Source organism: Phaenicophaeus curvirostris, chromosome Z (assembly GCF_032191515.1).
Source record: "Phaenicophaeus curvirostris isolate KB17595 chromosome Z, BPBGC_Pcur_1.0, whole genome shotgun sequence".
Classification (NCBI taxonomy): domain Eukaryota; kingdom Metazoa; phylum Chordata; class Aves; order Cuculiformes; family Cuculidae; genus Phaenicophaeus; species Phaenicophaeus curvirostris.
Window position 1 is genome coordinate 74,257,681 of NC_091431.1, and position 243,248 is coordinate 74,500,928.

General features: G+C 42.8%; 1 protein-coding gene across 2 annotated transcripts; it reads right to left on the bottom strand.

Annotated features, from left to right (window-relative positions):
- Positions 1-2,380: 2,380 nt before the first annotated feature.
- DYM (dymeclin) lies at positions 2,381-237,744 on the bottom strand. 2 transcript variants are annotated; one of them, XM_069880979.1, is made up of 17 exons: positions 237,565-237,744; positions 228,020-228,072; positions 227,271-227,364; positions 225,146-225,279; positions 214,536-214,608; positions 199,507-199,632; positions 197,138-197,280; positions 148,995-149,177; positions 145,011-145,189; positions 134,901-135,026; positions 129,197-129,310; positions 127,779-127,873; positions 99,584-99,748; positions 71,853-71,955; positions 46,016-46,198; positions 35,475-35,588; positions 2,381-3,973 (listed from the first exon to the last, which is right to left on the bottom strand). In XM_069880979.1, the coding sequence occupies exons 1-17, from the start codon at positions 237,702-237,704 to the stop codon at positions 3,824-3,826; spliced, it is 2,175 nt and encodes a 724-aa protein (XP_069737080.1). In that variant the 5' UTR covers positions 237,705-237,744; the 3' UTR covers positions 2,381-3,823. The 2 variants fall into 2 exon arrangements, with proteins under 2 accessions (XP_069737080.1, XP_069737081.1); XM_069880980.1 differs by lacking the exon at positions 99,584-99,748.
- Positions 237,745-243,248: the final 5,504 nt, after the last annotated feature.

Consider the following 243,248-nt stretch of genomic DNA (forward strand, 5'->3'; position numbering starts at 1 on the left):
TCCCGTAATAATCTAACAGATACATAGAAAACTTCCTTTCTGGTAACTTGCCAGATTCTCTTCAGTTTTAGGCCGGTAGGGTCGAGAAAGGCTACAAAATCTGGAGGGTTTTTGGACTTTTTTAGCCAAAGTCAGTGATGACTGACACTCTTGTAGGGCTACACGGAAAAGGAATTTCTTCTGCTTCCAAACTACCGACTCGTTCCCACAGGGAGATCAGAGTTTTTCTCAATTAACTGAGGAAGGACAATTTTTCCCTCATCAGGGACACAAGCATCAGGATTCACACGCACTATCTCCACTTCACTAACAACTTACTCAGCAGTTTTGTTTCATAGAATCACAGCATGGTTTGGGTTGGGAGGGATCTTAAAGCCCATCCAGTTCCACCTCCTACCAATGGCAGGGACACCTCCCACTGGATCAGGTTTCTCCAACCCCCATCCAACCGGGCCTTGAAGACCTCTAGGGATGGAGCAGCTTCTCCAGGCATTCTGTGCCAGGGCCTCCTCATGCTCACAGGACAACATTTCTTCCGAAGATCTCATCTCAATCTCCCCTCTTTCAGCCTAAAACCTTTCCCCCTTATTCTGTCCTTGTCCTCCCTGACCAAGAACCCGTCCCCAGCTTTCCTGGAGCCCCTTTCAGTCCTGGAAGCTGCTCTAAGATCTCCCTGGAGCCTTCACTTCTCCAGACTGAACAATTCCAACTCTCTGTCTGTAGTCCTGAAAGCCTGGTGTTCTGGAGGCGACGGTCTTCTGAGTGAGGGTGCAGCAGACCTCCCTTCTCCTCCCCAACCCAGAAGAAATGGATTTCCCTCTCTAACGCTATTTGAGGAGCCTGAGCAGATGGTGTCACTACTGAACAGCACTCAGAGCAAGAATATGGGCACGTAAAGGCCAAGATCCCCAAGCAACACCCAACCCACTTCCCAAAATCAGGGAGACAACCATCTACCTACATGCTGTGTCCAAAACAGGGAAGAACAACTAAAGGTGCAGCAACACACGACATCTGGTCTGGGCTGAAGACCTCTTGACCCTCCTCAGCTTCCTGTCACAACTGCATGTTCCCAGTTCCTCTTCCAGGCTGTACAAGAGCGCTCCGTTAGGTGGGATTCAGCAAGATATTTCAGTACACATCCCTTCTTTCACCGAGCACGGATTTAAACAACCACATACTTAAGAAAATAAATAAAATGTTCTTCTTGTTTCATGTCAGAGGGAGCATTATAAAACCTCATGCATGTTAAGTCTGGTGACCGTGTCTAGAACTGCTGGCCAAATGTCACCATGCAGCAGCTATCGTATGAACCAAATACAACTTCAGCCTGTATTTACTGCTTTAAATTTCTTTTTTTATTACGTGTAATAAATCTTTCACACAAAGTAATGAAAAGGATCCCTAAGGTGATACTTTGCAGATCTGAAGGAAAAAAGAGAACAGAGTATTTGTGACCGTGCCAGACTGCAGACTTCAGGACACTGTCAGACCCACGCAATGCTCAAAGTCTTGGAAGAACCAATGGGGCTAGCATGGATTTCAGCATAAATCTTGATCTGTCTCTGCTCTTTCGGCTTTCGATTGTGACTCCAGCTGTTCCAAACCAGCAGGGCCCTGGGAGCGTTGCATATTTATTCAATGCACAAGGAAATTATACGATCAGAACAAACCTGTTTGTTCTGTACTTCAATTCAATGTCATCGCAACAAGAGGACAGTGAGAAATAATTTACTGTGTGACTCCTGTATAGATTCAGCAGCTGGTTTGACCTATTCTGTCACATCAGTGCTTTACGTACCCTTCTCTTCATAAAAAAGACCTTTTAAAACAAAATCAGCTTCTCTTCAGTTTGAAACCCAGCTGACAAGCATCTGCTCTGGATGTGAAGTGCTCCACTTCTGCTGAAGGCAGCAAGGTGGAGGGTGCTCACCATGGGTAGGTTCAAGGGCTCGCAGGCAGTCCAAAACAGATGCAAACTCAGCCATCCCCATAACTTCCACAGATTAAAAGTGCATTTTCAGACTGACCTTTCCAAAGGCTGGGCCGCTCTGCTGACTCACAAACACTCTTAGTCTTTTAATAAAGAAAATATCACAAATCACTACAATAACCAAAAAGAGTCATTCCCCTTTGACGTTTGCTAAAAGACAAAAAAAACCAACCCAAACAAATCCAAAGCACAGCATAAACTTATGTGCAGCTCAGTAATGGTTCATTAATTCATCACATTCTCGTAAGAAAAATTGTATCCCCAGTTGTAGTATTGCCTTTTCTCAAAAGCTGCTGCCATTTTAACACCCTAAATGCTCCTGGGCTGTTTATGTCGCTTTGTAGCTATATTTAAATAAATTTGAAAGCTTTTGGTTTCTTTTCTATCTTAAAGCCAGCATTTCCATTTGCACAGGACTCAAATGGACTGCCACCTCTAAATAAGCAGATAAAAGGAAGTACAATCCCAGCGCATCCTTCAGGGAAAAAGAAAAGGGTGCAAGAAATTCTATTTAAAGCCACTGAAAGCAAATGCACCCAGTTCTTCACGTCAATAAACAGAACATGCTGAAGCAGGCAGTGAATACAGGGGGTTGCTATGTATATTTAGGAGGTAATTCTTTGATATTTATGTTTTGGCATGCAATGCACTGGTGACAATCCTCCACACAGCAGCATGTGGGATTAGAGTGTTTGCATGCGTGTGCAACGGGCACCCTCAGGAGCCTCCCCAGAGAAGAAATTATCCCCATTTTGAAAAGTTAGATGTTCTCTCAAAACCAGGCCAAGCCACTTCTTTTGTTCTTCCAACTGCGGAAACAGGTATATCAGGAAAGGACACTTTAAACCAACAAAAAAAGAAAAGTATCCTACATTCAGGTAAATTTATACTTCTGCCATAAAATCATTAATAGCAAAGAGGGGATTTTCAACAGAATTCTTCAAGGATCCCCAGTGCCACCACTGCACACATTTTTACACAACAATGGGCTGCCTTACAGCCTTGTGGCTATTTTCTTCGGAGACTCCCCCCACTTCCCATTAAATTTCCAGGAACAACAACTGCAAAGAAGCAGTGTAAAGCGAGTCTACAAGGGACCTAACTCTGAAAGCTGGTGTTCCTAGCCCTTTACAAAACATTTGTCGGTCAAACAAACAAACAAGAAGACTTGCTATTGAAAATCCTCCCACAAACTTTCTGTCATCTAGATCAAGTGTTTTCAATCTGCCTGGGAACTAATCTGATTAATATGCCACTTGCTAGTTCACTTGGACGACAGCGCAGACATCAATTTAATGACTGCAGCCTTAACAGTGCCACCGAACTAAAGGGCTATGAGTGAAAGCCTGGGATTAGGGAACAACCAGCCCAGGGCAGAATGCAACAGACCATAGAAAGCTTGACCCAACAAAGCTGTCTCGCTTGAAAGAAATGAAAATACAAATGCTGCTTCCAAATCAGTGTCTGCAATCTCTTTCCTCATTTACCCTGTTAAGTTAAAAGAACAATCAGGTTTGCGGTTGGTAGTAACATCATTCCCCATGTGTAAGGCCTCATTTTCATCAAACAAGCTCTAGGTTATAGGACTATAAATACAAGGTAGCCTACAAAGCCATCAGTTTCTCACACCACAGTCTGTTGCCAGTGTGTCAGCGGCAATCTGCTTCCAAAACATTGATACTGGACTGTACACAAGCAACAAGCTTCATTCTCCATAAGCTTTGGGGTCAGAGGGTGCACGCTGGAAGGGGGTCACGTATTAACACGCGGTGTGGAGTTTTGTTTTTTGTAAGAAGACTGAGTTGAGTTGGCTTGGCTGGGGCATCTCCTTCAGCCGGAGTCCATAGTGAAGAGCTGGATGTCGTGCGGGTTCCAGTACAGGGCCACAGCGGAGTTGTAGACCAAGGACCAGACGTAGGGGATGAAGAACTCTTCAGGCTGTTCCTCCTCCACGTACTTGAACTTCAGCTCAGGGAACTTCTGCAACAAGAAACCAAAGTCTGCTGAGGGAAGGTCTACATGTCAGTTTGCAAACACACAGCCCACGTAAACACCGAAGAGAAGTCCGGTGAAAAAAAATAATGGAAGGAACTGAACTGTTAAACCCGATGGAAAATATTTACTGGATAAAGAGATCACTTAAGATTTCTTCTTTGAACTGAATGCTACATGGGCATATTGTATTCAACCCTTTTACTGTTGGTCACGCTTAATTTACTTGTTAACAAAGAGGAAACATGTGAATCCAACACGAAATGCCAAGGTCTTAAGGAAAGCTGTCATTTTTAGCAGCCCCACAAAAACTTTCTTGCTTGCATGCACACAGACTTGTTTATTGCAGTTTTCCCTAAAAAGCATTCTGCTATTAATTGTACTCAGCTCCTCAGCAGGACAATCCTTTGGAAAGGCTGTAAGAATAAACACAGTCTGTGTTACGTTTGCAGGAATCCCGTGTCACAGCAAATTGACCTTTATCATCTAATTCCCAAAGACTTTATGGATGCAGAAGTTTCCAGGAGAGAAACGCTCTTCCGCCAGGAAGCATGGTGGGGAGCATGTCTAGGGTCTGCCACTTCCAGTTTTGTTATGTGTTCTTCTATACTTTTGAGCAGGTCTTTAGAATCATAGAATCCCTAGGCTGGTAAAGACCATTGAAATCATCAAGCCCAACCGTACCCGTCCACTACTTAAATCAGATCCCTGAGCACTTCATTGGCCACCTTTTAAACCCCTCCAGGGATGGGGACTCCACCACCTCCCTGGGCAGCCTCTGCCAGTGCTTGAGAACCCTTTCAGTAACGAAGTTTTTCCTGATGTCCAATCTGAAGTTGCTCTGGGGCAGCTTGAGGCCATTTCCTCTCATCCCTGGCCTCGGTGCCAAGGCTGAGGAGCCCGTTAATAGCATTCCTGGGGCAATTAGAGTGCAAAGCCCTGCAAGCTTCTCCACTGCAACACATCACGCATCTATCCCACTTCAGCCTTTAAAGCTGTAACCACAAGACCTGTGCACATCAACCTTGTTGACCAACTATGCAGATACCTCCCCCTCCTGGAACCTGAAGGATAAATACATTTCCACAAAAGCCCCGTTTTGCTGTACTTTAAGCTCTAAGCAAAGTGATTCCAGAATTAAAACACACCACATGTGCTAGCCCAGACCATCCTAACCGGACAGACATGGTGTATTCTTCAGTATTCCCACTTTCTCCTATTCCTTCCCTCCCAAGCAGCACGTACGCTACAAACCCAATGCATTCACTCTCAGAAAGGATGTGTTTCGGGGACAAGTTGAGCCTACTTTCATACTGTGCTCCTCAATCTTTTTATCTGCCTCTAAATGCTGCCTGTGTGAAGAGCTTGGCTGAGTCTCAGATAAAAGCCACATTACAATGATCACTGGGGTAAGATAAAACATGATCCATTTTATTATTTATGAGGCTGTGGCTAAGACTGAGAATAAACTCCATGGTGTGACATGATCAGAACAAGCACAGCCACGGCTAAGAAGCCTTTTTGCCCATCAATAATGAAGGGATAACTTATCATCTTTCTTGAGCTCACAGTGTCCTTTTTCCTTGTGTTAGGGCAAAAGACCCTTCTGGCTGGAACAGACTCTTTTGAAGCGGCACTTCTTGGCCACTTGACTTTCAGGGCTATTTATTTAGGTTTCACATGCCCATTTTTGTTGTATTCTTAGAGTCAGAACACATGGAAACCATTCGACTCCCTCCTTGTGATGCTGCTGTTATGAGAGCAGCTTGAAACAAATACTGAGCATACAATTACACCAGGACATAAGGTGCCACCTGCACCGTGCTTTGCAAAGAACGTGTCTCCATGCACAGCCTCATTCAGCCACGTGTTATCTCCTGTGCTGGATTCAGAGCAACGTGATCAAGCTGAAGATGTCCCTGCTCACTGCAGGGAGGCCAGACTGGATGGGAGCCTTTAAATGTCCCTTCCAACACAAACTGTTCTATGATTGATGAGGACATTGGTGTCACCTTCCAGTACGCTGTGGTTTGGCTTATGCTGGGGTCATGTCCTTCACCACAGCTCTGCTTAGCTGGATGCCAATATTTAGCCTGGGAGGAACCCTTCTGGCCATCAGCGTGGCCATTGTTATCATACTTGATGACTCTGGAACACGTGGGGACCTCATCCTTCTAACAATCAGGGAGGGACGGAGGACAGCATTGTTTCAAGCACTATTACCCTTGTTTAAGCAACTAAGGCAGCTGAGAGATCAGGTTGTTAAAGGCACTTTTGCATTTGGCTCCTGCTGAGTTCAGAGCCCAGAACCCCACAGGTACATCAGCAAGTTTCATTTCTTGTGTCAGACATGAAGTCTGTGGTAGAGAAGCTCTCCCGTAGACCTTTTATGCCCCTAAACCATTTTCTACCATCTCTCTACAAACTCTCTCCCCACGTCTGTTTTGACCAACCTGTTTAATATTTCATACCACTTTCTTTCCTTATTTTTAGGTGTCTTGCACCTATATTCACTCCCATCTCTAATTCCCTGTTTTGTATCCTATTCCTATTCCCAGCTCCCTTCCACTATATCTTCACAGTCTCTCTTTAGCCTATATTTCTACTTTATATTTGCCCAAGTTTTCTTTTTTCTCATCAGCCTTGTGAGATTGTCCTTTTCATTAATATCCTCTATCCCTTTCCACCTTGGCTCCAAGTCCTTACGCTGTGCCTGCCTTCCTGCTCTGCCATCACATCCCTCCTTTCAGGATGGAACGATTCTGTGCAGCAAGGCAAGCCTCACTACAATCAAGCCCTCATGTAGATTTTAATTTTTTTTTTTTTTTCAAACTGTTATTCTGCTCTGCTTATCCTCAATGTAATCTTCCCCACTTCCCTCCTAAATGCTTCCTGACTTGTGGTCAGCGTAGACAGGAACACATTCAGTTTTCAGCATTGCATCAGCAGAATGAATGGTTAAACCTCATGATTAAACCACTGCAACATTTCCTAGCAGAGAAAAGCCCTTACACAGCTGTCATTCTTCACCCCCAAGGTGGCTGTATGCCAGTACTGCAGCGTGTAGTAGTCCTTCTGGGAGGGAAGCGGAAAAAAAAAGTGATTAAAGATGCCAGTTGGAGTTGAATTAAACATAGATAACTTTTTTCACCTTCAGGGTCACAGACCATAGCTACTGTTTTTGCAGGCACTCTGTGAGTCCAGAATGATTCCACTGGTGTGGAACTACTTTGGACTCTGATGCAGCTTAACAAACATTGTAAGCTTAAAAAAAGTAGGTAAAATTGCACTGGAAATTCCAATAGCGACATATGAGATGCACAGCTTTTACTAGCCCATCCTCTCTCAGCTAGAGGGATAGCATGGAATAAATCAGATAGAGTTCATATTCTCATGCAATAACAGTCAGGCATAGATTTTATTATTAAGCCTTTCTTCAGACTGATCAATGTTGGCATCTGTTGTGATTGTGCTGTAGCAATTTAATAATCAATTTGAAATTAAACACAATAACTCACTGCAATCAGCCTGGATACTGTCACATTCAACATCTGCCTTGAACAGCCTGCAGGTTTATCTCGGGAATGTAGACAAGGATAATCAAATTTTTAAGGAGAGATTTAATACACATTGCCATTACATACACACAAGTTGAAATATATCTTTACAAAAAGAAGGCAAGTGACAGAAATGATCTTTTCCTCATGGTCCCCGTGAATAGAAGACACAGGATAGGTCAGTGCATTTTTATCAAGACATGGAGAATTTGACTTCCAGGTCAGTAATTCAAACCTAGCTCCTTTGGATGATTACAAGGATCCATGGCTGTGTGGTGGTCATGTTTTCTCATTTATTAAGAGTGAGAAATCCTAGAGGCCTGGTATGGAGAGAGCTTCCACACCAGACTCTGTCGTGCAAGTTTTACCACTGTTAAGATAAAAAAACACCCATACTGTTTCACTGCCAGAGTATTCACTGAAAATAAAATTTGTCAGCATTCAAAATCATCAAATTTAAGTCACCTCAAAATGCTTCTTACTTATCAGGCTGACTTTAAAACAATTTATAACAGAAGGATTAAGCACCACATAAAAAGCTTGACCAGTGGCACAAAGGTTTAAGGTTTCTGACAGGGGCTAGTTCAAGAAATGTTTAAAATAAGATCTGTGCCATTTATCTCCTGCATGCTCCACTTCCAAGTGAGTGATCAGGAGCCTTCACTATGCACCACAGACATACAGGAAATGACACCAAATGAATGTTTCAGGAGAGCTGTAAAACAACCAGGTCAGAGGAGTCTCAGGGCACTCCCAGAAAGCCCCCTCAGCCAACTCGTGAGGGTTTTATCACATTTAATAAAATTCCCAAAGTGGCACCACAAAGCAGCAATGCAGAAAAACAGTTTCTTCTGCTTTACTGCTGTTGCGTCCAACTTAATCCTGGGCAAGGCATTTGTTCCCCAGCTGGTGACACCCAAATGAACCTGGTCTGTAGCATTTTCTGAAAAGAAGGACCACTGGAAGGTATCTTAAATCTCAGTCCTAAAAACAGAGGAAAAGTCTTGGCATGGGATAAATCGTCTCTTTTTTATTTCCTTCACAGACCTATTCATTCAGCTGGATCGTGCTGAAAGACGTATAAGTTCTTCGTTATCCAATCACTATTTATGTTTTTGAACTCATTGCCCTGACATAAATGGGTCCAGTAGAGCCATTTATTTGCATTTCCCTCCAGTCATTACCAGAGCAGAGACAACCCTGGTGAGTTTAAAACGAACCAACCTGAGACAGTACTTGAAAAACTCGACAACCGGAGGTAATGCCACGGTTTGAACTGCACAACTTAAATACAGACATCACTTATCAGCCCTGGTGAATCAACCTACCACAGCACCCTATCTTGTTTTCTTCTGCCAGACAAAGCAGAAGTCAGATTTAGTGGTTGGGATGAGGGTATAAGCTAGACAGACCAAGAACTTTGCAGACTGTCTGCTCTGTCAATCATATGATTCGATGAAAAACCACAGGAAGTCCGATGAACAGATGCAGAACTGAACTGTAATAACTCCTCTACCACAAAAGTTCAACAACATCTCGGGCTTTTTTTGTTGGTTTTTTTTGTTGTTGTTTTTTGAGGTTTTTTGGCAGTTAACGATTAAGAAGATAGCATCAGTGCCAGCCAGCAGCACCTGGCGTGGCTCCAGGCAACCCCGTGGCATTTCAGCTAGAAGACTTGAGCCATGCATGAAATAAAAAAAATCCCCTTCCCTTCATAAATGAACCGTCAAAGCTGCTGTTAGGCTGCAGTGTCATGTCAGTGGATGATCTCCACTCAGATAACATTAGCAAGGGCAGGCAAGGCTGCTTTAAAAGTGGTGGAGCATGGTGGAGCAAAGCTATCTCTTTGCTTCTTCACTGATCTAGATGCTTTAGTGGATGAAAAGCAGCCCTCGTCAAAGAAATAGGCTGTGCAAAAGAAAGAAATAAAAGAATTGGATTAACATAAAACTGGAGAATCCTCTTTTTGAGTCCTTGGTTAGAAACACTGGTTTCTGAAATAGCAATCCAATGTGAGTCGGTATTTTCAAAAGCATGCGACTACTTTAGGAGAAAAGTACCATTTCCAGAGGAGTCTGAGCACATTTGAGAGTCAAAGTCACATTAAATTTCCATCAATCCAAAGCTTCAAAGTCTTTCTGAAAATGGGATCTGTGTGCATTTGAAAAGCTTACCATGAGCCTTGTTAGGCAACCTAATGACATACTGGCAAACTGCGTTTCATATTGCTTCAGCTAAATATAGTATGATTGCCTGGGGAGCATCTGCAGGATTGGACCCTGTTAGCAATACATATAAACTGGTAAATAAATAAGAAAACAGCTCAGACTCAGTGCTGCGCCAAGTCTTCACTACAAGTGCCACAACAAATATTTACGCCAGCAAGGTTTAGTCCCACGACACATGCACTAAATATATCAAACTGTAGGGAGTACAAGTTGAGAAAGAACATGGCACTGAAAAAGGTTGCAGCACTGGAAGAGGTTGCCCAGGGAAGTCAAGCACATCATGCTTGGCCTCAAGCTCCACCAGGGGAGGTTTAGAATGGCCTCAAGCTCCGCCAGGGGAGGTTTAGGCTGGACATTAGGAAAAAATTTTTCACAGAAAGGGTCATTGGGCACTGGAACAGGCTGCCCAGGGAGGTGGTTGAGTCACCTTCCCTAGAGGTGTTTAAGGCACGGGTGGATGAGGTGCTAAGGGGCATGGGTTAGTGATTGATAGGAATGGTTGGACTCGATCCGGTGGGTCTCTTCCAACCTGGTGATTCTATGATTCTATGATCATCCAGAGCGACATGGACAAGCTGGAGAAGTGGTCCTGCGTGAACTTCATGAGGTTCGGCAAGGCCAAACGCAAGGTCTTACACCTGGGTCAGGTTTCAATCCAGGACTGGGGAAAACGTGTCTGAGAGCAGCCCTTGGGGAGGCCCTGGCCCAGGTTGCCCAGAGCAGGGGTGGCTGCCCCATCCCTGGAGGTGTCCAAAGCCAGGTTGGATGGGGCTTGGAGCCCCTGATGCAGTGGCAGGTGACCCTGCCCATGGCAGGGGGTGGGATTGGATTGGCTTTAAGGTCCCTTCTAACCGAAACTATCCCATGATCCTATCTTGTATATTGGTCTGCAAACTCCATGTCATCACTTTAAAATCTGGTCCCCAAAATCTTAATCCAAGTCAAATTAATTGCTAATGATGTTAAAAGTCACTCAACAGTGATGCCTGGTGTCCTGTTCACGGTACAGTTATACAGGTACATATGTAAACATTGATGCATTTAGTTTTTATATAAATATAAGCACTTAAGTACTTGGACAGAGCATAGCTCATGGAAGAAAATGTCTCTATGCTTCTTCTAAGACACTGATAGATTGGGGTGTTTTGCAATTATTTAATTCTTCTTGGGACATAATGCTGTTTCATCTTTTTCCAGTTCTCTATGCATTTACAGTGCTTCTCTTTCACTTAAGACAGAAAGTCTGTGTGGCTTTGGTGAAATATCTGTATGGACTACACCACACCTACCCGATATCATCTCTTGTCTCCTTCTCAGGCTTGAAGCACAGACAGCCCAGCAAAAGGTGATGGTGGGGAGCAAACAGTGAAGGAAGCAAACAGGAAATCTGCTAGACTAAGCACGAACGGCACATCTTGTACAAAGCATTGTGTAAGGAACGGGTGCAAATTTGAAGACAGAGCAGAAAACAGTGGCTTGGAAAGTGTCAGAAGGTTTTCAAAAAGAAGCAGAAAACTCAAGATGGTAAGAAGAGGTTCAAAACAATCAATATACAGGCTAAAAAACCCCAGTTTAAGCAATCACATGAGTTGTAGTAGAAAAAAACATTTTTCCCAGGGAGTAAAATTCAGTAAGCAACTCATCCTTGCCTAGTGAGATAAAATCGTCCTGGTCCAGAAGGGCGGAGAAGTTTATCGATAGAGACACAACAGTTTTAGCAAATCAAGATTATTGATACGTGATTTCTGTTTTCAAATCTGTTTTTGATCTGGATCTTATAGTAGGTGCACCTCCCATACAAGGCCAGGCTGAGAGAGTTGGGGTTCTTCAGCCGGGAGAAGAGAAGGCTGCAGGGAGACCTTAGAGCAGCTTCCAGTGCTGAAAGGGGCTCCAGGAAAGTTGGGGAGGGGCTCTTGATCAGGGAGCGCAGGGATAGGATGAGGGGAAATGGTTTGAAGCTGCAAGAAGGGAGATTGAGATGAGATCTCTGGAAGATCCTGTGAGGGTGGTGAGGCATTGACACAGGTTGACCAGAAAAGTTGTGGAAGCTCCATCCCTGGAGGTGCTTTATGATCCCCTACAAATACCAAAAGGACTGTACAAAATTACAACTACGAGCTTTGGATGAGGCCAGGTGCCTTCTTCAAGCTGCTCTGGGTTCACCTCAAAAATATGTGACTCTGAGCTACTTGCAGACAGGACAGTAAATAAATTGAACCACTGGTGAGCAGCTTCTTCAGCAAACCTGACTGAACACGTACCACCTGCATAGGTGATCCAGTGAAAATCTCTTAAGTGATTAGTTTGAGAAGACAAGGGGATTTCTGCTCGTAGCTTTGTGAATATGTGTCTATCTGGAAAAATTTAAGAACAGGGAAAAGGGATGAAGAAGATGAAAGACCCAAGCAGAACTCACAGATTTTGCCACCAAGCAGCTGTAGAGATTGTGTTAGAGCTGTGTTTTAAAAAATTCACATGAACATGGATTTCTTGAGGATATGGTTTTTTTTATAATTGTCATGATGATAAACTGAACTGACAATCAGGCAGTTTTTTTTGTGAGTTTCTATGGAGCAACAGAGTGGTCAGTTAACAAATACCGATCAAAAGAACTTACTTGCTACCAATCATGGTCTGACACCAAGATACAAAATGATGTGTACTGCATTAAGAAGTTTAAAGGGGTTACATTTATGCTCCCAAAACAGGGGAAACTAGCAGCATCATTAACCTCAACATAACGTTGTGTGAATTACACATATATAGTCACAATTCAAGGATTTACAGTTATAACTACAACTTTCTTGCCATGTCAGGATTATTCTGTATATCAGGTTGTCTAGAGGGATACATATATTTTTGAAACATGTCTCAGATGAGAACTCAACAGCCAGGAGTCAGACCGAGCTGTGGCTTCCTGCCAGACCAGAGAGAGACAGGGAACTGCAACAGGAACAAGGACACTTGCAACACTGCAGAGAACACAATATATGCTGGCCTTGCCAAATAATTAGAAAAAAAGGGCTAGAGACTGATATATGTAATCATACTTTCAGCTTAGTATTAAGCTATGATGCATGGATGAGGTAGCATCAAAAAAATTAGAACTGTCACCCACTGCAAACCTGAAACAACAATAATTCTCTGACAAATCTTAGAATCATAGAACTGCTTGGTTGGAAAAGACCTTTGAGATAATTGAGTCCAACTGTACCTGTCCATTACTAAACCAGATCCCTGAGCACCTCGTCCACCAGTATTTTAAACATCTCCAGGGATAGCAAAAAACTAAACTACAGAGGCCTTCTAGAAGAAATAGCACAGGCAGGGTATCAGAGCAAAAATCTGAGCAAAAATCTGAACAATCTGAGCAAAAAATGAACAACCTTAAATCGAAAACAAGTAGAAAAGAAGAATATTTTAAAAACTGAAATAAAACTAACCAAGAAAAGATTTAAACACTTGGAATGAAGAAAGCTACTGGTCCAACTCACAAAAACGGTCCTCATGCTTGACCTTGCTTGAGCATTCACAATCCTGTTATGTACACACACTGACGACTCAGATAAAGAAGGAAAATCCTTTGTGTGCTTTTGAATTTAGGGAATTAAAATCTGAAAACCAGAATAATCTCTGGAACCACTTCTCAGTAGCATTAAAGGGCATCACTGCACAAAATAGGATGAGCCTATCAACTCAGAAAACTTTTATTGAGATGAAGTGGATGTGTAAGTCTTCCTACCACGGGATTTGCAGAAAATGCACACTGCTTAACAGCAGACCCTATTTTTACCACTGTCAAGGAAGATGTAAATGAGTTTAAACTCCAGCTTCCTGTGCTTCAGCTCACAGCCCATCCTTCTCTAGAATACGGTGTAAAGCATTACACAGCAGTGAAAATGAGTATGTCTGGAGCAAATATTTTTGTTAGAACTGGAATGCATTTAGAAATCATTCGTTTGCTGACAACTTTATGCAGAAGATTTGTACAGTTGCTAAGGAAAGATTACAAGATTAGAAGTAGATTTTGGACACTTTACATTGCTAAAACCACAACTAAATCAATGATGCATTTCATAAGTCTCAGAATTAAACCCTGCAACCTTGTGAAGACATCCCAAACCCCAGAAACTCATTCTCCCCCCAAAACAAAGCAGACCCAAGGTTGAATTTTATCTTCCCAGAATGTTATAAATGATACAGTTCATAATATGCCACTTTTCAAATATGCTAAATAGAAAATTTAAATGAAGAAATTGCCTTTAATAACTCAGTCAGGAAACTCTCAGGCAGTGCAGGGACAGGATAAGGGGGATGGCTTTAAGTTAAAAGGGGGAGATTGAGACAAGATCTTAGGGAGAATAGTTCTACTGTGAGGGTGAGGAGGCCCTGGCCCAGGTTGCCCAGAGCAGGGGTGGCTGCCCCATCCCTGGAGGGTTCAAGGCCAGGTTGGATGGGGCTCGGAGTCCCTGATCCCGTGGGATGTTTCCCTGCCTGTGGCAGGGGGTGGAACTGGGTGGGCTTTTAAGTCCCTTCCAACCCAAACTATCCGATGATTCTATGAATCAAATGAAGGCAGGGGAAGATCAGTTATGCAGTCAACCAGCAGATCTGTGAGAAGCTGAGATGCTTGGTCCCTCCAGAGAAAGGTCAAGGTGACTTCAGAGCCCCAGTCTCTTGGTCAGTGGAGAAATCCTTATATGAAGCCAAAAGGGCTTCTAAAAGTTCAGGACTTGTGAAAGATCAAAAGAATTCCTCCCGTAAAAGGAATATAAGGGGTGAAAAATGCAGAGTCTCCTCTTGGAGATATTATACAGGAGAAATGTGCTAGGTGAAGACAGTAGAGAAGAATTAACTCATGTGTCTGGGCTAAAAAGTCTGCTCCAACTTCTGGATAAAAATTATGAATGTGTGTTCCTTTCATGAACCTTTTTATAAAGCAGAAACAATACTATATAAGGCAATCAACAGTACAGTTTTCATATTAGAGACAACTACCTGTGAAATTTTCTCTGAAAAGTGACTTGTGTGCTTTCAGTCTAATTGATATAATTTATTAAACTTTAACAATAAGGAAAAACTCACCTGAAAGGTCTTTAAAGGGTCTACAGAGCATATGAACAACAAAGACTCTGGAGGAGATAATCCTGCTCAATAATCAATACATACTAGTATGTGCAGTTATAAACCTAAAGACATGGTGAATCATACAAAATAAGTGGGTTGCAGCTGGATGACCTGTAAGGTCCCTTCCAACCCAAACTATTCTACGATTCTTTAAAATCTTAGCGCCAACAACTAATTTTAAATTTCTAGCAGCAAGATCTACTGTTTAAGTCACAGCAGCTGTTTTGACTTTGATAGCAGACTAGTCTAAAATACAAGGAATGTTGTTTATTGTGGAAATGGTTTGCGTTCCAGATAACATCACTGACGATTGCTCCACCTAGGCTAATGAACCATACTGTCCGACATCTTAAACCCAGATAAACCTCTTGCTGCTGCCCAAACTCCTCTACTCCCACCAAAAACCCAGCAGCTGTGCAAATACAACTCTTGCCACAGTGTGTGCCATGCAATCAGCAATGCACAATGAGCCTGGGGCGTTTGCTACAAGGGTGGCAATGAAGGAAATCATTAAACTTCAAGAATATGACCCATATTTTTGTGTTTCACTAAGGTGCTGAAGCAAGCATCTTGCTGCAAGAGAGACTCACCTTGGGAGCCTCATCTGGATCATGTACTAAGTCTGACCCAGCTCCCTGATATGTTAATACTACCATTTTCTCACTTTTCACAGAATCACAGAATCACAGAATAACCAGGTTGGAAGAGACCCACCGGATCACCGAGTCCAACCATTCCTATCAAACACTAACCCATGTCCCTCAGCACCTCGTCCACCCGTGCCTTAAACACCTCCAGGGAAGGTGACTCAACCACCTCCCTGGGCAGCCTGTTCCAGTGCCATTTCCACAGGAATTGTCATTTTTATTTTCCTGACCCGGAAAAGGAGCTGGAGACTTCACCAACATCTTTACAGACTCAGTCCCACCTTGGACTTGCTGGTGGAGAGTTGGTGACCATCTACGAAACCTCCACCACCGGTTTTCGTTTCCGTGCTCTTCAGGGTGGGAAGGAAGCGACATAACAACACTGACAGCATAAACCACTAATTTAATACTTAGAGGATTTTTCCCTTTGGAAACTACCTCTAAGAGCCCTCTCTGCTCTAATACAGTCTTGGGTTTATCCAGCTGAAGCACAGAGGCAGAGTCCCTCCCACCCAGCATGGCAGCGGGGCGGCACACCAAGCCCAAACATCCTTCCCCCTGTCCCTGAGCACCCATGGAGGATTTTCTGCTTTTTAATCTGAGAGAGCCAGGCCTGTAAATACTACAAAAAATGATAACAATGACTCAGGAACAGAGACAGACTTGCTGTCACCAACTGTTAACTCTCAGATCAGGGCAGCCTAGGAAGTGGACCCTTATCTGCTTGAGATTCAGGACATGCTGACTAACACCCCTATTGACTCTGCAGACCTTTGGCTCCCTAATCTCCCCGAACTGGAAAATGTACACCCCGAAGGACATACTCCCTTCTTAAGTATTTCAAGCCTCAGCAAAAGACAAACCGTGCCGTGAGATGAGCAGCGCTGCCCGTTACATGCAGGAAATCCAATTTATTTGTTTTGAGGAGCGAAACGTAAAATGACAGTAAAACCTCTCCAGCCATAGCACATAGTGCCAGAACACAGCCTTATCTCTGCTGGGACTGTGAGCTGAGGAATCAGTGCCAAATGTGGACATTTATGCTCTTTATTTTGCGCACGTGGACTTCACGACTTGCTTTTTTTAATTTGCTCTAATGCTGAAAGTCCTGTGAAGACAGACCCAAGGCAGGGGTGGTTTAACCTGAACTCAACATACAACCACAGGGTCTTTTCTGAAATGGACTTTTAGGTTATTCATTCTATTCTGTTCCATATTCTATGCCATATTCTGTTCTCTTAGTAAAGGCCATGATGGTTGTGATAGCACGTTCAAACTAGCTACTGGAAACAAACTGGAAATCAATGACAAGGACAGGTAGAGTGTAGGAAGGAGAAAGGGATGACTACTCATTAGTAGGACAAGGATTCCTTCAAGGTGGAGGAGTCTTGAAGCTGGGCAACTGCACCTCCATGAAAGGCTAAGCATGCAGAGTCAGGAGCTGACTGCATCCAAAAAGCAATCTTCATGCTTGGTGTCCTCCTGAAGCCTGAAGTTTAAAAAGCAGCACTCTCCTGTAGTGAAACTGCTTTTTTTTTTCTAACACAGTCACCTCGATCTGAGAAAGGGCCTCAAGTGAGCTGCTCTTTCAACAATAAATGAAAATTACTTGTGTTTTCTGTTTTACTCTGCTTTAGATGTGGTATTTCCAGATGTGTTTGCCTTCACTGACCTTAACTGTATTGAGACTTGCTACGCTGCTAAGAGTTGTCTTTAAGATGTGAATAAAGCAGTTGTATATAACTGCCTACCTCAGGCTGGGGACTTTTAAAAGTAATTTTTTTCATACATGTTATTATGTCCCTTTGTTATTGAACATACCTGCCCCTTTTCTCCCTGCATTCAGGTCAAAACTGTTTACCCTGGTGACAAGAATCAGTGTTTGCTGGTCTTAGCACAGGAGGATGGAGCTTGGCAAAACCTGATGGGACTGATAAGCACAAAGAATTCAAATAAAGTTTTGCTGCCTGACTCTGAGCTCAGAGCTACGGGCACTACTTGAATCTCACAGCTCTCACATTAAGGACAACACATAAATTTAAGGCCCGTGCTCTTCTCCCCACTCTATTCCACAGATACAGATTTACCTGCTCTATTTTGCAGCTGCCGGTTGCTCACGCTGTCTAGCAGACCTTCCTTCAGTGAGCTAACTGATGTAACCCTCTAGTTTCCTATCCATGAAAAACAACCCCTGTTGAAAGGAAGGAAAATCTTCCTTCTGGAGCTTCTGGATGCTGCTGCTGCAGCATTGTCAAGCTGGGAAATTCTCACCCCCACTGTTATACTATCTGTCCTCAAGCTGAACCCAGCTTGCACGCCACAAGTTGATTGTTTTGCCCATAGTTTAAACACCTTTTGTGCCAAAGGACTAGTATAAATTACCTAGCTGGCATGTAAGGACTAAATGCAATTTATGCCCTGCAGGACTCCCTGTTTTCCCACATCTCCCATGCTCTAAGAGCCCACGGTGGCTGAAAACAGTTGGCACCGACCGGTAGTACTAGTGTGGTCATTACATGCAAGGAGAAAAGCTGGGTGGGAGAGAGTACAGTGATGTTTCTTAGGGTAAGCAGTCAACATAAGCTCATAGTCAAAAAATCACTCCTTCTCTGCACGCTCAACAGATTGTGGGTTGAGTGTTACAAGCTTAGAACCCATAAACCCAGCTTAAATCCACATGGATTCAAGATTCAATGCAATCATCTGATACTACATAAAAAATACAGCTACAGGAAAGGCAGGGTGACCTAAACCAGCTGCCCTCTAAATCCTAACAGCAGAGTCCTGAGCAGTGATGCTGATATACGTGAGAAATCCCCTGCTTGGCCAGGAAAAAGCCATCTACATCACTAATCATCCCAAGCAGGAACAAACAGCCTGTAAATCAAATGGAGAGAAGCAGTGCAACTTGTACCAGAGGTTGTGACAAAATTAAACCCAGTATAAGAATGCAGTTGAGGCAGCCATCAGCTGACAAAGTACATTTCTTCCTCATTCTCACTTCTTGGTGTAGCTGCTGTAAACACTCAAGACATTTCTCTAATTTATGCATTTAATTAAACGATATCTATAATATTCATGCTGTTTACATTTAACCCAATACTGCAATAAAAGCTGTAATTTTGCCTGGGATTTATATTCTGCACTCAAATTTATTTTGATTCCTTCATTGAAACATAGACACAGAAGTGAAAATGTGACAAATCATGAAAATGAAAAAGACTATACTCCATTATCCAGTTCATCTGTCAACCAGGGCAGAAGTGTTCTGAGGACTGTTTTTCTCAATCTGCCACATGTTAAGGAAACTCAATTTAAAAGACTAATTCAGAAAAGACAGCTATGCCTTAAAAGTGGAAGAGCAATTGGACCAGTAAAATTGGAAGTTAGTTCCATGGTTTTTTCTTCCTCTCTATCTTGTATTTAGTTGTTTATCCCTTGCCAAACCTTGCATCTTCTGGGATAAAACTGCTGGCCTATGCCACATTATATTTTTGTAAAAAATTGTTAATCCTTTTCTTTTTTTTTTGGAAATGGAATGAGAAAAAATGTGGGTGTTTTATAACCAAATGAAGTAATAAAATCATTTTAAACACAACTTTTTTAACTTTCCAGCTACTCTACCTATACTTCACATTCACAGTATAAAACGAACACATGGTTGAAAATTGCTCTTGACTGAGGAGGAAAAAAAGAGTCTCAGATCATTTCAGCGTAATTTTACTTTGCTTCAACCAACGTTGCAAGATATTTGGAAACAACACGTCATGCACATGCAGTGCATTTGGCACTGGACTTTTCATCAGACTCATAACATATGCAACTAAGTAAGGGAAGGCTGCACAACACATGCGAAGCAGATTTAGTCACAGCAAAAAACGTAATAAAAGTTTAGGGTGGTTTTCTAGGGTATATAGAAGGAAAACTTGGGAAGCGTTATTTAGCTTAGGCAATCGCATAGCTCCTAAGTTAATCAGGGATGGGCTATGGCTCAGAGCCCTCCCGTAAGATGTACTGGATGGAGAGTGAGCTCTGAGCTCCTGCCAAGCTGCTGCGAAGCCAGTAAAGCTCTGCAGCTCTGGGCAGGGAAGCTCCTCTCTCGCTCCCTTTCAAAAACCGGGATCATCCTTGAAGGTTAACAGAGTTCAAATGATGTGGCAGGCAAGCAGTTAGCAGAATGGAAGTGGCTCTAAGAAACATACACAGGCAAAAGGTTGTTTACCAGTGTCAAGAGATCTGTTACTATGGGGAGCGACTTGGAAAGTCTCACCCGGCTTTCTCATCCTCTCAGTTTCTCCACTGCTTTCTTTCAGCCTCATATTTTATGTCTTTCTTGTAGAAGCTTCCTTAAACCAATAAAATTAACCAAGTCAATGTAGCTAGTGAAAAACAACCAGATACACAAAGACAGACTATTTCATGTTAGAATCCGTGTAAAGTTGAAATCCCTCTACTCGAAGTCCCTACATGTGCCACTCCTTGGGGGTGGAAGTGGATGATCTTTAAGGTCCCTTCCAACCCAAATCATTCTATGATTCCTTCCTATAAATGAAAAGAATGACCCTATTCTCTATGTGCCACTAAAAAAAAAAAATTTAGGGAATATTTCTTAATTTTAAATAGCACAGCATCAAAGTAGATGCACGGACAGGCAATGCAGCATCTCGAGAGTTCACATGGAAAAATCAGATTCAGTTGTTACATTCACATCCAGTCTCGCTGGGTATTTCTCAGTGCAATGAAAGGCCAAGACCGACTTCAGCTGTGCAGAAAGAAATACTCAACTGATCTCTTTTTGGCAATTCACTCTCCTTTTAGTGACTGGAGTTTGTAAGTCACGTCCTGATACTTCCCCTCCACAAAGTCTGCAGAGCACCTAACATCAGGGTCTGCATTTATCACCACTGTGAATGCCTTGCATAAGGATGCTCCGGCATCTGGAGAGCGGCACCAAGAAGGAAAACATCCCTCATGCTGGGTGACAGGAGGAAAATGCCACCAGTTATCACTTTTTTCTCCTCCAAACCAGTGTTTTTAACAGTGCTGCTCATCACTGCAAAGCAGTCTCCTTCTAGGTAAAGGACTGGGTGAGGCACCTTTCACAGGACGTGAAATTAATATGCTGATGGGCCCCTCTTATGCTGACTATGCCACCAGGAGAGCAAAACGAGACACTTCTGACCCACGGAAAGAAAAGAATCTTGCAATGGACTTAAAAGGAGCCTACAGGAAAGCTGGGGAGGGGCTCTTGATCAGGGATTTCAGGGATAGGATGAAGGGGAATGGTTTTCAGCTGAAAGAAGGAAGACTGAGATGAGATCCTAGGCAGAAGTGTTTCCCTGTGAGGGTGGAGAGGCAGTGGCACAGATTTCCCAGAGCAGGGATGGCTGCCCCATCCCTGGAGGGGTTCAAGGCCGGGTTGGATGGGGCTTGGAGCCCCTGACCCAGTGGGAGGTGTCCCTGCCCATGGCAGGGGTGGAACTCAATGGGCTTTGGGGTTCCTTCCAACCCAAACTGTTCCATGGTTCTGTGATTCTATGACTTCCCCTGCATCCATTACAGAAATAGCTTTCTGCTCCCTACAGGATGCACCAAGAATTACATATTTATTTCTCAAGATTCATATTTAGATACCTGAGTGTTTTTCTACAGCAGCATTTTTGTGTCTGTTGCACAGTTTCAGGAGAAAAGGCAAACATTAATCATTAGCTAAGAGGTAACCAGCCTCTACGACAATAACACAGCTGCTTCTTCCTTATCATTTGTTATGCTTTCCTTCATACTCCCTCCCTAGTTTTTATCAGTGGAGGTGAAAGGATGCTAACTAAACCCTGAGGAAACGCTGAACAGCCAATTCTATGCTCCTATCAGTGCTGCTCTTCCCTAGGCTACTTGTCAAGCAGCTCCTTCACCCCATTTTTTGTAACGAACTTTAATCACAAAAGCGAATGAACAACTTTATTATTACCTGGCCACACAATGCATTTGAAAATCCTGATAATCAACCCTCCACCTTTCCCTGTTTTGCCCAGAACCCAGCTCTATTCCTGTTTAGGTTCAAAGGAATTCTTTACAACATCGATAGGTTTCCCAATGGCTTAATCCTGGGTCAGAAAGAAAAAACCCAACTCTTTAATAACTGTTGTTACAGGACACTGTTCCATCTTCTAAAGCCTCTGCATGTAACTGCATGAATTCTCATCTGTTGCCTTAATAGAAAGCAGTTAATTACAATGCACAAGCTGCCACATGCAAGGCTGAGACATTAATCAGCTCGGCTGAGTACGGGGCTTCAACTGCAGTTACAGCAGTTGAAGTTCTGTGTAGCAATGACAGGACTAAACCCAGGTGACAGCAGACTTCAGAAAACTGCAGGATAAACACACTGGGGAGCACCAAAACTCTCGCATTGATGGTGACTCTGCTCCTAGAAGAGTTTATTTTCCTTTTTACATTTTTTTTGGTGTGTGTGAATCACTAACAATATGTATTATTATAATATCATTTTTTGCATTTATACAATAAAATTGTTAATGTGACCCAAGGACATTTCTCATGGCTGGGTAGAGAGGACTTTGTCATCTGGGCATTTCAGTTCATTCTCAAAACTAGTTTTGGATTACCAAAACGCTGCCCAGACTTCTGTGGAAGGCTGACCTGCATTACGATATTACTGAATATCTGTTCTGAAGGAGCCACGGTGACTCCAGAATAAGGTGATTTCTTTCCAGGACAATCGTTCAGCTTTGTGAATTACTGTGGAATGAAATGACTGAATCCAGAATGCAGCTTCCAGAAGGTAACTGGAAGAGTTTTCGGGGGTGGAGGGGACAGACGTTAAGCCTCCATGTAAATATTAGTCTCCATGTAGACAACGGCTTGGGAATAGGAGTGTCCTGCACTAGCCCACCCTTCATCTTCATCTTGGCCAATGCACCTCATTCCTGAACTGCACAATCACTGTTACTCAAGTCACTCACTCAGGGCACCACCCTCCCAAGCTACCTTGTCTTGTTGTGCAATATTCAGCTCTTGCTGCGTTCCTTCATCTCAGGATGAAATTTGTTTCTGTGGATTCCACTAAGACAAACACAGACCTATGTAGCAACAGGATCTTTCCTAGAGAACTGTGATCAAATTAATAGTAGGATGTAAAGAAGATAATAAAAATACATAAAACACTGGATTTAAAAGCCACAACTGCCACCATAATCCCAAAGACAATGACAGTGCTTCTGAAAATCCTATATGTGAGGTTTCCCTATATTATAGTTGCATTTATACATTTCAATTATTATTACCCATTACTTCAAATTAGTCTATTTTCAATCAGTCATTTATCTTGTAACTATCAAAGAAAATCAAGTTCTTATCTAAGGGCTGAAGAACAAAACTCGATTAAACCATTTGGAGCTTCCCTTGATGGTAGCAATCATCTTTTTGGTACCATGACACATTCACTTGTGTTTCAACATATAGAGTATGCGTGCATTTCAACACTGATGCCACTTTGGCTTTGACCATCACAGACATGAGGGATCTCCAGGCGTGCAGAGCCCTTAGCCATCTTCTGGCTTCCCTGGTTCAGTAGAGAAACAATGTTCTGAGATTCTCAGTATCATGTATGATACTCTATTTTAAAATATCTGTTTTTTCTTGGACAAAGGCATATTTATTTTCATAGAGTCACAGAATCATTAAGGTTGGAAAAGACCTCGAAGATTATCCAATCTAACTGTCAGTCCAACACCAACCACCGTGCCTACTGAACCATATCCTCAAGTGCCGTGGCCACATAATTTTTGAACCCCTCCAGGGATAGACTCCACCACTGCCCTGGGCAGCCTCTTCCAATGCTTCACCACTCTTTCAGTAAGGAAATGTTTTCTAATAACCAATCTAAACCTTCCCTGGAGCAATTTAAGGCCATTTCTCCTTGTTCTATCACTTGTTACTTTAGCAAGGAATGCTGAATTTGTATTATTTTAAGGTAACTTCAAGCTGCAGGCACAGCTCTGAAAGAATTTGATTTTATGAGCCTCAGTTGTGTCAGCAATGAGACCAAGTTATCTACTTTTCTTCTTCTGCAAGGGCTTACTTAGCCTTGCAGGACGCAGGCTGCGAACAGGGTCCCTCACTGGCATCAGCCAGCGCTGATCCTGTGGTACCAGCTGAGTCTCGGTGATGATGAGACTTATAAACTGCTTTCATAGGTTGCTGTTTTAGCAACTTCTTGTTTACAGATGAAGGATCCAAAATCATAAGAAAGCTAAATGAGCTAAGGGAGCTCTAAATATTTTCAGAGTGACCCATTCTTAATAAAAAGGAGGAAGAGCTCTGATATAACAGAGGGCAAAAACTCTGTTTACAAGAGCTTCGTATAAGATGCAATGAAATTAAGTAAGGCTGTATGACTTGCTACTGCTATCAACTAATGCAGCAACCACTTCCAGACATAATAATTACCATGTGTGCACTGCGCTTTACCTCCGGGGTTTTTAATTTCATACACAGGAGGTTACAACTATTGATTGCATTAAAACATACTGATATGTTACAATAGAAATGCTCCCACTGCAACGCATCGTTGCTCCAACTGAGATGATTCAAGGGATACAGAAGCAGCCAACTGCACCCATCAGTGGGCAACTAGCTGGAGGTCGTTTCTCCATCGCCTCTTAAACACACAAACACAGTATTGCAACAGGAGAAAGACAGAAGTTAGGGACAAAAAGGGCAAGGAATTAAGAGACAGATGTTGACCACTGGATAAATGTAAAATCACCAGGAGTACATATCAATATGAGTAAATTAATACAAATAAAATGGCTTTTATTTCTCACTGCAGTCTGCCCCATGGAGAATTTGGTCGTGTAGAACTGCTTGCTACCCTGTGAACTTCAGAGCACCCCAACATTTGGCAAACCTCAGAAAAATGTGCATTGGAACCGTATTGCTAATTTTTGGAATTTTTAAAAGTGCACTTTATTTTTGATACATAACAACAATGATATCCAAATAACATCTAAAAAAGTGGTGGCTGTGTTGCCATGTGACAACTGGGTTTCTAACTACGTGCAAACACAGCAAGGCATTCAGAAATAAGGGCACCCTGTTTTTATTTCGGTTTTTTTTTGTTGTCATTTCATATGCATAACTAAACATGTATTTCTATACAACTCTGGTGAACGTTCTATAAACTATATAACCTGCTTTAAAACCTTCCCATAAACAACACAACATTGTTTATGTGTTTAATAAACCTTAATTTTCCCTCTTCTATGATAAATTTCAAGCAAGAATGCACTGAATTCAGTAGGTAAATCTCATATTAAAATAATTCAGCTGTCCAAAAATAATATTTATAAAGACAGTGGCAACTGTGATGCAAAGGAACAAATGTAATGGACAAAATTATCAAGTTCACTGCATTGGTAGTAGCCTCATATAAGGTGAAAGTGTGTCAGCAACTTCCAGAAACCTTTAAAAGTTAGAAGGAACCTGGCTTTTTTTCAGCAACAGCAATAAAAACAAGTACCAAGCACAAACAGTTAACGCATTCTTCCTCCTTCTGAAAGCAGGAACGAACTCGATTTCGTCAGTGAGGTTTGGCAACGTGCGAAATCCTGTAACCAATTTCATTTCCTGATAAATGAACGGTCCACAGGGGAAAGTCAGCCAGAGGCTTTGGGAACTGCCGAGAGCTCAGACATGACCGAGAGGCTCCTGGAAGGAGCCAGACTGTCTCTCTGCTTATCGCCGCCCAGCCAAACGGCACCATTCGAACGCCAGCGCTGCCAGACTCCGTTTCGAGCTGGAGCTGCAGCGCAACGTGATAGCGCTTCATCAATGCGCGGGATCCCCTGAACAAATAAACCACCTCCAGCACATGGCTTATATTCTACTTTAAGCATCCAGGCTGAAAACACATGGCTGCACTAAAGCAGGCGTTGGGATGTAACTTGTAACAGTCTGCATTGTTGATGCGTTTTAAAGCCAAGTGCTAGGAGTGACTATGTATTCTGGAGTTCAGTATCCCTTTCTCCTGCCCTTCCAACAGGAAAAAGCCAAATACAGAAGGATAAATCATGCATTATTGGATAGATTTTGGCATTAGTGAGACTGCAAAGCATGCGCTGTTAACAGGAACTGTAGGCTGGATCGCGTGGAAAGCTGAACATCACTCTCAGTCTTAAACTATTCTCCGTTTTAAACTACAAATTGATTTTTTTAAAAGTTGTGCTCATAAACATGATGGATAGTTTTATTGAATTTTAGCAGTAAATATCAAACGAAACTGTGAAATGACAAATGTGTCTCAATAGAAGCTCAGCTGTGAGTTTCTCATCTATTCAAATGCCACCCTTTCATACAGAGTTAACCTGAATGCATGTTCGCTTTTGTATTATTACAAATTGATTCACCGCTCCAACATTTTTACAGGAAATTCAAGTAGCTTGACAGACAGAGATTTGAACTTTTAAAAGTCTAAAATTTGAGCTTGTAAAAAAAATACAGCCAGACTGATGACCCCTGAAGCGAAGATAAAGGGGAAAAAAATTGCTCAAATAATAACTTCAGGCGCTTCATTACCAAAATCCTGGGTAACTTTTCAAGTGGCTTGCAGGCTTATAATAGCAATGACATCTGCAATTGATTAGCTACCCCAGCACAACCAGATGTCACAGTGACAGGGAGAAAGTACTGCTGGTTCTAGAGCTTACTGGGAAGCAGAAAATAATTTCACTGAAAAGCAAAATATCTAAAAAGGAAGGAGGGAAGCTAAAGAAATATTCCACTTGTTCTCAATCAAAGTTTTTGAATTCAGTTTTACTGCATCTTCTAATTCTCTGGAATGTCTAGGACATTCATTCTTGCTCCCAAGGAAAATGCTGCTCATTTGACTCATTCTGCCCTTTATCACAACCACTCATGGCTTTGCCAGGATCCTTGATGCATCCTGCTCAAGACAAACAGAAGTTAGTTGTATAAGAAAAGACAGTTCTCTTTATGTTAACTGGTTTATAAACAACATACGTGGCCCTGGAGGAACACGAGACCATGACTCAAGACACCCTAAGGTCTACACTTGAAGCAAACAAACTCTAGGAGCTGGCTCCCTGTTGCTCCTACCATGACTTTGTGTTATTTAATGCACACTTTAGATCCAAAATGAAAGAAGCAATAAGAATACCTGAAAGGGACATGAAAAGGATCAGTTCTGCTTCCAGAGCATTTTCATATTAACAATGCTGCTGCCTTTGAAAGTGTCCTTGATAATTTTGGGGCTACTCCTATGCTTTTAAATAAGTTTGCAGATGACACCAAGTTGGGCAGGAGTGTTGATCTCCTTGAAGGCAGGGAGGTTCTGGAGAGGGATCTGGACAGGCTGGATGAATGAACTGAAGCCAATGGGATGAGATTCAAGGCTAAGTGCTTGGTCCTGCTCTTGGGTCACAACAACCCCATGAAACACCCCAAGCTTGTGGAAGAGTAGCTGGAAAGCTGCCTGGCAGAGAAGGACCTGAGAAGGTGCTGGTTGACAGGGCGTGAATAGACAAATCCAGGACATCAAATCTGAGCTCAATGTGAATCCTGCAAGATGTCAGGGAAATGAGGGAAGAAGGGAACAGAGAAAAAGTGAAACATGGTCCTTCTTCCCTCCTAATTAAACCCAGTCGGGACAAACCACACACTCCCCACCACAGGATACACAAAATCCTAGGCACCTGCCCAGCGTCCTGCTCACATTGTGCCTGGGAGCATCTTGAAAATCTTAAGACTGCTTAAGTCAACAGCAAAACAGTCCGATGAGAGCAGGATCTTTCCCATGGATCTCCAAAGTATTATGATACAGCAATGAATGTTTCAGTGATTAGGAAGAAAACAAGGTCGAAGTTCCCTGTTTATTCTTGATTTGTGAATAAAAGCTTTATACAGTGCTCTCCCCAAGCTAAAAGCATGATTGTTATTTTCTGTGCAAAGAGATTCTGGCTCCTTTACAGTGTGAAACTGATATTACATGAGAAACAGTTTAAAGACCAAAGATTCAAGAGTTTGCTAATGCATGCTTTCCTAAGTTGATGCCGCAATGATGTTTATGTTACTCTTCAGCTGGGAGGTGTCAGCAAAGCATTAATATGTTTTTAACTGCTGCCAGGCAGACAAGCAAAATAAAACAGCCAGGTTTTCTTATTTTCTTGTTCTAGTCAACAATGCCAAAAATTACTGTTTATTTTTCTCCACCCCCATGAAAGAATTTATAACCACTGAAGTAAACTGAAGTTAAAAAGCTGGTTTTAATTCCAAAATTGACTGACAGCTGCTATGTAAGAGCAAACTTAGCCTGTTTGGGTTTTCAGGAGCATTTACATTCGAATAACTAAGTTTCCTGGAGCCAAGTGAGGGGTGTGGTTTTTTCTTGTCCCTTCACCTTCCCCATAATGCTAAAAAAATAGCTATAAAAATGTGATACTTAAAATTTTCACATTCAGAAGACATGAGAGCCGGGGTGGAGAGCACATCCCCTTTTCAAATACCCTTAAGTGTAACATATAAATACGGTATAGGTTACAGCGTTAGCTTAGTCTCTCTGGGAGCACCAAACAGAGGCTGTGAGTGCCACAGCACACACTGCTGCTGTTAGACCTGGCCATATTCAAACAGATAATATACTCAGCTGTAACTAAGACCTTATGTGTAAAAGGACTCGTTTTACACCACACTGAAGAAATACAAATCTTGACATAGATGACATTCAAAATGCATGCAAACACTGCCTGAAATGGCAACTGTATGAAGAGTTCTGGCTTGTTTTTTACTTGAAAATATGAGAGTAAACTTTAAAACATGAATAAATATGCTTTGTAAGTGACTCACTGACACTTCCAGACTACGCCAGCATTTCAAACACTGTGAGCCCAACAATATGAAGCTCCATGGCTTTCCATGGATTGCAAGCTTCAAGTCAAACTACATTTCAAAGGAATGCAGTACAATTTATTTCACTTTCCCTGCAGCTTCTGTAGAAAAACACCCTGTAGGTATTTAAAAGATGAGTAGACGAGGTGCTCAGGGACATGGTTTAGTGGCAGATAGGAATGGTTGGACTTGATGATCCTGGAGGTCTTTTCCAACCTGATGATTCTGTGATTCTACGATCCTAAGTTAACAGACTTCTATTTCACCTGAAGGATGCTTCTGAAAATGAAGCGCTGTTACTATTCAGTCCAACTCATCACCTGTACTTGCATTATACGTAGCTACAGACAAATCTCCCTAAAGACTGCTGAAATCCACTTTAACTCATAGAACAAAAGCAATCACCAAGTTTCAAATACTTTGAATCCACAGATGTTAAAGTTAATTTACTTTGGCCCTTGGCTTCTTCAGCATTAAAAAAAAAAAAGCCACATAAAAGAAAAATGTTTAAACAAGCATAAAGGTTGCAATTTTGTTTAAAAATATACATGATGATCCGGTGGGTCTCTTCCAACCTGGTTATTCTATGATTCTATGATGTTCACTGTAAAATTTGTTACTGTGCTGTATGTTCTAACCAGCTACTCTAGATTCTCTGTGTCACGGTTTAGCCCCAGCCTGGCCAATTTCAGCAGCTAAAAGCAAGCAGTTGGACTCCCAATTCTCCATCTCCAGGGGGAAAATGAGAGGAAAAGAATTGTAGAACTAAAATTACAGCTTAATAATAACAATAATAATACACTAATACGTGGAATCACGCCCCCTGCCCCTCCATTACTGTTTGTCACCACAGATGCTGCAGGGCAGACACAGGGGAAAGGGTCTGAGGTGAGGAGAAAGCTGGGCTCAGAACTGGATCCAGGAACACACAGATCTGGGATCAGGGACAGACATTCCCTTCTGGGATTTTGCAACCAGAAGCCTGAATTCTGACTTTCTTTCTGTAAGTTTTTGCAGGGCACAGTCATATGATGCAGTGTGTCAGCAAGTATGTAACTTTAAGTACTCTAATAATCACAGTTTTTCCATAACAATTTTCAAACACTTTAGATCTTGCCTACACACAAGTTTGCACCATTTAATTAAATAGATTTAAGCAACACTCCTGCTTGGACATACTTATTACAAAGTGGTGTCATTCAGTTTAGTTTCTACTCATTCTCCAGAATTTAAGTAGCTGGGTTTATGTGAACAGAAAAGCAACAGCTAAGGGTTTGTCCTGGTTCAGACAGACAGACAGGTTTATAATCCCACTTCAAGATTAGCCAGAGTCAGCTGAGTGTGGACACGTCTTTGCCTGCTCACAGCTCCACTATGTTATTTTCTGACCGTGAGGCCCATCAAAACATCTCTAGATCAATTTTTCCTGGAACTTTGATTACCCCAAATCATATTTCTCAAGGGACAGGAAGTATATTCTTCTCTACCCAAGCATCTGACCTCTAAAATGAATGCCTTCAAAAGAAACGTGAATTATTGTTCATCACTTACAGGTCAGCTCACAGAAGCAGGGGAATCTGACATCTTAATTGAGGGTATAAATAGTCAGAAATAAATAGACAATCCATAAATATTATTATTCTTAGCATATGTTTCGTGTTTTGGAAAGGCCCCAAAAGCATTTTGTTTAAAAGTTCCTTATACTTCTCTTACTAATCCTATCATCTTCAGGTTAAGGGTTAACAGCAGTTGAGGGTCAGCAAAGGGAAGTCTGCTTCGCAGATGCCTGCCTAGTGTCAGACCTAAGGATGTATTAGACACAATCGGCTTCCACTATAATAAGATCTTTGACCGTTCTGCCAGAAAAACATAAATACCGGGAACATTTTGATGAATTCATTTTTTCAAGGAAGCTTTGTGTGTCTCTTGCTTAGTGGCATGCCCTAGAGGTCTGTAAAGGAGTTGCTGGTCTCTGTAAATTCTCTGCCCCTACCTCTTTAGAGTGTCACACAGAGGTTATTTGTGCAGACTTCTATCTAAAACCCACGGGAGGGAGGTTCTGTTACAGCAGGAAAAAACACAAGAATGCTATACAGAGCTTAAGAATTACATATCTGACCTAAGGTTTAGTTTAGATCATTGAAGACTACTGGTTTGGATTCTGAAGCCAGCATCTTGCCACGGCCATCTAAGAACCACTGAGGACTAAGTACATCAGGACTCTGGAAAAAACAGTTCTCAGGAGCAATTGTGATGGAAGAGAGAGCAATGGATGGCCTGTTGGGATCAGCATACATGTAACACACCACCAATTTCCTTCACAATCTGAGGCACTGTGTGAGTGATGTTGAACGGATGATGTCTCCTCCGTAGAAGCAGCATCTGCATAAGTGGGGCAGCCTTTCCAGGGAGAGCTCAGTACCCATATCAAGAGGCTGCATAACATCCTCCAGTTTTGGGGACTACAGGCACTTTATTTTATGGCTACACCTCTCCAGAGTCAGAAGCACCTACATGGGATGTCCCCAATGAATCTGCTTCCACCTCAATTAGAACTATTTTATTTTAATGACATTCTGCTAACTAAACTTACAGTTCCCCAGGAGCGGGATGATGCGCCAGCAACACAAAGTAGTTCTAGTCCAGCTGCCAGGCAGTACCTACCATCTCTCCAATGACAATTTACTCTCTTCCCCTGGACTCTGGTGCCTTGAAGATTAGGGGCTTTCTCCAATGAAACAAGTGGAAGTCAAAGGAGTTAGAAGTACATCATTAATAGAAGGGGAAACTTAAAAGAATTGCTTTTAACACCTAAAGCAAAACTTGTTCTGTCAAGAGACTGCAGGCTTTTACCTCTGCTCCTTTTACATATTCTGTGAAATTTTAATGTCTGTTTAACTAGAATGCACTTCAATATTAAGTTTTGAACCATACCAAAAGGGTGTAAGTTAATGGCATAACGGCATGTTTGCATGGCACATGAATAACATACGACAGAATGCACACTGATGGCAAAATACTCACTGACAGAGGGAGAAAAGGAAGAGGAAAAAAAAATAAAAGCATCTCAGAATATGTTCATAGATGATCTCTGCCTGGAGGGGCTTAGCAAATGGGAGCTTTCTTTTATAAAGCATTAAATGTGGCCTCCCAAGTGTGATCATTCCATGAACCCAAATATCAGCTTCCAGTCACTGGCTGCATTCGAAACAAGTTTTTGCACTTATTGTAAAAGAGAGGTTATCTGCTGGCTAACTCCCCCTGAAATCCTGAGATAACCTGCAGACTCCAGACGCAGTCCCACTTCTCTCATGCTTCTAATCCTGAAAGTACAGATAGTTCACCAAAGGGAAGAAAAGCAGCCTGAGAACTTTAAAAAAATAAAAATAAAGAAAGAATGAGGCCAATTTTCAACTATCACTATGATCTCTAAATTGCCTTTAATAAGCTTCTGCAATAAAATAGGGAGCCTGGATTGTGGGCTGCTCGTCTGCAAAGGAGACAGCTCTATCTCCGTGCCATGGCTTCTGCCTCCATCCCAGGCATATTAACTTCATTTATCTCCTCCCACAGACTGAAGGAGAAATATCCAGCTCTTGATTTCAGCACCTGCCTTTATCTCTCTGTTTATGCAGAAGTCTTCTAAAAGGCTAATTACTCAGCTTGGACTTTCCCTGCCTTCTACAGCACATGGCTATAAGCATACGATTAAAAATAATGTTAATTACGTTGTTTGTCTCCAGTCGGGTTGCTCCAGGACTGGAAGGAAAACATGAGTTAGATTTACCATTTCCCAACAATTATCTGCTAGGAAAATGCAGGATATCTTTCCTCACACATATACAGACGTATCTATCTATCTTTTTCTCTCTCTCTCTCTAACTTACTGCTAACATATGTGTTCACTTTGCATCCCATGTTACTTCTCATGGTGAAAAGCAGCAAGAATACCAGGGTATGATACAAAACTGATAAGCACCACTATGAAGATCAGGATCATGGCTGCAAGTGCTGTTATTTTTAGCTGACATTTATTCATGCTTGAACTATGGTCTAAGCTACAGACTCTAGACCTGAACACATGTAACACCTCTTGAATGCTCACTTCCTTGACAAAGGCCAAGATAAGCAACTTGAAAACATTCACTGTATTTATCTGTGCATACGTTACATACTTATACATTAGAAAACCCCCAGCATTGTCTGAGCTGCAGAGTAGCAAGCGAGTAAAAGTGCTGCTTCAGTCCTCATTTTTGCAGACCATAACCTCTTTTGTGTTCCAACCGTCTCCCTCGGAGAGCTTCAGCTGAAAATGGTGATTTCTAGGAGGTAGAAGTAATATCTTTGCAGGGTCTCTTGTACTTCAGAGCACTTCAGTATATTATGGTAAAAGGCAAGGATGGCTTGAAAATTAATTAGCAATTAACCACAAAACCAATCTGTACATTCTCAGGATTAAACTCCAGAGCTTTGATGTTGTCATTATGTGTAGGTCATGTCAACTCTAACTCCTCAATACATTGTCCAAGCTGGCCAGGAACAAGACAAGTCCTACCCAGAAGCCACTTCTCTGAACTGGCTATGCCTAAGCCAGCATGTGTTAGAAAAATATCCTTTCAACAAGTAAAATTAGTTGGTCTACACAGCTAGAGAGCTTCCAGCTTGCAGATGTGAGCTGAGAGATGCAAACAGCCACAGAGCCTACTATGCAGTCAAACTGGGTGGGTAGGGCTGCTCCCAGCCAGACATGCCCAGAGAGTGTCATTAAAGACAGGTGGATTAAAGCTTTCTCCTTTATTTAGCTGCTGAAATTCCTCAGAGTTGCCAGAGTTACTGTTTAACTGTATCTTTAGTCTGATCTCAATATGATTTTGTCGAGCTTTAGAATAGCTTCCCTCGAAAACCTCAGAGACTGAAGGGAGAAGACCTTAGCTGCACCAGGGGAGAGTTAGATTGGATATTAGGAAAAAATCTTTGCTGGACGAGTGGTGAAGCAGTAGCAGAGGCTGCCCAGGGCAGTGGTTCAGAATGTGTGTAGACATGACATGTTGGGACATGGGTTTGTAGACATTGTGGGACTGGGCTGATGCTTGGACTGGATGAGCTTAGAGGTCTTTTCCAATCTAAATGACTCTATGATTCTATGACTTAAGTGACTACGAGATTCCTAGGTGAGAGGTACAAAGCCAGAGGACATGAAGACATGTAAAGTCATTTCTAGAGAAGGGAATCATGTGTTGTTCATCATTACTGATTTATAATGATGTTATGCTTATTAATAAATTAATTCATGACACTACAGATACCAACATCCATGTCATCAACTTTTCTGCACACACGAGTAACCTGCTCTGGCCAAATTGCTGCTCACCAGAAGGATTTTGAAAAAACAATCCAATAAAATCCGTTAGGTGAAAGTGGGGAGTGTAGAAGAATTATGCTCCAGATTGACTGTGGTCACTTGGCAACCCTAACCTCAAACTCAAGTCCTTCAGAGGAAAGGTGAGTGCTCCAAGATATACTATAAGCATCCCTAAAACTGGAAGCACCAGACTGCTTGGTGAGGCTTAGTACTTGTCAAAAAGTTTCAATCTGTTGATTTAAGTGGCAATATTAACACGTAGTTTTGAACGCTCTTCATCATAAACTCACAAAACGTAATTTAGATTCACATCAGAATTAACATTTCTTTAAATTGTGGCCCAGCTTGCAGGTCATCTGGCACACTAAGTAACTGAACACTAAGTCATTCTGTTTTTTGTGTAAGAAGCAGATTTATTTAGTGATGGCTCTATGTCAATAAAGAACCACTGTATTCTTTTAACATGAGAACTTGTATTTATCTGCATTTAAGCATAAGGTGTGACAGAAAAAAGAAAAAAGTCCAATGTTTCTCTGTATTCACAGCATCACAGTGTAGCAAGGACACAACCTGAAAGGCTGGATTTAGATCCAACAGCTCCTCTGGTGTTACTCAGGCTATTCCTGTACTGCAGTTCGGGACTCGGACTCTGGACCAATCTCTCCCAAAGTAATTCAGTCTGAGTGACTAAATACGTGCCATCTCAGAGACACAGAGAACAGTAGGAAAGACATTAGTATATGCAGCCAGCTAGACAATTCCCACAGGGTGTTTTAAAATTACCAGAGTATAAATAAATTACCAGCTGTCGCCAATGGCCACGTGTACTCAGTGTCTTACAAAGTTATCATGAGAGAAATGGGTTTTGAGAAGATGCTCCTGATCTCTTACCATGGATTAGGAAAGAAAATGGTTCTTCAGAAAGCAGACAGTGTTTAGAATACACTTGGCATAATGAAGAAGAAAATTCATTGTTTTTAAAAAACACACATAACTCCCATTTACTTACTTACCTACTTACACAGATTAAATCACCGCAGTATTTAAACATCTCACAGCCATTAATGGATTTCAGCCTCACAAAACCTATCAAGTTGGCAAATGCCTCCTGAGATCTGAGAGATTCTCAGGCAAGAATGGAGGGATCTACTCAGGATTATACAGAAAGTTCATGATCACGTTGACCAGAATTACAGGTCTCAAACTGATTTCCAGTAGATTCTTAACTAAATCACCAGAAATTCATCTTTGTAGCATTTTATATAGACCCAGATGGAGGTGTAAAACATTACAGAAAGAAGAATAAGTTAACAACAACAAAATAAGAATGATCAAAGTTTTGTTACAGATTAACTACACAATGGACAGAGAAGTGTGACTGTATGTTCAAAATATAACAAAAAACCATTCTCCTCAGCAAATACCAATTCCTCCACACACTTTATTTTAATATCTAATCAAAAACACTCTCCCAAACATTTAGCACAAATTAGGAATTTAAATTAAAACATACACATATGGCAATCCACAATGTAATTCCTGCCACTACTGATAGGAGAAATGATGTTTTGACATTATGAATATAAAAGGTATGTATGTAATTGATTGGAACGGTACATTTTAATTGATGAGGTCTTGAGTACTTACTCTTAGCCTGTCTTTGGGCAAAGCAACAGCTCCTTGCTTGATGATTTCCAGAACTCGCTCCACTGACAGCTCAGCTCCAGCTTGCTCTAATCGGGAGCTGAAAAAACTGATCACCTGGAATGAAAAATCAGAGTATATAAATAAATAGAAAAGAAGAGATCTTTGCATTGATTTACACTCGACACTGTCATCTTCTTTCCCCGGATCAATGTATCTGTACTTCTTAAAGAACAATCATGTTATTGCTTGTGTCGCAGCCAGGGAGACTTTGTTAATATCAAATTAGCACAATTGCCACTATGCTCAGTCATTTTTAATGGATAGATGATTAAAATTTAACACACAGAGGTGAATTAATAAATGTATGTTTTCAAGTACTGTGCCCTGACATTTGCTTATGTTTCTCTGTCAGAACTTTTCACGGCCTTCCAGTCTACTTTTTATAGTTTGAGCTAGAAATTTATTTCTATTTTTAAGCATTAAAGTAAAATTTTTATAGATTCAATGACTCCTGGAAAGAAAGCTTTAAGACAACTATTAAATGTCTCAATACAAGTGTCCACATGACTTGCCTGGGGGTTTTGTAGCATCCAAAGCCACAGCAACTGGAAGAAAGCCCACAAAACTCCTCTGGTCCCCAAATCAACCACCCAAAGTTCCTGTGTATGTGTGCACCCTAATTTGTGTACTCAAGGACCTGTACCTTCCCTTTCAATGCTCCCATTCTCCACACATCTCCCTGGTGAGGCCGAGCTGCTTTTTCCTCCCCACCTCCTTTCTACGAACCAGCTTGTTCTTTTCAGCTAGAACACAGTTAGGTCAGGCTTTAATTTTCATCTCGCTCCAAGCTCAGTAGGTCACACCAGAAGCAGATATCCTGCCGGCAGTTCTCCATGTGGGACATCAGAAAACCTCCATTTCCAAACCTCTTTTCATCCAAAGAGAGCACACTTGACAGACACCATCCCTTATCCCAGGGGAACTCATCAGTCACACAGGGGATCCTGAACTCAACACAGTGCAGAAAGGGCACAGGAGAGAATTCCAACACCTACTTAGAGTCCTTTGAAAATACTATAAATTGGTCAGAGCCACTTGGTAGAGTCCATGCACAAGTAAGGATCCATCTACTCCTTGGCTGGAGCCACCCACAACTTCCACTCAGGGCACACGCTGGTAGGTCCCCCAACATCTCCTAAGACTTCAGAAGCACTTTCCTCTGAAAAGTACTAATGTCCATTTGTGTCTGAATCAAAGTCTCCAGCACATGGAGTAATCTTTGTTAGTTCTCTCAAATGGAAGGGGGGAAAAGTATATTACACTACAAAACATCTGACGAGCTGTCTTTGTTCTCTAGCGAGACACAGCTGAAGCCAGAAACTATTACCCTAATTATGCCTCCCAGCTCAGCTGCTGCTAATAAAACAAAGACCACTGATGGCTTGATTACTCTGAGATTCATATTTGTCATTCCTCTCTTGTGATCGGCTGGTTATTTTGGGGAGAAGAGGAGCTTTGGGGGCTTTTTTTTTTCCTCCCCCAAACTCTAGTCATTGTTTTCAGCAGGTAGATTTGTTGGATCACAGAGCAGTTTTCTGTAGAAACAGAAACACCAAGAGAGTGAGACAGAGAGAGATGACAGTTTCTGGAAGCTGCTATTTTGGGGCTGTTGTGGGTTTTTAATGTTTTTTTTTTTGCTGTTGTTCTGTTTTGCTTTAAACAACAGAAATGTGCAAATCAGTCAAGAAAAAAATTCAGGTTTAACTTTCTGTGCAGTCCTTATGATTATCTCCATACTGGAATAGAGGGGAGACTTTCACTGCCTCTGGCACGTGTTGCAGGTAGGTTTTACAGATAAGAACTCACTGTAGCTCTGTGATCTCTGATCCTTGAAAAAACAAAACAGGAGTAGGAAGATATGCTGAGTTCATAAGCAAAGGAGCTGGAAATTACAGAGGATAATGGACAGAAACGGCTTGCGCAAAGAGCGTGAGGACCTTGGAGTGAGGCTGACATGGTTTTGGCACAGAGTTTGGGACAAATTGCTGGTAGAGGATACGCAGCTCATGGAGGAACAAGAGAGTTGCCCACAAACTTTGAAGGAAAAAAAACATCCTCCTGCATCTCAACTCTCCTCTGCTTTCAGTAATCACTGGTGAAACCTATCCTTGCCCAGGGCATGCTCACACGGAGCATCCAGCTCACAGTGCTGCCCTGTTAGCTCAAGTTCCGCTGAACCACAAGAACAGCAAAATTTAATATTTGGCTTTTAATCAAAAGCATAAAATATTATCATAATGCATACACATAAAGTACTGAATGAAGCTCACAGATATTACCTGAATTCTGGTATTTCCTACTTTGGAGAGTCACAGCCTCCAATCTCAACATGTTTTTAAGTCTTTTGAGGAGTGGCTGAGGGAGCTGGGGCTGTTTAGTCTGAAGAAGAGGAGGCTGAGGGGAGACCTCATTGCTCTGCTCTCTACAGCTCCTGAAAGGAGGTGGGTGCTGGTCTCTTCTCCCAAGTAACAAGGGATAGGACAAGAGGAAATGGCCTCAAGTTGTGCCAGGGAGGTTCAGACTGGATATCAGGAAAAATGTCTTCACTGAAAGAGTGGTGGAGCACTGGCAGAGGCTGCCCAGGACAGTGGTGGAATCCCCATCTCTGAAGGTGCTAAAAAAACCTGTGGCTCTGGCGCTTCAGGATATGGTTTAGTAGGCAAGGTGGTGTTGGGCTTATGATTGGACTGTGTGATCTTAGATGTTTTCTCAAACCTTAATGATTCTATATTTTTAGAAGACATTCATGTTTTTGTGGTGAATGTACTGAACTTGGTTGATTTGTATTTCACAAAGAACACAGGCTTCCGGTATTTTCAAGCTATGCCACCATTTCACAGAACTCTGAGTGGCTATTTCTGGCATGCAGTTGAAGACTGAAATAAAAAATATCTACTTGAACAATTATACTTATTCTCTAAGCGTTTTTAGACAACACAGAACTGCAGTAACTCTTGATAGTAGCCCTGATAATACAGTACCCCAATGAGATACTCAGGTATCCAATGAAATAGGAAAGAAAAAAAACGAAGAAGAGATGAGTTAAGAGATTGCAGTGAGGTGGGTGTTCATCTCTTCTCCCAAGTCACAAATGATGGGATGAGAGGAAATGGCCTCAAGTTGCAGCAGGGGAGGTTCAGATTGGATATTAGGAAAAATTTCTTTCCTGAAAGAGTGGTAAAGCATTGGAAGAGGCTGCCCAGGGCAGTGGTGGAAGAGTCACCATCAAAAAATGTGTGGATGTGGCACTTTGGGACATGGTGGCACGGTGGTGTTGGGCTGACAGTTGGACTGGATGATACTACAGGTCTTTTCCAACCTTAACAATTCTCTGATTCTATGATATAGAGGAAATCTAAGGAAAGGCATTTGTTTATTGCATGAGATCAGTAATTAAACCAAAAGGCATGCAGCGTTACATCCCTACTGCCCATGCTCCCATCTCCACTGTAGCAGAAGGTCTAGCACTTTTCCTAGTTATCTGCCTAAACATAAAACCATGACACAACAGTAAGGAAGAGCAGCCTTTTCCTTTGAAAAAAGGTTTAATTATCTTCCACACAGAAGTAACAGAGCTGCATTTAAAATAATGAGGAAGATTGATGGATTTCAACTCCTTGTCCAGTTAAAACTAAAATGAACCAAAAAAAGCAAACTAGATGGATAATATTGAATAAGTTTCAGGTTTTACCACATGCTTTAAACCCCAGAGTTGAGCCTATTACTATAATATATAGCAAAAAGCAGATCTTGGGGCAAATGAAGTAGGCTAAGAGATGCTGTCCATTTTTTGATATTCTGAAAACTATTTTTTTCCTGAATTATTTGGGCAGCTTGTCTAGGAAAACTAAAAATAATGGCAAAGACTCCTTAAAAAAAAAAGAATAACAAGAAACTCAACGAATTGCTGTGAATTACTTGTATCCAAGTCATTCTCTGTGCTGAAAGGCCCTCTCCATGCAAGGAACATAACCCATTTTGAAAAGCTCTCTCTCCAATCTGGCTTCCATTTTAACAAAGATTAAAAGGCATGTCTAATTCTGGATCAGATGACTCTCATCAGGAATATCTTATCAGCGCCCAGATAAAATGATGTATCTGCAGTGCCTTTCCCTGTACAAAAAGTCTAATTTGGATTGTGCTAGATCTACAACCATGTGGTGTGATGGGCATCCAGCGATGTGCCCTGGTCTCCACCAGCCCAGGGATTTCCAGGCTTTCTGTTAACACACCATTAATATACTCAACGTCTCAAAAAAATCTCCCATTTTCTATAGTGATCTCCAAAATTGGTTTTCATAAAGCTTTTCCACTTAAAACTTTCTTGGACTAATCTTTCACACTTTTGTTTTCTAAACCATAAGTTTAGAAAATATTTCCAGAGATTAAAAGAACTACTAGAAAGCAATAATGATTTAAGAGAGACATTTTAGGTTTTGAAGATTTTTTTTTAAGATCATGAGTGAATAACCACGATGTCTGTTATTTTACCCATCTATTGTTTTTGATAGGGCTGAAAGGCTGAAGTAAAGAAGTATTTCCATTTACCGTAGCATGCACCAAGCAGCAGAGCTATAAAGGACAGCTGTTTTCTCCACATGGATTCTTTCAGAGAAGGCTGAAGTGCTGTGATGCTGCAGCCCATTCCCTAGGAGTGCCACTGCCCAGCTAACACTACAGCTCCTCGCTTTCTCCTCCAGATAAAAATAACAGTGTAATTCACCACGGCCTCCTCTGCCTGCAACTGTCAAGGTTAACTCTGCAAAAAGAAGAAAAAGAGCTCGGCTCTGAATGAAAAAGTTCTGATTTCTTTTTTGTCACTTTTTTTTAATTGCTTCAGAAAGTGATGAAAATAAAAAGAAGCACATATTGACATTGACTATTTCACATTTCCAGCTGTGTTCACCACTGGTCGAGTGAGATGCTGTATTGACAGCACATTGAAAGGAGAAGAAAAGGAGAAAACAAGCCTCTTGTCATGAAGTAGTGCAGAATTAGCACTTCAGCTAAGTGCCTTCCTTAGGAAAACACAAATCTGTGTTTGGGAGCTGACAGTCATACCCTCTGTCCTGGAGCAAAACTGAGGCAAAGCCAACCCTTGGTGATGTAAGAAAGGACAAAACAGCTTCGGGTGATTCAACAGCAGAAGAAACACAAAAGGTTAATCAGCAAATTCGGAGAACTGAGACTTATCAGATTCACCTTGAAACTAAAAGCATGTTCAAAGACACACAGACTTTTCAAGGTACTCTGCTTTTCCGATCTCCCCACTTCTAGTAAATATTGTGGGTAGGACTTGGGAGGAAGAAAAGTAAAGAAAATCACTTAAACTATTTAGCCAGGCTGAGCAGGATCAAAGTTGCTCTATGGGCATTTTAAGAAAAAGCATGAAATATCATCTCTCATGTTCACTGCAAGTCCTGCAGGTCTTGGAACTGAAGTTGCTATGCTGGAGTCAAGACAACTCAACCAATTTTAAAATCTAGCAGGGAAATTTCTTAGGAGAACTAAATTCCTAGTAAGAAATTGCATCAATCGGATCCTTTGCATCACTAAACCACGGCTCCTGACCTCTTGACTTCTATCAGACTACTTTGCAAACAAAATTCTAGCAGCTCCTAGTTAAGCCTGTTCAACCACACGGTATCTATCAGTAGCTCACAGGAAATAAGAAAGTAATGAAAATCAGAGAATTCTCATGATGGCCATGAACCAAACTCATCTTTAGGAATTACTAATGAGGAGTCTCCACCAAATTTCTGACACGTCTGAGGCTCCTGACCAAATTATAGACCACCAACGAAATAGAAGCATATAGATAGTTCACAGCTGAAATGTTTCTGCAGGAGGCCAGAACAGGAACCATAGCATTCCTCTTTGTTCACCATCCAGAGGAATAATATCCCATTTAGCTAAAGAAGATGCATAATATCACATTAGGATGACTTTCTAAACTGAGAAGTAAATTAATAAGAAGCAGAAGGTATTTTACTTCTGTTATTTCTGCACAGCATTAACTGTTCCCACATGTTCCCAATCAGTTGGCAATGGTGATTTTTTAGATTATTTATGAAAACCCAAGGGCAGATAAATAGTTTTCAGTAAAAGAAATATATGTAAACAGATAGGTGTTTAGCATTGACCCATTTTTTTGCCTCAATGATGAAGCACACAGAGGTTATGTGTTATCACCAGAGTAACCTGAATGGTTCAAATTCTGAGACAAAGTCCTTAGTTACTGCAATGAAGCCTGTCCTACAGTTAACCTGGGCAACTGCCACTCTGATCTGAGCAGCTGGTGGAGCCACAGAGCCATACCCAGGTGTGCCTGCAGACATATCTGCTCTCTCCCCTGCTCCAGTGCCATCCTACCAAATGCCTGCTATCTACAGGTCTCCAATGCTGAAGTCCCTGGAAGCCAACCACAGTGCTTCGTTGTAACATTAGAAAGACGTTCATTATGACCTGAGAATCCACACATATGAAAAGAAGTAATAAAACCCTTCACAGCAGTGTATTATCTGAAAAATATCACAACTCCTTCAGCCTTTCTTCAGCTAACCAGCAGCCTTTCTATTTTTCCTTAGAGGTCCTAAAGGTCTTGTTTATCCCTAGAATTTCTTCCATGGTGCTGGCTGACCATGAGCCAGCCTTGGCCCAGGTGGCCAAGAAGGCCAACAGCATCCTGGCTTGGATCAGCCATGGGGTGGCCAGCAGGAACAGGTCAGGGATCATCACCCTGTACTCAGTGCTGGTGAGGCTGCACCTTGAATTCTGGGTCCAGTTTTGGGCCCCTCACTCTGAGGAAGACGTTGAGAGGCTGGAGCACGTTCAGAGAAGGGAATGGAGCTGGGGAAGGGGCTGAAGCACAGGGGTTATGAGGAGCAGCTGAGAGAACAGGGGTTGTTTAGCCTGGAGAAGAGGAGGCTGAGGGGAGACCTCATCACTCTTTGCAGCTCCCTGAAAAGAGGTTGTGGTGAGGTGACTGTTGGTCTCTTTACTCAAGTAACAAGAGACAGGATGAGAGGAAATGGACTCAAGTTGTGCCAGGGGAGGTTTAGACTGGATATCAGGAAACAACTCTTAGTGGAAAGGGTTCTCAGGCACTGGAAGAGGCTGCCCAGGGAGGGGATTGAGACCCCATCCCTTTAGGGGTAGGCGTGGTGCTTAGGAACAAGGTTTAGTGGTGGACTTGGCAGTGTTAGGTTTATTGTTGGACTTGATGAGTCCTTTAAAACCTCGAACAGTTCTATGATTCTAAACCCAGAGTAATCCAGCCAAGATAGTGCTAGTGTGAACAGGCTCAGAGGACACGTCTGGGCTACTCTTCCTTTCAATACTCAGGACTGCAGCAGGTGCTTCTTTCTATTTGCACCATCAACAACTCACTACTACCTTCTCAGAACATGTTCCAGCTATTTGCATCCAATGTTTAGTATTTTCTCCTCTTCCATGCTTCCTATCTAGTGTATGAAAGCATTATGTGCAACAGTGTAAAACCAGTAAGTATTAAAGCCCAGATATGTCATATCCCTTTTGTGTATTATTGACAAGACAACTTGGCAACTGTTCTGGTGTCCAAAACTCATTAATCTTGGCATATATTTTATGTATTCAACCAGATTTCTTCAATATAGAATATTACCGTGCTGTCTGTTAGCTTTCCAGTACTCAAAGGGGTCTACAGGAAAGTTGGGGAGGGGCTCTTGATCAGGGAATGCAAGGATAGGACAAGGATAATGGATTTAAGCTGAAAGAAGGGACATTGAGATGAGATCTTAGGAAATGTTTTCCTGGAATATTAAATTCTTAAATAAGTATATAAGAGCAGGGCAAGAACAGAGAGTTCCTCCCCATGAATATATACTCTCAGCTTCCAGCAATGTACTGTTTATGGATTTATTGAGTTACATCTTTGAATATTTTTTTTCCTTGTGATTTTCTGACACTTTTTTGAGCACATCTAGATTTCTGACATTCACAATGTCCCATGCGGCCTTGAGGATGGAGCTCCCACCTCCATTTCTGCAGAGAAAAGCATGAGCAAAGTTTGGGAGCCAGGAACTTGTTTTGGTTCTTCTCAGATACTGCGCACATAGTTCCAAACAAGCCCCTCTGATGTGTATCATAACGCTAACTTGATTTGCCACTTCTTCAAGGGATAGGAAGTCCAGTTAAAACATTTTGGCTGTAGCACCCAAGGCAAAGACTGGCTCAGTATGGGATGGCAGTGGTGCCGATACCGTGTATGAACTGGAGGATGTGACAGGGTAGAAGAGGAGTCAGCTGAATCTAATCTTTTATTCAGATCTGCAAGCCTGACAGCTCTCACCACTTGCCAGCTAGTGACAGGTACATTTTAAAAAAAAAACACCTTTTTTTTTGACATCCTTGCTTCCCTTACAAAGGAGCTATTTAAAAATTCAACATGCTGCCTTGGGAAGCTTTAAATAGTTTCTGAATGTAACTGGCATTATGCTGCAAACTAGTATTAAATAGTTTTGGGGAGGAATTGTTTAAATTGCTGAGGAAAACCTACATTCAAGTTTTACAAAGGAAAGGACATGCTGCTATCTGTGGGAGGCATGGGGCTGTCATGCAGAAGGATGTGGCCATCACTGCTTTTCTTGGATCTGGACAAGTAATCAGAGATTTCTATCTCAGTCAGGAATGAAGGTTATTGTTATCCTAACTGCACCATATTCTCTCTTTACACAACTTGAAGAAATCTTGTCCTAAATGTCCAGGCAGTACAACGCTGGCTGTAGTTTGCAGCTGCCAGAAGTTTGGTGAGTTTTGAGCTTTTAATCCTCTACTCTCCAAGCTCTTGCATGACCAGAAACTATGAAGTGGGACCAAAAGCACGGCGTACAGGTAAAGACCAGGATTTCCTTTATATATCACCTGAAATCTGTCAATCCTCTGTAATACTTTAATATAAAAGCAGATCGAAACAGAACCTCAGTAATTTTTTGTTCACACTAACTAAATCTGTTAGTCACTGTAGCAAGAAATTTAGTTCAGCTTCCCTTCCCAGTATCTCACATCCAGTGGTCATGGTGTGACTTGAAGCATTGCTCAGCTCTGCAGATACTGACTAGCAGACAGAGAAATCTTTCTTGCACTTAAAATCTTTTCCAACAGGAATCATTAGTCGGGTTCTTAATATGAACATTAAAGCCACTGTCAGGTGCAGTACTAGTTAACTAACAACTAAGCCCCTTTTATCTGTGGAGAAGGACTTGGAGGTGCTGAATGATGAGAAGCTTGACATGAGCTGGGAGTGGGTGCTCACAGCCCAGAAACCAACCGTGTCCTGGGCTGCATCCAAAGCAGCGTGACCAGCAGGGAGAGGGAGGGGATTCTGCCCCTCTGCTTCGCTCTGCTGAGACCCCAGCTGCAGTCCCATGTAGAGCTCTGGAATCCCCAACAGAAGAAGGAGAAGGAACTATTGGAACAGGTACAGAGGCAGACACGAAGATGATCCAAGGGCTGGAGCACCTCTGCTGTGAGGACAGGCTGAGAGTTGGGGTTGTTCAGCCTGGAGAGGATAAGGCTCCGGGAGATGTTAGAGCAGCTTCCAGTGCTGAAAGGGGCTCCAGGAAAGCTGGGGAGGGACTTCATCCAAGGCTATGGAGTGACAGGATGAAGGGGAATAGCTTTAAATTGGAAGGGGGAAGATCTAGATTAGACATTAGGAAGAAATTCTTCACAATGAGGGCAGAGAGGCCTTGGTCCAGGTTGCCCAGAGCAGTGGTGGCTGCCCCATCCCTGGAGGTGTTCAGGGCCAGGTTGGATGGGGCTTGGAGCCCCTGATCCAGTGGGAGGTGTCCCTGCCCATGGCAGGGGTGGAACTGGATGGGCTTTAAGGTCCCTTCCAACCCAAACCATTCTGTGATTCTATGATTCTCACTGTTTTCCAAAGTCAATGGAGAGCAACCCCAGTAGAAGCTTCTGATCCACTGCTGTTTTCTTTTTTTCCCCCTAAAACATCTACTTACACAAAGGGATTGCTGTGGAGAGACATTTTGCAGGTGGAAGCAACACACATACAGCCCAGGGAACAATGCAGCCAATGTCTGCTCCTAGCTGTTTTTATAAAATACCCCATCTTTATTAACAGGCTAGTGATGGGAGGAGAAAATAAAAAGATACTTTGAAGATGAAAATCTGCTTTTTCTCCTTCAGAAGACAGGTTTCTAACAAGGGGCAATTAAGAGAAGCTGATGCTGTCCACTATCAGGGGAGTGAAAGCTTAGGAATTCTTTACTAGATGCATCTGATATCCGCTGGGTCTGCTGAGTTAAAGATGTTGCCCAGAAGTTGTCACATTGGAGGGCCAGAAAACAGAGGAGAAGAACTCAACATTTTAAAACTTTCTAAAATGAACTGATAGAGATGATGAATATTTCCCACCTCTCAAAAGGATAAAGAGATCAAATAACTAAGTGTAAGCATCCTTTAAATAATGTATCACTCACCAGATCTATATTTTGCATTATGTCCTGGAAGGAAGGGTGAGTTCGAAACTGCTCAAACAGATCCCGCTTGTAAAGCAGCGCATACACCAAGTTTGGGTTGTGATGAAGAGAATTTGTCAGGCAGGAGTTGATGATCTCCAACATCATTCGGATCACTTCCTCAATCACGTTCAGGTCTTGAGCCTTTAAGAAAGGAATAAAAGGTTAGTGTGCCCTTTTCCATTGTAAAATACATCAGGTAATAAAGGCAGAACACAGGTAATTATTACTAATGGAGCTATTAGCTGGTTAACGTCTCAATGGTCAGCAAATCTGGCATGCCTGTATCTGGAAAGAGATCTGTAAAACCCAGAGTTTTAACCGAGATGCACTGCAGTCCAGCATTCAGCTTCATAGCTTGATTCTCTCAACAGGAGCCATCTTCTCATGCCAAAAAGCACCAACATACTGCAATCAGCCAAATTCATTATGGGTTAAGTGAACTTTGCCTTTTCAACCCTTGCTAGGCTAAGTAAAACACAACATTTAATTAAATATTTTCTGTTGAGCCTCTGCTTTGGGAGGAGGGAGAGGGAGAAGAAGAGAGAAGAAAAATAAGAAAAATTAAAAAAGGGAAGGCAGAAGAATGAAAACTGACTGGGTTAAACCCACTGCACCTTGAATACCTGCCACCACTCTCCAGACTTTGTCCTTGGCCTTCTTTCTTGTATTCTTTGGGGTTTTTTTTGGTACTGAAGAATACTTGTAATAAATGAAAAGAGAAATCTCCTTTTGTAGTGCACTAAGCCTTAATGCTCAAGATAAACTTGCAGAGCTTTTCATCTTGTCAATGCCTTTGACAAACCATTCCTGATGACTTTGAAACTTTCTAAGCTGAACATGCTGGCATGTGAACTCCTTGTGAGCCTTCTGGATTTCTCTCCTTGGGCTGCACATAAGGATATGCCCAATATGGTTGTGCAGGCTGGAGAGCTGTCCATCCTCCCTAGGGACAGGAAAAAAAAATCTACTTTGTTCACACTATTAGGTCTCTCTACGACATCAAACGTCAAACTGCGAGACTGGCAAGCATGTGAATCATACCAAAGCAGCTTGAGTTTTTCAGCTTAGTGCAAACACTGAAACCACTGGCATTTACTTTTGCCGCCTGCCTACAAAGCAGTCACTTTCTGTGTTATCATATGGCACTTAAATATCTATAACAAGGCTATACCTGCAGTATATACTGCAGAGTAGTTTGGGTTGGAAGGGACCTCAAAGCCCATCCAGTCCCATCGCCTGCCACGGGCAGGGACACCTCCCACTGGATCAGGGGCTCCAAGCCCCATCCAACCTGGCCTTAAACACCTCCAGAGATGGGGCACCATGACTTTTCTGGGCAACCTGGGCCAGGGCCTCACCCCTCCTCAGAGCAAAACATACTATTGTCTAATCTAAATCTCCCCTCTTACAGCTTACTTTGTTGGACTGTCAGTCAATCTGTACACAGTTGAGTGATTTTCTTCCATACGGTGGTGTTGTAGGAATTGTCACTTCTCAGACATACGCTCTTACCAAGGCAGAAGAAAATATGTGAACCTGTCATCACCCTGGTTAGATTCATCTAGACCTACTCTTCCATCTCTTCTATGGTGGTGAGGACCATGGAGAAGGGAGTGCCCACCCTCATACTGCTGCCGAAATGCACTAGCACTGTAACTTGGTTAACCACACCACTTGTCTTCTGTGTGTACGAAGGAGATTTAAGTGACGAAAGCCTTCAGAAATTCTTATTTGGAGAACAATATTAGGTGCACGCACTCCAGTTAGATTTTCTTCTTTAGCAAGACTGACTGACTGACTGTGGAGGTTACAGATTTTTCTTGCCTTGGCCACCTGAATTGCCACTGTAGTGTAGCTCATGTTGGCAGAAACCCTTACAAAGCTGATCACCGCAGCTACTTAGTCCGTGAATACGATCGCATTCTTCTATGAGAAAAACGATCAGAGGATCACAGAATACCAGGTTAGGAGGGACCTCAAGGATTATCTAGTCCAACCTTTTAAGTGATCTATGGATTAAATGCGATGCCCCAGCATCCTGTCAAGCTGAGCCCTGAAAGTGCCCAGTGCAGAGGAATCCACCACTTCCCTGGGGAGATGATTCCAATGTCTCACTGTTCTCATGGGGAAACATTTTCTTTTAGAATCCAATCGTAACCTCCCCAGGAGCAACTTCTACCCATTCCCCTTGCTTTTTCCATGTGACTCCTTGTAGAAAGGGTGTCTCCATTCTCTTGGCAGACACATTATGTTCATGGCAATAAAGTCTTCCCTAACCCTTCTCCTCTCAATGCTGAACAAACACAGCTTTCTCAGCTTTACTTCGTATGGTAGGTTTCCCAGTCCTCTCATCATCTCAGTGACCCTTCTCTGGACCCTCTTCACCCTGTCTGCATCTTCTTTGAATTAGGTGGTTACTCTGTCTGTAGTTTCCCAGTCTCTGTGCTACGAAACAGCATCCCAGTTAGCTGCTGTGAAATATGTATAGACAAAACCTAAAGTAATTATTTAAGCTGGAATCTGAAGCAAAATCCAGACCTGGCTAACTTATCTGTGGAGGGGTACATGCCTGTCAGCTTGGATTTAATTCAGGATATGGTATATTATGGTAGCTTTTAAAAAACTCTGAGTGTTGTCATAATTCTCTCCTCAGTGCAGCAGGATGATCTTGTGTCTGAGACACTACCCTAAAACACGGAATGTATTACCCCACAGAAACGTTATGATTCAAGATCAAGTGAGATCTCTCCAGTTACCAGAAATGTAACAAGCCACACAATTGCTTTTCAAATACTAAATGCTTTTTAATAAAACATGCTCACCTTAAAACTTGGCCATAAACAGGAAGCATTTTTCACAGACTCCAAATGTGTTATTTCAAGAAAAGACATACTCTGGTATTGGTCAGTTTCAAACAATTAAAAGTTACCAGAGGTTACTGGGCAGTAATGATATTTAAAGTTTTCAGAAGCTGATGGACAGAACCAGCCATCTGTTTTTGAGCTATAGTGTTCCAGCTGAAGAATCTGGGATACAAATACAGAAATCCAGGAGCTAAGTGAAGATTTTTACCAATAACTGACTATACAAAAAAAAAAAAAATCATTTGCAAGAAGAACGAGCCCCATAAAGGACAGAGAAGTGGGACTGAAACCCAGTGTGGCATATATGTTATCTGGAGAGCTGTACACTCCTATAATTAGCGATTAAGGCATTTGTAAAGGCTTAAAAGTCTTCAAAACAGGAAAAAAACAAACAGAAAGCCAAGGACAGCTTTTGGATGAGACAATGGAGAAATGCTGTAAGAGCTGATAAAATGCTCTGTGCTTTTGTTGCTCTGTATCACCAGTATCAAGCTACGGCCTCCTCCGCATCTAGACACGGCGTCACAACAGATATAAATAAGGTTAAAAAAACACTTTGCAGTTGAAGAGAAGTTTATCACCTTGCGTATTAACTTTCACATCAGCTGAAACCAGCTGAAATGCACAACGTGCATGGCCAAGATGAGGACTACCATGTCGTCTACAGCAACCTTGTAAAATTGGGTTTTTTGATTGTATTGGCTGCTACATAAGAAGAAAAGCCAGAAGGATAGGAAGTCGAGTTTAAATCTATTAAACAGTACATTTAAATGAGTACTTCACAGCAATGGCATTTTCCTATTGCTTATAACTGACAAATTCAAGGATTTAAAATTATTATAGTATTCCTTTACAAACCAGGGCTTAGATGATGTCTCTGTCGACACTGATGAGTACCAGTCCTCCTCCTCGTTTTTTTGTTTATGCCTATAGAAATAATTATACCCATCATTAAAAGAAACTTGGCAGCTAAAGCTTGGTATCAACTTTTTGAGACTGAAATCATGCCTACAAAAATGACAGGAATGCAGGCACGACACTAACATCCTGTGTAGGAACCATATGTGGTCGTTTTTTGCAAAGACTGTCATTTTTAAGGAAAAAAGCCAGATGCTTGGTCACGTTCTGGGTGTACAAGGAACAAATCAGGCAGCATCAGCTACAAGAGACCCAGGTAAATTTCTGGGTAGCCTGGGTCTCTTTTGTTAAAAAGGAACAAAAGAAATTAAAATGCCAGAGGAAAAAAGAATGGTAAGAAGCTGGGAGGATGCAGAGGAAAAGAGGATGAGCACAGGAACAAGGACATTATCTGCAGAAAAAGATTGAATAAACACAAACAAGAAGCACACAGATGTGCAAAGCCAAGGGAAACTATGGGCAGAGCTGGATGTTCTCACCTCGGACCATCCTGGAATAATGTGGCTTTAGTTACTGCAATAGAATTCCTGGGCAGAGACTTTGAGAGAATTCAATACTTACATATTGCTGGAAAGACTATGATGTCTAAAAGCAGCTGAAAAGTTTATGCTTATCAAGGAATTCAAGCAGTCTGAAGACCAGACTCTGGACATGAGCTCACAGCTGGATTCCTTGCAGGTGTATTTACCCACCATAAGATACAGCAGATGAACCACTGCCAGTGGAGGATGCAAGAACTCAGTGTCTCCAAAAAACTGCTTAATTTATGCCACCCATCTCCCGGTTCCCCCAGTGGAAATTTCTGAGTGTTCTATCATTCTAACTTTTCCTTTGTGGCAAGATCCACATGAATGGTGCTGTATGCATGTATACAACATTACATGCACACATCCAAGGCACTACTGCCTCCTAAAAAAACCCCACTTCTCACCGAGCCTTCAAGTCACAGCAGTTTTCCAGCCACCTGATACTTTCAGCTGAATGAGTTCTAGAGGTTTCTGCCTGTTGAAATGGCATGACAACAAATGCCATCAAGAAGGCAGTTATACAGTTAGCACAATCTGAGCAGGAAGAAGCTTATCTGCCTATAAAAACAAAACCCAAGCAGGGATGGGTAATGCAATACACTACAACCGCACAATGTAAATAGGGTAAAAAAAAAAAACTAAACAGGAAAGGCACGCTGTAGTGAAGTCTTAATCCAAAGAAACCTCATGAAATGAAGTGGAAGTATCACCTATAAAAGCAAAAGAATCAGATAACAGAGAAACAGGTTGATACAAAGCCACGTCCAAGCACAGCTCTGAACTTACTTCTTATGACAATGAATAGCTTTTAGTGAGAGGTATCTTGCTGCTGGCAATGGGATGCCTTGACACTTTAATTTTCCAGAGTGCTTATTTCTTTGTGTTGAAGCTCACTGGCTTTAGTTCACAATTACTGACACTACAAGCCTCTCTCCAGCCGAGCAAGCAGTGCCTATGGTATGCAAAAGCGATAAAGAAGCTACTTAAAGGAACTTTAGCTTGAGATGCTTTAATAGTTTCCTTCCTAGCGACTCCACAAATCAAAGAAGCAAAATCATCTCTGACTTTCCACATTCCCAGCTGGCTCTGACTGCCCCCTCAAGGATATTTGCTCCCTTTGACTCTCTGCAAATCCAGTCCTTCTCTCCTAGCCAGGGAGGAAGATTCAGAAGAAGGCACAGCAAGCAGCAACCTGCATACCAGGCAGGGCTGCCTCACGTTTGTGTTGCTGCATCCCTGTAGTGGGGACCACCCATCCCTCAAATCTGAGGCAGATGAGGGCATAGACAGAGGAAAAGTGAGGGTGAAGATTGCACAAGCCACGTTAATTATAGCTTTTCTTCTTTCTAAGCCTTTATCCATGATGCCTTGCTAGAATTCTTCATGTGTAGTATTTTCAGTGAGATTCCCCCCTCAAAATAATTTGCAAACGTAAACCATAAAAACTTGTAATCATAAACAACTGCTTCCTTCATGACACATAAATGGCTTTAAAGGCAATTCTGTTAGCAACAGAAAACAAAAGGACACACGTACATACATACGACTAAAAATGCCAAATTAACCCCAAACAGACATCTCCTGCCATTTCACTTTTTACCATGGAGAAACAAGGAGGGAAAATAAGGTAAACTGTTCCTGATCCACCAGCTGCATCCACAAAAAGTCTAGATGAAGGGACAGCTTCAGTTCATTTTCCATTACGTTTTTTTTCAGCTAGCTTTATAAATGCTAAGGAATACTTCAAACCATTACAGCTTTGGACGTTCAGTAGTTAAGCTCTTCCACGCCTGCCTGTAATGCAACTATTATAAACTGCTGGGTGATGTTGTCTTTTCTATGGAATAGACAAGTTGACACTCCAGGGAGTTTCACCTTGATAACATAATTTAACAGCATCCACGATTACAACGATGTAAACTTCCTCTTCCTCTTTACAAGGGAATTTCTACAGTTTAATAGTCCCAAATAATTTACTTTATTTTTAGTTACTTTAAGAGAAGCATATGTATCTTGTTTGTATTAGCTTTGGGGAGCTTCCAAGAGAGCTGTCTGAATTTCCTGCATTTTCAGCAGAAAATAAAACCTTCAACAAAATAAACTTGCTCTGCCAAAGGACTGGAAGAGCGGAGGGGAAAGAAGGAAGCGAAAAGAAAGCTGCTCTTACAATTAATGTACAAATGAACTTCAAAGCCAAGCCTTTGGTGACAGAAGTCTTATCTTTGTCTATTTTACTGGCATACACTCTCTGGCTGGTTTATGTCAAACTCAGATAATTTTTGGCCATCATGTTCAATTAAGTGAAAAACTGCAGGGCTTATGGTGAATACAACCCCCAAAACTAACTCTGGCATCTCTGATCACTGCATAGAAATGCAAGCAGGGCTCTCACACTGGGAGCAAAGTTTGTGGCCTGACACTTCACTAAACAAAACCACTATCCTGACACTCCCCATCGTTGCCCTCCCGAATAACTGGGTAAGCTAATAGAGAGGATTTTCAGCACCCTTTTGCTATCTTGCCAAGACAGACCATGTGGTAATGCAACATTTCCCAAGAGAAATACAACATTTTCAGCCTGTACCACAACACAAACCTCCAGGATAGACAGCGACAAGGGTACACTAGAGGAAATACTCTGGTGGTGTGCCCTGTCCCAGGGAAAACAGCCTGGGAGCAGCCTGCTCCAAGGAAAAACCAGCCAAATGACACCTCCCAAGGTGTCCAACTGCTTTGATCCTCTGAAGACTCACTAGCCACAGGGTTTGACGTCAGTAGCCATTGACCTAGAAAAGATAAAGCTGTTTCCAAAGACATGGATTTACTGGAGTGAAGGTGCAGTTCTTATATTGATACTTCTCATACAACTTCACCATACTATGTTTATTGTTCAGCCAACCTACTCCTAATTCTCCCACCCTACTCTGGTCTCATGAGACCTAACCTGGAGCCCTGTGTCCAGTCTTGAAGTCCTCAGAATAGAAAGGACATGGATATGTTAGAGCAAATCCAGAGGAGGCCATGAAGATGATCTGAGAGCTGGAGCACCTGCCATGCAAGGACAGGCTGAGAGAGTTGGCGTTGTTCAGCCTGGAGAGGAGAAGGCTCCAGGGAGACTTTGGAGAGGCCTCCAGTGCTGAAAGAGGCTTCAAGAAAGCTGGGGAGGGACTCTTGATCAGAGACTGAAGGGACAAGATGAGAGGGAATGGTTCAAAGCTGAATGAAGGGAGATTGAGATGAGATCTTAGGAAGAAATGGTTTCCCGTGAGGGTAGGGAGGTGCTGGCTCAGGTTGCCCAGAGCAGTGGTGGCTGCCCCAACCCTGGAGGTGTTCCAGACCAGGTTGGATGGGGCTTGGAGCAATCTGATCCAGTGGGAGGTGTCCCTGCCCATGGCAGGAGGGGTTGCAAATCAAATGATTTTCACCCCAACTAGCTTAGAAAAAGTATATTACTACGGAAGGCATCTAAGTCAAGGTCAAGCTTCAAAGGCTGGTCTAAGCTAATCAAGGGGCTCCAGCATAAGGGGAAACACCACAGTAGCTGAAATACCTCATGGTCTCCAGACAGAGAATCCACCACTGACAACACAAGAACTCGAGATTCCCAACATTATTCAAGCAAGAACATAGTATTTTCATACAACGTACAATCATGACAATGAAATGCAAATAGTATTTAGTAGAACTAAACCCAATCATTTTCTAAGGTCCCACAAAACCTGGGAAGCTATTGCTGCTGGGAAAATGACAATGTTCATACTCAGAAAATTAAAGTTAAAACTGTGAATTTGTATTTTTGTCAAATCATGCCTGAAATAATAATAAGGATTTATTGCTGTTGAAAGGAAGTGGAGAATCCTCCATTTCTCCTTTAAACTAAGCAGTATTCCCTTGAGGTATGGGAAGAATTTGTTTAGTTTGACTGGTAGAACAGGAAAGGACAAGTTCCATATGCAACCCCAGCTCCACCATACAAAGGTAAATAGATCATCATGATACAGGCTTTAATTAACAGAACCTGCCTACCTTGCGTAGAGTTCAAGGACTTTAAAGAGTGAAACTTTCTAACTCCTGCACTACACGCGCAGCTCAGCTCTAAAATGTCACCAGCAAAACTGTTTGGAGCTCTTACGGAGTAATTACTGCTACGTGAACTGAACGACACTTCCTAATTCCCCCTTTTTTTTTTAGTTGCATGGCAGGTATTACATAACACTCATAAAGTTTCACATTTTCGCATTAAATATGTAAATGCTACTTAATGAAATCCCTAGACCTAGAAGTTTATTCCTTAAAGACATCAGCTCTTTGAAGAAAGTGGTCCTCAATAAAGGCACAAGCTTAACCATTTTGCAGGAGGGGATGGCTGCTAACATAGACGCTCCTGTTTTTGTTTTAGTATGTACTTAAGTTCAGATTTAAGAACCCTGATGATATCTTTACTGCTTGTTTGGAATGAGTTCTTATCCTTTTTATCCTATGTGATGTTTAACTGGAGTATACAAGCCCTGATTTCTATCATGGAGAATAAGATGGAAAAAACATTAAATCTTGCAAAAAGACAGGAAAAAGACCAATTAGTGATTTAAACCAAACAGTTTTCTTCACATTTTCCCTTCACACCTCCCAGACTTTTCTCCACAGTTCTAGGAATGTAATGTATCCACCACTTTCTTAACAGCCCCAGCATCATCTCTGACTATATTATCAACTATTTTCTTCAGCCTTGGTATTATATTTGGCAGTAATAACTATGACATTCATTGCAAAATATATATACATATTTAAGAGCATGTTTCCAATGAATGAACTGCTGTCATTCAAGAAAATCACTCAGCACCACAGATTTTGCAGACCTGTCTTCAGTGCCTAAGGAATTTTAATCAAGAAAGTATCAAAACTAACTGAATAAATACATATCCCTCATTAAAGCTGTTGACTGCACAGAGGCTGAATTTATAAGTTGTCCACTGGTTCCTCACTGATTAAATCTCATTGTTCAGCATCTTTGCTATGACACTTAAAAACCAATATTGCCTTGGAACTATGATGGCTATACCACTCTGAATAATTTCGACCCAACTTAAGAGAAGAAACATCACAACTGAGACTGTGGAAACCAAATCCTCAATAATCAAGACAGGCTGCATCTAGTTTCCATAATTTCCATACTATGCAAGCAGATCTCCTGCTCCTACTCATATCATAGAATCATGGAACGGTTTGGGCTGGAAGATACCTTAAAGCCCATCCAGTTCCAGCACCCTGTCATGGGAAAGGACACCTTCCACTAGATCAGGGGCTCCAAGCCCCATCCAACCTGGCCTGGAACACCTACAGGGATGGGGCATCCCTCGGCCAGGGCCTCCCCACCCTCACAGGAAACCATTTATTCCTAAGATCTCATCTCAATCTCCCCTCTTTCAGCTTAAAACCATTCCTACGCCTGCACTCCTGCTTAAGGGCTTCTCCCCAGCTTTCAGGATGTCATTGGGAAAAGTCAGTGCTACTCTTCACACAACCAGCAGCCAGAAAGTTCTTGCCCCGAGGGTGAAAATTGCTATGGAAGTTTCTGTGGGAGGCATAAGAAAGCAAGGAGGAGTTAGCAGAGCAGACATTTTGCATCAGTACCAGTTGGGGAATGTAAAGGAGACAAGGGACCCAGAATTCCTCCCGTGGCTCAGCAGTGTAGACACCTGCCCTGCTCAAACAAGAAAAAACACGGAAAAGGTAAACTGAGTTGAGCAAGACATTAATAGAAAAATACCATAAAACAGAAAAAAAGCTGTAGACTTGACTTCTGTCAATATCAGCCATGTTCAAAAATAAAAATAATAAAATAAGTTGATTTAACCCATTGCCGTTCATACAGAATCTGACAGGGTGTACTGAGAAAACTTGTGATGGTGGCGCAGTATTCTTTGCATATTGTAGTTCCTTTAAATACTAGCAGTGCATGATTGAAAATCATCAGGTCCCAGACTACAGACACTCGATAAGGGACTATAATGCGGGATTCTCAAACTGTTGTGAGCAAGAATATCATAGAATCATAGAATCACCAGGTTGGAAGAGACCCACCGGATCATCGAGTCCAACCATTCCCATCAAACACTAAACCATGTCCCTCAGCACCTCGTCCACCCGTCCCTTAAACACCTCCAGGGAAGGTGAATCAACCCCCTCCCTGGGCAGCCTCTGCCAGGGACCAATGACCCTTTCTGTAAAGAATTTTTTCCTAATGTCCAGCCTAAACCTCCCCTGGCAGAGCTTGAGGCCATTCCCTCTGGTCCTGTCCCCTGTCCCTTGGGAGAAGAGCCCAGCTCCCTCCTCTCCACAACCTCCTTTCAGGTAGTTGTAGAGAGCAATGAGGTCTCCCCTCAGCCTCCTCTTCTCCAGGCTAAACACCCCCAGCTCTCTCAGCCGTTCCTCATAAGGCCTGTTCTCCAGCCCTTACACCAGCTTTGTTGCTCTTCTCTGGACTCGCTCCAGCCCCTCAACATCCTTCTTGAGGTGAGGGGCCCAGAACTGACCCCAGGATTCGAGGAGCGGTCTCACCAGTGCCAAGTCCAGAGGGATATACTACTTTACAGCCATCATTTTAACCTAGAGCTGAAGATAAATCATGGAGACTGCTTTTATTTCTTATGATATATTAAGATATAGCAGCATGGCTAGAAAAGTAATTCAGAAACACAATTCTTGATGAGCTGGCATTCATACTATACTAATTCTTGCAGTATTTTTAAATATTTTGAAAATTAACGGGGATAGATCAACAAAGATGTCACAAAACCTATCATATTAAAAGGAAAAGCTGCATTATTGAACTTTGAAGTGGCTTGCAGTCTAGAGGATCTAGAGGTAAGCCCTTTTAAAATATAACAAAGTACAAGAATAAGAATGTCTTTTTCATAGAATCATAGAGTCCCTAGGTTGGAAAAGAAATTTGAGATCATAAAGTCCAACCATACCTGTCCACTACTAAATCATATCACTAAGTGCTTTATCAACCTGTCTTTTAAATCCCTCCAGGGATGGGGACTCCACCACCAGTGTCTGCCAGTGCTTAAGAACCCTTTTAGTGAAGTTTTTCCTAATGTCTAATTTGAAGCTGCCCTGGTGTGGCTTGCAGCCATTCCCTCTCATCCTATCACCCATCGCTTGGGAGAAGAGACCAACACCCATCTCCCCAAAACCTCCTTTCAGGGAACTGGACACAGTGATGAGGGGACACACCCTCAGCCTCCTAACCTCAAGGCTAAACAGCCTCAGGTCCCTCAGCTGCTCCTCACAACCCTTGTTCTCCAGCCCCTTCAACAGCTCTGTTCCCTTCTCTGTATGCGCTCTGGCACCTCAATGTCCTTCTTGGAGTGAAGGGCCCAAAACTGAACCCAGGATTTAAGGTGCAGCCTCACCAGTGCTGAGTCCAGGGGTACAACTACTTCCCTGGACCTGCTGGCCTCGCTGTTTCTGATCCAAGCCAAGACGCCATTGCCCTTCTTGGCCCCCTGGGCCACTGCTGGCTCATGTTCAGTCGCTGTCAACCAACACCCCCAGGTCCCTCTCCTCCAGGCAGTTTCCAGCCACTCTTCCCCAAGCCTGGAGCTGCTCAGGGTTGTTGTGTCCCAAGTGCAGGACCTGGCACTTGGCCTTGTTGAACCTCACCCCGTTGGTCTCAGCTCATCAGTCCACCCTGTTCAGGTCCCTCTGCAGAGCCTCCCTACCCTCCAGCAGATCAAGACTCGTGCCCAGCTTAGTGTCATCCGCAAACTTACTAAGAGTACCTTCAATCCCCTCATCCAGATCATCGATAAAGATATTGAACAGAACTAGACCCAGCAGTGAGCCCTAGGTTTCCTCTTACCTTACCATCTCTTCTAAACTGTTCACTGCCAGTAACAGTATCGTTTACCATATTAAGATGGTCCTAAAAATCCTCCGTAGCCAAATTTCAAGAATTGTTCACAAATTTTGAATACAGTGCAAATAGTGCAGGAAATGGGAAGCAGCCTTTTGAGAGCAGACAGCAGGCAAGCCAAATAAATGGAGTGACTTTTAGATTAAATGTTGTTTTTACTACATTCCATCTTATTTTTCAAGTGCATTCCCCTGGACACAGCATCAACTCTGATAAACACAGAAGCTGATGACCACTGCTTTGTTTCCTGCCAAATGGTCTGGGAGTACAAGCAGCGGTAGCCTGAAAATTCTGAAAAATGAACCTTTAGCTGAGATTTGGAAAACTCCAAACTCACAGAAAATAATTCTGTAAGTCTATGTACACAGGTAGCTGTTCCAAAACGAAGTGTAAGCAACAGATGACATCTTCTCAAATGCTGAAGCAAAACATTATTAATAGGAATATGCAAAAACTGAATTGTTCGACTAAATAAGGTTTCCTGAAATATTTATGAAGTCTCATCTATTTTGGGACAAAACTTAATTTTGTGTAGCCCGGCTTACACAGTGCAGCAGATGCAGACACAGACTAGATGAGAGATTGCTGTTTTTGAAAGACAGAGAAGCACTTGTGTCAGTTGTACATCCATTCTGGAGACAGTCAACTTTTCCTCGCCGAAGTCCGGTAAGCAATGTGATTGTTTGTCTATAAGTTAAGCTAAGCTTTCTAATGAATTCTACTTAACAGAGTCTTCCACAAGGTAAGATGGGTAATGTACTGTCGAAAAGTAATTCTACAGTTTAGAAAATTCTTTCTGCAGGAATGTGACCTGACTCTTCCTATCGTCTCAATTTATCAAAATCTAAAAACTTAGTACGGAAATGGAAAAACTTGTTATTATTTGCTTATTTTTTTTTCTCTGTGTTGTTGCTGGTGAGTGGCTAAAAGGCCTCCCTTTAAGAACTGCAACATCCATTCCATTTTCAGTTTAGCTGAAGGAAAGAGACACACTTCATATTTTAATTCCTATTGCGACGAAAAACTTATAGCTAACCTGCAATGCTACAATTCACCTTCTTTTCTCTAGAATAGGATGGTTTTTTTCTGTTTGTAGTAAAAAGTTTCTATAAGGTTAAGTGTTTGGCTTAGCGTACACACAAAAGCTGGAATGGAATGGCCTCTGTACGGTCTGTACCAGCTTGATATCAAGAAAAATGCAGCAGAACACAGCGTCTTTGAAAAAGATGTCATATATTTCAGTAGCAGGTCACAGCTCACTCAGCTTGGGCTCAAGTCTAAATATGTACAAGAGCAGCTCTGGAAAGCCTCCACCACATTCCAGTAACGTATCTGAAGGGCAATAAAAAAAAATATCTTGCTCGTCTCAACTTTGTTTCAGAGCAGTGCAGGCGATCACAGACATCTCCCAACAGTGCTGGGGATGGAAATACAGCAGGACTAAGTAACAGCAATATATCAAGAGTCTTTTCTCTTTATGAATGTTTTAAAAGACACTTCCCTGAAAAGGCTTTAGTTGAGTAGTTCACTGATTGGAAAACAGACATGGAGTATAACTATCAGCTTTTTGCATTTTGCTTTTTTTCTTTTATTTCTTTCCCTTCTGAAATATATCACAAAACCTAGTGTTTGCATAAATAAAGGAAAAGAAGTCCTTATTTACGTGTTATTCCAAAAGCCCCCAGCTGCTGCTTTAAAATTAAAGCTGCACGGTTAAACCCTCAAAAGCTGGACGTCAGACTGAAAACACAGGCTTCCCTTTACCCCAATGTGCATGTGTTAAAACACAATTTAATTAGAAGTTCACATTACTATCATTACACACATTCTTTAACCACCCTGCTTGTACCTAACTTAAAGCAAGTTAAGAACTAACAATTTTTGTCCAAGTTCTGGGTTATCATTCCTGTAATTAACCGGTTTTGTAGAAGAAACTGATTTACTGTGTGAAACGTGCAATGTAGTCCTCTACCTCAAGTAGTTCTTAAACTACAAAGAAGTGAATAACTTAAGAGAAATTGCTGGTTAGATGAAAGAAAAATAGCAGTTTATCTTTCCGGTTATGCCTGTGAAAACATTAGTGTGACTTTATAGAATTCAATAAACATGAAAAAAAGAGCGTCTTCCCAATTTTCGTTTTTTCTAAGTACACTGCGTTTTGACAGGTTTCCCACAAAGTTATTTCACAGAGAACAAGATTCCACCACTATCAATAGGGATAAACAAAATTAATAGTTTCTTTTCTACACTTCTTTAACTTCTTACTACTTTTCAGGCCAGGGGATGAGGAAATCAGTTTTCATAAGTGGCTTATTTTACATGTGATACTTCTTATGAGCAGCAGGAGAGGAACCAGCCCTGGCAGGGTAGTTTTGATTTTGAATTTCTGCCTCTATCAATTCTTTTTTTTCTCCAAAGCTTTTTTTATTTCACATCAAGACTGTCTTTCAATCTTTTTTGAGTCATTCGCTCTAAAATATTCTCCTTTCCTGCATCCCATCATTCAGTCCCTTGGCCACCCACGCTGTCAATTAAGAGCAGTGGCATGACATTATAGGTAATATTTAACAACAGCCATTAGCACAAGAATTGCCCTCAGCGAGACTGTGCGATGTGTTCTTCAGGGGGATGATACCTCCCCAAGAAGACAAATTATATGTTGATGAGACTGTCCTTCTGTAACTTGGACACAACTGGAACAAAACTGACTCTGTACAGGTAAAAACTGGTCCTATTTTAACTACTTCATGTTTTAGTTCAGAAAGATTTGAGCAGAAATTTGACAGGTGAACAACTTCATGCACTATTTCATCCACAGTCTGAGGCACACACTATGTTCCTCTTATAATAGTTTCCAAAATCACAAAGCCTTGATTTACACTCATTTCTCTCATTTTCTCTGGCTGTCTTTGTAATTCCAAATCTTAGACAACTCATATGAAAGAATCTGAAGATCTCTGTTATGCTATTTTTTAATAACTATTTACTACCTTTTGATATAAATGGACTGACTTGCTTTAAACGACTAAGAGAGTTCCAAAACCTCACTCATTAGTCTGTAAATCCCTGTAAAATACGGAGATAAGAAGTTGGAAATAGAACATGCAACCTCAAAAAGTTCTCCTGCTTCAGCAATATCTCATGTAGAAGAAGCAGCATAAAAAAATTCCAATTCCAATTAAGTATTTAGTACCAAACAGGCTAAAACGGGTCTGAACAGACTTCCTTCTGCATCCATTTCCTTTACTTTATATGGCTGCATGTTTAAAAATGGAATTACTGAGATGTTTATAACATATGGTAAAATACTTCTGTTTTTTAAGCACTACATTTTTCAACCAAAACCTTGCTCTAGGAACACTAAAAGTTTGTTTTTACTACATTGTTGAAATACATGGCAGTTACAAAAATAAATCCTGCTCTTTGGAGAGCTTCTGCACTGTGTTTTTGTGTTTGTCTATGGAGGTTTGACAAAACCCAACCAACCAGAGCAATCAACTTATCCTGAAAAGCTCTGAACAGCCCACTCATATGAAGGAGGCAATAGGAAAAGCATCCAAAGACCAAATCAGGCAAGGAAGATGCTTTGGAAGATCAGTTACTGTTACTTTTTTCATCCAAGCACTTCAAATCTTGTCATTAGTCTGAGTTGAGATGATGCTGGCTTAGAAGGCAGTAATAAACAGTATTTACAGAGAGGCTTGTGAAGTCTTACTCTTAATGTATCATATATTCTATCTGCTGCTTATGCTGTATCACAACTCAAGCCCTTCTAAAATCATTGCAGCAGGCTGCTAGCTCTCTCCAAGGCAACACAAGTAGATGCACAGTAGAAAAATCAGTGCATAAATTCTGTGGTTCATTTGGGGAGGTGTGAAGGGACCCCAAGAGAGTGCTCATCCATTTATAAAACAAGCTTTAACAATTTCTTTAGCTTCATCATCTTCTCTTGTTTAATTGGGCTTATCCAAAACATGTCTTTCGAGTACAAAACCACAAACAAATGCCATCATTGTTACACTTTGCTGCAAAATAATGTCAAAGCCCTAAGCTTATGTAGCTATTAAACGAGGAAAATAAGTACAAATAGACGATGCTCATGTTTGGCTTTCTTCAAATGTGTGTAACAATCAAAATAATCAGCTTTTTAAAAGACTTTGGTAGGTGTTTGTATTGCTCATGTCAGAAGTTCTTCCCACTCCTTCACATTTTTTTCTCATGTCTCACAGATCTGAAGAACAAAAGGTTTTCAATCAGATGATCATAAGATGCTGCTGCAACATTAAATATTCCTTTTTTTTTTAAAAAAAAAGACAGCCATTTTTGTCCTTATTCTCCCAAATAGTGAGAATTTCTAAGTCAAATAAGGCTTAATGAAATCTATGTAAAACAATTACCAGAGATCAATGAGACTTTTGTGGAACTCCTGAATGATGGAAGAACATCTTTTGAAGGAACATAGAATCATGGAATGGTTTGGGTTGGAAGGGCCCTCAAAGCCCATCCAGTCCCACCCCTGCCATGGGCAGGGACACCTCCCACTGGATCAGGGGCTCCAAGCCCCATCCAACGTGGCCTCGAACACCTCTAGGGATGGGGCAATCTGGGCCAGGGCTTCCCTACCCTCACAGGAAAACATTTCTTCCTAAGATCTCATCTCAATCTCCCTTCTTTCAGCTTTGAACCACTCCCCCTTGTCCTGTCCCTGCTCTCCCTGAGCCAGAGCCCCTCCCCAGCTTTCCTGGAGCCCCTTTCAGCACTAGAAGCTGCTCTAAGGTCTTCCCGGAGCCTTCTCTTCTCCAGGCTGAAGAACCCCAAGTCTCTCAGCCTGTCCTTGTATGGGAGGAGCTCCAGCCCTCGGATCATCTTCGTGGCCTCCTCTGGACTCTAACTCACTCTCCTTCATGTTCTTCAATATTTTTGCCCAAAACCCCTTAAACCCCAAGCCTGTTATCAAAGACCAACTGCAAATACCTATTATTTCTTCAGGATAATATATGGAAGCTTATCTAGACTGGACTTTATCAACATCTCTATAATAGAATTTTAGGACAGCTCTTTCTGCTTAAGCATAATTTATGCAGCATTTTCTCAGGAAAGTTTCCAATTCATTTCAAGAAAAGAACTGATCAAGAATTCAGACAGAACTGCAAAATTTTGCTATCACTCAATATAAAAGCTCGCTGTACATTTGGGTTAGGTTGGTTATTTCAGTCTATTCTAAACCTGCTATTTTTTTATGATATAAAAATAGGGGGATTAGGTAGGAGTAATATTCCTTGAACTAAAATATAATTAATCTGAAGGAGGGCATGACTAATATTTAGAAAAGGTATTTATAGGCCTCTGGCTCAACACTGGAGTGGAGACAGGCATACCCAAGAATAACCTGATATTGAAAACGTCACTTCTCCTCAGGAGCCATCAACTCAGAGTAATCGAAAAAGGCTACTTAGTGCAAACCAAGATGATGTTCCTATTAAATGCAATTTAAATTGCTGCAATCTACATACCACACAAACCCTTTAAAATATGGTACTCGTTTACCATATACTATCTTCAGCAAACAACATGCTAATATATAATTGTATTTTAAGTTTGTTACAGTAGACAATAAAAGGACTTAAAATTCACAGCAAAAATGAAGTTTTTTAGACTATCATCAATGCAATAAAAAATCTTACCAAGTTGCTTAGTGACACATGAAAATGGAAGACAATATAGACAAAAAGAGGACTGAGCAGACCTAAACAGCGCTTTTGGTAGAAAGCAGGTGATTTATAAGTTTCGTACCCAACATTATGATAAAATAAACTACCCTAGCTTTTTTCAGCCCCCTAATATTTGTCAAATACAGACATATCTCAGTTAGGAGTCTTAATTTAATTGGCTAGATTTCCCATTCTGCCAATGGTGCATTCAAATCTACAGCTAAACAAGTAATACACATTTTGTACATTCGCAGCAGTTACCACTAAGCGTTATTTTTACACACTACCAGCTGAACAATGTTAATTGCATCATACTAACCCTAATACGGCTGCCCAGCTTATTTGGAAGTGGGTTTAATTTCATTTCTGCATCATTACTAGGGTCATCAGATGATCGTAGCTAAGACTTTGTATTTCTCCACAACAGCACACATTTATAGGAAAACACTTTTGTCTGGTGGCAGAGTTCTGCATTAAACCTATATTTAGATAACAAACCCCTTTATTTAGATAATAAAACAAAAACCAGATAGAGCTGCAGCATATTTAATGTAATATGAGATACGTAAGCATAGGACGTATTGCAGGACCCCAAAACATCACAACATTTATCTACAGTTCAAATATTTTTCACATTGATAAGAAAATGAAATAGCTGTTTGATAAATTCTGGATAGTCTAAAACAATTAACTTGTTTTGCACAGCATCCTTCATAGAAAAGTGTCTGTATCACAAGGTCCCACAACTTTAAGTGAAAGACCAAACTATTACATGAAAGAGCTCTGGTAGCGCCACAACAGGGACAGAATAGAGTTTATATGACAATATAGTAGTAGCCAAAAGTGACAGACAAAAGATTTTAGTCTACAGCTGCTAATATTAAGGATTTCTAGAACATTAACTTTGCTCTAGTTCTTTAGCAGAGCCATGACTAAACTGCATATGCTGAAAATAAAGCTGACTTCAGACTTTTGGACTATAGCACTATCGTCTTTCATCCACTGTAATGTAACTGAATCCAGAAAATTTACAGATTTTAGATTTGTTTCATTATATTTAAAGGTTCATAGACCTTATTTTACCTACTCTTTAGCAATCCCAGATTTCTAAGATAAACAAGGAGTCCTTAGTTACAAAAGACAATTTCTTCCTAGGGAGTAAACGGAATAGGGGAACCTTTTAACATCTATTTACGTACAGGAGGGAGATTAGGTTGGTTCTCTATTGCAGAAACTATAATGAAGGTCTATTTGCGAAGTACTCACAGCTTTGACCGTTATCAACTGTAATAACACGATACAAGTTCCAAAAAAAAAAAAAAATCCTTCTGTTGAAACCACTTTTGCAATAGTGCTTTTCAATAACCCTCGTAATGGCCGAATTAGAAGGACCCCAACTGAAGTCATTGATCCCACATAAAACAAACATTGCTTTTTCTTCTTAGGTTTGCTTTACAAGCTACATTATTTCCAGATGACGCTTGAGGGGCCTAGGAGTTTCAAGAATTAGATGCTTAAAGAGACAGCTGCTTTCTATTTATCGTATAAATCAAGGACAAATCAAAGAAGAACTTAAATATTCGGCTTCATTTAGCCCATTATGGAGCACAAACTGAGAATGAGAAGGAAAAAGAAGCAAAGTTTAATTCTTGTTATTCAGACGAAAGAAAAACTCACTGGCGTTCACAGAATTCAAAGCCTCCATGTAACATCAGCTCCGCACAGCAGGTAGATTTAACTGGACTGGTAAGGAGCCAGGAGGAAAATCATCTCTGATCGGGATCTCTCCCAGTACCACCAGGCTTCGCTACAGCAAACTATATCTATATCTACATCTACATCTACATCTACATCTACATCTACATCTATATCTATATCTATATCTATATCTATATCTATACCTATATCTATATCTAGGAGGATTTAGATCAGACATAAGGAAGAAATTCTTCATGATGAGGGTGGGGAGGCCCTGGCCCAGGTTGCCCAGAGCAGTGGTGGCTGCCCCATCCCTGGAGGGGTTCAAGGCCAGGTTGGATGGGGCTTGGAGCCCCTGATCCAGTGGGAGGTGTCCCTGCCCATGGCAGGGGGGTGGAACTGGATGGGCTTTAAGGTCCCTTCCAACCCAAACCATCCCATGATTCTATGATCTATATTTATATCTGTATCGTAGAAATCTATATCTCCCACCGCATTTATATTCTTCATATTTTTCCCTTTGGATTGACAACACCTTTATTTTGGACTTAACGATCCGATGGGTCTTTTCCAACCTGGTAATTTTATGATTTCTACACTATCTATTACATTAGACTATCACAGAAACAACAGATTTTGGGGAGGGGGTTGAGGGATGGCTCTTCATATTTTCACTAGAGCACATTTGTAAACATGAAAAGTCTAACATTGCACTACACTGTTTCTGTCACTGACAAAATTCCTCCATCACTGATGCTCTGGTTATGTGACAATCCTACATCTGAAATAACTGAATATATCAGCACTAAGTGGAACTATTTTTAGACATTTTCCTAACACATTTAAGCTTCATCTGGATTGAACAATGCAGGCTTTTAGAGCCAGAATTTGGAAGGCAAAAAAAAAATCCAAAAAATGTTAAATTGAAGTGAATTTTAGTATTTTTTCTATGTGTCTAGTAACAATTTTACCTATGCTATTTTCTCTGAATATGATTCCATCAAAGCAACTGGAGTACTCAGAACTGTGACCCCTACGCTGGGTGTTGAGTGGTTCTCAAAATGTGTTCCAAGAAGTTTTGATTTAATGACTCAGCCTTCATGCCCACCACCAGTAAACAAGAGTTTGGGCTCCCACTGACAAAAAATCCCTCGTCACCATGTTGCATTAGATGTTGTTGAAACAAATTTAGAAACCAAATAAAAGGCTACGCATCCAAACAGAGATTCAAGTAACGATTTATGCCAAAATCTTTGAATCTAAAACTATTTAAATCTAAAACTACTCCTACATTTGATTTTTATTGTCCTCAATTTTTGCATTAAGCAATTTTTTTTTCTTACATCAGCAACAGAATTCTGAACTTCTGACATAAGCTTGCCAAAATTCAACATTCATTCTCTTCTTCCCACTCCGCTGCCTATAAATAGAGGAGGAGAATCTCTCATCACCAGATGTAGTATAACAGGCATTGAAGTGTTCAAAAATCATACACAATACTATGAAATCCCAGAAAAGCAATGTTCAACAACAGGTCTTATGTACTACTTTCCAAGTTAGCATGCCTCCAAATATGCTGATAAGTATCTATGATTTAACAAATTGTATTAGGCTGTAATAGAATTATGAAGAAAATAATTGATATGTTTGCCTAAGTAATTCTGTTTGCTTTGACCCCAAAGAAGCAAAATTCTAGATTATCTTATTACCATTTTTCTTGTTTGTTAAAAGTTTTTGAAAATGTGGTTTTGTTGAATGCAAGAAAGCAATGAAAAACATGTAGCTGGATGTTTACCTTTTCTTTAAATCTGGAGATATTTGCAGACAAGACAACTAGACCAAAGTGTGGTATTCCAAAACAGGTAATTGCTGCTATGAAAATAATACTTAATCCTAGAATCATTAAGGTTAGAAAAAACGTTTCAGCTCATCCAGTCCAGTCATCAGCCCAACACCTCCGTGCCTGCTAAACCATGTGACAAAGTGCTACATACCCTTTCTGAACCCTTTCAGGGATGGAGATTCCACCACTGCCCTGGGCAGCCTCTGCCAGTGCTTCACTGCTCTTTTGGTGAAGAATTTTTTTCCTAATACCCAGTCTAAACCTCCCCTGGTGCAACTTGAGGCCATTTCCTCTTGCTCTGTCCTTTGTTACTTGGGAGAAGAGAGCAGCACCCACCTTGCCACAACCTCCTTTCAGATTATTAAACAACTAGTAAACATTGAAGTATGAGGATGGGTCCAACCAGGGATCCTGTCTCTGAGGTGATGGTTTGATGGCAAGAGGTGGTTCTCTATTCCTTGCTGGTTTCTCCATCCTGCTCCTGCATACCATCACATTGACAATTTATTTCAAAAGGACCAGGAAACTGGTTTAACCATAATACACCAAATAACTTGCCCTTTTTTAAAGCTCAGAAAACCTCAACAAGAACAATACAGAACCCAACTTGTTCCTCCTAACAGCAAGTTACCTGCCGCTTTACTGGTACACCTGACATCAGCCTGCAGCAGATCCTCATGAAAAACCCAGAAATGTAGTAAAGGACAATCCCAGTGTATTCTCAACACCACCAATAATCAGCAGCTGACTGCATATTAGATAAAAAAATCGGTTTTCTACAATAATGAAAAGAAAGTGCAGTACAAACACTACTACAGCTGGAGCACACGGAAATGAGCAGACGCTCATCTCATCTTATCTCTGCTAGCTCTCTTTGTGTGTTTGGGTACAGGCACACTGTGCCCTGGCACCTCTTCATCACAGGGTGTTCACAATGGGCAGGGCTCAGTCCAAGAACAGTGATGCTGCCTGTTTCTTTCTGTATTCCTCCTGGCCCTAAGAAGGAACACAGAGTATTTACTGTAATTTGTTTTCAAAGCCCAGTACTCACAAATGAGCAGAAAAGCTTGAGAAATAAGACAAGACCATAAGGAACACTTAGAATAATGTCATGTATAATTTAACCCTTGTGACACAGGCACCATGAAAACTCACATTTGGAATACATAACACTTAGAGAAAAATATAAAATTAATTAAATAAATTTAAAAAATAATTTAAACAATGAGAAATTGATTTCATAAACGTGTTTTACTGATCTGAATGAAACCTACGAAGAGAAAAGCCTACTAAGGAATCCTGTTCTCTAGAAATACACCTGGGCAGAGCAGGAAGTCTCGGTCTTATCCCTTTCTCTAGCTCCATGCTGGGATACAGCGGCAGAAGGGGTATCAGGACACGAGATACTCAATTTATCTCAGTTCCTAAATACTTCTCTGTTCTTAAAGACAAGACAAATAGGGGCTTTCAGAAGCAGAATATGCTGAAGTAAATGAAATACGGCCTCAGCTTTTCAGTAGTAAACTGCCTGTGCCTCAAATTGAGCTGGAATATGAGCAATCTTAGGGGAAAAAACAGCCATGGATAAAAGTATACATTCTTATTTCAAAATACAGGCAATGAACTTCAGCGATTTTACTCTCCTCTACAGCAAGGGAAGAAACACAGTGAAGTATAGAACCATAGAATAACCAGGTTGGAAGAGACCCACCGGATCATCGAGTCCAACCATTCCTATCAAAGCCTGAGCCTCTGGGCTGCACTCCAGTCTGATCCTCCAGCATCGCTCCATAAACTGTGTTTCTCAGCTGCCTCCATCCATAAGGTGATAACTATGCACAATGAGCACCTTGGACCTTTCCTTAACTGCAGCATAGTTCACATCCAGTAAGTAAAAAAAGAAGTCCTAGACCTGTAAAATATTTTTTCAAGCACCAAATTCTTATACCTCCCCCTGCCCCAAATATTATATACATATATATCTTCACAGTTACACAAATATAGCATAGAATCATAGAATGGTTTGGGTTGGAAAGGATCTTAAAGGTCATTCAGTTTAAACCCCCTGCCATGGGCAGGGACACCTCCCACTGGATCAGATTGATAGAATCACAGAAAGGTTTGGGTTGGAAGGGATCTTAACATCAATGTATGTATTTATTAAATATGATCTTTTACAAGCAAATGTGCACATCATGCTGATTTTTCTCCCTCTGAATCACAGGGATGGTAGTTGTTCCTCTAGGTAAGAAAATGTAAGGATCTCTTTTCATAAAACAGAGTGTTGAGGTCCTGGCCCAGAGAAACTGTGGCTGCCCCATCCCTGGAGGGGTTCAAGGCCAGGTTGGATGGGGCTTGGAGCCCCCGATCCAGTGGGAGGTGTCCCTGCCCATGGCAGGAGGTTGGAACTAGATGGGCTTTAGGGTCCTTTCCTACCCAAACCATTCTGTGATCAATATTCTCCTTCTGACAATATACCACATACAACTGCAGTCCCCCTATTAGGGATGGGGCTTTGAGTAACATGGTCAAGTTGAAAGTGTCCCTGCTCCTGCAGGGCGATTGGACTGGATGACCTGTAAAGGTCCCTTCCAACCCAAAGCATTCTATGATATACAATATGATGTGATATGATATATCTCAGATATAAAAAGCCATCACCTCCACCAAAGCAGCCTCCTTTTGTGCTGGAAGTCAACTGAAAGCGCTACAGTTCCCCAGGATAGCTCAATAAATAGCTACGAGATCAGAGGAGGAATTAAAACGTGTAGCAGTGTAATCACTTAAGCTGGAACCTGGAACTTCACTGGGGTTAATCACCTCTGAGAAATGTGGCCCAAAGAGCATTATCAATCACAACACTCAAAACCAGGAAGAGATAACTAACTTTCTGCAGCCAACTCTCTACAGGGACAATTCTCCATGGGGACCCATTGGACTTAGGGTTAAGAGTTGTCCCTATGGAGGGTTGTCAGCACAGAGAGCTGTCCTAGACCCCTCAAAAATGCTCAATGCATCCAAGATACTGCTGTCCTCACAACTGTGGAAGCCCTTGCACCATTAGCCCCCGTTGCTCAAGAAGCAAACCCATCAGAAGGGGCCATCAATTCCTCGCCAAGGGTGTCTGAAGTCTCAAGGTCTTTCAGTTGTTCATGCTCAAGCAGAAGAAAGAGCTTTATCCAGCTAGTGCATCCCCTTACCAGGCAAAGAGAAGTGGGATCTCCTTCTCCTTAACCACAAACTAACTGGAGGTGGTTTTTGCTGACATGTTTCGAGTTCCAAAAATTAAAGGTCAGAGAGCAACTTCTGTGAGAGGAATCAGAAGCCCTAAAACCACAGGCGTCGTAAGGAGCATCACATGAATTAGGGCATGGTCAGGTAGCAAGAATACACAGGAAAAACCTGCAAGTGATTCATGTGCTGTATAAACTCGCGTGTCTCCGAATAAAAAAATGCTTCTACTTTGTACGTTGCGTGTCAGCAATAATAACTAAAAGATGCAGGTTAAGAAACCTGATTAAGTAAATTAAATTAAAGTCATTAAACTATTATATCAAATTATCTTTTTAGGTATTTTCATACTCAATGCTACAGTAATATGATACCTGGAGTCTCAGGCAGGCACGTCATGGTGTGTTAGCACTGAAAATAAAATAGCTTTTACATTTTCATCCTCAAAATTCCAGAACAACCAATAAATCAAACTTTTTTTTACACAGTATGGCAGTGAGAGTTCAAATGAGTACAAGGCAAAGACACTCCAGTAGTACAAAGATATTATTCAAGTCCTTGGAAGAAGTCTCCTTCTTCTACTGAAGGCAGAGATTTTCCAACCAGTCGCGCAATGAAATTGCAAAATTGTTGCTTATTTGCGGGTACTGGCTCAGCAACCGAAGAGGACTGCGTGCATCCACGCGTTCAAAACATAACAATTTGCCCCACGATTGCAGAACTCCCCTAAAGGGTCACTGGGAAATGTTTTCCCTCATTTTTTGGGCATTTTAACATACTGGGTATGCCAAAGCCCTGTTCTTAAAAATGATGTTTTAATCTGTATCATTTAAATAACCTGAATTACAAATGGCTTGAGAATTTCAAGCTGCCAGGGTGCAGTAAGTTTCAGTTGCGGTTTTGCTTCGCCATTTCTAAGTGTAGTTTCTTTTCAAACAGACATTTCAGACATGACATCATTCATCCAGGTTCCTGTATTTTGGTGTCGGTGGCTGCTTTGCTGTCACACATTCTTTGCAGATTTAGGGATGTACCGCTTCTAATTTGAAGCACGTACTAGAACACTGAGGTTTGATACTCACATAATCGGGAAGCGGAGACTCATTTGAACCAAGGGAACCTCTTAATGTCTGCGTGGCTTGCTCCAGCACTTTATTGTGTTTTTTAGACAACAAAGAAAACAAACTGCAGGAGACAAAAAAAGAAAAATAAATTAAAATAAATTTACAATGTTCTGAAATATTTATAGGCTATAAAGCTAGAAGAGATGTTTTATTACGTACACAGACTTGAATAAGGAAGTTTTTAAATGCGATGCACAACGGTTACAGAATCTATTTCCTTATTTAACATCTGGACTAAGCAACAGCAGAATTTGAATTAGAAATATTCTATACAATAAATTGTGTGAAGAACATCATATGTTCATGGTTAAATTCTTAAAAGTCAAACTGTAACAGAAGGAATGGAATACATGCAATTTTAGTTCATAACCACTATGTGTTTGCTAAAATAGAATTTTTAAGTGCTGTACCTCATGCGATATATTGCAATATATCCCTAATCACCCTGTGTATTATTCATTCCAATAGCCGAATTGCTTAGGGCAGGACGAATCTAAAGATATGACAGTGCTTTGGGTAGTACAAGGCTGAGTTTTTGCGTTTTACTACTATTGATTCTCTTCAAATTTATTTTAGCTTAAGCCAAGGAATAAAGCATTACCTTAGCTTTACATATAAACTGTGAAACCAGAGGTTCATACACATACAGAGAAATAAACATCTTTTTCATGCACTTCAAATAAAAGCATAGTAATGACATTCAGAGGCTGGTATAATCTGAGATGTAACGACAACGTAACTTGAGTGCAGTGGTGGAAGGTGAGATGAAAAGTAAGCAGGAGCAGTGGACAAAGGCCACCAGCTTGCGTTCAACAGCTTCAAGGAGCCACATACTTCTGCAAAACCACTGGGGACCTCATGCATCGCTTTCTTCACAGACAATTCGCCTTCCCTCCCCCCTGTATTGGCATAGGTCCATATATTTTATGGATTACTATGTTTTAAAACATTCTTCTGGTTTCTTTTTGGAGCCACACAGGCCTCCCATCAGGCTGTCTTAGGATTGTTGGTCCTCACAGGGTAAAAAGGCTGCCTTGACAAATAAGCACCAACAAAACTCACTATTGCCTGAGCACACTGCTCTTGGAGTCGGGTACACTCGTTGATGGGACAAGGCAGAGTTCTTGGTCACCAGGTATTTAGAAAATATTAAAGCCAGTTTAGCATTTAAAAAGAAATAAGTAGCAAAATACTATGTCAGTGTTAGATTCTAGATAGTTTCTATTTCTTGGAACTGGAGGACAGCTTCAGTGCTCAGAGGCACATGCTTGGAAAGCTTTTCTTCCTCATGAAATTATGTTCAGCATTTGAAGAAGTCTTCTTAATTTTTTACTTAAAACACATAATTGATATTGTAACCCGCATGGGTGGTAGGAGTGCATTCCTTAGAGTGTAAGCACTTGCTCCTCGCTGTTAGTCAAGAGCCTCAGGAAAAGGCTTTTCCAACACTTCTCATGGCCACAAGGAATTAGCTACGGTTCTCAAATCTAAATCTTACGTCTCAAAAACCAACACAACAACCCCCAACACCTCTTTAGTCAGCTATTTCTTGGAAAAGTTTAACAGCTGCCTTCTAAAGACAACCTTTGCGGCACCGATGGCATCCAATTAACCCACGTTGGAGCCCTTGGCTAGGTTGTACCGCCCTCAGGGTTCAGCCAGAGTCTGCCAGCACGAGGAATGAGTTCGAGATGGAGCGACCGAAACCAGGGTCAGTAGTACCACGGCCGCCTGACGGCCGGCGCCACAAGGACATGAGTGCTAGCATGGTGGTAATTGCAACCCGACTGATGAAAGAACATGGGATAAGATTAAAAAACCTCCGTGGTGGCTAGCGACGCGGAGAACATTTGGTGGTTTCAGGCTAACACAATATACTTGACATCATGAAAACTGGTATCTTGTATTTATCTCTGTACTATCCAATAGATCCCTGATGAGATGTGTCATTCCTGGGACCACATGCCAATCTCCCGCTGATTCACAGCTAGTCAAAACCACTAGAACGTACCCTGTTAAAAAGAAGTAACACAAAAGTAAGATAAGAGTGCAGCCCTGAAGAGAAGGACTTGGAGGTGTTGGTAGATGAGAAGCCGCACACGAGCTGGCAAAGTTCGCCTGTCGCTCCGAGAGCTAAACGTACCCTCTCTGTGATATATTAGTATGGTTTCCACCTTTTTTTCCCCCTCCATAATCAGTCTGTATTCACAGATTGAAATTTTTGTTTTAACAAACATCTGGATTTTCAAACTGCTCTTTGGCATGAAATAGCAGCGCTACTTATTGAATCCTTGGCATTTCTAAAGGCCCACGTTTCAGAGATACTGTCATCAGCACCATCTAGTGCTGTGGAGACAGAATGATCGGTTAAAACCGTCCTGGTGGTGCTTACAGGGGGGTGTGCAGCAAGGACAGGTTAAATGTGGTGTCTGTCTGCTTCAGATAATGTCACAAAGAGGAAGAATTTGAAAGAAAAGAGATTGCCAAGAAGTAGATCCCTCTCAAAAATACATAAAGCATTTTGGCTACAAAGGAAATTTACACATAAATATAAAAAATATAAACATAAATATTAACATAAACAAAGATGTGGGATCAGGATTTTGTAAAGTGTATTTATTCTATGCTTACAAAGAGGAAAATGCATATACATTGGTATTCTGCATGGAACTGGAATAGCAAAGAGCAATTTTGTCTGCCAGAAACTGAGAGAACTAGGAAAAAGAAGGAGAAAAGCACAGAAGACTATTTCTTTATAACCTATTTTTGCTTCCTTAAATATTATCCTTTTTTTTTCTTAAATTAAGTGTAATGTGACTAACTAGACTGCTTGTTTATGGCATAAGGAAGCCCTTGGTGGCAGATTTCTATTTCCAAAGCAGCAGCAAGGGGGGAATGCTCTATTATACGTTGTCCTTGGCACCAGGGCTTCCCCTTTCAAAGATTTGCTTTCCTGCCACAGCTCATCGCCTTTGCCCGTATGCTGGGACACCTCTTTGTGGGACCACTGCCCAGAACACCAGCATTCAGGTTTAAAAAAGCTCAACAATTGTTTTCTTCATAAATCGTTTATCCTTCTCAAAGAACCATCTCTTAGGGGAGCACAAGGGCAGGGACACACAGGTGGGGATTTTTCACCAAAAAGCAAACTCAAAGAGCTTCACAGAATCACTACAACAAAACAGAAAAAAAAAAATAAGGCCAAATACTGTGATTAACTACAGAATTTGGAGGTCTGAAGGAAGTGGGATGGCCTCCTTAAACGGTGTAAAACTTCACCATTAAGTGATTCACTTCCTATGCCTCTATCTCTACCGCTGAAAATCACCTCGATAACTATCAACTTCATTTTTAGAATATCAGAACAGATTTAGCTACAATCCTCAAAAGGCATTTCCATGAAATATAGCTCAAAAAATTCCTTTATGATTGACAGACATTGTGTCCTAAAGGAGATGCTTGATTTTGGGACAGTCCCATCTTCAGTGTTTTGGGGTTTTATTTTGATTTTTAAGACATGAATAATGCAACTAAAAAAAGGCAACTATGCTCAACAACAAGGTTGTTCCCCTCCCCACAACAACATAACAGAGACAAGTGCCAGTTCATGCAGAGGTGGAAATTAAGACTGTCTCCCACATTTCCCTTATGTGTCTTAGTCACACTTCTATTTTTGCCCCTCTAAAAATCAAGCTGAGATCAAACTGAAAAATACTATGTGGTTGCGGAGGGTGGCCTGCACAAGTTGACAGGAATAGAGAGTTTTCAGCCTGGAGAAGAGAAGGCTCTGGTGAAAATTTAGCACAGCTTCTGGTACTGAAAGGGGCTCCAGGAAAGCTGGGGAGCGGCCTTTTAAAAGGGCTTGGAGTGATAGAACAAGGGGGAAGAGCTTTAAATATAGGAAGGGGAAGATTTAGTTTAGACATTAGGAAGATGATGAGGGTGGGGAGGCCCTGGCCCAGGTTGCCCAGAGCAGGGGTGGCTGCCCCATCCCTGGAGGGGTTCAAGGCCAGGTTGGATGGGGCTTGGAGCCCCTGATCCAGTGGGAGGTGTCCCTGCCCATGGCAGGGATTGGAACTGGATGGGCTTTGAGGTCACTCTCAACCCAAACCATTCTGTGATTCTATGATAATACTCTACCTCTTTCTTCCATTCTTCTCCATTGACTGTCAGAGAGGCTACAGAACTTGACAGCCCTTTTAGCTCACCCATTATGGACAATTTATAACAATAACAAATTAGGTTCAGAACAAAGGAAATGTCTTACTACCTCAGTCAATCTCTCACTCACAGAAGTGCTTATGGATTAGAAAGCAAAATAATAGGCTGGAAGAATAGCAAGATGAAATAACAGCTGATACCTATTGCAGATCATCAGACCATAGATGAGCTGAACCAGCGAGGAAGACTCAAATCTCAAGATACCATATTCCTGATTTTATAAGAATTAGGAAAGCACTGGTTTCATAGAATCATGGAATAACTAGGTTGGAAGAGACCCACCGGATCATAGAGTTCAACCATTCCTATTTGAATGAGTACCTCAAATTAGTAGAAATTGGGTTACCTTAGTTCTAGGCTGTTCTTTCATTTGTAAATCACATGGAATCATAGAACGGTTGATATTACAAGGGACTTGTGGAGGTCTTCTGGTCAAAACCCCCTCCTCCAAGAAGGGCCACCTAGAGACAGTTGCCCAGGACTCTCTCAAGATGTGTTTTTAATATCTCTAAGGAAGGAAACTCCACAACATTGCTGGTCAACCTATGCCAGTGCTTGGTCACCCTCACAATGAACAAGTTTCCTGATGTTCAGTGGAAACCTCCTATATTTCAGTTTGTGCTCAGTGCCTCCTGTCCTGTCAGTCGGCACCACAGAAAAGAGTCTGGATCTGTCCTCTTGGGATTCTCCTTCCTTAATTGTTAATTCAGAAAATAAAATAAAATTATATTCTCCATGTCCTTTCCCCTCAAAACAGTTTACAGCCTTGCAGAGAGTGCCTGCTTGGATACTGAATTTCTAATAACATGTTCTGTTTTGTTTTTCAGATGGGCCCGTCTTTCAGTAACTCAACATTGCAGTCCAAAATAACAGAATCAGCTGATATTGTTGGAATATGTTATATGGTATTTAGTAAGTATGATTTAATGGTATAGAGCTTTGGCTGCGTTTGATGTGGTAAGGAGAATTGACTGTAAAAGTAAAGTGTGTTTTTGAAACACACTTGTTTCTTTACTCCCTCTACACAGATGAAACATTTCTTTTTAATTTAACACAACGCTGAACCTTGATCAGTAAAGAAATTATTACAGAGTACACAGAAATGGTTGCTCAAATACAAGCGATTTCATGATGGTGTTATTTACACACACAATAAAATTCAAACCAGTGATGAATGATCTTGACACTTTTCTAAACTCAGTTCTACAAAGTCTGTGGATCAAAAAAATGGGCAATAATGGGAATTCATTTAACAACTTGCTTCTTGTTCCACAACAAATCACAAGCCAATAATCATGACATCTTTTCTGCAGAAAGTCTGATCTACAGCAGATCAAAACAGCTCATAAAGTATTCTTCTCATATACAACACCTGAATGTATGAAATGGAAGTTTCATAACTAAAAAATATAGGAAAAAAAGAAGGGAATTAAAATGAGAAATTTTAAGTACATCAAAAGTTACAGTTTGCCAAAAACTTGAGCTTTCTGAAATCTTTGTAGAAAAAGAAGGAAAGGTAGCAGTGTGCTTTATTTTAAGAAATTAAATATGATGACTCAAGATAATGATATGCCTATTAATCCTGAGCATAACAGTGGAATAGAGGTCATAAGACTTATTCAAAGGAGGATATTGATGGCACAGAAAAATAGGCCTTGTCAAACATACTCATTTTTTTCTCAATAAGACTAGAAATAAAATAAAGCATGATACCGAAGCCCTTCTGTATCAGGCTTCTATATATCATTTATATGACTTTATTCAATATAGGACTTCTTTATTAAGAAACTCAAATGCTAAAAAGCCATGTGGCATGCCTAATATTAACGGAAAATCAGACATTTGAACAGTCTGAAAAATCATTAAAGCCAATCCAGTTCCACTCCCTGCTGCAGGCAGGGACACCTCCCACTGGATCAGGTCGCTCAAAGCCTCATCCAACCTGGCCCTGAACACCTCCAGGGATTAAACTTGTGACTTATTGCAACCAAATTCAAATTCATCATGAAAGAATCCAAGCTGCTCCCAGAGTGCGAAGGATTATACCCCAGGAGCAGCAACTAAAGACCACCAGACCAATAAACAGCTGCCCATAACACACTCCTCAATGTAATTTATTTGAAGCCTGGAAATCCAGAGGTTTTGAACCTTTTCTCCTGGCTCTCCTTGTTCAGAAAAACACTGCAAATAAACTGAATAGCACACAGACACAAAACATTATCTGTGTGAAAAAAACCCCACTTCTACGTTTCACAAAATTTGATGATGAATGTTCTCAAACAATTCAACAGTACTCCGTGCTGTTCCTTCCCTCTGCTCTCATATACATGCCAAATGTACTATTGTTCTCAATTTTAAAGAATTAAATATAAGCCCTAAACACCAAAACCATGTTATGTAAATATCCCTTAAACAATAGGATATTACATTGCCTGCATGAGTGGCACAATCATATTACAAGACAACTCCTTTATATAGCAAGACCCAAAAATATCTTTGTTTGAAAACCTAACATCTAGAAGTTACAAACCGATCTCAATTCCTGTGTGTGTAAGGAACACCTCATGGTTTTGACCTATTTTGTAATGGATTACAGCAAAAAAGAGAGTGCTATGGCACAGGAACTCTACTCATAGAATGAATCACAGAATGATAGAACAGTTTGGGTTGGAAGGGGCCTTCAAGACCATCCAATTCCAACCCCCCTGCAGAGGTAGGGACACCTCCTACTGGATCAGGTTGCTCCAAGCCCCATCCAACCTGGCCTTGAACACCTCCAGGGTTGGGGCAGCCACCACTGCTCTTGGTAACCTGAGACCGTGCGTCACTGCCCTCACATTTCTTCCTAAATTCTCATCCCAATCTCCCTTCTTTCAGCCTAAAACCGCTCCCCCTCATCCTGTCCCTGCACTTTCTGATCTAGAGCCCTTCCCCAGCTTTACTGGAGCCCCTTTCAGTACTGAAAACTGCTCTAAGGTCTCCTCAGAGCCTTCTCTTCTCCAGGCTGAACAACCCCAACTCTCTCAGCCGGTCCTCACATGGAAGGTGCTCCAGCCCTCAGACCACCTTCATTTCCCTCCTCTGGACTCTCTCCAACAGATCCATGTCCTTCCAGCATTGAGGATTCCAGAACTGGACACAGGGCTCCAGGTTGGGTCTCATGAGAGCGGAGCAGAGGGGCAGAATCCCCTCCCTCGCACTGCTGGTCACGCTGCTTTGGATGCAGCCCAGGACATGATCAGCTTTCTGAGCTGCAAGCACACGTTGCCGGCTTGTGTTGGGCTTCTCATTCACCAGCCTGTACTCATGTGCTGGAGAAGATGCCTGCACAGACATTTCCAAGCACAGGACTTGAATCATGCATCTGCTTCAACAGTGGTCACTTGAAAGGCCAGATCAAAATAAACAAATGCCTTGTGCTCTTCCACAAGAAACACAACCACTGCTTTTCCTCTATGAGGGACTGGTTGCCAGCAAGTGCAGTAGAGGCAGCTGAGCAGCCTTTCTGTTGATGATAGAGAAGCGATCTGCAACCACTTAAGACACCAAACCCTGGGAGAAACCCATTTAGCATGAATAACTGCAGAAAAATCACAGAGTCCCTAAAAGCCCATATCTTCTGAAATCCCCTTGAGGCATTCCGCATTTAAGTTACGCAAGCTGTAACAGCACATAAATAGAAATAATTAGAAAGAATATCCATGGAGAACTCCAAGGGTTATCCGGGGCAGCTGACTCCATGGACACTCTTATTTACTTGAGCCCAACTCTAATGCCTGGGAGATATGTGGAATCTCAGGAAAGAGAAGCTAACCAATTAAGATATCAAATTGCTAAGCAGAAAATAAGAAAGTACTTTATATCTTTCTTTCTAATCTTGCTACGAGAAGCATGACATTACTTTTGCTGAATAAAGCTTTGCTATATTTGCTACTAGGTCTATCTGGCTTGTGGAGATGATCTGAAACCAAGAGACCTAGGGCGTGCTGTGTCCACAAAGGTCATGTATGGAAATAAAATAGTTTGTTTGGGCATCATTGATGGGCTTATTCATCAAAAAGTGTTAATGAACACTAAAGAGTGTTCATAAAGGAATGAAAAAGGCTTCTTCCAGGCATCAAAAGGTCCACATGGGGCTGGTATTACCCATACTGGCTTTGCTGGTCAGTGATCACACGCTGAATTTTCCTGCCTCGTGCCTTCTCAAAAATGTATATTTGTGCCCCCTTGGAAACATGTTGTGTGCCTCAGCCACCTGATATTCCAGTGCAAACCCCAGAGCATCATAAATGATTTTAAAGCAACCTGGGTAAAAAAATTATTTCTATTCCGTCTTCCTGTAGAGCACCAAGCATTAAAGGCTGTTCTTTTAATTGTACTGAATTTGATCATAATAAACCAAAGACTTCAAGACACCTTTAGTTTATGACAAAAGCCTCTCACTAATTTTAAGGACTGTTCCTTTATCTGCCACTGCCTGAATATGAACAGAGATCTATAATTCATGCACTCTAAAGATATTCCTTAGAGGTCCTCTTCAACCTCAATGATTCCACGATTCTATTCCAAGTTCTGCCTCCTGAAGAAATATTCTTATTATCAAGCAGAAAAACATGCAGTCACCACACACTTGTGGCAAAAGTATACAAGCATATTCAGAAGCAACTTAGAACAATTAGTGGAGGCATTAACAAACAGGATTTCCTGTCTGAATGGAACTGAAAAGTCAGAGACTAGAAAATACATAGAAGCAAGGAATTTGATGTGGTGAGACGAAAGTAAATATTTACAAAAGTAAGCTGAGAGTTTAATTTGCAGGGAGAGAGAAATGTATTTTTTAAACTGGAGGCATAAATTGTTAGGCAGCTCATGGCCACTTTCCAACAACTGTTGGGAAAGCGATGCTCCAACCACTAGAGAAGTAAAAGGAACAGAAAGCAATAAAACCCTTCCCCTGTACCTTAGTACAGACAATTTCATTCCCCTTTTGTGTGGTGTTCCAAATAACATCCCCGTAATTCCACGTAAAGGATAAGTCAGGTAAGGATGAGGAAGACTAGCCTGAAGCAACATCATCCTAAATCTACTGTATTAAAGTATAAACTCAATAACCAGACTGTGATCTACTACAGACATAAATTGTACTTTTCTCTAACCAAGGGACTGGCAGGTGACAAACTCAGTTCAGGAAAGCTTAAAGCTACTGGGAAAAAATTATACAGTCCAGTATAAACAAAAAACATATTTATAAAACTCAGACTAATTATAAGGTTTATTCTGAGTTAAACATCCCTGAATCTGCCTTAGGTGTCTCAAGGTATGGTAGTAATCCCTTTATATTTCCCCTGTGTTTATGAAGTCCGTAATATTTCCATTGCATCCCCTTTCTCTTAATTCAACAGGATAAGTGTTCCGTAGTTATGGAGAGAAGACATTTGTCTTGCATTACGACAAAACTCTGTGGGTGAGAATCAGAGGAAATCACTGGAGAAAGCAGCTTGAAAAGAGCTCCCAGCCAAAACCTCGAAGACAGACTCTGAACAACGAGACAACAACATGAAAATTAAAAAGACGTCACTGCCATACCACCTAAGGTCTGAATTCTTTGAGTAGGTTTTCTTTCATACGTCTGAGCTCAAATGCACCAGGTGTGCGTACACATGTATTGATATATACTTGAGTCATTGCTAAAATTCTAAAGAAAACCAACACGCCTCTTATTCTCACAGAATCTTAGAATGGTTTTGGGTGGAAGGAACCTCAACGCCCATTCAGTTTCAGCTCCCTGCCACAGGCAGGGACACCTCCCACTGGGCCAGGGGCCTCAAAGCTCCATCCAACCTGGCCTGGAACACCTCCAGGGATTAAACTTGTGATTTAATACAACCAAACTCAGATTTATCAAGAAAGAATCCAAGCTGCTGCCAAAGTGTGAAGGATCATATGCTGGGGGCAGCACCTAAGACTACCAGACCAACAAACAGCTGCTCGTAACGCACTGCTCAGTGTAATTTATTTGAAACCTGGAAACCCAGAGGTTTCCACCACCCAACCACCACCATCTCCCACAGGATCAGGTTGCTCCAAGCCCCATCCAGCCTGGCCTTGAACCTCTCCAGGGATGGGGCAGCCACCACTGCTCTGGGCAACCTGGGCCAGGGCCTCCCCACCCTCAGAGAGAAGAAATTCCTCTTTATGTCTAGTCTAAACTGGAGAGGGGGAGACCTCTCCAGTTTATACCCATTGCCCCTCATACTATCACCACAAGCCTTTGTGAACAGTCCCCCACCGCAGCCCTCTTGTAGCCCCTTCAGGTCCTGGAAGGTTGCTGCAGTTTAGATTTCCCAAGGAAGGTGTATCCAAACCAGTGAATAAAGAATTTCCCCACAAATTTCAAATTTTACTTATGCACTCCTTTCTGAATAAATCTTGTTGGACATGAAATCCATGGAAATGAACAGAGAAGAGAGCTTCCTGTTCTAAGCGTATGGCATTTTATCATGAACTCAAAACTCACACTACAGTATTTGGTAGAACATAAATGCATGCATGTATGTACAGATACATGCTAGCAGTATCACTAAACGGCACCGACAAGCTTGGAAAGAGACTGAAACGGTTAAAAATTTTCATAGACATAGGAAGGTACCACTAGTCGAAAAAAGGAAAGAAAAATATAGGAAGGGGAGTGGTTTGAAGCTGAAAGAGAGGAGACTGAGATGAGATCTTAGGAAGAAATTTTTCCTGTGAGGGTGGGGAGGCCCTGACCCAGGTTGCCCAGAGAAGGGACGGCTGCCCCATCCCTGGAGGGGTTCAAGGCCAGGTTGGATGGGGCTTGGAGCCCCTGATCCAGTGGGAGGTGTCCCTGCCCAGGGCAGGGGTGGGACTGGATGGGCTTTGAGGTCACATCCAACCCAATCCATTCAATGATTCTATGTCAAATAATGTAATATATTAAATACTTCTCAACACTAAGACCAATATTAAATTTAATCTCTATCACTAAACATTTCTTGTAACAGTATAACTACAGTGTGCTTTAAAAATAAATATGACAAATAAAAATTGTCTGCATCCTTCATTGTAACATCAACATAAATCCCCTCTGTTGAATTTCTGTGGATTTATGTACTTAGACATAAACCTGCAAAACGCAGCCAGACATAAATAAACCTCTTTCAAAGGCAAACTTGTGTCAAAATAGATAGAAAATAAAAAATAGGTCTTTTAATCCTGAAAAATAGACGTTTCCATTGAAAGAAAACATTTATCAAGAACAGTAATTTGCTTTTTTTCTTAAGGGTTGTTCATATCAAGTCAGAATCTAACAGCAGGGGATGCTGAATGAAACAAGGGATAATGAAGCATTTCATAAGAGTTCAATTCACTATGGAAAAACCTAGAGTTAACGACCTACACAGAGGTTAACTTGGCTTTAGGAAGCCCCATTCTAACCTTGCCTGGTTCACTACCTGTGGTGCACAAATGTCCAGGGAAGCCAATTCATGGCATCTTCTTAATTCCTGTTATTCCACTGTTTTCTTTAGTTTCTTTATTTCTTTCTTCTTAGTAGCTAAAGCCCCTGAACAGCACCCATTCCCACTCCTATGTATTTTTCAGAATTAACGCCAGGGTCTTTCATCTGCCACGTTTCCCGTGCACATTGAGGTGCTGGAGCACATTCAGAGAAGGGAATGGAGCTGGTGAAGGGGCTGGAGAACAAGTTATGAATCATAGAATCATAGAATAACCAGGTTGGAAGAGACCCACCGGATCATCAAGTCCAACCATTCCCATCAAACACTAAACCATTCCTCTTAGTACCTCATCCACCTGTCCCTTAAACACCTCCAGGGAAGGTGAATCAACCCCCTCCCTGGGCAGCCTCTGCCAGTGCCCAATGATCCTTTCTGTGGAGTATTTTTTCCTAATGTCCAGCCTAAATCTCCCCTGGTGGAGCCTGAGGCCATTCCCTCTCGTCCTGTCCCCTGTCACTTGGGAGAAGAGCCCAGCTCCCTCCTCTCCACAACCTCCTTTCAGGTAGTTGTAGAGAGCAATGAGGTCTCCCCTCAGCCTCCTCTTCTCCAGGCTAAACACCCCCAGCTCTCTCAGCCGCTCCTCATAAGGCCTGTTCTCCAGCCCCTTCACCAGCTTTGCTGCTCTCCTCTGGACTCGCTCCAGAGCCTCAACATCCTTCTTGTGGGGAGGGGCCCAGAACTGACCCCAGGATTCGAGGAGCGGTCTCACCAGTGCCAAGTCCAGAGGGAGAAGAACCTCCCTGGCCCTGCTGGTCACGCCGTGTCTGATCCAAGCCAAGATGCCATTGGCCTTCTTGGCCCCCTGGGCCCCTGCTGGCTCATGTTCAGTCGCTGTCAACCAACACCCCCAGGTCCCTCTCCTCCAGGCAGTTTCCAGCCAGACTTCTCCTAGTCTGGAGCTGCTCAGGGTTGTTGTGCCCCAAGTGCAGGACCCGGCATTTGGCCTTGTTAAACCTCTTGCCGTTGGTCTCAGCCCATGGATCCAGCCTGTTCAGATCCCTTTGGAGCCTCCCGACCCTCCAGCAGATCCAGCTTCCACCCAGCTTAGTGTCATCTGCAAACTTGCTAAGGGTGAGAAGTGGCTGAGGGAACCGGAGTTGTTTAGCCTGGAGAAGAGGAGGGGAGACCCGCCTACAACTGCCTGAAAGGAGGTTTTGGTGGGGCGGATATTGGTCTCTTCTCTACAGGATAAGAGGACATGGCCTCAGGTTGCTCCAGGGCAGGTTCAGATTGGACATCAGGAAATGTTTTTTCACGGAAAGGGTTCTCGGGCGCTGGCAGAGGCTCCCCAGGGAGGTGGTGGAGTCCCCATCCCTGGAGGGGTTTTAAAGATGGGTAGATGAAATCCTTAGGGATGTGATTTAGCAGTGGGCAGGTACGGTTGGAGTTGATGACCTCAAAGTTCTTTTCCATCCTAGCAATTCTGATTCCAAGGTAAAAAAGGTGTTACGGATGTTACCATTTAGATTTATAAACATTACATGGGCATGCAGAGCCCTTATGCAACAGAAAGCAGATTTTATGTTAGGTAACACTTCAAAGTTACTGTTTGTTACTTTTTCAGCAGGAAAAAGATTATTATTTCCCACACAGACTGTCATCCCGAATTACCTTATTCTCTTCTGAATTTGTCATTCTAAATTGAGGTTATTTTATCACCTTCAGACAAAAATACACAAGCCTTGGGATTGGTGGGAACACTGATACAGATTTGATTTAATGATTCATTTCAGCATACTTGCAGTTGTGCAATATTTTTCCATCTTCAAAATATATTTTTTTTAAGTCCCAGTCCCTCAAGTTGCACAGTAATTAAATTTACATTGTCTTCAATTTATTTGGAAATTAACCTCATTCCCACAAAGAGAAGAGTTTGTGCTTTTGCGCTTTACCTCCCACTCGGTTTTATACATTTTATTCCCCAGTGTGATTCTTTCTGCCTGTATCAATTCAAAAATCCTCCCAAGTCCCTAAAAATCTGCCCTCTCCAAAATGTACTTTTTAAAAAGACATTTTCTGTGATGTCCCAGGTCATTCTCCATTTTTCCCAAAGGAAAGAAGATGGTTCCAAGAACTGAATTAGCATGATGATAAAGCAAACACGATTTATATCCTACAATGTACAAAGAGCAAGTACAAACCTCATGGGCTGGGATGTTAATTTCCAGCTACCTCGGGAAAAAATGACAAAGCTAGAGCCTGGGACCAAATACAAACTGTATTTCAACGGGATATTCAGAAGCGACATAATGGGTATTTGTAGGTGACAGGATGAAAGGAAATGCCTCAGGTTGCACCAGGGGAGGTTTAGACAGGAAAAATGCCTTCACCAAAAGGGTTGGCAAGCACTGGAAGAGGCTGCCCAGGGAAGTGGTGGAGTCACCATCCCTAGAGGTGTTAAAAGACGTGGAAATGTGGCACTTAGGCACATGGCTGAGTGGTGGGCTTGGCAGGGTGAGGTTAACAGCTGGACTCTGCGATCTTCAAGGTCTTTTCCAACCTTAACGATTCTGTGACTCTGAATTTTGTATTTATCCAGGTGACAACGAAATGTGTGCACAGAATGTAATCTGGATTAATCTGAGGCAAAAACTATTCTGGATACTGAAGCAAACCATAAGTGTGATCAACTTTACAAACAATAAATAGGCTCTCAAGAATACAATCAAGATCATCATGATTTTCAGATCAAACCAAGCTGCAACAAACTGATGAAATTGAGGGTAGATAAGTGGACAGGGAGGTGGACAGAAAACTGGCTGAAAGGATGGGGTCAGAGAGCTATTGCCAGCAGCACAAAGTTGAGATGGAGGCCAGTCACAAGTGGTGTATCCCATATGTTGATACTGGCACCAATCTCCTTAATACCTTCATTAATGACACGTCTAATGGGACAGCGTGCACCCTCAGGAACTCTGCAGGTGACACAGAACCAGGAGAAGATGCTGATGCACCAGACAGTTGTGCTGCTATCCAGGGAGATCAGGCAGGCTGGAGTAACAGGCCAACAGAAACTTCATGAGGCTCAGCAGAGGAAAATATCAGATCCATTGATTAACAACCAGCAGAACCTACGGGTGGACACTAAACTGAATGTAAAGCAGTGAAGTGTTCTCATGGTAAAGAAAGCCAGTGGAACCATGGGCTGCGTTATGAGGAGCACTACCAGACCATCAAGGGATGTGATCCTTCCTTTCTTCTTGGCACTGGGGAAGCCTTACCTGGAGTTCTGTGCTCCCCAGTAGTAGAGATACGCACCTACCGGAGTCCAGCAAGGAGCAGCGGACGTGCAAAGAGAGGCAAAGAGACCTAGGACTGATGATCTTAAAGAACGAAAGTCTTAAGGGGGTCTCAATGTGTAGAAACATCTGATGGGAGGGTGTAGAGATGACAAAGGCAGACTCAGCGGTGCCCAGAAAAAACACAAGAGGAAATGGGCACAAATTGAAGTACAGGAAAATGCATTTCACAGAATCATGCATTGGTCTATGTTGGAAGGTACCTTCAAGAATATCCAGTTCCAACTCCTTGCCATGGGCAGGGTCACCTCCCATTGGACCAGGTTGCTCCAAGCCCCATCCAACCTGGCCTTGAACACCTCCAGGGATGGGGCAGCAATGATTCTCCTGGGCAGCGATGATTCCCCTGGGCAGCCTGGGCCAGGGCCTCCCCACCATCACAGGCAAACATTTTTTCCTAAGATCTCATCTCCATCTCTCCTCTTTTAGTTTAAAACCATTCCCCCTCACCCTATCCTTGCACTCCCTGATCAAGAGCCCCTCCCCAGCCGTCCTGGAGCCCCTTTCAGTACTGGAAGCTGCTCGAAGGTCTCCCCGGAGCCTTCTCTTCTCCAGGCTGAACAATCCCAGCTCTCAGACTGTCCTCATGCTGGAGGTGCTCCAGCCCTCGGATTACCTTCATGTCCCTCCTCTGGACTCACTCCAACAGATTCACGTCCTTTCTGTGCTGAGAAATCCAGAACACAGGAGTCCTGAACACAGGACTCCAGGTGGGGTCTCACCAGAGTGGAGCAGAGGAGCAGAATCCCCTCCCTCACCCTGCTGGTCCCTCTGCTTTGGATGCAGCCCAGGATACATTTGGCTTTCTGGGCTGAAGCGCACATTGCTGGATCAAGAGGAGCTTTTCATGCAACAACAACCCCAAGCCCTACTCTTCAAACTGACTCTCAAGCCACTCTCCACCCAGCCTGTATTTTTACGGAAGTCAAAAGACCTGTCATTCCATTCCTGACACTAAAACTGGCCTGATGACTCATGACCCTTACAAGCACCTTATTATATCCTATCTATAAAACTGGATTGCCACCTTTCATACAATGTGCTGGTAACTAATACAAAATATGGATGACCCGTCAAACCGCACATGATGCACCTAGAATTATTCAAAATAACCAACCATGTGAGGCAGGAACATTAAATGGAAACTTTACAATCTCTTTTCATTAGAGCATTGAACTAGTTTTCAGCTAGGCTGATGCCCCAGAAGACTCTTCCAGCATTTAGAAGAAAAGCCAAATGCTAATCACTGTCCTGGAGGTTACACTGGGGCTTGAAGGATTAGTCATCTTTGGAAATCAGTTGTGGTTGTTCTTATTTTCCTCTCCCACTGCTTTTTCTGATCCATGACTGGTGCAGTGGGAGCATTCTCATCAATGTTTTCTCACAAATTTCAGCTTACAAACACGAAAGAACAAAACCACTTAAGAATAGCTCACAGCTCTCAACTCCTACATCCTGCTGTAGAAGGGAGATCCAAAACCTCCTTACACAACTTAAATCAATCCTCTGGAGCATTACAATAAAAAGCTGACTAATTTTCCCCCTCATTTTTTTCCCCTCAACTCTGCATTTCTTGATCAAATATGCTGCAGTGAGGAATGGTGACAACAAAATACAAGAAGAAATGACAGTTCTTACAGTTTGATGTTCTCATTAGAGACTGGAGAAGAAAATAACAGAAAAATAGTGCTTACATTGTTACTAATCCTGCAAAACTGGAATGGTTTGGGTCATTTAGACCAGTATGAATGGATTTGGATGCCAGTTCCTACGTCTTCAGCAGCTACAGCTCTATTAAGCAGGTGAGCGATGTTCTCAGTTCACTCCATCCAGCTCCCTTCCTCCCTATCCTACCTGGGGGCTGTGCAGCCTCTGGGTCTTCCTGGGGAGCCAGGTGAGGTCCAGAGGACTCAGCAGCTCGGGGGCTCTGTCTTCAGTACAATGTGCTAACCACACCTCACTGGCAGCACTCACCGCTTTGATAGAGAATCACCAATTTAAATTGAATGTCTGGGCAGCTGAGAGACTACCCAAAACTACTCCTTAAGGAGAACCATGATGATGATGCATCTAATCACTTGTATTGTTAATCAAACATTAAACAAACAGGGTTTATCTGAAAAAAAAAAACCCAAACCCCAAAAAACCAACTTCCCCACACTTACGATACTTAGAACTGCAATTAATTAGGAAAGCAAAAGCTCTCAGGTATTTTCACTAAGCAGTTCTACGCTGTGGCTCCCATGCAGAACATCTGAGCAGCACAAACAACAACATCTGCTTCCACAGAATCATAGAATCCCCAGGCTAGAAAAGAACTTTGCGATCATCAAGTCCAACTGTACCTGTCCACTACTAAACCACATCCCCGAACACCTCATCTACCTGACTTTTAAACACCTCCAGGGATGGTAGAACAACTCTATCTCTCTCAGCCTGTCCTTGTATGGAGGTGCTCCAGCCCTCGGATCATCTTTGTGGCCTCCTCTGGACCTGTTCCAACAGTTCCATACCCTTCTCATGTTGGGGACTCCAGAATTGGACACAGGGCTCCAGGTGGGGTCTCGCTAGAGTGGAGCAGAGGGACAGAATCCCCTCCCTTGCCCTGCTGGTCCCACTGCTTTGGATGCAGCCCAGAATACATTTGGCTTTCTGGGATGAGTACATATTACTTCTGCTCTTCAGATTCCTTCCCCAAAACTTAACTCATCATCACTGGTCATGTGCATGATTTGAATCTCTTAATCACCTGAATATCTGTTTCCAAGAGTTATTTGTTCCAGCATTCTTCCAGGTACTTGTGAATTATTTATTACTCAGGTTTGCAAAGTTCTTTGAAATATTTTAGTAGTCAAGGCACTACCCAGTTTCAGGCTGATATCCGGATCTCTCTCTAGACACCCATGTGTACGGATTAAACATTTAGTTCTTGATTCATTGCAAGCTGTGGATACTCCTCACTATTTAAAAGCGGGGAAAAAAAAAGTATACATATTGCTGTTAATTCAGAGATTTTGTCTGGAACATCTTAAACACAATGATCATTGCATTCTCTAGCTGCAGCCAGTACTTTCCACTAGTTTCATCCCAACATAACAAGCGCTGGAATAAAGGGTACAGTCTGTTGATTTGCAACTAGAGCTCATAACGAAGATGACTTCTGTATAAGCCAAAATGTAGCTGTGGTGAGAATCTGTGCTTTAATTTGACAAATTGGAAGATGTTTTGAATCAGTAACATATGTTTGTTATTTTCTAAGTGAATAATTTCCTATATTTAGGCAATAACTACTCATTTTACTAGGTTACCTTCACCAGCCAAAAGTTAATGCAATGCTGCCTGGGAAACCAAAACAGATAGCAGCACATCATCTAGGTGGAGAAGACAAAGAATACCCGTGCTGCTAGCAACAAGGACTTACAGAAGCTGCTGGAGAGGTGACATTCTGCACCTGAGAGGTTCTGCACCCTAGGAGACTCAGTAGATACTCCAGAGAAGCTGAAGCTCAGTATGGCTTTCTGATCTAAGCAGAAGATTGGCTTACAGGAGCATAAATACCTTCTGCTTTCAGCTATAAACTACTAAACTATGTTCAGTCTGACATTCATTTTATTAGCATTTTCCTGAGCTCTTCAGGCACGCTATAGAACATTTCTCATTTTAGTCTCCAAACAATAGCTTATTAACATACTTATAGAAGAATAAGGCACCCACCCCAATCCTGATTAATTGCCAGACATTACATATGAACGCAAAACCCCCAGACTCGGTACATGCTGCTACAATGGAAATGCGTGAAAGTAATTTTGTTCCAATTGTATCTCATGGGAACATGGGCTCATAAGTGTTCAATTAAAAATAATTCCATCTGATCGAGATGTGTTTCAGTTTCACATGCTAATGTGGTGGAATGTGTCTAGATCATGTCTGTGATAAATTTTTACCAGGGTGGGAGGAAAAAATACTGTTCTATAGAAAGAAGACAGCTCTTGTGATTTTTCCTTTTCCATTTAATTCTTGTGCGCGTGAAAAAGCAGCATTTTGGCAACCTGTGTTGTTTTGTACTATTTGGGTCAGATCACCTCGGGGACACTACCTGGGAAGATTACATTTTAAACAGAAAAAAAATCTAAATCAGAATGTGGCCTTTTAAAGAAATCCCTAAGACAAACAAAACAACAAAATCGGGCATGGCATCCTGCCTGCAGCTCTGATTTTTAATGCCAAAAGAAGCCACTTTGATCAGTACGTCTAACACAAGCTGTAGGAATTCCCTCAGCTAGTTCCTCCTTCAAGTCCAATCAGTGTGGCTGGACTTGGACATATCTTTAGGAAAAAGTCCAATCTCATTTACAAATCCCAGTCTTGGGAAACCCAGAGTCTTTGTTACATTATTCCAGTGAATCACTCACCATGTAAAAAGAAATATGAATCAGTTTCTGTTGGTTTTGCTTCAATTTCAACTATTGGAGCGCATTACATTTTGCATACTAAAGGCCTCTTATTAAAGAGTTTATTTACGTTTAATCTCCTAAGTCATTTCAGAGGAAACTCATGAAACGGGCCAAGAGTATCTCCAAGTCATTTCCAAGTCAATCCTACCTGGACCTTATATCCCAACGCGTGATCTCTGTGCATGAAATCTGACTATTGAAAACACACCTTACTTGTATCATGCTCAGATCACGGTGATAAGCAATCACTCCTCTTCATTGTTCACTGCTTCCCTAAAAGATATTCCACACCTGGGTTGGGGCAATCCGTGGTTTCCATATGGGCTGGGGGATGATGTGATTGAGAGCAGCCCTGAGGAGAAGGACTTAAGGGTGCTGGGGATGAGAAGCTGGAGATGAGTCAGCAACGTGCCCAGAAACCAACTGTGTCCTGGGCTGCATCCAAAGCAGAGGGAGGGGATTCTGCTCCTCTCTTGTGAGACCTCATCTGGAGTGACTTAGATGAGCCATTAGGAATAAATTCTTCACACTGAGGGTGGGGAGGTCCTGGCCCAGGCTGCCCAGAGCAGGGGTGGCTGCCCCATCCCTGGAGGGGTTCAAGGCCAGGTTGGATGGGGTTGGAGCCCCTGATCCAGCGGGAGGTGTCCCTGCCCATGGCAGGGAGTGGAACTGGATGGGCTTTAAGGTCACATCCAACCCAATCCTTTCTATAACTTTATGACACATTACTTTAAAGATGGTAGAAGTTAACAAACCAGTGCGTGAGGGTTCCACTAGATGTGAACCCATGCTTGAAGATCATCCAGTTAAACTGCATTTTGAGACTTTCAAGGTAGACTATTCTTCATCCATCAAATACTCACAGCATTGATTTTATATCTCACTGGTTTCTTGATTGATATGTAGTGCAGTACAAAGACAAATAATTTGTAACAGAACTATTTATAAACAATTCCCCTCTGCCAAGCCACTCAACATTTAGTGTAAAGTGATCCTTCCACAGTAAATAACCCCACTGCTCCAATAAAACTACAAGCAGCTGACTAAAAATCCCAATCAAAAAGCAAGAAAACATTAAGTTATATTCATCCAACAAGCCTCTGACCATTCTTTTATCTTCCCCAAAGGAAAATAATTAAACAAGCTGGATTTCAGGGAAATGTTTCACATCATCACAGTGGTGAAAGAAAAAGCCTCATCTCCTGACCCGTGATCCCACATTGGGAACTGCATCCACATGAAACATCTTGAGTGGAAGCTCAGGGAACAGAGTTTCCATAAAAAATTATAGGCTGCTCTATTGAAATTTCAGCATCCTGGTGTTACCAAGCCAGCCTGCATGCACAGAGAAATACTGATGTAAGTTGATTGTATCTTTTTTCCTTTGCCCATTTTTACTTATTTACTTCTTAAATGAGTTAATTAGATTTTGTCACTTGCTCCACAGTCTATGTAGGATTGAAATTTAAAATGCACATATCATGATCACTGAAATCAGCTATTATAACAGAAACCCACAGCCCTGGGTTTGCACTGAAAATCAAATCAAAACAATAAATATTAAACCCATTAGGAAAAAAGACGATCTTTGACTCCTTAGGTTAAACACTGCAGCACCCGGAATTTGTCAGAGTACAGGTCCACACATTATGAGAAAAACTTTGTTAATTGTCACAAAAACACTCAATCTCCAACTTCTAATGTAGAAGAACAATGCCATATGTCTCAATAACAAGAAAAAATCCCCAACCAACCCATAATTATACTCTACGATAATGCAATGATATTGTAATCCCTGAATGGGTACCAATTCCGTTCTCATCAGCCTTCTGGCTTGGCAGGATGCTGAGTCGAGCACATGGAATAGTGCTTGTGGGAGCAGAAAGGAAGAAGGAAAGGAAAAGCAAAAGCACCCACAGATCATTGGTCAGATGCCAGTTTGGGAAGAAAGATGTAGAATTTTATTAAAATATCCCACAGAAAAAAAAAGATTTTGAAACAGTATCATCAAAAAAGAGTATCAAGTTAGTTTATTCTTAGAAAGTACTTAAATCTACCAAGCTTTCTAGACCTTTTCTTTGGAAAAAGAGGATTTTTTTGGGGGAAAAAAAACCCCACAACAACTTTCAAACTAAGTTATTTACCATTCAAAAAATAGTCTACTTCAGTGACAGACGAAGCAAAGCTATTTCTCGCCTATGTTGTGTCCACATTCTGCAGTTTTCATTATTCTACTTCTAATCCTACGATATATGTGGGGTTATTCTCAAAACATTAAAAAAGCCATTGTTCAAAACTTATAAATACTTAAAAAGCTGTTTCAATAAGGCCCAATGACAACTTCACAAATTATTTTTCCTTCTCTCACAGATTTTTATCCAGTTATTTACCAAAAAAAAGGTTTTCAACATATCTGCTGACTTGGTCCCCTTATGAAATAAGATTCATACATAATTTTCCTGCAGAACTAACACTCTTCGGAAACAGTCTCATTCCCAACTAATTTCATCTGCCTGTGCCAAGGTGCAACAGCATTTTTGTTTCACACACCATGCTGGATGGAAGCCTACCTGCACTGACTTCACTCGATTTGGGTGACTTCTTCACAGTGACAGCTGTGTTTACTACAGGTGTAACCCCAAATAGAGAGCTTCTCATTTAAATGATTATTTAAGCCAAAATATTATCGCTCACCCACCTGATTACCGTGTTCATATGTTGTCCCACCTAACACATTCTTATAACTCTTAATATTTTCTCAATAATGCTTTGATTCTCTTTACATGGTGAATACTTCCAGTATCACCTCTCTCCCAGTGAAGTATGGATCAATATTTCATAGAATCACAGAATCACAAAGGTTGAAAAACACTTCTAAGGTCACCCAGTCAAACCATCAGCTCAACACCACCATGCCTACTGAACCACGACCCAGAGTGCCACAGCCACATGGTTTTTGACTCTTTCTTAGGACAGAGACTCCATCAACCCCCTGGGCAGTCTCTGCCAATTTTATACCACTCTTTCAGTAAAGACATTTTTCCTGATATCCAGTCTAGTCCCCTGGCACAACTTCAGACCACTTCCTCTTGTCCTATCACTTATTGCTTGCGAGAAGAGATGAACACCAACCTCACCACAACCTCCTTTCAGGCAGGTGTAGACAGTGATAAGTCTCCTCCTCTACAGACTAAGCAGCCCCAACTCCCTCAGCTGCTCCTCACAACCCTTGTTCCCCAGCTCCGTTCCCTTCTCTAGATGTGGTCCAGCCCCTCAATGTCCTCACCAGTGACGAGGCTAGGGGGATGATCCCTTCCCTGCTCCTGCTGGCCACCCCATGGCTGATCCAAGCCAAGATGCTGTTGGCTGCCTTGGCCACCTGGGCCACTGCTGGCTCATGTTCAGCCCCTGTTGACCAACACCCCCAGGTCCTTCTCCTCCAGGCAGCTTTCCAGCCACTTTTCCCCAAGCCTGGAGCTGTGCGGGGTTGTTGTGTCTCAAATGCAGAACCCGGCACTTGGCGATGTTGAACTTTATGCAATTTACCTGCACGAATCAATCCAGCCTGTCCAGCTCCCTGTGCAAGCTTTTGGTAATTTATAGTCAAAACATCACACAGAGTAAGTATGAAAAGTACTAGAAATTATTTTCATAAGTTATAAATAACTGGCCTTGAGTGAACATAGCAGGAAAACAGAGAGTACCAGCCTTCAGAAGGCTAAAGGGGCTCTTGAGAAGAGCACCCAGATCTTCCATTACCCAGCCAGTATGCATTCATAGCTGATGTACAGACTATTTTATATACACTAACTTCAGGTGAGGCTTTTATATAAACTGCTTAAAAACTGAATGTAAACAAATGCTCAATGATATAAACAATCAGAGAAAAAATCATTTCACAGCAGCCAAATGCTATTTTGAAGAGTATTAATTGATGTACCTCTCTGGATTGCACTAATCCGTGCAAAAAAAAAAAAAAAAAAGTTCAAGGTTTAATAACAGCCTGAAGCCAAAGAAAATATGTCAAACTTCAAATATTTTAGCTTTTCAAGGATGTTACTCTGACACTTTTCCTGTATGTACTGACAGATGGGCCAGCAATCTGTATCATAACCCACTTCAAAGGGCTGTCTCTACCTTCCTGGGATCCAGCCCTGATGCTCCAGCACAGCTCAAGCAAAAAAGGAGCTGGCGATGGGATAAAGAGGACAAGTTGGCTTTGTGCAGCATTTCACCATCCCATTGCAGCAACAGCATCATTTCTTGTAATTAGCAGTATTTTTCAAAGCTAACCTCGGAGGCCCCGATCCTGCAAAGCCTGCACATTCTTAAATTAATGTAATTGTGTAATTCTACTGAGTCCAGTGGCATGGGAGGAGTATGGCTGCACAGCTTATCCTCTACAAGCTTCAGACAGTGTGCCATAACACTTCTGAAAGTGAGTATTAAAATCTTATTAGATGCATTTTGCTGTTCAAATAAACCTAGCATTAAGTAACAAAAAGATATGCAAAATGGGTAAACAGTCTAAAAATTAGACATCATATTTGTCTTTTTTTTTTTCCTCTGGGCAATAAACAATTCAGATGAATCCATATAATTTTTCCTTTTGCTCTACTGCTTCATGAACACGTTTACTTAATTTGCAAGGCTTAGCAAAACCACGTTTCCTGCTTTCACACACACATTGTCAAGCTAGCTATGAAAATAAAACTGTCCCCAATTTGTTCAGCTTACCCAAACAAATCATTGCTACCTTTCGCTAGTGCATGCACTAAGCCAATTTCATTTTCAAAGACAATTTTCCTGAGATTGACTGCAACCCACAGAGGTTAAGAACAAAAAGAAGACACACAGGAACATTAAAACATCACCTAATGAACACACGATTCAAAAGGAAACCGTAAGAGTGGGAGAACGTATTTCACATGGTGAAGCAGAGTTACTACTATAATCAATAAAAAGCACAGCCACAACAGAATTATTAGACAGCAGCAATGACAGATTACAATGCCAGGCTCAATATTTACACCATGCTAACGCACGGCATCATAAAATAGGTATTAGCATCTCCTCCATTTTATAGAATCATAGACTAGAACCATAAAATCCTTAGGGTGGGAAAAGACCCTAAGATCATCCAGTCCAACCATCAGCCCAACACCATCATGCTGGCTAAACCAGGTCTTAAAGTACCACGTCCACACTCTTTCTGAAGCCCCTCAGGGATGGAGACTCTACCACTGCCCAGGGCAGCCCCTGCCAGGGCTTCACCTCTCTTTCAGGAAAGACATTTTTCCTAATATCCAATCTAAAACCTCCCCTGGTGCAACCTGTGGCTGTTTCCTCTCATTCAATCACATATTACCTGGGAGAAGAGACCAGCACCCACCTCTCCACAACCTCCTTTCATGGAGCTGCAGAGAGCGATGAGGTCTCCCCTCAGCCTCCTCTTCTCCAGGCTAAACAACTCTACATCTCTCAGCCATTCAAGACCCCTCCCCAGCTTCGTTTTAACGTTTAGAAAAGCCACCAAATGCAACACTGGCACTAAATCCCAGTGCAGGCTGCCTGGAGCCCTGGTGCCACAGGCTTACTCCCAGCGGGACAGGGGAATACATGCTATTTTCCTTTCCCTCTCCCCAATTTGAACAAGCTTTAGCAGTTCAGTAGCTGTGGGATGCTGTCTGCCTATAGATATGACAGGTCACCACCAGTATCTTACATAAATTCATGGTAGCTTGGTAATGAGAACAACATCGATCAACCACCAGCATAGAAAAAAATGTTATAAGTGCTTTAATGAAGAAAATTAATGAGTACTACTTAGTCAGTGGGGTCATTCCAAAGCCACCCTCATCTGATCGAGATAAAGATGTCCCTGCTCCTGCAGGGGTTGGACTAGATGACTTGTAAAGATCCCTCCCAACCCAAAGCTTGCTTTTATTAATTCCCTCTCCCTGCCTCCAAATTAAAGGTACAACTGTTCACGTCCATATTGACGTTGGCATGCAAAATGTGACAAAACTAACCAAAACTTTAATTCCTTGGGACATCTAAGGAGACGCAACATCAGCTGGGGTATCAGGACAGTATTAGAGACCAACTGCTACTGGGGGTTAAGTCTGATATTCTTTACAAGGAGTCCTGCTAGGAGACCTGGATGAGAGGGTTGTGATTTAGAAATTGTCATAATTAATTATGCTCTGCCTTTAGCAATTAATGCATTCAACTCTTCTCTAAGCAGGTTGTTCACAGGACAGACTATTGCAGCACTTCATTCAGGATGGATGCATAAATTCAGACAAACACAACTTCTTTTGACACCTCCATTTATGCCACTGTATTTGATGCTGTTTATGGAGCTACCCAGGCAAGATTCCTGAGCACACACTCTTCTAACCACTTTTCAACCAGAAAAACAGCAACAGAGAACTACCCACCAAGATCTGCTACCTATCTTCTTTGCAAGGAGGATTTTCTATTTCAAATACTTCATTCTACTTCCATATCATAAAAGGATGCCTGTAACGAAAACCTGGGATTTTACAGCCTCCCAGGCTGATATATTCTAAAATATCTCAACTGATGCAAAACTCCCATTTTAGAAAGCAACACTAGTAAACCATTCCCTACAAGTTTCAGTATAGGGACCAATGAGATGAACTTATTGCTTTAAAAACTTCACTAGCTTGTTATATGAAAATGTATATATAGCTATCAGTGCTCATTTTCATCTATAAAGCCATATCCATGGATCAGTGCTTAGTATTCCGAGGATGATTTTGCCAACTTAACATTGTAGCATTGCCGTTGTGTAGAGTTACCCAAATTTCACTGGATCAAACTGGAATGATTAAGCCATTTATTTTATGCTTTCCGGACATCACTCCTGGGTATAAAACATTCCAACTTACACAAAATTGTGGTGTGCTCTGCCCGCATTATTATTATTATTATTATTATTACTATTATTATTATTATTAAATAACGTCTTTGAAATCTTAGAGTTTTGTCTACTTTAATACCATATCCCTGTTCCAAATTAATCTGCAGAATGCCCCTGGGACAGCTAGATTTTCATCTCCTGTTGAGATCGTTCGGTGTAACTCTCCATCATCACATACTACTATGAAATCTGTTTTGTACAAAGAGAGCTATTTCAGCTTGCATGCCGTGTTTTCTCCCCCTGACAATCAAGCTGGTTTTACTTATGTTTACTGTGTGGTCTCTTGCTATTGTACGCCTGCTTAGCTGGGAAGCTGCATTTCCACACTGGATGCTTTCCATGTTCTGATCAATTTTGTCATGCAATTTTTCCCTTGTTTTCCTAAAGCTTCTAGCAGCTTGGTTAATATACTTAATGACTCACCATGTCAAGAGGAAAACAGTAAAACTCAGTTTTCACTTGGAGTAAACATCTTAGAGAAAATGTCTGAATATTGTAAGTAGAATTTATTTTTAAATTCCTCATTATTTTACAGGTTCCATAAAACATCTGTAATCCTGCATTATGAACTACTTTACGTTAAAGGTTGTTTCCAACCTAAACAATTCTGTGATTCTGTGTGACTCAGTGATTTTGGGCTGATGGGTTTTCAACATTCTTATTCTGTATAATCAAAACTGATCAGGCATGTCAAAAAACGCAGCTCTTTCTCAATTTATCATTAATTGCCATGACAATTTACTGAACTTGAGGGAAAAGTTCTGTCATTCTCATTCTTGAAAAGCAATTTATATAGACATCGTTACCGGAAAAATGGGCATCAGGGAAGTATTAGACACATGTAAAACAACTTAAAACTCCACAGTAATTCCAAACAAGCTACGTAAGTGTATGGAAGCTTTGCGAATTGCAGCTTACGCTCTTATGTCATAGCTTTGGAAAAGGATTAAAATACTTTAACACAAAAAGCATTTAAAAGTTCCAAATATATGGCCATATATTAATTACAGAAGTTGTACTCTAAATTAAAAAAAAAATAGAAAAACTCAATCAAACCATTATTAGCCTCTCATGTCTACAACACTTTTTAGGACACACTTCAAGGATGCCATAAAGACACAAACCATCCCCTCAGCCACTTAATGTTATTCATCAGTTAACTGAAAACATGCACAGATCAGTCACAGAGCATGCAGCATGCAGTAAATGGAGAGCAGAGGTTAATAACCTGGAAGCATAGGATCTGAGAATGTGAGAACAAGTTAAAGACAAGAGTTCCTCTCCATTGTCACTGAGGGTCGAGAAGCAATGCTGCAGCGTAGAGCAGTGAGAGTGGGGGAAATACAGTTTGTCCAAGACATACACATATCTCCGCAAGTGGCGGCAGGTATAACTGAAAGACAAGGGTAAAGGGAGAAAAAACAGAAAAAAGAGGTATTTTCCTTTAAGAAAGCTAATTCATGGTTTAACGTCCTTGGTTTTTGTGCCAAGAGTCAATGGAAGATGCCAAGTAAGCAATGGAGCAGTTTGACATAAAACAACAGTTTCAAAAGACAGACGGCTCTGCTCGCCCGTGCCCATACGCTGGTTCTGTCGCTACCGCAAAGGGAACTTGCCAAGTCTCACACGTCAGAGATGCAAGAAGCCTGGATTTTGTTTTCTTTTCCTTTTTTTTTTTATGTTGTTGTCATTGCTTTTTTCTTGGGTATTTTTTTTTTTGCGGAGGGGGGGATAATACCTTAAAAAAAAGTTCTTTGTCTCTTTCAATTTGCCCTGAAAATATAAATGCAAGTGCCTGAAACTGGTTTACAAAGGTAAAGAAACCCTGAGAGTATTCAAAGACTGGGTTGAAACTCAGTCAATGGATCTACCTATGCTGAGGCTCTGCATTTCCCAGGCTCATATCCCTCTATAATCCCTTTACTAGACATGTGCAGCTTAAACACTCTCAGGTGACCAAATTATTTGTGCTTGGGCAAAGAACAGGATCGAAGAGTGCCACCAACAGCTGATCCTTGGGTGCATCACTGAGGCTCCTGGCCCAAAACTGTATCAAAATTTTATCTTCCAACTGCTCTAGTGTTTAAACTAACCTTTCACTGCTGGGTTAAAGTCAATCACCTACCTTTGCTCTGGAAGCTGAGGATGATAAACACCTTTTGGCACTTCATTTGCAGTTTTCAGGAGAGGAAGTAGCTGCTAGGAGGCAATTTCATAAGCCATCACTCCTTTTTTTTTGACCACAGCACGTTTTGAGCAACACAGGTTATTCTTCTCATTCCACACGCCAGGGATGGAGCAGACAAAGAATGGTATTTACAGGATCCTGTACCAAGTGGAACCCTCAACACACAAGCCTGCCCTTTCAGCTGCCCACAGAGGCCACAGAAGTTTTTCCAGAATCAGATCAAAGGACATCATTCAGAATTATGCTGCTTGTAAGATTTAAACATTCATGAGTCCATTACTCTGGCTGAGCATATTGCACCAGCCTTTCTACCAGAAAAACAGAATCATAGAACGGTTTGGGTTGGAAGGAACCTTAAAGCCCATCTAGTTCCACCCCCTGCCATGGGCAGGGACACCTCCCACTGGATCAGGGGCTCCAAGCCCCATCCAACCTGGCTTTGAACACCTCCAGGGATGGGGCAGCCACCACTGCTCTGGGCAGCCTGGGCCAGGGCCTCACTGCCCTAAACAGGAAAACATTTCTTCCTAGGATCTTATCCCTCTTTCAGCTTCAAACTGTTCCCCCTCATCCTCTACCTGCACTCCATTATCCAGAGCCCTTCCGCAGCTTTTCTGGATCCCCTTTTAGCACTGGAAGCTGCTCTAAGGTCTCCCCAGAGCCTTCTTTTCTCCAGGCTGAACAACCCCAACTCTCTCAGCCTGTTCTCATATGGGAGGTGCTCCAGCCCTCAGATCACCTTCATGTCCCTCCTCTGGTCTCACTCCAACAGATTTGTGTCCTTTCTGTGCTGAGGGCTCCAGAGCTGAACACAGGGGGTCTCACAAGAGTAGAGGGGGAGAGTCTCCTTCCTCAACGGGCTGGTCACACTTCTTTGGATGCAGCCCAGGGTTCAGCTGGGTTTTTGATCTGCAAACACCCACTGCTGGCTCATGTTGAGCTTCTCATCAACCAGCGCCCCAAGTCCTTCTACACAGGGCTGCTCTCAATCCATCCTCTGCCCAGCCTGTATCTGTGCTTGGGACTGCGCTGACCCAGGTCCAGGACCTTGCCCGTGGCCTGGTTGAACCTCAAGAGGTTCACAGAGGCCCAACTCTCAAGTCTGTCAAAGTCCCTCTGGACAGCCACTCTGGATTGCCACCTTATTTCAAGCCTGCAGAATCACAGAACCATAGAATCACCAGGTTGGAAAAGACCCATTGGATCATAGAGGCCAACCATTCCTATCAAATACTAAACCATGCCCCTCAGCACCTCGTCCACCCGTCCCAGCCATTTGATCTTGTTTGACCTTGGCCAAGAAATTATGAATACCTTCTGTTATCACTTATTTTTCACCCCGTCAATGCTCTCCATTGATAGAAAGAACAAGCATGACCACATTTAGGTTCAACTCACAAACTGGGTGAGAATGCAGCATGCAATAGGAGGAGGAGAAATTTCTTAAAAGCTTCTCCTAGAGGATTCATGCCCTGTCGAGATCTCATTGCTCTCTACAACTACCTGAAAGGAGGTTGTAGAGAGGAGGGAGCTGGGCTCTTCTCCCAAGGGACAGGGGACAGGACAAGAGGGAATGGCCTCAAGCTCCGCCAGGGGAGGTTTAGGCTGGACATTAGGAAAAAATTCTTCACAGAAAGGGTCACTGGGCACTAGAACAGGCTGCCCAGGGAGGTGGTTGAGTCACCTTCCCTGGAGGGGTTTAAGGCACGGGTGGACGAGGTGCTAAGGGACATGGTTTAGTGTTTGATATGAAATGGTTGGACTCAATGATCCGGTGGGTCTCTTCCAACCTGGTTATTCTATGATTCTATGATTCTATGAGAGAGGCATCGCACACGAGTGCCAGCAGCACTGCCCTCTCCCCGCTGCCGGCTTCGGTGCCATCACCTCCCCCTGCCACAGCATGAATAGGACAGGGTGGGTAAGGGACCACTTCTGTGTACAGAATGCTTCCAGAGTCAGCTCTAGTGTTGGTGGAGCTGTTGGTTCAAGGTCATGCTTTGGAAAAAGCAACCCTCAAGTGTCACCAGTCCTCCTGAGTGTTTATATACGGTCAATATATACAGCCAATGCAATTCTGTACACCTTCCTTTCTTCATTTCATGTAGTCAGGGCAAGGCCATTCCTGCTTTCAAAGTTGAGCTTGTTTATTGAAAACTGTGATTTCAAATCCACAGCAAGCGCAACACTATCCCTCAAACATGATTGGCCTTGATGATCCGATGGGTCTTTTCCAGCCTGGTGATTCTATGATTCTATGAAACCTGCATTTGCTAACTTGTGTGACCACCACAACCAGCACAGTTCAGATCATATCCAAGACCAAGCAGCTCCATTTTTAAATTCTCCAAGCTAAATCTGAATAAAATCAAGGCTTAGATCCATCAACAAATATGTACATGAAGAAAAGTTTACATTCTACTTTCACTGCTAAATTGTAGGTATTGAGTTTGAGATGAGACTTATTGATCCACCAGAAATCAGTTTTCCAGCAGCTACTACCTCCACAGCTAGATGTTGCTGAAATCTTTGTTTTCAGTATGTTTTATGGGGCATATTACTTTTGCTTTGCAGAAAAAGGCAATCTTCAGCTACAATACAGTACTGAAAAATTTGTAAAAGCAATATTGGAAAAAAGCAAGACCATTATATGTGATTGATGGTGTGTGTGCCTGCATTATTCATGTATTCTGCTTACCCCGAGGACAAAAACGTAGCTCACACTGGACTGAAATCCCACTCCAGAAGATTATAATTCCCTCTTATAAAAAGTAAAAGCCATCTGATCAACAGTGAGAATTCTGATAAAAAAAACATTAGTGTCAGCTTCTAAAAGCTAAAAAGTAGAGGGACTGGTTATATAAATCTGTGAAATCAGGGTAGACATGAGTTTTCTCAACCAGAAAAACATTATATATTCCTACATAACAATAAGCTTTCACTATTTTTAGGTAATGAGAATAGTAAAACTCCTCTAATATATCCTTGCTACACAAATATTACCTTAACTATACTCCAGAAACTTAAATTATTAAAGAAAAAAAATCCATATTCACCATCAAACTTAAAGTTTTCAACATTCTTTAACAGAATCACAGAATGGTTTGGATTGGAAACAAACTTTAAAATCCATCCATTCCAACCCTCCTGCCATGGGCAGGAATATCTTCAACTGGATCAGATTGCTCAGAGCCCCGTTCAACCTGACTTTGATTCACCACTCTCGGTATAAAGAACTTATTCTTTCTATCTAGTCTGAATCACCTCTCTTTTAGTTTAAAACCATCGCCCCTTGTCCTGTCACTGCAGACCCTGTCATAAAGTCTGTCCCCGTCTTTCTTCTAAGCCCTCTTTCTTCTAAGCTGCTCTAAGGTCTCCCCAGAGCCATCTATTCTCCAGGCTGAACAATCCCAACTCTCTCAGCTTGTCCTCATAGCTGAGGTGCTCCAGCTCTCAGACCATCTTCGTGACCTCCTTTGGATGTGCTCCAAGAGGTCCATGTCCTTCTTGTTCTGGGTTCCAAACCAACAGAGATTACCATCAGTATTCTGCAGACTAAAGTGACAGCGGATGCCTTCTGCCTGGCAGATAACTACCTCTCAAATCAAACCAGAAAATAAAACCCAAACAAAACACAGCAGTCAGCTATATCACCCTTTTAGAAAAATAAAAAGTATATTTACTCAAGATGGAAGCTGCTCTTCCCTGTAACTGTGCCCAACTTCTGTATTTCTTCATCTCACTGTCACTGTGCAAAGCCAGCCTGATCTCACAAATCTGCAGAAGTTAATGGCTATGCTCAACTGCCATGAAGATACTCTCACCTGCTTATACCAGCCTCCTGTAATCCTGGAGCTCTGGTCCTCTCTTCCAAGATCTTTTCAGGTTTGCCTGAACCAGTATTAGTTAAAATGAATGTTTCAATCATCCATCTGACCTCAGAGAGGGAAAAGACCCTTCCTGTACATGCTCTTCACTGCCTGCTACCCAGGCACATGTAAAGAAAACATACAATTTTTATCTATGTATAAAAATGAACCCAATGTATCTATATTTATTTGTAATCTAGTGCAGCTTTGATGAAGGCAAAGAAACATTTCCTTTCCACAGAGTCTGGACATTGCTTATTAGCAAAGGTGTTCTGATGACAGCAGTTAAACAGGGCCATCAAATAAACACTTTAAAATGAATGGGAGTTCAATTTCTAGAGCCACTGGGGAGGCAGAGGTTAGCAGTGAGCTGAACAGCCACATGTGTGACGGCAGAGCTGCATCCCATACGGACAGAGCAGAACAGAGCAGAGAGTAGAGTTGAGGAAAGAGGACAGTAGACTGAAGGTACTGTCGAGGATCATCTCATCTTCCGCTTCTCAGGAAGCCACAGAGAGCAGTGAGGTTGCCCTCCACCTCCTTTGCTCCAAACTAGACAAACCCAGAGCCCTTAGCCGCTACTCACAGGACATTCCTTCCAGCCCTTTGACCAGCTTTGTTACCCTCTTCTGGTTGTATTCAAAGACCTTTGCATCCTCCCGAAGCTGTGGGGCACGGCACTGCACACAGCACTCAAGGTGTGGCTGCGTCAGTGCTGAATACATTGATAATTAACTCTCTTTATGTTACATTATGGTTATGTTGTGTTTGATGTGCCCCAGGATGCAGTTTGCCCTCTTGGCTGCCAAGGCACGAATACACACTAAGGCTTTCTGCAGCTTTACCAAGTCTCCCTGATCACCTGAAAGCCCTCTGAGGACTTTGTGTGAAACTCACAGACAGTCAAAACCAACAACCAAACAAGACTTTGCTGAAGATTCTTCCAAATCTGCTGTTTCTTGTGTTTGTCTGAAGAAAACTGCATGTCCTAAGTGGTCACTGAAATAATTTTGACTTAGGGGATCACATCAGTTCAAGTTTTTAACTCCAAGTAATTCAAGAGGTGTACACAAGACTGCAGCCACAGACTAAACACTTAGCAAAAATAAGAGTTATAAAACAAGAAGTGCTGAAATTCATGATACACTCACACTAATTCTTTCATCCAAGATTTTAAGGACAGACTTGAGCGAGACAAGAGCGCTGGAGAAAACAAGCAAAGCCACTTATGTCCTTATTTATTTAAACCAGAAAGTTGATATTTTCTCTACTGAAGTCAACTGCAATTTGAAACTGAATATATCAAAGGCAAAAACATAAACAGCACCAGGTCAAACATCTTTGTAACAACATAGAAATGAAGCAAATTGGGCAGGTATAGAAAAGTGGTACAAAACCAGTATTCACCAATCCCTCTGTAAATAAAATCTAGTCTGAAACAGCATACATAGGATGCAAGAGAAAAAAAATCCTGTGCTAATGTTTAAGTAATTGTAATTCATAATCTTCCTCTTGGTGCATGCCAGATTTTACGAGGGCCATAAATCTTTAACGTTATTGAGAAAAAGTAAAGTCTTGAAGACACACATGCCACATGCATTAGCTCAGAGAAACCAGATTAATCTGCAGCAATAAAAAAAAAGCCAATTCTGCTAAGCCTGATTAAATATTTAGGTCAAATTGTTTCTGCAGCAGAATTCAGAAAATGCACAGCAAGTAACATCTTTCGCTGAGTTTGGAGACTTCAATTGCTATACTTTCAAAAAAGGAGTTATGCTACAACATGACCCTATGGGAAATCCAGTAAGAAAGACTTTGAAAAAACAACAACAATAATGAAAGTATCAGCTAACTATATTAGCCCATGTTAGTCAGCACTGAAACTATCTGTGTGAACGTGAGGAGAATGTTGTGGTGTGCTATTAAGATTTTACTACTGTTCATGTTGGATATCTTATCTTCTAGGAGTCATACAAACATGGAGTAGTTTGGGTTGGAAAGGACCTTAAAGCCCATCCAGTTCCACACCCCTGCCATGGGCAGGGACATCTTCTATTTGATCAGGTTGCTCAAAGCTCCATCCAACCTGGCCCTGAACACCTCCAGGGATGGGGCAGCCACAGCTTGTCTGGCCAACCTGGGCCAGGGCCTCCCTGCCTCAGCATGAAGAACTTCCCCCTTATGTCTCATCTAAATCTTCCCCCTTCCAATTTAAAGCCATTCCACCTTGTCCTATCACTACAAGTCCTTGCAAAAGTCTCTCTCAAGCTTTCCTGAAACCCCTTCAGGCACTGGAAGGCCACTATAAGGTCTCCTCGGTGCCTTCTCTTCTCCAGGCTGAACAACCCCAACTCCCTCAGACTGTCCTCATACGAGAGGTGCTCTAGCCCTCGCAGCCTCTAGACCTGTTCCAACAGCTCCATATCCTTCTGTTGAGGATTGAGAACGGGACACAGGGCTCCAGGTGGGGTCTCACCAGTGGAGCAGAGGGGCAGAATCCCCTCCCTCGACCTGCTGGCCACGCTGCTTTGGATGCAGCCCAGGACGTGGTTGGTTTCTGAGCTGTGAGCACACATTGCCAGGTCATGTTGAGCTTCCTATCGACCAGCACCCCCAAGCCCTTCTCCTCAGGGCTGCTCTCAATCACATCATCTCCCATTGTGTTCTGAAAACAGAAATTGCCCCGACCCAGGTGTAGGACCTTGCACTTGGCCCCGTTGAACCTCAAGAGGTTCTCACAGACCCACTTCTCCAGCCTGTCCAGGTCCCTCTGGATGACATCCCATCCTTCCGATGTGGCAACTGCCCCACTCAGCTTGGCATCATCTGCAAACTCACTGGGGGTGTCCCCAATCTTGCTTTCTATATCATTGATGAAGATAGTTATAAAGCACTGTCCCAGTATAGATCCCTGAGGGACACCACTTGTCACAGATCTCAATCTGGACATTGAGCCACTGACCACTACTCTCTGAATGCGACCATCGAACCAATTCCTTATCCACTGAGCTGTCCACCCATAAAATCCATACCACTCCAATTTAGAGAAGGATGTTGTGGGGGATTGTGTCAAAGGCTTTACAGAAGTCTAGATAGATCACATCTGTTGCTTTAGCCATGTCCACTGATGTGGCCATCCATCCTGTGGTCAGGCAGGATCTGCCCCCGGTGACGCCATGCTGGCTGCCTCTAATCACCTCCCTGTCCTCCCTGTGCTTTAGCAGAGCTTCTAGGAGGATCTGTTCCATGATCTTCCTGGTCACAGAAGTGAGGCTGACAGGTTGGTAGTTGCACAATGTTGCCCTTCGTCCAGTCACGAGGGACTTCTCCTGATTGCCGTGACTTTTCAGATATCATGGAGAGTGGCTTGGCCACCATATCAACGAATTCCCTCAGAACTCTGGGATGCATCTCATCTGGTCCCACAGCCCTGCTAGTCATTACCCTTATGTTCCCAATGACAAACCCAACCAAACACTTTCTATACTCACAGACTACATCGATGATAACAACAATTTACTAGATCATCCATTCCATAAGAGTGGGTAATTTATTGTCTGACTAAAATATCACCTATTAACTTTCTTTCATACAGTATAAACAGCAGCATAAATCACCAAAAGCCTATCTGCCTTCTTGCCAACAGTAAAATACATCATACACTTCATCCAAAATTAGAATTTTGAATGATATTTTTATTTCTGTTTAGTACTCTGTGTTGATGACATAAACTGATGAACCACAGCAGAAAACATACTATGTATTTGTTTTTTAGTACCAAGACTCTTGGGAGATTTACATGCTTGTGTTCACAGAAAGTTGATTTGTGGCTGGTTTGGGGTGGGTTTCCTGACGGTGATGTTAGGCCAGTTAAGCTGCTTAAAGTGCAATAAAAGTTGGTACTGGGGATTCAGGAGATCTCATCAGCCTTTACCATACTAAGGCACTGAAAGTAATTCCTCCTTTTTCAGCCTGTTCCAATATTTTTTCGTATTATTCTTACCTTAGAGTCACAATTAAAGTTGAAAGGGACCTGTCTTTAGCCCAGCCTTCTGCTCAAAGCAGGGTTTACACTGAATCCAGGACAGACCAGGGCTTTTTCCAGTGGATTTTGAAAGCCTCCAGGGACAAGGACTCTACAACTTCTCTGGGTTGCTGTGCCAGTGCTTCCCTACCACGAAAATTTGAATTCTTCCATCAGGCTGGAAACTACTGACTTCAGTTCATGATCACTCTCTCTCATCTTCCTGCCAAACACTTCTACAAAGAGAATACCTCCATCTCCTCAGTAACCTCCTATGTGTGGGAATGTTGCTAACTCTTTCTCTTAAAGTCCTGCCTTAGATTTATCCTGAAGCCTTCTCTTCTCCAGGCTAAACAAGCCCAGTTCCCTCAGCCCATCTTGCTACGACAAGTCCTCCAGCCTCCACCATTGTGGCAGCCCTCCACTGAACCTGCTCCAGCTCAGCAACACCTTTCCTATGTCCTGGAGCCCAAAACCTGGAAGCAATTTTCCAGATGTGATCCAACAGACAGCGGTTTTGCAATGCCATGAGTCAATTCTCACAGTGCTCTGAGATGTGTTTCATCAGGTGCCACGGACATGTATTTTGGGGAGGAGCGGCTGGAAAACCAGCCTGCAGAAAAGGACCCAGGGGTGCTGGTCAGCAGCAGCTGAACATGAGCCAGGAGCAAGCCCAGGTGGCCAAGAAGGCCAACAGCATCCAGGCTTGGATTGGTCATGACGTGGCCAGCAGGAGTAAGGAAGAGATCATCCCCTTATACTCAGCACTGGTGAGGCTGCACATCAAATTCTGGTCTCTTCTCCCAAGTAACAAGAGGAAACGGCCTCAAGTTGTGCCAGGGCAAGTTTGGATTGGATATTAAAAAAATTGTCTTCACTGAAAGAGTGGTGAAACATTGGAAGAGGCTGCCCAGGGAAGGGCATTCACCATTCCCAGGGTGTTTAAAAAAATGTGTAGATGTAGCAGTTGGGGACGTGGTTCAGCATGCACAGTGAGGTTGGGCTGATGGCTGGACTGGATGATCTTGGAGGTCTTTTCCAACCTTAATGATTCTATGATTCTGTGTGTCAGTTCTCAAGCAATCCCCAGCTACTACTGGTACTCTCCTTCCTCCTTGATTCCCCCCTAACCTCCTGATCTAAGTAATAGGGTGACTTTGCTTAGCTTTTTAAAAATACCTCATTCTTGCAGACCTGCTTTTCAGATTCGAGCATCACCAAATTTACATCTCACAAAACAGAACAAGGATTTTAAATTGCATTATTGCAAAACAGCAGTATGGGGGCAAGAGGTCATTACAGGGCTAAAGGAGCCATAATAACACAGAACAGAGAAGCATGAAAATTATTCAAATATTTGAGCAGCGATTATTTCTGATAATGTGTCACAGACATAAGTTCCCATGCCCCGAAGCAGCACTCTGTCACAGCACTGCTGAAATGCACACGATGATCTTATGAGAGGAGTAATTATCTTTACACAGTAAAGTATTTATAGTGAAGGAGGAGGCAAGGAAATGAAAACCAAACAAGTTCTGGAGATGTTTGGTAGACTGAAACTTAAACAATAAATATATGACATTCTTCCACAGAAAGGCCAAATTACCTCTGTACAGATGAAGTTCAATCAAAAAGAACAGAAGGATTTGTATATTAGAAGCAGACACATGCAGCTGATGAACCATAAGAAAGGAAGATATGAAAGAGCTTGGAGGAAGTGTCTATTCAGTACTGATGTTTCAGACTGAGAATGGGCTTTAATCACTCAGATGCGTCAGATACTTGAGAGGCCCATGTCCCTGGCAGCTTAAGAGATGCTGCTATAGGAATGTCGTATTTGAAGGCAACATTCAAAGTCCAGAGGAGGCTAAGAAGATGACCCAAGGGCCGCAGCACCTCCTACACAAGGACAGGCTGAGGGAGTTGGGGTTGTTCAGCCTGGAGAAGAGAAGGCTCTGAGGAGAACTTGGAGCTGCTTCCAGCACTGAAAGGGGCTACAGAAAAGCTGGGGAGGGACTCTTGATCAGGGAGTGCAGGGACAAGATGAGGGGAAATGGTCTTAAGCTTAAGGAGAGTAGATTTATAGGAGATCTTGAGAAGAAATGTTTTACTGTGAGGATGGTGAGTCCCTGTCCCAGGTTGCCCAGGGAAATTGTGGCTGTCCCATCCCTGCAGGGGTTCAAGGCCAGGTTGGATGGGGCTTGGAGCCCCTGATCCAGCCGGAGGTGTCCCTGCCCATGGCAGGGGGTTGGAACTGGATGGGCTTTGAGGTCCATTCCAACCCAAACCTGATTCTGTGAAACCTACTGCAGTTTTATCCTTTGTGTAGACACTCACGGTACTTCACAGGCTCTGCAACGGATTACAGGACAGGCCTGCAACACCTGCATTAGCACAGACATTTGCAGCTGGGGAGCCAGACAGCATTCTGTGGAAAGGGATCTGGGGGTTCTGGCCAGTGGCGAGTTGAAGATGAGGCAGCAGTTCCCTGGCAGCCACGAGGGCAACTCAGTCCTGGGTGCATCAAGCACAGTGTCGCCAGCCCCGCTGCACTGCACACTGGTGCAGCCCCACCATGAGTACTGGGTGCAGCTTTGGGTGCCACAGGATACAAAGGATCTAAAGCTACCCGAGAGTGAACAGAGTTGGTGAAGGATCTGGAGGGGAAGCTGTATGAGGAGCAGCTGAAGTCACTTTGTTGATTCAGGCTGGAGGAGACTGAAGGGAGACTCCATCACAGTCTGCAGCTTCCTCACAATGGGAGCAGGAGGAGCAGGTGCTGAGCTCTTCTCTCTGGTGACCAATCACAGGACCCGAGAGAACGGCAAGAAGCTGTGCCAGGAGAGGGTTAGGTTGGATATTAAGAAAAAGTTCTTCCCCCAGATATGGAGCACTGAACAACTCCCAGGGAAGCAGTCATAGCACCAAGCCTGACAATATTCCAGAAGGATTTGGACAAGGTCCTCAGCACCATGGTGTGAATGTTGGGGTGTCCTGTGCAGGGACAGGAGCTGGACTCAATGATCCGTGTGGGTCCCTTCCAACTCAGGACATTCTGTGCTTCTATGATCTCAGTCTCCACAAAACTGAAGGTTTGGGAAGTAGCAGCAGTAGTGGGCATCATGAGTCAGCAGCACTTGCCAGAGCCCTTGTCCCGTTCCACAGCAGGAATCATCCCACCTGAGCCCATGTAAATTGTGGCATTTGGAAAAAGAGCTACTTGTGGACCCAAGAGCACAATTAATAAGTTACAGAAACATGTCTGTACATAACTTCACAGTAAATTTATTTATTCATTGCAGAACTAAGTGTATTTACTTTACCTGAAAGCCTGTTCTTTCCTAAACTTGCTGAAGGCCATTACCATTAAAAAGGTTGAGTCATTTGACAGTTATAAAGACTTGATGCACTGTTAAGTTGTTAAATCCTGATTGTTTCTTCTGCACCTATATTTTCACTCTCCATTTAAAAGTGTCAGATGTTTCAAAGTGCAATATTCTCTTCGTGAACCACACAAACTATGGTGAAATTTCAAAAACTATTATCTTGCATTCCTTAAATCAGTTAGAAAGCCTGTCTGAAAATCCACTGAAGCATGGGGTCTGAATGAATGGAAGATGTCCCCATGTGGTGGAAAGGAAGGTTTTCAGGAGCAATTTGGAGGGCACTGACACAGTTCATAGAATCACAGAAATGTAGAAATGCTAGTGTGGAAAAAACTTTGAGATCATCCAGTCCAACCATACCTGTCCAGTACTAAACCAGATGCCTGAGCAACTCATCTGCCCTTCTTTTAAACATCTCCAGTACCTGAAAGGAGCCCCTTCCAGTACCTGAAAGAGGCCTACAAGAAAGCTGGAGAGGGACTATTCATAAAGGCTTGTGGTGATAGGACAAGGGGGAACAGGTTTAAACTGGAGAGGGGCAGATTTGGACTAGACATTAGGAGGAATTTCTTGACCATGAGAGTGGTGAGACACTGGAACAGGTTGCCAAGGGAAGCTGTGGCTGCCCCATCCCTGGAGGGGCTCAAGGCCAGGTTGGATGGGGCCTTGGGTAACCCGATCTAGTGGCACATCCCTAGATGTTGAGGGGGTTGGAGCTGGATGGGCTTTAAGGTCCCTTCCAATCCTAACTATTCTGTGACTCTATGGGGACTCTACCACCTCCCTGGGCATCCTCTGCCAGCGCCTGAGAACCCTTCAGCCTCTTTCCCTTAAGGCTGAACAACCCCAGCTCCTTCAGCCGTTTCTCATAACCCTTGTTCTCCATCCCCTTCCCCAGCTCCGTTCCCTTCTCTGGACACACTCCAGCCTCTCAATGTTTTTCTCATAGTGAGGGGCCCAAAACTGACCCCAGGATTCGAGGAGCGGTCTCACCAGTACTTAGTCCAGGGGCAGAATAACCTCCCTGGACCTGCTGGCCACGCCGTTTCTGATCCAAGCCAAGATGCCATTGGCCTTCTTGGGCCCCTGGGCCACTGCTGGCTCGTATTCAGTCGCTGTCAACCAACACCCCCAGGTCGCTCTCCTCCAGGCAGCTTTCCAGCCACTCTTCCCCAAGCCTGGAGCTGCACGGGGTTGTTGTGTCCAAACTGCAGGACCCAGCACTTGGTTTGTGTTAAACTTCACCCATTGGTCTCAGCCCATGGATCCAGCCTGTCCGGGTCCCTCTGCAGAGCCTCCCTGCCCTCAAGAAGATTGACAGTTCCACCCAGCTTAGTGTCACCCATGAACTGACTGAGGGAGCACTCAAGTCTCTCATCCAGGTCACTGGTAAAGACATTGAACAGAACTGGACCCAGCACTGAGCGCTGGGGACACCACTTGTGACTGGCCTCCAACTGGATTTGACTCTATTCCCCACCACTCTCTGGGCCTGACCATCCATCCCATTCTTTACCCAGCAGAGGGTTTGGCTTCCCAGGCCAGTGGCAGCCAGCTCCTCATGCAGAACACTGCGAGAAACAGTGTCAAAGGCTTTCCTAAAGTGCACGTCCACCACATTCACAGCCTTTCCCTCATATACTAAGTGGATAACCTTGTCACAGAAGGAGATCAGGTTTGTTTGGTTGATTTAACTGCTCTACTCCCCTCCTCGCAGCCACTCATACCTATCCTGGCTTCACACCTGGGGAGAGAGAAATTAGTCTACTGAACTGTAAAGCTAGAAAAATGCAGGACATATATAAAGACATCAGTTAAAATGTGAACTAAGCAGCACCCTGACAAGATAAAATAAGATTTATGATCAATGCTGTACTTTTGTTTCATACTAATTCTTATTTACAGCCATAATACAGTTTTAGTTTGTCAGAGAAATCCTTATAAGTTCATTACTCATTCACTTCTTTAGAACATAAACCACAGGTTTTTTTCCAAAGAGAAAATTTCTAAAAAGGGAGTACATGTTGTATCTGAATAAGGTGGTTAACGAGCCAAATACCCTACAACTGAAGATAAAAGACAGGTTCAAGCAAGTCATTATCTTGAATCACCTCTATTTCTGCTAAGGAACACAGTCCTATAAATATGTTCCACGTCAAACAAACTGAGAAGACAAAGCTGCAGTTTCTATGATTCTCCTAGAATAGCAAATAATAGCTTCTAAAAGACTATTACTCTTGTTCTTTTTAATCTCAGAAAGTCTTAGACAGATGTTTAAATCTCAAAAATCTTATTCATTGCTATAACACAGACTTATCAAAATACAAAAAGTGTGAGCTTCATAGCTTCACTGTACTGTGCATTAGACACCTGAATACCAAATAACACAAACATTGCAGCGTCCTTAACGTTTTTTTCCAGTCCAGCTGAAAGAGATCAAAATTGTACTAGCAGCACTGGAATAATCCTGCTAGCTTTCTCACCTTTGCTTCCTTTCAGTACTGAACATGTAGAAAACTTAAGTGATGCAACTCAGAACCCCACTCTGCTCTGCAAATTCATTTGTGAAACAGCACAACTGCAAAACCAATCATTTCCGTACAGGTTTCCTCAAATATTTCTTTTCCATCAGAAAAGATTTGCAAGATCACAGTCTTAAAAGCTGTAAGGTTCCACCAAGAAAGAAAAGTTTAATTCTGCAATTTGAAGACTGTTATCAAACCGTACTATTTCCAAAGAGTGGCACAGTAACTATGAATGGGCCATTCATGATAACTAAAGGTGGGACAATGGGACCTTCTGATTCCAAACTACGTTCTCCGTCACATACAAGAATTTGTGTGATCTCTAGATTCCCTGAAACAGGTACCAAGACTTCAATAAACTTCAGTTCTATGGCTGAGATTCTGTGCTAATTTTCTCATGTTCATTTAAACACACATTCTGCCAAGTGATGACTTGCTGCCTGGTAGGACACTGAAGTACCACATAATTTCCTGGGTGGCAGAAGATTGATGAGATATTGTAATGACACCACCCTCCAAAAATGAGAGAGAAGAGTGATGAAGCCAGTGAAGGGGCTGGAGAACAAGTCTTACAAGGAGTAGCTGAGGGAACTGGGGTTGTTTAGGCTGGAGGAGGCTGAGGGGAGACCTTATTGCTCTCTACAACTACCTGAAAGGAGGTTGCAGAGAGCTGGATATTGGTCTCTTTTCCCAAGTGACACATGACAGGATGAGAAGGAATGACCTCGAGCTGAGTCAAGGGCAGTTTACATTGGACACTAGGAAAAATTTCTTCACAGAAAGGGTTCTCAAGCACTAGCAGAGGCTGTGCAGGGGGGTGGTGGAGTCCCCATCCCTGGAGGTGTTTAAAAGGAAGGTAGATGAGGTGCTTATGGATGTGATTATGTAGTTGACAGGTATGGTTGGAGTTGATGATCTCAAAGGTCTTTTCCAACCTAATGATTCTACGATTACAAGTCAATAGAGACACAGAAAGTGGCCAAGGAAGAGCAAACTATCTTGTCCAGAGTTGAGCTTTTACTGTCATGTATTTAGATATTAAAATGCCTTTTTAAGGCAGATCAGCAATCAACAATCCTATGTTTAAGGAGTCCTGGGCCATTATATGCAGAGCAGAAGATAATGCACTTCAACCACTCGGCTTTGTGAGAGAAGGCCCTGAGACAGAGAGAAGCAACCAATTGCCTAAGACCTCACTGTGGCTGACACTGATCCTATCTATCTCAAAATAAAGCTGTGAGTCTGTCCATCTGGGAAATCCCCATAACCCATGAGCTCAGGTGTTGCGGGCTCCAAACACTCCCAACGGCATGCAGGGCGTTCAACTGCTCACGCCAGATGGGGGACAAGGGTATTACTGTCCCACCAGGTGCCCGCTCAGAATCCTCAGCAGGTTCAAGTAGGCTTAACCAAGTTCAATGATATTTCCATGTTGGAAACAGCTGATATCAGCCTAAAATCTCAACCCCATATGTTACACGCAGCCAAAACCAGGCGAGCCCACATGGAGCACTCTTCCTTCTGTTGATGCAGATGAAGCAGCATTTTAACACGGTCAACCACAACTATACTCAGTGCACAGTAACAAAGGATGCTTCATGCCTTTTAAAAACTAACTGCATTGCATTTACATTGCTAAGTCACACCAACAAGAGGACTTTTGGTACTAATAGTCTCTTTTCCCTTATCCGAATAATTGTTGTCTCCTCTTTTGTCACAGCCTTTCCTACTAATTGCAATGACATCTCCCAATTTTGGAATGGCTGATCAGCTTATAAGCTTCCCCACAGCTAATCTAGGTCAACAAGCTACTAATAAGGCCAGCACATGTTTCTTTATTATTTAATGTTGTTGAGATCTTTATAAACGGCTTCTGTCTCTCAACAAAAGCCACTCTACAAATTCAGGACCCTCTGTGTGCACAGGTAGTAACAGTGACACAGTGGGTGAAGAGTGTAAAAAGCATCTGCAAAGAGACCACTATGTCTGTGCCTGCAGACAGATCAAGAAGAGCAAGCCAGAGCTACGCTTTGACAGGCTGAGAGAGTTGGGCTTTTTCACCCTGGAGAAGAGAAGGCTCCGAGGAGATCTTATAGTGACCTTCCAGTACCTGAAAGAGGCTACAGGAAAGCTGGGGAGGCTGTTCAGAAAGGCTTGTGGTGGTAGGATGAGGGGGAATGGGTTTGAACAGGTATAAACTGGAGAGGGGCAGATTTAAACTAGACATAAGGAGGAATTTCTTGACCATGAGAGTGGTGAGACACTGGAACAGGTTGCCCAGGGAAGCTGTGGCTGCCCCATCCCTGGAGGGGTTCAAGGCCAGGTTGGATGGGCTTGGTAGCCTGATCTAGTGGGAGGTGTCCCTGCCCATGGCAGAGGGGTTGGAACTAGATGATCTTTAAGGTCCCTTCCAACCCTAACTATTCTATGATTCTACCCAGGGTTGACCAGTTGGCACACAAACCTACCCAGGTATCCTGCTGTGCACACAACTTCTGCTCCTGAGAATCTACAGATTAAAATCCAAGTCTAGACTCAGCAGCCTGGAGCTGTTTGATCTTCCACTCCCACAACGTCCTCTTTCAAACATGGTCTCAACATGAGACTATCACGAAGGCCCTTTTCTGAGAAGGTAGTAAAAAATCTCATTATAAAGCAGTTTCTCATAAGTAGAGTATCATTTTATATCCAGGCTAGATAATAAATGCCTCTACTTTAGAAAAAGAGAAAGCATTTATTACCTAGCCTGGATAAATGCTACAAAACTACTTCAAAGCTAAGAGGCATTAAAAGCAAACTATCTTTGAAGATTTTAATTCTTATTTTTGAGGCAATGTCAACCAGTTAATTCTGTGGCCTGTACTGTACACAACTGAATGTAGTGCTAAAATCTAAGACACAGAGTATACTGTAAATGCCACCAAAGCAAAGGAAACATGGGAAAAAAATATCACAAATACTTCAAAGTAAAAAATTCACCAGCCAGAATACTCATTGCAATTAAAGTTTTCTGGGATGAATGGTCATTTTCTCCTGGTTTAAAGCAAACACAGAAAACCAAACAAGCTGACTGAGTTGAAAATAAATAACCCCAAGTCTGAGCAACCTGATCTAGTGGAAGATGTCTCTGCTCATGGGTTGGACTGGACGACCTTCATGGTCCCTTCCAACCCAAACCACACTATGATTCTATGGAATGCACAGAAAGATGCTTTTTCCATTTTTATTTCCATGACACGACATCTGCATGAAAATATTCGGGGTCAAGAACTACCAAAAGCCACTCTTTGTATCGACAGGTACCCCTGAAACACAGAATCTAAGTCCAGGGCTGCAGGGCATCTTGCACGCTCATGGACTGCACCATGAGCACAGCGAGTGAAAGTCAGTGTAAGCCTTTTGTTAATAACCCCATCTTGTTTAGGAAACTTGGAAAACAGTCATGCTATTGAGGTAATTTTCATTAAGGTAATTTCCTTCTAGCACAACTACAATTCACATGATGCAAAAGAGGAGAGATATATTACCTATTATTCTTGAACAGCTCAGGCCAGAGATACTTACATTTCACTATCAGAAACCAGGTATCTGTGACTCTGCTGCACCTAATATCTGCTGAGGCAGATATCACCAGTTTAGTGAATCTGCTCATTACCCTCAAGTCTTTTTTCCTTTTATTTGGTTATATTAGAGGGAAGAAGCAAGCTGATGCTCAAAAGGTCTCAGTATTTAACAGCTCTGGCCACAGGACATTAATTCCAAGAACACCCTTCAGAGCATGATCTTTCATTATTACACAATTTGACTTGTGAAGCCTCTTGATGTCCATTGGTGTGAGAGCAGAGTAGCCTCTTTTCTCTAGGATTTGCTATTAGGAACACTCCGCTATTACAGTTAAGAGATCAGTGAACCAAGATTTAATTTAATGGTCCAACTGAGATTTGAATCCAGAAAATAGAAGACTTGTCTATTGATCGTTCTTACGGTAGCGTTTAAATGCAGCTCCCAAAGTCCGGGCTCCCCGCATAAGTGGCTTGATGCAAACCTGCTACCTGTTTCAAAGCATCCTCAGAGTCACAAAGCTCCAGGCAACAGAAATCCCCTGTTACAAAACCACCAAGAGAGCAGAAATAAAGGAAGCAGTAACTACTTTTTATGTTACTGTTAAAGAAGGTACAGATTGGCTATTATGCTATATATTTATCACTGACAGCTTACTAGTATTATGTTACTTTTTCATTACTGAAAACTGACATTTCTGAAGTACAGCTTTTCCAAAATAAGGTTTCATAGGGCCAAAGGGCTCCAGCCCTAAATTTGGAACAATTTTAGGAAGTTTCCTATGTGAAAAGTGGCTCTAATTTAACATCATTCATTCCCCAGCTGTACAAAAGCCAGAAAGATGAGTTTAATAGAAGTACTACATATCCTACACACCTATTTTATTTTGCTCAATTCACACATCATATTTAGTTCAAAATGCTTACTACGCTAAAATTTCACCACTTAAAACCCACTATTCCTGTATGGGAAGCAACTCTTTGGTTTCTATACACATGTTTTTGAGAACTGAAAAGAAATGAGCATTAGAAACCAAACATCTTTGAACCACTTATGGAGCAACCTGGCATTTTTGGTTTTAAGCTTTTCTCCTGAAGAAGTGCCTTTGATTTGGGTACCTCAGTTTCACTGTTTTTCTGCACCACCTGTCCCATCGCTATTCCTCAATGAAAGAGGAAGCTGTATGTTAAAGAGCTTCCTGAAAGCACCGTGGACATCAAAGACAAAGAACGAAGGAAAACCAGAATGCTCCTAGAGTGTAAAGCCATGTGAGAGAGAAATTTGTTTATCTTCCCATGCAAGCAGCCTAATGAGTTTCGAGCCAGCAATTACACCTCGTTACTGTCACTGTTAAAAAAATGGGATGGGAGATTTAGAGTGGAGAGAAGGAAGAAATTCTTTACACTGAAGGTGGTGAAACACTGGCACAGGTTGCCCAGAGAGATGGTGGATGCCCCATCTCTGGAAGCATTCCAGGTTGGGTTGGATGGAGCTCTGAGCAACCTGATCCAGTAGAAGATGTCCCTGCTCCTGCAGCAGGATCAGACTGGATGGGACCTTTAAAGGTCCCTTCCAACTCAAACCATTCTGTGATTCTATTGGTAAATCATAAATTCACCACATTTACACACTAACAATTTTAGAGTTTTCAGTTTAATAAAGCAGGTCAGATCATAAATGTCTTGCTGCTGCATACACCTTTACCTTCTTGCCTGAACTCAGACACTTAACTATTTGAATAAACAAATGCTTGGCCAACTCAAAAAGTCACCTGCTCTATACACAGAGACCCTTGCTGAAGAAATTTTAGGTTTAAAAACACTTAAACAGTATATATATAAAATAAATAAAAATATTTTCAATAAACAATCACAGGCCAGGAAAAACGGCCATGGTAACACATAATTAACACATGCCTTGGAGTCATCATCATTCTGCCAAACACAGCAGCATGTGAAAAATTTGATTAGCTTCCTCCTTGCTTCTGATTTATAAAAGTATCAACTGATATAATCTAAAGGAAAGCAGAGGCAAATGATACGCCTTCTTCTTTCAAAGAACAATACAGTATGAAAATTCAAAATAATAATAACTGGGTCCTCAGGCCCTGGCAGGGGCTGCCCAGAGAGATGCTGGAGTCCCCATCCCTGAAGGGATTTCAAAGACAGGGACACGATGTGCTCAGGGATCTGGTTTAGCAGTGGGCAGGTATGGTTGGACTCAGTGATCTCAAAGGTCTTCTCCAGCCAAACGATTCTAGAGTTCTATGATTAATCTCACTAGTAACAGCCTATAAAAAGGTAGGGAGAAAGTATAGTCAGGAAAAATAAAATGTCACCCACTCCATCAAATAACATGGTGAAAATTATGAAGATGTGCAATTCTATAACAGTGACTGAAAAAGGAAAACACATTGCAATAAAAATTTAACCACTTTACTTAGGGACATTGTGAATTAACCAAAACTCAAATTCACAAATCCAACAGATATTTATATAATGAGCAAAACCCATTCTTGGATAAGCTGTGATCTCTGTTCTGCAAATGAAGCAGTATCTCTTTCTGCAAACTCAAGAATTATACCAGTATCCAAGAACAAGGCACATATTTAAACAAATAAAAACTGTGTGTTGTAACAGAAAAAAAAATCACGTAAATGGTTTAATCATTCACTTTTTAACCTAGAGTCACTGTTCTAATCGGAAAAGTTTTACGGTACTCCGACAACTTCTCTAAGAGCAATTAGGGTCATCGCTGAAAAAATGGCTGAAAAACTTGAAATTGCTAAGAATCACAGAATCGTTTGGGTTAGAAAAGACCTTTAAGATCATTGAGTCCAACCATAAACCTAATACTGTCAACTCCATCACTAAACCATGTCCCTAAGCACCACTTATGCACATCTTTTAAACCCCTCCAGGGAGCACATTAGGAGGATGAGAGGTAATGGTTCTAAGCTGAAAGAGGGGACTCCGGAATCACGTTATTCCATATTTTTAAAAACTAGCTACACAGTTTCATAAACAAAAATATAAAATGTACAGCCACATGCATCCACTACAAAAATTCAGAGACTCCCCGAGGAAAAAAACAAGTCAAAAGACTGGCTGTGAAAAACACATCTCCTCCCAATATATATTTTTCATTCCCTGTGGAATCAACTTTAGTAAGCTTTCTTCCTCAATCAAATTTCTGAACAAAGCTACTCGCAGCTGATAAGTTCATAGAATCATAGAATCATAGAATCATGGAATCATAGAACCATAGGATAGTTAGGGTTGCAAGGGACCTTAAAAATCATCAAGTTCCAGCCACCTTACCATGGGCAGGGACACCTCCCACTGGATCATGGTCTCCAAGCCCCATCCAACCTGGCCTTTAACACCTCCAGGGATGGGGCAGCCACAGCCTCCCTTGGTCACCTGTTCCAGTGTCTCACCACTCCCATGGTCAAGAAATTCCTTCTTATGTCTAGTTTAAATCTGCCCCTCTTCAGTTTATACCCATTGCCCCTTATCCTATCACCACAAGCCTTTCTGAACAGTCCCTCCCCAGCTTTCCTGTAGCCTCTTTCAGGTCCTGGAAGGTTGCTATAAGATCTCCTTGGAGCCTTCTCTTCTCCAGGCTGAACAACCCCAACTCTCTCAGCCTGTCCGCGTATAGGAGATGCTTCAGCCCTTAGATCATCTTCGTAGCCTCCTCTGGATCCGTTCCAACAGCTTCATGTCCTTCTTATGTTGAGGATTCCAGAACTGAACATAATATTCCAGATGAGGTCTCACAAGAGAGGAAGAATCCTCTCCCTCGCCCTGCTGGCCACGCTGCTTTGGATGCAGCCCAGCACACGGTTGGTTTCTGGGCCGAGAGCACACACTGCTGGCTCATGTCGAGCTTCTCATCCCCCAGCACCCCAAGTCTTTCTCTGCAGGGTTGCTCCCAATCACATCATTTCCCATTGTCTACTGAAATCAGGGATTGCCCCGGCCCAGGTGAAAGGTCTTAATCGTTGCAGCACTAACACAACATTCTCACAGAAACTCACACATTCCAACCTAAAGACAGTTTCAATCCATCATAAACTTAAACTGAGCTCAAGAGGTGATGTATAAAGCAATATAATACGCTCTTATTCCTAAAAAGCTCTCAAATACTTCACTCCAGAAAAAACTGCCAGACTATAAGAGGAAACAGTAGGAATAAAATACAACATTGATATAATTCATAGAAGCATAAGACTCATACAACCGTAGATGGTTTGGGCTGGAAGGCACCTTAAAGCCCATTGAGATCCAACCCCTTGCCATGGGCAGGGACACCTCCCACTGGATCAGGCTGCTCAAACCTTCACCCAACCTGGCCTTGGGATGGGGCATCTACAAATTCACGGGGAAACCTGTGCCAGTGCTTCATCACCCTGTTTTGATACTTAATTTCCTTAAGTCATTTCATGGGGAGAAATGCAACTAATAAATTGTTCTCAGTGGCTCACACAGCCCTGCATGTGAACAGCTGTGGTGACAGTGTAGGAGAAAGAAAAGCTGGAGAGTGTTTCCAGCCACATAAAGTCACTGAATGTTAAACGTGCCTGTCTAATTAGTGAGGTGTCTGGCAACCTCTAGTGGTATATGCCTGCTTAGAAACCAGCAAACATCCCATATCTGAAGCGTTTGTCTTGAGTAATGAGTATTCTTCTTGTTACTAATTCTGTTAGGATGACAGGGTGCTGAGATATCAGAATATGGCTGTTCAGGGAAGGTTTTCCATCTTCAAGTGTCATCTCCAAGCAGGCTGTAGGAAAGCCAAATGTCATGAAAGTCACCTCCAAATAGGTTAAATGAATTAATGCCAACTGACTTGCAGTTTATAGAGTCATGGAATAGTTTGGGTTGGAAAGGACCTTAAAGCCCATCCAGTTCCAAACTCCTGCCATGGGCAGGGAGATTTCCACCTATTCCCAGCTGCTCCAAGCCCTATCCAGCCTAGCCTTGAACACCTCCAGGGATGGGGCAGCCACCAATTCCCTGGGTAACCTGGGACAGGGCCTCACCATCCTCAGTGTAAAAAATTTCTTCCTCATGTCTAATCTAGATCTTCCCCCTTCAAATCTAAAGCCATTACCCCCCTCCCTGTCACTCTAGGCCCTTGTTAAAAGCTCTTCCTCAGCTTTCCTGGAGCCCCTTTCAGTACTGGAAACAGCTCTATGGTATCCCAAGAGCCTCATCTCCTCCAAGCTGAACAACCCCAACTCTCTCAGTTTGTCCCCAGAGCAGAGCTGCTCCAGCCTTCAGATCATCTTCGTGGTCTCCTCTGGAACTGTTCCAACAGTTCCACATCCTTCTTCTGTTGGGGATTCCAGCACTGGACACAGGCGCCAGGTGGGTCTCACCAGAGCTGAGCAGAGGGGCAGAATCCCCTCCCTTGCCCTGCTGGCCACGCTGCTTTGCATGCAGCCCTGGATATGGCTGGTTCCAGGGCTGTGGGTGCATGTTGCCAGCTCATGTTGAGCCTCTCATCCACCCAAGTCCTTCTCCAGAGGTAGTTCTAAGTCAAAAATTGAATACCTACACTAATATGCTAGGTAGGGGTGTGACTTTACTTTTTGCTATTTGTACTTGTAGAACACAAACCAAGCAAAGGACAATCTTACCCTCTCTGTTGATAGGCAACATTCCACCTGGTTGTGCTCCATGGCCTGGAAACTACACAGCCACCCTAATGGTCATTTGTGACAGCGATGACATCAAAACACAATTTATCTTATGTTATAACATTCTACCAATATAATTTAAAGACATTAGAAGTGTCAGCACTACACAAATATGAGAGAGACAATGCAGCACAGTATCATGCTAGGCAGTATGATGATAAAAAGAGTTCTGGTAATTAAAGACAAACTAGTGGTAACAACAGATAGAGAAGGGAAGAATCAAAGTCAGGGCAATCTACAATCAAATATTAAACAAATACTGCCCTGGATCTTGTAATAAAACATCTATTTTTCCTTCCAGCAGCTGCTTGTGATGGATTTATCCAAATCTGTTGATTTTCATGCTTGCTGGAACGTGATACAAATTACCCAGCATTATGAAGTTGCATTTTACTGAGCTTTTAAGTACGCTATATTGAATATTCTCAGCTAATTCTTTCATAGAAAATAGCCTTCAGAATTTAAAACAATTGGCAGTCTCTGCTCAGAATAGGATTAGCAAAAAGCCTGCATGGAAATGGAATTACTTCTCACATTAAGGAAGGAATCATTAGAGCATCTGGCGAGGCTTAAACTATGACTGTTGTATTGCTAAGCAGATTTTAAGTTAAGTGTTTCACAACTACTTAATTTAAAAACCTATACCCTAAGATACTTCTGTAATACAAAGTAACATCTTCTTTTTAGGCTTTTCCTTCACAGAAAACACTTTTTCATTATGGATACTGTGGTTTCTTCTCTCAAAGACGCTTGCACTCTGATGGTAGAACCAGAATAGGAATATAAATACAAATAATCAGCTTTCCATCATGGACTAAGCTGTGTTCATCAGTTCTGGGTAAATTTGGTAATGCTGGCTAAGAGACTTCATCAGGTAGGAAAAAAAGGGATTGTCCTCCTCTACTCCACACTGGTGGATTCTATGATTCCATGACCATGTATTTCTTCAGAACATCAGTATCTAAGGAAATAACATCAGTATCTTAGGAAATACATGTCTTCATGTGCCTTTTCTTGATAACTGAAACTTCATAACACATCTGTGTATACTGAGAGGAAAACAGGTTAAAATACTTCCTTTATGGTGCTGAAAGCTGCCAGGGAACCCAAGGTTGTAAAGCTTCTGAGAAGAAAATGCTATAATGCTGGCAGTAAAGTCTTATGGGAGAGAGGTTGTCCCTGGAACTGACTCTTCCTTCCAGCTTGCCCATGTTCTAGCTGTACAGGACACTACAACAGCTTTTAATATGTTTTTATAGTAGTTTTATAGTTTTACAGCCTTCTCACTTACAAGCAATCGTGATCATAATGACAAATTAAATCCCAATCTTGGCAGCCTTTTTTTGCTGTTGTTCAGATATACAATTTTCCACCTGCAGGATGAAATCTTCAGTCATTATTACATAGCAAAATCATCAGGGAAAAGGATACCAAATATATTCCCTTAATCCTCTTGTTTTTCTAGTTCTGTTTCAAACTTAAATTCACCTCCTTCATTACAGTTTCTGAATTCTAGTAGTATGGAGCATCAGGCCACAACAAGTCAGAAGCTTAAAAACAATAGTGTGGAGTATCTTTGGACTAGGTAAGAATATCACGTTATATATATATATATTCTATGACACACGATAAATACATATCATATTGCCTTTTTGTTTTGCTTCCTCGGTTGATGATTACGTCCATCTTCTGTTCCTTTCCTCCACATTATTTCCAACCACAAAAATACAGCTCGATCCCTGCCAGCACCCAGTGGTTGGGATAACCAACACCTTTCTCAGACTTGCTATTCTACCACACTACAGTTGGATGGATATTGTTTATTATTTCAAATATTGCCCAGCTCAGATCCCACGTGAAGTCCCTCTATTAAAAAACATACAGAAAGCAACCAAGAGTAGCTCCTAAGGGGCTACATCTTTGGAATAACTAAGAGTTTTGAATACATCAGTGCTACGTGTTAGCTCCAAGCTTTCTATTTGGTACATTTCACACATGGCCTTGTTAGTCCTTCACATAATAAAAGATACGATTATTTAACACACAATTTCAATGTGACAATTTTTCTCTGTGTCTTCTGCCTCAGCAGGCATCAGTGTTAAGCATCAACAGTGTTAAGCCCCATCCCTGGAGGTGTTCAAGGCCAGGTTGGATGGGGCTTGGAGCCCCTGATCCAGTGGGAGGTGCCCCTGCCCATGGCAGGGGGGTGGACTTTAATAATTCAATGATTCTGTGATTCTAAGAACAACAAAATTCTGTCTGCCCTCAGTAAATGTATCAGAGTAATTATTTCACAACTCAAATCAACAGCAATGTTGAAGTCACACTAACTACATACGTCTAGACAGATGATGCCTAAGGCACCCAAATGTCCCAGCAGATTGTTGAAACATTACAGACAAGGCACGCAACAGAATTTCTTGGTGATGTACAACCTTTCTTGGGTCTTGAGATGGGTGTGAAACATCAGGCAGTCGATCTACCTCAAAGATGACATTACGGGTGGTGAAAACCCCATGTGAGAAGGCTGGAAGAAACTGGTGTAGGGAGGAGCCTCCCAGTACAGAAAAGCTCCTTTGACATTTGTGAGTTGTAAGGTTGAGGTGAGACTGGTGTGCAAAAGCACAGAGGCTGCTGCTTCACTGCTGACAACTGCTACCTCTTCTGATAATCTGGCAAACACGCTTACCCATTTCATAACCCAATCAAATCAAAATAATCCAGCTGTGCTTAATTTGAACCATAAGTTCAAATTTCGAGTAGTAGGTGCCCATAAACTCAGCATTTTGACAAAAGCCAAGCCATTCAAGAAGTGATGCTAGATGACTACAAGACTACTAGCAAGATAAACTCTTCCTTGCCCAAATACAACCAGGGGAACATATCTTGCTTTGGTCTGTGGAAAGAGCAGTAGAATAAAATCGAACAAAATCAGAAACCAGAAATGTAGGAAAATCCTCTGACGTGGAAAACAATTACAGTAAAAATCAGTGCAAGTTTTTGAGCATCAAGGTAGCATATCTCACACCATGCTAGCGTCTATGACTTCAGAGGCCAATATTCGCAAACGTTTGGAAAACTCAGACTCCATGTCTATGATTTGAGAAATGAAGAAAGCAGGCATTTGAGACAATGTCTGTGATATGCAACAAGAAAACAGCTTCAATTCAAATCCTGAACCCTCATTATCACTGTCAAGGGTATGAAATGAGGATGAGTATAGAACAAGGATGGCAGAATGCATTCATCCTTACTCGTCCACACTTTCACAATCAACCATTTCCAGAAGAGATGGGACTCAGAGAGAATTAAATCCTAAAGAGCAAGGGCTTAAGAACAAGATGCATCTCTTATTACCCAGTCCTTTTCAAAGAGAACATGCACGCAATTATTATTCACTTCTTTTTGGCACACTGTCTGCACTTGACAAGCGCTAAACCAATTTATTCCTGATGGCAATAACAAGAACCTTCCTTTTTTCCTTTGGAGTATGGAGCAGGGCTGCTGTCCAAGATGAGAAGGACACGTGACGCATGATTACCTGCCTTTACAAAGTGCTCTGCAGCACAGATACAAAACAGGAAAGGACCGACTTCAGTACCTACTTCTTTAAAGTTATGGCCCTGTTTTAGAACCAGAACAGATATCAACTACATGTTATATAGAGGCTAATAAACTTTAACAGTTGAAAAGTATCAGTGCAGGTTTTATTGCCTGTATTTCCAGGGCCTCATCACAAAATGATCATTGTGTTATGTCCAATTCAGACAAACAGGTCTTCTGCTAAACATGGAGGAAGAAGTAAAGCAAGCAAAAAATTCAGTCTGCATAAGAACCACCATTCAGTGCATTCCTGTTACAACATGATAAATGAGTAAAGAAAGCACAATTCACACAACCTTCTGGTTTGAAAGTAGCCATTGAGCTGTTCTGTTAGGAGAACGAAAGGTCAGAAGTTTCTAAGACGGAGAAACTAATATTGTTTGTGCATTCAGAATGGATGCAGATATAAGGCAAATAAGATTTATTCTGGGATTATTTAGCTATTCAGTTACTACTTCAGTTATCTAGCTCATCAGTTTCTATTAAGGCAGATAAAATTTAAGTTTCTGTAATCCTGAGTTTCAGTAAAGATCAGTTTTAAGAGCAGTCTGTATATTTACCTGATGATCCTCTGAGCAGCATACTGATGAAGTGAGCGGAACTGCGCTGACATATTTGCCAAGGCTGCCAGACAATTTGTATGAAGGTATTTATCCTGTCAGAAAGAAGAGGAAATTAAAAAACAAACCATCAAACTGTCCTTTTGATATACACTGACACCTACTGCAGGAATCATTCACAAGACTGAGTAACAGATGTCATTTAACGGACATGATCAAAAGCATATAGCAGAAAAGCAAAGCGTATATGTTGGTGATGTATTAAGAATGTTTTCTTACTAAAAAAGGCTTATAAAATAGTGATTGTTTAATGCAGATTTCAGAGTGTTTGTATGTTTATATGTAAACACACATGTATATGTGCATGTCTTTAGCAATGCTGATTTACAACAACATCACAGATGTAACCAATACTGAAAGACCTCCACTTCTTCCCTTCCCCTCTCTTCTTTTTGTAGTCATATCCTAACATTTTCTGCTTCATGACCTATCTCCCTATTAACTATTTCAAAGCATTCTACAGATTCCCACAACCAAAACCACATGATACTTCCAAGTTCTGGTCCCCTTGTCAGTACCCTGAAATCATTCGATCAAGCATTTAAATCATGGCCCTACCAAAGCCAAGAACCAAACTTGTCCACTTTTCCAGTCCAAAAGGGACGTATTTTAGCTATTCAAGTCTAAAAAATGCATTTACAGAATATAAGAGATTCAAAGCCCTAAAAATATATGCCAAGAATGTCTTTGTTTCTTCAAATTCTTTTGATTGTAAAAGTGAAATCTTTAAGTTTTCCTATTTAAAATAGATTTAAATATTTTCTGTTACTTTCTCATGTCAAACCTTCCAATCTTTAATTGTTGAAAATACTTAAAAGGGTATGATACCATGCTCATATGTTTGAAATAAGGATAAAATAAAATGCTTGAAAAATGCACAAAACCAATCTGATATGAGGCTATGAAGTTGAAGAAGTTTTGCTTTGCTAGAGCTCAAAAAGATTTTATATCTCTATTACTGTCCTACTTCATAAAAGCACTAACAACAAATAAAGCTGCGATTCCCATTTCTGAATAATTTGAGAGGCAAACAACTTAAAAGGAATCACTTCTCACCAAATAAAGGAATATTTTTTCTAACATGAAAATGAGGAATTTGGTGCCTGAATTCTGATCATTAGCAAAATCTACTCAATGAACTGGATGATAACATGGAAATTGTATTACAAGGTCAGAACCAATTAACACTGCACTTGGTTAATACAGCTGAACTTTCTGTTTCCTTCCCTCCCGTAAATTCAGAAGCCAACTGGTTGCAACAGAATGAAGAAAAATCCCACACCCAGTATGGAACTGAATTCATGCTGCTGAAATTTGAAATCAAGGTGACGTGCGTAAGCACTTCGTGCAGCTCTTACCCTTGTCCGTGTCATATTGTACTGGATGGTTCTTATCACAACCAGTATCAGGAGACTCCCAAGTGAGATCTCTGTTAAGACACGCTCAGCGTACCAAGTGATATTTTTCAATATCTGTAAAAGAGAAAAAAAAGAAAAACAAAGTTCTTCAGCACCTAGGTTTGAACACAAACAGAGAAAGTTGTCTGGATTCTTGTATTCCTTAAGACATGTAAGTTAGCTTCCAGCCTAAAACAGGGAAAAAAGATTGTACTCTAAAGCAAGAATACGAATATTAAACCAAAAGAAAAATACAAACCTCTGCAGTATTACCACCTATTAGACCTCAACACCTTTACTATAAGCCATGTGGAAACACACCAAGAGGACAAAGTCGATTAAATTCAGTAATTCTCTAATTTCAACGCCCTGCCCCATCACGTTCCTGTATTCTTTTAACCTCACCCCTTGCAATTTCTAGTCAACAGTTCCACCCTAGACACCTCAATAATGTTGCCAATTCCTTCCCAATCCCCCTCATTACAAGTTGGGCAAGAGGCAGCACGTATGAGCTCTGACTGGCAAGAGCACACACGCTGAAGAGTGGGCACATCAACAGGTTACCTGTTGGCTTCACACTCAAAGACTTTTGAATGCCAGATGTGAGGGCTCTTGTCTCCAGGTTAGAGTAAGTCATCAGCTCGATTAAGAGCTTCATATCTTCCACTGTCAGGGAGGATGTTTACTACCATTTCTGAGTCTATTGTAGATCAATCAATCCACTCTTTCCTCTTAGAATATTCAGTTGGCCAATTTGGAGCAAATTTAAGTACAAAAAAACCTGCTTTAAATGATCAGTAAAAACAATTCAAGAGGAACTGCCCTAAAACATGGAGAAGATCCTCTATAAATACAGGGTTATGCTGGGTCAAAGCAAAAATTTGCTAAACAGGGAATATTTCACACAAAGCCATCACTCCATGCGACTTTGTTTTTGATATATTGTTTCATTGAAAATTGATGCTCAATGAAAATAATACAGATGTCTTAAAAAAATCAAAACCTCAACCTCACCGCTCAACTTCATTAATCAATCTCTTCTCCCAAAAAGTTGCATAAATCCACTTCTTCCTTCTTCCCACTTCTCCTTTGGATGCCTGAAATGAATTATAACCCTACATTTCATATCATTTCTGCTATTTGAATTCCCTCCTTCTCCTACTAACATGATGCCCAGCAAAACCTTTTCCTTCTGTAAGAGAGAGGATGGAGAACCACACCTGATGATCTCTAAGGTCTTTTCCAACCTAACGATTCTACGATTCTGTGATACTATGGAAATGATGAATCATAGAATCACATTGGAACTGAAAGGAAATTAATTAGCCCATCCTATTGCCATAACAGGACGGGTCTTTATAGCCTTCACTGAGAGGAAGCTCCCAAAACAATATCTTTATTTATTCCTGTTTCATATGATTCAAGCAATCAACCTTCTACTAGACAGGCTATCTCAGAGCTCACATATCTCAATACAAGGGATTTTTTCCAAATGATTTTTAGTTCACCATATTTAGGAGTTTAAACCTCCAACTATTTGTGACACACTACCTGAACATCATATGCATTTCCCCTCCCTTAAAATCCACATCTCTTATGTGGATCACATTTTTCCATTTATTGTCATTTTGGGTCACTTTGCAACAACACCTTGTTTTCTGTTTCCTGGACTTTCTCCAGGGTTGTTCACCCTGGAGAAGAGAAGGCTCCAGGGAGACCTCAAGCAGCTTCCAGTCCTGAAAGGGGCTGCAGGAAAGCTGGGGAGGGACTTTTTGCAAAGGTCTGGAGTGACAGGACAATTGGGAATGCCTTTAAATTGGAAGGAGTAAGATGCAGATCAGACATCAGGAGGAATTTCTTCACGCTGAGGGTGGGGAGGCCCTGGCCCAGGTTGCCCAGAGCAGTGGTGGCTGCCCCATCCCTGGTGGGGTTCAAGGCCAGGCTGGATGGGGCTTGGAGCCCCTGACCCAGTGGGAGGTGTCCCTGCCCATGGCAGGGGGTGGAACTGGATGGGCTTTGAGGTCCCTTCCAACCCAAATCATTCCATGATTCTATGAAAAATAAACACAGTTAAACTGTGATTTACAGTTTCCCACTGTTCATTACAACATAAAGTGCCACAGCAGTACTACAGGTTACTGCCACATAAATTATTACATGATGTTATTTTGACATCAGTTCATAAATCAGAGAAGAAAATTCACCAATACTCGTCCCCTTTTGGGAATTTTTGCATCTACCCATTTACTCTGTTGTTATCGATGTTATTATTAGTGAAAGAAATAGAGCTCTATGTGGCTACAGGGACCTAACTGCATTAAGCCAACTGCAAAAGCAGGACCTATGGTTTCGATCATATTTTCCAGGCAGTTAAGACCATGTTAATTTCAAATAAAAAATGCCTCAGCAGTCCAAAAGAGTTTCTGTGGTTTCCTGAGCTCTTTACCAGTTGGTATAATCACCAGATTTATAAAACTGCACTTACTAAAATTAATCTTAAAAATCAATACATAAATATGGGTTGAATACCACAAAGTAGACCATAAACAGACTGTACAGTCATACTTCTAATATGAACAGCACACAGGATACACACCAGCAGAGAGAAAAACAGGTTGATCCAAAACACATCAAATTCACTTTATCTTCATTCTTAAGCCAAGTGATGGGAAAAAAATAATCCTTCTGTAATTGCTAAAATTGGCAAATATTTGCTGTGAATAAGTTTCATTCCAGTTGTGTAACTGATGCAAGATGTTCACATTTTACAGAAATATAGCTATCCTGACTCCATTCATAAAAAAATATTCGGTGCTTGTGAGGCCACACCTTGAATCCTGGGTTCATTTTTGGGCTACTGTCTACAAGGAGCTCGAGCATGTCCAGAGAAGGGAACGGAGCTGGGAAAGGGGCTGGAGAAGAAGGGTTATGAGAGGTGGGTGAGGGACCTGGGGCTGTTCAGCCTGAAGCAAAGGAGGCTGAGGGGAGACCTGCTCTTTGCAGCTCCCTGAAAGGAGGTTGTGTTGAGGTGGGTATTGGTCACTCCCAAGTGACAGGCAAACAAGGGACCTCAAAGCCCATCCAGTCCCACCCCCGCCATGGGCAGGGACATCTCCCACTGGATCAGGTTGCTCCAAGCCCCATCCAACCTGCCCTTGAACACCTCCAGGGATGGGGCAGCCACAGCTTCCCTGGGCAACCTGGGCCAGGGCCTCCCCACCCTCACAGGAAAACGTTTCTTCCTAAGATCTCATCTCAATCTCCCCTATTTCAGCTTCAAACTGTTCCTCCTGTCCTATCCCTGCACTCCCTAATCAAGAGCCCCTCCCCAGCTTTCCTGGAGGCTTTTCTGTACTGGAAGATGCTCTAAGGTCTCCCGAAAGGTTTCTCTTCTCCAGGCTGAACAACCCCAACTCTCTCAGCATGTCCTCCCCCGGACTCACTTTCTGTAGGAATACTTAAGAGTTGCTATCAAGAGTCATCAACTCTCGTCTACATCATAGTTCCTTTAGGTGACTTTCAGAGTGCACAAAAATACAGCAAAGAATTGAGAAAAGAGTAAGAGAAAGAATGATAAGGAACAGAGGAGGGAAGCAGGAAGAATTGACCTTATTACACTTCCTTCCTCTGCAGAGTCATGGTGCTCCCTTGGCTTTTGATGGTAAAGGTTTCCATTTCCAGACCTTTTTCTGCAGTGGGGCAGACAGGAGAACTTCCCATAGAGAAGCCTGCAGGATTGGCTCTTCACATTATCTGGCTAAGAAGCCAAACGTGCAAAACTCTGGTCACGTAACACTATTAATGAATGGATGCTACTCACCAGACACTCTGGAGCAGGAAAACACAACTATGGAGTAAAAGAAAGATGCAGATAGTGGAAGTCTGAATTAAAATCAAAGATGTTTTAATTCCACAGCTGAATTCCTGTAAAAAATTTTAAAGGAAACCTTCCACTTTCACTTATCCAGTAAGGAATTTAGTGGAAGACCACACGTAAAGCCTTTAAAATGAATGAAAAACAACGGCGAAAGGGACTCAGGTGGGAGTGAAACCTTGTCAGCTCTCCTCTAACCATCAACAAGCGCAGTTTATAAGGGAAGTTAAAGGACTTTGTGAGATGGAACACAAAAATACACATCATGTGTCTGTGTATAGTGTGTATATACCAGTTCAAAGTACATGAAGATGAAGTGGAAGAAAGCTTCAGGAAAATGTTCTTTCAGTCATCATGGCTACTGTAGGGGCTCCTCCTAAAAGCTGCTTCCTAAAAGGTGCAGCCATGAAACTGTATATAGATACCATCTCTTCTTGCTTTCTACGAACAGAGCTATTGAAATCAAAGAATTGTAGAATGGTTTGAGTTGGAAGAGACCTTGAAGCCCATCCAGTTCCAACTCCCCTACCATGAGCAGAGACACATCCCACTGGATCAGGGGCTCCAAGCCCCATCCAACCTAGCCTTGAACACCTCCAGGGATGGGGCAGCCACAACCCCCCAGGGCAACCTGGGCCAGGGCCTCACAATCCTCAGCATGAACATTTTCCTCCTCATGTCTAATCTAAATTCTAATTTAAAGCCATTACCCTCCTCCTATCACTACAAGCCTTTGTAAACAGTCCCTTCCTATCTTTCTTGTTGCTTTTTCAGGTACTGTAAGGTCGCCATAAGGTCTCCTCAGAGCCTTCTCTTCTCCAGGCTGAACAACCCTAACTCTCTCAGCCTGTCCTCATAGCGGAGCTGCTCCAGCCCTTGGATCATCTTTGTGGCCTCCTCTGAACCCATTCCAACAGTTCCATCTCCTTCTTATGATGTTCTGGATTCCAGAACTGGGCACAGGACTCCAAGTAGAGTAATACTTAAATACTGTAAGTCTCAAAAAAAATGTCAGTTCCCTCCAAAACAGGATAGAAGTTTACCCGGGAAGACTTCTGTTTAGATACCTTGAAACTGGCTTCCAACTTTTTGCATTTCATTAATTTCACATAACCCCAAATGAGTGTTTCCATGTCCCAGTCAAAAAACGAAATAAAATCAGTGTACGTATCTTCTACATTATCGCAGTTTTAGAAATGAGGAAACCAGAACATAATTGTCCAAGGTATTCTCCAGCCCTGATGGTCAAGGCCCATCAAAATTTGGATCATATTATATGGGCAACATAAAATAAGATGTTAACCAAGCAGAAAGTTAGAGAAAGAAATGCCAAGTAAGGGAATAAAATTCAGCATGGAAAATGAAAGTCCAACTAAAAGCTCCTCTCAGCTTAACTGGTTAAGCAAATGTTTTCAAGAGAAATAAAAAAGGTTTTCTGGTTTTCTCTCCCTTCCAGCCCCTCCACTTCCAAGGCAAACAATCAGCATCTTTGATGCAACCTCCTTGGCTATTGGTATGTTAATTTGTAACAGGAAACACCAAAAAAAAAAGACAGAAAAGGAGTATAAGCAGCATCTTCTCTACAAGAGGGAGCAGTTTGTTCACTCAAAAAAGTCTTTCAATAACCCTTCTAACTTTAGGTTACTAAGTCCTTATGAAAGGAATACATATATGCCATCAAATTTGGATGTCCACAGCCTCTACTGAGGAAACCGAGACAGATGTATCTTTGTAAAAATAAGTAGTTAAACAATTTTTAGAGCTGAAAAATTATTTACCAAAACAACTCACCACTTCATGAATCGATCGGTTGAAGCCATCATCTTCTGTAAGGATCAACAAAATTATAAGAGCCATGTAAACATGGTGTGAATTCCTTTCTTCAACATGATATAGGATTTCAAGAATAGGCAGAACCTTTAGGGAAGGAAAAATGTGTTTATTAGTTTTGTCTTCAAAAGCCTCTGACAAAAAACAGAGGATACTCCAAGCCTCCTGTAACAGTAACTCAGCAATTCCTCCCTCTTGAAATAACCACTCCTTAATAGTGACGTACAGTGTTCAAACACCTTCCATCTGTTTCATTTGGTCTCCACACAAGAGTCCAAACAGGTTCTTTCTTGTGGTCAGACACAGAATTTAAATTCCTAATAAATGAGATATCCAGCTATACCAGTTATCATAAGTTCTGAAAGCTTTAGTCCCCCTCCAGTCTATGGGAAAATAAAACTGTTCAATGATATTTTCCTAAGTTTAAGCAGGAAAAAAAATAGTTTCTAACCATTTGTGCTACCCCAAGCCTGGTCTGAAAGGGCTTTCCTCATCAGGTATATCCAAGCTTATTAGAGCTGAGGTCCACAGAGTCATTTTGAGACCTGAAATTCCATTTTGCTCTGTGGAGATAATTCCAGAAAAGAACCAGTTTGGGTTGGAATAAGACTAGAAAAAGACTGTTTTTGCAATTGTATATAATATGTAGCCAAGGAGAAGTAACATTATGATGAGAGTTCAGCCCAAGGTCTTGCAACATTTTCACCAGGATGAACAGTTTAAGCCAAAGTCTTGCTGTAATAAAGAAAATGAGATTTCATTGCAGCAGCAAGCATACCTGAATGGTACTCTAAAATTAATCCAGATGCAAACGCTGTCTCCCTACCAACTGAAAATGAGATTTCCACTGGCTCAGTACAATGTGGCTGCAGAAATAGGCTTAACTCACAGAATACCTTGGAAAAAGGAACTGGAGAAAACTCTCCAAGACAGTGGATGAGATGCAGAATTCATTGCTCCAAGAAGCTTCTAGACACCTAAAGACTTGCTGTTTTCCAAAAGAGGTTGAGGGCAGCAGTATGAGTCATGCGAAACCTATTCTGCTGAGCAGCCAGGACGCTGAGTGCTTCACAAGCATCTGAAGTTACCAGAAGGTTCTCTTACAAATAACCAGTCCCAAAACAGTTGGAACATAATTAAAACACACAACGGTTTCTGTTAAAATCAATGACATGGATCTAAATGTAATAGGCCACAAAAGCTTTTTGACAGATGCTTTGGCCAGGGTCAATTCAACATCACTACAAAAGCAGAAAGAAAGAACATTTACTCATTGCAAACCTCCCTCCTTTACCATTCCAAAGGATCCTTCTCTCTCCAGTTGAAACTGGAGTCGATCTCTTGTGTTTTGTGAATATAGGCCTTGAGAGTAAAGATCGGGGTTTTCCCTATAGTATCTGCTTAGCATAGAGCTCAAAAACATTAGTTCTTTTCCTTGGATGGATGAAAAGTGAGACAAACACTGCTGCATCAGTCCACTGCTCAAATTATTTCTATTTCCAATATTTACACTGCATGTAGCTTTGCATTGCATAAGCTCAAAGTCACTTCCAAGACCAAGCATTATGATAAGCTGCAAACTGCAGGAAACAAAGTAAATCTACCGAAGAACTGCATTTACAACTTAACTTTGCAGAGAAAACAACAAACGCCTTTCTGAAGGGAACCAGTGGAACAACTTCTTAGTTTTTAAGAAGTACTTGTGTCAGTTAATTTTTACATCTACTCAAAATTGAATGTACTGCCTTATGCAGTACATGCCTTGCACTCCTTCAACATCACTGTGTCCATTCTGGTTTGCACTACATAATACCACACAAAGCACTCTGGCCAAATGGAATGACCCAACAAACGAGGTCCAACACGAAAAAACATGACTGACCATATGGCTTGGGAACAGAAAGTGGGAGGGGAGAAACAGAGTTGGTTATAGAACATATTCTGACCTGCTACAGTGAGACAAGACTCAGCTCAATTGCTTCACTCAGTATGAGTGGACACATGTTGAAATACAGACAATTCCTAACCCTGGGTCAGGAAATGTCGCTGTGCAAGAGTGACAGCGAGTCTACATCAAGACAAAGCATCAGCCCACAACACTTTGCCTTTCATGTGGTTTTTAGCTGATAACAACATCCTTGTGCTTGAGCTCCTACCCTGTTCACCAGACCTGGCTCCCTCTTCCCAGCAATCCACTTAATGCTCAAAGGAACCCATTTCTTGTTGGTAGAACGTGTCAAAGCAAAACTGATGGAGAACCTCAACACCCTTTCAGAAAGTGACCTGTGGAATTGCTTTGGATGTTGGCAGCATTGGATACAGCCACGTGTCAGCTCAAAAGAGAACTGCTGTGAAGGTGAGCACAGTTTATTCTCTTCATTTCTTAAGCTAAAAAAGTCACAAACACAGTCATGTTTTATTTGCGTTAGACCTCCTATCTCCTCTGTCAATGCACATTACTACTAGGTCTAAAGCAGGAGCTGAAGAAATGCATTTGTGTTCCTTAAGTGTTCAAGTCCTAAAGTGCACTGCTAAAACTATATTAAAAACTGGTACTTTGATTCGGACACTGAGTCATTACCAATATTTCCATATGACCTGATATATGAAAATACTCTTATTAAAATTTTATATCAGCTACTGAAATCACACTCACTCCAAAGAGTTATTTGGCTCTCTAGATCACTGCATTCAGTCCTCCTGCCTCAAAATGCACCTTGAAAGCTTTTGAAACCTCTTATTCCCACACCACGTCCCTGACCCCACTTTCCATTCCTCTTTCAGACTTCTCTCCATCTACATATGAGAACAAACTCAGGGACCCAAATGGTGACTTAAGTCTCCATGGCCGGGTCCAGAGAGTGGTGGGAAATGGAGTTAACTCCAGCTGGAGGCCAGTGACAAGTGGGGTTCCCCAGGGCTCAGTGCTGGGTCCAGCCCTGTTCAGTGTCTTCATCAATGACCTGGATGAAGGCATCGAGTGCACCCTGAGCAAGTTTGAGGATGACACTAAGCTGGGTGGAAGCTGGATCTGCTGGAGGGTCGGGAGGCTCCAAAGGGATCTGAACAGGCTGGATCCATGGGCTGAGACCAATGGCAGGAGGTTTAACAAGGCCAGACGCCGGGTCCTGCACTTGGGGCACAACCCTGAGCAGCTACAGACTAGGAGAAGTCTGGCTGGAAACTGCCTGGAGGAGAGGGACCTGGGGGTGTTGGTTGACAGCGACTGAACATGAGCCAGCAGGGGCCAGGTGGCCAAGAAGGCCAATGGCATCTTGGCTTGGATCAGAAATGGTGTGACCAGCAGGGCCAGGGAGGTTCTTCTCCCTCTGAACTCGGCACTGGTGAGACCGCTCCTCGAATCCTGTGTTCAGTTCTGGGCCCCTCACCACAAGAAGGATGTTGAGGCTCTGGAGCGAGTCCAGAGAAGAGCAACGAAGCTGGTGAGGGGGCTGGAGAACAGGCCTTATGAGGAGCGGCTGAGAGAGCTGGGGGTGTTTAGCCTGGAGAAGAGGAGGCTGAGGGGAGACCTCATTGCTCTCTACAACTACCTGAAAGGAGGTTGTGGAGAGGAGGGTGCTGGCCTCTTCTCCTAAGTGACAGGGGACAGGACGAGAGGGAATGGCCTCAAGCTCCACCAGGGGAGGTTCAGGCTGGATATTGGGAAAAAAGTTTTTCACGGAAAGGGTCATTGGGCACTGGCAGAGGCTGCCCAGGATGCTGGTGAAGTCACCATCCCTGGAGGGGTTTAAAAGATGAGTGGACAAGGTACTTTGGGACATGGTTTGGGGGCAGACAGGAATGGTTAGACTCGATGATCCAAGCAGCCTTTTCCAACCTGGTGATTCTATGACTCTCTACCTGCCACTTCCAGATGAAAACCAAACTAATTCATGGAATCATAGAAAAGTTTGTGTTAGAAGAGACCTTGGAGATCAGGAGAGTCCTGTGTCCAGGATGGGGCTTTGACCAACCTGGCCCACTGAGAGATGCCCCTGGCCATAGCAGCTGGTCCCTTCCAATGCAAACCATTCTGTGATTCTATGAAATACAGACAGTGAAAATTGCAGGTGCTATATTCACTCCAAAGTCTGGAACAGCTGCCCCAGCAGAGTTTCAAAATACCTTGTTTTCAGTATGAAACACTGCAGTGCCACATGAGAAACCGGATTAAGCCAAGTTTATACCACAGAAAAAAAAATGGCTGTACCATCAGCTCAATAAAAAAATCACCATATCATCCTACACATTATTTCAGTCCAGTCATGCTGAGCAGCAAGGAAATCTACAGCACACAGCAGCACTGCACAGCTCAGCAGCCAAAGCAAACACACTCAACAGGAACAGTTTATTTCTTACAACCTGCAACATGGGTGTCCACTGCTCTTACAGACAGAAAAAGGTTCAGCATTTTCCCACCCACAGGCCACAACACTGTACTTATGAAAAAATTTGCAAATTGACCCCAATTTCATGAGTCCCCTCACTTCTTCGGAGAATCCCTGCAAGTACTTCATAGAATCATGGAATGGTTTGGATCAGAAGGGACGTGAAAACCCATCCAGTTCCACCCCCTGCCATGGGCAGGGACACCTCCCATGGGATCAGGGGCTCCAAGCCCCATCCAACCTGGCCTTGAACCCCTCCAGGGATGGGGCAGCCACCACTGCTCTGGGCAACCTAGGCCACGGCCTCCCAACCCCACAGAAAAACATTTCTTCCTAGGATCTCAGCAAAATTTCCCCTCTTTTAGCTTAAAACCATTCCCCTTGTCCTATTCCTTTACTCCCTGATAAAGAGCCCCTCCCCAACTCTACTTTCAATAGGACAGCCAAATTCCAGATGTCAACATCCCTAACTGCATCAGATATTTAATCCAATTATTTTATAAAATCATACGAGTGATGTACTATGAGTTACAGAAAACGCACAAACATCCTAAACAGCCTGATTAGTAGAATGAAGCTATAAAATCAAAAAGATGCACTGCCTTACTGATAATGCACTGCAAAGCACAACAGAAGGTGAAGGTGTCTATAAATAACTGACAGAGTCGTGCACAAATGAGGAAGCAACCTGAGATATTATATCTTACAGCAGCTAAGAAAAACACTCTGAATCAATTTAAAGATTCAATCGAAGTTAAAAAAGAGTCTAGATATTTCAGAAATCCCCTGGAAATGCCACTGAACATCTGCGAGTGACGCTTCCTGGGCACCCAAACCGAGAAGTACTAAAATAGCGGAAAGCACAACAAATGCAATGCACTGAGTGCATTGAAACAGGAACAACTTGCAAACCCCTTAAAGTTTAAGACAAGCATTGAACTGAGTGCAGACTTGATCCCTCCTGTAGCACAGACCCTTACACTTCACCCAACTGCCTCAGGAGGAAGAGGCCACTGACTTATGCCACACTCCTCCAGAAAGCCACCCACATTCTAAGAAATCCATGGAAAGAACCGTTTTGCCTCTGTTACCTGAACTGTTTTCCTCCCAGATCTCTAAGCTGTGGGATTCAACCTCCAGGCTTTAGTTCCTATCACCTGCAAGCAGCGAGTCCTTTCTGTTCCAGGCTTTCCCCTTGTGACGGCACGTATGCATCCTGATGGTTCTCAAGCTCTTTTCTGACCAGTCGAGCTAAGTCAGCTTTCTAAGCCCCTCATGGTTTTATTGTTAACTTTAAAGCAAACAAAATGTTCCTCTATACTCTTTCCACTTTTCAATACCCCATAAATATTTTATGAACTATGGTTCGTACACCACCAGAACAGTATGTGGCATGTTCACACCACTCCTGCAGTTGCCATATAGGGAAGGAAACAACCAGCTCTTTTACTCCTGCCCCTGCCTCTCATTTACAAGCCCAACACTCAATTAGCCTCATTTATCACAGCGCTGTAATTAGGACATTCCTAATTCCATTGTCCAGTAACCCTTCCACCCCCAATCCTCTTCACATCTGGTTCAGCGTGTGTTACAAAGCAATTGAAACTGCTCTTCTCAGCTGGCTGCTGCTCATCCCTTACCTACCATCCTGCTGAAAACAAGAGGATTGAACAAAGAGCACAGAATCTTAGAAATCATATAAATCAGGCCTCTCCATTGCCCAGGACCTCCCCACCCTTAGCATGAAGAACTTCTTCCTAGTGTCTAATCAAAAGCTTTCCCTCTTCCAATTTAAAGCAATTCCCCCACGTACTATCATTCCATGTCCTTGGAAAAAGTCCCTCCCCAGCTCTCCTGGAGTCCCTTTCAGCACTGGAAGCTGCTCTAAGGTCTCCCCAGAGCCTTCTCTTCTCCAGGCTGAACCCCAACTCTCTCAGCCTGGCCTCAGAGCAGAGGGGCCCCAGCCCTCACATCATCTTTGTGGGTACTGGTAATCTGTCAGCAGCGATACAAAAACAATGATACACACAAAGGGTAAAATAAGAGAAGACAGCTTTAAATTCCGGCATTAAAAAAAAATAAATCAAACTGGCTATTGACTTTTCAATGATGCTTTCCTCACTTTTCCCACAAAGTGTTTAGTGCCTCTGTTTTTTTCTGTGATTGTGGGAGTTCAGGGAGAGACCAAAGGGGAATTGTTTGAAGCTGAAAGAGGTGAGACTGAGGTGAAATCTTACAGAGAAATTCTTCACACTGAGGGTGGGGAAGTCCTGGGTAGGAGTGGCTGCCCCATCCCTGGAGGTGTTCAAGGCCAGGTTGGATGAGGTTTGGAGCAACCAGATTCAGTGGGAGGTGTCCCTGCCGATGGCAGGGGCTTGGAACTGGATGGGCTTTGAGGTCCCTTCCAACCCAAACCATTCTGTGATTCCGTAATTTTCTTGGTTTCTTTTTTTTTTTTTTTGAGAGGGAGGAAAGAGAGGTGATAATATATGAAAATATCCCACATTGCAGAGCATCTGCGTGCCTGCATCTTAAGTTGTTTTGACATACATACCTTATGCTTTTTCTGGAAGCTCTACAATAAATCAGACATCATCATTATAAAACAATGCACACACTTCACCTTTATTTCTCTAACGTAAATTGATGCAGTTAGCAGCTGTGCAACATGTGAGATCACATATTAACAGCCCAGAAAAATGAAATATGAATGTTTGTTCACAAGATACGTGCACCCAGATAATCTGCAGCAGACTACACAGGAGTTCAGTCTTGAATCAATATAATATCACCCCTCTCACCCCAGTTTGCCAACAGTGGCGTCTATCAACTCCAATTTTAGCAATACATCTGCTAGAACTTGGACTGAGACCAAACTCATTCCCTATCTGCCATCCAACAGGCACGGGATCTAACTGACTGGCTATATTTCAAATATTAAAATGGAATGGGTTCTCTATTACGTTACCAATTCCCCTAGACAGCCATTATCTTGTTAAAGGAATGCTTTTTAATAACTAAGATTTGTTAAAGTGGTTTGTGACATTACTAAATGTAGTGGGGAGCATAAGCTCATTTATAACCCACAAAAACTGTACCAGGTGTTTGTTACGTTGACAATTAACCACAATCTTATTTAAAGCAGCTAAAAAGTAACTACAGTTGCATTTCTATAAAATCAATCAGCTGCTGCTTGAGGAGTTTCAGATGCAGGTCAGCCCTGTGAGACATTTGGTGTATTAGTCAAGTTACAGCTCATTTTGTTAACTATTATCGCAATGTGCACACAGTAAGCTTGCGTAAAATTCTGGTCTGTATATATGGAAAACAAAAATAAAATAATGAATAGAATGATATTTGCTAACAATTCCTTTACACTGTTCCCTGAGGCTGGCAGCTTTGATCTGGATCAGAAAGCACTGGGAAAAAGGGAATTACAGACAGTGTGGTAGCTTTACCATAGAATCACAGAATCATGGAATCATAGAACAGTTAGGGTCGGAAGAGACCTTAGAGATCACCGAGGTCCACCCACTTGCCATGGGCAGGGACATCTCCCACTAGATCAGGTTACCCAGGGCCTCATCCAACCTGACCTTGAACATCTCCAGGAATGGGGCAGCCACAGCTTCCCTGGGCAACCTGTTCCACTGCCTCACCACTCTCATGGTTAAGAAATTCTTCCTTATGTCTAGCCTAAATCTGCACGTCTCTGGTTTATCCCTATTCCCCCTTCTCCTATCACCACAAGCCTTCATGAATAGTCCCTCCCCAGCTTTCTTGTAGGCTCCTTTCAGGTACTGGAAGGTCGCTATAAGGTCTCCTCGGAGCCTTCTCAAGAATGAACAAGCCCAACTCTCTCAGCCTGGCCTCATATGGGAGGTGCTCCAGCTCTCGGACCATCTTTGTAGCCTCCTCTGGACCTGTTCCAACAGCTCCATCTCCTTCTGATGTTGAGGATTCCAGAACTGGACACTGGACCCCAGATGAGGTCTCACAAGAGAGAAATAGAGTGGCAGAATCACTTCCCTCGCCCTGCTGGCCACGCTGCTTTTTATGCAGCCCAGGACACAGGTGGTTTCTGGGCTGTGAGCCCACATTGCCCAGGGTCATGTTGAGCTTCTCATCCCACAGCACCCCAAGTCCTTCTCTCAGGGCTGCTCTCAATCATATCATCCCCCATCGTGTTCTAAAATTGAGGATCGCCCCAAATCAGGCGTAGCACTTTGCACTTGGTCCTGTTGAAACTCATGACGTTCTCACAGCCCCACTTCCCCAGCATGTCCAGGTCCCTCTGGATGACATCCCATCCTTCTGGTGTTGCAACTGCACCACTCAGCTTGGTGTCATCTGCAAACTTGCTGAGAGTGAACTCGATCTCGCTGTCAATATCATTGATGAAGATATTTAAAAGCACTGGTGCCAGTACAGACCACTGAGGGACACCACTAGTCACGGATCTCCATCTGGACTTTGAGCAATTGACCACTACTCTTTGAATACAACCATCCAACCAGTTTCTTATCCACTGTACCATCCACCCAACGGCAGAATGACCTGAGTTGAAAGGGACCCACAAAGATCACCAAGTCCAGCCCCTGTCCCTGCACAGGACACCCCAACATTCACACTGTGGGTCTGAGGGCTTTGGCCAAATGATTCTAGAATATTTCCAGGCTTGGCATCATGACTGCTTCCCTGGGTAGCCGTTCAGTGCTCCACCATGCTCTGGGAGATGAACCTTCTCCTAATGTCCAGCCTAATCCTCCACTGGCTCATCTTCCTTCCATTCCCTCAGGTCCTGTCATTTGTCACCAGAGAGAAAAGCTCAGTGCCTGATCCTCCTTACCTCCTTGTGAGGTCTCCCCTCAGCCTTCTCTTTTCCAGCCTGAACAGACCAACTGAATTCAGCTGCTCCTCATACAGCTTCCCCTCCAGATCCTTCACCAACTCTGTTCACTCTCCGGTAGCTTTAGATCCTTTGTATCCTGTGGCACCCAAAGCTGCACCCAGTACTCATGGTGGGGCTGCACCAGTGTGCAGTGCAGCGGGGCTGGCGACACTGTGCTTGATGCACCCAGGACTGAGTCGCCCTCGTGGCTGCCAGGGCACTGCTGCCTCATCTTCAACTCGCCACTGACCAGAACCCCCAGATCCCTTTTTGCAGGGCTGCTCTCCAGCCTCTCGCTCCTGAGGCTGTGTGGAGAGCCAGGGTTGCGACGTTCCAGGTGGAAAACCCAGCACTTGCCTTTGTTAAACTCTATGCAGCTGGTGATTGCCCACCTCTTCAATTTCCCCAGATCCCTCTGCAGGGCCTCTCTGCCCTCAAGAGCATCAACAGCTCCCCATGATTTCATATCCTCAGCAAACTTGGCCAGTAAACCCTCAAGTCACGCATCAAGGTAATTTATGAAGATATTAAAGAGTTCTGCCCTAAGATGGATCCCTGCTGGGAACTGGTTGCTAGCCCAATGTAACCTCATTGATTAAGACCCTTGCCCAGTACTACCTTTTACTCTAGTGACAAGTTTAGCACCGTACTCCAGAGATGACACAGTGAATAATAAGTGAGCTAGAACCTATAGGCCCCAAGACAGAACAGGAGACACTGACAGCTGGTGACGCTCAAGCTTCCAGGACCAACCCCTCGTGATGAGCGTGAGTAAAGCAGACCAACACTTACAAGATTTTCTATGTCCGTGCGTGCCAACACGTACGTCCGCATGTTGCAGTTTTGATGCAGAAGCATGTACAGAAGAAGAGTTGCTTGATCCGATTTCTGCTGCTCACACAATGCTGTGTATAAACTGTTAAAATTAATCTGGAAAGCGTGTGGATTTGATGATGAAATAGCAGTGCTATCTGAAATAAAGAAATAAAAAGAATCTTTAACAAATGCCTTTACCTTCTAGCTGTTTATTAGCCTTAAAAAAGTCTCTGGGGGGTAATATTTTATGCAGACATCACAGGAAGGAGGAAACAGAAGCCATCTGTGACTTTTATCATCAATGGTCAGAAACGTTAGCAGGTTCTCATGGAGCTCTGGTTGTGCCAAAAAGCTGCGGTAAGAGCTCCAGCAAGACACCTGCAGCCACAAAAGACACTCATCTTTCTTCATAAGGCTATTCTGTTCATCCAAAAAGCTCCCACTACTAGAAAAGCAGACAATTCAGGAGCTGCTGCAAGGAGAGCAGCTGTAGTGACTTCTTTGGAACCAATGCTTAGATTCATGTGCAACCAAACCTCCAGGTATAGTTTAATGGCATCACAGTTATCTCTTTCCTGGCATGAAGAGCAGATACACATAGGTCAAAACTATCAGTACATATTCAGTGAAACACACGTGTTGTCATGACTTCACAAGAAGTATGTGTGGCGAGGTGTTCAGTGGGTTGATTTAAAACACCACATCACATAAATTTAAAACATCACTTACAGTAGCAGCAGTTTGTTCATGCTTACAATGCAATCTGTGCCAGGGCTGGAAGCAAGGATACAACAGATTTCTGCTCATAGAACATTTTCACAAGAAACCTTACCAGTATCAACAAAAATGTCCATCAACAGAGATTTCTAACACCTAGGAACTTTCTGTATTGAAAGAGTTCTCAGGCACTAGGAAAGGCTGCCCATGAAGGTATTTGAGTCCCCATCCCTGGAAGTGTTTAAAAGATGAGTAAATGTCGCACTTGGGAACATAGTCTGGTGGCTGGTTTGGCAGGGCTGGATCTATGGTTGGACTTGGTGACCTTAAAAACCTTTTCCAACCAAAATAATTCTTTGATTCTCTGACCATCAATGCACCAGTTCTCATGCCAGAGCCAGATTCACATCTTTAATGAGCTTTCAGATCTCCCATACCCAAGAGATTTTGTCTTTGCTTCCTCCACAAAAACCCCACTGAGAGAATAATGTGTTGTTCCAGCACAGAGCAGGTTCATCCCTCAGCTCTCAAAAAGCGTCACAGACATTTCCATAAAATGTTTTCCTGTCCAGCTCTGTTCAAAAACATCCAAGCAAAACATGCATCCTCCATGATGATACATGAAGTAGAATAAGTCTGATTTATTTCAGCATCCTGGCAATGGAACACAAAGGCTATCATTTCTGAGCACACAAACAAGTGATGCATACAGAAAAACTACAGCGATTTCATATGCTGGGAACAACAGCAGTTTGGATACTGACATATACTACTGCTCCGGACTTAAAAATTTCCCTATGAGTATAAACAAGATGTCCAAAGTTGAAGAATTTAAATAAAATTCCTTAGGTCCCACAAAAAAACAGATTACAGATTTATGAATTGCTTATAATTTATTAAAAATGCTTTAACTGAGGAAAGCTTTGCTGTATAAAACAGCAGGACAATACTAGCAGTGATTTGTGGAGAGATCTTAAGGGGCGGAAGGAAAGACTCACAAGAATAAAGGGGAAAAAAAGTGCAAATCCGAAACTTTGCTTTTTTACAAGTCATTTTACAAGCAAGTGGCATTACGACAGCCGACATAATAGGCAGCAGTTATCGCATTTCATCCAAATCTTCTCTTTTCCTCAAATCCCAGAAGATTTCTGACATTACAGGCTGCATCACCATGGAATACAGCGAGAACAGTGTCACACGCACACACCCCTGAACAGGAACTATAAGCCAATGCAAATCTGGCTCTTAAATGACAACTCCCGTGGTTTCCTACCAACCTCTTCGACTCTTCTGGAGAAACCTCTATACTGGTAGAGGCTGACCAAACAAACGCTCCCTACACTCACCGAGATGTGGGCGTCTTACTTCCCCCTTTCCTTTTCAGCCTGTATTCTGAGCAAAGTTTCTAAATATAGCAGCTTTCAGGTTCAGAATATGTTGTAGTTGTCACTTATTTTGAACAACGTCTCCACCCTCTTTGGAGGGAAAAAGTGCCTGGAAAATCTGGAGCAGCCCCACAGGAGCCCTGGCTCCCCCTGGATTTCTGGGGGCCCGGCAGAGACGACGTGCCGGCGAGTTGCTGCTTCTCTTGGCCTGGGTGAGGGCGACGGCTCCAGCCATTCAGCTGAACTCAGCAGGAGGCACTGGAGCAAACCCTTCTTTCTGCAGGAGTCGGGAAGCACTGCCGCATGCACAGAGGAGAGAGGAAGCCTGCTGGCGATGGAAACGCTGCCTCTTCACAAAATGATGTACCTAAAGGCAGTGGAGAGACCACAGCCTGGTTTTTCTGAGCTGCCATTTCTGTCCCTAAGCCCCTTCAAATACTGACTGCGATCAGGGACCGAGTCGTTAAAAACAATCCTGCTTCAGCATGGACTAAACGGGGCAACAAGAAAGCTGGGGAGGGGTTCTTAGGGTTAGGATGGTGGGGGACAGTTTTAAGCTGAAAGAGGGGAGATGGAGATAAGATCTTAGGAAGAAATATTTTGCTGTGAGCGTGGGGAGGCCCTGGCCCAGGTTGCCCAGAGCAGTGGTGGCTGCTCCATCCCTGGAGGGGTTCCAGGCCAGGTTGGATGGGGCTTGGAGCCCCTGATCCAGTGGGAGGTGTCCCTGCCCCTGGCAGGGGTGGGACTGGATGGGCTTTGAGGTCCCTTCCAACCCAAACCCTTGTGTCATTCAATGATTCTACAATGCCAATCGAAATCCTAACAATCTCTAAAATATTTCTAGGTAAAGCTGACTGAAATTATAGCTCAAAAAAACCCCTTAATGAGTAATGGAATAGAAAATCTCCCCTCAGATAAACTGAATGACTTAGAGGTACCGAAGTGCCTCACAGGTTATCATGCAGCAGCTGAGCTGTGCTGAGTGGTTCTGTGTGCGCTGTCAACCTGCACAGAGCCAACCACAAGTAAAGCTCTGTGACTCAAACTTGAAGAGAACTAAGTGTATGGATAAAGTATGTATGAAAACAAACACACTGACTCCAAGCCCAGCTGTCTGGCTAGTCCAGGCTATATTAATGCATCACTGCATCCCAAGCAAGACCCTCTGCAGCTGGACACCGACTCAGCACAGCATCGCACCTAACATGCAGACTGAAACCAGCCTTCTCAAAAAACGGGGAAGCACTGAAACAACTCCAAAACTTTTGTATATACAAGTCTCATGGAAGTGTTCAAGGCCAGGCTGGATGGGGCCTTGAGCAACCTGATCCAGTGGGAGGTGTCCCTGCCCATGGCAAGGGGTGGAATTAGATGATCTCTAAGGCCTCTTCCAACTCAAATCACTCTATGATTCTATGAAAGTGTTTACCTTAACCTGTTCCTCCTCCCATTTGCAATACAGTCAGTGAATCAATCCAGTTAAAAATTCAATTGCTTCTCTTAGCTCTGAGGAATACAACTCCAGCCAAACACTATTTCCTCAAGAGCAATAAAGTTCTAGAGGAATCTTGCAGACTCTTGGAATACAGACTGACTTACAGGTCAGTTCTATTTGTATTTTATGAAATGATGAAGCTTTCTGATAATTTATTAAGTCTGAAGGAAAGAGAATCCTTCTCCCTCTACCCTTCTGTTAAGTTCCCCCCTCAAAACTCCCAGAGGACAACATACTACTACTGCTTTTCCACAGGCTGGCTGGAGGGAAAACAAACAGTGGAAAGACAACCTCTAAGCAGTGGCAGCAACATAACACTTCATTTTCATCAGTTCACACTCAGAAGAAAAAACAGATACAAACCTTGTGTGTTCTTGAAGGACATAATAGCTTGCCTGTAGGGATTTGGTGTATCTGGAGCATCGGTCAGATTAGCCAAGACCAGCAGAAGCAGCAGACTCTGGTTAGCAAGCGGTGAGCACTGCTCCAGCTGCGGCGTGGGTTTACTCCCCACCCCACCCAGCGTGAAGACTGTCCACAGGCCAGCTAGAGAGAGAAAAAAGGTAAAGTATTACGGCTGTTCACATTCTAACAAACAAACCTCATTTACAGAAAAAGATAGCATCTGTTTGGCTACTTGGTTTCTCAAGATGAAAACTTCAAGAGCAGCGCAGCAGCGGGTGCGGAGAGGGAGGAATTAACGGATTACTGGAAATTCAAGAAAAATAGGTCATAGGAATATAGGAAAGGGAAATTAGGAGAGAAAACAAACCATATGTGTAAGGGGTGAACCTTAAAATCAGAGCAGACACCAGCTGAAGGACTCATGTAGCAATCCTGATTGTGGTCAAGCACTGGCAGAGGCTGCCCAGGGCAGTGGTGGAGTCTTCTTCCATAGGTATTCAAGAAGTGTGTGGCCGTGGTGCTTTGGGACTTCACTTAGTAGGCACGGTGGGGTTGAGCTGATGGTTGGACTGGATGATTTTTGAGGTCTTTTCAAACCTTGATGACTCTGTGATTCTATGATTCCATGATAATGCCAACATATTGAGAGTAAAAGGAGCTTCTATGTTGCCTTTTTAATAAAACCAACTTAGTCCATCATAGAATCACAGAATTCCTAAGTAGGAAAAGACCTTTGAGATCATCAACTCCAACCACTACTAAATCACATCCCTCATCTGCCCATCTTCAAAACCCCGCCAGGGATGGGGACTCAACCACCTCCCTGGGCAGCCTCTGTCAGGGCCTGAGAACCCTTCCAGTGAAGAAGTTTTTCCTGATGTCCAATCTGAATCTGCCGTGGTGCAACTTAAGGCCATTCCCTCTCTCCTGTCCCCTGTCACTTGGGCAAAGAGACCAATATCCACCTCTCTACAACCTCCTTCCAGGCAGTTGTAGACAGTGATAAAGTCTCCACTCAGCCTCCCCTTCCCCAGGCTAAACAACCCCAGTTCCCTCAGCCACTCCTCATAATCCTCGTTCTCCAGCCCCTTCAACAACTCCATTTCCTTCCCTGGCCATGCTCCAGGGCCTCAAAGTCTTTCTTACAGTGAGGGTTGGTAAAATGAACCCAGGATTTGAGGTGCAGCATCATCCTCACATACTCTAATTTGAATAAACTCAGCATATTTAGGCAAAACAGAGCACCAAAAAATACTGCTGCTTGAACTAGAACCTTTTGATTTAGAGTCATGGAATCATAGAATCACCAGGTTGGAAGAGACCCATTGCTCATTTTTGTGGGTAGGTAACATAATAGCAAACAATAAACTTCTTAGAAAAAAAAAAACCAGTATCAACAGCAATTTAAATTTAAATGATGGTATTATTAAACTATATTTTTGCATCCCTACATTAGACAAAACAAGTTGAAAAAGCACTCTGCTTCGAAGTACTTATACTGCTGTGAAATTCCTTTTTAAGATATTGTAAATAAGATGTAAAGGTATGGAAATACAGATTTCTTGCAATAACTGGAAGTCAAAAACCTTGTTAAAAAGTAAAGCGACAAACCACTACTGATACTATCAAAAAAACCAGACTTGGGTAAGCAAGCACATTTTTGTTGTCTTGCAACTGTGTTGGAAACACAGATGTAACAAAAGCACTACAACTTCATTCATTTTAGACCTGCAAAACCTGATTAGGTACAGAAATGTAAATAGCTAGTCATTCCACACCAGCTCTCAAACTTTGCTCATGAACTGCAGCAAGAACTGGCTTAATGGTAGGGGGAATGGCTTTAAATTGGAAGGTGGAAGATTTAGACTAAACATGATGAAGAAAAACTCCACAACTGGGCCCTGGCCCAGGTTGCCCAGAGCAATGGCTGCCCCATCCCTGGAGGGGTTCAAGGCCAGGTTGGATGGGGCTTGGAGCCCCTGATCCAGCGGGAGGTGTCCCTGCCCATGGCAGGAGGTGGGACTGGATGGGCTTTGAGGTCCCTTCCAATCCAAACCATCCCATGATTCTATGATTCTAAGAAAACACATTAGCATGCCCTCCTCATTATCTAGATGTGTGCATGTATGGTGCACTTACAGTTACAGTAATAAGGCATAAAGCATAAAGCCAGTATAAAGCACCTGAAGGCCGCTCATTAATACTCTCATTATCATTGTGTTTGAGCTTTGATGTTTGAGCCTGAAATCCAGGTTGTTTTTCATATTTAATCCTTACAGCATTAAAAAAAAATTACTCCAATACAGCATTTAAAATAACTAACTTAAATACTAAACTACTACATTCGAAATTCCTGTTCCTAATTACAGCAGTGCTGGTGAATCAACCTGATTGGCTACGTACCAAAATACTGATTGAAGAGACGGGAAGGGAGAAGGAGCAGCAGGGAAGTACTAGGGGACTCCTCTCAGCCACCTCCAGCAAGTCCATAAACCTCCATTTCCTTGCCACCACACGTATTAAACTGGGTGGAAAAGATTCAAAGCCCCAACACTGAAGCAGAGATGCTGCAGACTCAGCATCACTGGGGAAAAAGTCAGGGGAAAGATTGAAACTTGTCCCTTCCAATGTCTATGGTGATGCCAGACAACTCTAGAGTTACTGGTCCTCTACCTGTATCCCACCTGGAGTCCTGACGCATTCCCCCGTGATAAGAAGCAGCCTCTCCCCATCACACTTGATTACAATTTTACTTACTTTTTAGCAAGACCTATTGGGCCAGAACAAGGAGTGAGTGTTTTAAACTAAGCAAGGGAAGATTTAGACTGGATATAAGAGAAAAATTCTTTACGCTGAGGGTGGTGAAACACTGGCCCAGGTTGCCCAGAGAGGTGGTGGCTGCCCCATCCCTGGAAATATCCCAGGTCAGGCTGGATGGAGCTCTGAGCAACCTGATCCTGTTGAAGATGTTCCTGCTCCTGAAGGGATGTTGGACTGGGTGACCTGTAAAGGTCCCGTCCAACCCAAAGCATTCTATGATTCTGTGGTATTCAACCCCAAATACCTGACAAACACTTAATTATTTTGAGCGTACCTTGAAACTTTACAGCAGAGACTGCGCATTTAATCAAATTCTTCATTTAATAGGTCAAAGTCTTGAATTATACAGCATAATAGTAGGAAATAATCTCAATTTAAAAAGAACCCAAATCTTATTTCCCTTTTTTTAAAGTCCTAAATTAAAAATCAATTACAACTTTCTTAAAGAAGACAGAAACATTTAGAAAGTTCAGCTTTAATTCTCCTGGTTTGTGAGATTCAAGGTATGTGGACAAAACCCCATAAGTCATTTGTATGCAAAACTTAAGTACAGTATAACTAATTAAAAGAATTTGAAGTACTCTTAGCCCTACAAAATTTCAAGCCTGCCATGGAGTACTTTTCTCCAAATATAATTACAGAGTCAGGTTTTGTAATAAACCAATGCTCCCTTCATCAGCACAACCGCAAGGCAATTAGTGCCGTGTCAAGGGCAAGGAAACGAAAGCCGTTCATGTTAAGCAGCTTCAAGGAGCTCTTATAATAAAAAAGCACTATAATTACAGCCTCCTTAGCAAAAATTTCATGTTACATTAATAATCCTTTATCGCCGTGTTTTTTATCCACCGTCCTTAAATCAGAAAAAAAGCTCAATAAAAATGCTGACCAAGACGTTGGTTTTTAGAGTCACATGAGTTATCCAGATAAGTACATGCAAAGCAGTTGTATTTTAGAACCCAGAAATGATCACATATTTATCGTCACTAGTTAAATCTGACCCATTTCCTCTCAAAGTTTAGTGTAGTTCTCAGCCAAAGCAGCATTTTAGGTTTCCATCACCCCACCCTTCCATGGCCGGCATCTTCCATTACTACACCTTTCCTCAACAGTTAGGAAAAGAGGGATATGGCCAAAAATACTGGTGAATAAGTTGAGTCTTCCACCAGGGAGAATGAGGTAACTATGTCCAAGAGAAATCTGCACACTGATGTATGACCCAAGCAACCTCCTGAAGTTCGGTCTCTTGTTGGCAAGTGTGTTCCTCCAGAAAAGGAATCCCATGATAATGGGTTCACAATATTCCTTTCAGTTCCAAAATGCAATGTCAAATTAGGTGCTAAGTATTGGTTGGTGCTTGCAACATGCTCAAGTTAAGAGACATTTCTAGGCAAAATATTGTTTCTGATCATTAACGGCAAATCAAAGTGCTAAAAAGATACAGAGCTTGGGAGGACAGAGATAAGTAGTCATTGCTCCTAATTGTGCTTACAGGTTCTCAATAACAGAATCATAGAATCCCAGAATGGTTTGGGCTGGAAGGGACCTCAAAGCCCATACAGGCCCCCGCCCTGCCATGGGCAGGGACACCTCCCACTGGATCAGGGGCTCCAAACCTCATCCAGCCTGGCCTTGAACCCCTCCAGGCATGGGGCAGCCACCCCTGCTCTGGGCAACCTGGGCCAGGGCCTCCCCACCCTCACAGCAAAACATTTCTTCCTAAGATCTCATCTCAATCTCCCTTCTTTCAGCTTCAAACCATTCACTCTTATCCTATCCCTACAATCCCCAACCAAGAGCCCCTCATTAGCTTTCCTGGAGCCCCTTTCAGGACTGGAAGGTGCTCTAAGGTCTCCCCAGAGCCTTTTCTTCTCCAGGCTGAACAATGCCAGCTCTCAGCCTGTCCTCGTACAGGAGGTGCTCCAGCCCACGGATCATCTCTGTGGCCTCCTTCGGACTTACTCTAACAGGTCCAAGTCCTTCTTGTGCTGAGGACTCCAGAACTGAACGCTGTACTCCAGATGAGTGCTCACAAGAGCAGAGAGATACCTACAAGAAGGCACAATCTTCTGCCTTGCCCTGCTGGTTAGTATATCAATAAATTGTGAGCCATAATTGCAATATACTCAAGAGACATTTCTAGGGAAAATATTGTTTCTGATCATTAATGTAAGCTTTCCTGAGATATTCGCTAGACTACCTGTAATTCATTGACTAAATCGCCTTTCTCACTTCCCAACAATCAACATAAATGCTTTGTAGGTTAACTCTCCAAGCTCTCTCCTGGAAAGAGCTGCTACTTGTTTCAAAGCGTCTTCCTGGAAAAAGGAGGACTTTCAAAAAATGTTTATTTAATAACAGTTGCAAAATTCAGCCACATTAATAATTGAACTTCATCAAGTTGTCCTTTGAACAGTCTATCCTCCATTAAGTTTAAATATTAAATTCCAATTAATGCTGGCATAGCCTTTTTGACTGTGGCCATTTCTCTCATAACTGGAGCTTGATAACAGAGTGGATCCTTTCCTCATTCCCCCCCATGCACAACCTGAGTCCTACCATACTTCATTATCATCCTGCCAATGAGCACAATTGCCTTTGAAGGTATTTTGCAGGGTGCACCAGGCTGAAGTGCAGACAGGGGGCTGCTGTTGAGACTCAAAAGGAAGAAATAAGGGTTTTGGTAGACATGAAGATGTTCAGAAGATCTTCTTGATCTATTCCTGTCATTTTAGCAGTTCCAAAATGACAATCCTGCCACTTTCATGAAAAAAAATGGGAAGAATGCATCTAGACAAGACTGGAGAAGGTGATAAAAGGTGCTAAATACGATATTCAACAGAAAGGAAGTAACCTATGTTTCAGTAATCTCGTAGAATCATAGAGTCATTAAGGTTGGAAAAGACCTCTCAGATCATCCAGTCTGACTGTCAGCTCAACACCACTACGTTTACTAAGCTATATCCCAAGTGCCAGTTCTACAAGGTTTTTGAACCCTTCCAGGGATGGTGACTCCACTACTGCCCTAGGCAGCCTCTGCAGGTGCTCCACCACTCTTTCAAGGAAGATGTTTTTCCTAATATCCAATCTAAACCTCCCCTGGCACAACCTGAGGACATTTCCTCTCATCCTATCCCCTGTTACTTGGGAGAAGAGACCGGCACCCACCTCACCACAACCTCCTTTCAGGGAGCTGCAGAGAGTATTGAAGTCTCCCCACGGCCTCCTCATCTGCAGGGTAAACAACTCCAGGGTCCTCAGCTGCTCCCAGAAACTCTGGGCTCCAGTCCCTTTCGAGCCCTGTTCCCTTCTCCAGATGCGCTCCAGCCCCTCAATGTCTTTCTTGGAGTGGGGAGTGCAAAACAGAAGCCAGGATTCAAAATGCAGCCTCACCAGTACCGAGTACAGGGGGATGATCCCTTCCCTACTTCTGTTGACCACACCATTTCTGATCCAAGCCAAGATGCCATTGGCCTTCTTGGCCACCTGGGCCATTGCTGGCTCATGTTCAGCCTCTAAAGCAGCACCCCCAGGTCCTTCTCCTCCAGGCAGCTTTCCAGCTGCTCTTCCCCAAGCCTGGAGCTGCACGGAGCTGTTGTGGCCCAAGTGGTGCACCAGGCACTTGGACTTGCTGAACTTCATGCCGCTGGTCACAGACCATGGATCCAGCCTGTCCAGATCCCTCTGCAGAGCATTCCTGCCCTACAGTAAATCAACACTCCTGCAGAGCCTGGTGTCATCTGCAAACTGACTAAGGGAGCACTTGATCCTCTCATCCAGATCATTGATAAAGATATTAAACAAGACTGAACCCCAACACTGAGCCCTGGAGAACACTGCTTGTGACCAGCTTGGTTCAAAGTAATGCCCACCTCTGCATCCTAATTTCCTATTTATGAAACCTCCAGACTACAGAAGACTGTTCAATGCCACAACAACATCTAATGCAGCAGCAAATGAAGATTATGAAGAACTAAAGCAAAAGTGATTTTCTTTGCATCTAATTGATACCATCACGTACTTCCTCCACCAAAAGCAGTGAACACCACATCATTCAAAAACATTACAGTTACTATTTCATTCTTTTGACAGTCAAGCAGCAGCTTTGGGAACTTGAGGGTTGGGGCTTTTTTATTTAGTGCTTATTAAACATGTCACATTTCTGAAGTCAGTTCCATGGTTCTCACGTTGTGGTCTGATGAACACTTTCTGGTGGCCCACAGAGAGCTGGCAGTTCATGTCGTGCTGGCTCCCATCCTTGTTTCCAGCTGCTACATTGTGTTAGAAGAAAGCTAAAAATACATAAATACTTTCCTACGATTACTCTTCCATGTAAGCAATTTCTCAAGTTGCCATGGGAATGTTATGTGATAATGAATGGGAGAGGAAAAAGCCGTCCATGGAATCATAAATGGGAGAGGCTGATCCAGCAAGGCAACTGCTGTATGAAGATATAGCCCACTTAATGTCTCAAGTCAAAGCCATTATATATATTATAACCATGTCCTTACCTCCTCAGGCTGTTGATTGAGCAACTTACACTGCTAATTATGAGGAGCACCAGCTATACTTGCTTAAAAGACTACAGAAGAGTGTCACACTAGAAGGACAGGATGACATGCAAGAGGGACCTATACAGGCCGGAGGTGGGGGGGCTTTGTGACCTTCATGAGGTTCAATGAGGCAAAGGGCAAGCTCCTACACCTGGGTCGGGGCAATCCCTGATTTCAGTACAGGCTGGCGGAAAATGTGATGGAAAGCGGCTCTGAGGAGAAGGATTTCAGGTGGTGGGGGATGAGAAGCTTGATATAAGCTGGCAACGTGTGCTCGCAGCCCAGAAACCAACCGTGTCCTGGGCTGCATCCACAGCAGCGTGGCCAGCAGGGCGAGGGAGGGGATTCTACCCCTTTGCTCTGGTCTGGTGAGACCCCACGTGGGATCCTGTGTCCAGTTCTGGAATCCTCACCAACATAAGAAGGAGATGGAAATGTTGGGGTGCGTCCCCAGGAGACCATGAAGGTGATCCAAGGGCTGGAGCACCTCTGCTCTGAGGCCAGGCTGAGAGAGTTGGGGTTGTCCAGCCTGGAGAAGAGAAGACTCCAAGGGGATCTTAGAGCAGCTTCTAGTACTGCAGAGGCTCCAGGAAACCTAGTGAGCGACTTCATACAAAGGTACAGAGTGATAGGACAAGGGGAAAGGCTTTAAATTGGAAGGACAAAGATTTATATCAGACATTAGGAAGAAATTCTTCACAATGAGGGTGGTGAGACACGGGTGAAGGTGGCTGCCCCATCCCTGGAGGTGTTCAAGGCCAGGTTGGATGAGGCTTGCAGCAACCTGGTCCAGTGGGAGGTGTCCCTGTCCATGGCAGGTGAGTTGGAACTGGATGAGCTTTAAGGTTCATTGAAACCCAAACTATTCCATGATTCTATGGTTCTATTTAAGTTACTTGCATGCAGACGTCCTTCCTGTGCTGAGGATTCCAGAACTGGACACAGGACTCCAGATGAGGTCTCACAAGAGAGGAGCAGAGGGGCAGAATCCCCTCCCTCGCCCTGCTGGCCACGCTGCTTTGGATGCAGCCCAGGACATAGTTGGTTTCAGGGCTGTGAGTGCACATTGCTGGCTCCTATTGAGCTTCTCATCAACCAGCACACCCAAGCCCTTCTCCTCAGAGCCAAATCCTTTCAGGCTACCACTCGGTCCCTGATGCACAGTGCTGAACAAGGTCGAAGTCACATATGTCTCAACAATTTACATAGTGGACTGTTATTGCATGTGCTTTATTATTATTATACTTTACTTTCAGCATTTAACTCCCAAATACTACAGTAAAGCGGGTGCAACACTACAGAAAGATTAAGACCATGTTTTAGATGACTTTTAAAAATGTTTAAAACAAAAAAGTTGTAAAAGACACGTTATATAAACAAGTTGTTTTCTCCTGAGCACAACAGAACTATTAAGACTGGCTCACTGAAATGTATGATTGAGTATGACTTATTTGTGTGAGGCTTTTCACACCTAATAACACTAATCTAACAGGGACAAGTATTTCATCCTGCCTGCCAAGAAAAGCAGAAGGTAGTCATTTCTGCAAAGCCAAGCTCTGCAACACAAATTCTGCCGCCTGCCCCACTACTGATCACGATCTCTACAGCAATAGCTCAGTTTGTGTGTTTATCTGTGTTTTTAAAATGCACCCCAGGCATCTGATTTTTGCCCATTTCCACTGCTCCCAGCAATGCTGCAGCAGCACAGGAAAGCTGTGGGGGATGGCTGAGCTGTTGGAGCCACTGGAAAAAAAAGAGAGTCCAGCAAATCTCCAAATAAACTCTCCAAAAGCCACAGCACCGAGAAGCACAAATGTGTCTGAGGAGGCCGGGGCCGTGATGTCACTCGCACATTCTGGAAGCGGTTTTTCAGGAAATGAATCATGGAAGTAAGTGAAATGCAAAGACCTATTAGGTAACTGTGTGCTCATCCCCTACCAATGCAACGGCATTCCCTCCAGCGCATTTGGTTATTTTATCCAGCCTAATTTTAAGGGACTTGTAATGGAGCTCGAACCACATCCTTTGGGAAGTGTTCAGTAATTTAATGAACCTCAATGTTGAGATGTTTTTCCCTAACAGTCAGCCTAAGTATTACTTTGTTCAACTTCATCTACTTATTCCTCTAAGCGGTCCTATCACAGAACAATTGAATCATAGAATCATTCGGTTGGAAAAAACCTTTGAGATCAACAATTCCAACCGTCCCTGTCCACTACTGAACCATCCTTGAGCACCTCGTCTGCCCGTCTTTTAAGCCCCTCCAGGGATGGGGACTCCACCACCTCCCTGGGCAGCCTCTGCCAGCCCTGAGAACCCTTTCAGTGAAGAAGTTTTTCCTAATGTCCAATCTAAACTTCTCCTGATGCAGCTTGAGGCCATTCCCTCTTGTTCTATCACCTATCACTTGGGAGAAGAGACCAACATGTCCATTCAGGCAATTGTAGACATTGATAAAGTCACCCCTCAGCCTTCTTCTCTCCAGGCTAAACAACCCAAGTTCCCTCACCTGCCTGTATGTAACACCATAAGATGCTTCTTCCCCAGTTCAGTGCCTACATCCTCTAAATAAAAGGCACAGCCATGTCTCCTCTGTTGCCTAGCCAAGGTATATGCAGAGGTTTTCTTTCCATTCTTTGAAAGTCCTTCCCACTTGGCGTCCTGCAATTAAAGCCAGCTCCAACCCTGCCTGATCTCTCTAACATCACTGCGCTGAAAAAGACTACAAATACTGAACTGCATGGATTTAATGTAACAAACAAGCATACTCCTCATTTCACTGCAAAAATAGCGTATATTTAATTTTACATTATTTATCCTCTAGCACTATTCTAGCTCTAGATCTCAGGGGTTCTGTACTGTGACATCTAAGATGATACAGTCTTTTTTCAAGTCAGGAGCCCCATCTACACCATTACATTGCCTACCTGTTTAATTTTGGTTTGAACCTCAAAATAAGGAGAAGACTGCCTTCTCCAAACTGGGTGAAACTCAGCTGGAGACTTGCATTCCCATCAAAGCTTTTGACACCAGTGCTGTATCAGGAATGCATATGACACTGGGAAAAAAAATATTTCATGTGAAAATCTATAGAAACATTTCTAAACCAAGCCAACACCCTTCTCAGTGAAGTAACACAATACCTAGATAAGGTCTATTTAATGGCTTTAAACTGGAAGGAGGAACGTTTTGGTTAGATATTAGGAGGAAATTCTTCATGCTGTGGGTGGGGAGACCCTGGCCCAGGCTGCCCAGAGCAGGGGTGGCTGCCCCATCCCTAGCGGGGTTCAAGGCCAGGTTGGATGGGGCTTGGAGCCCCTGATCCAGTGGGAGGTGTCCCTGCCCACGGCAGGGGTGGGAACTGGATGGGCTTTGAGGTCCTTTCCATCCCAAACCATTCCATGATCCTATTTCTCTTACTTGCATGCAGACAATGAAGGATGCTGAAGCTTTGGAAACTTCTGAAGACATTTTTAATGTGTATAACATGGATCTGAGTGGTAGGCAGATCTCATAGCAGAAACCTTGAAGAATTAAGTAAAGCAAAGTACGTAAGTATATACCATGTTCCTGACTCATGGGGCTATAAAGCTGCCCAACAAAGCTAGAAATAAATCAAATTCGTTATATAAAAAAAAAATAAAAAAACCCACCACGTTATAGAAGAGAAACATGTTAGACAAGGAAAGGAATCTTCACATAGTTTTATCAGCTCCACTCCTGGCCCCTTGCTGGAAAAATCTGTTTCAAATCCTCTAGACAAAAGTGATAGGATTTCTGAGATGGAATGATATTCCTGCAGTGCATTTAAAGACTGTCCAGTACAACTGAAGCTCCAAATATTACCACAATATACAAAAAAATAATAATAAAGGTTTTATGGCATTATGTAAAAACACAACATCTCAGTATTATGAATATTTGAAACCTGAGAAACAAAGTGCAACCTAGAAGAGGGGGAGTGAGAGAAAGAGAGGAAAAAGAGAGAAAGAGAGAGAGAAAATGTATGAGAAATGTGGGAAAAACTGCAAATTCACTCAGTGTTGGATTCAGTTTACTAAAACTGTCTGACTCAATCAGCTGTCAGCCTTGGAACAGTAAACCAAGCCAACAACAAACTCACACAGTGAGATAATATAAAGGAGCTGTTGGGTATTGAGTTTTCTGGGCTTTTTTGGTTTGGGTTTTTGTTTGCTTTTTTTTTTTCATGGTGGGTGGTGCTGGTGGTTTTGGGTTGTCTGGGGGTTTTTGTCTAGGGGATTTTTTTGGTTTCTTTTTAATAGAGAAGTCCTCTGGCTTTTGCCCAGGGCACTGTCCTGGTACTTATTGTTGTTGTGGTCATAGTGGGAGGGAGGACAGTGCATGCGAATAATCCCACTGACAGCAGCATTTTCAGTAATACCTTTTGTCAACACAATCAGACAAAATCTGAGACAGAACCAAAGATGAAACCGTATTCAAAAACTATCCTGGCAAAGTGAGAGGAACTTTTGTGGCACTGATTTTGACAACAAAATGATTGAGTCACTGAACAAAAACACTACCAGAAACAAAGTGGATCAAAGAACCTATATGAGGAGGAGGGAAAAGACAGAGAAGTTTTACAAGCTGAGTAAAAAGGAAGAATTCATTTTTCAGAGAATAAGATCACAGGTCTTCAGTTTGATCTCCTGCTCCAAGCAGGGGCAGCTGTGGGCTTACACTAGACTGATCAGAGCTTCATCCAGCTGAGTTATGGAAGCTACCAGGAATTGATAGGGCACAACCTCCCTGGGTGACTGCTCCAATGCTCAACTGTCCTTATGGTCTTCACACATAAATATTTCCATAACCTCTTATTTTCATAGACTCAAAGAATTTTTAAGGTTGGAAAAGACTTCGAAGATCATCCAGTCCAACCATCAGCCTAACACCACTGTGCCTGTGAAACCATGTCCCAAAGTGGCATCTCTACAAGGTTATTGAAACCCTCCAGGGATGGGGACTCCACCACTTCCCTGGGCAGCCTCTGTCACCTCTGAGAACCCTTTTGGTGAAGAAAATTTTCCCGATGTCGTATCTGAACCAGCCCTGACACAACTTGAGGCCATTTCCTCTTGTCCTACTGCTTGTCACTTAGGAGTAAAGACCAACACCCACCTCGCCACAATCTCCTTTCTGGGAGCTGTAAACAGCAATGAGGTCTCCCCTCAGCCTGCTCTTCTCCAGGCTAAACAGCCCCAGGCCCCTCAGCTACTCCTCATGACACTGTATAGTGCAATCCATCAAGGTGAATTTATTATATTGGGATAGCTTTAAAATGCTTCAATATTTTAAGAAAGAAAGGAGTCAGAATAAGATGGGATTTTTCATGGTACAAATGCACAACGATGGCACCCACAGTGGCCTGGACAATAATGCCTATGCAGCCATGTGAGCTGGGGACAGAGAAACAGCACACTAGAAACAATAAATGTTGTAAGTTTGGAAATGGCAGTATTCTGAATGTAATAGTACTCCAGAGAATGAAAAGTGAGAAGTCTTTCAAGGGCTGAGTGTTCCCCATACACCTCATACAGACAATTCCAGGAGAAACTACCATCTGTCTATGCACTGCAGAAGAGGTTTCAGATCTTCATGTAATGATCATGGAATGGTTTGGCCTGGAAGGGACCTTAAAGATCACCCAGTTCCAACCCGCTGCCACAGGCAGGGACACCTCCCACTGGATCAGAATCATAGAATCCCTAGATTGGAAAAGATCTTTGAGATCATTGAGTCCAATTGTATCTGTCCACTACTAAATCATATTCACGTGATCGGGTCGGTCAAAGCCCCATCCAACTTGGCCTTGAACACCCCCAGGGACAGGGCTACCACTTCTCTGGGTAACCTGACCAGGGCCTCACCAAACTCATTGTGAAGAATTTCTTCCTAATGTCTGACATAAATCTTTGTCCTTCCACTTTAAAGCCTTTGCCCCTAGTCCTATCACTTCATGCCCTTGTAAAAAGTCCCTCCCCAGCCTTTCTGGAGCCTCTTTCAGTACTGGTTCAACACTGGAAAGTACACTAAGCTATCTTTGACCCTTCTCTTCTCCAGGCTGGACAACCACAATTCTCTCAGCCTGGCCTCAGAGCAGAGGGTCTCCAGCCCTCAGATCATCTCCATGGCCTCCTCTGGAACCATTCCAACAGTTCCATGTCCTTCTTACATTAGGGATTCCAGCACTGGACACAGGGCTCCAGGTGGGGTCTCACCAGAGCACAGCAGAGGGGCAGAATCCCCTCCCTCGCCCTGCTGGCCACGCTGCTTTGGATGCAGCCCAGGACACGGGTGGTTTCTGGGCTGTGAGCTCACGTTGCCGGCTCATGTCGAGCTTCTCATCCCCTGGCACCCCAAGTCCTTCTCAGAGCTGTTCTCCATCACATCATGCCCCGTCCTGTATTGAAACCGTGGATTGCCCCGACCCAGGTGTAGGAGCTTGCCCTTGGATCTTGGTAGAACAGAAAGTACTAACCATAAGAACAACAGGATCCTGCTGACTGCCAGACACCACTGGAAGCCTGGCTGCTGTTTATTGGACAGTTGCAGCCAGAAGTTTTTAAATAGCTCCTACTACAACAATGAACACTCTCTGCATTTATCCCCATAACCTTGTCCTCAAACAATTTTTGGCTTACTGTGCACTCAGAGAATTGCAAGTGCTTGCTGTCGCATCTCTATGCACACCTTGATCAACCTCCCTTGCAGATGAGAAACCTTTTAAAGCCCACTTAAGAGAATGGGGCCACCAGCATGAACTCCTTTCTATACCAAAAAGGGCAAATATTGATTTTTTTTAATGTAGACAGAAAAATGTAAGGGTTTTCATACATACATATAATTTTTTTATATAACCATAACATTAATTTAAATAAAATACAAAAAATATCAACCATAAACACGTAAATAAAGCAGAATAATTAAGTACTCAGCATTTATAAGTACACACTTGTAACACACACATTAAGCACATTTTTTCTCCAACTATAAGGTCTTCTATGGACAGTTCGCTTGAATTCCATGCAAACAGGTCCTGCTGCACATCAAACACAACATTAAGACCTCACTTGAAAAAATGCAGTGTTCAGTTACAGCGTTAGTAAAAGCCCGTAACACTTTCTCACTCTTCTCCTGCAATGCCAATCTATTCCAATCCTGAACCACAGGATACACAAGCAACACAGGTGTTTACCATTTTAGGGACCTGCAAGCATCATGGCTCTCTACACCGGCCCTCAGTTCCCTTTTCTTGTTTATGCAGATAATCCCATCACAGGGGAGAGTGTTCAGATTTGCTCATTGCAGGTGAGTTGAAATGGATGACCTTTAAAGGTCCCTTCCAACCCAAACCATGCTGTGATTCTATGATTTTCCTTTTTACCGCCAATCTTTATTTCTTAGGTTCCAGCATTATTTTTAAATAGTGCTATTAGGGTATGAGACTTTTTAACTACTACTTTTGAAGCGTCACCCTCAGAAGAACTTCATCCCTACATAGAACGGGAAGAAGAAATTCAGGCTGCCATTAGTAGACATGACCTGTAACGTTGCCAGACAGACTGAGGAATCCAACAACTGAGTTTTCCAGAGCAGTTAGTGTTTTGTATCACTTAGCAAGTTTTACACGCTGTTCCTGGTGACTTGTGACTGCAGGCACCCAGTTCAAAATGAACCTGTTTGCTAAGTGAGAGATGAGAACATGAGGAACATGGGACAACAGCTCCCAGGAAAAATTCCCTCTGCCTAAGGTTATAAAAAATAAAATGCAGAGAGGCAACAGAGAAGTTTGGTTTGGTTTTTTTTTTCTGGATTCACTTGTCTAAAACACAAGATAGTTTTCATCTTTCTGTTCCCTTACTTGTGGAACGTATGCAGCTTAGTTTCCATGGCATATCATGACAAGACATCTTGTTCCCAGGAGGACTTCAAGACTCATTTTTGCCACCACTCAAGGGATCAAATCCAGGCTTATGTTCAAGTCCAGTGTTCAGGAAATGACAAGGGTCAGCTACAGCAAAACTCAGCATCTCTCTATACATGTTTGACCAGGCAAGAACTAAGGAATTGTGATGGAGCAGGATGAGGTAAGGGGTGAATTCACTGTCTGAATCACAGAATGGTTTAGGTTAGAAGGGACCTCAAAGCCCATTTAGTTCCAATCTCCTGCCATGGGCAGGGACACCTCCCACTGGATCAGGTTGCTCCAAGCCCCATCCAACCTGGCCCTGAACATCTCTTACCAATACACAGAAGCAACAGGCATCTTGGTTTTTAATCCACCCCAGCCTGTCCCTATGTTTGCTCGAAGCCATAACTTTTTGTAATGCAGTGAGACAATGTCCTCCTCTACATTACCTGCCACATCAAGGACAAGAAAAGTCCCCAAATATAAACTCTCCTGCTTGAAAACTGGTTTACCAGCAACTGGATGAAGCAACCACAGGGAAAGTCCTCCCACTATCCTGGATTCAGCTCACAGACTTGATGAGAGGGGCCATATCCCACATCTCACCAGCATGAGTACCCTGACCCACTGGAAGGTGTCCCTGCCCATGGCAGGGGGTAGCAACTGGATGGGCTTTAAGGTCCCTTCCAACCCTAAACCATTCTGCAATTCAGTGATGACACCATAGTGAACATACTTCATGAAAAGTCAATGTTCAGACAATTCCACTGCCAGGTTTTCAATAAGTTTCTGCTCAAGGTATGCAAAAAGCGAGTTTCAGGACCTTGTAACTTTGCCAGATACAGTAAACTTTAAGAGGGATTGCAAATGGCACATCCTTGTCCACGGTTTCACTCCCCTAAGCCTAAAATCTCAAGAGCCCGTTCCAAGGCATGAAGGCTCTACAACTCCTCAATAAAACAGATGTAAGAATTCAGCACTGGTTAAATAACATTTTTCCCTAACCTCATTCTCAGAAACAGAAGAACTGTTTCCAATTAAAGCAGTGCCACAAAAATATAAAAAAAATCAGTGTAAGGAAGATACTCAGCGTGAAAAGTTTCATCACAAACAACTGAACTTTGAAAGAAAATTATGAGTAATTGAAAACTGGATTTCACTACAGAAAGTGCTACATAGTCTTATCTGTATCCTGGGCTGCGTCCAAAGCAGCGTGGCCAGCAGGGCGAAGGAGGGGATTCTGCCCCTCTGCTTCACTCTCCTAAGACTGCACCTGGAGTCCTGTGTCCAGTTCTGGAATCCCCAATAGAAGAAGCAGATGGAACTGTTGGAATAGGTCCAGAGGAGGCCACAGAGATGATCCGAGAGCTGGAGCCCCTCTGCTCTGAGGGCAGGCTGAGAGGGTTGTGGTTGTTCAGCCTGGAGAAGAGAAAGCTCTGTGGAGACCTTAGAGCAGCTTCCAGTGCTGAAAGGGAGCCTACAAGAAAGGCCATGGAGGGACTTTTTACAAAGGCCTGGAGTGATAGGGAGAGGGGTAACGGCTTTAAATTAGAAGGGGGAAGACTTAGATTAGACATTAGGAAGAAATTCTTCACGCTGAGGGTGGGGAGGCCCTGGCCCAGGTTGCCCAGAGAAGCTGTGTCTGCCCATCCCTGGAGGGGTTCAAGGCCAGGTTGGATGGGGCTTGGAGCCCCTGATCCAGTGGGAGGTGTCCCTGCCCGTGGCAGGAGGTGGGACTGGATGGGCTGTAAGGTCCTTTCCAACCCAAATCATTCTGTGATTCTGTGATCTATAAGCATCAGTACCAGCTCCAGCCATATCAACAGGGTTAAAACAGTACATTCAATGAAAAATGACAGAGAAAAACAGTCCTGAAGAATGAAGTCCCATCCCTACAACAAGTGCACCACAGGCAAACCAGGCTAAGCCTTCATTATGTTGACCAGCAGAAAATGCCACCTCAGAAGAAAGAATCCAGTCTCCCTTCTAACTCTTCAGAGCAGGACATAAATTACTGACAATGTTGGTGAGATCTTTTATCTATCAGCTGCCCTTTGCCTTTGGTCTCTGAAATGAAATGAACTCCAGTGGCATCAGAGAGTAAAAAGTTTTTGTCACCAGACACCACAGTTGGATTCAAACAAAAAAAAGGGAGCTGGAATACACGATATCATATCTGAAATCCTCTTTGTTTAGTGTTTGATAGGAATGGTTGGACTCAATGATCCAGTGGGTCTCTTCCAACCTGGTTATTCTATGATTCTATGATTATGCACCTCATGCCTATTAAGTATTTTTTGTCTTTTGGGTAGACGGCCAGCATAGAGGGGATGGTTTGGGGAAAGGTTTTGGCGTATCAAGATTGCTGACTAAAAAAATACAAGACTCCGCCTTTATATACACACTTTTTTTACAAAGACATGTTTTTTTAAAAAAAAAATTAATAGTTAACACTGAAATTGAAGGGAACCATGTGCTAGAAATCATCCACTTCACTATTAAGGACTAAAATCACACATAAGTTTTGGTTCCAGATACCGATTTTCCAGTTGTTATTAATCTACCTTATGGAACTGCATTTCTCCCAATACGATGAGTTACACTTTTAAAGGACCTTTATTTTGTTTGCTGCACACGTGCCCAGTTCCAAAAAGTTTCTTCCCCAGTATCCAAAAATGTTTTACTGCAGGACAAGGGATTCCCTTAGGCTCTTACTCTTTCTAAGGAGTTTGCTGTGGTACCAAGTCATGAAGAATAAAGCATTTGGTCTCTTGAACCACCATTAGGAAATGTCAAGAACTATTGGTGACTGTCTTCTCTGCTGTCACCTATAACGTGTCCATGCCCATGCTTGAAGAAGAAAATCACAGAATCATACAATTACAGAATGGTTTGGGTTGGAAGGGACCTCAAAGCTATCCAGTTTCAATCTCCTGCCATGGGCAGGGACACCTCCCACTAGATCAGGGACTCCAAGCCCCATCCAGCCTGGCCTTGGACCCCTCCAGGGATGGAGCAGCCACCACTGCGCTGGGCAACCTGGGCCAGGGCCTCCCCACTCTCAGCGTTAAGAATTTCTTCCCAATGTCCAGTCTAAATCCTCCCCCTCCCAACTTAAAGCCATTCCCCCTCATCCTATCACTACAAGCCTTTGTAAAAAGTCCCTCCTCAGATTTCCTGCAGCCTGTTCAGGGTACTGGAGGGCCGATATAATGTCTTCCCACTGACCATGTCTTATATGGAACAAAAAACTTCATATACCCCTTTATATAACCTACAATGCAATTCTTATTCTGTACAAGACCAACCTAAGTGTTAAAGAAAGCAATCTGAGCTGCAGGACTGCCCTCAAGGCCAGACAGCACCACTGCTTCCAGGGCTACCACACTCACTTTTGAGAAGTCCTGCAGATTTTCACATAGCAGTCTCTTCTACGGACGATGTTTGGCAACCCCTATCCTAACCAGGCAAGCCCTAAGCTGTACACAAGCTCTGCAGACCTCCAGCAACAGCATCTGTCTCTCCTGCAAAGCAATTCTTTTTCAGGCTACTTGATTTTCAGTAGATAATTGAAATACTGTAATATTTTCCGAGAAAACATTTCTGCTACCCCTGACACTCACTCCCTATTCATACAATCATTACTCAGCGAACTTTATGCAAAATCACCAATGCTACCAACCTCTTTGGTTCCTACATTGTCTTGCAAGCTCCAGCCTCATGTTCAGCGCTGTCAATCAGTACCCACAGGTCCTTTTCCACCTCACAGCTTTCCAGCCACTCTTCCCCGAGCCTGGAACACTACATGGGCTTGTTCCATATCCTTCAGGAATACTGACAACAAGCTTACTTAGAAGGGAAAAATAGGTTTTGATTGCCTATATCCTAAACTCTGAACACAGAATTATGATTAGCAAGGCCAGACAGCGACACGTAAATGCTGTATACACATCCTATAAAATAATCTGAAATGGTGGTAGTTAAGTGGAAATCTTACACAAATTATCACACGCAAACAACATGTTTTATTAAACTTGAAGCAAGGCCTAGCAGTTAAATCATGAGGATAAAGATCAGGACACTGGAATTCTATTCCAAGTTGTAATGTCAACTCACTGTATAATTTTAGTCAAGCTGTAAGCATGTTATTTCCCCTGCTTCCCATATCTATAAAAATAAGATTTTTCTACTTAATAAGGGCATTTACCTCTTGATGCCCTTGGTCTGAACATGTGCTGTCTGGTCTTGTTAAGGCACTGGACAATATCCATTTATCATCTCCTCTGAGATGCCAGCACCACAAGAATCATAGAATCATGGAATCATGGAATGGTTTGGGTTGGAATGGCCCTCAAAGCCCATCCACTTTCAACCCCCCTTCCAACACCTCCCACTGGATCAGGGGCTCCAAGCTCCATCCAACCTGGCCTTGAACCCCTCCAGGGATGCGCCAGTCACCACTGCTCTGGGCAACCTGAGCCACGGCCTCACCACATTCACAGCAAAACCTTTCTTCCTAAGACCTCATCTCAATCTCCCCTCTTTTAGCTTTAAAATCGTTCCCCCTCATCCCATCCCCATACTCCCTGATCATACGTACTGATCCCCGTACTCCTGATCGTATGCCCCTCCCTAGGTTTCCTGCAGACCCCATTTAAGCATCAGAAGGCTGCTATAAGGTACCTTAGCAAAAGATTTCACTTGCTTTAGCAAAACGGCTCTCATAATTGCAGTTCCCCATGGAGTCGTGGAGTGAAATGCCATTTCTGTAACCAATCCTTAGCTTTATAAGCAATTGTAGAATCTGGACCAATGAGCAAACATCAACAAGTATCAATGAGCATGCCAATTAATGCTTTTGGAAATAAATATAACATTGGGCTGTTATAAATTGAATCCCAGGTTCAGTTTGGGCCCTGCTCTATAAGAAGGACATTGAGGGGCTGGAGCACGTCCAGAGAAGGGAACAGAGCTGGGGAAGGGGCTGGAGGCCAGGGGCTATGGGGAGCAGCTGAGGAAACTGGTGGTGTTTAGCCTGGAGAAGAGGAGGCTGAGGGGAGACCTCATTGCTCTCCACAGCCCCCTGAAAGGAGGTTGTGGTGAGGTGGGTGTTGGTCTCTTCTCTCATGTAACAAGTGATACGATGAGAGGCAATGGCCTCAAGATGCACCAGGGCAGGTTTAGACTGGATATTGGGAAACATTTCCTCCCTGAAGGAGCAGTGAAACACTGGCAGAAGCTGACCAGGGAAATGATGGAGTCACCAACCCTGGAGGGGTTTAAAAATTCATGTAGAGTGGCACTTTGGGACATGGTTTAGTAGGCACGGTGGTGTTGTATTGATGGTTGGACTGGATGATCTCAGAGGTCTTTTCTAACCTTAACGATTCATTAATTCCATGAGTCAGGTGAAGGAAAAACAGCTGCAGCTGCCATGAGAAATCCTGAGCTAACATTCCAATCACTTAAGAGATGCTGGACTCATTGAACAGAGTAAGAATGGATTATATACCCATTGGAACAGATCATATATTCATTGGAGATACATTTATGCAGATGTGTGTATAGATACAATTACATAAATATACCAATATAATCAATAAATACATAGAAAGTTGGTCCATTTGTTGGCAGATATTCTGAGAATGCCAATTACCGAGAAAGAATTCCATATATTTAAACTATTGACACTCAAGTCACAAGCTGGCAGTGAGTCATATGGATAAACCTGAAGCCAAAATTAAGATTACAACAGCCAAAAAAATTCTTTCTAACAGTATTTGTTGAATTATCTAGATTTTATATATCTACACTTATTTTAATAAAATTACGTATGTTTTACAGTTTTATAACATATTCTCTTATTATTAAATTATTCTTATAAAATGTATGCATATTTTAATTTTTACCTCTACAGTTATTTGTATACCTACAAGGTGTATGTATTTATATATACACACAATAAACATGTATTGATATATTAGGTCATTGTTGTGGTTTGAGCTAAAGCAGAATCAGTTTGTGACTTCAGCTCAGTCTCATCTGAGGAGCTTCATTTTCTGAGCGTTAATGCCTGTGTGTCAGACAGGGCTCCTCTCCAGCAGCGACCACACAGGCACTGGGATGCAGAAAGGCCAGTGCTCGTGCTCAGCCCTACGGACACCAAGGCCATCCTGGAGCTGGAGGAGCCGAAAGGGAAAGGGGCGAGAAAGGTCACCCAGGAGAGGTGACCCCAAACTGACCAACAGGGGATTCCATCCCATACACCTCATACTGGGGATGAGACTGAGAGATCACAAGGGTCCCTCTCTCTTCTTCGATGGACGATGCCCAGTGAGGACCTCGTCTGTCTGTTTGTCCCTGATCCCAGATCTGTGCCTTCCTGGATCCAGTTCTGAGCCCAACTCCCTCCTCACCTGAGACCCTTTCCCCTGTGTCTGCCCTGCAGCATCTGTGGTGACAAAGAGTCATCGAGGTGGGAGGGGAGAGCAACTCCGTATCAGAATCACAGAATCACAGAATAACCAGGTTGGAAGAGACCCACCGGATCACCGAGTCCAACCGTTCCTACCAAACACTAAACCATATCCCTCAGCACCTCGTCCACCCGTGCCTTAAACACCTCCAGGGAAGGTGACTCAACCACCTCCCTGGGCAGTTTGTGACTTCAGCTCAGTCTCATCTGAGGAGCTTCATTTTCTGAGCGTATATTTGTGTATGTTTTATTATTTTGTTATTAACAGTAGTTTCATCAACAGCATCGTGATTGCCCAGAGCAGTGGTGGCTGCCCCTTCCCTGGCGGGGTTCAAGGCCAGGTTGGATGGGGCTTGGAGCCCCTGATCCAGTGGGAGGTGTCCCTGCCCATGGCAGGGGTTGGAACTGGATGGGCTTTGAGGTCCCTTCAAACCCAAGCCATTCCACCATTCTGATTCTCCTATCATTGTTGTTCTTGTTTAATTAAACCTGTTTTCATTAAGTTTTTAACCCACAAGACTCTTCCTCTCATCTCCCTTCCCTTGGGTGTAGGAGGGAAGGGAATTGGGACCCCAACTGCCCGGTTCTAGCTGACAAAATTGGCCAGGCCAGGACATAACCATAACAATCATATATATTACTAAAATGTATCTGTGTTTAGAATTTGTATATGCAGTCACTGCATTTTATTTGCATTACATAGTTTTTCTATTCTATACATATACACAAAAACCTAGTGGGTATCAAACAACCATCAAATGCTGCGGTGCCTAAAACCATCTCCCATTCTTGGTGGAATTAATTTGAACCAGATTTCCCCTCCAGCAGAGAGTCAACTCTGCTGAAACTCCATAATTCTACTTTCCCTTCTCTTTTGGACAAGGAAAATCTACGCTCAAGGTCATGATCCGATTTTCTTTCGAAAACCCAAAACCCCCACCAGCCTCCCACATATGTTTTCTCCACAAGCATTCTTCACTGAAGCTTGTTAGCCATAAAACAATCAGAGGATTCTGCCAGTTTCCTTGTATCTTATCAAAATGGAATTAATTTCGCTAGTTAGCGTTGACAGAGCATTCACCCAAAAGATTAAGAGACAGGTAAGAAAACAAGCTCAGCTCATGAAATGCTTCTAGATGGCAGTGAGACAACTTATCAGGGGGATGTAAATCAGATATCAGAGGCCCTGAAGAGAACAAAAAAGCACCATGACTCAACTGCAGAGGAAGGAGACTCTTAAATGCAAAAAGATTCAGTCTTTTCCAAATCGGGAAAGAAAAAGGTACATGAGCTTTGGCAAGTTCAATACTAAACCATACCGAGACAAGCCAAAAATAACTTGGGAACAGCTTGCTAAAGGTATAAAAATCAACAGTAAAAGCCTTTTCAAAAAATCTGAGGTAGACAGCTCCTCAGAGGGACCAACAAGTGACGGAAGCTTAAATGGCACAGTCCAAGAAGGCTAGGCTCCCGCAAATGAACTCAATGAAGTATTTTTTGGTGTATTTTCCAAAGCACTCTGGGTGCAGCAGCAGCAGAAGAGGTTGCTGTGGTGTCCTTGCTCATCTTCTTTCGGCAACAGGCCGCCCTTCACCAGATTAAAGCTCAGCAGAAGACTGCCTTTGGAGAAATAGGCTTCAAATAAAGGGCCGGGAGGAGATTTAGGTAGAAATTCAGAATAGACACAAGTCATCAACAACAGAGTGCTCACCTGGTAGACCTAAAGTAACTGCATCGTAAAACCCTCAAACAGAATGAGTCCGTCAAGGAGGAGCCAAAGCAGGTAACCGCAACAGCAACCTGTGAAGGTCTCCTTTGGATGCAGGACATAACGTTTTCGCACCTTCACTGTAGACAGACTGCAAGCAGAGCAGTAACTACAGCCAGGAGATTGATGGATAAAATATGGGTTTTGGAGAAGACTCAGATCAATGTCTTACATAGGTAGGTCACACCTATGACAAAAGCTGCACTGACCTTTCCCATCTGCTTATCATGCAACCATACGCTTATTTAGCAGACCTTTCAAAACTCTTTGAAGAAGTAAACAAACAAGAGTAAGAGCAATCACAGAATCATAGAATGGTTTGTGTTGGAAGGGACTTTTACATGTCATCCTGTCCAGCCCCCCTGTAGAAGTGAGGACACCTTCCAATGGATCATGTTGCTCAGATCCCACAAACCTGGCCTTGAGTGGTTCCAGGGATGGGGACTCCACTGCCCCCCAAGCAACCTATGCCTGTGTTCTACAACCCCTACTGCAAAAAAATTCTTCCTTATATCCATTCTAAATCTCCCCTCCCTTAGTTTAAAACCATTATTCCTTATCCTGTCACAACACGCCTTGCTAAAAAAGTCTGTCTCCAGCTTTTCTGGAGTCCCTTTCAGGACTTGAAGCTGCTCTAAGGTCTCCCAGGAACTTTCTCTTCTCCAGGCTGAACAACCCCAACTCTCTCAGCCTGTCCTCGTATGGAAGGTTCTCCAGCCCTCACATCATCTTCATGGCCTCCTTTGGACTCACTCCATCAGATCCATGTCCTTCCTGTGCTGAGGACTCCAGAACTAGACACAGGGCTCCAGGTGACACAGAGCGCATGCCAACAGGGTTTTCAAACAGCAAAACCAGCAGCCCCTTGCCTCTGCACACTTCCTCCCACTTTCTGTGCTCTTCTAAAAAAACCTCCATTATTTATGTAGCCACACAGGAAAATTAATTTCTTTAGATAAGTTGAGGTGAAGGATGACATTCAGCTAGCTCAGTTCACTGCGACAGCTCACTGTGTGGCCACACAAATGAAATATAAGCAAAAAATGGAGAGGCAGAAGCACACTGGCTAAAGCGGTACCATGTGGTTCCAGCTTCTTGCAACAGCAGCTGATGCTTCTACTGGATTGGAAGTGACTGTGGAATTGCACCCATTGCAACTGGATTTTTTTTTTTGCCTTTAAAAAAATCAAAAATCCTCACAAAATAGTTTTACTGAAGTCTTGGCTGCGAGATTTAAACCTGAAACCTTAGAATCATAGAATCATGTAGTGCCATGGCTACGTGTTTTTTGAACACCTCGGGGATGGGGACTCCACCACTGCCCTGGGCAGCCCCTTCCAATTCTTGACAACCCTTCCACTGAAGAAATTTTTCTTGATATTCAATCTTAACCTCCCTTGGCACAACATGAGGCTGTTTCCTCTTGTTTTGTCCCTTGTTACCTGAGAGAGGAGACCAGCACCCACCTCACCACAAATTCCTTTCTGGGAGCTGCAGAGAGCAATGAGGTCTCCACTCAGCCTCCTCTTCTCCAGACTAAACAACTCCAGGTCCCTCAGAGGCCCCTCATAACCCATGTTCTCCAGATCCTCCACCAGCTTCATTTCCTTCTCTGGATGTGCGCCAGCCCCTCAGGGTTGTTCTTGTAGTGAGGGGCTCAAAACTGAATCCAGGAGTTGAGGTCCAGCCTCACCAGCACTGAGTCCAGGGATATAAAGATGCAGTGGGAGACTGCCACAAACCTTAGTAAAGTCAAGTAGACAACTCTAACCACTCTTCCCTCATCCACAAGCTTTGTTATTTGGCCATTGCAAAGGCAATCTGCTTGCCAAGCACAATTCACTTTTGCTCCAGCCATCCAACTGCTGCAGGTAAGCCAGCACCACTTCCACTGCTGGTTAGCAACGCAGTAACACCATAGAACCATAGAACGGTTTGGGTTGGAATCACAGAATCATAGAATCACCAGGTCGGAAAAGACCCACCTGGTCATCGAGTCCAACCATTCCTACCAATCACTAACCCATGTCCCTCAGCACCTCATCCACCCATCCCTTAAACCCCTCCAGGGAAGGTGACTCAACCCCCTCCCTGGGCAGCCTCTGCCAGTGCCCAATGACCCTTTCCACGCATTTTTTTTTTCCTAATGTTCAGCCTCAACCTCCTCTGGGATCTTAAAAGATCATGCAGTTCAGCAGCCCAAGATTCAGAACTATATAACTTCATTTTTAAGTCACATGGCCCTTTCCAACAAGAGTCAATACGCACATCAAGTCATGATTCTGCATGTGGATGGACCATTGAGCTTCAGCTGCATAACTAAAGTGATGCCCACTATTTACTATTTGCTGTTTATATGAAACTCACGCCTAGGAATCCTCACTGTAGATACAATCACAGCTAGGCCAAGCTTGTCTTGCTTGAGTTTATGAATTTATGAATAGCATAAGCAGGTACAGAAACACCTGACTGCACAATAAGAAATGGCCCAACACAATTATTGCAGCCTCAGTTCTAACTCAAACACCTAAAGGTAGAACGAAATTGTATAAATGTGCCTGAGATACCCCACCAGAGCCCGAAGACCACAAAAATGAGTTTTTAATCACCATGCGGTACAAACCCAAAAAAGAAAAACAAAACACTACCTAATTAATACCCCTTTACGCAAAAAAACCAGTAATTTCTTTGAGGATGTGAATTAAGATTCCAAAATATATTCAGAACAAATTTTAAACAGAAAATACAGCAGATAGCAGTGATTATACCCCAAGCTTTCAGTACCTCCCACACTTCTCACACAGACATAAGAGTTTAATGATAAGACACCCACATGCAATGCATGATTATAATTTATGGGTAGTGGACCACATTCAATTCTAGTTAAGAGCAGCTGGCATTCTCGCGGATTATAAAATCCCTTCCTACGCCTGAGAAAGGATACAATGATGATTTCCATAACGGACACCACACTTCATAAGGAATTATGTCTAGCACAACACCCACACTAACCAGACAGAACTATAAATTTTGATTTATACAGTCATCATTTCTTTTCAAAGTGTGTTTCCTAAGGAGGATAAAGCGACAGGGAAAAATGTCAGTTCTACACAACAAAAGGATTAATTTGTACATAAGGTGTAACAATTACAAGTACTACACGTTTCCACCTTTAGCAGCTGCCTTGTGCTTTTTTAAACTGTGTGCCAAACCACAGTGAAAATGTACTTTAAAATTAATTAACTGGAGAGCTCTACACATAATGCTGAAGCAAACTTTTGCACAGTTCATAGAATCATAGGATCATGGGATGGTTTGGGTTGGAAGGGACCTCAAAGCCCATCCAGTTCCACTCCCTGCCACGGGTTTTGGATGCACCCCAGGACACGGTTGGTTTCTGGACTGTGACTGTTTTATGAACTACTGCTATTTGTAAACACACTAGTTCTTGCCATATTGATAGGATATCAGTTTTAAAAATCAATCCTAATATCAGAGGACACCATGAGTTTTAAGAGACTGGTGGCAGTTGTGAGGAGAAAAGAGTGCAAAATAAGATGGGGAAGAAAAAAAAGATGCTATTAAAAAGACAGGAAGAGAAACGCCGTAGCAGTGATTGAGAACACATTCTTTTCCAACACACAAACTGCAAAAGTGCACAAGGTTATTTTTTCTTCTTCCAGCGAAAGTACAAAGAAGCCAAATGGCAAAGACAAATGTTTTCTATTTAGTGAGAACAAAAACTCCAGAAGCAGCTACAAATGATGTGACGAATGACTAACCTGACTAGACAAGCTACATGGAACTATGTTGAAAACATTTTCAGTCTAATGATCTTAAAATTAATCATTAGATTTTATCCTCTATATATAATTTTTAATAAATTTACCTGAACCTTCATTCCTGAGAGACTTTTACAAGTAGACAGAGCACACCGAGGGAACAGAAAAGCAGAGAAGGAAGAGATGAGACTCGTACAGTCTTCTATTTGTTTTGTTCCTATCACTTGATGCACTTATTTAGCAAACTTACGCAGTCCCCAGGGAGCCAATATTAAACATAATGTATTCTCAAGTCATGAAACAGCACTAGCATAAATGGCAAATGCACTCAAGAGCAGCCACACTCAATAGTTTTCCCTGTAATTGTTCATTTTAATGCTGCAATTAAATCACTCTGTTGCACCAAGTGCTGTCACCAGGATTTTGTTTTGTGACTGCTACAGCAGCTAAAAATTGTTTGTTTGGGAAGCAGTACAACTTTTGCACAGCTTCACAGAGTTTTAGAACTTGAGGTAGGGAAAGTAAATAGATCTTAAGAAGGGGAAAAATTATATAAATCTTCACTAATAGGTAATTCTAACCAACACAGCAATTGTAAGAAAAAAAACAGTGACAGCAGGCACTGCAAGTTAAAAGCTTACAGAAAAAGTAAAGAGAACATTGGGCAGGAATAGGAATGCTCTAATGAGCACATTTTCCATCAATGCTAAGACTATTTCAAGACAGCTTTCTTAATTGCTGAAATGTAAAATGCTGCACTTCCAATTGCAAAAAGCTTTTACATAATAAGCAGTTCTCTAACCTAGATTGTGTGTAATTCCTTTGCAAGAACAAGTTACAAATATCAAGGGTTCTCTAGCTTCTGCCCATCTCCCAGCTTGCCCCAACAACAAAAACCACCGAGAAGCAACAAACAATACCTAGAAGCATCAAACAACACCTTGGAGACTACGTTGTAAAGCAAACCCCCTTATTTAACCTTCAACAGATTGTTCACAATCTCTAAACAAAGAAACACAAAAGGAAGTGGAGAAGGAAGAAAATGCCTGAAATAAGTAAAGATTTCTCTGTTAAAAATGAGATTATGTTTAAGTGCATTGGCAAACTCAATTCAACGCTCACCAGACTATTACTGAGATTAGCTGAAACACAGACCCACCTCTAGAAGTTGCAGCACGAAGATCTGAGATTGGATGCTGGGAGCAGATGCTCCAGAAGCTGTTTGAGAGAAGCTTTGGAAGACTAATGCTTCTTCCAAAAACGTCAATGGAAGAAGAACACTTGGCCTCCTCTCCCTTCTTGGTCACAGGCAAGATAATTGAAAGAACTTGAACAAAAGTAATCTCAATAGCTTTTTGATTACAGTCATGTGATTCGTTCTACCAAACGTTTGGCAACAGGAAAACCCATAGATAATTTCAAGGAAGGTCAGATGTTGCAGCAAGGGAGACCCCTGTTTATGCAAGTACAGGAATGTGTTAGCTTGGAGCAGCGCCCAGACTTGCCATTATTCTCATAATTATCTGTTTGGTTGGAGTTTTTTTTTAATTAAAGAAAAAAACTACTCTAGATTTGTTGCTGTTTGTTTTCTTGAGACTGAACAACTGGATCATTGAGGAGGCTCACAGGTAACTAATTTTACTGTATGGACATGCACACGTTTGAACCAAGTCCTTCATGTGATCATACGAAGTCCTAAAGAGGCTCCCACGAACAGCAACCATTCTGTTTCTGTTCCCAGAAAGTTATCAGCTTTGAAGGTCAGTATTTATACCCAGTATCCATAACTTCAACTGAATTAAGATTCCTCAATCAAAGTATGACTTTTATGATAAGTCTGGGCTAGTGCTCTGAGAAGCTTTGAGGTCAGCCACACATGAATTTGGATGGAACACAACCTTTGTAAGTCTTGCCTCTCCATATCCTGAAACGGAAAAGCAGCGTTCACTTTAGTAGGGTAAGGAGTGGGTTTGCTTTCATTCCCACTGCAGGAGAATTTCCTGGTCTAACAAGCCTACGCAACCTCAAGCAGGTACTCCTTTCAGGAAGTCCAAAAGCATTGTTCAAAACACTTGATATTACAAATTATCTGACTTCTAAACCACAGCCCATGTAGCTGTTTGTCTTCACTGGATGGCTTTAAATGGAGAGGGGCGGACTTAGACTAGACATATGGAGGAATTTCTTCATGATGAGGGTGATGGGGAGGCCCTGGCCCAGGTTGCCCAGAGCAGGGGTGGCTGCCCCATCCCTGGAGGGGTTCAAGGCCAGGTTGGATGGGGCTTGGAGCCCCTGATCCAGTGGGAGGAGTCCCTGCCCATGGCAGGGGGTGAAACTGGGTGGGCTTTAAGGTCTCTTCTAACACAAACTACTCTATGATGCTATGATTATTAAGAAGAGGAATTCTTATTTTGACTTTTTCTTCCAGGAGACTGCAGGTGATATGAGTTGCAAGCAGCTGCTTCACCTCCTCCGATCAGCTGTTCAAAATGCATGTTTGGGACCAATCCCACCTGCTAGAATTTAGTATATGTTGCATTCCAGGATATACAGCTTCCTCGCAAATCCTCTGGATAAGGAGACCGCATTTGTTTTTAGCAGTATACTTTTAGGTTTACAACAACTACATTTTTTCCAAGGAGATACTTTCCAAGCCAAAGAAATCTTTATTCCATTGCCTATTACAGGTGTTGTTTCTGGTTAGACACACACAGTAGTACAAATTGGCTTTGGGATAGTCAGTAGGTCTCAGGAGCGCGATGCCAAATTCTGTTGATCAGGGCTGCCAGAGATGCTGTGCCCGATCGCCACCCCCTGCAAGATCGTGAGCATTTTACTAATATATCCTAGCAAGAACCCTTTTAAGCAATTTGTTGCTGAACCCATTACATTTTGAAAACTGCATGTTATTATTCTCTTTTTCAGCCTTTTTAATAGCAGTTGTTACACTTTAGAACTTCTGAAATTGTAAAAGAACGTTTTCCAGTATAAGTTATTTGCTGTGCATGTCATCAAGTCTTGCTTAACGTTGCACTATGGAAATAAAATGAAGTTCCAAACATTGTACTGGAAAATAAAATAATTATGTCCTCTGTTTAGTAAAACTGTGTTCTTCACACTTTTTTGTGCCATTTGCCACACTTCTCTATAAGAAACAGCACAAAAGACCTAAGAGTTCGCAGTTGACTACAGAAATGTGAGCTCTTCGTGGTATTATTTAAATATCTATATACCAAGAAATTCAGAAATTGCATCCTTAAGTTCTTCCATCTGCAAGACATCATGTGCAGCCTCAGGACCACAAGCTGCCAGAGACATTTTATGACAATGGTCCCACCAGACATGACAGAGCTCCGCAGGTTTCATACCACAAGACATACCTGGGCTATAACTGGAAGGCTACACCATCCTCCTTCCTCAAATCTTTAGATGTTCTGACTTCGCATTTGTTCTAATTGCTGTTTTCTCATCATTTTCAACATCGTGTTTTTTTAAAAAAAAACATACTCTACCTGGCTTACCAGGAAACATTAAATACTCCTATATTTCCTCCATCATAATAAATTACAGAGCATGATTAAGAGATGTCCCTTCTTCTCTACAAGAATTCAGTACCTTTGCTAATTTGGGCTCTGATCTCAAAAGTCTTACACTGAAGCTACTGGGATGCTGCATGAGCACACGAGGTCTCTGTGTTCAACTGCACCTCAGAAATGGCACCATGCCCAGTTTTTAAAGCCATAAATACACAACCTTTGCCATCCCTGGAGGTGTTCAAGGTCAGGATGGATGGGGCTTTGAGTAACCTGACTTAGTGGGAGATGTCTCTGTCCATGGCACGAGGCTTGGAATTGTGTGATCTTTATGGTCTCTTCCAACCCAAATCATTCTATGATTCTGTGAATTAAATCAATACCCTATTTTGTAGATTCCTTCAGCTGTCATAGAGAGTTTGGTGGGATAGAGGGAATGATATGAAGAAAGAAATTTCTGTCACCCTCCTGATGGTCACAGGAGTCAAGTGGAATTGGGAGAAACACCGTGCTAAAAGAGATCCAGATAGGAGATGTCAACTTTCGCGTGCTACAGGGTTCTATGTGTCGCACCTGAGCATCACCCTGATATACCTGTCACGAGAGCAAAGCGTGAGACGTGTGGCTGGCCCAGAGCAGTCATAGAAGCCCCATCCCCGGAGGCATTCAGGGCCAGGTTGGATGAAGTATGCAGCATAAAATCATCTCACTTAATGCGAGGGCTTTGTGTGAGCTGAGACCAATGGGAAAGTAGAACTTTTCAGTTTAGTCAGTCCAAGACTACAGGTCTGTGTATTACTGCAGACTCTCATAATGCTGAACAAAAATCCAAAATATTAGCAGGAATGCTAAGAAATTTGGCCTTCTATTTACTAGAAATCATTCCAGCTTTAGGCTTATTCTAAAATTTTTCATTTGGACAGAAAACCTTGTCCTGTTCCTGACCACAATTCTCTTACAAAACCCAGTTTCCGAATTTACCACCTACGCTACTCAGTAGAAGAGTGACACGGTCTGAACTCTGTCATTATTAATATCCACAACAGGAAGACAAGGTTCGGATATTCGCCAAGGAAAATCTGTTCACTGAATGCAGTTCACCGGTAAGAGCTTATTTCAAGCCCCACAAAACACTCCAAAATGAGTCAGAAAGAGGGCAATGCTGGGCACGAAGGAAGAAATATGACCCAGAGATCTATCTAGAAAGGCCAAACATGAAAGCATTTGCTTAACATGCTAAATAAAAATAACATGCGAGAGCTTGAGTCACCAACATGCTCTCCATTTGGCATGAGCAAGCCCCAGATGATACTCCACCAAAGGAGGTTTGTTTGCTATTAAGTTCTTTGCATATACATTCACATCAGGAACATCTCTATGTCCACAGCAGTAATTAAGAGGCAAGAGCTTTCATATCAGCCAGCAAAATCTCACAGCTGAGTTGAAGAGATATCAAAGAGTTAACCTCCTGACATCTTCTCCACCTTCCCAGCTCCATGCTGGCACCACCACCTCACAGGACAGTAGCAGAAGATCCAAAGGACCAGAAGATGATATGGCAAATTTGTACAATAAGAAATTTGCTTCTGAATCTTCTCCAACCTATCAAATGTCTAGACCTTCTACATTCCACAGCAGAAGAGATACAGCCGTAAGTTAGAATCATAGAATCATGGAATGGTTCAAGTTGGAAGGTACCTTAAAGATTATCTAATTCCAACCGCCTGCCATGGGGAGGGACACCTCCCACTGGATCACTCAACCTGGCCTTGAACACCTCCACGGCAGCCACCACTTTTCTGGGCAACCTGGGCCAGGGCCTCACCACCCTCATCAAAAAGAATTTCTTCTTCATGTCTAAGGTAAATCTTCCCATCTCCAATTTAAAGCCATTGCCCCTTGTCCTATCATTACATGTCTTTGTAAAAGCCCCTCCCCAGCTTTCTTTTACACCCCCTCCAAGTACTGGAAGGTCGCTATAAAGTCTCCTCGGAGCCCTCTCTTCTTCAGGCTGAACAACCCCAACTCTCAGCCCGCCCTCGTATGAGCTGGAGCACTTCCCATACAATGACAGGCTGAGAGGGTTGGGGTTGTTCAGCCTGGAGATAAGAAGGCTCCAAGGAGACCTTATATTTTATAATGCTTAGTTTTATTAAACTCAAACATTTGTTGATGAAAGACTAAACAAATAAAGCCCTATTCTAGCTGTAATGCTGGTAACAGAATTCATAATTCGGGATCTCAACACCGTTCCCAATAAAACAGCTACAGAAATCTTCCTTCTTTTAGGTGCCAAAATCAAAGTTTTTATGCCCTCTTCTAAGGTTAAACTCTTGGAAGATGTGCCATCAGAAGATGGTTTGAGTAGGACATGTAAGGTGTTACACTGTACATCCATCCCTGTGCTATTCCAACTGTAGCAACCGGCCTGAAAAATGAAAAACATTGCTCCTCTCTACAAACCTCCCCTTCACGCATCATGACAACTACAGCACAGGAATAGCTGTGAAGTAGTGGTGGCGGAAAGACTCAAAGGTTTTCTCTTGTGGACGCTTTAGGAACGCCACCATATTCACTGTCAGCAGCGATGTATCCTTAGCACAGCAGGTACCACCAAAAAGCAATTTCATAGAACCATAGAATCATAGAATAACCAGGTTGGAAGAGACCCAATGGATCATCCAGTCCAACCATTCCCATCAATCACTAACCCATGTCCCTCAGCACCTCGTCCACCCGTCCCTTAAACCCCTCCAGGGAAGGTGACTCAACCCCCTCCCAGGGCACTTCCCACTTGCTCCAGCCCTTCACCCACAACATGGAGTGGAATGATCAGGGTGAAGCTTTGTCACTAAACTTGTCCTCACGCAGCCAGCAGCCCTTAATCTGAGCCTTGTACCCCACCTACGACCAATCACAGTCATCAGCCATGCATTGACTGACACAGCTCAGCAACATCACAGCTCTGGACTCAGGGCAAATTCAAAATCCAAATAAAAATCAAATTACCGAGAAGCAAACAAAAATTCACACTTTCCTGTAAGGATAATAATTGAATTTCCATGTAACACATAAACTTTTTTTTCGATAATGGAAATCCATTCTTTTCACTGGGATGTCCATTCCAAGGTGCCACATTCTTTTCTTGTTAATACTATTTTTCTTTCCCCAAAGTGAGTCATTCTGGAAAATGACACTCGCTTGAAAGAGAAAAATTGACAAACCAACCCAACTGTCATGAAAATTAATGCTCACTACTCCACAGTACGACTACCACTTACTGATAACTTAAACTTCAATCAGAAAAGTTCCAAATTACTCAACAATAGTAACTGGCTTCAGGACAAGGAAATAAAATCTAAATCTGCAACTGTTAAAATAGTTTCTACTAATACATTGCTAAACACATGATCTGCTTGGCTTTGCTCTAATTTGGCTGCTAAGTCTTGTGCAGAAAGAAGGAAAATGTTTTTGATGGCTTGTTCAAAAGGAAAAATAGCCATTTATCAGGTTATGTAAAAATCTCATAGTTGTGTTGGAAACTACAGTCTGGCAGAACACTTTTAATTACCATTGGCTCTTCTAGAACATTAAGTGAAAAATAACTACGTTATAATCGCATTAAGGGTTTGTCTTTGTTGGTTTAGGACAAAGATTTTAGTCAAAGGCCTCATTAAATCTTAGATCATTCTTTGCAGAGCTTAGCTCCTCCATGGGTCTACAAAAACAAGGACTCCAGCTCTAATCCATGGATACAAAAAAAAGATGGAAAGACTTCCAAGGTTTTTATGCTCAATATATTGTGGCTTGAGGTAAAGTAGAATCATTTTTCTAACTTCAGCTCAGTTGCATCTGAGTAGCTTCATTTTCTGAGAGTTCACTGCATGTTTCAGACAGAGCTCCTCTCCAGCAGCGACCACACAGGCACTGGGATGCAGAAAGGCCAGTGCTCGTGCTCAGCCCTACGGACACCAAGGCCATCCTGGAGCTGGAGGAGCCGAAAGGGAAAGGGGCGAGAAAGGTCACTCAGGAGAGGTGACCCCAAACTGACCAACAGGGGATTCCATCCCATACACCTCATACTGGGGATGAAACCGAGAGACCACAAGGGTCTCTCTCTCTTCTTTGATGGCCGAAGTCCAGTGAGGACCTTGTCTGTTTGTTCCTGATGCTGGATCCGTGTGTTCCTGGATCCAGTTCTCGAGCTCTGCTTCCTCCTCACCTCAGACCCTTTCCCTTGTGTCTGCCCTGCAGCATCTGTGGTGACGAACAGTCATCGAGGGACACACACACACACAGCTCCATATATTCGTAGATATTTTATATCGATGTCATCATCATTGTTGTTGTTATTATTATTATTATTATTATCATTATCATGATTTTATTAAAGCTGCTTTAGTTTAGTGTCCAACCCAGAAGTCTTTTACTCTCACTTCCCTTTCCCTGGAGATGGGGAGGACGGGAACTGGGAAACCAACTGCTCAGTTTTAGCTAATCAAATTGGCCAGCTGGGGCCAAACTGTGACACAAACATACAGAGGAACATTTTCCCTCTCAAACAAAAAATATTCATTAGAAACTATAGCAGTTGAAATTAATTTATTACTGAAATCAACCCTCCAAATCAGTCCTTGGAGGTTTTTTGTAACTACATGCTCTCGAGTACATACCCAACCAGGCTCAACAGAGAACATACTATTAGCCACATCCAGACGGAGGGTGGCTCCAGCGAGGCTGTACTACATCAAAGCTACAGAATTCATTACAGCCAAGATTTTGACAGTATGGCTGCTTATCCTCCAAAGACAACTGAACATGAGCCAGCAGTGGCCCAGGTGGCCAAGAAAGCCAATGCCATCTTGGCTTGGATCAGAAACGGCGTGACCAGCAGGAGCAAGAAGGGAATTGTGCCCCTGGACTTCGTGCTGGTGAGGCCATAGTTTGAGTCCTGGGTTCAGTTTTGGGCTCCTCACTACAGGAAGGATATTGAGGGTCCAGAGCGTGTCTCAAAGGTGTTTTCCAACCAAGGGATTCTATGATTCTATGACAGCACTTTTGCCCCATGCTATGCAAATTCAATGTGATTTCTGCATGGTGACCTCAATTAGGAAAACGCATTGCACAACTGAACAATGAAAAATATTGCACAAGAAAATAAAGATTACACCTCTATTAACTGAGTCAAGGCTGAAAGCTTTTGTATGAATCTGCAACAGTGCAGTTTTGAACTACACATGTCTAAATGCCCAAAAAATGCATTCACTACAGATTAATATGATCCAAGTGTTCAAGTGTTCAGGGAGACCTTAAAGCAGCTTCCAGTACTGAAAGGGGCTCCAGGAAAGCTGGGAAGGGGCTCTTGGTCAGGGGGTGCAGGGATGGAATGAGGGGAACAGTTTGATGCTAAAAGTGGGGAGACTGAGATGAGATTTTAGGGAGAAATCTTTTCCTGTGAGGGTGGGGAGGCCCTGGCCCAGATTGCCCAGAGCAGGGGTGGCTGCCCCATCCCTGGAGGGGTTCAAGGTCAGGTTGGATGGGGCTTGGAGCCCCTGACCCAGTGGGAGGTGTCCCTGCCCGTGGCAGAGGTGGGACTGGATGGGATTGGAGGTCCCTTCCAACCCAAACCATTCTATGATCTGATTCTGAGTTTTGGCATCAGTGAAAGCTTTTTTTTGTAATACACTTACATTTTGCTTTGTTTCCCTTTGCATAACCTACCACTGCCGTCATATTCGTTTGCACCAGGTATATTTAACAGCCAGAATGACATCTTTCTACTTGCATTAATGATTTCATTAACGATGTAAGTAGTTATCCACCTCCTTCTGGACAGGTTCTAAGCACTGGGAAGACAGCTACTACTTTCTGCAAGGAAAATTCCTGTCTCGTAAGAACCAGTAGTGATTCTGTGATCTGCAAGCTCCTTATGTAAACTATTCTTCATATTTGAACATTGCCATTGAGTAAACTGACAATATAGATTAAGGCCATATTCATATCAAATCCATACACTATATCTGATCTGTTATGAAACTGAAAATGTCTACTGCTAATTGGAAAACCATAAGCTGTATCTGCAAGATGTATATTTAGGTAGTACTGCTGTGTTAATTTAAGGATTTAATGCAATTAACAGGTAAGCAATTTCACTGCTCCACTTGTCCACTTAAGTGGTAGACATTTCCTCCCTCATCTCCCAGCCAAGGCTGTTTTAATTTATTTTAAGCCTCAAAGTAACTTCTCCCTGAAAAAATATTAATAAGGCAAATAAAACCACTTCAGAACTTGGCCTCATTTGGTCATGACACAATACTTCCTCAACTGACTTGTTCTGCTCCTATTAGTAGCTCATTCTGTGTCCAACACAGAACCATAGAACCATTAAGGCTGGAAAAGATCTCTAAGATCATCCAGTCCAACAGTCAGCCCAAACCCACTGTCCATGCTGAACCACGTCCCTAAGTGCCACAGCTACATGGTTTTTGAACTCTTCCAGGGTTGGAGACTCCACCACTGCCCTGGACAGCCTCTGCCAATGCTTTACCAGTCTTTCAGGAAAGACATTTTTCCTATTTATCAAATCCCCTCTTTCACTTTGCACATGTTAAAGAAATCCCGAAGTCTGTTAGATTATTTGGGGAAGGGGTTAAAATACAGATATTGATTGCACACGCACTAAAAACCCCCCTCCGTCTTTACTTATTTTGGGGAAAGAGCAGGAAGTTAAAGGTGAAAGGGAGCAGGGAACTAAACAGAAAATAACACAGATTCAGCTTACCCTTTTGTCAACTATAATGTATAAATAATGAAATAAACTCTAAAAAATGAAAATCTTAAAGAAAAATGCAAAATAACATGTCAACCTTACAGAACCGATATGCCAGGAGGCTACTGGAGAGAAAAACACACAACGCAAAGAGGAAGGTCCATAGTGAGTATTTCCAGACATGTCATCCACAGCACAGACTTTGTCCTTCATTGGTCCTACAGACATGACCAATAACTGAAAAAGGTGCTGAAGAGTGCACGTGCCAGCTTGGAGGCAAAGCAGCTCCTCTGCTATGCCAAACTCAGGCAACAGTTAATACGAATGATCTGATGTCACTGCTATCCCAAAAGATCGTGCAGACATCTGACAGAAGAATACATGGAAACCAGTTCAGTTCTGGAATCCCCGACATAAGAAGGATGCGGAACTGTTGGAGTGGGTCCAGAGGAGGTCACAGAGATGATCCAAGGGCTGGAGCACCTTCGATATGAAGCCAGGCTGAGTGAGTTTGGGTTGTTCAGCCTGGAGAAGGCTCTAGGGAGACCTTAGAGCTGCTTCCAGTCCTGAAAGGATTCCTCAGAAACTGGGGAGGGACTTTTTACAAAGGCCTGGAGAGACAGGGAGAAGGGGAATGGCTTTAAATTGAAAGGCGGAAGATTTAGATGAGACATTAGGAAGAAATTCTTCACGCTGAAGGTGGTGAGGCCCTGGCCCAGGTTGCCCAGAGAAGCTGTGGCTGCCCCATCCCTGGAGATGTTGCAGGACAGGTTGGATGAGGCTTGGAGCCCCTGATCCAGTGGGAGGTGTCCCTGCCCATGGCAGGAGAGGGGAACTGGGTGGGCTTTAAGGTCCATTCTAACCTGAACTATTCTATGAACCTAAAACAAATGCAGTTTTGGATTTAATTAATCCATTGGCAGACTTGAATACCAAATTCTCACACAGAGTAATACGGAAAGAAAAAGAGAATTTGTTGTGCTTTAATGCTCCTCATCCTGACGTGAAATGCAGCTCAGTTTCTCCTGTCCATTAACTTTCAAATCCTGCCTAGGGACTTGCCAGTAATCAGATATCAAGTGTAAACCCGATCATAACACGGTCTCAGTGCATCTGAAACCAGCCAGATCACCCTTTTTCCTTAAGTACTGAAGAATAATTGCTTTATAGAGATACAACTCACAGGTGTTGATTTCATACCCCATATAAGTGCAAAAAACCCCAAATATTAACCTTCTATACCCTTTATCTACCATCCAGAAGGATGACTACTTTACATCTGTTAATACTCTGTGAGAAACACTGCTGCCTACTGGAACAAGATGCTGAATCTGAAGATTTTAATTCTCAGATTTTGGCTCATTTCTTAGATGGCGTGGTCAATGCTCTATTATTTACATTATGTTCAAAAATAAAGTGGAAATAATGGTGTCTACAATCTTTTAAAACATTTTCAGATTTACTGGTAAATAAATGGAGGAGACAAAAACACTTGTTGACACCGGATTATAAAGCAAAGAGGTACGGATTTCTCACCATCCTCTACCTGAAATATGTAGGACAATAAGAAAGGTATTTTTATAAGAAACAATTGATTATTGAAATATTGCATATATAAATGCTGTATTTACCTCAACCTCAATTTCTGTAATTCTCTAGGGTCAAGAGCAGTCTGAAAAGCATGAAATGTCCCCTTTTCACCAATATAAAAATCCATTTTCCTAGCCCTAGTTCAAGACCAAGTTTTAAACTTTTTGTTGTTACCACACATCAGCTTTATTCTTGACTTCCTTTAACAAGCTATTTCCCCTGAAGATTAAAGAAGAAAAATAATTTTTGAGCCAATATATTTTCCTTTTTTTATATATAACGGGTTATTTGAAGCTGCTCAGGTTTTGGAATACTAGGATAAATGTCAGGGAGATAAATCACCAATAAACTTTGTGAAGCTTGCTGTGGCTCTCTCAGTAAACAATCTGGAGCGTATGTTTACGATTATGATTTGTATGACCACAGAAATCAGAAGCTGAAGTCATGAACCACAAACCTGCCGTGTCTTGTACACACACTCAGTGACAGTCCCTGCCTGAAGAGCTTACGATCTATGTACCGGACAAGAGACAGGACAGCACGGTGGGGCTGATCTGAGAGAAAAGGCAATATTAGCAGAACTACTGCAGGAGACCTACAAGGAAGCTGACAATGGACTTTTTCCAAGGGCATGTGATAGGAGAAGGGGGAATGGCTTTAAGCTGGAAGGGGGAAGGTTTAGATCAGACATTAGGAAGAAATTCTTGACGCTGAAGGAGGCCCTGGTCCAGGTTGCCCAGGGAAGCTGTGTCTGCCCCATCCCTGGAGGTGTTCAAGGCCAGGTTGGATGGGGCTTGGAGCCCCTGATCCAGTGGGAAGTGTCCCTACCCAGGGCAGGGGGGTGGAATTGGTTGGGATTTAAGGTCCTTCCAACCCAAAGCATGTTTTCTCCCAGCACACCACAAGCCTAGACAGCATCAGGGAGATATAACAGAGGACTTAAAAGACATAAAGCCTTGAGAACACTTTGTGAGAAATATTTTGCCAATGCCATAAGGTGGATTGATGGCAGCCAAGTTTCCCCAGGAGCGTCTGCCCCTCTGAAGGGAAGAAAAAATCCCAACTGTCAGCTGCCTGCAAATGTGTAAGTCTCAGCAGAGTCAATGGAAGACTTCCAAGAGCTATCAAGCCCAGGACCCTACAGTATAAATTGCTCTTCTGGGAAAGGATGCTTTGCTATCATTGCCAACAGCGCCCATGAACCAATCGGGGTCCCAAAGGAAAAGTTTATAGAATTACAGAATAGTTTGGGTTGGAAGGGACTTTCCAGTTCCACCCCTGTCATGCGCAGGGACACCTTCCACTGGATCAGGTTGCTCCAAGCCCCATCCAACCTTGCCTTGAACAATTCTAGGGCGGAGACATCCACAACTTCCCTGGGCAACCTGGGCCATGGCCTCCCCACCCTCACAGCAAAACATTTCTTCCTAAGATCTCATCTCAATCTCCCTTCTTGCAGCTTCAAACCATTCCCCTCATCCTATCCCTGCACTCCCTGATCAAGAGCCCCTCCCCAGCTTGCCTGGAGCCCCTTTCCGTATGGGAAGCTGCTCTAGGGTCTCCTTGGAGCCTTCTCTTCTCTAGGCTGAACAACCCCAACTGTCTCAGCCTGTCCCTCGATGGGAGGTGCTCCAGTCCTTGGATCAACTTTGTGTCCTCCTCTGGACTTGCTCTAGCAGATCCATGTTCTGGATATAATGACACCTATGATCTACGTTACGTGTCCAGCTGGTTCTAAATCACTGGCGGCTTACTATCAAAAATACGTTGGTGAAGCTTTTAAAACTTATCAATTATTTATTAAAATAATTATACTGCTCATCTAGTTTCAGATCCTTGTGGTTGAAACCCCCAAGAGTCTGGTGGACCTGGGTGGCTACCAGAGGTGCTACTGCTGTGTCACTGTTCTACGCTCTCACATCATGGAAGACCACAAAGATCAGTCAGGTCTCAAAATAAAACAAAACAAAACACACAACGGGGTGCATGTCCAGGGCAATGCATAAGAGCTCGATAGCAAATACATCTGTGGCCCGCAGAGATTTATGCCTGAGGCAATGTTTTTCTGCACTGCTGTGGTTAAGTCAGAAGATGAGCGTTATCTCTCAAAAAAAGGCAATAAAGACTCTCAAAGGGGACATTCAGGCACTTGCTCTGACAGTAGATCTACCTAACTTCACATCAGCTCCTACGGTCCTCACAGCAAGGATTCTGGCCAGGATGCAGCTGCTCTAGAACCCAGCTTGCCGAGCAGCTTTTGCAGACGGAGCAGCCACAGCTACACTGCTGTTAACGCTCAACCACCCAGTCTCAAAGAACATCTGCAGCCATACAATTCACTCTGGTTCAGACACATCTTTAGAGGAAGGTTCAATGTCTGGATGCTACCGACATCTTCACATTCAGGCAGGTCAAAACATCACGATGACAGAGACAAGAGAATGATGCTATCACAGACTGTAAGCAAGAAGGAAGATGAACAAATAAAAGTGGGAAAGAAGTCTCAGCTCTACATTTTCATTATGGTGAGCATAAACAGGCAATTAAACATTGACTAGGCACTGGGGAGACAGACAGGGTGGTAGTTATGCAGCAGATCATATACCAGATCTCTGACACAAGATGACAAGGCTCTGGAAGGTAGAAACATTGAGTCTGAAGTATTGGTTACTAGAAAAACAGCTTGGAAGGATGATAACAAATAACAGACAGATCATTAGTAGCTTTTTTTAATCTCTCTAACATGATGTGTTTTATTCTACATGTTACTATCAGGCTACATAAAATTGAAGAGGAAAACAATATTAACGTAAAATGCTAAATATGAATAAATAGTTACCTTATAAAGTTAAAGATAGCTGTGCAAGTGCTCCCATTAATCAGAATGTAGGACAAAAAAAACCAGGAATAAGCTATAGTGTAAGTGACAGATGTTCAACACAGGTCACAGATGCCTTCAAGTAGACTGATGCTGAAAAACATGGTGCAGAGTAAAGGACAACACATGATAGAAACTCATTCATGGTCAGAAATGATTACTCAGTTCCAAACAAGGAGTACAGACATGAGACAGCAGGTTATTATTGACCACTATACACTGAATTTGAACTGTTAGAACAGGTCCAGAGGAGGCCATGAAGATGATCCAAGGGCTGGAGCCCCCCCTGCTATGAGAACAGGCTGAGAGAGTTGGGATTGTTCAGCCTGGAGAAGAGAAGGCTCCAGGGAGACCTTAGAGCAGCTTCCAGTACTGAAGGGGCTCCCCGAAAGCTGGAGAAGGGCTTTTTACAAGGGCCTGGAGTGACAGGGCAAAGGGGAACAGCTTTAAATTGGAAGGGAATTAGACATTAGGAAGAAATTCTTCTTGATGAGGGAGGGGAGGCCCTGGCCCAGGTTGCCCAGAGCAGGGGTGGCTGCCCCATCCCTGGAGGGGTTCAAGGCCAGGTTGGATGGGGCTTGGAGCCCCTGATCCAGTGGGAGGTGTCCCTGCCCATGGCAGCTGGTGGAACTGGATGGTCTTCAAGGTCCCTTCCAACCTTAACTTTTCTGCGATTCTATGATCCTATGAATTCTTCGATTTATTTTAATTGTAGAATGGCACATTTGAGGACCAGTTCAGGTATGATGATCACGTAGGTGATTAATGAAGATGACTCTGGTACTGCCTCTTCTTTAGTTTCTTAGAGGTACTACATTGTACCCATTACATCTATAATCATCTGAACAGAACAAGAGAGTAAGTCAATTAGATCATACTGTTACATTAAGCCCTAAACACTGCAAGATTAATTAGCGTTTTTTAAAAAAGTATAAATGAATCAACTATTTCAAGCTGAGTATGGTGAGACACTGGCACAGGTTGCCCAGAGAGGTGGTGCATGCCCCATCCCTGGGAACATTCAAGACCAGGTTGGATGGGGCTCTGGGCAACCTGATGGAGTTGAAAACATCCCTGCTCACTGCAGGAGGCTGGACTGGATGACCTTCGTGGTCCCTTACAACCCAAATCACTCTATGATTCTATGAAATTAAACCATTTAAACTGAACATTTTTCAATTGTCTTGAGTATATGTAGCATTTTCCTGCCTTACACATCTATTTGATAGTTCCTCACCATAAAATTAATTTTATTTCTTGCAAAATATAATAGAAACTTTAATCAAAGTATCAAAACATTTTGTTTGCACACAATAAGTTCTCTTAACTTGGTTAACTGCAGACCACGAACTGGGAAAGGCTGATTACACTCCAAAAAAAGCAGAGGGGATCTAAAGCCAACAAAAATTAATATTTTAAGGTAAGTTAGTTCAATGTACCTTTGTGAACCAAGAAAAAATAACTACTAATATATAGAATCATAGAGTGATTTGGGTTGGAGGGGACCTTGAATTCAAACTAAGATATTAATTATTCAGGATGGAGAAGGGTACTTGTACCCAGGTAACTTGCCGGCACTCAGAGGCCAAACCAAGAAGAAGTAGTTGGTGTGAGGATGTTGGCTCTATGGTTTCAGGGTTAAGGAGGCTCATTTGAGGAAAGAAACCATCGTATACAGGCAAATAATCAGCCACAAAACACATTTATCAACAAAACAATAAAAAATATATCAATTTTTTAACAGGATGTGGCACCTATTTTCTTTGTTTTGCCCAGGGAGATCATTAGGAAGTTCTTCAAAGCAGCTTTTTTCCTAAAGCTTTCAAGGAAGACACTTAATTCACTGGAAGAAGAGATGGCACCTCAGGGACTCATGAAAGAAGCAACAAAATAAGCGTAGGAGTATGCCGAGGGAGTTGCTAAGGGAAAGGGTCAAGAGAGCGGAGGGGGTGGAACTGTAGGAAGAGACAAGAACAGACGTAGGCTCAAACCTTGATAGTTTGCACTAAGAAATGCAAACTCAATGCACAAGAAGTAAAAAGTCAGGGTGGGATATGGTATCGGAGGAGCTACAATGGAAGGAAAGAGTGACAGCAATCTGGGCAGACTTTACAAACCAATAAAGTAACAAGAAGAGGAAAAAAGCTGGTTTGCCTGTGGCAGCACTAATGCAGAATGATACTCGAATGTGACTACAGAGATTAGACCCAGAAAGGGTAAAACCATCAGGCAAGCAGAGGCATCAAAACATGCAGCGAGAGCTGCTCTCCACTCACAAGCTAAAGTACAAACCTAATACAGAAAATGCTTCAGAAAAACATTTTAGGAGTAATTTTCTCCAGCAATTGAAAGCAGGAAGAGAATGTACCTGTTAGGACTCTCAAATAAAAAGGTTGTGAGAACAATTTAATTAGTTTCTCTTCTCTGTTTAAATGAACTCCAAACCAAGCAACTGTTTCCTGACGCATTTACGTTACAGGCACAACCCAAACCATTGCACTGGTCTATCCTGAGCCTGTAAACTGGAAATCAGAGAGGAGACACGTGTTCCGGCAGCACACTGAGCTGTGAGTCACCTCGTATTACACAGGATCATGGAATTGCTTGGTAGGAAAAAACCTTCCAGATCATGGAGTCCAACTGTACCTGTCCACGGTTAAATCATACTCCTAAGCACCTCATCTGCCCATCAGGAAAAGAGAAGACTCCGAGGAGACTGTATAGCAACCTTCCAGTACCTGAAGGGGCTACAAGAAAACTGGAGAGGGACTGTTCACAACAGCTTGGAGTGACAGGACAAGGGGCAATTGGTATAAACTGGAGAGGGGCAGATTTAGACTGGACATAAGCAAGAATTCAGTCATCATAAGAGTGGTGAGGCACTGGCACAGGTTGCCCACAGAAGTGGTGTTTGCCCCATCCCTAGAGGTGTTCAAGGCCAGGCTGGCTGGGGTCTTCAGCAGCCTGATCTAGTGGGAGGTCTCTCTGCCCATGGCAGGGGGGTTGGAACTAGATGATCGTTAAGGCCCATTCCAACCCAAACTATTCCATGATTCTATGATTCCATGATCTTTCAAACACCTCCAGGGATAGGGACTTTACCCTGAGCAGCCTCTGCCAGTGCCTGAGAACCGTTCCAGTGAGGAAATTTTTCCTGATGTCCAATCTGAACCTTCCTTGGTACAACTTGAGGCCATTCCCCCTGGTCCTATCACCTATCACTTAGGAGATGAGACCAACACCCACCTCACCACAACCTCCTTTCAGGCAGTTGTAGACAGTGATAAGGTCTCCCCTCAGACTCCTTTTCTCCAGTCTAAAACACCAAAGCACCCTGAGCTGTTCCCATAATCCTTGTTTTCCAGTCCCTTCCCCAGCTCCACAGAATCACAGAATCATTAGGTTGGAAAAGACCTCTAGGATCATCGAGTCCAAATATTCCTAGCAACCACTAAACCATGTCCCTGAGAACCTCATCAACCCACCTTTTAAACACCTTCAGGGATGGTGACTCAACCACCTCCCTGGGCAGCCTCTGCCAGTGCCTGATGACCCTCTCAGTGAAAGTATTTTTTCTGATATCCAATCTCAGCCTCCCCTGGTGGAGCTTGAGGCCATTTCCTCTCGCCCTGGCCCCTGTCCCTTGGGAGAAGAGCCCAGCTCCCTCCTCTCCACAACCTCCTTTCAGGTAGTTGGAGAGAGCAATGAGGTCTCCCCTCAGCCTCCTCTTCTCCAGGCTAAACACCCCCAGCTCTCTCAGCCGTTCCTCATAAGGCCTGTTCTCCAGCCCCCTCACCAGCTTTGTTGCTCTTCTCTGGACTCGCTCCAGAGCCTCAACATCCTTCTTGTGGTGAGGGGCCCAGAACTGAACACAGGATTCGAGGAGCGGTCTCACCAGTGCCGAGTCCAGAGGGAGAAGAACCTCCCTGGCCCTGCTGGCCACACCGTTTCTGATCCAAGCCAAGATGCCATTGGCCTTCTTGGCCACCTGGGCCACTGCTGGCTCATGTTCAGTCCCTGTCAACCAACACCCCAGGTCCCTCTCCTCCAGGCAGTTTCCAGCCAGACTTCTCCTAGTCTGGAGCTGCTCAGGGTTGTTGTCCCCTTCTCTGGACATGCTCCAGCCCCACAATGTCCTTCTTAGAATGAGAGACCCAAAACTGAACACAACAAGAAAGGGAAGTGATGTGTTTAAAACTGAACACAGAAGCAGTGATCTGTTTCGCCTCTGCTGCACCGAGCCGGAGATGTGCTCTTTTACTGCCTCCACGAGGAGATCCACATGCACTGTCACAAGCTGTACAACATTTTCTGGCAGACCACTTGCGGCCTGAACTTTAATATCCCTTAGGGATGCTGCCAGTGAACAGGTTTCACAAAGGAGCACAATAAATAGTATCACTTTTACCAGTAACTGTCCTGCAAAGCGTTAATTAGTTTATTGGGGAAAAAAGAAACTGTTAGCAATATATTTTCCTCTTGTTATATGGGAAAGAAAAACCTTTAGGAAGAATTTTTAAATGTAATATACACACCAATAAAATACATCCTGTGTGAGGAAGAGAGCAGCCACCAACAGAAACATAGTATAAAGTATAGTAAACATGAGAAAGCTTTTCCTTAAAAAAAATGGCATCGAGTCCCTCGTACTCTTCAGGCAATTCCTCTCTATAGCAAAGAGTTCACCCACCAACAGTCAGAACCTCGTCATACTGCTCAGGAAAAAACTTTAGTCAACCTACTGGTAAGGGCATACACTACAACATGTTACAAAAATTCCTATCCAGGTCAGTCCCTTATGTCACAGAACCCTGGAGGCTGGAAGAGACCTCTTGAAATCACTCAGTCCAACCTTCTGATCAAGCAGAGACACAGAGCAGGCCACCATACCCACGGAGCAATTATAAAGAACAAAAAGATGCAACCAAAAGTATTTCTGACGGCATTCTAAGTGACTTGAAGCATAGAGTTTATCAAATGGGGCACTATTTGCTGGGTTTTTTTAATGTCTCAATTGTTGTGATTTGAGTTAAGGAAGGATCAGCGTTCCAACTTTAGCTCAGTCTCATCTGAGGAGCTTCATTTTCTGAGCGTTAATGCCTGTGTGTCAGACAGGGCTCCTCTCCAGCAGCGACCACACAGGCACTGGGATGCAGAAAGGCCAGTGCTCGTGCTCAGCCCTACGGACACCAAGGCCATCCTGGAGCTGGAGGAGCCGAAAGGGAAAGGAGCGAGAAAGGTCACCCAGGAGAGGTGACCCCAAACTGACCAACAGGGGATTCCATCCCATACACCTCATACGGGGATGAAACCGAGAGATCACAAGGGTCTCTCTCTCTTCTTTGATGGCCGAAGTCCAGTGAGGACCTTGTCTGTCTGTTTGTTCCTGATGCTGGATCCGTGTGTTCCTGGATCCAGTTCTGAGCCCAGCTCCCTCCTCACCTCAGACCCTTTCCCTTGTGTTTGCCCTGGAGCATCTTCAGTGACACACAGTCATCAAGCGGGGTGGGGACATGATTCAATATATTTGTATATATATCATTAGTACTAGAATTATGACTATTATTGTTGTTATTATTATTACTTTTTCTTTTTTTTTAAAGCTGTGGTTTTCGTTTTCCAGACCACAAGTCTTTTCCTCTCATTTCCCTTTCCACCCGCCCTAAGGGAGAGGGAATTAGGAGCCCAACCACTTGGTTTTCGCTGCAAAAATTGGCTGGGCTGGAGCTAAACCATGACACTCAATGAAAGAAAAACAGAGACCAAGTGCTATGTTCAGTGTGTGCTGTCCTGCAGGTATCCCTGCAGATATAACTGCATCACATTCTAATGCACCTCGAGGTGGACTGTATACAATTACAACATTAGCAGATCTGTGGATAGCCTTTCCATGCCGAGTACGGACACCGGTATTGCTTGTCGAAAAAGAAATGGGCTTCAGGGGTGACTGCGAGAAGGCAATATCTTGTTAAGGTTAAAACAAAATTTACAGAGAATAAGACTCACTTGCCACCCCGGATGCTATTCCATAAAGCAGTCCTCCTCCATCCGTCTGCTGCTGGAAGACGTGGGTCCCTGGAGGAGGGCTTCTTTCTTGCCTGATGAAATTATACAGTAAAGTTTTCACAAGCCTGCTGGTGTACGGGAGGCTGAAAAGGAAGAGAAAACAGCTTCAGTTGACTCACGACTTGCAAAATTTGGCACCCCAAAGCCCAGGCAAGGTGCAAAGGCTGGCATTTGGCATGGAAGACAGACAGCAATAACTCTCCCAGTGCTGAGCAGACTGGAGAGGGGATGAATGCCAAGGTCTTGCCCACACAAAGTTGCGCTGAACTCAACAGGGCTCTGCAGGAACACATTCAACAGCACATCATGGAAACTAGGTTTTGTCTTCTTTTTTCAATACTGCTTTTAAGCCAATATCATTTAATTTGTGGAATCCTTGCATTCTTTTACCTCAAGACACAACTTGAAAAATACACAAGGGAAAGAAACATATTTATTTAGTTTTTGCTCCATGCTTTGGTTAAGTAGGAGAGGTAACAACAGTTTCATCTGCAGAGACCAATGAAAAATCTGATCTCAATTAAATGATTTTGACAAATGCACATAAAATTTGTGGGATTTAAAGAAAAGGTTCCAGTATTTCCCTAACAGAGGAAGATTTCCATAGAAACATAGTTGGTGTCCACTCCCATACATTTCAGAGGTGAACAGAACGGGGTTGTGTTAGGAGGAACTCCAGTGCCCCTCCAAGTATTCACATTGCTCTGAATTCCCAGCCACCAAATCACAGAATCATGGAATGGTTTGGGTTGGAAGGGACCTCAAAGTCCACCCAGTTCCCCCCACTGCCATGGGCAGGAACACTTTCCACCAGATCTGGTTGCTCCTCAAGGCCCCATCCAACCTGTCCTTGAACCCCTCCAGGGATGGAGCAGCCTCCACTGCTCTGGGCAACCTGGGCCAGGGCCTCCCCACCCTCACAGCAAAACATTTCTCCCTAAGATCTCATTTCAATGTCCTTTCTTTCAGCTTCAAACCATTCCACCTTGTCCTATCCCAGCACTCCCCACTCAAGAGCCCTTCCCCAGCTTTCCTGGAGCCCCTTTCACTACTAGAAGCTCCTCTAAGGTCTCCTTGGAGCCTTCTCCAGGCTCAAGAACCCCAACTCCCTCAGCCTGCTCTCATATAGGAGATGCTCCAGCCCTCAGATCATCTTTCCGGTCACCGTGTCCACCACGCTCTCCAGAGGCCAGGTACCTTCTACTCCCAACTCAGATCTCATAGACCATGTACTGCTTATTCTCCCAAACATTCACCTTTTTGCTCCAAACCCTCCCTTCCTTCAGTCCAGAGATTTAAACAACTCCAAATCCCACAGATATTGAAGCTCTACATCTCTCTTGCCTCCAGCTGCTCTGCCCACACTGCTGAAGACCCTGGTCACCCTGTGACCCTGTGGTCCCCCCTGCCTGGAGCAGTACGTCTCTCATACATCAAGTAGAAATTTCAGCAAACCAGACAGCAGATACACTTACCAAACATCTGTTTGCATGGAATTTAAACTTGAAAGAGGATGAACAGTAGCTTTACCAAAATGCGTAAAAACCATGATTACAAAGCATTTAAACAAAAGCAGCAACTTGCCAGAACAAGTGGCATTACTTACACAAGTGAGTTTATAACCTACTAAGTATTTATACACCGAAAGAATCATGAAGGTTGGAAAAGACCTCTAAGCTAATCAAGCCCAATCGTCAGCCCAACACCACTGTGTCCGCTAAACCATGTCCCAGGGTGCCACATCTACAACTTTTTTGAAAGCCCCAGGGATGGAGACTCCACTCTTCCAGTCGCTTCAGGGATGGAGGCTCCACTTTCACCACTCTTTCACTAAAGACTTTTTTCTAATATCCAAACCTACCTGTGTTTTAAACCCCTCCAGAGATGGGGACTGCACCACCTCCCTGGGCAGCCTCTGCCAGCACCTGAGAACCCTTTCAGTGAAGAAATTTTTCCTGGTGTCTAATCTGAACCTGCCCTGACACAGCTTGAGGCCATCTCCTCTTGTCCTACTGCCTGTCACTTGCAAGAAGAGATCAAACCCCACCTCACCACAACCTCCTTTCCAGAATCTGCAGAGAACAATGAGGTCTCCCTTCAGCATTCTTTTCTCCAGACTAAACAATCCCAGGTCCCTCAGCCACACCTCATGAGATTTTGAAGATATTTGCTTTCAAGTTCTGTTTTCTTCTGAGCATAAGAAATTTGCTATCACAATGCATTTTGCTGTCTTGTTTCCAAGCACAGTCTAAAGAAGCCATCAGAAGCATCTGCTTTGCCATTAGGTGCCACTCCAGAATATAACATACCATCGACCCTGCATGAGGTATCGGTGAATGATGCTCTCTCGTAGAATTTCTTTGTGGAATAATTGGCAGGAGAGGAAGACGATGAGAGTTGTCACAGCTTCCAAGGAGATGCTGTATGTAATATCTCTGCAGGAAAAAAAAAAAAAACAAACCACAAAAAAGATTAATCTAGAAGGTTTGTTTATCATCTCAACTTCCAAGAACACTTGGGAGCTTCACCTGAGCTTATACATGGTTTAGTACACCAAGTTTCAACCAGGAACAGGTAAACAACAGATTAAAAAAACCTAGAATCACTTCATACCACACTTCATAATAGCATTTTCTTTGATATGTCGAAAGACAACCCAATGTAAAACCATAAAGGCATCGCCCCAAGCTTCAAGACAGTTTTCAAACTACACTTCACTCTAAAAATAACAGATCTAGCTCAAAACCATGTCCCTTGTCCTGTTACATAAAATGGTCACAAAACCATCTTGCCAATTCAGGGAAATGTCTAGTTAGCCAAACACAGCTCCACTTGCCAGGAAAAGTCAACCTTAAGAAAAGAATATAATACATTAATGCTAGTTTAAGTGTCAGAAACACTTAGGCTATCAAGATACTATATACATTTAGAATCATAGAATCCCTAGGTTGGAAAAGACCTTTGAGGTAATCAAGCCCAACTGTACCGGTTCTCTACTAAATCATATCCCTAAGCACTTCATTTACCCATCTCTTAAACCCTTCCAGGGACAGTGACCCATGACCTCCCTGGCAGCCTCTGCCAGTGCTTTAGAACCCTTTTAGTGAAGAAACTTTCCCTAATTTCCAATCTGACTCTGCCTTGGTGCAACTTGAGGCCATTCCCTCTGGTCCCATCACCTTTCACTTGGGAGAAAAGACCAGCATCCATCTCGCTACGATCTCCTTTCAGGCAGTTGTAGACAGTGATACGGTCTCCCCTCAGCCTCCTCTTCTCTAGGATAAACAACACCAGCTCCCTCAGCCACTCCTCATAACTCTTGTTTTCCAGCTGCTTCCGCAGCTCCATTCCCCTTCTCTGGACACACTCTAGCTCCTTAATGTCCTTCTTGTGGCGAGGAGCCCAGAACTGAACCCAGGATTCGAGGAGCGGTCTCACCAGTGCCGAGTCCAGAGGGAGAAGAACCTCCCTGGACCTGCTGGTCACGCCGTGTCAGATCCAAGCCAAGATGGATCTGACACCCCCAGGTCGCTCTCCTCCAGGCAGTTTCCAGCCAGACTTTTCCTAGTCTGGAGCTGCTCAGGGTTGTTGTGCCCCAAGTGCAGGACCTGGCACTTGGTCTTGTTGAACTTCATCCCACTGGTCTCAGCCCATCGATCCAGCCTCTTCAGGTCCCTCTGCAGACCCTCCCTGCCCTCCAGCAGATCAAAACTTCCCCCCAGCTTGGTGTCATCCGTGAACTCACAAACGGAGCACTCGATCCCCTCATCCAGATCATGGATAAAGGCACTGAACAGAATTAGACCCAGCACTGAGCCCTGTTCATTTTCAAATGGTATTTTTGAGGTAACAGTAATTCTAAAGCAACCACAGCCAATCCCAAAGGATGCGCTGTAATAAATAAATGCTGACATCAGACAGTTTAGGAAACCTCATTAAGTTAAGATTAATTAGGAAAGGCTGTGTAGCTAAATGGATGAGAGAGAGCTCAACTGCACTCATGCTTTCTGTTTGCACTCCTGCCTATAATGACTTTGTTACACATTTCAGTTTTAAAAGGAGAATAAAAATTATATTTGCCTCCTTAGTGACTAATGAATTGAAGACTACAGGACACCTTTTAAAACAAAATGAAGTAGCTTCGACATGAGCCAGTGTAGCATTCTTCACCATTTTTACCTCCTCCAAAAGAAGGAGATGTTGTACTTCACTTGGTAACACAGTACCATCCTCTGATCCATTACAGAATCATAGAATGGTTTAGGTTGGAAGGGACCTCAAAGCTCCCCCAGTTCCAACACCCTGCCATGGGCAGGGACACCTCCCACTGGATCAGGGTGCTCAAAGTCCCATCCAGCCTTAGAAAGATAGTTTTTAAGTACTTTTAATGCTTCCTCTACCATGCATTTTTCACAGTATGCTTCACAATCCAATATTATTAAGTTATAACAGGTGTCCAGCATCAATTATCAAGGATTTTTTTACCTTGGACATACTGGAAGCACAAAATCCACTTATACTTCTCAAATTCAAAGACTTAATAGTATCTCTATTTAAAGTTAAAAACACATAATCAGCATCAATGTGTATTTAAGAAGTGATGCTAATGTTTTCTTTATTCAATGTCACTCTCCAAAAATTACATTCATGAAGTTAAAACAAGTGTGAAGATAAAACTAAGTGTTCTTTCTTGTAATGACAACAGTGATAGGACAAGGGGGACCAGTTTTAAGCTGAAAGAGGGGAGACTGAGATGAGATCTTATGGAGAAATGTTTTCCTGTGAGGGTGTTGATTTTTAGCAAACTTGAGGACTTCAATATTCTCAAACATGGTGCCAGAAATGTAGTAAATAACACGCATTGATGAAAAGGGTCAGGAAGAAGAGTTCCACACATCACAGCTCTTCTGGGCCAGAGTTTCTGATCAAAGAGCCTGCTGGTTATTTGATCAACCTCAACAGCAAACTGGGATCACAGTTTCCTGGATCGAAGTCCACAAAACCAGGCTACCTCAGATACAAATATGTTTTTGAAAGTGAAGGTTATGCAAACTCACTGTTTTTGTTTTCTCTCGCATGACTGGAGTGTTTGAATCCATCACTTTTTAGGTTACGTGTCAGGAAGAGACACACTGTTCCAATAATATTCTTCCTTAAAACCATGAAGTATGTTTTAATTACTGTTAATTTTTGTGAGTTACCAGACTTTTTTTTACTACAGAGGAAGTTAGCCAGGGTAAATGCTGATAATTAGATCAGGCCAGAGGTTATGCAAATTCCCCTCAGGCAGAAGCAAGGCTGAGCAAGGAATGACTCCCTCTCCCTCTCCAAAACTGTGATGCTTTGCAATCCACTATCCACATCCATTCCAAATAAAGCAGGGAAGACCTACATGTACTCATTATTAATCATTTTAGCCATCAGCAAAAAAAAAAGTTGAGATATCTTTCTCTGGAAAAAAAAAAAGCTTGAAAAAATACTTTTTAGCTATAGCAAAAAAAAAAAAAAATCAGACACTTATCATTACCAAGGCTAAGAATACAAGAATAATGCATCCAAACCTGAAGCGATGAATAAAAAGGCTGTCTTTGTGACATGCTTCAACCTCCAAAACATTCCAGAGGGACCAGGACAGGCTGGAGAAGGGGGGGCTGTGAGAACCTCATGAGGCTCAACAAGGCCAAGGGCAAGGTCCTACACATAGGTTGGGGCAATCTGTGGTTTTGCTACAGGATGGGGGATGACACAACAAAGAGCAGCCCTGAGGAGAAGGACTTGGAGTGCTGGGGGATGAGAAACTCGATATGAGTCACCACTGTGCGCTCACAGCCCAGGAACCACCCGTGTCCTTGGCTGCATCCGAAGCAGCGCGGCCAGCAGGGCGAGGGAGGGGATCCCCCTATATTCCACTTTTATGAGACCCCACCTGGAGTCCTGTGTCCAGTTCTGGAATCCCCAGCAGAAGAACAATATGGAACTGGTGGAATGGGTCCAAAGGACGCCACACAGATGATCTGAGGGCTGGAGAACTTCTGCTTTTAGGACAGGCTGAGAGAGTTGGGGCTGTTGAGCCTGGAGAAGAGAAGGCTCCAGGGAGACCTTAGACCAGCTCAATGTCCCTTCCAACCCAAACCGTTCCATGATTCCACAAAAACAGCTGTGTCACTTTGCTGAGAGGAAGCAAATTGCAGAGTGTAGTATGCTTTTTCTCCACCTCAATCATTAATTCACTTATTTTTCTGACAAGCAATACAAGTAGCACAGCAAATTTGAGGAGACATTACAAAATTCTTTTCTATTTTTATAAGATTTAGTATAAAGAAATAAACAAAGAGGTTACTGTAATGTGTTAAGTAATTGGAGAGGGGCAAGAAAATCACTTCCAATACCCTTATATAACTAAAAGGAGAAAAAAGCTCTAAATACAGCTTAAGCCACACAGCTCCAGTTAGTGAGTTATTCTAATTTTTGTGTTATTCAAAATCCATTAGGGCACACTTAACTGCAGAAACATTCCACTCAACCCACAGAATCTGTTCAAATTAGATCTGTTTTGACATAAACGCAACCAGCGCCCCGGTACCTGGTACCCTCAGCTACAGTTACCCTTAATCTATCAGTGCAAGGATAAAGCACATCTATTCTCCCCACCAAGGGTCAAATGTACAGTTTTCTGAAACTCGAGGATTTCTAAAGGGTCACAAGAACTACCAGGAATCTCTTTTAACTTCAAAGAAAATACTGTTTATTTACATTGAGAGACTACAGAATGGCGGGGGTTGGTTTTGATTTTTTATTTTATTCAAAGCTATCAGTCACACAGAATGGCTTTGCATGGAATTTTTGCTGATCTCCAGCTTCCTCTGAAAACTGTTTGCTTGCAGATAAGGAGGAAACAAGAAATAATGAACTCATGTATCAATCGAATGTCAAAATTATTTGCCTATTTACTTCAGAAAACCAGAAGAACTGCGTGATGTTTTGAGTTTTGGTGTATTTTTCTTTTTTTCCCTTCCCAAGAGTCTTACAAAACACCCAAAAATTCCACAGAACTCAGTAAGATCTCATGTCCCAAGTAATTGGGCTTCATAGAGCAACGGATCAAAGCACGCACAGCTTGGGGATTTTTTTCTCCATCTGTATTTTTTCTTTTTGAGATTGCAGTCCAACCATGAGCCAAACACTACTATGCCTGCTAAACCATGCTCCCAGGTGCCATGTGGACAGGTTTTTTGAGCACCTCAAGAACAGTGACTGCACCACTGCACTGGGCAGCCCCTTCCAGTTCTTCATCACTCTTCAGTAAAGAAATTTTACTTAATATACAATCTAACCCTCCCTCTGAACGGCTTGAGGTCATTTCCTCTTGTCCTGTCACTATCAAGAACATATTTCTATTATTTTGTCTTCATGAACTGGAACAAGAGTTCACCTTGCCCTTTTACAATGTTGTTTCAAATATATCAGAGCACTGATACTGCATTTCAGTTCCAAATGTCTCAAAAAGAGGTCTATGTTCAAAACAGTAATCTTTAACAAATACAGAAGATCTTCTTTGTGGTAGAAATAAGACTAGAGCAGCCAGTTCAGGCAACCTCCCTGAGCAACTCTGCCTGCACCCATATCAAGTGGTCACACTAAGCGGTACCACACAGAAAACAGATGGCACATCATAGCACGTCACTGGGTTTCTAAGCAGATTTCTTCTGAGCTGCAAAGAAAATGCTGGGGTCTGAAGCAGATCAAAACACAAAGATCACAGCAGCAAGGTCACCTGTCAGTTGCAGCCTGTGGGAAAATACAAAAATCCAAATACTCTTGTCTGCGCCTGCAGAGTCAAGCAAAAGCAATAGGAGCAGCTCACAGGAGTCTGATGCCACCAGCATCTCATGTACTTAAGCTGGTAAGGGGACAGGTATTAGTGGAACTCGTGTTTCCACACGATGCAATTGCCTCCCATAGAACAAGATCTATGCACTGCTAAAACCTTGACTGCCCAGTGCCCTGGCATCTAGATGATGGATCAACTAGATGGAACTAGATAATCTCTAAGGTCCCTTCCAACCCAAACTATTTCATGATTCTATAACCTGCTTTTTCCCTTCAAAACCATGTGGATGATCTATCAGCACCATCTACCAAGAACTTCAACAACCAATGTGTCACTGTCCTGCTGCTGTATTCACCAAACCACTCAGCTTTGTCCCTGCCTCCAAGAGAGAGGTCTGTGAAAGAGATGAAGCACGGAGGAAATAGGTTGGAATATCTTAGCTAGGAGCTGCAATTACCACTCTGAAGGCACATGCTGCTAAAGGCACTTTAATTACTCAATGAAACATTATTTCTATAGCTTAGCAAGCAGAGGCTGAGAGCTCATAAATGATTTCACACCTACAGAGCAAACAGGCTGAGCAGTCAGAAACAAACCTCTGAATTTCAGCTCACACCACCAAACGAAACACACACACCACCCCCCCGTTTAAATATTTTCCTGAACTTTCACCCAGCCAGAGCTGCCTACTCCGAGTATTAAAAGGTTAAAAGGTAACTCGTTTTCTAATTCAGGAAAGTTGCCAAAAGGGCTGATTCATACAAAAACTCTCAAATCATACAGGAACCAGGTTTAATTTCCCTGCTTCCTGAGGGCCCACCAGAAAGGTGAAAGAGGAGTCACCACAGAGAATAGGATCAGTTTGGAAAACTGGAAAGCAAGCAGAATATCTGGTTATCAGTCTCAGGATACATGTATAACAACCCAAAGCGAACACTGTCTTTCCTCTTGGAATCACTCCTAATATTACAACCACCAATGTCACATACTCAATGCGGCAGCCGATATAAACAACGTTCATTACAACCCACTCCAAACATTTGGGAGATCAGAAAAGGATAGAATCACTTGGTTGGAAAAGACCCTTGAGATTATCAAGTCCAATCATCCCTGTCCACTACTAAATCAGATCTCTGAGCACCTCATCTCCCCATCTGTTAATCACCTCCAGGGATGGGGACCCCACCACCTCCCTCTGCCAGGGCCCGAGAACACTTTCAGTTGAAGAAATTTTTCCTCATGTCCAATCATCCTTTCAGACATTTGTAGACAGTGATGAGGTCTCCCCTCAGCCTCCTTTTCTCCAGGCTAAACAACCTTGGGTCCCTCAGCCACTCCTCATAACCCCTGTTTTCCAGCTCCTCCCCCAGCTCCATTGGCCTTTTCTGGATACACTCCAGCTCCTTGATATCCTTCTTGAAGTGAGGGGCCCAGAAGATGACCCATGTACTCAAAGAGCTACCTCAGACCCCTACAGACACCTGGACAGAGCTAGACCACAGGGATCACATCATGTGTTCCAGCTTTGCAGTCTGCATGAAGGGCAGACCCGCTCCACAACCTGGCTGTAACACCACCTCTCAAGCACAATGGTTTCAAGGCTGAGCCATCTTGACGGCTCAAGGCCAGGTTGGATGGAGCTTGGAGCAATCTGATCCAGTGGGAGGTGTCCCTACCCATGGTAGGGGTTGAAACTGGATGGGCTTTAAGGTCCCTTCTGACTCAAACCACTGGTTTCAACGCCCAGCTGTCTCTGCCGCCCAGACCAGAGAACGAACCCAAATTCTAGCAAGCAGGTGTTTTTAAGATGTATCCAGTATCTTTTGTGAAGAAAAGGCTAAAAAACACAAGAGAGAAAGCAGATTATTAGGAGCTTGGACATCATCGAATCATAAAAGTTTGAGAAGACCTCTAAGCTCAACCAGTCCAACTATAAGCCAAACACCACCATGCCTACTAAACAATGTCCCAATGTGCCACCTCTACACAGTTTTTAAACATCCCAGGTGTTCCATCACTGTCCTGGGGAGCCTCTTCCAGTGCTTCACCACTCTGTTAGAGAAGAAATTCTTCCCAATATCCAATCTAAACCTCCCCTGGGAGTTTTAGAGTGGAATATACAGCATGGTGTGTGATAAACAGTGCTGACCTCTGACGTTGTTCTGTGCTGTAGGCATATTAAGTTTACTACAAGTTGAAAGTAAGTTAAAGCCAGCCTAGTGAAAAGACAGATCATAGAGAAATACCAGTGTAAGGCTAAAATAAAAAACTACATTAGAATAGAAATAAAATAGAAAGAGGAATATGAAGCACAAATAAAGACTCTTCTGCTTAGGACCTTTAGACACCTAAAATTCCACACATCTGCCATCAGGAAAGAGAAATGGATATAAGAGTGGTGAAGAAAATATTCCAAACAAATAAGTATTTTGTGTCTCCTGATGGTGCAGCAGCAAATAAAACTCCCTTTGTATTCATCACATCACATCATTCTTACACAGAGCACAAGAGTCTAAAACTTTGAGGATCTTCAAAGTGAAGCAATACAAATCTCCTCCAGTTTGGATATTTTTGCTAGCTTCAACCTAAGTTTCAAGGGATGGAAGTTTCCCTTTGAACATTAAAGCTGCCAAAAATTCTGAAGTCAAACAGTTCTTCAAATACTGGAGCTACTACAATCTTCATAAAGGTCCCTTTTTTACAGAGCATTATTCTGACCTACTGTTTTGAAAGTAGCCAAAAAAATAAAATTATGCTAGAAACAGGAAAGAAAACAGTTTTTAACCTCTTTGCTGCTCACGATTTGCAGGGAGAAAATTCCTAAGTGTTTCTCATCATCCGTATATGGCATTGTTCCTACATTGCAATGATTCCACAGAGCTTTATAATCAATTATATTGCCCTTCTTAAACACTCAACATTTAAGCTCTCAGGAAATACAGCAAGCATCCTTAAATGAGACAAGACATTGTCAAAACAGTGTTCAAACGCCTCAGCGAGTCTGCAGATGACACCAAGCTGAGTGGTGCAGTTGTCCCACCAGAAGCACAAGATGTCATCCAGAGGGACCTGGACAGGCTGGAGAAGTGGGACTGTGAGAACCTCATGAGGTTCAACAAGGCCAAAGGCAAGGTCCTATACCTGGGCTGGGGCAACCTTCAGTATCATATTGATACAGGTTGGGGGATGAAAAGAGTGAGAGCAGTGCTCAGGAGAAGGACTTGGGGTGTTGGGAGATAAGAAACTCAACATGAGCCATCAACGTGCAACCTGGGCTGCATCCAAAGCAGCGTGGCCGGCACAGCAAGAGAGGTGATTCTCTCCCTCTGCTCTGGTGAGACCTCACCCCTGCATCCAGCTCCGAAGCCCTCAGCACAGGAAAGACAGGGACCTGCTGGAGCAAGTTCAGCAGCCACATAAATGATCAAAGGCCTGGAACACCTTCCCCGTGAAGAGAGGCTAAAGAGATGAGATTGTTCAGCCTGGAGAAGATTCCAAGAAGACCTTATCATAGCCTTCCAGTACTGAAAGGGGGTTTATAAGAAAGATGGGGGAAAACTTTTTAGCAGAGGCTGTAGCAATAGGGTAAGGGGTGATGGTTTTAAACTAAAAGAGGAGAGGTTCAGACCAGATACTAGGGGGAAATTTTTTACTCTGATTGTAGTAAAGGAAATTTTTTACGCTGATGGTAGTTCTCTGGCCAAGGTTTCCCAAAGAACTGGTGGCTGCCCCATCCCTGCAGGTGTTCAAGATCAGGTTGGATGGGGCTTGGAGCAACGTGATCCAGTGGGAGGTGCCCCTGGTCGTGGCAGGAGGAGGGACTGGATGGGCTTTAAGCTCCCTCCAACCCAAACCATTCTCTGATTAAGGCTTAAATTTGGAAGCAACTAAGAGTGCAACCAAAACCAACTGTAACTACAGAAAATAATGGAATGTAATAGAAATATCAACAAGCTTCTTCTGGCACCACTGGCTGCTAGGTAACAGTGATGTAACTGGATCACAGCACTTCAATTTTTGTCCGTATGCATTTATAGTTTCTAATGAAGTGAAAATGTACCGATAACAACCAGATGTTCAGTTATATACACCAGCTCTTAACAAGCTGCTGAAAGAAGCCTTCATAATTGAAACCTCTGGGAGCTTTATCTCGCAGCAAAACGCCAGCAAGAGTTTCTACATAAAAGTTACGCAGTTAAATACTGAAGTTGCATCTTTTTGCTGACTGCGCAGTTTTAATCATTCATGCACACTTGTGAGTGCTAACATCAACAAAACCAAGGAAAAAGCAGGGTATCTATAACACACCCAAGGGAGCCAGAAATCAAACATCAACACACCCTAACACGAGTGTTGTAAGTGACTGCAGAAGCCTGGTTCTTGAAAAGCAATAATGCTGTAGTTTCTACAAAATATCTTAAAACTAAACAGGAAAACTTTTTCCTTGGCATTTTGTACAGTGCAGCAAAGATTGCTTTTTTAAGAGTAATTAAACTTCTTTTTAATAACTCTCAAGTACAGAGCCACAACGCTGCAGAGTCTCAGAGTCCCTGGTACAGCCCATCGTAGCTATGCTGAGAGTAACTGCCTTAAAGGACATTTCTTGTTCCCAAACCAAACTAACTCTTTAATTCATCACAGATAACTCCCAGACGCACTTTGCTGTACTTCTCTGCAGACTTTCCCAACAAAAAGCAGCACATTTTGGCTCCTCAGTTACACTTGAGTAATGGGTCCAAGCTGCAAGAGGGGAGATTGAGATGAGATCTTAAGCAGAAATGTTCTCCTGTGAGGGTGGGGAGGCCCTGACCCAGGTTGCCCAGAGCAGGGGTGGCTGCCCCATCCCTGGAGGGGTTCAAGGCCAGGTTGGATGGGGCTTGGAGCCCCTGATCCAGTGGGAGGTGTCCCTGCCCATGGCAGGTGGTGCAACTGGATGGGCTTTAATATCCCTTCAAACCCAAACGATTCTGTGATTCTATGGGATACAGAGAGGTGAGTAACAGATTTGCCTTCGCTCCCATCTCACACACCTTCCAAATTCATTTTCAGCTAGACTGCCCGCTTTCACTTTCCAAGTATGTCTGCAGAATACTTTGGAGGCAAACACAAGCTCATTCTACCAAAACTTCAAGCTCAGGGGTGAGCAAGTGCTGCCCATGGTCAGCAAAGACTCAGACTTCATGAACTCGGGGCCCATATAGAGCCCAAAGTTTTACACTTGCTTTTGGCCAGTCTGGAACACGGGTGAAAACTATGTACCTGCTTGCAAAATATCACATGCAGGAATCCTAAGCTCTGCTCCCAACAGTGCCTGTCATTTTAAATACACACCTTCACAACGTGATGCTCAGTGATGAATAATGTCATAATCATAAATGTCTCACTACTCTATAATCATAGAATGGTGTCGGTTGGAAGGCACGTTAAAGATCATGCAGTTCCATCCCCCTTGCCACGGGCAGTAGCTACACAGTGTCACCCAGCAATGCTGCCCACTGCTCAGTGACAGATTTGCAAAGGGAAGAAATTAAGACACCATATCTGAAATTACATAAACAGAGCAGGAAAATAATTTCGTACATCTGAAGCATGCTGCTTTCATCAAAAAAGCACATTATATCGAGAACTATTTTTAACCTGGAGAAGATGAGGCTGAGTAGAGACCTCAACGCTTTCTGCAGCGCCCTAAAAGGAGGTTGTGGTGAGGTGGGTGCTGGTCTCTTCTCCCAAGTGACAAGTGATGGGACAAGAGGAAATGGCATCAAGTTGTCCCAAGGGAGGGTTAGATTGAATATTGTGAAAAAACTCTTTACTGAAAGGGTGGTGAAGCACTGGCAGAGGCTGCCCAGGGCAGTGGTGGAGTCTCCATCCCTGGTGGGGTTCAAAGACCCCGTAGAAAAGGCACTTGGGGACATGGTTTAGCAGGCACGGTGGGGTTGGGCTGAAGGGGTCTTTTCCAGCCTTAGTGATTCCATGATTTCAAAAGACTGCAGGATTGTAGCACTCTGATCCTCCATCTTGAACAATGAGATGGTCTTCAATGCTTTAAAAATAATCTTAGTATTTCAGTGAGGGAGACAAAAAGAAGCTTAAACTGGTGTATAGAGAAGCAATATATTTAGACAGCAGCTGCCAGCTGTATCCACTCCTCTGTGGAACCGCATCTACAGATCCCAAGGGACTCACGAATTGTGATGATCCTCTGTTAAGGCTATTGAATGCTCTTGCAGAAACTTAGCTGTTCCAAATAATGCTTCACAGACAGGCTCATCATGGAGATTTTAATTGTGTGTCATAACAAAAATCTATCTTTAATAGCAGCTTTGCAGACAAGCGGTGTTAGCAGTGCCACTGCAAGCTGCCAGAGCTGCCTATCCTCTTGCAAGGGATCCTACTACAGAAATTGTTTGAATATTTCATGTTTTACACTCTGACAAGCTATTCTTCCCCAAAATTCACATACTAAGCTTGTGATTCGCTTGATTTATTCCAGATAAAGACAGAAATCAACTACTCCCTTGACACAAACCAGGGAAAGAGTTTTTAGTGTAAATCCGATCAGGGAGAGGGAGAGAAATAAAAAGTAAACTCAATGGTTAAATAATACTGATCATTCACCTCAAAAAGAATAATATTACATTAAACAAAAATGTCTCAACCTTACAAGATCTTTATGAAGAACAGAGTTGAATTGGGTATTAGAGAAAGCAAGTTTCTCCATATCTCCTTTCTCCTGCTCCTACTTGAATAACTTCAACTGTTTATTTATTATTTATTCATGGTTTCAATACAGGCTGGGGGCAACGTGACTAAGAGCAGCCCTGAGGGGAAGGACTTGGGGTGCTGGAGGATGAGAAACTTCACATGAGCAGAAAACAAGCGCTCACAGCCCAGAAACCACCCGTGTCCTGAGCTGCATCCAAAGCAGCACGGCCAGCAGGGCGAGGGCTGGAGCAGCTCTGCTATGAGGACATGCTGGGAGAGTTGGGCTTGTTCACCCTGGAGAGGAGAAGGCTCCAGCAAGATCTTAGTGCAGCTTCCAGTACTCAAAGGGACTCCAGGAAAGCTGGGGAGGGGCTTTTTACAAAGGCCTGGAGTAAGAGGACAAGGGGAAATGGCTTTAAATTGGAAAAGAGAAGATTTAGATTAGACATTAGGAAGAAACTCTTCATGATGAAGGTGGGGAGGCCCTGGCCCAGGTTGCCCAGAGCAGTGGTGGCTGCCCCATCCCTGGAGGGGTTCAAGGCCAGCTTGGATGGGGCTTGGAGCAACTTGATCTAGTGGGAGGTGCCCCTGCCCATGACAGCTGGTGGAACTGGATGGTCTTCAAGGTCCCTTCCAACCCAAAGTACTCCATGACAAGAGGATAAAATTGTTAGTGAAAGCATAATCACATTGTTAAACATATTATACTGCCAAACAAGACAATAATACACAATTTTCTAAGTGTCAGTATTGTACTAATAATTCAGTAACATGATACTTCAGGAAAAAATTTAGCTAAGAGAGCCTATTTGACAAAAAAATCCAACCTTCCACATTTATCTCTTACTAAAATTGCGCATGTTTTTGATGTGGCAGAATATTAAAGATTACAGACAGCCTTTATAGCTCCTCCTTTTTTAATAAGCCATTTTTATAACTCTATTATATAATAAACTAAGTGCTTCTAACAGCTACTTCTGCTGCCAGCAACCACATTCACACCAGAATAAGAGATGCTGACAGGTTCATTTGATGAAAAGGGTTAAGAATGATCCTGCCTGCAAAGCTTTTTCTGCCAGAAAGACAGAATAAATGACTCTGGACTCCACACACACATCGGGACTTCCAAGAAAGAAAAATAAAACCCCGCAGGATTTATGAACTTGCCGATATATGGCAGTCCTTTCACCCCTTTGTACTTCCTCTAATCTGCTCCAAACAAAAAGCCTATCTGTTCCAGGAAGTCCTGACGAGCTTTGCAGAATGACACTCTAAATCATGTCACCAATTCATTACGCACAACCTACCCAAACCTTCATGTAATGTTGACAGAGTTGTATTTAATGAGAGCAATGTTTCAAAAACTATTGCATCCTTGTCAGCTTTCCAACGAAAAGAACGATCCGAAAAAACAGATCATCAACAGAGCTATATCTACGCTATAACAGATGATAAGAAACTCTTCCAAAGCTGTGATGCTTCAGTTGGGGCAGCACGTTTTAAGCACAGTCTACAACGCGATTTAACACAAAAGATGCTGGTAATGTTGCCTTTGGCAAAATTTATCTTGGGGAAAAAGAAGTTAAAAGTTATCAGGACACATGTGGAAAAACATTTTTATTTCCACAGAACAAAGTAAGTTCTCCTTCCTATAATTCTGAATTGTGTTTCATGACATATACCCCACTGGGATGCGGAACAAATGTATCTCAGAAACAGCATGTGCATAAAAAAAGACACGTAAACAAATCTGGAGATGTACAGAAACATTCCACATATAGAATCATAGAATAACTAAGGTTGGAAAAGACCTCTAGGATGGTCCAGTTCAACACCACCGTGCATACTAAACCAGGTTTCAGAGTGTCTCATCTACATGGATTTTTAACCTCTCCAGGGATGGAGATTCCACCACTGCCCTAGGCAGCCTCTGCCAGTGCTTCACCACTATTTCAGGAAAGACATTTTTCCTAATATCCAACCTGAACCTCCCCTGGTGCAACTTGAGGCTGTTTCCTCTCATCCTAACACCTGTCATTTGGAAGAAGAGACCAGTACCCACCTGACCACAATCTCCTTTCAGGTTGCTGCAGAGAGTGATGAGGTCTCCTTTCAGCCTTCTCTTCTCCAGGCTAAGCAATTCCAGCCACTCCTGGGCTTCAGACCCCTCCTCAGCTCCATTCTCCTTCTCTGGATGCACTCCAGCCCCTCAAGGTCTTTCTTGCAATGAGGGGCACCAAATACAGAGGCACAATCACTTCCCTGAGCCTGCTGGCCATGCCATTTTTGATACAAGCAATTTTTCATCCCTACTCTCTTCTCCAGACATCAGTTGACTGGTATTTCAGGAATGAATATTAAGTAATGACTTATTTAGTACACAAGCAGTTCAAAACCCCATACAACTACAGTAGAGGAACTCCTGATTGCACCTTGTTGCACACCCCCGAGAAGAAGCAACATCTCCAAGGTACCTTTCCCTGCAGAGCATAACCGTTTCCAGCCAGCAGTCAGCAAGAAGAGTCTGTGAGCTGGCAGAGGTACCTGAAACAAAGATCTTACAAAATAAAATGGGACAGCTTCTATTGATGGTTTGACCTGGGTGTGAGATGGTGATCATATACTTCTTCGATATTCATGGGAGGTACTGGCAGCAGGTTGCCACTATCAGAACCAGACCATCAGACGGAGCATTCAAATGCAAATATACAAACATTATAACCCTATCACTCTCAGTTTTACACTCTCCTAAATGCTCAGATTATACAAAGATGGTGAAAATAAAGAAAAAAGCCAGCTTACAAGAGAGGAATTTCAACAATGAGCTGGATGAGGCAACACAGCAACTCTTCTATGAGGTCTTCACATTCTGTTCCTGAAAGAAAGCATAACAAAGGTTTTCTGGATTTTCATTTGCCAAAATAGAGATTTAAAAACATAAATCCATACAAATCAATATTTTAATTAAGGTACAAACAGTAGAAGAGAAGTTCCTCCTCTTTAAGGTGCTGGTGCTATTTAGCTGCCATAGAACCACTTGGGATTAGGACACGATAAAATGGTACGGATAAGCCTTTTATATACAAACCAAGTAACTAATAACAACTAGATAAATTAAACGAGATGATGCTATTGTAAGAATATGTTAATATTAAAAACATCAAGCCTACTTTATTATTGATGTTCCTATTAAACAGCATTATTACTAACAGTTTAACTGATTGCTAGTGACTTCTCATTCATCCACAGTTCAAGTCTCCACTTAGAATTCCCTGTGCTTCGTATATTCCCCACCCCTTTATTTAATCCTCAGTGAAGAACAAGCAGAGAGAGAGAGAAAACAGTTTTTATTTGTCTAACATACACTGAACAGTATTCTAATTGGGTGGCTGCCTAACGAATGCAGCCTACAGCACACATAACGGCTGCTCATCAGCAATTAATTAATAAAAAAATTATATTAATTCATTAAAAAACTAAACCTTTTTGCATGAGTGCACATTTATTGATTGAAGAGGTTTTATGCATTTCAGCGGCAAGTGAAGATTTATGAACTTCCAAAGGGCGTTTTAAATGTGCAGAAATTATTCTCTACTCACATGCAATGTGAAAAAACACACGGGATGATTAAAATTAGTTTAAAAATGCAATTATTCTAAGTAGTAAAACTGATGGTATTTTACATCACCACTGTAATTTTTTTAAAAGCAATTGTAACAAAAGACTAGCAAAACTTACTGAGGAAAAAAGCTTATTCATAGAATCACAGAATGGTTTAGGTTGGAAGTGACCATAGAGCCCATTCAGTTTCACACCTCCCACTGGATCAGGGGCTTCAAGTCCCATCCAACCTGGCCTTGAACACCTCCAGGGACGGGGCAGCCACCACTGCTCTGGGCAACCTGGGCCAGGGCCACACTGCCCTCATCATGACAAATTTCTTCCTAATGTCTAATCTAAATCTTCCCCTTTCCAATTTAAAGCCATTCCCCCTCATCCTATCACTACAAAACATCATAAGAAGTCCCTCCCCAGCTTTCCTGGAGCTCCTTTCAGCACTGGAAGCTGCTCTAAGGTCTCCCTGGAGCCTTCTCTTCTCCAGGCTGAACAGCTCCAACTCTCTCAGCCTGTTCTTGTATGGGAGGTGCTCCAGCCCTTGCATCATCCTCATCACCCAAGAACCATTATGCATCACCCGAGAGGCGCTGCAGCACACTGATTACCCAAATAACTGCTTTATTTTGCATTTTCAAATAAATATGCCTTGCAATAAACACAACTTTACAGCCAGGTTATGGCCGTGTTACTCTGCTTAACCCATGTTTGTTCTGAAACCCAGGACTCAATTTTAAGAAGCACACCAGAGGGAATAGTCACAATAAAGCAAAATTATTTCTTTCCACAATCAGTTTATTAAAAACACATTAAAAATTTTCACCTAGTGAACCGCACGTTCTAAAGGAAATCAGTTTTTTTATCACGGAAACATGGTTTCCTTTATATAGAATCCCCTATGAGTAACACAATGTAGCTCCTGTTAGTAAAAACTGAGAACTCCTAGGAGTATTTAACCCTAGGCAGAAACCACAACGAGTAATGAAGCCCAGATAACATATTCTAAAGTAACCTGAACGTGACAGTTTCCTAAGGATTTTTGACTCTAGAAAAACGCTTACAGAGCAAAACTGCTATTAGTTCCCAAGAGATATCTATTTTTTTTTTTCTCTTGACAACTGAAGAAAGGGAGGAGAGGGAAAAAGAATGAAAAACGTAGAGAGAGAGCATGTTAAAAATATTATTTCTTCCACCTACCTATACAAAACTCATTCAAAGAGAGAATAATGTTATTTGACCATGAAATAGGGCTTTTCCCTCACACTACGTTCAAAATAAAGCAACAAAATATTGGGTTAGCATAATCACTAAGCACAACCTTAGAATGTTGGTCTTTCGCGCTCTGTTCTCAAACTACTTCTCTTTTTAAAAAAGAAAAAGCTTAATTGCTGTAATCAATGTCATTCAGCTATAGCAATTAACATATCCTTTTCCCCATTGGGGCACGAGAATTCTCGTTTAATTCTTGTCTTGCCAAGACAATGAGGCAAGTCTGTGCCAAGTCTAAAACGTGAGAGAGAGCTATAAACATGGAACACTACGTGTTTTCATAAACAATGTCTTTTTTCAACAGCAGGGTAAAGACAATACACATGATACTCATTCACATTAATAGATTGTGCACTTGGATCAAAGACGCATGTAAAGCCTTGAGGAAAATAAGTGAAGGGTGAATTGGTAAGATTAGAGCACACTTGCAGTGAGGGGAAACATAGGTGCAACTTCTAAACTCTGTGGCAGTGGAGAAGTAACTCAAACACAGTGTTTAAAATGTCCAGTTATGCTAAAGCACCATTTTTCATCAGAATCACAGAATCACAGAATAACCAGGTTGGAAGAGACCCACCGGATCATCGAGTCCAACCGTTCCCATCAGCTATATTTAAGCCCTCAAATATGCAGATTACTTGCATTGTGGGGGTTTTCGTTTTTTTGAAGGGTTTTTTTTTGTTTGTTTGTTTGTTTTTTTTTAAAGCTACACACACTACAGACACTGGATTAGCAGACACCAGACAGGTAAAATGGCTTATCCAGAGAGAAGATGTACATACCGAGGAGACACTACTTCTAGTAAAACCAGCCCAGCTCCATCCTTGGCCATGAAACATGGTCTAACAGAATCACATAATGGTTTGGGTTGGAAGGGACCTCAAAGCCCATCCAGCCCCACCCCCCTGTCACGGGCAGGGACACCTCCCACTGGATCAGGCTGTTCAAAGCCCCATCCAGCCTGGCCATGAACACCTCCAGGGATGGGGCAGCCACCCCTGCTCTGGGCAACGTGAAAACAGTGAGTCTCTCTCCTGAAGAATTCACTATGTTGTCACAACCCTGAAATGATCTGCTGTAGAAGCTGGATGTACCTGATGTTAATGAGATATTGGGGTACAGCAAGGCACAGCCTCACCTTAGACATTTGTTTTTCTGCCCTACTGCTACTACAGCTAAGACAGAACCTGGACAGCAGCGATGAAATAAACTTATTACTTTCAAAATGGTACTTAAAGTCCCATCCATTCAGTTAATGACCAGCAGTCTTAAAGCTTCTTTGGGTTTTGCAGTTTGATCTTCAGCTCTGAGGACACTCAACAGCTCCTGCCACCATTTGATCTTCAGCTCTGAGGACTCTTAGCAGCTCCCAACTTTCCCTTACAAGTGATAACAACGAGCACATAAACTGATTGCCATCTCTCACTTCCTTTATGTGATAGCCGAGCACTCATTAAATCATTCAAGGGTTACAGTAAATCTGTTGTTCCTTATTCCCTCCTCTGTGTCCTCTTTTTTACCATAATTCACCAAATAGTGCTCAGTAGCCTAGTGATAAAAACTCCTCTATAAAGAATGAATAAAGCTTCCCACTTAGACTAGACATAGGAGGAAATTCTTCATGCTGAGGGTGTGGAGGCCCTGGCCCAGGTTGCCCAGGTGGCTGCCCCATCCCTGGAGGGGTTCAAGGCCAGGTTGGATGGGGCTTGGAGCCCCTGATCCAGTGGGAGGTGTCCCTGCCCATGGCTGGGGGTGGAACTGGGTGGGCTTTAAGGTCCCTTCCAACTCAAATCATGCCAGGATTCTGTGATTCTACAGGTCAGGGAAGAGGCTGAATTGACGGTTTCATTTAGAACACAATATGCAGTCTATGCTCTCTTAGAGCTCTGGATCACAACTGTGCAGAAATAATGAGACAAAAAACAGTGGAAGGCTCACGGTAAGATGAATGATTCGCGTTAGCAAGATCAGCTCCAGATCAGCATAAGCGAGCCAAGTTTAGGATTTACCACTATTGGGATTTTTTAGATGAATCAAAACTCCACAATATCTTCTGAAGCTGCACACAAACTCCCAGTTACAGATGAAGAGGCAAAGATTGCACTTCCTGGGCTAAAGAAAACTGGAAACTGCCAAAATCAGCAAGTTTCTATTAACAATATGACTATTCTGGAAGGAAAGCAATAAACTGTGCTGCAACAGGGACACAATTCTGTACAATTTGTCCATTCCAGCTTTATAGTGGTTGCCTGCAACACCTTTGCACTCACAGAAAAAACATCAGTAATCACGTTTTACAACACAAAGCACAACTGCAAAGCTTTTGTCTGAGCTTAAGAGACAGAGGAGCAGGGAAAAGCACAAACTGGACATTCAAAAAAAGTGAAAGCACCGAAGCTGCAAAATCTGGGAGGAGAACTATTCCACATAGGAAAGTTATAAAAAAATGTTTACTAAACTATAGTGGTCATGTCATTTACAACCTGTCAAATACCAGACATATAGCTGTGTAGCCAGTGACAATTATATGTTCCAAACATCATTACTATCATACACTACATGTTTTTGCCATCGCACGCTGTGTGCTGATGCTCTGAGCAACTGCAGAGTGATCAGCCTTACGCTGAGTTTCCAGGTGCTAAATTTAAACTCGGAGTTCACAGTTCATGGACATATTCTACGATGAGAAGGAAAAAAAGCGATGCTCATAGTTTAAGCAGAAAAACAAACCCTATCACACAGTGACTTCCAAAGGAGTTTTAAGAGGTCCCAAGAAGAACTGTTAGCCTTAAAACTTATTGAAGCTTGGGGTTGTTCAGCCTGGAGAAGACTCCAAGGAGTCCTTAGAGCAGTTTCTAGTACTGAAAGGGGCTCCAGGAATGCTGGGGAGGGGCTCTGGGTCAGGGAGTGCAGAGGGATACATAAACGGATCATAGCACAGAAGTTGGCAGTGTTGTTGGTTGTGCTGTTCCGTACAGCAAACATTCACTCATTACGAAAAAAGAAAACAAACTTCAAAGTTCAGGCACTTTCTTAAGGTATTTATCTATGTACATACTATATTCATAGAATCATAGAATGGTTTGGGTTGGAAGGGACCTCAAAGCCCATCCAGTTCCAATCCCCTTGTCATGGGCAGAGACTCCTTCCACTGGATCAGGGTGCTCAAAGCCCCATCTAACCTGGCACTGAAATTTGCATTATACAGTTAACGGGAAAACACATATAAGTATATATAACTATATTAATGTATAAGCTTGTTTTATTATGCTTGCAACTGAAAAATAGTCTAATAACATCAACCTCTGGGAAAAGAAAGGAAAAATAAAAACAACTTCAATTTTTTAAAAGCATGCTCACCAAAGATAGCATTAATTTTTCACAGAAAGGGCCATCGGATACTGGCAGAGGCTGCCCAGGGAGGGGGTTGAGTCACCTTCCCTGGAGGGGTGGATGAGGCGCTGAGGGACACGGTTTAGTGATTGATAGGAATGGTTGGACTCAATGAACTGATGGGTCTCTTCCAACACGGTGATTCTATGATTCTAAGTATGTACAATTTCAGTAAAAGTAGTAACGAATTTGTGTATACTTCAGAATAACAACACATGCTGTAGTTCCCAAAGAATAAAAAAGAATTAAAGAAAGCTACAGTTGCCTAAAATACGAAAATACAAACAAAAAGGATTTAATCTTCTTCTGCTCATTTTAATAGGCCTTAACACAACAGCGGTTCATTAGACTCCATTAGGGATACTTCACTTTTTCTACAGCTAATTATAAAGGGTAATCACCTTATTACCACGGCCTATTCATATTACAAAAAACTACGTGAAGGTTTGTTAGGACCCAAAAATAACGGCTACACAAACGCAGCACATTATGAAACTCAAGACCCTGAAGAATCACAGAATTATAGAAAGGTTTGGGCTGGACGGAAGCTTCAAAGGCTGTCCAGTTCCAATTCCACTGCAGTGAGCAGGGACATCTTCAATCCAATAAGGTTGCTCAGAGCCCCACCCAACCTGACCTGTAATGTTTTCAGGGATGGGGCCCCCACCATCTCCTTGAGCAAGAGATAAGGGCCATCAAAACCATTTCCAATCAAACCCCAAGTCCAAAGCAGTCACAAACTAGAGCCACGGCTGAGCCAGGAATGTTGACCATTCCCTGCTTCCATCCTCTGCTCTCACCTGCAGACCACAAGCAATTACCTTGCTAACCAGGAACATACAGCGAACAATCTGCTCACAGATAATTTCTAAGCACGTTTCTCATCAATGTGCACAGGATTATTGCTAATGTGAATTACAGGGAAGTGCTACTGGACATGGTATAAACATGGATCTATCCCAGAATGAAAGCATTCACTTTTCATACTATGCAGCGAGGAACTCCCAGAATATGGAATAAAGATCGTAGGGGTTCAGGTTGACAAAATGCCTCAGCTTTTCATAGAACCAAAGAATCATGGAATGGTTTGGGTTGGAAGGGACCTCAAAGCCCATCCAGTCCCAATCCCTGCCATGGGCAGGGACACCGCCCACTGGATCAGGGGCTTCAAGCCCCATCCAAGCCTTGAACCCCTCCAGGGATGGGGCAGCCACCCCTGCTCTGGGCAACCTGGGCCAGGGCCTCCCCACCCTCAGCGTGAAGAATTTCCTCCTTATGTCTCATCTAAGTCTTCCGCCTTCCAATTTAAAGTCATTCCCCCTCGTCCTATCACTCTATGCCCTTGTAAAATTCCCTCCTCAGCCTTCCTGTACTCCTTTAGTACTGGAAGCTGCTGTAAGGTCTCTCTGCAGCCTTCTCTTCTCTAGGCTGAACAACCCCAACTCTCTCAGCCTGTTCTCAGAGCAGAGGCGTTCAGCCCTTGCATCATCTCCGTGGCCTCCTTGCTCCAACAGTTCCATGTCTTTGTTCTGTTGGGGATTCCAAAACTGGACAGAGGACTTCAGGTGGGGTCTCACCAGAGCACAGCAGAGGGGCAGAATCCCCTCCCTCGCCTTGCTGGCCGCTCTGCTTTGGATGCAGCCCAGGACACGGGTGGTTTCTGGGCTGTGAGCGCACGTTGCCCCCATTACCCCGAGCCCTTCTCCTCAAGGCTGCTCTCAATCACATCATCCCCCAGCCTGTATTGAAATCGCGGATTGCCCTGACCCAGGTGTAGGACTTTTTCCACCTATTTTAATCTGCTACACTACAGCACTGAAGCAAGATGCAGGACAGCTTTTTAGACCAGGTATAAACCCATAGGCAGCCTGCAGTAATCAGTTATTACACATGGGTGTTACTTCCTAATGTATCAGTTGCTGACTTCATTCCTGGAGATTACTCATCACAGTTTAAATACATTAAACCACTTTAGCATGCAGGGCTTACTCTTTTGGCACCAGAAGCCTGACTTCCCTGGAGCAACAGCAGGCGCCAAGGAGTTAAACAGACTTTAATGAAGGGTTTTTACTATTCAATGAGCAGGCAGCTATTAGGCATTCCATACGCATGTCCTTGCTGGATTGACTGTTGAGGGGAAATCCAGAGTCAGACACTTTTGGCTGTCCTTCCACAATCCACTCTCACTGTATCATCACTCTGATACTAGCCTTGTTTGCCAGACCATCCTTGGCTTTATGCAATAAACAAAATGAAGTTACAAACGCAACAGTAACTTTAAGACAAAGGAAAGGAAATTGGCACTCCTGGGCCAGTACTATCTGTCACATAGAATCACAGAATCATAGAATCACCAGGTTGGAAAAGACTCAAAGGATCATTGAGTCCAACCATTCCTATCAATTAATAAACCATGCGCCTCAGCACCTCGTCCACCCGTCCCTTAAACCCCTCCAGGGAAGGGGACTCAACCCCCTCCCTGGGCAGCCTCTGCCACTGCCCAATGACCCTTTCCGTGAAAATTTTTTTCCTAATGTCCAGCCTAAACCTCCCCTGGCGGAGCTTGAGGCCATTCCCTCTCGTCCTGTCCCCTGGCCCTTGGGAGAAGAGGCCAGCACCCTCCTCTCCACAACCTCCTTTCAGGTAGTTGGAGAGAGCAATGAGGTCTCCCCTCAGCCTCCTCTTCTCCAGGCTAAACACCCCCAGCTCTCTCAGCTGTTCCTACATGTTCTGTAAGACCTTCTTGATACAGGACCACACAAAGATTTGCGGCAGACAGTGCCATAACTTTCTTTTTGCTGTCATGAAACTGATTTTGAACACATTCACATTATTCACATTCAAAAAGAAGGACCAGGTGGCAGAAAGAGAACAGAGAGATTATCTGAGCACCTTCCCTGCCATCTTTATTCTTGTGCAACACATGCTCCGTTCCAACAAATAATAGAACCATAGGATGGTTTGGGTTGGAAGGGAACATTACAGGTCATCAAGTCCAATGTCCTGCAGGAGCAGGCACATCTTCAACTCAATCAGGTTGCTCAGAGCCCAATCCAAGCTGACCTGGAATGTTTCCAGGGATGGGGCCACCACTACCTCCCTGGACAACCTGGGCCAATGTTTCACCACCCTCAGTGTAAAAAAATTCTTTCTTATATCCAGTCAAAATCTCCCCTCCCTTAGTGTAAAACCACTATTCTGTCTTCTGTCAAAACAGCATTACTAAGAAGTCCCTTTCCTGGAGCCCCTTTCAGTACTGGAAGGTCACTATAAGGTCTCCCTGGAGACTTCTCTTCTCCAGAACGAATAACACCAACTCTCCCAGCCTGTCCTCACAGAGAGGTGCTCCAGCCCTTGGATCACCATTGTAGCTTCCTCAGGAACCATCCCAACAGATCCATGCTCCTCCTGTGCTGAGGACTCCAGAACTGGATGCAGGACTCCAAGTGGGGTCTCACAAGAGTGGAGTAGAGGGGCAGAATCCCCTCCCTGCCCCTGCTGGTCACACTTATGATGCAACTTAGGACACAGTTGGCTTTCTGGGCCATGAATGTACATTGTTGATCCATGTACAGCTTTTCATCCACCAGTGCCCCAAGTTCTTTTCCTCAAGGCTGTTCTCAGTCACAACATTCCCCAGCCTCTACTGAAACAAGGATTGCCCCAACCCAGGTGTAGGACCTTGCGCTTAGCCACTTCCCGGACATGCACGCATTTCTGAACATTCTGCCTAAACTTTTCGACTTTTCCTGTATTCTTGCATAAACTACCACTCTCTAATTAAATCTGAGCAGTTGCCTTTTCAGTGGATCGGTTCCAACTGTTCAACAGTTCCAACAACAGTGTTCGTACTGTTCTCTTCCCCAACTAGGTTCCTAAAAACTGCATTAATTCCACTTGCTGGCTGATGCTGGCTTACGAAACACAGGTGAAAAGAAGCACTAAATAACTGCAACACCACCATTCTTACACTAGTATGTGGTCAGTTTCAATCCAGCTCTACTCTGTTCTTTTGAGGACCATTATCACCATTTAAACTGTCCAGAAATGGCCAGAGCCATGGTAGTTCTACAGCACCACCTCTGAAAAACTGTGAAAAAATGCCTAATTACATATGTAAATAAATGACCATGTTAAGTTTAACAAAAATCTTTACAGAAAAAATAAATCAAATAACTAAATAACTTAAACTCTGCTCTGCAAAATGTCTATTTTGCTATAAGAACCTCTAACATGCCAACAACGTTTAGCAAACGTTTCAATCTAGCAGAAAATGACAGGTTAGTGGGCTGTGGTGCTGCAAAAATATATTAAAGGACTGCAGATACAGTGGAGACTTTCATGATCCCAGGCAGGAACCATCAAACTTGGCTACATCTGAAAAAAACAATGGGTAGAGGAAAAACAGAGAATTTGACTAGCGAGCTATGGAAGATGGAGTTTGCCCCTAGGTTGCAAAGATAGATCCTTCTGTGGTCAACCAGGCCCTCTAAAAGAGCTCAAATGCTATATTTTCTCAAAAACAGATTGTCTGTCTCCTACTTGGCACAAAACCTTTTTTATTGTGGTTTTTATTTTGTTTGTTTTTTTTTTTAATTCCACTGGATCTGGTTGCTTCAAGCCCCATCCAATCCAGCCTTGAACACCTCCAGGTACAGAGAATCCACAACTTCTCTGGGCAACCTGGGCCAGGGCCTCCCTACTCTCACAGCAAAACATTTCTTCCTAAGGTCTCATCTCAATCTCCCCACCCGTATCATATGTAGGACACAAAGGAACACTGTTTAAAACTAATTACTCCAGACCCCAAAGGAAGTCAGTCAGTTTTACGTCTGACTGCATACTGTCAATCTCACAGGCTGCCCCAAAACAGTAAACATGTTGTATGCAAACTCACTGTTAATTAATTTCTAGTATTAAAGCAATGTTTGGGATTCTTAGTCCAAACAAAGCACAGAATCATACAATTACTTAGGTTGGACAAGAGCCTTAATATCACCAGGTCCAATTCTTAACTACCAGCATGCTACCAATACCAGCACTAAACCACGTTCCCCAAGTGTCACGTCTACAAATACCAGAACGTTTTAGTTCCCGGTGGGCTATTTATTACACCACCACTTGTATGCACCTACCGTACGAGCCTGGTGCTTTCTCTTCATAAGTAAAATGAAGCTGGAGCTCCTCTTCTGACATTTGACTGATGAACACTTTCAGCAAAGAGCAAATAATAAACAGCGCATTGTGGGCCTGCCAGATAAAGATGTGACTAGAAAAAAAAAAAAAACAGAAACAAGAATCAGAAATGCTTAACCTGTGAACGTGCATCGAAACCCACAAGAAAACATATATCAGAGTAGACAAAGGGCTTCCCACATTTGAAGCATGCAGAAGCACAGTGCTCAAAAGCAGGCAGTCTTCAGTCGATGCAACAGAAAACAAATTGGAAATGTATTCTTAAAGTTGCCTTTTTTTTTGTCCCCCAAAAGAATACAATCTAATTCCTAACTAATTTCATTGAAACATGGAATGGTTTGGGTTGGAAGGGACCTCCAAGCCCATCTAGTTCCACCCCTGCCATGGGCAGGGACACCTCCCACTGGATCAGGGGCTCCAAGCCCCATCCAGCCTGGCCTTGAACCCCTCCAGGGATGGGGCAGCCACAGCTTTCCTGGGCAACCTGGGCCAGGGCCTCCTCACCCCCAGCATGAAGTTCTTCCTGATGTCCAATCTAAATCTTCTTCCTTCCAATTTAAAGCCATTCCCTTTACTCCTATCACTCCCCAGCTTTCCTGGAGCCCCTTTCAGCACTGGAAGCTGCTCTAAGGTCTCCATGGAGCCTTCTCTTCTGCAGGTTGAACAACCCTAACTCTCTCAACCTGGCCTCACAGCTAAGGTGCTCCAGCCCTCACATCATCTTCGCAGTCTCCTCTGGACCCGTTCCAAGAGTTCCATGTCTTTCTTACGCTAGGGATTCCAGAACTGTATACAAGACTCCAGGTGAGGTCTCACAAGAGCGGAGTAAAGGGGGAGAATCCCCTCCCTCAACCTGCTGTATTTTGTATTGTTAAAAACACCGAAGTTGCCAGAAGCACCACTCTTCAAAGAGCTCACCAAGTGACTCAGCACACTTCTAAAGGTTTCTAGATATGATGGCCTCAAGCCACCAAAACACTGAAAGATTTACTACAGCTTTGATATGAAGGCTACTCTGGGTCCTTGATCCTTGGTCCTTAGCACTTTTGCCAGCCAAACAGCCTTCAGATGGCCATAGGCTTTTATGGACTTACAGAGCACAATGAGTAAGACTGTACTATGCAACACAGATACTTTCCAAGTTCTCTGAATCCAAGGGGAATATTCCGTCATCACATTTTCTTGAGTCCCTGTAAGCAACAACTGGGAAGCTCATACATCAGCATACAGCCAAGCTCCTGCATGAAGCTATACTTTCCACATATTTTTGGATTAAAGCAGCAGGCGCTATTCAGAAATAACTTCTTTCTCCAGGTGCAAGCAAAAACATTGAGGGCAGTCCTGGGAGCAAGAGGGGCATTAAATAAAGCCTTCATTTTTGAAGACCCAGACGCGACGAGTTGGACATTTGTCTGTAGGCGTGGGGGAATAATTACAGAAAGCTTCATGCAAAAACTCAACAGAGCTGCACACACAACCTCTTGAAGTTTTTCTGGGGCCTTGAGCAATTGGATCCAGTGGGAGGTGTCCCTGCCTATCACAGGGGTTTGGAACTGGATGGACTTTAAGGTCCTTTCCAACCCAAACCACTCTATGATTCCATGATTCTCTCCTCCTTCTGAAAGGGACAAGCAAAACCAAAGGCAGCGGCATGACATGATTTGAAATCAAGGCTGTTGCATGGAAGCTCGTTCAAATCCAATCCAATGGAAAGTATTTTCAAGATAAAATACTGTTTCATACATTAAGATTTAGTTAAAAAGTCCAGGCAATTTTTAAAGAGCTCTAAAACAGTAGGTACCCCATTTGTACACCAATACGTTACATATCTAACACACGGGATGAACATGAACGTGACTTTTGCCCCAGCAATCTACTACACCTAAATATTCCACAATCAGAAGAGTATCAGATACTTGTTCTGCCTCCAACAACAACTTAAGTGAATTCTAAGTTTTGGTCGATGATTATGTTAGCAAGCCAAGCGAAAAAACTCAAGAGCAAGCAGCAAAGGGAATATTTAAAAAGTCAAACAGCACACACAGTTCTTTTCTGGGTACTTACTTCTGGCATTCTGCTGAAATTTTTAATTCTTTGGTTCTAGACAGAAAGACTTTAATCAATGACCCAAGGTTGCCCGTGCGAGGATTCTTCTCAACTAGATGAGGAAAATAAGATATGATTACATAGCGTGTGTAAGTGGACACTATTTAGTTCAAACAACAGATAGAATGAAGCTAAATTCTAATGTCTTACATATTTCTACACGAAGCATTGTATGTCTTTTTTGTGTATAGGTGTTGTTCTTTTAAGATTCTCCAGTAGATGTTTTACCACTCCGTAATTGTCATCCAAACATATTTTTTATCCTAGATCTAAGCTATCCGACAAGTAGAGCTCCTACTGCCTCCTTTCCAAGGCTTATCTACAGTAGAGAAGTCTCCTGTCACAAAAACGGTCAGGTTTCCACAATTACCTTTTACCTTCTTGAAATATTTTTGATCACAGATATATTATCCCTGCCTTTCATCATGTGATTAATTCAATCAGCTTAGAGGACAGTGGGGAAAAAAGGCAGTAGGGATGGAGTTATATGTTTTAAACTTTTATGTGATTTCAGATTCTACAAAACAGTTAACAATGACAGTTTCTAAAAGTTTATAGTACAAATAAACTGACTCTTTAATCTTACTAGTGCAACACATTCAGGTGGAATTAAGTACAGTAAAGACATGGATGTGCACAGGTCACCTGCTTCTTAATTTTTCTGATACAAAAACACGGAAAAAAGTGAAGATGTCACAATTTCTCACCTAGGGACCTGCACACTGAGACAGTGGCTTCTTCCAAGAGCTTTAAGTCAGCACTAGGTGGAAGAGAAAAAAAGAAAATAAAAATGGTTACATAAGCAACTGCATTCCTGTATTTCAAGAGAAAACTCATTACAAAACAGTAGTAAAATATTTCTTTGAAGGTCTTAATTTTACCAGTCCACTTACATAGATATCACAGAAGCACAGAATGGTAGAGGTGGGAAGGGACCTCTGGACGTCACCTTGTCCAACCACCTGCTCAGGACCACATCCAGTGGCTTTTCAGTATCTCCAAGGACAAAGACCCCACAATCCCTCTAGACAACCCATTCCAGTGCTTCATCATACTGATATCAGGTGGTACCACAAGCACTGGAAGCAAAGTGATGATAGAATAGGAAACTACTATTCAAAAGTGAACTGCCTGTCACAGTGAAATGACGTCCCTGCATCATTTAGGCTAGACATAAGGAAGAATTTCTTCACCACGACAGCGGGGAGGCCCTGGCCCAGGTTGCCCAGAGCAGGGGTGGCTGCCCCATCCCTGGAGGGGTTCGAGGCCAGGTTGGATGGGGCTTGGAGCCCCTGATCCAGTGGGAGGTGTCCCTGCCCAGGGCACCGGGGTGGAACTGGATGATCTTTAAGTCCCTTCCAACCCTAACTCTTCTATGATTCTATGATCATTTGTGTTACTCCTACCCCAGTGGCTTCAACACGGCCACACGTAGCTGGATGCAACTGAAAACGAACCCAGAAAGGCGGTTTACAGAAAGACTTTTTACAAGAACTATCAAATGAAAGAATGACTTTTTAAAAAGCATAAAGAACTCTCAATCTGACATTTCAACTCAAGCTAAGCACCACTTGCCTTAGGGATGGGGCAGTCACCGCTGGTCTGGGGAACTTGTGTCAGGGCCACCCCACTCTCATTGAAAACTCAAGAAACTGTTCCGTATGTCTATTCTAAATCTGCCCTTCTCCAGGTTATACCCATTCCCTCTCATCCTATCACTAAAAGCTTTTGTGAACAGTCCCTTCCCAGCTTTCCTGGAGCCCCTTTCAGGTACTGGAAGGTCGCTATAAGATCTCTGAGCCTTCTCTTCTCCAGGCTGGGCAAGCCCAACTCTTTCAGTCCATCCTTATGTGGAAGGTGCTCCAGCCCTTGGATCATCTTTGTAGCCTCCTCTGGACCCTTTCAACAGTCCCATCTCCTTCTGAACTGGACACGGGACTCCAGATGGGGTCTCACAAGAGAGAAATAGAGAGGTAGAATGCCCTCCCTTGCCCTGCTGGCCACGCTGCTTTGGATGCAGCCCAGGTCGCAGTTGGCCTTCTGGGCTGCGAGAGCACATTGCCTGCCCACATCAAGCTTCTCACCCGCAGCACCTCAAGTCCTTCTCCTCAGGGCAGTTCTCAATCACATCATCCCCCATCCTGTACTGACACTATGGATTGCCCCAACACAGATATAGGACCTTGCCCTTGGCCTTCTTGAACCTCATGAGATTCTCACATGGATGATTTAGATCAGATATTAGGAAGAACTTCTTCACACTGAGGGTGGGGAGGCCCTGGCCCAGGTTGCCCAGAGAAGTTGTGGCTGCCCCATCCCTGGAGGTGTTCCAAGCCAGGTTGGATGGGGCTTGGAGGCATAATATTGAAGCAGTATTTAGACAATACAAATTCTGTCTTGCCTTACTGAAATTGCTCTTTAATCAGTTAATATCTGGTCTTATGCCAAGTTTTTTTAATTTTGTTGGTATTTAATCACCTTATAGTTGTAGTTACTCATCATGGTAAAACGAGTTTCTTCATCAGCAAGTTAGTTTTCTGTAGTAAGGCATCATTTTAATAGTGGCGAGGAAAAGTGGCAAATTAATCAGTCCATTGCTCAAAAAAAGTTTCATAGTTTTCACTGACTGCAGATTTTTATTTCTGGCTTCATACTACTAGAAATAAGGATTCCACAGTTGGCTATTCCAGCATATATTGAAAAAAATCAACATTACTCCCAAAAAGAAGAGGAGGAAAAAAGGTACATAAATCAGTGGAGTTATTTTTGAGTGGTTGAATTCATATAGTCATGGAATGGTTTGAGTTGGAAGGGATCTGAAAGCCCATCCAGTTCCATGGGCAGGGTCACCTTCTGCTGCATGAGGCTGCTCAAAGCCCCATCCAATCTGGCCTTACTACCACAGAACGGGTTTGGTTGGAAAAGACCTTTAAGATCATCAAGTCCAACCATTGATACAGCCCTGCTAAGCCCACTACTGGACTGTGTCCCTAAGTGCAACATGAACTTTTCTTTTAAGCACCTTCAGGGACTGGCACTCCATCACCTCCCAGGGCAGCCTCTGCCAGCGCTCGAGAACCGTTTTGGTGAAGATATTTTTCCCGACGTCCAGCCTGGACCTGTCTAGGTGCAACTGAAGGCCATTCCCTCTCATCCTATCGCCTGTTGCTTGGGAGAGGAGACCAACACCCACCACATCACAGTCTCCTTTTAGGGAGCTGCAGAGAATGATGAGGTGTACACACAGCCTTCTCTTCTCCAGGCTAAACAGACCCAGCTCCATCACCCACCTCTCATAAGACTTGTCCTCCAGCCCCTTACCCAGCTCCATTCCTTTCTCTGGACACGCTCCAGCCCCTCAATGTCCTTCTTGGGGAGAGAGGGCCAAAACAGAACCCAGAATCCAAGCTGCAGCCTCACATGCGCCAAGTCCAGGAGCACAATCACACCCCTGCTCCAGCTGGTCACACCATTTCTGATCCAAGCCAAGATGCTATTGACCTTCTTGGCCACCTGGGCCAGTGCTGGCTCATGTTCAGTCCCTGTCAACCAACACCCCCAGGTCCCTCTCCTCCAGGCAGCTTTCCAGCCACTCTTCCCCAAGCCTGCAGCTGCACGGGGTTGTTCTGTCCCAAGGACGCAGTACCTGGCGTTGTTGAACCTCAGCCCTTTGGTCTCAACCCATGGATCCAACCTGTTCAGGTCCCTCTCAGAGCCTCAGGCAGATCAACACTGCCACCCAACTGCATATGCAAACTGACTAAGGGTGCACTTGATTCCCAAACCTTAATAGACAATTGAAACAGGAGGCGAAAAATAAAGGGAGCAGCTTTCCTGATAGCTGTTCCCTCTAAGTAAAGCTTTTTTCCTTGCCATCGAACAGAAAACAAAAGAATCAGCCCATTCAGTACATTCATACTGCAGGAATGCTGACTTTAATGGATTGGTTGGAGGAAAGACGTTAAAGAATAAAAAGCTGCATATGATTTATTGTACCAATTTTTAAAAGTACCATATTAAGGCAGCATAAAAATTGCTTGGTTTTATGCCTTTCCATTAAAGGCCCAGGAACACAATTCTTGAACCAGCGACTCATTAAAAACTCTGGGGAAGGAACAAAGCAGAACAGTAAATATTAAGCACATGATTTTCAGCCACTTCTGTGTTAGTTAACTCTGGTTTAAGTTTTCCATCAGGAAAGAATTACAACTGATACCACGACTAAAAAGAAGATTGTGTTCTTGGTAGCAACTTATAGCAGATCCAGACAAATGCAACAGTTTGTCTAAATCAGGAGTAAAGAGTCCTAAGCAAACTTCACAGCTCTTGTTCATAGTAATAACTAAAAAATCATCCAGAAAAGCTGTATTTTTTTTCCAGTTTTCAAACATTATTCAGATTGATGTCAGCCACTTGAAATGTAGGAATTGGGAGATTTAAAAGGTTTTATATGATTTTAATTCAACTCCAACTAATCCACTCCACGCAACAAATAAGGATCTGTGAAAAACCTGGAGCCCTGTCTTCAGTTCTGGAGTCCTCAACACAAAAAGGACATGGATCTGTTGGAACGGTTTCTGAGGAGGCTGCAAAGATGATGCGAGGGCTGGAGCACCTTGGCTATAAGCAGATGCTAAGAGAGTTGGGGTTGTCCAGCCTGGAGAAGAAAAGGCTCTGGGGAGACCTTAGAGCAGCTTCCAGTGCTGAAAGGGGCTCCAGGAAAGCTGGGGAGGGGCTCTTGATCAGGGATTGAAGGGATACAATGAGGGGGTTTTAAGGTGAAAAAGGGGAGAAATGTTTTGCTGTGAGGCTGGGGAGGCCCTGGCCCAGGTTGCCCAGAGCAGGGGTGGCTGCCCCATCCCTGGAGGGGTTCAAGGCCAGGTTGGATGGGGCTTGGAGCCCCTGATCCAGTGGGAGGTGTCCCTGCCCATAGCAAAGGGTGGAACTGGATGAATTCTAGAACCATTCCACGATTCTATGATTCTAAGCAAAAAAATGAACAAACAGAAACATATATTCAGACCACCAAGTTACTTCCTAATGGCTGAAATCAGAACCTTCTCAGCAGAGGCTTCTGTAGCCCAAGGGGATTTTGCCTGCTCAGCATCCATGACCTGCTAGAGACAGTCCCCAAGGACTTTATTGAAGGACCTTATAGAGGAGTTTTAAGGAAGAGGAGATTAAAAGAGGAGAACAGAACACACCTTTTACAGTGAAAAGTATGAGGCAACCTAAAACAAAACTCCTGGTAGCTTTTCCTTTTACTACCACTTCTGCATATATTATTTTTCTCCTATCCCTCCTAAACTGCAAAAGGCCTCAGGGGCTTTACCTACCAAACTCCCAAGGCTTGCTCTGGCTGTTACTATCAATCACGTCAGGAGATCATGGGCAGGGAGCTGGGATTCACCACCTGCTCATTTCTGACTATTAAAGGTCCATTCAATAATTGGGGTTTGTGAATGCAGACCAGAATCATTCCCACTTAATGTTCCCTCTTTAAACTTGCTTAATAATTAAGAAAATCAACCTTATGAGAAGAAGAACAATCAGCCCAGAAAAGCAGAATATTACACTCCCAGGAGACAGCTCTGCTTTGACCACAAGCTTTCACATTCGTTTTTGGATGGCACATCAGGTTTAAGCAATCCCACTTTTGAGACTGTGGCCCAAAAATCAATCCCTCCTCGTGCCAGAACTGTTTTGTGGTGCCAGGCTGTGAATCACTCTAGGGAATTAACTCGGCTGAAGAAATAAACACTTCTTCTATGCTGTGCTGTTATTCAGACCCATTAGTTCCTGATTAAACACACAGTAGATCCAAACAAATGCTGGAAAGGATAGTGAAAGGGCAAGAGCATCTTGCATCTGTCTCTGCCAGCAGTTACTCAGCAACTTCACAGTCAGTGGCACTGGTATTCAGAAAACTTTATTCACCCTGCAAAATACCTTGTGTTCTTTGCAGAAACAGGTGGAAAAGGTAATTGGAGTGAAAAAAAAAATAAGCCAGGTAAAGACAACATGGCAGAGTAAACGAGCGATGCTGAAGAATTACACACAGGACCACGCTCACAGAAGTTAACAAAAGCAAGCAGGTAGGAGTGGGGTGAGAAAGTAAGAGAGCGAACCAGGAATATGAAGAACCATGAATGGAGGAAGAGATCAATCAGACTGACAGGGTAATGGGAGAAAAGCAAAAATACAACAAAGAGTACAAAGTGCTAAGAAAAGCAAAGCGTAAGATAATGAAGATGGACAGCAGAGCACAGAAAGCAGTGCCATCAAAAGAGCAGAGAGAGCCTCGTATCCTCATCTTTCTCAGAGCAGAAAGCCAGTAGTTCACTAACTCCCAAGCCAAAGCCTTGACCTTCTGATTTTGGGGATTAGAAGACTATTGTTCCTCAGAAGATCCAACTCTGTTTGACAGCCTGAAGGATCTTCCTTCAGTAGCTCTGATCAGGAATACCTGGGCTAATTCGGAACACCAATATGATCCTCTTCTCATACAATCATAGAATCACAGAATGGTTTGAGTTGGAAGGGATGCTAAAGCCCATCCAGTCCCACCCCCTGCCGTGGGCAGGGACACCTCCTACTGGATCAGGGGCTCCAAGCCCCATCCAACCTGGCCTTGAACCCCTCCAGGGATGGGGCAGCCACCACAGCTCTGGGCAACCTGGGCCAGGGCCTCCCCACCCTCAGCATGAAGAATTTCTTCCTAATGTCTGATCTAAATCTTCCCCCTTCCAATTTAAAGCCATTTCCCCCTTCTCCTATCACTTCAGGCCTTCATAAAAAGCCCCTCCCCAGCTTTCCTGGAGCCCCTTTCAGCACTGGAAGCTGCTCTAAGATCATCTATGAGACTTCTCTTCTCCAGGCTGAACAATCCCCACTCTCCCAGCCTGTTTTCATAGCAGAAGTGTCTCTTTTTTATTTTTTTTCTTATATCATTTTTATTTTCTATTATTTGTTCCTAATATCTAATCTCAATCTCCTCTCTTTCAGCTTAAAACCGTTCCCCCTCACCCCATCACTGCATTCCCTGATATCAGACTAATCTTTGCAAAAATGTAAGGAGGCAGGATAGATATTTTACTCTAGAGCATAACCAATTCACTCCATGAAAAACAACACACAGCACTTACATGGCTCCCAATGACACTTGCTAACAATCGCCTACTACGAACACCCTAATTTTGCAACATTCAATTGGAAAAAGTATAATTTGAAAAGAGAAGAAAACTTTAAATTGCCTCCTGTTTGACAGGTGAAAACTGGCTCCTTTCTGCAAGTCAAAAATTAGCATCTTGCTGCTGCCAAGAGCATGACCTGCACTCAAGCCTCATTAAACCAAAACAGAGTTAACTTGATATTTCGCAAGCTTTCAATCTCAGAAATGAACATTGACCTCTATCGTTCTGTCCCTGCAGGCAAGGGTATTTGATTTAGACAATGGCTGAATGTGTTGTGCAGCCAGCATCGGCTGACATCGTTTGTCAAATGGTTCTCTCAGGTAGATGCAACTTAACAGGGAATCTCTGCTTCCTTCCAATTATTAAGCTGCACAAAATATGTCTCTAAAAATATCTCTCTTCTAACTGCCAGCCAAGAGCACCATCTGGTGTTCAGCTAATTAAACTTTCAACCTGATTTTGGATCAGTTCTTTCGTTTGCTTGGTTTTTTAACTATGTTTCTTGCTTAGGGTTTTTTGTTTGGTTGGGGATTTTGGGTTTTTCGGTTGTTATTTTTAAGCAGACTTATTGTGCACTAGATCTGACTCCTGAAATACGCACAAAAAAGCTGCAAAACAAGGTATGAAAAACTCCTTTACTTTAGTGGGGGAGGGAGGAGCAGCAGAACAATTGAAAGAAATTGCTGGTGCTTTATATAAAACTATTTTCCCCTAAAAAAAAAATGCAGAATTATATGATTTCTTAGAAAACTGTCCATCTTATTAGTCACGGGTAGGCTGTAACTAATTCCTGCATCTTCAGGGAACTTAGAGAAAGAACAACTGCTCCTTCACCCACCTACAATTATATACCATGCTTTATGAGCTTCACAGCCCTTCATGACACTGTGCCTTCTTGTTACCTCTGGCTATTCTCTCCATGCAGATGAGAAAATCTTCCTTCTCCCTCACTCTTCACAAAAAAATCATCCAGTAAATGCCTTACAGTTGCTCACATCAACCATTGCTCCTTCCAGTAGTCCAAACTTTTACTTACTCGCAGACAATCTACTTACAGACACAGATAACCTACCAGATCTGCTCCTAACTGTTATGAAAATAAACGTGTCTCTCTGCCTTTCAAAGACAAGACAGCACAGAGGTCAGTCATATAACGTGCAAACTATATCTGATTGGAAACTGTAGTCGATTCTTCATTCAATCATTAATTTATATTCAAAGGTTTGAGAGCTCCGTGTAGGTCATAAAACCTGTGCTGATTTGTCACCTTCTGAAAAAAAATACTTTTGACTAGCAGGTGATAAGAAGCTCAACGTAAGCTGGCAACGTGCGCTCACAGCCCAGAAACCAACCGTGTCCTGTGCTGCATCCAAAGCAGCGTGGCCAGCAGGGCGAGGAGGGGGTTCTGGCCCTCTGTTCCACTCTGGTGAGACCCCACCTGGAGCCCTGTGTCCAGTTCTGGAATCCCTAACATAAGAAAGACATGGAACTCTTGGAACAGGTCCAGAGGAGGCCACAGAGATGATCCAAGGGCTGGAGCCACTCTGCTCTGAGGCCAGGCTGAGAGAGTTGGGGTTGTTCAGCCTGGACAAGAGAAGGCTCCACAGAAACCTTAGAGCAGTACAAGTCATGGAGTGAAAAGACAAAGGGGAGGCTTTAAATCAGAAGGAGGAACATTTTGATTAGACATTAGGAAGGAATTCCTCACAATGAGGGTGGGGAGGCCCTGGCCCAGGTTGCCCAGAGCAGGGGTGGCTGCCCCATCCCTGGAGGGGTTCAAGGCCAGGTTGGATGGGGCTTGGAGCCCCTGATCCAGTGGGAGGTGTCCCTGCCCAGGGCAGGAGGTGGAACTCTATGGGCTTTGAGGTCCCTTCCACTTCCACCCCAAATCATTCCATGATTCTACAATTCTTTTTGACAGGAGCTGTGTTTAAAAACAAAACAACAACAACAAAAAACCAAAACCAAAACAAACAAAAAAAACCCCAACCAAATCCTCAAAACCAAATCCAGTCAGAAAACTACAGAAACTGAAAGATGACAATAAAAGTAGCTCTCAAATACTCTATTAATTTATTAAAGACTAAAATTAGCGTTCTCAGTTTTAGCAGTAACACATTATGGCCTATTTAAAGCTGTTACCCAAGTGTTTTAACACACACTGTTATGGAACTTCATGAAAACACCAGGTTCTTTACAAGGAAATACTGCTAAAATAAAGGCGATAAATAAGGTATTTACCTGACAGAAAGGTCGCGTTGTAAACTGTAGAAGCAGCTTAAGTTATACTTAAAAGTATTAAGTAATACCAGATTGTTCTTCTAAGACTGATAATCACCACATAGGCCAATGCAAATGACTTACGTTACAGAAGTCATAACTTAAATTCTACATTTCTGGAGATACATTATGGATCCTCTCAAAATATTCATTCTGTTTATACCTACTCCGCTTGCTAGAGTGGAAAATTATGCAAAACATGGGTTTTAGACATGAAAAACTTGAATATTAGACATCCAAAACTTGAATTTTAGGTATTTAGAAGATATTTTTGTGCAGAGAACCTAAGAAGCTTCTTTTTAAAATGGAAAAGAAAGAGGGGGGAAGCCATATAGACTAAGAAATGCAACAGTTAACTTACAATTAAGTCATGCAAGATGTACAGGTCACTGTAAGCTAAGAGGAAAAAAATCAAACATTGGAGTCTTTGACAACTCCAGAGACACCAAAGACTTTTTTAAAGGAAAAGAAAGCACCCCAAAATAACCACCAAAAAAAAAGCAAGAAAAGCTCCCTACCAACACTTCAGATCCTATTTCTGATCTTTCCGACCTACCAGGAGAGTGAATAGTCACTACAGCTATCATGAAGAAGAGAGGAACCCACAGGAATGCAAGAGGTGGTGGAAAGTGCTTCCACAATCAGAAAAAACAATCCATTTTACATAGGCATTTATCCCTCTGCTACCAAACCCAGGAATAATTAAAACCACTAACACACTTTCAGGCTTCTACAAACACATTATCAAGGTTAAGTTCTTGTCTTAAGCACCCTCTCACCTGTTTGTTGGGGTGGTAAAGCTGAAAGACAGCAGCTGATTCCAGAACGGGTCATTCTCAGAGATGGGCTCTGCTCCTGATAATTTCTTTAAGTATTCATTTTCTGGAAGCTCGCTGATGCTGCTGCTGTTTGCTCCCATCCTCTTTACTTGGCAAATTTCTTTCTAAATTTTCATTTCTTCAAGAAAAAAAGGGAGAAAAAAAAGAAGATAAATATACGAAGTTGTAGGTACAAATAAGGAATATCCAGATTCTAAATTAGGTACCAGTAAAGCTCAGTTCACCACTCTGAACAAATATCGTAAGGTAAAACACAGGTGTACAGGAAGACATTAAAAAGATTTTATTTCAACAAACTTAGGACAATACCATCTTCATCCAAGGAAGCGAGAAGTAACAGTGCTATTTACTTCAGTCATAACCACACATGGATTTCCATAAATCATAAGAACACAGTGTCATGGTTGCATCGATATCAAGACTGCTACCAGTAGGGAGAACTGCAGGGAATTCACAATTTAAAAACAGGTGTTAAGCTCACAAACGACTCAAAAATATGTTTTCCAAATGAACATGCACAGACAGCTACACCAATGACTCCTATAGTCAAGAAAGGGAGTCCACCATGCACTTAATTCCTGCCTGCCATCAATTATAGAATCGTTTGGTTGCAAAAGACCTTTGAGCTCATCAAGTTCAACAGTACCTGTCCAATACTGAACCAGACCCCTGAGCACCTCATCTGTCTGGCTTTTGAACACTTCTGGGGATGGGGACCATAAATGAACCTCCTGATCTCCCCAAAATAACCTGTTTCTTGAAGCAACATCACAGAAGCTGGTATAGACAAACCCCAAACCCACTTTGTAATTGATATGTACGGAGAAACAGATTATTTCAATTCTCAATGCTGCCTATCTGCGCTTTTCACCTTTATAAACAACACAACTAAAGGAAAACCCACCATGATGCTATTAACTATGTGCTCCTAAGCACATCTCCCAGCATATTAGCTTCAATAACTTTCCACCTTTTGAGAAGAAATAACTGTGACTAATGGCTTTAAAAGTGTATATAAGGAAAAAGCATCCCCATCAAGACAAAAATGCTGTGCAATGTATTCCTGTGTAACCTCAATACTCGCTCCTGAGCTGCCCCAAGACGTAATAATAGGAACAGCTACATTAGAAAACACAAGCTACAACTCAGCAACAGCTCTGCTCTGAGGCCAGGCTGAGAGAGTTGGGGTTGTTCAGCCTGGAGAAGAGAAGGATCCACAGAAACCTTAGAGCAGTACAAGTCATGGAGTGAAAGGACAAAGGGGAGGCTTTAAATCAGAAGGAGGAACATTTTGATTAGACATTAGGAAGAAATTCCTCACAATGAGGGTGGGGAGGCCCTGGCCCAGGTTGCCCAGAGCAGGGGTGGCTGCCCCATCCCTGGAGGGGTTCAAGGCCAGGTTGGATGGGGCTTGGAGCCCCTGATCCAGTGGGAGGTGTCCCTGCCCATGGCCGAAGGTGGAACTAGATGGGCTTTGAGGTCTCTCTTGACCCAGACCATTCTATGGTTCTTTGTAAACTTGCTGAGATGCTCTGCGATGATTTTATGCTGCAGTCTGAGTGCCATCAGCTCCTACGATCTAAGCATCCACTAGCCCAGCCGTAAACAAGCAAGACAAACTCTAATAAGAGGAACTCTAGCCATCGGGTGAGAGATTAAACAAGTCTTTCCTTCAAGAGTTCATGAATATCCTACAGGAAAAAGGTTTAAAAATAATTAAACATTTTAAAACCATAAATATTTACTCTCCTGGCATTTTAACAACAGTAACAGGTAACAGTAACCCCTACACTTTACCTTAAATACTTACACCCTATCCATGATCTCCAAGACAGATGCTATTCTCCAGTCATCACCACAAATCACTTTCAGGCACACTGCTATATAGCAGACACAATTCTTTTAGAAACAGATCACTCAAATAAAACATGTAACCACTTAAATCTGCAAATTGCATGTGATGAGGGGGCACTGCTGCTTTGCCTCCAACACCGTACGCTGGTTACGGCAACCTGGATTCAAATCTTCAGCTGACATAAAAAGCTGGTCTGTATTTGGAACACAACACAGGATTTTTCAAATTGTTATTTTAAAATTTTAAATCCTCCCCCATGATTTCCTCTAAATTTGACTTTTACAGCAGCCCCCATTACATAGAAAGGCTTACTCCAAGGGATCCTGAAGTCACTTCAAAAAACGAGGTTAAACAGGTTCTGCTTTCTCACCTGCTGAACTGGGACAGCCACATGAAATACCAGATAACAGCAAACCCTCCTTCACTCCAGGAAAGTTTGCACCCAGCAGTAAATCAAATCTTCACCTTTTTTTTCATAGAATGAGATCATAGAAAGGTTTGGGTTGGAAAGGACCTTGAAGCCCATCCAGTCCCACCCCCTGCCATGGGCAGGGACACCTCCCACTGGATCAGGTTGCTCCAAGCCCCATCCAACCTGGCCTTGAACCCCTCCAGGGATGGGGCAGCCACCCCTGCTCTGGGCAACCTGGGCCAGGGCCTCCCCAACCTTCAGCGTGAAGAATTTATTCCTAATGTCTAATCTCACTCTCACCTCTTTCAGCTGAAACCCCCTCATCCTATCTTTTTACTCCCCGATCAAGAGCCCCTCCCCAGCTTTCCTGGAGCCCCTTTCAGTACTAGAAGCTGTTTTAAAGTCCCCACAAATTCTTCTCTTCTCCAGGCTGAAGAATCCCATCTCTCTCTGCCTGTCCTCACAGCAGAGGTGCTCCAGCCCTCAGATCATCTTCGTGGCCGCCTCTGGACCCATTCTAATAGTTCCATCTCCTTCTTCTGTTGGGGATTCCAGAACTGGACACAGAATTCCAGGTGGGGTCTCACTAGAGCTGCGTAGAGTGGCAAAATCACCCCCCTAAAGCTATTTTTCTCTGAGTGCATCAAATAAATGCATGGTTCACTGAAGAAAAAAAAAAGTTAGCTGTCCCTTGAAAGAAACAATTAATCTAATTATTTGTTCAAAAGTTACAGGCAGATCATTTACCATAATACAGCACTACCACCACTACCAACAGCAGCTCTTCCTAAATGCACTGGAAAAACACCTAAAGAGTCACAGCGTGGTTCACAAGCATCACGCTCTGGTTAACCCAACATCTGCTCAGTCCCACAGGTTGGCTCCACAATGCAGCAGAGGACACTGTGAAGCAAACACAAGGAGGTTTGTTTTGCACATCAAGACTCATTCCAACCTCAAGCAGCTGGGGGTAGTTACAAACCCTGTGTTCACGGTGCCTTCTAAAAGATTTTAGTATTACCACTGTTTGGAAGAATATCATTTTTCCTCTCCAAATTAAAAGCAACTCAGCAATAACCATGTGCTGTGTCTGAGCTGATACGTGTAACCCAATGTATAGCACAGGTACCATAAAACTCAGAAAAAAAACTTTTAATACTCTTTAAGCCTTCTATTTAAATAAATATAGACAAGTACTTATGGCTGCATTAAGCATTAAGTCTCCTACTGCTCTCACAACTTAATTGCCAATGATAACATTTTGCTATTCCATCGAGTACAGCCAGCTCCCCCTTCCAAAACTGCCCTTGCTGTTGCAGCTGGATGTATCTGATGTTAATGAGATATTGGGGCACAGGAAGGTAAAATCTTACTGCAGATATTTGTTTTTCTGCCCTATTGCTCCCACAGATAGGACAGAACCTGGACCAGCAATGAAATAAATGTATTACTTGCAAAACACAACCTAAAGCCCCATCCATTCAACTCATAACACAATCAGCAGACTCTGGGCTTTGTGATTTGATCATCAGCTTTGAGGGCTCTCATCAGCTCCCAACTTTCCCTTAGAAATGTTAACAATGAGTACATAAACTGATTGCCATCCGTCACTTCCTTTACGTGATACCCGAGCGCTCATTTAATCATTTAAGGGTTTCAATAACCATATTATCATTTATTTCCCTCTCTGAGTCCTCTCATTTGCTGTAATTCATCTAAGATCTGGTCTCTAGGTTGGGTCTTTAACACAACCATACGAAAATAAATTAAGAAACTATGTTTTTATACATTTGAAAATCTAATAAAATTTGATTCTCATACACAGCAGGACTTTGGTTACCTTTACAGTTTGCAGCTTTATGAACTAAACCAAACAGACATTGCTCCTTTTAAAGCAGCCTACGTCCCTGTAAAGGTGAGAACATGAGATTTAACACTGCTTATTCGAGTATTGGCAAAGCTGCCACACTGGGGGTTTTGACCAATTCCTGTTTCCATCCAAGAACTGTGGGTTTCAGACCATCTTTCACCCATGAAGCATTAAAACATTTCAGAAGACCCTAATATAAAACTTCCCACACAGTTATGAGATTACTGCAATGTATAAATAATTCTCCATGCAGCACAAGACACAGAGGATGTGTTAACAGCAGAGACTATTCAGCTCCTATATCTGTATTTTAGTGTCCACATAGCATGCTTAAATTCTGTCCATTTGTTTGTATTACTAGAATATTTATACCCAAGGATCAAATGCTTTGTGGGCTTGGTATGACACAGGACACATACTGACACAACTTACAGATTTCATGGAATCATTGAGGTTGGAAAAGATGTACAAGCTCATCCAGTCTAATCGTCAGCCTAACACCACTGTGCTCACTGAATCGTGTCGCCAAGTACCACGGCTACAGGTTTTCTGAACCCCTCCAGGGATAGAGACTGCAATGCTTCCCTGGGCAGCTTCTGACAGTGCTTCATCGCTCTTTCAGTAAAGAAATTCTTCCTAATATCCAATCTTAATCTCCCCTGACACAACTTGAGGCCATTTCTTCTCATCCTATTTCTGGTTACTTGGAAGAAGAGACCAGCACCCATCACATTTCACACCCACAAATAAAGAACAGTCTAAATAAACCTAAGTTACGCCTCTTACATATGTCTGTTCATGTGCAGGATCAGAGTTAATGGTCTAAAGCAGCTACAGAGCCCTCAAGCTTGTTAATGAAAAAGATTTCACGTGTCTCATCCTGCTTCTCCAGAGCAGGGAAAGCTGCACTAAACCAGCTGCTCTGCTTCTTTTGCCATCGTTATGAAGATCCTCGGCTTTCTGCTGCCAGCAAACCAACTTGTGCAAATCACAAGCCTATTGCTGTCACACTCTCCATGCTCTGTCCTACCTTATTGCCAAATACAAGACGTTCCTGTTCTCCATGCAACACACAGTACCTCAAAACTCCACCAGGCCCACTAAAAGGGAAGCCATCAAACCAAAGGAGGCGATCAAACAGGTCCCAGCTGAGCAAGCACTTGCACGTGCTGCTTTAATCCTCATCGGCTTTGCTAAGCTGGCACCATGTTTCATCACATCCCTAAGACTGCAAACACTTCATGATGTAAGAAGTGCTATTCCTGTCCACTGGTAAACAGGAACGCACCCTTTGGAACTCAAAACAAAGGTTCCAAATGAAAACAGATGCCCAAAGAAACATTGTCACCTGGCTCCCCAAGGCACCCAAAACCCAGAATGTTTGTACTGATTAACTTTAATTGCTGTTAGAAATCATAGGATATTAGAATCACAGATAGTTTGGAGTTGGAATGGACCCTACAGTCCACCAAGTCCCACTCCCCTGC

Coding starts and splice junctions, on each gene's coding strand:
- DYM (XM_069880979.1), bottom strand. CDS start 237,704: ATGGGAGCAAACAGCAGCAGCATCAGCGAGCTTCCAGAAAATGAATAC. Junction 135,027..145,010: donor GCACGGACATAGAAAATCTT/GTAAGTGTTGGT, acceptor CCTTCCCTAAAG/GTTCTGCCTATTCTTGAAAT. Junction 127,874..129,196: donor ACAATATGACACGGACAAGG/GTAAGAGCTGCA, acceptor TCTTTCTGACAG/GATAAATACCTTCATACAAA.